Below are 275942 nucleotides of genomic sequence, written 5' to 3'. Positions count from 1 at the left end.
TTTCAGTGCCCCCTGGTAGCAACAGGAAATGTCTTGGTTTTTGCATGTCTTACACTTGGATGTATTCCTCCTCATCCACTGACCGTTCAACGCAGAGATAATCCAGACACAAGTGATGGTTGCGAGCGCAGGACGAAACCTAACTGAAGAGAGCTTTGTACTGCGTGACGCCGTCAAAGATCAAAGTCACTGTTGAATGCTGTTTCCATGGCAACACACCAAAAGTTGATGTTTGGTATTTAAAAATAATCAAATGTTCAGTTTGATATCTATCAATTAACGACCATCTTCAGAATTATGTTTTATTGTGCTGTGGAGTTAATGATATTGTAACGGACTGGTAGTTATTGTCAATGTTGATTGTTATTATGTGTTGATGGCTTAGTAATAGAGTTCAGCTTAGTTATAAGGATTATTGTTTGAATAACTGAGTTTTACAGATTGTCAGTAAATATGTCAGTGTTTGGGCACGTGACACTGTTGTCAGCTCCAGCTACCAATGGCTCTGGGTTGGGTGAGATGGTGTGCTTCTCATTGGCTGGGAGACAGGGGGTTGCCCTCAGGTTAGTGTGAGAGCGGGAGAATATGGGTTGAGAGCATAGACTGTACAGTATATAATATTTATATATTTATATATTTAGAAACAAAATAAAAATATATATTTTGTCTTGTCCATCAATATAAAAATACAAACCCAGATAAATTGAAACACTTAAATGTTGTTGGGTAGAAGTGTTCAAACCACATTGCCAAACATAAAACCCAGAAGTGTTTTACATACACCACACCCGTGAAATTATTGATTTATATATTCTATATTATTATACCAACATTAAAAGTTGGCCACTGCAAGAAAACGTTGGTGCAGCATAGTGGTTGTTGATCAGAATTATATTGCTGTATTAATTGTATGTGCTGTTGAATAAATACTTTTTTGTTTCATCCAGTCATCATGATCTCTCTTTGCAAGATAACAAAATGCATTGAACGTATAACAGTGGATTTTTAGCTTTGGTTCAGAAACCTCTATGTGGCTGTACTGCTGTGTGTGTGAAAGGGAAAGGCTGAGACATGAGTGATGAACGACAGCAAAAAAGCAGACAACAGCTACATCTAGAGGATGTGGTAAGTCACTGCACGACTGAGTGGCTGTCAGATGGTCCAGGTCCACTGACACAGGGTTACTGCAGGTTTCAACAAGTTCAATTACAAACTTTAGCATAATGCATAATGCAAAGTAGTTTCAAATAGGATAATGAACAAAGTTTAAGACCTATGTCAAATAGATATGAAGGAATATCATAATTGAAGATCAGGTGAAGTAGTCAAGTAGAGAAATGCTTTGTTTCTCATGAACTACAGGCAGAGAGAGTAGGTATCAGTAGTATTTCCCACAGCCGGGCCCAGTGTGTACATCAATCATCAGTTCCATGCTGGTCTTGTTTGTTGTTTTATTACAGCATCCTAATACCTGGTACCACTGAGAAAGAGCTAACACATGAAAACATTACAAACTATGTGTGTCGCTAAAACATTTCTCTTAAGAAACCGATTTCAAGTGCAACAGAAGCAGCAGTAGATGAATGTTAAGATAATTAAGATCTACCTAAACACATTTAAGACCTGTCACTTTATATTTTAACATATTTAAGGCCTAAAATTCAGACACGCTAATACAAAGTGCAGAAGAGAAAACACACGCACACACACACAGGAAAAGAATACAGAGACCAGTAAAGAGCATAAAAGACAGACCTGGTGCACATCAATTACCCAAAGGCCTGCTTAAAATACGAATGTCATGACTTTTTTTAAATGACTCCACAGAATCTGCAAACCCTGGTGGTGTAGGATGGAGGAGGTCTGACATTCCTCAGCTTTGGCCTCTAAAGCTCGATCATCACAATGTCTCTGGTGGACATGTTGTATGCTCCCACCAGTATTTCAAAGCAAATTTATTTGCTTTGAAATACATAAGAACGTAAAATATTCAATTCATAGTTGGTAGGAAATGTACCACAATCAAAATGTCTGTATATGAGACAAATTCATGGATAAAGAATTAAAAGGTATTTAATCACATATTAAAATGTACAGTATCTGTCAGCTTGAGAATCTTTGATTTTTTTAAACGAGATAAAACCCGTCCAGAGTAATTCACTAATCTGAAGCCAAACATAAAGTCAAATCAAATAAAATCCAGGAATACAAGCCAGATTTTTTAAAAATCAAGTACACAATGTGAGTCAATACTCAACAGAATATCCACAGTGGGTCACTGAAATCTTAAGACACATCTTTAAGTCTTTACATTTTTTGGGGCAGAACACACAGGCTACCACAGGAATCAATAATCAATCTATAGTCATTTACCAGAGCCCGTGTGGAATATGTAGGTTTCAGATATGATCTAAAAGTGTTCTCCGTCCTTTTTGTTTCTTTTATTTACATGGATGTGATTTTTTAAAAAGACAATAAAACATGTAATTGTAAAAACCAAAAGCATTAGGTTGTTATGAAGTTGCTTTTTTTTTTACAGCATGCGCTCAGGGATATATCAGCCCATCAGTGTATTTCACTACACTGATGGGCTGATATGCACTTTTTACACAACCAGGAAGTTAAAAGTTTAAACATGGTCGGTTGGTGTGTTGAGCTCCATCAAGTCTTTTATTTCAGTCTCCATGTTTCAGCAGTATGATGGGCTGCAGAGAAAGAAAGACCATTAGAATTTACATTATATTTTATTCAACTAAAACAAAAGGAGCTGCAATGAAAAAAACATACCAAAGTGTTGAAGTGTTGCCTGCAAACAGCTTTACTTAACCAGAAGATCAAGAAGAGGGCGAGGAAACATTCAACAACCAGCAGACTCATTATCAGCCCATTGACTCCTGTGAACACCTGTGAAAAGTTCAAGAGATTATTGGAAGTGAAAACACATGTATTTTGTATTTCCCTCAGTCGAGGGCAGTGGTGTTTCCTTTACCGTGAAATGGGGCCAGTAATGATATGGATTGAGTGAGAGGATCAAGCTGATAGCGAACGCTGCAACTGACCAGAAGAAGCTGATGATGTTCAGAGAGAACGACAGCTTTGCCTGGAAGAAGACATCATGTTACTGTACATTTAGTGTCCGCACCGACTTCCATTATAGAAGCAATGTGGGCTCAGTGTGTTACTAAGCCATGACTAAATCACACTGTAAAACCTGATGAGTAATTTCAACTCAAACTGTGTAAGAAAACTAACATTCAACCATGTATACACTTAAACAATTAAAGTGTATGTATTCATAATTTAAGCAAGTTAGCTGCATAAAGTTTTTTCTCAATTTAACTGAGTAGTCCGGTTTAAATGAATTGAGTCAAATTAACTCAAATGCACATTCTTTTCACAAATCCTACTATTTAAGTTTTATTTATATATTTTTTCCATTAAGCTCTATCACCAAATTCAAGTGATCGAAGCTGAGCTACGACCACACAGACTATAACACAGAGATAAATCTATTATCAGCAAAGAAGAGACGTTAATCATCAATATCATTATTTTCACATTACTACATTCCCTATGAATCAATCTTTTTAAGAGCACTAAAGATTATTCTGATAATTCATATAAAAAAACAACATACATTTTTCAATTAAAATAAACTCTAGATAAAATCAGTGAGAAAGGTGGGTTTAACACTTGCAAACAATGTTTTTGTTTTAAATTAAATAACTCACCACACCCATATGCGGACCTTTTCCTGCAGCATAGGACAGCAAACCAGAGACCACAAACTAAGGTGATGGTAAAATATATCAGTTTTTTACAATATAATATTTTGCAGTATAGCAACATAATGTTTATATATGTATAGATGTATATATATGACACATATTTTCAAATACTGGGTCATAACTAAAGAGGATAAAATAAGCTGTGTCACAGCAGTAAAAGGAAGTATGAGATACACAGATGCACAGTATAGCTCACCATAACAGTAGAAATATAAGATAAAATGGTTGGTTTGTGATTGTATATTACTATTCTCCAAAAACAAATATCCATAATAATAGTTTCAAGCTCTTTTTATAATGAATATATTTACCAGAGCACAGGGTACAGTGTAGATCAGCATTTCTCCTCTCACAATCAGACCAAGAGTGCAAAGAAACACACCAGCGATGGCTTGAGCTGCCTTATAAATGAAAAAGAGATAATTAATATATAAACAGAAAATACTGTATAACAGATTTATAACAAGAATGTGAACACAAACCATGTAAGAGTCAGTTTGCAGTTTTCCACATATCTGTCTAAGAAAGAGGTGAACTTACTCCCAGAGGTTTAGGTTTCCCATTGATAACAAAGATCTTGTAGGAGTCCTTGAACACACAGTTGAATTTCTCTGGCATCAGGTCAGCCGCTCCAGCATCGTTTAGTTTCCTGATGGGAATAGAGATGACCATCGATTCGTTGCACACAAACGTCGTCTTCATTTTCCTGTGAACAAGATCAGTGTAAAGGATGGTGAAGCAGTTTCTGTCGCTGTTGAAGTGTTGTTCAGGTTTTCAGTAACGTACCTTTTTTCTATTCTGACCTGAAATTCTCTGCTCTGTCAAATAAGTTTGAAGAGGAAATGACCTGACACGACGATTGTCTTTGTTTGTCGCACTCTTTAAGGGGGGTGGGGAAATGAAGGTGTGAGATGACCTCAAATTTCTGAGTACTTGCAGGGAAGTGGAAATGAGTAAAGAAAGAAGCATTTGCTTGAGACACGTACAAAGTGTGAAATAAGGTTCTGCTCAAGCCAAACAGGGTAAGAAACTAAGATCTTTATCAAGTTGCTCTTCTAAATGCTTTGTTGTACAAATTTTAAACACACAATTTGATTTTGTTAAGTCTGCATATACAGTATGTGTTTATATATATAGGATTGTAGGTTTTGTGTATTTGATGTTAAATAAGAAATCTGACAAAGTAAACTTCTGCTAAGAATTTGAGGAAATTAATATTTTGTGTCAAGTAGAAGAAACAGAATAAAATTTTGATTATGTGATGTTAAAATTTGACAAACTATTAACCCTATGTTTGATACAATCCAACTGATTAACACAAAACTCACTCTGTATATTTGATAATTATGAAAAATGTGTGATGCGCAATTGATTTAAAAATGATGACTAGAAACATATGAATATTTTAACCCTTTCAAATATAAAATCTCCAAGCTCTCTCTACAATAAATATTAAAAACAATAAGAAAAAAACCTTGACGATTTTTGGGAGGAAACCTTTTGAATTGTTTGGTTGTTTACTTAATTTTTCCAAAGCTGTACGCTGTAGTTTATTTGTATTAAACTGCATTACAGAGTGAATGTCTTATATCTTGTTGTTTACATATTAAATCTTAACTATGACAGTTTTATATAGTATTATCTTACATGATAGAAAGTTTTTGGATTGTCGCATTCTGAGGCTAAACGAGTACTGAATGACTGACAAATTAAAGATTTCTAAATTATTCTATCATTATAGATCATAAGGGAAAACTATCCATGCAGGTAAGGGAAGCATCATGGCCTGTGCTGATATAAACCTGGATATCCTAAGAGCTGACGAGGAGTCGTTCAGCATGAACAAAGAAGAGCTGCCTCTGGTGCAAGAGTACAAAGCTGTAGAGATGGTGCCAGAAGTCAAAGGGCCGCTGCACAACCTCCTGCAAAAACAACCTGCTGTGCTGGGGGTGAGTTCATCAAAATGAAATAAAATTCAATCTCATGTTATCAGCCATGAAAAATAAACCATATCTAGTCTTGTTTGAACCAAGTGCAGGTAGGGCGGGTTGTCCACTAACCAGAAGGTCACCGGTTTGATCCCAGTCTCCCCATTCCGCATGCTGAAGTGTCCTTCGGCAAGATACTGAACCCGAAAACCCCAAATTGCCCCTGACGGCTGTACCAGGGTGTGATTGATGTGCGATCGAGTGTGCACATAGATGCACGATATAAATGGGTGTGTGAATGGGTGAGTGGCCAAACTATACTGAAAAAGAGAGTTTAAATCCAGACTATTTAGAGCAGAGGTCTTCAACAGGGGGGTCGCGGATTTTTTGGTTGATTAGACAATTTTTTATATTTTTTTAATTTGTAATTATTTTTTCCAACCAATTTTTTTCCCACAAATTGAAATGTCTTTAAATACACATTAACATGAATCCAACATATTGCAGCGAACGGATAAATGGAGGCAGAAGACGTTATCTTTCAGTCAGCAATGCACACATTCAGCGACACACAATAATAAAAACATGAATATATGAACCTGTGTATTATTTGGATAGCTTAGTATTGAACGCACAATAACAGGGTAGCTATGTTTATACAGTGCATCCGGAAAGTATTCACAGCGCTTCACTTTTCCCACATTTTGTTATGTTACAGCCTTATTCCAAAATGGATTAAATCTGAAAATGGCTATGCACCGACGCTCCCCATCCAACCTGATGGAGCTTGAGAGAAGAATGGGAGAAACTGCCCAAAAATAGGTGTGCCAAGCTTGTAGCATCATACTCAAAAAGACTTGAGGCTGTAATTGCTGCCAAAGGTGCTTCAACAAAGTATTGAGCAAAGGCTGTGAATACTTATGTACATGTTATATTTCCGTTCTTTATTTTGAATAGATTTGCAAAAATTTTAAACAAACTTTTTTCACTTTGTCATTATGGGGTATTGTATGTAGAAGTTTGAGGAAAAAATGAATTTAATCCATTTTGGAATAAGGCTGTAACATAACAAAATGTGGAAAAAGTGAAGCGCTGTGAATACTTTCCGGATGCACTGTACATGGCACTAGGCCCAGTTTAATATAAAACACAATTTTATACAATATATATAGTAGGGGGTCCTTGCTCCATCTCTTGATCAGTTTGGGGGTCCTTGGCCTGAAAAACATTGAAGACCCCTGATTTAGAGCATTTACTCAGGTCTACAAGTTGCTAATTGAATGAGATTTTGGTCACTCAACATTTTTTGGCGACTGACCCAATTTAAATCTCTCATTCTAACCATCCAAGCATAGATAATTGTCACTTTATTTGACAGTTCCACATGTTTCTGTGGACAGAGTAAACCCAAATCAAAATTTAAATTGTTTTTGTATTTCTTATGTGACAAATAAATGTCTTTGAAATGTCTTTCATGTCATAAATTGGTTTGATTTTTGTTTCAACTTTACCTTGAAGAAAGGAAACAAAGAGATTTTGTTTCAAATGCAACGAAAGCACACAGTGATGGCACACAGTGATGGCACACAGTGATCAACAGGAAGAGTTGGCGGTTAAGTGTCTTGCTCAACACTTAGTAGCCGAGATCTTACAATATTATAGAGAAGTCAGACAGTTCCCACAATGAGCAAACGCTTTGGTAACTGCAGAGAAAAAAAAAACTTCCTCTTTATTTGGAAGAAACCTCTTGAACCAGACTCAATGTGGGCGGCCATCTGCCTTGACCGGTTGGTGTGTGTGTGTGTGTGTGTGGGTAGGGAGAAAAATGGGGGCGAGAAAAGAGAGGGAGAGGGGGAAAGAGGAGAGACAGGGATCAAAGTACTACTGCAACTACAAAATACAAAAAGTGTCATATCTCAATAATTATTAATTATTATAAACTTCAGGACTGTAAGTATTGATTGCAGCAAAAATGTTTCACATCATATTTAAGTGTTGTTTAATATTGTGATTCATAGTTTGTAAGCTGATATGAAATTGTTTACATAAGAAAAGATATATATATGTGTATAGATATAGTCTTATATGTATTTTTGTGTCCTCTGTCAGTCTCTGCAGATGGTGAGCGGTTTCCTCAGTGTCGGAGTGGGGATTTTTTTCGCTGTGACCCAGGAAATGCATCAGTCACTTTTCACCTTGTTCAGACTTTCCCACCTGACTGGAGTGATCGTACGTTTCTGCTCAAACCAGAACTTCATTACAAAAACCAGGCATCATTTAAAGACGATAAAACTACAAGTTAATTTTTAATATGTATGAATCTTTAAATCACCCAGTGTGAAAAATGTGCTGCGTTCCTCTCCTCTCCGCAGTTCATCTTTGCTGGAGTTGTTTCCAACCTGCTGTTCAAATATCCAGGATTACTGCCTGTGAGTGTGACTCAGTGGAAGCCCCCCGATAGCACTTTAGAGCTGGTGGCAGTGATTATTGGTTGATAGATGGTTGTCTGACTTTTGTTGCAGCTGTCCTTTGGGGTTAACTGTGCCGGTATCATCGCAGCTGTGGCCGCAGCCTGTCTGATAATCGTCGACCTGGCTGACTGGCATCCAGGGAATGACGAGCATTTGAGGGTGAGAACATGTGAAAATGAGGAAAATGAAACCCCCCTGCTTCAAACATGGATTTGTTTTACAGTGCATGTTAAGTTGTAGTTGCTGAAGGGAATTTAATGTGCTGATGCTCTTTATCTCTCTCACAGATAGAAGTGCTGGAACTTTGTGTGATGGGGCTTGAGGTTTTCCTCTCTGCGGTTCTCTGCTTCTTCTTCTGTAAAGAGAAACGTGCCAAATCACCATGATAAAGCTGGTTGATTCTTTTTTGTTCATCATGTGTGGCTTTTAGTTGTCTCGATTGTATATTGGAGCTGAAACCGCTGCTGAAGAGGCCGGGCTGTGGGCTGTGTCGGATGCTTGACTTGGACTGAGAATACGAGGCTTGGGTGGGCAAATGTCAGCGTCTCTCATGCGAAGGAAAACTCACTCCTCAACCTCTGTGCCTCTGTGCAACGGTAGTGGTGGGTCTCATAGTGCTTCTCTGCAGGGCCCTCTGTGTGTGTGGTTTCACACTCGTGTTTTCTTATCAGTTTGGAAATATCTGCTTCTTGTTTTCGGTTTCTCACGGAGGTTTTTACAGAGCTCAGAAGTATATGTGTCTTATAGGTTTTTCTTAGGTTTCGAATAAATAGCCACTGGTGGAAATACTCAATTTCATATTTGGTGTGACAAAGATAAGAATACAACGATATGTTTTACACATTTTAATCATCTGTACAAACTCGTCTTAACACAGAGCTGGTGACAAAAGAAACATGACAATAAAACATCGTCTGTGTGGATCTGCCTGCTACTTTTTTTTTCTTTTGCAAAATACATAATAAAAAACTCATCTACAATATTAACACTGATTCTTATCTATAGCTCATTAAACACAAATGTACAGACCACTTACGTACCATCATGACAATGTGTATGATGTGTCGATTTCCAATTTACAGTATCATCATGAAATGTCTTGTAATAACTGAGCTTCATCCATTAAAGTCTCAGTGCTCCGGAGCTGGACTCTGTATATATATATATATATATATATATATATATATATATATATATATATATATATATATATATATATATATATATATATATATATATATATATATATATACACACGAGCTGCTGTGGCATCAAGTAGTGATCTGTGTGAGGGCGTCACAGCTGTGAAGAGAGAAGGAAAGAAAAACAGGTCAACACAACACACAGCACACAACATTTCTATTTGAGTCCACATGCAATATTTATGTGAGTCAAAGAAACGGCCATTTTAAACACGTTCATGATGTAAAATGGCTTCAGACAAGACATATTTAGAAGTTCCCCAAATGAGACATCATTTTTTTTCTCACAGTATAAAGAAATATGTCATGGTTAAAAATAAAAAAGGTGTTCAATTACTGGCATGTTTGATGTCATTTTTAAAGTTTTTATTTCAAAATTCGAATAAATAACATTGCTATAATTGAAATGCTTATGTTAGATTAGTATGCAATTTATAAATGAAAAGATGGAAAAATAGCTTAACTGGAGATTGAAATATGTTTCTTTAGAAGTAACACTGGAAATTCAGGAAAGTTACTTTACTGAAAAAGATCTTAATAATAAAAAATCTAAACGTTAATGAAAACATTCTAAGAAGAAGTCATGTTTCTACTGTTTACAGTGTGTCATACATTTAAAGCAACAGCTAAAGGTGGCTTAAAATGAATGAATGTTGTATTGCCATTTAGGTCCTACAACAAATGACATGCTCCGTTAAGTTCTTACACTTTCCAGTTCATCAAATGTAATTTTTTTGTGTATTTTAATCCCTAAGAATATTGTGAGTATCCATTTGTCTCTGTCTGAAATTTACTTTTGACCCTTGGACACAATAAAGAATTTCAACATTTCAAACAAATAAAATCCCCAAACTCCAAAGCATTCAACCCAAAGTGCATTCCAAAAGAAAAAAAAAACACATAACAAAGGCCGAGACAGAACATGCGCGTGTTACAACAGACATTAAACTCATGATATTCAGCGACACAGATTTCACCCTCATGTCAACATGGATGCACAGAGGAGAGAGAGGAGGAGGAAACTCCCGAGGTAAACTTGAGGAAGAGCCAGAAGTTTACAAAAAACAAACGAGAGCCCTGGAAGCCGGTCAGGACGCACGGCCATGCAGCACACAGCACATTCCACACAGATTAGTATTCAGAGGAGGCACCTCGCGGTTGTTAATGAGAAGGAAACAACACACATATATATGTCCGCTCTGGTGACACCAGTTACTTACTGAGCTAAAACTCTCAGTCAGACCACAGTAGAGAGGCCTACTGCTACATGAGAGGTCTTGCTCTGGCAAAAACAGAACAGCAGAAAGGTTGTGAGTGCAACGACTCGCCAGCTATTCTCGACAACTTCCCTTTAAGTTCTCAGAATCTGGAGTCCACATACCAGAGTATGACCAGTTCTGCTGACAAGATTCTTAAATTGGTGAGAGACTTGTTTAACACTTTTCAGTGTTTTACTCCACGAGATGACTTCTGCTGTCTGTCCACAGAAAACCACTTCACACGTCTGCATATTTAAGATCAATCATCACAGTAAAAGCTTGGTTATAGTCAGGCTTTTAAAATGTTTTTCTTCCTTCATAACCTCCAGCAAGGAGGTTCTGTATTTATAGTTTAACTGTCTGTTAGTTTGCAGGATTACACAAGAACTACAGGACGGATTACCACGGAACTTGGTGGAAGGATGCAATACAATGAAATAATCCATCAAATGTTTGGTGCCGATCCGGATCAGAGGGCGAATTCAAGAATTGTTTATCACTTTCTTTAACACTGCAGGATTTCTTTCGTGGATCTAGATGAAGAAATTAATGGGACTGATTTCTGAGTGTGTACAATTTAGTGCGACTTGACTGTTGGGCCTTGGTGCAGGTTTGAGTTCTACTGAGTGCCATTCCACTTTATTTAATTATATTTGTGTCTACAATATATACAGTTAGTCTTGACTATCAGTGGAAATATGCATTTAGTTGTCAATTTATTAAGTACAGCTAAAAATAAACTGACAACTAATCACATTACAATACATATGACCAGGCAGGACTCATTGGATCAGTGGGGCAGAATATAGAATATTAAACAATGAAACATCAGCAGTTTATCAGCATCGGATCATAAGAAGATAATGAGAGAGAGAGAGAGAGAGAGAGAGAGAGAATCAAACACCCACTGCTGTGATGAACTTGGTGCCCTGTGGCTGGAGGTCCTCGTCCTTCTGGAATATCGAGGGAGACGTGATGGAGGAGGGAGGTGTGGAGGAGCAGAGGAAAGAGGGGGGCTCGTTGTTGTTATTGTTGTGGCTGTAGGAGTCTATGACGACGTCGGGGTGCCCGGGAACGCCGAGGCTACTGAGTCCTGTTACACTTTCACTGGACGTGCACCGGGACGACGTCTCTGAGCTCTCAGTGACTGTGGCACAACACAGAGAAACAGACAAACACACTGTATCAAGCAAAAACACAGAACGCCATTAAGGAAACAGTCACTACGTTTGTTGTAGTTCTCATGTTTCCTTGCAGCTCTTAGGTATGGGATTGAGACTTCGGCGACCCCTAGTGGTAACAGCAAAAAAGACACAGACGGACAGTAATCCCCATTTACACAAAAAAAATCCAGCCTTTAAACCTGAATTTTTATACTTTATTTTTAACTATGAGTCTCTTGAGTCTTAGTCTTTTGTCTTCTTTTTATTGTCTACTGATGCTCTTTGTAATATAGATAAATATTGACTTGTAGTGGGTAAATACTTTTGGTCGCAAGTATTTAATGTGTAATAATAACAACATTTTATATGTTTTTAATTCAGATAGCATTGAAGAGATCTGTTCTCTTGAAGACATTAAAGGGTCTTTCTTTTATTGACCTATATAAATATTGAAAAATTATATAAACCATCTTTATTCACTTTGTTTCGATTTCCCCACACATCTAAAAGTTGTTTTCGGGTGTGAGATGACACCGATTATAGCGGCTTAAATAATAAATGATTCTCAATAATAAAAAAGAAGAGACGAATAACCAGTAAGCACAAATGAGCTGCAGATTATGTACACAGAAAATAAGAAGTGTCTACAGTATTTATGGTGAAAATTGCATTTTTTAAATCTTAATTTCTCCCAGAAAATCTATTTATCCAATAATCACCACTTTTTAATAATCAAATTAAACACACATACAATAATCAGACTTTTAAATAATAATAGCTGAACACTCACTCATGGAGGGCTGGCTCCCAGTGTCCTGCTCCAGCTCGTCCTCCTCTATGCAGTCGTAGGGCCACTGGGCAAAGGAGGGAACACTGGTCATCGGGTACGGGTGTGAGTGTGGGTGAGAGGGTGAGGTGCACAGGTGGAGATTGAGCGAGCCCAGCAGGGAGGAGGACGACTGGCTGCTGGAGGAGGAGGTGCTGCTGTTGGAGATGGTGGAGTGGGGTCTCTTGATCGACGCGCAGTGTTCAAACGAGGGCACGGCGATGGAAGCTCTCGTCCTAGACTCTGTCAGCGGAGAGAGAAACACGGTGAGGTCACGTGAGCGAGGAACAGCGACAGGAATGTCTGAAAAATTCCTGTGATTTTAAATGGTGATAATTGAGGTGTGAATCTCTGTTTACGGGAGCTCTGGTAAACCATGAAAGGCAATGTGAAAATAATTTACTTGTAATGACACATAAAACACAATAAGGCTCAGATTACATCTTTGGTGTCTACTATAAAAAAATTATGAAAGCACCTTCAAGGCTGCGCCACGTTTTTGAGGTTTCAGCAAAGAACAAATGTGTGTGTCTGATTATGAGGTAATGAATCACTACGACCTGCATCCTCTCAGAGAAAAACAAACTGGAGCGAGAAGGTGGATCAGAGAAAGAAAGTTGGAAGACATTAAAATATAAACTAGAAAGACACTCAGTAGAATGCAGACCTCGATTAAGGCCCAACAAGATCCATAAATAATAACAAAATTATCCTGGATCCGACCCCTGATCTGGATCCACACCAAAATTCATTGGGTTCTTCCTTTGGTCATGCCCCACCCCTTCACAACATGTCATGGAAATCACTTGAGTAGTCTTTGCGTACTCCTGTTAGAAGAAAACTAAGAAGAAAACTCACCTGACCCCTTCATTATATAGTCGATGAATCGGTCACTGATCGCTGCGTCACTAGGTTTGATGTCCATGAAAGGTTTGCTTCCGATCCCCATGGAAACCATCTCCTGCATACGCAACTCTAAAGTAAAAAATACATCTTTATAGATAAAATGTCAATAAAAGTACAAAGAGGAATCATATTCAATAATCTTGAGTAAATGTGTGTAATCTGAACCCACCTCTGTTTCGGAGCGCCTGCCTCCACAGGATCTTGCCGATAATGGCCGTCCACACAGCCTTGACCTCTGCGGAGCTGGCTTGAAGTATAAACGTGTCCTGTGACTTCCTCCGACGGAACCAGATCTCAAAACGCAGGCCGCTGTCACCAACGTTTTCAGTCATACCGATCTCTGCAGTCTAAACAGTAAAAGATTTGTTTTATATCTGCACGGAATTTTCTGCCACTGTACAAAATAAACGGGCAAAAAAAAAAAAATTCTTACTTTGAAGGACTGTTTGTATATGTAGATGTCATATCCTCCCTCGATCTTCTTGGTCTTGCTGAAAAGGATGAGGTCTTCAAACAAGAAGACATGGCGAAGGTATTTCCTCCGTCCACACCAGACTATGAACTCGTCCTGGCAGCGGAGTTGACCCTGTTCTTTTAGGTTCACCTAGAGAGGAAACATGAGCGTTCACATGCGTGACAGAGAACAATACATCCCCTGACGGGGCTCTGACCTCACACTACTGTATACATAACAAGATGACCTCCAGCGCCAAAATAGATTTAATGACCTCTGTCCTCTTTAAGTGGTGCTAAACATTCTTAATAGCAGCACATGGTTCACATATTGCTACTTACATCACAGCCCCGAATGGCGTCCATGGCCAGTAGGTCGTTGCCGTGGCGAAGCTGAAACTTGACCAGCTCCTCTGCGGTGCGGAGGTCACTCAGCTCCTGCTCCTGGGTCTGGCTGCACTCCTTTATCAGGTCTTTCAGCAGCAGGGCGTATTTACTCATCCTCTGAATGGGCTTCAGCAAGTAGGACGCCAGGTCCATCTTGTCCTCCAGCTCCAGCTGCTTATTCTGGAGGGACACACAGTGAGGATTACTGCTGTGCTGTTATTGCTTTTCTAGGTATTGTTCTGAGATATTGTATTCAAACTGATATCAAAATCATTATAAAGACTTAGATACAATGATAATATATTAGCAGATATGAAATTACAGATAAACAGATAACAAAGTAACACAAAGTAATTTTAAAAACTGCTTATTAAGAAAAAATTATATTTAATAATTGAAAAAGAGACTTATCAATATCAATTGTCTCACAGCAAGAGTGTTCTGGGTGCAAACCCAGATTCAGGCCTTTCTGTGTGGAGTTTGCATCTTTCCCTTGTGTCTGTGTGGACGTCTCCCAGCTGATATCGGGCAAAAGGTTACCAGCGAATCGCAGGGCTGACATATAGTGACAGCTATTCATACTCACAGGCAACTTAGAGTCTTCAGACATGAGATGCATGTCTTTGGAATGTGAAACGAAGCTGGAGTTCAGGCAAACTCAACACAGAAAGGACAGAAAACCCAGAACCCCCTTGCTGTGAGGACACAGTACAAACCAATACATATACATATACATATATATATATATATATATATATATATATATATATATAAATATATATATACTGTATATATAAGCTTAAAATATCAGCCGTGTCAGTACTGGTCAAACTCTGATGTGTATATTGTTCATGATCCGATAAGTGCTGAATAATGAAAATATAATGGATTTCCTCGTTTTGGCCTTGACAGAGCGACGCTTCTTTGCGTTATGATATGAACCATTTCTGGAGCTGCACCTGAACCACATGTCATTTCAAACACAGCGATGATGTGAGGAATGTAACCAGAGCCCAGGTTTCCAGACGCACCTTAAAGAATTCGTTGCCGTGGCTGCTGAGCAGAGCATCAGACTGGGGCTTATTCTTGCTGTACAGCGCATACATTCCAAACTGATCCTCCTGCACACAAGATTAACAAGTTACAACACTGACCACAGTAACAAGCATGCTGACATTTTAATAAGCTTTAACGAACACTGTGAATGATTCAGCTCTGACGCAGCTGTAAATGTAATAGTGTGACTTCTCCTACCAGTTATACACATGATGATGCTGACAAGTGACCTAAATACATGTGTTTACAAATGATAATGGGACGGTGTGGTACAGTGAAACCATGTCCCTTAACTGGAAACATCACATTAACTTGTTTTAAGAAACATCACTAACAGCAAATACACACATCATTACAGTGACGGTGGCCTGAGAGCTGTTTTCAAGCTGTCAGCGTGCTGCCTCAGGGCGCAATGACTGAGAAGGCGTGGACTCACGTGTCTGAGAAAACAGCTACTGATGGACAGCGGCGAGTGAGCACACGACTCCAGCTCCTTCAGGAAGTACCGACTGTGGAAGTCCCACAGTTTCTCCACGTTGCCAAAGATGATGCTGCGCTTCCCCCGCAGGTCCTGCGGCAGGTCCAGCCGCTCCATCTCGGGGAAGTAGTGCTCAATGATGTAGCTGAGCGAGCGCACGTACTCCCTCTCTGTGGAGATCATCTCATCCATGATGTGCTGCACTTTACTGGTGAACATAGAGACACAGGAGGGTGCAAGAGTAAGAATGTTTCCTGATGAAATTAGGTGATGCTATTTATATTCAGGGTTTCTGCAGGTTTCAACAAGTTCAATTTAAGACTTTTTAAGACGATAATAAATTAAGAAAAAACTAATTGAGGATTGGTTTCTTAGGTTTGTGATGTCACAAGCTGTTTGGGTGGGGAGATGGGGCAGGGGCGGGGCTATATTAACATATTCATGAATCCCAGTCATGAAATGAGGAAGGAAGGTGTAGAGTCACTTTTAAGCCACAAGGGAAATCGTTTTAATAGCAAACCTTTTGAATATGTATGTTTGAAGAACAAAGGGAAGAAATCAGCTGCTGTAGCGGAATGGGTCTTTAAGAATCTGTGGTTCTCTTCCTCACCTGCTATGTTTCTTGCCGTCTCCATCACTGTGTCTGGAATGAACCCTGGACGGCGTGGACATGCTGCGGCTCCGTCCTAACGCAGGGCTCGTCACATCTGGTCTCTGCAGCTTCTTCTCTACCGACACATTATTTGCTACCTCCAAACCCTTGATGTACACGCCCGTGTAGCCGTGAATGTGGCTAACATCTGAGTGACTGCCGTCCCTTGGCGTCAGCTCGTAGCTCAAGGTCTTCTTCATGATCTTCTTCATCGGCTGCTTGCGCAGGCGGGCGGCCCCTGTGTAGACGGGCTCCGAGTGGCAGGAGATGGTCGAGTCGATGGTGCAGTCGCTGTCCGTGTCGTCGAACATGGACGGGCTCTGCCTCAGTTTGCTGTCGCTGTCGGGCGAGAACGTGAAGTGCGAGGAGGAGGAGATGGAGCTGGACGGGCTTTTGGAGAAAGGCCCGGCAGAATGAGGCTTGTTATCCTCAAAAGTCAACAGTGTAATCGCTCCAGGTAAAATCACACAACCGTTAGCTTCACGTTCCTCGGTGGTGCTGATCGGACTGTCTTCAGTCTTTGAAGGAGCCTCCGTGTCTGCAGCGGGGGAGGTCCGTGCTGCCGCCGTGGCTCGGGCCAAAGTCTCCTCCAGCTGCTGCTTGGTTTGCTGACACTGGTGCCACACTGTGTTCCACTGCTGCAGCTGCTGAGGACTCTCCAGGGAGAGCACCATGTCGTTGAGATTGCTGAAGTTGTCCATGGAGAACTTGGATGCCTCGGTGCAGTAATCCTGCAGGATATCCACCACAGACGGAGAAATAGTGACACCTGCAGTGTCCAGGCTGAGGTGATGGAAATAATCCTGACAGTGGTCCATCCACTGGTTTGCCTACAGATATGAAAGAGTGACAGGCCTATCAATATAGCACAAGAGTAAAGCCAGTTAAATGATTAGAATCCAGCTTTTAGGTCTAAATTAAAATGTTTCTTTTGTGATACTTTTAAAGTACTTTGCATTAGAGAATATCCTGAATTCTAAAATGCAAATAATAATCATCATCATAATATTAATAAACTTTTAAATAGCACTCTTCTTTACAATGCTAGAAAGTATTTACAGAGAAGACAAAAAAGAAAATAAAGAAAAAAAAAAGCAGGCAAGATATTTGAGTAAGAGGAAATTGATCACATAAGAGATATACTAGTAACATTTTTTAAAACTAAGATAAAACAAATAAACAGTATAAATAAATCAAACATTTCAACAGCTTTCAAAGAAAATTTTAAGACGAGATTTAGAAGACGCTAGAGAGCTATAGTATGTCTGAGTTCAGAGGTCGTTGAGTGTGGCAGCTTTAATAGCAAACAATTTAAACATTGACATGAAAATAATACATACTGAGTCATAAAACTCGTGCAGGTTGGTCAGGATGTCGAGCTGCGTCTTCCTCTGCTCCACTCTGCTCAGGATGGAGCCCAGATGCTGCTTGAAGTCGAGGAGAGCGGAGCCTGGAAGAGACTCTGGAGACTCTTTCACAAGCTTCAGGCCATGTCTCTGTTGGTGCTGTCAGTACCAAGAGAACACACACGATTCAACACCGACATAAAAACAACTAGGGGTAGGTCTAATAACTGTTGTTTTGTAAGCAAGATTACAAACCAACAACTGAACTGATTCGACAAAATTTGGTCAAAGGAATTTTAAAACACTTTCTTTAACATTTTTTATTACATTTTCACAAATGTCTCTAGGAATAATTCATGTAATAAATATAAATAAATAACAGAAAAATATCAGATATCTATGAGTGTGTAAAATTTGTAAGGGGTACTGTTGGGCCTTGGCCGAGGTATGCGCTCTACTTAGTGCCATTCTAGTTTGAAATTGACATACTCACCACAGACTCTTCCAGAAATTGCTCCAAGCTCCCTCTCATCTCGTTGATTTTGGCCACAGACAGAGTCAGTGACTCCAGAGGTACGAGTTGCTTCTCTCCCTCCACACTGAACCAGAGCTTGATCTGAGAGGAGAAAGGAAATGTTAATGTTATTTGTTGACACACTTTTCACTGAGAACAGAGACTTGTCTGCGGCACAGATGACCACATATGGAGAGAAGTAAAGTTTGAGGTCACCTGTTGCGTTTGCTCCTCAAACTTGCGCACCTCCAGCAGGCTCTCTAACTCTTTCTGAGACTTGTTGGACAGGATCACAAGCTTATGGACCTCTTCATCTACTTGGTTGTACAGTGCATTCAACGTGTCTACAGCATCTCTGAATGAACAACAAAGGGGTCAAAGGTCACAATAGGTATTACCCATTTAAAAGTCTTGGGCTGTGTCCGAAAATCAGTATATGGTGAGCTATAAAACAATACATTTCTAATGTTTGTTTTACACTTTACACTATTATTCATGATGCATTACATTCAGACACCACTACAAAAAAGCGAACTCACTATATAGCGGACTACATATTGATTAGTGAGTGATTTCGGACACAGCCTTGTCCATCCACTCTCGCTCCAGTACCTGTAGATCTCATTCTCACAGGCCTCTTCTTTCCTGATGCGGGCGAGGACAGTTCCTCCCTCGAGACGCAGCCTGTTCAGACGCGTGTCATCCAGGACACGCTTCATGAGATGCCTCTGCTGTTCCATCACCTCGGACACCTCCTGAATCAAACATGTGAACAGGGAAATTAATGATATACGATTTATTACATTTTCACAGTGGAAAGTATATGCTCTTGACTTTTTTTTTTCGAAAACAACATCCTTTCAAGGTCACGACAAGATCACGACTGTACTGAAAGATCATGAAGGTTAACCACAAAACAAAGTCCTCAAATGTTTACTCCTGCAGGGAGCCATTGTGTGTCAGTAGAGGCACATAAATCAGAAGGTCCAGACAGGCCACAGGGGCTGGGTCTGACCTTTGAGGTCTTCATGTTGCCGCTGTTGCTCAGTGTGCTGATCGACTCCTGCAGGGACGTGATGGCTGCGCTACAACTGCTGGCAAACGGCTCAATTTTCTGTAAGAGACAGACGAAGAAATAAAATTAGAAGTGTCAGAACTGTAAATTCTCTACATCAAAATGATGAAAAGTTGACCACTCTTCCCCCCCCGAAATGAAATAGGCTTGAGTCAGAAATAGTCAAATTTCCATATCTCTAACTGATCATGTTCCTACTGGCCCACAGGCGTTTCTTGTACCTATACATAACCTTAGAAAACCAGCAATTAGTATAATTAACTTTTTTCTCCTATGGAACCAAGCAACTTACAGCCAAACTATTTTCAAAAACCAACCCCACCCTCACGAAGCTCTTTAGTAAGCTTCCAAATACAGTATGTTTATGATGTTGGCGACAGGCCAGCCCCCCTCCGTCACACCCACCTGTCTGAAGTGGATCCAGTGGTTGTGGTCGTAGTGGAAGGTGCCCTCCAAGTCTCGTGTGAGCTGGGTTTGGTCGATGTGTTTCAGCAGGGCCTTCAGAGACGACAGCGTCTCAGTCTGTGCCAAGAACAACAAAAACACACGTTATGAAATCCACTTACATCTTGCACTCAAATGCATCACTTTATTATGTTATGTTTTTATCTGCATTTGTTTGTTTGTTTGTTTGTCTGGATTAGGGGGCAGATCCAGGAATCTTTTTTCACTTTCTTTAACATTGACAGATAGTATAGTATAGTACAGTACAGTACAGTACAGAAACATTCATAGATCTTGATGGAAAAAGTCTGACATGTTTAGGGGACTGATATTTACGAGTGTGTGCATACATAAATAAAAATCCAGATCCAGTGAATGTAAATCTAGATTCTTAAGGAGACTGTTGGACCTTGGTGGAGTTATGCGCTCTACTGAGTGTTTGAAATACTTCTTATCCATCTTATAAAAAAAGTGTTTCTTTACCTGCAGGTTGAGGTCTCGTTCAGATTTAGTTGCTGCCTCCTTTTCCACCAGGAGGAGAACCGAGTAAAGTGCATTTGGTACTAAAGCCTGAAAAACATGCACATGCCATTTTTACAGTTTCCTAAAATGAAGAAAATAAAAACTACAAGACCTGTACTTCCTGAGGTACACAGCTAAATACTGTGAAACAGGCATTTAAAAAGACGTCTAATGTATGTGTTGTGGTTTGCAGAATTACCAGTCTTACATCAGAGAGCAACTCATCATCATACACATGATGACATGTCTCTAAGCGAGTCGGCTGAAGCCAACCCCGCTCCCAGTGTGTGGTTAAAAACAGACAAGTAAGCACAGGCTTCTCCACAGGAGCCCTGAGGGCAGCCTTTTTCACAAAAATGTCTTAAAGTGCAGTCACTACGCATTTAACTTGGGCTCTTCCTTAAAAACGAAACGGAATAGTAGAAAATGTGTGAGGAAAGAGAGAGAGAGAGAGAGAGAGAGGGAGAGAGCGAGAGACAGAGACAGAGACAGAGAGAGAGAGAGAGAGAGAGAGAGAGAGAGAGAGAGAGAGAGAGAGAGAGAGAGAGAGAGAGAGAGAGAGACCTAGCATTACAGCTGAGGAGACAACAAAGATTGAGTGGGGCCTGAAACCTCTTAGGGCGTGTTGGAGGGTAATTACATATTTTCCACTGTGGACTCACCTGCAGTTCAGACAGAGATGACAACAGAGCTGGGACCGGCTGCTGCCTCCTGCTGTCTATTACAACAGTCAGACCTTGATCCTGCCTCTCTTTCCTGAAACCAAAGTATTTAAGTTAGAGCACCGTCGTTGGCAAAAACAAACGGACTGCATGCAATACTAGATTTGGACAGCTAAGTTGTCAGTGCACCCTGATTAATGAGGAGGAGGATTAACGCAGTGTGTGAGACTCTTGTGAAAGTCCGCCAGTTCGGTTTTGGTTTTACTGCTTTAGAAAAACTGTAATGTACGACAAGTCATCTCAGTCACCTCTACCCAAAATATTGTATAAAATGCACATTTTCATATTTTATGTTTTATTTCATTTCATTGTTTATTTATATTCTATTATATACTTTGACATCTTCTCTTTCCTACCTCACTTTGACTAGCCGATGCTGTAACAAATACATTTCCCTGCCTATTAGAAAACCCTGTGAAACAGACAATTGATGATTCTTAATTCTTCCTTTCAATGCCTATTATTAAAATACTGATTTATATCTAAAGCGACATTTATAAGCAATATACGAGCATTGAATAAATGCGTCATAACATGCATTACCTAGTTCTAACTGTTAATGTATTTGTCAATAAGTGTGAAGCACCAATAAGTGAGGCTGCTATATAAATAGATAATGACTGACGACAAGGTAAAACACAGTTATAATAAGATAAAACAACTTCATAAGGTAAATGCTGACAAATTAATAAATGGTTAAAATGTCCTTACATCAGTTTACATCTACATGATAATGTACAATTTATTCTTTTGTTAAATACTTCTTTTATAAGAGGGTTTACCACTTCTTTAATCATGCATAGAAGTGTGGAGGAAAAAGAGTAAAAGGTATTTTGGATGGGACGGAGGTTTTGTTCACCTCAGGGGTAAACGACAGGTGTGAACGCTCCTGAAGTTATTCCTGACGCAGACAGAATAAAAGCTAAGTATGTGCGACTTACCGCAGTGTGGAGTGGTAGTAGCCCAGTAAACAGGTGAGGTCACTGGCCGTGCAACTCTCACCTGCCCACACCTGAGCTCTCGTGCACACCTGCAGCACCGCCCTCCCACCGCGATCTCTGTTTCCTGGAAAGAGAGAAGGCCGGCAGGGGGTCAACACTTAACACGCGCTGCAGATGTCCACTATCGCTCTCTTCATCTTCACAGTGGCAGGTCAATTATGCCGTCCCACTGGGATAAGAAATTTATGGGAGCTTAAGGCATAAAAAGAAGAGCACCTGAAAGTTTGCCTTTCTGTTAACACACTGTTCTATTAACAAGAAATAAACATCAACTGTTTAGCATGTGGTTTATGCTGATTGAAAAGGAATTGTTGATTCGTAAAAGTGGTTACAAGATGATTAGCAATGCAAATGATTCATTGTTCAGTTATGCTGGTCTTGAAATGAACCAAATTATATTGAAAAACAATAAGAAAAAGGGAACTTTTCTTCATCCATGTCAGCTATACGCACAATTTCTATTTCTATTTAAAGAGTAATATACGATTTTGGGACTATCTCATGACAGTTCTTGTATGTATATAATAGCTACCATGTGAACCATGTCACTCGTCCCCTACCTGGCAGGATCACGGCGCCCGATGCGAGCAGCTCCTGGTTGACCTCTGACCCCAGCCTGGGCCGAGCTGAGTGACCGTCACATGAGGAGCTGGATGCTGAGGCCGGACTGACGGCCGTCCCATTGGCAGCTTTAGGACTGTGCGACTCTTCTCCACTGTGCCGCCTGCTCTCACAGCCGATGCCGTCATCACGCGCTCCTGGGGAGATGATTACAAACAGTGAGCTCAAGTTATTGTAATTATATATCTACTGAGCGCACATTGTCCAAAAATACACACCAATCAATAGAAATTAGATGTTTCCTTTCACCTCAGTGCTTTCTCACCTCAGCGTAATACCCTCATGAAACAAGTGTTTACGAGAGGTAGCATAGGCGGGCTTTAGTAGTGAGTCTACACTGACTCACCATGGAGACCAGGTGTTTAGTCAGCCTGAGTCACAGCAAACTGTGGTGTTACTAGACTCTCATATTTTCACCTCCTCCTCTTCTGCCCATCATACCTCAAGGCTCTGTTTACTGGAATGCTGCTCCTGACATTCCCAAGTGGTACCACGCTTTTTTTTTTTATACACTTGATCCGATTCCTGAGGCAGCAACACAGTGTGCAAATCTTCAAGCAGAGTATAGTATCTGTGTTACCTCTACAGTGCTTACTTCACTGGGCCTTGGCCAAGGAAGAATGTCAACAACCGGGGTTAAATGAATTGCACAGTTTAGAGTAAAGCTGCAACAAATCACTGATTAGAACAGTGACTGGCAAAAAAATTGGCGATTCCTCAAGTTAAAAATGCCATAATTGGGGAGCCTACTCAACCAGGTGAGCTACTGGGCCCCAATATTACTGCATTTTATCTTGAAAAATGACTGAAATGATTAATTGATCACCATGTATGGAGGGTTGAGTCCTCCAGCAGCAGCGGCCACAGGTTTGGTTCCGACCCGGCCCTTTGCTGCGTCTCTTCCCAGCTGCCTCTTCCCCTTTCATGCTTAACTGTTCTATCAATAAAGGCTTAATAAAAAAAATATACATAGCCATAGCCATATAAAAAAAACATAAAATCGCAGGTTTTAATGTTTTCAATGTTAAGCTTGGCTGCTTTTCTCTGTCACACTTCATAATTAACTGAATATTTGAGGACATTTAAAACATCCATTAATTATCTATACTGCGTATCCTTTGAGGGCTGCAGGGGGGGGGGGGGGGGGGGGGGCTGGAGCCCGGCCCACCTGACATTGGGTGAGAGGTATAGGTACAACCCGGACAGATCACCAGCTTATTGCAGGACCAACACACAGAGACAAACAACGATCTGGTCATTTAAATGAATAGGGTTTAAGTGCGTTTACTTGTTTAGTGTCTGTACTTGTGAGGCGATAGCACAGTCATAAGCAAGCCCCTGTATGTTTCAGTGTGTGATGGACACCTGTCGTGTTTTGCCTTTTGAAACCGTTTGAGGCCTCTTGCCCCTCTCTGCTCTGCTCTGTGACAGTAAACCCACCCAGCTCAGACTCTATTGTCTTTCAACAGTCAGTGCATTTCCTGTGCGACTGTGTGGCCGAGCCTGTGTTTGCTGCATGTTTCCTAAATTGCTTTGTTTTCAGAGGAAGTGACAAAAGTAGAGCAAAGCCTCTGGAGTATGGTCCTGTGTGAAAGTCTGTTTTCTGTGCACTCTGCTGGATGCACTTTAAAGCCGTCAACTTGCACTGGCTGCTGCTTCGACTCAAGTAATTTGACCCTTGCAGAGTTTTGGTGTGAGTCTGAGTCTCGTGTTTCTGGAGTGAAAGGACTCTCCAAAGACATATGCACAGTTTGAAAGGCTTTTTCTTTTACTGTCAATCCCCAGTGGCTGATTGGTTCACAAAGGAAACTTTTGTAAATGAGGCAACACATCGGGGGTTAGTGCAGCCCCCAGCCTCAATAACAGTGTAGGGTCATCTAGTTGTGGGATGCGGGGGGTCCCCGTGGTTGGTTTACAGGGTTTACAGGATCCTTTGTTGCCTTTGAAATGTCGTAGTGGGAAACCTGCTGAAATACAATCCCCTGTGAGGTAATCTTAGCAACAGTGATGTGATTAAACTACTGTACTGCTGAATGGTGGTGTTGTCTTACAATAAGCAAATATATGGTGCATTTAAAAAATAAAAAACCTGGATAGAACCAGCTGTGATCAGTTTTTAGGTCACATTTCAATTCACGGAAGAAGCCGTGTTTTGTAAAAACAGCGAGATTCCCTCTGTGGTATTCTCACACTGCTGATTTCCTGAGCTGCCCAGTGTGAAACCACACAAAACAAAACAGACTGACAGTGGTAAAGAAAACACAGGGTGGTGACTATAACCTCTGTTTCCAGAGTAGGGCGATACCTGTCTCCCGAACCTGCCAAAACACACACAGTGTGGGCTTTGAAAAGCAGCCTGTCACCACTGACAGCGTTAATGCTGCAGAGACGTGAGCTGTCTCTGCTGAAACTCCAGGTCTGGTCCACCTGATGCACTGTTGTAACCACTTCCTGCTGCAGGGCGCAAATTCACAGCCTGATGACAAACCACTGTTATCTGGCTAATAAGAGTGAAGCTTTGTTTTCACACCCTCAGGCTGTATTATTTGATAAGTGATGAATGATGAGCTGTGGATGGATGATTCAACCACCGCTGGAGAAAGCCAAACATGTCAACACTGACGTTTAAGCTTCTGTGTAACTAAAACTAAATCACCTGGTTTAAAAATATCTTTCTGATGCAAAATTGTCTTTATGGACCACATTTAGATTTTAGTGAATTCTGGTCATCTAGTAATGTGGAAAACCTAATCACCAGTCTGTCTATATCCTGTTCTAACAGAATGTAGTCAACGGGACTTTTACTATAGGTTTAGTATGGACATCATGTGACTGAGAAAGGGGCGGGGCAAGTGTCAATCAGAAGCTCCACCTTGGAATTGCATGACAAGGTCAGTGACATAGGAATTTGACAAGATAAATGTTAAGGATATAAATCAGTCATAAATAAGACAATGTTTCTGGTTTTTCTGTATTCAAGCAACAAAATATGCCTTGAGTTGATGAACATTTTTAGTTGTCCCACATTATCAATCATATTTGATAAAGTGGGACAGCATGCTTTGGGTAATCTGGGAAAGTCATTTAACTTCTCTAAAGGAGGGAAATATACATTTGGGCACTTCCTGAAGTCAAAATAAAGATAATCTAAAGAGATGTAGCATATATGATCTGCAGTTGTCAGACAGGAGTTAATGGTAAATACAGTCTGTCCCTATCTGTTTAACCTGATTGTCTGGTTAGCTAACTAGCACATAATCAGTTAGCTCTCTAGGACAGAGATGATCCAAAAAGAACAGAAGAGTCTGTCCTGTGGTCAGCAGCCATTGGTTTGATCGATGATGATCAGCCCCAATAGAATGGAATGAATAAACTGTTATTGTTGTTTTTGCTTGCTGTTGATTTAATTTAAAAAAAAATTGTTTTATGTGATACACCTTTAATAGAATGTTTAGGTACCCCAGGTAGATTTAATGTTGTAATAAGTTATGTTTATATTGTGTAATAGGGTTGTCGAGTAAATGTGCTTGTGCACGTTTCACTGCAGGTAAAACAAACATACAAGGCAAATACTTTAACACAACCTCAGTGTGATTTTTGTACGTTGTGATAACTAAGGGTTGAACATCAGTGCAGCATTACACACCTGACTCCTCTTTGCTGCTTCTCCTCTCAGAACCAGGAAGAGCCGCCTCCACGTCCAGCTTCCCAAAACGAAGAGTGTAGCCGTTCATCAGCTTTTTGGGTGATATGTTGACTGAGCCCCCAGAGGAGGATCGTTCCCGGTGGCCTTTCACCTGTGCTGCCTTGTTAGTCCTCTCCAGTGACTTTGATCGACGATCCGCGCGTCTCTCTGCGCTCCGTAGCCCCCTCTGTAAGTAAAGCAAAGGTGTGCTGGGCCTGGAGTCATCGCCACTGAGCCAGCCTCGGCCACCCAACCGCCGCGCTAAGTGTTCTCTGGAGGAGATGCGGGTGTCGGGGCTGCTGCCTGCTGTCCCTGATCTCTCTCTGAGCCCAGGGCTGTGCTCGGGGCTTTCCTCCAGGATCGACTCAGAGCTGGACCCCAGGCTCATCGGGTTCTGCAAGGCCTCCATGTAGGATTTTCGGAAGAGTCTCCTGCTTTCAAAAGCTACAGAATCCCTCGGGAGGCGACGTCGAGGACTTGGGTTACTGAGGTCCGTGCTATAAGAGAGCATCTTGGACCCTTGCCCTCTCCCACCTGTGTCCTCACCCTGCTGTCCCATCCCACTCTCTTCAGTGGATCCTTCGATCTTAATGATGGGTGTAGCAGTGTCCGCTGCACTGATGCTGTGGCTGTCTCCGCTGGGGTCCGTGTGGTTTCTGCTTGGCGAGGTGGGCTCAGAGAAGATGGAGTCAGCTCCCTGAGAATGCAGGGACTCTCTGGAGCTGCGGTGGCTGTCCAGAGTCCCCGTGGATCCGCTCGTGCTGCAGGTGCTGAGTTGGCCGCGGAAGCCCACCCTGCTGCAGCGTGCTTGCATGATGGCGTCCGAAGTGCTGCTGACGAACAGAGGGTTGACCACGTTCTTCCACGGCGTCCTGAACACAGAGGTGCCGGTGGTGAGCAGGCAGTTCTGTAGTGGGTGCAGGTTTCGGTCACGTGTCACATTCTGCAAGAACTCAGCTGTGAAGACGCTGCCATACATGCTCTCTGCGATGGGGATTTCTGCAATGGCCTGCCCACTGGCTGACAAACATTTTATCACGAGCTTGGCGGTCTTGCGGCCCAAAGGAACGATCTGCAGGTAGAAGTCTCCTTGCTTTAGTCGGACTTTGTGCAGAGGGGCGAGCTGCAGGACGACTTTCTCGTGGATGCAGAGCGGCCACCCCTCATGATAGAACAACAAGCCCCTGAACCTCACCTGAGAGAAAACAGAGAAGTCAGTCAGTAGCCGCTCTTCATAAAACATTATTATCATCTGTCTGTGTCACAGCTCGGATCTGGTGCGCCTTGCATGGTTTCAAGACATCTGCAAAACAGTGTCAGAACACATGTTTAATGGAGGGGTGAGATGTCACGGAACGCGCTGGATGAATCACTGTCAGCGCTTGTTCGACTTCAGAGGAAAACCTGTCTGATCAGGCCTGGTTTCGCAGCAACAACAACACAAACCTTCACAGTGACAGCATAAAAAAAGACCCTGGGAGGGAAACAAAGATACGCCGCTCAAGGGCTCACTTTTTTTCATCGCTTATGAAAGTCAAGGCCGAGGCTGAGGATGTGATCTTCCTCTGAAGCCTCTCGTATTGCCTGCGATACAAAGACTCTCATGCACAGCGGGCTGTTCTCAGGGGCTAGACTTAGCTGATACTATTGCTCCATGGCTATCGTCACAGTGAAATCACCACAGAGATGAATACAGAGGAATACAGTTTCAGTGCTTCGGTCATAGAGCCCCAACCCACAGCAATCAGAGCTTTTGAAAGCAGATATTGAGTTTCACTCTGGACACAAGCGTCCATGACAGACCACAGTTTCCCTCTGTGTCTCTTTTCAGAGAGCGATGGCGACTTTTCAACTTGTTTTTGGAACAATTGTCAACCCTGTCTCAGTCTGCTGCTCCCTCTTCCCACACAGCAGAGATATTCACACTCTGCAGCACTGTTCTCACATTCTTCTTTCACAAACATCTTGTCTTATCACTCTAGTTGTTTTTCTTTCAAGGTGAGTACTGTGCCTTGTTACTGTGCCTAGAAAAATACAAGTTAACTTTTCCTGATACAGTGAACATTGTCAGTTAGCAGCAGCTACATCTCCGACTGGGTTGTGCCTCAAACAAATCCCTGTGAGCCGTTCTTGGATTCTACCATTTTAACCTCAGGTGCCATGTCAGGGATATCAACTACTCACGCAGGTTTCTTGTTGGATGATCTGCAGAATCCTCTTGGCAGGAAGCAAGAAGTCAATAAGGCAGCGGAGTCCGTCTCCACGGTACTGTCTCTCCACCACGCTGAAGAGCTGCCAGAGGACAGTGGCGGCCGTGGCAGTGAAGGGGCGGTACAGGGCCGACAAGGTGTTCTGGATACAGTTGTCCAAAGACTCAGCGTCCTGAAGAAAATGAGAGAAAATTCAGGATTTAAATATTTGTGCCGCAGTAAATGCTCAGAGCCACATAACGATTTTTCTCAAGATACAAGAAAACTACACAGCACAGGATAACTTGGACATGTGAGGCTAGACCTTAAAATAAACTAAGCTGGGGTGCACCTGACCAAACTCTACCAAACCAAATTTGTGTGTTTTTCCCCCTCTTCCTCATTTTGTCATAAAAGGAACAAATGAATAAAAGAATGATAATGGTGTGCCAACCATTTTAGTGCTTTTTACGATCTCCATGCCAAGGAGGTTTTGTTTGTTTGACATTTAGCAGGATTACGTAAGAACTACTGGATGGATTATCCCGGAACGTGGTGGGAGGATGCAGCATGGGTAAGGGAAGATTCTTGTTGCAGATCCACATCAGGGGGCGAATCCAGGATTTATTTTTCACATTCTTTATCATTGCAAGATAGAGCGTTTTAGACATTTTCGTGGATTTCTCAGAAAATAATTGATGGATCTTGATGACAAAAATCAGGCGTATCTGAGTATGTACATGTTTACATTTGGTGCTATATAAAAATCTGGATTTTGGAGAAATACTAACTAATTTACAAGTTATGGCCGTGTGGACATTATGCAGCCTCTCTTTTCTTCCTCTCTTTGTTTCAATTGAAGGTTTTCAGATGTGTGAAATAGTCAAATGATCCAGATAAGTCACCACTTTTCTTAGTATTGACAGGATACACTTCCAAAACTATACAAATTACAAGCATCTGCTTACTTAAATTCAACTAGATAAACATGCAACTGCATATTCACTATATTTATAAGGAATGATTCCACTTAGTCAGACAGTGAGGAAATTGAAACATGACAGGAAACATGACATGTCAGCCCTGATGGTCTTTCCATCAGTTAGAAGGGAAACACCTGGTCACAGTGACGTCACCGTCGGTGGACACAAACAGCCCCACTGGAAAGTCCAGGATGAACTCCACTCTGGCCAGAACGGTGCAACGCTACCCTCTAATAACAACCACGTCATTCTCTGACCCCTTCATGACTGGGGTGGGCCACAGTGGTCCAGATGACATGTTTTGATACTGTTAGCCACAACTTGTTACTAAATGAGTCGGGAAATTTGTGGTTACAGTGGTCGTGGTTGAGGTTTGACCTGTTCTTGTAGTTATGTTCGCAGTTCAGACTCCGACCTTCCTCTCAGCGGTGAGAGCCAAGGCCAAACATCCCTCCGCTATCTGTCCTTCCTCGAATGGAACACAACAGTGTTGGAGTCAGAGACATCTGACTCCAACGATAACCACGCTGATAGATAGGGTCCAACACTGTGACAACTGTGCACCACGCTGAGGGACGTGGGCGCTGAGGGTGCAGCTAACTTTTGATTTGAATGTGTGCGCTGCATTTGCATGACAATAAAAGTGTGTTAAAAAAAAAGAAAAAAAGAACAACGACTGGAAATGGAGAGATCGCCTGTGCTGTGGTGAAACTGAGCCTGGCAGACATCCCGTGTTTCACCCTTTAGAGGATCTGTCCTGTTGATCTAAGCAGCTCAGCGCCATCAATTAGAGGCGAGCGAGTACAGTTCAGTGCATTGGTACACATGCCACCGCTCCACTACAAGGCTCTCATTGTGCGCTCCGCCTCTCTAAGTGGTATGTGCCGTACAGTGTTGATGCCCTGAAACAAAACGCCCACCTCCATTAGCAGTCCGCCTGCTTTTAGAGACAAAAATGTCTCAGGGCATTAGTCACTGTTGCAGCCGGGAGGAGAAGAATAACATGGTGTTTTATTGGAGGAAAGCTAACAATGGGAGGAAAGCCCTCTTTACATAGTTAGGACAGACTAGCAAGATTCTCTTCAGGTTCCCAAGGCAGTGAAAACAGTGGCAGTGACAGAAGCAGGGTTCAGAAGGACAATTACTCAACATCAACTTGAGCTCAATCATAAATCAAACTCTATTGAACCTGTTGCACAGGAGTTGCAGCCCACGTAATCCAATGCTACAACATGAAGACAAAAAAACAGCACCTATATCGGAACAATAGTTTGCATGACACCCAACTCTTCATCGTCAGGATGCATTTTCATAAAGTGTCACCTGGGCAGCGGGAGGCATATCTGCATGTCTCAGCAGAGGGACTGAGCTGAGCTGCCAGGGCAGAGCTTCCCATCCGCTCTGAGCCGGGAGGAATGCAGTGTGTATGGTTGTTGTGTGTGTCTGGCCTCAGAACCTCAGCCAGGACCGGAGCAGGGTGGGAAGTCCCACCCTCTCCGATGCCAGGTCTTTGTGAGCGCGCTGCCTGCGTGATGGAGGGCCAGGGCGCTAATTAATGGCTTGGTGCTCCAGGTGGGACACTTTTGTCTGAGCTCTAGGTAAACCAGCTGCTCAAGAGGTGCACGGGGCGAGCAAGTGAGCTAAACGAGTGGGTTTGGGTGCTCTCTCCAAAATGAATCAGCATAAAAGCATGTGGAAGAGGGAGGGGGGAAACAGAGTTGGGGGGGGGGGGAGAAAAAAGGGGGAAGGGGTGCATCGCAGAGAAAGAAAGAGTGAGAGACAGTAAGAGAGTGAGCGCGAGGTGGTCACTGACACATTTAGCGGGTCAGGGACACAAAAGGCGCTGCCTACCAGGCCTCCAGTGGAGCATGAAGCCACCAGGGGAGTGTAACAGGAGAGCCCTGGAGCCTCGATACAGGCCGCCCACTAACCAACCTGCAAACAGCCTGAAAGGCAGCAGGATGACAAAGGCCACAGGTTGCTGAGACCTGCCCCTGCTGCCAGGTGCCAGGACGCCAACAAAGGAAGCTAGAGAGACCTCAGTAAAGTACCCGCAGTCTGATTCTGCTTTTGATCTGCACCAGTAGAAATCCTATCTTATGAGAGGAGGAGGAGAGGCAGAGGCAGATAAAAGATCTGCACACTGTACGAATAACTCCAAATAGATTTAACCGTAACGGTGTATATTATTTATAGAGACAGAGAGAGATAACCAAGTAAGGTCACCTAACAATGCCAGACAAAGATTCCTGTGCAATCAAAACATTCCTGTGTTTAATTCAATTTATTAGAAGTAATCAGGGGAGTTTGCGGATCCTTTGTCTGACTTCAGCTTCCACACAAGAGTCTAGGATGAGACACGTGCATTTCTTGAGATGCATTCCTACAAACTGAATTGTAACTTAACACACACACACACACACACACACACACACACACACACTCGATCATAGATACATAACAACAGTTTTTCTTCCACTCGAAAGCAGCAGAATATTAGAATGGCGTTGTAAAAAGTTACTTTAGTAAATGTTATCTCAGATGATAAACTTTAACCCTGACAATAATGGAAGTCTGGGGGTGACAAAGTAGCCCACCCACTCATGTACAGACAAAGGTTCCTATTTTTAATTTCCTATCATTTACCTTTGCATCCTTTGACCTGACTATAATGCAGCAACTAAGATAAATACTTCTGCTAATCATCAGGCTACATTCATTACAGAAAGGATGGAGGAGGTTATGTACCCCCCCCCCCCCCCCCCCCCCGTGTCCCTTTGTTTTTTGTTTGGCTTGTTTGTTAGTTAGAATAATTATGCAAAACACTACTGGACAGCTTTCTACAGACCTTGGAAGGATGTGGTATGGGTCAGGCAAGAACCCATTCAATGTATGTGCTGATGAATCATTGATGAATCATTTTTCACTTTCTTCATTGAGATTTCTTTTTGGCATTTTTTGATTTTTCCCAGATTTCCCAGGGAATGACTCCCTATGGATCTCGATGAAAAGTAATCATGGATATTTAGAGGACTGACATATCAGTGTGTGAAATTTGGTGCAGCTTAAAGTTATCGTAACGATTTGATTCATGTCATCAGCAGGAAGCTAATCACTTTGTACCTCAGGATGTAAACAACATTGACAGGATATTGTTCCTGAGCAGCCCTGACACACACAACCACACACACACACACACACACACACACACACACAAACACTACAGATAGATGCACTGCATACACACACCAATCACACATTTGATGGGGTCTCTGCAGAAAAGAAATCCAAACAAGAGGGTAAAAAGAGTGAATGGATGCCCTCAACCAATCAGAGCAGTGATGAGCAGCGACAGCAGAGACAAAGGAGACTAACAAAGTGTGTTGATACCTCCGCAGGGGTAAATATAGAAAGGATGCATTCCAAAACAAGAGGGGGGATGATAAAGAAACCTGACTTATCAGAGCGGATACAAACTCGTGCACTTCACTGACCCAAGCAATAATAAATTGTACGTCAATCTTGTTTTCACTGGTTTTCCCCAGATACCAGCTTGCTATTGATGATGATGGCACAATGAAAACACACATTATCTATGAGCTCTGTTCTTAAACTTCAATGTTTAGTTTTCAGCTTGACTGCACATTTGTCTTTAATCACTGTTGACCAGTATATTCCCTTGAGAAAATAAAGCCATGAAATTGTCGGAACTAAATGAAAATAAACGTGTGTGTGTGTGTGTGTGTGTATATGTTGACCAATAAAATAATCCTTCCATCAGTGTACACATTGTCCTTCCTTGTCCTCACTTAATGCATGTGTATAAAAGCTGCCTGCAATGTTTTGGCTGCAGAAGTAAAAAATATCAGCTGTCTAGACGTGGAGGCATTAAAAACATCCATCCTCTGAATGGGCACAATAAGACACATTACACAGTCACTGAAGGTTCCCGAGAAGCCAGGTTTACAGCCAGTACAGAAGAAAAAGGAAAAACTGGGTTAAAAGGGAAAACACCACACACTGAGACAAACAAAAGACTTTCAAAGAAACCCCATTCAAGATGTAATGGGGAGAAATTCAAAGCATATAATTCAAACTTGTACCTTTATACTCAGGTAGTTGTCACAACTCCGGGACTTGGCTCTGGAGTGCATTTTGCCCAGTGACAGCATTTAGAAACCCAGAGAGAAGAAATCCAAAACTTCAATAAATAAGTAAGTGTCATCAACTCCAAGCGCTATAATCCAGTGTATGATCCACGCAGTAAGTGCTGCTGTAAGTCATCGCTGTGCATATCAACAGGTCCCCCTCTCTCTCAGTGTGCTGTGGTGTTGGCAGCTGGAGCAGACTAAACTCCCGTCGGAGCGTGAGAGAGGCAGTGCGCTGACTTCCCCGTCACTCATCCTCCCTCCCTCTCTCCCTCCCTCCCTCCCTCAGTCCCTCTCTCTGGCATAACCTCCCCCGCCCTGTTGCTGCTGTGCTACTGAAGCCTCTTCCAGCTGGATAAATGCAAACTGCTGCAACTTCAGGCTCATCATTCAGAAAAAAACACACACACACACACACACACTACCTGACCTGCACACCCCCACCGCCCCGAGCCCCCAACACTCCACCCAGCAGGGGTCGGACTCTGACTAAATCCTCTCTGCCCCCCCTGACCCCTTGCACCCCTACCTCCACCGGCAGCTCCCCTCCACCCCCTCCTGCCACAATGGTCCCTCTTTGTCCCGGCAATACAAATGGACTAGGGTTTCAGCTTATTCTGCTGCTTTTCAAAAGGAAAAAGAAAGAAAGACATCAGCACAGGACTGGCGGCTCAGGTCGCTCGCCACAATGGCGTCCCCCCTTAAATATTGTCAGGGGAATATCCAAACCTGTCACTGGCACTTACAAACCACTGACATATGTGGGACATCCTCCTGTTTCAGAAGACAGATAGCACATCTTTAAAACACATCAAAACTGTAAATTGCTCTTTTCATTTGAGGACATCTTAGAATAAACTCAGTTGTGACATTCCTTGATGGTACATTTACTTAGTTACTATGCTTATATAAATTTAACATTAGACCCCGCCTCCTGCAGCAGCAGCAGCATCACTGCTGAAGAAACACCTGAGAATTATTTGGAAAAGGCCTCCGCAACATTTTACTCAAGTAGAAAAGTTCATGTGGTACTTTTACTCAAGAGCATTTTTGTCTATTTACATGTGCTTTTACTGAAGGGAAATGTTTGAGTACTTCCTCCACCACTGGTGAGGCATCGCACGAAAACACTCACTGAGACACAAAAACACAAGAAGAGGGGTGAGCGTGATTTCACCGCTGGAACGCAGCGTTTTCTGCGAGAAAGCAGGCTTTGTGTGAGAATGGGAAGATCACGTTAAGCTGGCTCCCGTAGACAGAGGAGGTAGTGAGGGCGGTTAATTAGGTTGGTTTATATTTAGAGAGAGGCACTGGACTCTTGTCAGGACGCCATTAGAGCCGCACATCACAATGATACAACAGAGACAAGAAGACACACTGTCACCGGCTGCAGTCACACAACACACAGTGGCTCGCACAACTAAAACGCACTGTAGTTAGCGATATGTTGACAGAAGGCACTGGGGGAGATACACACTTTGATGTCGCACATTTCTGGGCAGCACAAAGAAGCCGAGGCATTACTGTAAACTGAGAAGTGACAAGGTAAATCACTGACTGCGTGTGTCGTTATATACACAGTGGATCTAGATTTAGTCTTATGTATATATCTACTGTATAATCTGCTGTATAAACAGACACACACATACCACACATGTGCACAATGCAAATATACACTCCTCCTCCTCCTCCTCCTCCTCTCCCTGCAGCTCATGATGTTTGTGCAGGGGTTGACCCTATAATTTCTGCTGCCCTTTTCCACTAGGCTGGTTTCACTGTTGGTGAGGGCCGATTTTTTTCTCTCTTTTATGTCTCTTCCATCCCCCACATTTTTTTGTCTTCTTTTTTCCTTCCTTTTAATTCTTACTTATCAAATTGGGTTGAAATCGCTGCACATGAGAATCAGAGCGGGTCATGTTGGGGCACCGCAGTCAACAAAGATCCCAGGTCGGCACGCGTCCAAGATGCAGATGCGGCGGCCAAAGTGAGAGAGCCGGATGCCTGCTGTTTAGTCCTTCCTGTGTAAATTTGACCAGTGAAGTGCAGCCAGGACCCTCAAGGCCACATGGTGACTAGTTATATTTTTAAACTTTAAGAAGATGTTTTTTTAAGAATCGTGGGGTCACTTTATGTATTTAATTCCCAAGTTGATAGTAGAGAGATGACAGGAAATGAGGGGGAATGACAGGCAGCAGAGAAGCTCTCATACTGGGAACATTGTGGTTCGGGGGCTTAACCCCTTAACCGCCGGGGCAGCCGGATCTTGGACTAAATTTAACTTCTCTACAAAATCTTAAACTGTGCAAATCTGTGTGAGATTATCTAATTGTCTAATTAATAAAAAGCTTCCTTGTGTGAAACTTGTTTTCCCCTGTAGCCACAGCATTAATGCTCTGTCTACAGTTGTAGGTGTTTATAATAGGACTATTTTGTAAATCCACCAAATTAAAGACTTATCTCACATACTGTATACCACCATGTACTAGTAATACATAGAGAAAACATTGTTAACACCATATACAGAATGTCATCTTAAATAATGGAAATGAGGGATGGGACTATTTCTAGATCTATTTTATATAAGACAATATTTTAGAACATACACTCTCTTAAAGACGTTAACAAAGATTGACAATGTTTCAAATAGTGAACACAGACTCTCTCTAATTTGGCCTTATTAAGAAATCTAAACATTCCGTTCCTCTGTGGCCACTAGAGGTGACTTCAGTGTGTTTGTAGAGTTGATGATTTAGATCAGGAGCGTAACCTGCTGCACTGAGATACACAGGAAACAGACAGATCAAGACAGAGGTGAAGCTCTGCACAGTACAACATCAGCACCATTTACAATAATATGTTTGTACAACTGCGAGAATGAAACCTTTCCTGTTGTTTTTCCACGAGTAACCACAAAGTTTAAAATAGCCTCATTTACGCAGGCTTCTGGTAAACAATATTTATGTGATGTGAAAAAACAGATAGGCCGGTCCCAGGGGTGGCACACGATCTGATAAATCTATCAAGGGAACAAATTAGTCAGATGACGGGAGAGCTGCAGTCTCATCATTTTTCAACGTCACATCTGACTACAGATGAAAAATATGAGGCAGATTTAGGAGGGGAGGTAGGACACAGTAGTTGTTTGGATAAAGATTTTTGGAGATTTGTATTTCGCAAACGCACACGCACACGCACATGCACACACACACACACACGTTAAACCAAACTTAATCCAGGACACGAAGGAATGATCAGAGGAACTAATAATAATAAAAACGAAATACTTGTATAGCACTGATCTAAATAAGGTTACAAAGTGCTTCACAAAATCCATGGCAAATGAATGAACTCAAATAAAAGGTATTCAATTCAGTTCAATTTTAAATGCCATATTATAACATATTAAAGTCAAGACCTCATTATTTATAGAGAAACCCAACAGTTCCCACAATGAGCGAGCACTTTGGCGACTGGAGAGGAAAGAACTCCCTCATTAACTGGAAGGTACATCAACTGTACTTTGAAGCGCAGTCTCTGTTGTTATATAGATGGGTGGTCATTTGTGAGGAACTGAAACAAACACACACACACACACACACACACACACACACACACACACACACACACACACACACACACACACACACACACACACACACACACACACACACACACACACACACACACACACACACACACACACACACACACACACACACACCAAACTGAGGAATGTGACACCTTGGTACTAACCTCACTTCGTACCAACCTCACAGTGCCACACAGGCCACCCAGCAGCAGTTGTTATGAAAACTTTAAATTTCACCCCTTTACAACAGTTGCGGTAACACATTGTCTATAACCAAAGTATTGCCCAGTCATTTGAATATAAACACATCTTCCCAGCAACAAAATGTTTGCCAGATCCTTGTACATTAAAAAAAAAAAAAGCAAATGTTGCAGGAGCATTACTTTGCTACAACTCAGGAAATCCATACTAACTAGGGCTGCAAGGTGCAATTATCTTGATCATCAATTAAAATGAATATTGAATATTTTTTTGACAAAGTGACATTTTCATATGAGCAATTTTATCTGACCAAAACCAGAAAACTCCAAAAAGACTCCATGTACTGTGATGTTAGACGAATAAAGGCAATTCTCAAATGTGAGAACTTGACACAATCAAATGTTTTGCTTGTAAAAATGCTGTTCCATGAGTTGCTGCTCAATTTTCTTTCAATCAACTACATAATTACTTGCTTAACTGTTGCAGTATAGATCCTCACTCAACTTCACCATTTGAGATACGGACGTCGTTGACTAACAAGCGTCTCCACCAACTCTCAGTGCGTTAGTGGGGACAATCCTAAAGGAAGGTAAGCATGAATCAGCATTACAGATACTTTATACTCACAGTTCAGTCTTGGATGTTATGGACAGGGAGGCTGAGTCCATGAAGAGGACAGAGTGAAGTGAGTCATCGCCCTCCGTCTGTCCACCTCACACGGACCTGAGAGTTCACATCACATCACCATCCGGACTCACACAGGCAGCCTGAGCCACTGCCCCCACTGCCCCCACTGCCCCTTCCCAAACAGTCCCAGCAGATAAAGACGGTCTGACCGGACCGTTCCTCCTCTCACAGACAGACTCTGCGGTGCTTCTGCACACATCAGCCTCCGGGATTTTGATTGATTGCCTCGCAACACAAATGCGCACAGCTACACAAACCCGCTCATACTGTACCCAGCACCCCGACCCCCCCCCCCCCCCCCCGAGTCTCCCACTGCCGCTGCACTTAGACTGAGAACTGACTCTGTATGGAGATATGCAAACGCTGCACTGACACGTTTCAAAAAGAGCGACGCATCTTAAATCAAATGTTCAGCACAGTCACACTCTTCCTCTGATGTCTTTGTCAGGAATGACATTTTACCCCCCGACTACATATGCAGGGTGGTGCAGCTGTTCCGACCAACAGCCCCTCGGTGTTCATGCTCTTTACTGCAGGGGAAGGCCCAGGAAGAGCGCGCCACCTGTCATAGCCCCCTAATGCACCTTAGCCCCCTGCCGTGTGGACGTCTCACTCCAACACAAAAGCCACTGTTTTCTCTGGGCACACGAGCACAGGTGGCTGGAGGAGGCAAGGTCGAGTTACAGCGCTGGCTCTCACAGCTCAGATCATCAAGGAGTCAGGGAGAGGACACGCTCAGTCTGACCAAGAACACATATTATACCACAGTATGAACAGTGATCGTTCAGTCAATACGATGTAAGACTTTGCAATAAAGGGTTTAGAAATAATGATTTTAATAAGTAATCCCTGTATAGTAATGGGGCTTTCTCCCCTTACAGTCTAAAGTAATCAAACTTGATCTGTGCTGCAGGGGAGAAGAAATAGGGGATGAAAACATATTGAACGCACTGATGCTGGATTTTAGTATTCCTGCACAGACATGCCTGGGTATCCATGCGCCCATAAATCAGTTTCGACAAGAACTTAAACTGTACATTGACTTCAAACAGAAGCCTGACTTAATATATGTCGTATGGAAATTTGACTCAACGACCCAACCCTGTGTTCAAATTTGAAAATCAGCACTCACCTCGCTCTGCTGTGCTGCTCTAGAGTCTCCAACAACACATGGAGGAGTCGCTGGCTCTCTGGGCTCTGAGGGGCTGACAGCTGTCTAACCAGAGGAGAGGACCGGCCCCTATAAGTCCTGCAGGAACCTGACATGTTCCATCTAACACACTGCTTTGTTGACTGGGGGAGAATCACAATATTAAGGCTAGCCAGGCAGAAAGTATCCCAGCCCCCCCAGGCATCCCAATTCCTCGGCGGGGCGTTACCCAGTCGTTTTATCTGCACCCATCTCCCTCCAGAGTGTGTGTGTGTGTGTGTGTGTGTGTGTGTGTGTGTGTGTGTGTGTGTGTGTGTGTGTGTGTGTGTGTGTGTGTGTGTGTGTGTGTGAGCACTGTGAGGGGAAACCAAGAGCAGCGCAACTCAACTGACCTGTCATGTCAACTCAGTCTAGACAACTGCACTTTACCTGAGCTTTCTGATTCCTGATTGTGCTATTAATGAGTGCAAAGGTTTTGGTTGAATGCTACTAATTTTCTAAAATTCAAAAATGTCCTGCTAATTAAAATGACTCTAATCATCGGTAGCCTTCTATTCTTCAGTCAGAGCTAAAAACAAAGGATTAAAGATAAATGTGGCCATAAAGACATCAAGCGCAGCTCACATATTGATCTAGGGACAATGCAGGGGCTGTTGGAGTGCAAACTGCCTCTAGTAGCACTGATGGCCCCAGATGTCAGCCTGCATTGTTATATGGATTACTCCAGCCACTCGGCAAACACCTCCAGGTGTGCATTCCACACCAGGAAGGGGAAAAGGTGGGAGCCACTCCTCTGAATCAATAAAGGAGTAAAAAAAAAACCGCAGACTTTTCTCTCTCTCATGAACTGAGCGTGCCCAAGCAGAGGGAGACACTGCTGGAGTGAATCAAGAGAAACTTGCGTGCTCTTAAAGAAAACAACAAGAACAGCGTAATGTGCTCACCTTTACAGAGGCGGAGTCAGCACACGAGCAGCGAGCGGCAGTTTATGTGGTCTAAGGAGAAGGCAAGTGCGACGGGAGGCTAATCTCTGGTCTGAGCTGTACACCTGGTCTCCTCCGGGTCTTTAATCTTTGGAGGAAGGAGCAGAAATTAGAGGCCCCTCAGTCTCCCATGTCCCTCACTTTGCACTGAACTACCCTGGGCGTATAAACATTCACCGCAAATGAATCACAGGCGGTCACAGCTGGAGCATTGTGACGCAAGGCGGGCTGAAGAGTTCGGGTGGATTACGGTATAGACAGCGCGGAATGATATACAGCATTAGTGCCTGTCTGACATCATGATTCACGATGGCGAGAGGATGAATAGAAGTAAACATGTCTGCTACCTCTCTGATATTTATTCTTTTTGCCGCAGGAAGACAACTCCTGTAGATACAATTATTTAATGGTACAATTCTTTTTCAGATCATAAAACCAAACACTGGGTGGTAACAGCTCCTATACCTGAAGTGCAATTTTCTTTTTTCATATCCCTGTGAACTGAACACCGTTGGGTTCTTTGGCAACTAGTCTTTAGCAATTGTCATTTTTTTCGAGAATATATGAAATAAAAGAAATAAGCTATTAGAGTGAAAATAGCTGTGACTCTTCTTTACTAACAGGCAGTTTGACCGACTAACAGCTTGTTGATTTCTTTCCAAAAAAAAAAAATCAAAGAACATACCACAGCCTCATTTCCAGTAAACCTATGGACCTGAGACACACTGATAAACATCACGGAACTCATTACAGACTCTACGCACTGTCCCTGCACCTCATAATTTGAACGAAAAAAATGCATAACTAAGTATAGAGAGAGAGAGAGAGAGAGAGAGAGAGAGAGAGAGAGAGAGAGAGAAAGAGAGAGAGAGAGAGAGAGAGAGAGAGAAGGAGGGAGAGAAGGAGGGAGAGAAAGGGGGAGAGAACGATAGGGAGGGCGAGGTGTTTCCTGTTTCCATAGCTCTAATTATACCCGTCTCTGGAGGATAGGGCCTATCAGGAAGAGGAACTCCTCAATGGCAAAATGCAGAGTTTCTGAAACTTCCTATATACGTAGGTTTCTGTTTTTTGTTGGGTGGAGGAAGAAAAGTAAAAGTGGTGATGCAACAATTTAAACATATACTCCTTTCCAAGACAAAGCAGTGTATTCAAAATCCTACACAAGTATGATACAGTACTATCAGCAAAATATGCTTGACGTACCAAAAGTAAATGTGCCTTGATGGAGAAGTGTTAAACATTTACTACACCATTACTTGTTTATGTATTTATGACTTCAGTTGGTTGAGGTTGAGATCAAATTGTAATTACGCTACTGTAAAACTAACCCAATATCACGAAGACATGTATAATTATGTTCAATATAAATATGTTCTTTACGAAATAGGTGGAAAAATCGGACAGACAGAGTGGAGTAATAACACCATATTCAAGTAGTTTTCATTTTAACTAAATATATTTGAAAATGCCAGAGAAAGAAGAGCCTGCAGCTCAAAACTAGGAACAAGAAATGAGACATGTTGCTGTATTAAAATTAGGAAAAATTCAACATTGCTTTCTTCTCGTTGCATTGTCCGACTTTTGACTTTTATCAGAGGAGATAAGATAATGAACTCAAATAACACTAGACTGGCACTCACTTCTGCCAAAAGTCCCCTAAAATTCACTCAAGCTGCATCAAATTGCAAACAGATAGATATCAGTCCGTGAACAATGTCTGTTTGTTTGTAAATCAAGGTCCTTGAATTATTTACTGGGAAATTGGGGCAAATGTTCAAAAAACAACCATCGCAATTTGTTGAAGAAAGAGAAAAATAAAATTCCTGGATCTGCCCCCTTAATCGAATCTGCTCGAAAAGTTAATGGGTTCCTTCTTGGCTCATACCGCTCCCTTCCAAGTTTCAATCAAATCTGTTCATTTGATCATAATCCTGCTAAAAGACAAACGGCAACAAAAACCGAATCTCCTTGTATGAAGTTTCTTATACTGCAAAGTAACAGCTAGTCTGGTTATCACATAAATGTATTGAGCTGCTTTATTATATTAAAGAAACAGTGCATGTCTATGTTTATTACACTGGTGTGGTATTGCACCAACTGTTGCTGTATTTGTCTCCTGCTTCCATCTGCTTTCATATAAACGAAACACTCGCTGTGTCTGTGAGCTGCGGTCAGGGTCATGATTGCTTCCTGTTTAGAGATGCAGTGGAGATAGACCCTTGAAATGATGTGGCTTTTGAAAGATGTTGAGTCGAGGGGCAAAAAACGTTTGTAGCTCACAGAGACACTTCCTGGACACAAATACAGTTAGAGACGCAGTCAAACTGGGTTGACTGCGTCTCGAAACAGATTGCACACTGCCCTCCTCTAGTGGCCGACGCACAGACATATAAAAACCTAGCTGTCCTGCCGAACACAAGAGAACTAATCCACCCGGCAGACATTAACAGGAGACTGGGAGACTGTCTGTCTGCTGTATTTCACACTGCATTAGGGAAAACAACAAACGCTACACACAACAATAGTAGAGTAAGTTCCCATAAAGTTTATGTGCCTGTAAACGGAGGCCACGGAGAGGAATATTAATAATCACTTTGACAGGCCTGGTTTGTAATCAGCCTTAGCTGCATTCATTAGTATGCAGAGAGGAGAACAAGCTGTGTGGTGGTAGAGGGGGGTGTTGGAGACAGAAAGAGATGGAGAGAGGGAGAAAAGAAGAGCGATCGGAGCAGCCTTCATCCAGCGGCACCTCTCACATTGCCAGGCAACCCCGACACCAGACAGAGAATGTGTACAGTGCAGTCTGCAGGCTGCCTCTGCTTACTCTCACCAATTCAGATAATGATTTACAAACAGTGTAAAAAGCTAAAGGACGTTGTAGATTACAACACTTTCAACTGCACTCGTTAGATCTGGAGGACGTTTGAGCTCGAACAAGCACAGGACGGTTTCTAAAGAGTCTTCATAAATTACATTATCGGCTTTCACACCTCTACCTGAGTGTCCACCTCGAAACAAACAGATCTTTTCAAATAGTTGTTTTGCATTTTTGCATGAGAATGTAGGATTGATGATAAACACTAACATAGTCAATTACTTTCTGATTTGGGTGTAAAACACATTGTGTTTACATACTGATATTGTCATTATTACTTTCTTTCCCTCTGCACTGACCCCATGAACATGAACATAATGTTCACACCAGCGACCACTTGCACATCTTCTGCACAATCTGTAACATATTGCACATATTTTCATATTGAAGGTATTTTTTGGATGTTTTTACCTCCTCCAAGGAGCTTATGTTCTCACCAATCCACTTTGTATAACATTTCAAGATAGGGCCTTTTTTAACATTTTCATTGATTCTCGAAAAATAATGAATGGATCTTGATTTTTAAAAAATCTGGCATGTTTAGGACTGATACCTATGAGTGTGTAATTTGATGAGGCTTGATTGAATTTAAGTTCTATACATCGAATCTCATTGTATAGTTTTGTGCTTAAACACTTGCATCTTAATTTGCTTCATCGTTCCTACTCATGTATATTGTTATGTTTGTTATGCACCAAAAAAAGCTAATTCCTTGTATATTGACAAAACCTAATTTGAACTTAATCTACAACTATTTGAAAAAAGAAAACTTTACATTCTAGTTACGATTAATATCTTAATATATTTCTTAAGATTTATAAACCAAATGATTTACTGAGAAAATAAATGAATAGATGAATGGATGATGAAAATATGAATTAATGGCAGTCGGGAAATAATCTGACGCAAGGTGCTATAGAAGCAGGGAATTACATCCAGCAGCAAAACATCTGGGCATACTGAGGTCTTCATTGTCGCAGAGGGAGATTTGGCTCCACAGTCAGAGCAGATTCCAGATAGAAACATACACACAACTGATATGACAAGAAGAAATTACCATTAATTGATTGAGTATATAACAATTGTCTGTTTTCTTTCCTCCCGCCTCTCATTTACCATGCGGTCGATCTGGTCCTGCCTATATTTGTCCAACTATATGGGGCTTCAACACGTCAGAGAGGAGGACTCCTGTCAACTTATTGAACCATGACTCAAATGAGAGCGGAGAGAACAGTCTTCCTCTTTTGTGTCAGACTGGAGAGAGTCAGAATTAGTGAACCATTTTCCCTCCAGATTCAACTCTGCTCAGTTTAGGGCTTAATCAAGTGGAAATCGGGAATAGGGGGCTGTGGGGGTGGCCGGGGTTGGGGTGCAGGGTAGAATGGAGCAATTGTTCAGATAAAGGCCTCATGTTGAGCCCACTTTGATGTGTGCTCTGGGGGGATATGCTGGGGTTTTACAGTAGCATTTCACAAGCAGTACTTTTGCACAAGACAACTGGATATAAAAAAGTGCAGAATCAAATAAATCAAGGCTCAAACTTTACTTATCAGTGCTTTTTTTTTTTTTTTAAGTTAGGAATGTTAAAATAATAATAATAACATAGACTTTTTTTTGTTTTTTTACTCAATAGATAAGGGGAATAACATCAAAACACCAGAGGTCCAGTGTCACGTCTTTGGCGATTTAATATTCTGTCTGCTTCACTCACATGGACACAACAATCGTTTCAATATTCTGGTGGGATTCCCCTCTGTTTGCCCCACGCCTATACAAGCAGCAGACAGGCTCCCACTGACCTATTATGTTGCAGGGCCTTTCTCATGCATGTGTTGAATGAAAGCCAGCGTATCGATGGTCTGAGGATAATCACGTTTTCCCGAGACAGGCTTAGAGCTGCACTAAATAAGCCGCACAGGGGGAAGGAGGGAAAGAAATGGTGGCTGGGGCAAAAACTGTTGTACGTTGAGACGAAAAAGCTGCAGTTTCCCCAGAAGGTTTCCGCACGCAGAACTGAAAAGTACCGAGGGAAGCAGAAGGGAATGGATTGTTGAGCTGATGCGTAAAAAGGAGGGAGAGCTAAAGCTGAGTTTGGACTCCTTACCTCTGTGTTTGCTCCTTCAGCAGCAGGTGCACTCGGGACATTTCGGTGATGCTGCGGGTTCCTGTGTCCACAAACCGTTTCCTCTCCGCCTGTTGACACCGAGGGAGTTCTCCAGTGACGCCTCCATGGCAGAACTTTCTTTGCAAGTTTGTGCGTAAAAGGCGCACAGACGTAAACCGCCCCCCAAAAACCGACCCTGCTTCCCGGCCTGGCGTCTGCGGCACTAGCTCTATCACTTCGTGTGGAAGTTGGTGGTTGTCAGTTGTTTAGAGCAGTTTTCTCCGGGGGCGCACAAAGTGGATATTTGCATTAGGCCGACCCCTCCCCTCGCCTTTCATAGCTGCTATTGTTTGTCTCAGTCGGGGCTCGGATTCAGTCCTTCCCTAAATCCCTGACGACCGGAGCAGGGAATGCTGCTGCTGCTGCTGCTGCTGCTGCTTTCTCCTCCTTCTCCTTTTCCAACTCAGCTGCCAATTAACAACACAGAAACTATTACACCGATACTTTTATCTATGCGCAACCCAGTAAATCCAGCATGTGCAGTGGAGCAGGATTGGCTCACACACTGTGGCTTTACTTGTGCACCAAGTTTCTTTGAAAAATGACAGGTAGGTCTGCACACATGGTCACGTGATGCAGGCATGCCCAGTGAGGTGACAGGCTCAGGTTTGACCCTTGCAGAGGGAAAGACCAGAACATGCTGTGATGGTTGAACTTGTCAGTTCAGTCATAGGCACAATATTCTAATCCCAGCGGAAGTTGTTTTTTTCCTATAAAGCTTAAAAGCCAAGTTTGCTTAATGTAGTATTTACAAATCTTTGACAACTCTTGGGGGAAAAAAATGCTAATAAAATGATTTAGGTTTCAAAGTTTAGCAGTTCAGAAATAATCTCATCACATCCATCCATCCATCCAAGTACTTTAAGAGCTCAGGAGAAGAAAAACAAAAATAAATCTGAATGAGGTGAGATCGTCATTTTGTCCATTCATAACCAGATAACAGAAAACAGCATGTTGCAGTGTTTTGTTGGTGGATCAGACACTGTGCCATTTAGTACAGATATAGACTGTGCATCTTTACTCTCTGTCCGTGTTGCCACGTTTATACTCATTTTATGTTTTCAACATATCTAAGACTGGGCAGTGATCCTGTTGAATCTTATAGTATCTCAATAAACCTTGTTGGCACTAAAGTCCAACATGTTTCCCATTTTGTTCAATGTGTTATGAAGCAGTTTCATATTCCACACTATATGAGTGTAATCCAATATGAACAATAGTGATATATATATATACATGTGTGTGTAAATCAGCTGGTCAGCAGCACTGATCTCACAGATGTCTTTGTATCATTCACTGTTCACCTCACTGGTGACTATTTACTGCCATCTAGTGGCTGACTCAGAATGATCAGTGTCAAACAGTCGTTCAGCCCTTAAATGAAGACACAGGTGCCAAATAATGAAATACATAACGGCTGAATTCGTCAGTCTCAGAGGAGTCCTGTTTACTTTTTATTGTGCTAACTAGGTGCATGCAGATCAATAGATTTGTCTGTAATAAAATGAGAAACGAATAAACACACAAGGAGCAAGATGCTGCTTGCTCCAGAGTCATAGCAGGTTGGAGGCACCACCCTGTGGAGTCAGACTGTTCCCTGTTATTAATGGTAGAGGGTTGCTGCTGTTCTCTCAGAATAATGTGATGTAGCTGATGGTAATACAGAGCTTTTCAGAAGAAAAATCTGCTGTATCAAACCAACAACCACTTGCTGCTTACTCAATTCCTTGTTATAATGAACTAAAACAAAACTATGGGGAAATTGTTCAGATCAAACGACCACAACATTGTTCTAATTGAATCTATTGTGTGCATAGTATAAGCCTAATTTATTCCCATGAATTTAAAATGTCAAACACTTTTCAATCAGGCTATTATTTGCTCTGGATCCACAACAAAGTATTAGTTTGAATTCATATTTAAATCTCAACAAATAATATAAGACTTAGCTGTTGATATATTTCTACCTGCACAGAGGAAGCAGACACACGCTCAATCAATTTAGCAGAAATAAACTGTAGCTGCAACAACACAAATTAACTATATAACGTTTATTAAAATATATAAAAGACAAAATACATATATGCATAATATATCCATGATGAAATATGCATATACAGTATAATAATTATACAATAAAAATGTGTTTACATATATAGATTTTTTTTATACATATAGCAAGATATTTTTGCATTAAAACTGGCAGTGGTGATTTTATACTCCCTCCCTCCCCAAACAGGAAGCCCCTCAGTCCACATCCGGTCCCCCAGAGGAGGACGCCTCTGTGAAAAGCTTGAGAGCAGCAGCACCTTTTACACCTGAGATCCGTGTTTTTGGAAAGGTCTCACACAGAACAACACACCTACTCTGATATACAGTAAAGCTTCCTGGGACTTCAACCAACAGCAACGAGAGGGAAAAGGGTGTCCTTCGATCCGTTTCTTCCTGGTATTTGTGCCCTTACTGAAAACAGGTAATGATCGCAGCAGTCCCAGCGGAATATCCACAAAAAACTTCAAAGCTGTGCCACACGTATTTTTGTTATTACACAATAACTTCTGAATACATCCTTCTGGTCCTTTATCATCTGGCATCACACAGGCACCATTCCTCAGTACTCATCTAATCTCAGGATATATCTGAATAGCTTGCAAGAGAATAAAAAGATCCTGGACAGAAAGTGAGACTCTCCCGTGGGATGACGTCAAGTCCTTTAGACTGGTGTGGTCGCTTGTGGTTGGTCCTGTACAGTTTGAGTCACTGCACACTGAGGGCGGTCATGTCTGGTGGTAATGGTGGTAGTGGTGGTGGTGGTGGTGTTCGTGGTGATGGTGGTGCTCGTGGCGTTGGACCATGGGCACCACAAACCCCGGGCTCCCAGGGGGGCCAGACGCCTGCTCTCTCTCCATGCTTGGCAGCACAGGAGGTTGCTGCTGTGGCTGTGACTGAGGGGTTTTGGTCGGGGACAGGGCCTCCCTGGTTCTGGCCCTCAGGCGCTTACTGTGGCTGTATTGCAAAGGGTGCTGATGGTGGCTGGAGGGTTGGGCTTGGTGCGGTAAGTGGTACACATCCTGACCTCCGTGGCCTGCTGTAGTTTGCAGAGGGGGGTGGTAGCCATGACATTTAGTGGATTTGCCGCCACCGCTGACCCCGTTATTTCCTCCGCTTCCCTTGTAGTTTCCTTTGGGCGATTTGAGGTACTGCGTGCCCCTGCTTCGAGACTCTGTGGGGTTGTAGCTATCGCTGATGACCTGTGAGCGGCGCTGGTGAACAACTTGTGGTTCTGGTTCCTGGGAGCGGGAGCGGCTCTGGCTCTGGCTTTGGCTCTGGCTCTGGCTCTGGCTCTGGGAGCTCCGTCCCTGAGGCTCCTGGGGAGGGTAGGCAGGGGTGGTGCCTGAAGGCAGAGACAGAAGGTCAGTTTGTCATTGTAATATAATCATGAAGACTTAATATTGTACATTTAGTACATTCACAACAACCAGCAGGGTATAACACACGATGAAATGACACTTACCATCAAATCTGGAGGTGTAGTTCTCTATACCAGCCAGGTCCAGGTAGTGATTCCTCCTCTCTGTGTTCTCATCCACACAGTAATGCTGACCCTCAGTGGCCGGCGCCTCATTGCTCTGCCCTTTGCTGCTGAAAATGGAAGAAATATATATATATATGTAAATATATATAAGTGGCCAACACTTTTACACATCTTATCTCTAAGAGCTGATTAAACACACACAAGCATTTATCCTGGGTAGGAACTGACCTGATGTATGAGGACAGTCGTTTGTCAGCTGAGCGCCCCCCCTCGTCCTGGTGACTGCGATCTAAACAGAGAACACAAAAGATCAGAACAGCAAAAAGTGTTCAGCAACATCCAAATTTACTGACAGAGAGATTGGGTTTTTACATAAAATCCAATTTAATCATAATTGTTTGTTACATTTGCTAATTCACATAATCACTCACATATTTCAGTGAGTAGCTGATAGGTCCAAACGTACATGCAGACCATTAACAAGGCAGAACAAATCTGAAAATTTACAGAAAAATATGTGACGGTACAGGCCACTCCTGTTAATTGTTGAGTGCACTGCACAAACATCAGAACAGAGACTGTTAACCCCCACTACACTGTACTGAGAGTGGTTCGATGTGGGTTTCAGAATTAAAACTATTCCCCCAAATCTACAAATCTATGAGACATCCTGAGTCGTCACACTGCATATTTGAAACTTAAATAACTTTTAGTTGTAAATTTCTGTTTTAATCTCATTTACCTGCTCCTGTTTCTCTTCGGTGGCACCTTGGCTCTGGAGTGACGGTCAGTTTGACCCGCAGGGTCTTGCTCTTGTTGTGGCAGGAGTGATTCACCGAGGCGTCCACTACATCATAGATGGTGTGCATCAGACTGGACATGTCCTATAGCGACAGGAAGAGCACACTGTTGGTATTTGATCAATATCATCAATACAACGAGTAATACTCTGTAGTATACACCAAGAAGCTCAGATAGAAAATGACAGGTACAACATATTCACCTCCTTTGTGACTTTCCCACTGTTGTCAAAGTCATAGAGGGTGAAGATCCATTCCTGGCGATTGTCGTCCTCCACAGAGACATCACACTCCAAGTCCTGTAGACACAAACACATGAGCTGAATATATTTTATATCCTAACTATCTATACTATAAATGTACATTTTGGAAAACATTGAGCTGAAGACCAAACTAAGCAGTATTTCCTACAACAGGGGGCAGCAAAGTACACAAGATTCACCCCCATACTTATGATTCCATCCACTCTGATCTGAATGCTTGAGATTTATCTTCAGGTGACTTTAAAGACGTCCTTACAAAGCAAAAATAAGCAAGATCAACAACTTAAAAATCGTATATACAGAGAAATATGTACGGAGAGCTGAGAGGATGGTGCTGAATTTATCAATAAAAATCCATTCAGCTGCTTTCACCTTGTGTGTGGGGGGGAGCGGAGAGAAAAGGGTGCGAGCCGAGAGCCTGTCCACTATGACTTTGTATTTCTACCTTCTTCCAGGAAAAATGAGCGCAACCACTCTCAGTTACAACTTTTTGGCAGTAACATTGATTCAGATGTATCTAGTAACATGGCCATAATTGGAAAAATAAACATCTGGAATATAGGCCCTGCTGCAGGCACGGTGCAGCGCTGACACTGTGTGAAAGCCAGTGTACATTTACAAGGGAGGAGACCCCAGAGAGAGAGGCAGCGCTTTACGGTTCTATAACATCTCCCCAGCTCGCATATCCAGCAGTGATCACCAAAGGGCAGATCTAAGCACTTCTCCAAAACATCCAAGTCTAAACATTACAATCTATTTTTTCTATTTATTGGTCCCCAAATTCAATCAGGATATGGTCTGGAGCAGTGTCAACATACAGACAGATGTTCTGTGCGCGGGTGAGGGGCACACAGCGGTGGCTAGGATAGAGGTTACCCACCATGCATTTATTTTCTAAGTTCTATGTTTAAATAACTTTCACTCACCGAAACACACAACAGTTTCAACACTCCCAGCTCTGAGCGCATGACTTAGGAGAGACCTTTTCCTGACTTGAAAAATCCTGCCATGTGAAGCAAGACCGGTTCCCTGTTGAAACAACTGATCTGCACCAGCCAAGACGGCATGGATGGTATTGTTGTAGACTATAGGTCAGTTAAGTTGGGATCAAATCTGTGTCCCCCAATTGGAGAAAACCAGATTTTTGGGTTATGGCTACGAGTAGGGTTAGGCAAGTGGTGGTTACACTGAGCGTTAGGGTAGGTCTCTAAGAAATGAATGCAAGCTCTAACTACTAAGGTTAAGCGGCTGGAGTGAGTGAGAGAGTTGAAAAAAAAAATGGTCTCTAGCTTATGTCTTGTTCCACATTGCCTGTGCCTCATTTGGTGCTGTAATACCATGTCCAGGTCCTCAGGACTAGATAAATAGGAATAAACGCTCCCCCTTAATAATTATTGTCCCAATGCAACTGAGGTGTAATTAGAAGCACGTAAAGGAATCTCAACGTTACTTCAATATGCACACATCTTGCAGAACAGGCCTGGAATGTTAATTTAACTCGACACACAGCTCATGTAAAACACAATCCGTCGCTGCTTACATCCAGACTGATGCGTTTCTTCCCAGCGGCTTTGGAGGCATCTCTGAGTATCTCTCGCTCTCTGTCCTCTGCGTGCAGGTACTGCAGGTAGCTCTCGCAGCCCTCAGCTTTCTCCGGAGGAAGAACCACTGTCGACGCAAGAGGAAACAGTCAAGTTCTGAACAAAAGTTGTGTTTTCTCACCCGGAAATTAGGCAAATGTTTGTGTGCTTCTCTAACGCAAAAAATATCAAGGCCTCACTAAACCAAAACCTTCAATTAGAACCCCTTGTTCATGTGCTTATAAATGTGGTATTCACATACAAAATACCATTCATTCAAAAAGGAAAAAAAATGTTTTCTCTTTTTGTATTTTTGTGTCCATAATACATGTGCATCAGTGTCTCTTTTTGGCAGTATATATACTAGCCCACAAAATGTAACCGTAACATCTTGATATTGGACTTAGTGGCTTTTAACTGTTCAAACTCTGATTACAGAGGAGATTATAGAAAGATTTTTAAATGTGCTTGTGATGCCCAGGAAATCCTTTACAGTCTTTTGTTTAGTATTGGGTATCATGTGATTGCATTTCTGATGTTAGCCTCATTGTAAATAATCACTGCACAGAGCAGTACTTTCTATGGTCCATGAAGCTTCTTTAGTTGTAATGAAAACTTAGGCAGATGACAAAACTGCTTTTTTCATCATGCAAAATTACACAATCATCCTGAAATAACATGAACTTTGTGAATGGTATAGAGATGTTGTATATACCACGTTTCATGCTGTGTTATTTATGGAGTCATACATACCAATTTCTCATACATACTAATCTTTCATACAACGTCGGATCTCTTTCCTGCACCATAAAATATTCAAGGATTGTTTTTCGCACAAAGCTTATCAACGAGTGAAAAGACATCGTTCTCCACCTACCCTCTAGGGGACAGTGTTGATCTCTGAATTGTCCTTCCTTCAGCACACCATTTGAGAACTCCTGGGACAAGGGAAGAGAGGAGAGGAGGAGGAGGAGGAGAAGGGGGGGGTTGAGAGATGTAAGTGAATCTACAGTTCAGACCACAGACACAGAGAAAACAAACAGTTCCAGCTAAAGCATTTCCTACTCAGATGAGAGGGAGCGGGCTGGAGGCTCCAGTGCCGCCAAACACTTTGAACATCTGCACGCTTATTGTGTTTCACTGTCTGGGATACAGCGAGCGCAGCCGCAGCCAAGCTTTCAAGATTCCTCCAAGCCCTTCAAATGGACCTCTCGCATCCATCCAAAAAAAAAAACCTTAATGCACTTCATCATCTGAGCTCTTTCTCTCTCGCTCTCTCTAGCTGTTTATTCTCATCCTGCCTGACATGGAACCCACTGAGAAGTGTTTGATGGAAGAAGTCCAGGGTTTAGGAAAAAAGAAAAAAAAGTTTTGTTGTGTTTCTCATTGAAAACTTGACTCTGAGTTTATGGTTTATGTAAAACAAACCTCACAATGAGCTCTCAGCAACATGTGTGTATTTATTTTGAATGGAGAATAATTGCCAGATGGAAATTTCCATGCAGATAGGATGGGACTGATTAAATACACAATTCCAATGCCATAAAACAAAAGTGGGGCAGAGGGGGAGGAAGGGGAAAAAGGCTCCACCGTCATATGTGAATAATCTATATCCTGCATAAAACAGAACCACAATGTATTCATAACCATCCCACACATGTGCTAATACAGAGGGTCTCCATGCACACGCACACACACACACATACACACACACAGCCATTCTTACAACTGGATTGTGGAAACAATGAAAATTAAGTGTAGCACAGGCCCTAAACCACAAGTATTTAAACAACAAATGATTCAACTTATTTACGTCATTCTCAGTCCTCTAAGCTGCTCCACACACACTTTGAAATAAAATCTCACCAGACTGAATCAAGGAGGCCCACTGAAACGAGACAAATAAAAAACAGATAGATGCTCGAAAACAAAAGAACTCCATGTACCTTCAACAGAGCGGAGGCTCAAGCGAGAGTCAGAACATCTGCATGCGTTTAGGTGAACCAACTCCCCCCCCCCCTCTTCCTTCCCTCTTCCCTTCTTTCTCAGAGTAATGACAGCGCCAGGGCCTGTGGTTCTATTTAACAATCTTATACCCCGTGATTATTCCTCACTTCTGAGGATGATACCTCCAGCCTGTAATCTAGGCCTTGACCTTCACTGCTGAAGGGGGGAGCCGCTTGAGTCTCAGGGTCAAGGCTCGGACACCTCCCCCTGCAAATTGGCCACCAGAGACACTGAGAGAACACAGCGAAAGAATGGGAGTCGAGCCTCGGGGAGAGGAGGAGGAGGAGGAGGAGGAGGAGGGGAGCGACACAGAAGAGGGGCAGGAAGTAAAACGGGAGGAATAAAGAATAAAGAATGAAGCGGAGGAAAGGGAGCACAAAGGGGGAAAGGAGGGAAGGAAACATAAGAGGAACAAAGATGGAAGGGGAGAAATGCAGATAAGGAGTGGAGGCAGAGGAGGATGCGATGTGTTTGAAAGGAGATAGGGCCTATCTATTGCTGACTTCAGTTCCTGGTGGGATGGAGGTGGGTTTGCTGGAAGGCTGCTGGGAGAGGTGCAGACAACCGGTGCCACTCCCTGGGCCCCAAACAAGCAGCAACCTTAAATCACAGAAATCTAGAGAAACGACGGGAGCGTTTGTGCGTCCCTATGCATCCTCCTTTTTTGGTTCGTGTAGCCAAGTTGTTGTTTCCCTCCTGCACTGGATGCTTTCATCTCCCCCTCTTTGTAGCGCAGTCCCCTAATGAAGGGCAGTGTGTAAGGATGAGGGAGTTCACACAGACACTGTTACGCAGCTCAGAGGAACATCAAAAGCAACCATTGATTCTTCTCATCCTCGTTCCCATGAGGCTGCAGAGCAAGGTAGAGGCACCTCCAAATGAAAGACGGGATTCAGCCTCGACTGTAATGAAATGAAGCCAATAAACCGACTGCCAAAAGACAGCCCGTCTCTAATTAAAATTCAGATATCAGGAGACGTCTTGCTGACTGCATGAGGAGAGAACCAGCGCTTATGTTGAACACATGGCTCCCCCCCCCCCCCTCCACACACACACACCTCCATTACATCCATTTGGGAGAGCTAATGAGAGAGCAAAGCTGGGTCTGACCACAGTCTGCAAGTTTAATGTCGAAACACATGGCATCTCCATCCCCATCGCCCACGGTGTCGGGCTCAAATCTGCCCACCACATGTGTAATTAACTTAGCTCTGGCATCTAGCAGCTCTCATTCTTTCACTATCAGATCACAAACGGCTCCGGAGGCCGCCCGAATGTGTTAGCACTTTGGGGGCAAAGCATTCCTTGCTTTCCACCAGTGGCGTATACACCTGAAACCTGTCGTACATCCACATCCACGCAGTGTGTGATATTAGCTATGGGGGGGAGGGAGGTAGATGAAAACATTGCATGTGCGGGACAAACACTTCAAGCAGGCTGACGGGGAAGTGATAAGGTGTTGGATCTCCGTTGTCTTTAAAAAAAACAGTGCATTGGAAATAAGCGCTGACAGCGTTCCATGTAAACAGGCTCCGTCTCCCAGACGTCTTGACATAAGAGACAGACAGAGACGGTGTGTGATGTTTGTTCCTGTTTAATGCAGCAGTTCTGCCAAGCTTCCCTAAAGCCTCAGCCTACTGCCAGACTTTTATGTGGGATAGGGTAACCAGCAGCTTTCATTGCTCCCTACCAGGTGACATCAGACATCCCCCAGCAGTCTCTCTCTCACTCTCTGCCTGCTTACCACCCATCCTCCCACTGGAAAACACTGCACATCTTTGTTTTAACACCCCCCCCCACCACCACCACCACCACCCTTCTCTCTCAAGCTCAGGCCCCTAATACAGACTTCTTTTTAGTCCATTCTTCAAATCATGTGCCGCACAACAGTTTTTTTGAAAAACTGCATCTTCAAAAACAAGGGAGGCTAACATTAAGATTGTTTACACAGCTCCTCTGGCCTCAGGGTATGAAATATGGCAACTTGATCAGAAGTGTGGATGCGTATCCGAGTGCAAATATATGCTGGGGAAAAAACACAAAAACAGGATACTGTCTGGAAGCTTCCTCATGTCATTTCAAAGCTTTGTGGTTTTCCGAAATACTTCAAATAGCTTCTTTTTGTTTTTCGATAAAGCTGTAGTTAGTATAAAAATAACTTAGCTGGTGGTTAGTAGGTGAAGCAACTGTACATTTAATTATTTCTTTTGTCCCCCCCAAAAAATCTGTTTCCCTTAAATTGTAGTGTGCAGTCCATTGTCCAAACCAGGCCAACAATCTCAGTTATTTCCTTTATTTGATGCAGAGGGGGCCTTGGGAGACAAACCGTGGCCAAACAGTGGAAGTTCTCAAGGATGTATTGTTTCTAGAAATAAAAAGTCACCTGGAACGGACACTTAAGGGACGCCACATGCAGGAAAGCCTTGATGACCAGCAGCCAACCAGCATCCCTCCTCCCACGGGCCATTAATTGGGAATGGTTGTGGGCGACGCTGATGAAAACGAGGATTGAGAAGTATCACTATAAAGAAAGGAACACCAGTACGTAAACAATCTACATACTCCTCGCCGCAGAATGAAACCGGAGAGGTAGCGGGGCCATTGAGAAATAAAAGCCCTCCATTCCGAGAGAAACCAACTTGGCCTTGACTCAAAACCAGATGTGAGCGGTCATATACTGAGGAGAGGCAGAGGGAGACGAGGGGTGGAGGGTGGGGGAAGGGGCTGCAAATATGGGGAGCTACAGGGAGAGAAGGAGGCCTGTTGCACAACTTGTCTCTTCTCCTGCAAGACAGTAAAAGAACAATATGTTGGTCTCTTGACGGCTGAACAGAAAGCCCCCTCTTCTTAAGGCCCGTTAGGCCTCGGCTTTCATTCCAGGTCAGGGTAATTATGGTGCTCAGGAGTCAACAGAGCGCACTGGCCTCACCTAGTAGTGAGCAGCAATATTAAAATAAACAGCGTTGCACATACTGCTGGATCTGAGTTACTCCGCTTATTAAAGTTCATTGTAATTACAGTAAAAACACAAGCTTAGACCATGTTTTTACTATTCAGTTTATAACCATGCGTTGCTAACATGACTGAGCCAAGGACCCTCAGTAAAGGTTTGGAGCTGTTTCAAGTTCAGCCTCAAAAATCTCCAAATTTTGAATGCTTGTCATTAGAGGACGGCTCAAATATGCCTTTGTCCACTAATCAGGGTATTTTATCTATGTATCAGTGTGCCACAACATGTCTCCCTGTGAATGGAAAGGAGATCAGAGCAGAATGCCATCCTGTTATCTGGACCGGCCCCGTGTGGCCGAGATGTCCCAGATATGGCGCTCACAGGGTGGTGGGATTCTCGCTGAGGTCAAACAGGAGGCAGAACCTCTCCCCTTGGCAGGACATGAATCAACGGGGCGAAGCCTCTTTGGTACCAGTGTAACAACAGCTGTGAGGAGAGATGAGCGTGCCTGCCTGTCTATGTAAGAGCAGCATGTAAACCATTGAAAGTCACCCGCTCCCTCTTCAATCAGGAAAGACTATCTGCTAAACTCCACACGCCCCTGCAAACCCCTCCTCGCAGCATCAGCGCTCTTTCACTTTGCTCACGACCTGCTGGACGGCATAAACAAAGATTAGCATCACTGGCTGACCACCCTGCATCTGTCACCGGTGTTCTGTAATCAGTTCGCCTTCATTAAAGCAGGCTTTGATAGGAGTCTGATGTAATGAGCGCCCTCCCCTCAGCTGTCACACAGGCAGCTACTGTCGGGACTTGGAAACCATGTGTTTCATACCAGCGAGTGGATTCACACTCCTGAATCTGGGTTAGGCAAATGTATTAAATTATAGACGTAGCAGATCATAACACAGTTCATGTATTTGATCGGTTACTGGAAAGGGAAAAAAAACAAAGTGGTTGTCATGGTTCAGTACGTCTGAAACACCCAAAAAACTGAAGGAGGTTTTAAAACCTGATGCCACACACATTATGACAGCTCCACAGAGAGCATGTTGCTTTAATTCAGACGTAACCGAGCCTGGTGGTGTAATGCAATAGTCTCTCTGTGGATTTTTATATGACTACGCTATGTTATATGCGCTCAAAAGTATAATAAAACTGGTTCTTTTAACAGTCACAAGTGACACTGTCTGTTCCTTTTATTCTGTTTAAAAGTTTTAAAACTGGAAACACATATTTAAACACATATTTAAATCTGAAGTCGAGCAGTGTTTTCAAAGGGTGAAGCCTCCAGTATGTCACGTCTCACAGCCTCACGCTAAGGCATACAAGGAGAGTAACTAGGTTGAATAAAGGAGGCAAATAAACTCAAGTCTATTGTCTTTTAAGTCAGTTGACAAACCTGTTAGCCCGTAAAATATAGAAAACTGCACAATCTCCCAGAGCACAAGGTCCTTTTTTTGTCAAAGAAGTCAAGAGCCACACAAGATAATAACAGAAATAGTTTATGCATTAAAATAAGCTGTGTGACCTATGACCTTTGTAAAAATGGCACATCATGAACACAGTGGCCTAATTCATTTCTGCCCTTCCTGCATGTTCCTTGGCTTGGAGCAAATATTCATTATGGCCTCATGATATGGAAATTGTGCCACACTTTAGTTCATTGGCATTTTGTTATTAAATGGCCGCCGGGCAGGGAAAACATGGACCTTATATTAGATTGTAAAAATTCTTGCAGTTTAAATTTTCAACTGGATTGTTCACATAATCTTTCAAGTACACGGATCGGGAGGCAGGAGACACACAGAACGTATTTTGAACACTCACTCACACCCTTGACAAACAACAAAGAGGCGAGCGCGCAAGGCGACGGCATATCAAAGCCAGTGTGGGACAGGCGGTTAGACTCAAACAGGATGTTCCTCTGTTTCTGGCCTCCATGTGAAATTCTGTAAGCTCCCGCGCAGGCCCCTGACTCTTAAGCCGGGCCAATGGGGAGCGCGTCCAGGCTGATAAAGCTGAGGGGATTTGTTCCACATTCCACAGGCCCTTTAAACAACACAGAGGACCTTACACTGCCAGGTTGTGGGTGCCGGCGAACGTCCAGCTGAGCAGCTCATCATCAGCTCATCACCTGCAGTGATCTCACATGGTTCAGTATAAATCTATTCTTCAAACTGGTTGTGCGTCAGTTACAGTCACCACTCCACCTTGTCCGGTCCTGCCGGATGACAACTGTTTCACTGTAATCTGCGAGGGCGCTCCTTTTGTGCCGCCCGCTGGAGTTCAGAGTCGGGTTTCCAGCCGTCGCTCTATTAGTGACATGTCAGTTATAATTGCTCTCACCTGTGAGATAACCACCGACACCGCTGTTTTCACTGCTCGTTTTGTTAAGCTGCGAGGGATTTGAGTCACAGGTTTGAAAACCCGGCCTGGCAGTTCATAGGGGCGCGGCTCTGTGGTTGGAGGCTTTTGGAGCTGCAGGCATTACAGTGCTCCTGTGGGTGACTGAGAAATGTAAACAAACCATGCTGGGGTAGGACAGCTGTATACCAGTGTGGAGGAGCGGCAACACACGCGTGGACTTAACACGAGTGGTTCCCGGCCATCTTTGTCTGATGTGACCGCGTGTCACCGCTACCTGTCATGTTCTGAACATGCTCGAGTCAGTGGATTACAAACAAGTCCAGTGGATATTGTTACAAGAGTTCTTTGTTAAAATTGAATTGTCTCGTAGCTTTGGTCAGTTTGTGTTTGTACATGCAATTATCTGTTTAGTTTACCAACTAATTCTTCCGTCTCTTCATTACTTTACTACATACTAGGCGAATGTTCTCATGTGCTTACGCAGGATTACTCAAAGAATACAGGACCGATTTTATTTAAATTTGTTGGAAGGTTGAAAAAAAATTCTACATTTTGGGGAATTTCTCAAGAAATAATGCAGAGATCTTTATTTAAAAAAATCAGGCATGTGTAGATTCGTAATTACTGTGGATCCAGATAAGGATCTGGATGTATCTGATCTGATTACTAAAAAAAACGATTAATAATTTAATAATCTTCATTTGACATTACTACTTAACTTTCAATACATTACTTTATTACCAAATCCGCCTGTCCCCTTTAAGCAAACAAGCTAATGTTAACTACAGCAACATACACTTATCTAACTATGGCCACTGTTTTTCCATTCATTTTCACAATTTCAATAGTTAATCCATTTCAGTGTGTCAGCCATTTGTGCCTTATCAACCTTTTTTCAACTTCTCTAGTCGCTTCCTAACTAGTTGTCACCTGCTTTCAATTGCAACACACGGAGACTGGCTCAGAATTACACACATTATTAGTGCCAGTTGGCTTTTTACCTGCCTCCTTTCACATGGATATATTTTTCAATCCAATTGTAACTTCTATTTGTTACTCAAGTTAGCTGAGTTAAACCACATACCCCTCAGGCAAAAGCAAGCCCCCTGCGGTGCACAAGTACTTGCTTCTGTCTGTCTCTCTAATCCACAGTGACTCTTTGGCTGCTCACTTAAACCTGAGGCGCTGCTGCTCTTAAAAAGCTGGTGAGTTGGTGGATGAGCGGCACCCTGGCTCCCTGAACCTGTCATACATCAGGATAAGAACAGGTTCAGGGATAAAGTCAAACCTCTACAGCCCACTAGTTACTGCTCCTTTGGGTAACGGAGAGGTGCAGATCCATATGACTGACCATGATAAGAGGAGCTTATGTGGCCGTGACTAATCAGCCAGCAATGTAGCGTGGACTCTCAACACATCCATCTGGGAGGCATATTGAGCAAACAGAGATGAATGGCTGTTGTAATGTACTATTGTTGCCTTCAGTCCCCAGGGGGAACCAGGCTCACTGGTTAGAGACGGCCAAATACAGAGTTCAGTGCAGCAGGATGCAACAAATAACCAAGGTAGACAGGCGAGCACACAGACAGGGCCTCTAATAACTCATCTGCTATAGGCTCACTATTCTCCTCAACACCTGCCAAACCTCAGGTCCTAGGAGACACCACTTGTTTGCATAATTGGTACTGTTCCTCCTAACAATGAAATATTTAAGGCTTGAGGCCATCCTGCCAACATAGTTTGGGGGGAAAAAATGCCTTGGCTTTGCAGACTGCTGCACAGCTTATTTTTCTGCACAAAATATTTTCAAGCTATCCAACAGAAGAAAAAAAGAGATGCTGTATTTTCAAAGTGTCTGCACTTCTTTTATCTGCCGTCTATTTCCTCAATGCTGTTGGGTAACTATCTCTGACTGACCGGTGCTGCTGTCTCCTCCATCTGGTCGGGATTGCCAGTCTCAAAGACCACAAGAATTCTTGACACTGCAAGAACCGGCTTAATTCCAAGCTGTGAAGTTCCTCACAGGCCTGGAACTGGACAGGGGGTCATCCCAGGGTCAACACCAAGTGTTTTCCTGAGGATTCCTAAAAATACCCTCCTGCTGGGCACAGGAAGCAGAGGAGCCTCTGCGATCTTCAGACGAAGAGAAGGAAGACTGGATATGTAAAATGGACCATGGCCAAAGGGCCACTGGCTGTAACGCTGTGGCACATGAGGCACAACGTCCCATGAAAAAAGAGGACAAAGTTAAAAGCTGAGGATGAACAGATGAGGTCCAATTACTGATTCATCAAAATCACGCAAAGCTCATTCATAACTCTGTTGAATAATTCTCAAAGAAAATTACAGGGCGAAAAAAATAAAAAGGATATGATGAATTACTTTTGAAATCATGGCAACAAGACAAGAATTTTAAAGCCGCATGATGCAAACCCATGAATTATAATTTTTATTTGTGACACATCACAGAACGATACCAAGCAGAAGATTTTTGAGGCCACGGCCGTTGAAACCATAACATCTGCCCTTTTTTCCTTTTGGACTGAGGCTGCCATGTGTGCACTTTAGTGACCTGACAGACTGGCTGCGTGTTTCTCAAGCACAGTTCCCCAGTGTGAAATTCTGGAACGTAATTCATCCATGGCACAAGCAGAGATCAAAAGGCTATGGTGCAGAGGGCAGCTCAGCTCAGCTCCACCTCCTTCTACAGCTCCAGAGCGCAAAGAGAGCCGCCGCTTTCACGGCCATAATTACTGCAAACCGGTGCTGTGAGGCCATGAAAGAGTCTGCACTTAAACACGAGCTGCAGTTAGCCTAGCCCGGCTGCTTGTATATTCTTATCTTATCTCAGGTATAAAGCTACAAGCCTGAAGGAGCCTCGCTCTCTATCACACACACAAGTCTGGGGGTAGTCCACTTAAAAGCACAAAGTGTGACACTTAATGTCTGATAAAAGTTCTTGAAGGCGGATTTATGCTTCAAAAAGCAGAGGGTGCTGAGGTGCACTAACACTCTAAAAGCGATGAGATAATCGGGCGCAAACAGGATGGAGCGGTTCTCAAAGCTGAGCACATGGTACTGGGGGTAAAAGTTCAGATATTCTGATACACTGGCATTCTTGAAGTGATAGGATCAGTCAGCCCCTATCAACACCAAGAAGTAGGTGCTGGTGATAGATAAAGACATTGCAGCGGTACTAACGTTTTACCACCAACTCTCAAAAGCCGATTTTCTGGGATACTTCTTTCTTACTTTTCAACACAATTTGGTCCACTGTAAACCGAGACTTTTTTTTAAATGAAACTATAAGCTGTAAAGTCCCTCCACAGAGATACCATGAAATAAAATCCATATTTATAAGAGTGCGTTGTCTTCGTGAAGCCCCATGTGAGCAGATGGTGTGTCTGAAAGGTTCTCGGTAAAGCGGGGGCAGGCGTCGCGGAGAGAAACTGCTGTTTATTTGAAATGAGTCTTTAGGTAAACATGTTACATGGCACACAGGGCCAGGTCAGCTTTTGAAGTGGACGGGCTCAGGAAAGAAATGGGTGGGGGGAAGAAAAGAAGGCTGCCTTCAGAGGAAATGAGAACAGTGGCCTCTTTCAGCACTATTTCATCCTCTTCCTCCCTTTCTGTTACATATAGAAAGAGCACAAAAGGTGTTTGGGTATATAAACCAACGCAGAATGTGAGAACCCACCAGGTTCCTATTTCATCCAAACACATGCGAAGAACCCTTCTGAAACCATTTATATCCCAAATTAAATTCCCCCTGAAAAATTACCACCCATGACAAAAATAAACCACTTCCTTTTAATGGAGACCCATTGAGGGTTTTGATGACGGGAACAGGTTTGTGTAACAAAAGCGAGTTTGCAGCCATTCCCCAGCGGAGTGGAATGTGATGTGCAGAAGGAGGGCCGGGCCTGGGCTGTCTGCAGAGCCCGGATCCGAGCTTTGAAGCCACTAGTGTGTTTCAACAGCTAACCACTTTCAGATGGTACTGTGGCGTTTTATGAGCTGAGTAATAGCGATACCTACACATGTGCAGGCTTGGGGTCCCAAAGAGGGGGAGGCTCAGCTCACAGCGGAGAGAAAAGATGCCTAGTTTCCTCAGGGGTCTGGGTTTGGGTGTGTTTGATAAATCTTGTGCTATATGCCATTCTGTATATGAAATTGTACGACAAGAAGATGGATAGTGTGTAAAGTCGGATCACCTATGAACACAGCTCTGCAATAAATTCAAAAAAATTTCCAAGGTGAGCGTGAACATCAAATGAATTTAAGGTATCGGCTCCTTGTACGGCAAAAAACACTTCCCGCTCTTTGAAACCCTTTGAAAAGAAGCAGAGTGTTTGCCTCAAACAGCAGCATCACAACAATGAGGATCGCCAGCAGCTCTGGGTACCCTACACTTTTTTTTTTGGAAGCCAGGGTTTGTGGTTTGTGCGGTGTTCCACTCCCCAGCCTCAAACCTAACAGGGCGTCAGGTTCAGGAATGTAGAGCAAGGATGAAGTTTCGAAGCCTTGACGGGTGACTCTGAAGGCTGTTTATAGAGAGAAAGTGAATGGAAGTGCATCACAATATGAGCAGCGTATACGAGTATCTCAAAAACATCACATAATTTTTCCACATTTTTGCTCTGGTGTTGCTGCCCCTCACTCTGCTCTGTCCTTTTGTATCCCAGGTTTTCTCACGCAAACACAAAAAGTAGACGTATTCATGTCTAAGATTTATAGCCATCAGCGCATTGTGCTGAGAGCGACTTCAGTTTCCCCCCCGAACGTGTATTGTGGAATATACAGTGTGTCAGCATCTGACCTTTGTGGAGTCCATCTCAAGTTTCCACTGGCTGAATTTATGGGATAACAAACTTGGGTCCAAAAGAGGAATCCCCTGTCCTCTTTAAGCAAACAAGCAAAACCTCAGTCTCCCTTTCAATCTGCAAATATTTAAAGAAACAAAATATTGAACAAAAATAGACCTGCAATGTCTCGTCTGATAATGTTTTAGTTCCACTTGGAATCTAAAGCATCCTCTGTCCTCTCCAGGAAGGACTCAGGATGTGAATACTCACCTAGGTTCTAATTAAAACAATGTAATCAATTTACAACGGCTGGAATGGCCGTGTATAATAACACCACCAACAACCATAACTGAAAAAATATAATATTCCCTTGGCTGCTCTAAGGTTTGCGAAATGAAGTCCACTTGGAAAAGAGCTAAAGCTTTCTAAGGGGAACAGGGGTTTATGTGGAAACATACCTTACACACTAAAATGTAATAACCTTTGAGTCTCCCGGTGTTTTACTTGGCTGGAAGAAGCACAAGATCAAACACAGACTTGGATCCAGCAGCCTTTGCCAAAAATGTCAGCGCTAAGCACTGGGCTCCAGCTTCAGGTATTTTCTTTCTCCTGGCAAGGAGCGAGAGAGAAGACATAGACCAGGGTTAACCCTCAACGGGGCTGCCCCCGAACAGCCACCAGCGCACTCATCACGCAGAGGAAGTGAGGTCTCCCTGCTGTCATCGGTGACCATGCACGTCTGGGTCATGCAGTGTCACTGAAAACCTGGCATGGGCCACGTTCAGGAAGTTCACATACTTTCAAATAATTGCATTTGTGATGACTCGCTGCAAACCGGTTCTGTGAAGCTATAAGCGGATCTCTGTGAAGCACCAGAACAGATATCTCATAAATATCATAAAAAGCAGTGACAAGGAGTGAGCGACTTCAAAGTGGCAATCATGGGGCTGAGATATCTCTGAAGGAGGCAGAGCTTCTTTCCATATGTCTGCAGATAAGAGATCCATTAATGAAGGAAGGGGAGCGACTGTCATTCCTCTTCTACTTTGAACTGTTGGAGAAATTTAAATGATCATATATGCCCTCAAGGGCAGTATAACCGACAGCATGGCATATCTGCGGTTCTGGTAAAACAGCAGTTGTCAAAACGTTGTCAAAACATTGTCTCTACAACTAGAGAGCCTGTCAACAAGCACTAGCTGTGTATATCTATTAAGGCATTATGTTGCATAGCGTAAAAAATTGGGCAGGGTTTATGTTTTTTACCAGAGCCCACTGTGTTGGCACCTCTCCTGCACAGCAATGCTTGGAGCGGGTGAGGAGGTAGAGCGGGTCATCCACTAACCAGAAGGTTGGCGGTTCGATCCCAGGCTTCTCCCCCTGATGGCTGTGATGCCAATGTGTGAGACAGGAAAGGCACAGCATGTAGTAACACTGTGTGAATGGATTATGTGACAGGTACTGCTTTGTGTGGTCGATATGACTAAAACAGCGCTACATAAATACAGTCCATTTACCATTGGATCCACTGAAATCAATGAGAGTAGATTTTTCTCTTGCAGGGCTACCATCTGTCTGAATTTGGCCGAAGAGGTTCACATAGACTGTTTCTTATTTTTGGACACCATCAGGCTGTTTCCATGTTTCCAGGCTTTTGCTGTGGTGGGCTGCTGACTGTGCCGTCATATAAACTGTACAGATATGACACTGGTATCCGTCTTCTAATTTAATTCTCAGCAAGAAAACAAACTATTTCTTTAAAGACAATGTTTAGGTTACAAAGTGTGAAATGGGCAACAGCCTCAGGTTCTCTGTGTGACCAATGTATCTGATGACTATAACTGCAAATTTGTTTAGTAAAATACACAACAGCTGCACAACATAAACCACATTATTGTATTATATTAAGGTGGCTTTAATATTTACCTATAGATGTTATCTTGAAGGGGGGCCGTGAGTAAAATTCGAGCTTTGACTTTGAAATTAAAGATGTAGGGGGTTTAACACAGGCCCGTAGGCTAGTTAATGTTGCCCAAGGTTAATGCAGTCCGTGATTTGTGCCAAAGCCTTGTGAACCCCGGTGTGATGGCTCTTTGATTCCTCCTGACGGCCAGAGAGGGCCCTTTGCTCTCTTCACCAACACAGCAAACTGCTTCAAAGTCCCTTCACACAGTATAAATATCCTCAGAAAAATAAACATCCAATCCGCCTGCAGTGTTCTAATGTCTTTCTCCATTAGGCAGGGGCCACACAAACCACCTCTCACTCACTCACTCACTCACTCACTCACAAACACAGGGGGAGAGAGAGAGGGACCCGGCCTCTGACTCACAAGCGAAGCCATGTGGTGACACACACTTCGACACTCCAACATGAAAGAATGGCTCAAACAAGCCCCTCACACAAGCGACGTGTGTTGACGGCGATCAGGTGATGATGTTTACACGGCTGTGGACAAACTGGAACCAACATGGAGGGGAACAGGGTTCAGGAAAGTGGTGCGATTTGCTGGTTTCACACGTGTTAGAAGTTTACGTGGAAGGAAAGGTGAGATCAATGGTCAGCTCCTGACCAAACAATGCAGTGGACAAGGCGGATGAGGCCCTCCGTTACTCCCCTTCCCCCCACTACCTTTAAAGCCCCTCAAATATCTCTCCCCAAAAAAAAAAAACACACACACACTTAAACCCACCACTCCTCCCCCATCCTCCCCCCTCTTTTCCTACTCCCCGCCACCCTCTCTCACCCCCTTCCCACCACAGCCCCTCTCCGTGCTCCAGGATTTTGCTGTACAAACCAGGAACAGATGTCTGCCGGGGCCGTGCTGAAAGACCCCGCTGTTCTGGATGCCAGCCACATGCTTTTCATTCAGAGATGAAGGCTCACAGCTCGCCTTCTTGTGAAGCCAATTTCAAAAAAAAAAAAGGAGGGGTGGAAAAAAACAAACTCTCCAAATGCCTTCAAGTCCCTTCAAAAAGCAAGACATACCGTATACAGTATGAGCACACCTTTCTGTGTCCCCTCCGCCGTGTGTATCGCTCCCTGGTCGTGCTGCAGCGGTGACAGGCCTTTATTGTCCCTGGTGGTTGTGGCGGAGGCGGTAGAGAAAAGTCATGAGATGCTGTTGACGAGAAGATGTCTCGAAGTGCTGCACGATTACGTCCCACCATACCCACAGCTCAAAACCAAAAAAGCAATTACCTCAGTTCTCAACTTGCGGCTGTGCACTGAAAAATAAAATGTCATTTAGGGCCACGGCCTTAAGATTACACAGATATCCCGTCGTCAGCTCCAAATCCAATACTGCCAATTCAAAATTAACACGGTGACGAGAAGATATGCCCGAATGCCCAGTGGCGAAAATGTCCAAACAAAACATCCATTTTGAGCCGGATTGCCAAATGAGGACTTTTATATAAGGGGAAACTCTTATTCACAGATTCCAAATGAAAGTTAAAAAAACATTAGCTTACAATTAGTTTAGTGGGCTGCTTGGGAACTCTGCTCTTAAACCTAATTTATTATTGCGGGGTGAGTGCTATGTAACTCTTCGTAAGTCAAAATAAATTTGCGTCTTGGAGCTCTTGGCACACTCGCTCCGCTCAGGCCAAGTCTGTGGGAAGTTTTGAGACAAAAGATGGTGCTGAAAGGCTGAATTAGGCTGTCACTATTTGGGCATCCAAGCATGTCTGTTTGAATCTCCGAAATGAAGCACTGTAGTCGTGTGCGTGTGTGTGTGAGAGGGGGTCTGGCCTGTTGATGTGTTGACGTTTCCAGAGGTGAAACACAGTGAACCTTCACGGAGCTCTTCCACTAATGAACACGGGTTTGGATAAGTATGGGGGGGTTTTCTGCATTTGACATATTCAACAACTACACAGTTAGCTCAGTTTTTTTCGGAAACGAGAGGCGCAACTACACCTTGGACGAGCACTTTGATCTCACCTGTAATATCCCTACATTACACCAGGTGCCTGGACGGGTACGTCTTGTCTTGAACACCTGCACAGAGGTGTCAAAACCTGGATGACTGCAGCCAGGATGAGACGTGTCCTGCTACATCACGCTCTCTTTGTCCACTCATGCTACACTTAAAGGAGGCTATAGGATTACACACTGAGGGCAACCTGCCAGCTGAAATCCTGGATCATGGTTTGCAGCGATATCAATAATTAAACAAGCCTTTTGCATCTTTTGATCTTTTGTTGCTAAAATGCAGCAAAGCACTGAAAGCTTGTCGGATGGAAACTGCTACTTTGTCGAGGAGACTCATGATTTAGATTCAGAACGATGTTGGGCACGGGCTCTCTTAGCGCTTGTTTGTTGTTTTTTTTTTCTTCCCGGTTGTGCTCCATCCCTGGGCCCATCCCCCAGGACAGGGCAGGGGGGATCGAGGGGTGAGGATTCGGAGGCTCCACTGATATCAGAGCCCTTTTATAACTCACAGCTCCGCGCTTTGAAGTCGCAGCCAGACAGCTCAGGAATCCTACTCCCCCGTTTGACAATGAGGAGGGGGATGGTCAGAGCTAAACAGTGTGTTTGGCCAATCTGCTCCTATATGAAATTATAAGAAATTTCAACTGTCCCTGCAGCCGGGACTGAGCCATGGAACCGCTGTCTGGTGAGAGCCACATGCTGAAATGCTCTTGGGGGGGGGGGGGGGGGGGGGGGAGAGTAAATGTTGATCTAAAAACTTAAAAATCCCCTAAATAAAATGATATTGCTACTGTTTTCTGTTTGACTTGGACTTGTTTTATCATGGTCTAAACCCCAGAGAATAATTATATCTGGAAAAGTGTCAATGTAATCCAATCCTATAGCGAATAATTAATTAACAGTATGTGGGATCAAACAGGGAAATGGTATTACTGGTTTTACAGAAGAGATTAATTATGTCTGTTAGATGGGAAACTCAACATCCCTGGGGACATAATGCGTCCTTATATTAATGTAGGTATAGGTTCATTTCAAACAGCACGAATAGAGCTGTCACTGTCTAAAAGCAGCCAGACACATATTGAGTTTACACACTAAAATGTAATAACACTGGGGTTTGTGGAATTTCACACTTAAAATCAGGACTACACCTAACCAGTATTTCCATTGTCAATTCATCTACATGGAATTTATTATTAAGATTAATCATGTGGTCCATTAAGAGTAGAGCCCGGCGAAAACAGATTTTTGGCGGACAATCATAACATTTGGGAGAAGAACATTTCCTATATAGATATATTAAAAAATATATATATTTTGAGGTTGTTATCAAACCCTTATGAAAAAGAAATGTAATTGAGGGTTGATATTTTACAGTTTGACTATATCCCTTATAATGAAAAACTGTAATTCAAGTACTAAAAAGAAATATAAAACCAGGCGATAAATCGGTCGGGCTCCAATCCAGAATCCAAAAGTAGTTACAAAATAACATTAAACTTTCCTCATGTCCCAAGTGACATGTTCAAATTACTAATTTTGTCCAAACATGAGCCCTAAACCCAGATATATTCAGTTTACTGTCACATAAAGCAGAGAAAAGTCATCTCTCAAATGTATAGATGACAAATATTGCTCTCAGTACCAGAGCAGCATGAATGATGGTGAAAATAATGCCACAGGAGTTAATGGAAAGGCAGAAAAAAACAGTTTCCATGTTACTTTCTGAAACAAAAACATGATTTTCTGTCACAATTAACCATTAAGACACATGAAGACCAACATGTGCAATAACAGATTTGACTGCATTCTGTTCTTTCCAGCTGCTGCTCGACCAATCTTGAGTTAAAGCTGGTTGGAAGGAGCTGCTTAGTTTGATGCTGATAGAATGAGCCTCTAATGACACCGTATAAATCAGGGGCATGACTTTGATAGTGGTGAGGGTGGGACCCACCTACTAATAAGTGCCAAGCTTGTGCCTTTGGTGGTTTCCCTTCAGGGGAGTGTGAACTCAGACTCCTCTGAAGCAGAGCAGAGTTCTCTCTCAAGTCTTTTAATTTGCCACAAGTGGGCGGTTTACGATCCTGATATAATCCATAACTCCTCCACCATTACAACCACCCACCCTCACCGATCGTCAGTGCCTCGGTGTGAACTCCTCGCACTTCTCTGTCTGAGAGCTCTGCCACTCTCGTACCCCTCAAAAAACGACACGCTAATTGAAGTGATGTAATGTTATGCCACAGAGGGCTGCCCACTGGGAGCCGCACTAGAATGGGAGGCATTGAGGAAAAAGACACAGCCCTGAGTCATGATGCCAGCAGCCACAAGAGCAAACTTTTTATCCCCTCAGTCTGAGACATGACTACCTTTCCATCCTGCCTCTGTGTGTGTGTGTGTGTGTGTGTGTGTGTGTGTGTGTGTGTGTGTGTGTGTGTGTGTGTGTGTGTGTGTGTGTGTGTGTTTTTGGCCAAGCCACTTCACACACAGGGCTCATGGCTGTCATAACCCATCCAGTGATGCTGGCAGGGGAATAACCGCTGCAGTGTTGTGCCGGAGCCAGACATGACAGAAAGAACATCAGCCTACAACTGAGCAGAGACACCAGCGTGTCGTCACACATGAGCGTGAATACAGTTTGTTTCCCCTTCGAGTCAAGAAGCTCTGCGGCTCATCTTTCAGGAAAAGGTGAAGGGGGATGTAACAGCCTCAGCAAGACAACTTTGAAGTGCTTGACAGATTCATCCTATCAGCAAATAAACACACACCGACGCACACACACTCACACGTGCACACACACACACACACAGCCATGTCTTCATGACTTCAGAGGACATTACATTGACTTATATTGATTTCCTGGAGACTTACTCTATCTTAACCATAGTTACTACTTGCCTAACCTTTATTCTAACCTTAAGCATAAAGGGGACTTGCTTTTTGTCCCCCCACAACCACACACACACACACACACACACACACACACACACACACACACACACACACATAATGAGTTGTGTTCATGCTACTCATAAACAAACATGCATGAGCATCATCATTTACAGGCACTTTATAATATAATTAAAATAATTTCCTAGATTTTCATTTAGTTTCATGTTTTTCTTTGTGTTAGATTTAGTTTCCACAAAGTCTCAAAAATCGGCAAAGGAACTGTCTCATTTCATTTCCCTTTTTCGCTTGTTGTGTTAATCTGGAGGAAGAAGAAAAACAAATATGAGGAAATGGCCTGATACCTGCATGTTCTTCAGCTTGTGATCCGTCGCGTTGTACCTCTCACACTCCTCCATCCCTTTGCGCAGGAAGGCGTTCACAACAAAACTGTCTCCTGAGATATGAAGAGAAATAAAACCCATCCATCAGCCTCAAATCAAATCGATTACTTTATCACCATCTATAGACCTTCATCACAATGAATGATCGATCCTCACCTTCAGGGTTTTCTCTGCGCTTACACGCTTCAGATCCAAACCATCAGGGAACAGATGCAGAACAGACAAATGTTAGTTTTTTTTCTGAGATCACAATACAAATATTTTAAATGTGCATCGTTGAGTGCTTCCAGCCGCATCCTCTCTTACCGTGTTTGGACTGAAGTTTGCCCATGTTGAAGTCTCTCTTCCCGGGATCGATGAGGGTATACTCCGAAATCGGACGCGGATGAAACAGTCACTGGCTCAACATGGTCACATTGTGTTTGTTTGGCACGAAAAAATCTCCAACTTCATCCAGAGGCGGGTCGTTAAATCTCCTCTTCATCGAAGCATCAGTTGTCTCCGTGCAGAGAAGAGATACGTGTGTGAAACGGGGCGCAGGACACAGGATCTGTGTGTGTGAGCGTGTGCGTGTGTGTGTTTGTATCCGGACTTCACTTCAGTCCAACTGAACATTGACGCGCTCCGATCAGCGGCACACAGAGGAGCGTGCGTAAAGACGCGCAAAACATGGGGGGAACTTCCGGTTCAGTTTTTATGAAGAAAAATAAAACACCTGATTTATGACATTTCTGCAACCAGCTAATGAGCAATAAAACCAGTCAGAATGTGGGGAGAGGTGTGAAGGAGGCATATTTATGGAATAATAAAGTGATTCTAAATGAAATAGTTGGATTTAAGCGCACTCAAGTACAGGTTCAGTTTGAAACAGGGAATTTATGCCCATATTGTAGGTTAAACAAATGATCTTTCATGCCTATGTTTAGTTCCTATGTTACTATTTAGGTTACTATAATAACCTTGCATTAGATCCATTTCATCATTAATCTACTTAACCATAATGACGGATTTTTAGATTATTGTCTTCTCCCTGCCATGGCTACAGAAAGATTTCCCTGCTCATTAATCCAGGCAAATCAATTGTTTTTAATATTGACTTACTGCTCTGATATATTACTATTAGTATTACTATTACATTTCACAATAACCAATATTTAATTTCAAAATTACTTAAACCAATGACTTATAATAGGAAACACACCTTAACATGACTGATTTGTATCCTTCGACTATTTGTCCTCTTATTTTATAATGCAAACATAATAGTAATACTGTTAAATATTGCAAATTAAAGATTGAGCTGCAGACATTTTCTCCTCTAATGTTTGTATTCCTTAATGTGAGAAGCAGCTCATTTAACTGAACAAAAGACTTATCAAATAAAACAATATTCATATGTTTAAACGCATATTTGTTTGCAATTAATGTTTGTGTTGGTCAATAGTTAGTTAATCCTCCATTTTATTTCAACCTAGTCCAATGGAACCAGTATATTTTAGGCTTCCGTTACAACTGATGTTGTCATTTCATGCTTTTTTTTTTTTAAATGTACCATTATTTTGAAAAGCACATCCATTTGTTTTCCGGTTTCATTGAGGTTGTATTTAACAATGAATACTGGTTTGGCAGCTCGTGTGTAGTTGAATGTAAAACCGCGTCCTCTGTCGGTGCAACTTTCAACTCCATTTATGGTTTTTCCAGCAGATACACATTTACCCTTAAGACACGTTCATTATTTTATTAATCATTAGTTTGCAGACGCCTTTATTTCTCAAATTCAAACTAAACACCAACAGGTGAAGGCTTATTAGTTATTAAATTGTTAGATGGTTAATAAATCTATCTCCACATATAATCCCATAGAAACAGAATAAAAGCAACACTCATGCCGGATGCTTTGATTTAAAGGAATTAGTGTCCGCATCATTTCTTGTGTGTGTAGCGATAAACACTCCAGGTGCTAGTAGGTGACAACATTAAGTAACTGACTGTGTGAATGTTACACACAGACTAACGCATACTAGAGATAAAGCATGTGTTTATAAAACAGAACTGGGAAGAACAGCGTGTACTTGAACCCACCGGCGATCACAAGCTCTTCAGCAGTTTTATAGTTTGTTTCCTTTGGCAGGGTCTAACAACAGAACCTGGCTGCAGGGACCCAGGCCAACTCCTATGAATATTCATCTACTTACACAACCATTAGCTTAGTGTGAAAATATGAATGTGATGTTGCTGTTTTGTAAACACACGGCTCCTGCAGACTGTACTGGAAACCAGAACAGATGCTACTTTGATCCCTGCATTTTATTGAGGCCCAAACTGTTATTATTCGCCTGGTGCCAATAGCACACTCGCTCAGTCACATGCTGCTGTCATGTTAGAAATTACAGCCCATCTTTATTCTTTATTAGCTCTAATAGCGGAGCTCTGCCTGGAAATGTATTCTCCGTGCTCCTGGAAGAACATCTTATTTTATTTGAGAGTGGTGGGCCTACTGTACGTGTCAGTGTCCCACTTTCACAACCGTATCTTGATGAATGCGGAGAGCAGGTTTATAACTCTTCCTGTCAATTTGTCTGCCATTTGACTCCGCGCAGACACAGGAGTCTCAGATCACGCTCCATGGCTGACAGCGAGCCCCACATTTGCATTGCTCGCTGATGGCAGCTTGCTTTTGATCCCTCTCACCGTGCCTAATTAATACAATTTCCCTATGTGGCCCTGGCTCTCAGGATTCTGCCTCTTCCTCACTAGGTACGGCCCTAACTCTCTCTCTGCCTCTGCTGCTCTCTCCAACATCCAGCTTTAAAATGGATGACAAACATATGGGACGCAGAAAACGTTTTGAACTCAAAGCAGAAACGACTTTTCATGCAATTTCTGACAGGATAGTTTAGACTGGGAGCGGAGAGCTGCCTTCAAAAAGGGAGACGTGCACTTGGATAAACGTCCTGGTTTATCATCAAAGGCCGTCACGCAGATGTAGAACTGAGAAGCCCTGACAGCTTAACGTTAATGATTTCAATCTTATTTCTGCAGAGCATAGAGGATCAATACACTGGCAACAAAAATGCAGGGTGTTTCTAATACTTGTGTCAATCATGGCAGTATCTCACTTATAAATCATAGCAACTTCTATACTCAGATAAATGAGTGGTAGTTTCCATGGTCCTTGTGTGCAGCTCTGTTACGTTTCCTCTTAAAGTACCTGTAAGTCTGTGTGTAAATGAATCCCCTCCCTGTGTGAATCACCGTTGGCACATGCAGTCATATTCCATTGCTTTCAGCCCTGTACCTGAACAACAGTTGTGAGGATAAACATCAGCCTTTTGTTTTGTTTGGACTTTTCTGACATTTTCAAACAGCTTGAAACGATGATAAAAACCCCTGTAACAATAAAGCTTTTGACTTCTCTCCTCTCTCCGTCTTGATTGCCTCTTCACAGCTGCCTGCTTTTGGAGCCACTACAGTCGAAGAGAAGAAAAAAAGGCCTCCAGACAGAGCAATTATGGTTTTATTTACAATCCCCGTTTCTACAACTTGTCTTTTCTCCATCTGCCATTTTTTCTTCCCCTCTCTCTCCACTTTGTGATCGTCGATCCGATTAGAGGAGAACCTCCTCGTGTGACGCATCTCCCACTGAAAACTTCATTGCCTAATGGTAATTGTGGGTGCCAAACAATTAGGCGTAAAAGATACTGTGGCATTAAAGGGATAATTCACAAACAAAACGATTAAATCATGGTTTTATGTGGAAGGGGATATCCCTTCTGGGGATTCTGTAAAACCCAGCACTTTAAAATTGATGAGTATAAATCTTTTATTTGATCTTAATGATAGCCTGCTGCCAGTCAAATCATTCTCAAAAAGATTTTCATGAAATGTGCTCAATGAACCACCCGACAGAGGTGGTATTAAAGCTAGAGATGTGATTACGCCAGAATAAAGTGTGAGGATAAAGATGAATTTAATGTTTGCTTTTCTTTCACATTCAGGGAACAGCCGACAGAATCCACCTTTGAAGTGGTGGAGTGCAAAAAAGAAAAGCTGTTGCCCAACAACAAACAAAGGGCACATTGTCTGAAGCCGACAGCTGACATGCAAAGCAGCAGAGCATTCACAGAATGCAAAACATGTTCATACGAACAATGGAGCCACTGATCTGCTCATGTAAACTCTGCATATGACCCATACATTTCAAAACTGGATCATGCAACTGCAATATTTGTCTTTAGGGGAAAATAGGTGGCAACAATCCCCAAACACACACTTGCAGATATTATCAACTTGAAACTCTTTCAGTCTCCATGCAGGGGTCTGCCTCATAAAGGAACAACATGGTGTTTGATGCAAAAGTTCTCAATTTGCACACTTTCATTCTTCATTTGTGGAGGTTTTTTGGTTTTACTGGGCGAGATTGAGATACAATTATCCTCCTGTTACATGAGACAAGCTCAAGCACATCTTCAATCAGTTTTTTTCCGTGAGCATTGTCCGGCCCTGCTCATATTGTGATTGTCATGTGCCTCATAAAATACACTGGATAAAAAACTTTCCATGTGTGAAACTACAAAAGCATCTGTGCGCCCCCAGGTGGTGGCCCAAGGGCTTTGTTAAAATCTCCAAATAGCATGCACTTCAAACGGAGCACGCGCGCACACACACACACACACAAAGTATAAACAGTGTTGTTTATTACAATGTTATATACAAAATAAAGTTGTAATATGCCTGAGGCTGGAGTTTAAAGAGGATTTGTTGTTAACATAAATATAGAACTGAAACGAAAAACAATCAACATTTTCTTTGAACTTTGGACAAAGAGAAACGGCTCTTTTTAAAAGACATGAACAGTGTAGGAAAGACAAAGCACGGTGAACAGACAGTTAACATTATTAAACAGACAATGGTGTCCTGCACAGAAACTTTTATCCACATGAAAAAACTCAAAGGAACTTAAATCTTTCACTTTCTGTAGTTCTGATGGTTTACTGTCCACTGTGACCTCTGACCCACCATGGAACTATTCACTTCTGTCTGACAAGCTGCTTTTTCAGTGAAATATCTCCAACAAAACCATCCGCAGACTGAGCCAATGTCCCTAAGAAACTCACTGCTACAGGCACCGGTACAGTTAAAGCATAAAAACATCAACACCTTGGAAATGTGAAAACAGTTAATTATTGGCACATAGAAATTTCAGGCATCAGGTGCTCCATGTTGAACCAAACTGTCAAACCGCCTTTACTGAAAGTGACATGAAACATTTCATGTCGCTCTTGTAAAGTACTAGCACCAACAAAATTACCTGGATAAAGACTTGTTATGTATAACATTTGTTAAATAATGTTACTCTTTAATAAATTTAACACGCTGATGCCAAATGAATGAATGCAGCTCAATAAACAGATACAAAGGTTCTAGTTTTTTCTGAACTACAGACAAACAGGGCATGGGATCCTGAGCTCATGAACAATCATGTGCCAGCCTTTAGGCGATGTAATGAGTTTCAGAAACCATTGACCAGATTAGCTTTTTCCTCCATCTGTTTATCCACCGCTCGGTCCATAGCCTCTAGAAACCTCTCGAGAGTCACTGTCGGTGACTGCGGGCAAATAAAACTGCATTAAAAAACAATACGACTCTGTTTCACACGAGCACTCTGTGGGAGAAAATCAAATACTTACCCTCACAAACAGTGCATGGGCCAGAAACGGTAACTTCCTGAGTGCTCTTCCGCTCAAACCTTTGCTTTTTCTGGAAATGAAAAGAAAAACAAAACGGTAGCCTCTGGCTGGTTCACTTCTCACTGTCACTTGATGTACTGAGCACAGGACAGAGATTTGGGTGCTATTGCATTAAGTGAGGTTGTACTCACAGAGCCAAGTTCCTCAGGTTCAGGCTGTGTTCAGACACCTCGCTCTTAGCAAACCCCATGGTCTCCAGCTCAAACATGGTAAACAGCTGCTGCCGGGGGTAGATGATCTGGCACTGCATACAGTATATTCACATCATAAGGCACAGACGCAAACTCACGATATTTAATCCAACGTTTTGCTTCTGCATTGTTGTTGTTTGTGACTGTTTTCTGCAGCCTGATTAAAATAAAGCTTAACAGCGCTATTTTGTGGTTATTTTCGTGAATGTCTTGCACCTGAACTATTACACTTCACACATGCATGGTACTTTAAACTTTGAATGAGAGGATGAGTGTGTGAGCAGAATGCACTTTGTTACAACTTTCTCAGGAGTTTGTATTTTTATACATGGATAGTATTTTGGGGATACTCATTTGAATGTATTTTGTATTTGATGTCTTCTGAATCTGAGTCGTCTTGATGTCTTGTTTTTAACATTGAACATGGATGTACATAACTTGATGGGAGCACAACACGACAAATGATGTAAACTCATTACCTTCATCAGCTCTTCGAGGCAGGAGAGGTAGATGTTGTAGATGCCCTTCTCGGACGGGGGTCCAATGTACTGCTTGATGTCAGCTCTGTCCACAAACGCCAAGTCAATCTTTTCTGTCACGTTGGAGGTCGTCAAGATCACAACGTTCGAATGTCTGAAATATGAGCCCAAAGGTCAACACAAAATAATCAATTCAAACAAAAATGGAAAGGAAAGAGACTTGAATATCATGCATATGCTTTGCTTTCTGACCGCTTGATCTGGTCCAGCTGAGTGAGGACAGAGTTGACCACTCGAATGGCGTCAGAGGGCTCGGTTCCAGCCTGGCTGGCGTTCCTTGCTGCTGTCAAACTCTCCACCTATTCACAATCAAGTAGGTTCAATAGAGGAACAGCCTCAGTCACAGCAAAAACCTCCCTGGACAAGAAATAACTAACATTGTAAGACTAATCATCTTTTCTCATGCTATAAATACATAAACATCTGAGGTTCAGAATAGACCAGTTCCAGTTTCAAGATGGTTTCAAACAAGTGGATGTTTACCTCATCAATCAGAACAAACACCAGAGCGTCTTTGTCATCGATCAGTTGTTGGATCTTTTGAAACATCTTTGTGACCAGCTTGCCGCTCTGCAACAAAGACGCATGATAAACTACCAAAATATTATCTGTTTAATCTAGAAGATCCTTTGATTATTATATCATATTTAAACATTCAAAAAAAAAAAAAGTCCAGGTGTACCTCTGAGAACCACTTTGAGAATAAACTGTGGCTGTTTATCTCGACAAATTGGCCGTAAGAATACCTGCAGGGGAGAGGAGTGCATGTTAAACTGTAAAGAGCAGGTGTATTAGCGGCGGTTGAAGCGGTTTCAATAAAATGACGACCTTACCGACTGGACAGTCTGATTGACAGCTTCTGGGCAAGAGCTTTGCACAGTGACGTTTTCCCTGTGCCCGGGGGTCCTGGATACGACATAAACAAAAGGGAAAAATCAATAAAATTTAGACGCCTCATCTTTGACAAGACCTCAATAAAAAGGACTGTTACAAGTTATTTACCGTGGAGCAGAACAACGCGGTTCCATGAAATCAGGTTGCTATTGACATTTTTGTCTGAGAAGTAAATTGTTGTTGTGACATAATCCAGGAGCTGAAAGAAGTGTATGAGAAAGTGTCCGTACAGTATGTATTAGAAAATCATGCAATCATTTACTTAGTCTCTCAGCTCGTACAATATACAGTTGAGTATACATCTAATTACCTGGGTTTTGACTCCACTGTCATACACCAGGCTCTCCCAAATCCCATGGAATTCAGCTGTAACAAAAACAGTGATCAAGTCATTCAAGGGAATATCGAGATAAATAGTCCGACATTATTGAATTTTAATCAGCCAAAGGTAAATGGGGTCTTTCAAGCAACACAAAAGTGAGATGAATATAAGATGCAAATTATAATAATTAAAGTGAATATAGGCCTGGTTTATCATTATTATCATAACTTTGGTGTTACATTTATGCTTTACCCATATATATATATATATATATATATATAGGGTTTATATATATAAGGGTTTCCATGACACAGTAACAGGGCTGTGGTCAGGTTTCAAGCTTCACAGGGTTGTGCTTGAGACAGAAGTATTTGGTTAAAAATATTTTGTTGTAAACAATTTGTAAAGCAAGATTTTCCCAGCATGCCGTTGCATTCAACGCAGGATCCTTCAGTGTTGATCGTTACCTGCAGGCAACAGCCAGTGATTGGCTGCTGAAAGCTCTTCATCTTCTTCCAAACTGAGCGTGCTGGGTCCATCCTCATTCAGAATGAAGACGTGAACAGAGACAGAGCAGCTTGTCAGATCAAGGGGCTGAGTGAGGAAACAGAGTTGAAAAAAAATACAAGAATAAATTAACAAGTGCAAAGCATTTCTTTATTTTAAAAAGTTCTAAATAAAAAAAAAATACTGACAAGAGAACCCAAATAACAGACCTGTGTTGCCATCTCCTCGATATCAACTATAGACACAGACTCCACATGTTTCCTGAGAAAGTCTTCATCAAACTCCGTCCATCTGTAGTTTCCAAAAACTATGCTGTGGCGATTCAGTAGAGCCAGAACATGCATCTTCACCTCAGACAGTTTAGCTGTGCTGAAATATGAACAACAACAGAAACAAATGACAACATGCAAGAAAGATCTTCTGTGTAAGAATCTTACAGGACATTTTTTTACTACATTATATACAGCATATCAGTGATTCTCATTCTACCTGTCTAACAGCAAGTATGTCATTACTGCAGTGGTAGGATCTGTGGTTGGATCAGGACAGGGTTACCCTCCTGGGGGGATCCTGATTGACCCTGACTTTAAATGGCAGGTTCAACATTTCTTCGGACACCATGATTGGTTGACCAATCGATTAGTTGTTTGAGACTAAATTCATTGGAAACAATTTAGATAACTTACGACCCCTTTGAATAATGTTAAAGCAAAATTTAAGTGACACTGTTTAACTTGGGCTTCAGGAAACAACGGGGGGGGGGGGGGGGGGGGGGGGGGGTCTTTTCCACAACATTGGGACATTTATTTGATGAACAATCAATCATTAAATGAGTTATTAAAAGAAAATAATAATCAGACCTTTGGTTAACAAGAAAAGACAGTTTTCCTGTGGCAGATTATTAAAACCTTGTCTGAAGTTTATTTGTGAATCAATAACTTTAAATCCAATGACCACAATAGAGACCAAAACAACTGAGATCTTAAACTAGATCAAACCATCATTATAATGATTATGCATTGTGCAAACCCAGTGAAGAGGTATAACACATAATTGATCTACCTCAAGTTTTTAAAGGTGTTTAAAGGCTCAGTGTGTAGAATTTAGTGGTGAAGTTGCATGTTGCAGCTGAATACCCCTCACCTCACCCTCCCCTTCCAACATAAAAGAGAACCTGTGGAAGGCTTGTGGTGGAAATTGGTCAACGAACGAGGTTATGAGACAAGTTGTGTTTGTAAGTTTATTTGTAAAAGCTTTCTGCGGAAAGGATCACACAGGCAAGGTGGAGGTTGCAAGTGAGATATTTAAGTGTCTCTGTGTGGGACTTACAGGCTGCATCCTAAATGTGTTGGAGAGGAAATAGTATCATGTATGCTGAGGTTGTTGTGTCAGTCAGCTGAGTCTTTGAACAAAGAACAAACACAGTCCAACCACAGAGTACAGCAAAGGTCACTATAGAATTCAGGTGACCTCCGGATCAACTTCTGCAAGACATGAATAGACAATGGGCTCACATGCTAGACCGTGGGTGCACCACGAAGTTTATGTCGAGCTGTACCCTAGATGTAAATGTCTGCTGTAAGCATAAACTAAGAAGTTATTAAGTAAATGTCCATTACAGGCTTCAGTTGTAGTAAAAGCTCAAAATGTGTTTAGTTTGTCCCGTCTGGACTACTGTAAAAAAAAGAACATGGCTGCCTCCGTAGAGAAGACCCGCTCCAGATGTAAATATAAAGTATTTAGATACAAAGGGGCCATTCTAGGTTAAAGAAAACTTTAATATTATTATTTTATATCTAATTTCTGCGTATAGATCCCTTTCACCTAAATCGTACACACTGAACCTTTAAAGTGTTTGTCATTAACTGCTCTTAAAGAAGAGATTAAAACCCAAACCTTCATTCAGGAGCAATAATCTGACTTCTCTAATAATGTGGAATTTATTGTGAAAATGATATTGACTGACATGAAAATGTGTATCTCGATATAATATTTGGGCTATAGTGTCCAGCCTTAGTTATAGCAGATACTGTTAAACAGAGTAGTAGATTTATAACATCTACAGATCCATCACATGGTACCGCCCAGAGGCTCCTGGTTCAGGGTCCAGGTTAAACCAGCATCACAGACTTGTTTTGAACACCTGGGCTCACCCACCTGTCAGATCTAACATGGACCTCCACATGGATGTCTTGTTTCTGGCTCGCCACCTCCATCCTGTCCGCCTCCATCACTGTAAAACTGAAGTGACAACATCCAGAGCTTTAACAGCAGCAGCAGAAAGTTCAGACTCCAAAACGTCAGCTGAAAAACATCTGCTGAACCAAAACGAACTTTTTTAATGTTCGTCAGCTGAGTGAGTGGGTGAAGTTGTAGCTAGCTAACATAGCATGCTAACGTCAACGCCTCTCCCGGACAGTTTTTCCTCGTGAGTAAAATGGAAACTATAACTTACGAGCTTCACGTTACCCGGCTGGTTAGTGACAGGAACCCCAGTCGTGTTGAACGACCCCCGGTGGAAGCTGTCAGGTGGGTCACACAGCCGACAGCTTGTTGAATTCACCGCGCTGTTTCTTTAAACCGGAAACACATCGCTGGGCCGGAGGAAGCACTTCCGGCTGCAGCTGGCAATTCCTGCAAAGATTTGTTTTTAGTGCGACGCTGGCAACCGTCGCTCATCACTGGATTAAAACACCAGATAGCCACACGGAGACATGGGGAAAAAACACAAGAAACACAAACCCGAGTGGAGAACAGTAGACGGTACCTGAATGCACCTTTTACCATCAGCTCTTTTGACAAAACTCTTTTGTTCCAGCTAGCTGTGTGTTAGCTTTCTCAGCCTAGCCTGTCGATACAATGTTCTGCTGCAGTTACATTTCCTGTTGTAATGTATATTTCTGTTTGTTTTCTGGGTGCGATGTTGAGATGGGGGTAAGGAAACTAGTTATTTACCATATATCATATTTTAGATGTTATTTAGCTTGTGCTTAATCACATAATCAGTCAAGCACCAACGAGATGTTTGTCAACAAAACAACACAGTAGAACACAACCCAGTCACACAACATGAAGTATAAGGTTTATTACAGACTTAAAAGATTTTGCAATATTATGCCATCTATTTAGCTTTTTAAGTACTACGACACTTAACTCATAGTACTCCTATCATAACAATGTTTACGTTGTCTCCATAAGCTTGCCAACTCCTTCCATTGATTCCTGTCTCAGCTTCCGTCTTGTTTGTTCTGATTGCAGACTATGAGGACAAGGCTCTCGAGAAGCCCCTAAAGCTCGTGCTCAAAGTTGGAGGAAGCGAGGTGACCGAGCTCTCCGGGTCGGGCCACGACTCCAGCTACTATGATGACAGATCGGACCATGAGCGAGAGCGCCACAAAGAGAAGAAGAAGAAGAAGAAAAAGAAGTCTGAGAAGGATAAAGACAAGTATGTGAACGACGACGAGAGACGGCGGCGAAAGGTTTGTTAACAGAAGAACATTCATCCACCTGAGAAATAGATTGGTGCTGTATTTTAAAACGACCTTTCGTTACACAGGAGGAAAAGAGGAAGAAGAGGGAGCGAGAGCACAATGAATCCGAGGCAGCAGCTGCGGCTACCGTCAACACTGGTGTCGCCGTTGAGCCTTTTACATTGTCAAAGGCTATAACTATCGCTTTAGAGGTGAGTAAACTTTATTTAAGCCTGAGAATAAGACCATTACATTTTCAATGGCAACTTTGTCTCATCACTAACCTCCTATATGTTTCTCATCAGCCTGAGGAGAAGAAGAAAAAGAAAGAGAGGTTTGAAATAGAGTCTGAAGTGGACGAGTTTCAACCCAATGTGAAGGTGGACGTCGAGCAGCAGGGAGACAGACCGGTCAGAGCATGCAGGACACAACAAGGTAAGACAACCTGTCCACTGGCATAATATCCGATTCCTATGGGAGGTACACATTACATCTCATCACTTGACAGTTCAGCAATTTTCCGGTCGTAAATCTTAAAGGTTTTTGTATTTGCGTTTTTGCCACCACAGAGAATGAGTGCACACCACGTCAACAACTGCTGGAGCACTTCTTACGTCAGCTGCAGAGGTGAGAAAGGCAAATTTACTGTAATTTATGCAAACATGTGTAATGTCGGCCCTCTGTCGTTGTTTTTAAGAGTTAAGATTCATAAAGAGGTTCATCCATAAAGCTGATATGCTAACACTAGTCACTGAGAATGAATCCTGGTGTTTTGGGGGTATACCTTTTCCTGTTAATCAAACACTATCAGGAACTTATTCATAATAAATGTCTTGAATTAATGTTCATATTCCCATTAAATGCTGCTCAGAACATAAAACCCTCCCACTTTGGACATTGCGCTTTCTTTTTACACCGCTTTCAGGTCATAATTTCGTCTTCACATGCAACATGTCCAATGATTCATTTGGTTTTACATGAGTTAATTTGAGCACATACTTTGTCTAATGCGGACAAACCCCTGATTGATTTTCATAACATTCAACAGCAAAATTTGCATTTGTTGTCCGTAGACTTTCCGTCTGTCTGTTTGAGTAGGCGTGACATGATGGAAACTTTTATTGGACACTATTCTTTTTAAGAGTTGAGTTCTGCTGTGGAAAGTTTTGCTGATGTATTTACTATACATTGCAAAAAGGGAAAGGGTTGCATTATTTCTTCTTGTGTGCCAAATAACAGCATGAGCAAAATCTATACATATTGATCATAGTGACCTGACGGATCATGAAAACTTCCGCATAAAAAGACAAGTCTAAACAAATCCAAAATCTGCTATTGAATAACACTGGTGCATCACTTGTCTTTCCAGGAAAGACCCCCATGGATTCTTCTCATTTCCTGTAACAGATGCGATTGCTCCTGGTTACTCAACGATCATCAAACATCCTATGGACTTCAGCACCATTAAAGACAAGATTTTAAACAATGAGTACAACACAGTAACCGAATTCAAGGTGAAGTATATTTATTTCTTAATTTATTTCGAGAGCATCATCAACTTTAAGATTGCTGTGTATGTAAACAGTGTTTTAACTCGTACATGTTTGCAAACCTTTTGACCTTCAGGGGGACTTTAAACTGATGTGTGACAATGCAATGGTGTACAACCGACCAGAGACTGTGTACTATAAGGCTGCCAAGAAACTGCTCCATACAGGATTCAAGATGATGAGCAAGGTAATGAGATTATATAGACGAAAGGCCAAAACACGTTTCCCCTACTATAGTGTATGTAGTATTAGAAACCTTATTTTCCCTATACAATTTCCTACTGTCTTTTTCATCCCTTTATCTTTTCTTGCCTTTACATTTCCTATCAGGCAGTTCAAGTTAAGTTGTTTCCTTCTCTTCTCCTTTGCTCTGTGTACAGGAGCGTCTGTTAGTTCTTAAACGCAGCATGTCTTTCATGCAAGACATGGATTTCACCCTGCAGGCAGCCATTTTAGGAGATGAAGACCTAACCGCTGATGAAACTCCCCCGGAGATTATCCCCATCCCAGTGGAATCAGCAAAGAAGTCCAAGAAGCAACCGGTCAAAGACATGAAGGAAGTCAGGTATAACTTATTTGTAACATCTCAATTAAGTGGGAATTTTTTTCTGTACTCGGCTACTGAGGCTTTGTGATACAGCATCCTGTCAGTGTAATGATCTGCTACCATTGTCTGTTTTTCATAGTTACCTGTATGAACAAGAGGGAAATGCTTGCAGCTTGACTGACAGCACAGCAGAGGAGCATGTCCTGGCTCTGGTTGAACACTCTGCAGATGAAGCCCGTGATCGCATCAACCGATACATGCCAAACTCCAAGGTTTTCAAACTCACTTATTGTGTATACACTTTAATTCTTACAAAGTGTGTCTACCAGTTATGGGGGTATTTTATGAGATAATGGCGAAGTAGTAGTAGGACATTCACACTCGTATTGGATGAGGATGATTTTTCCAAATTTTGATTACATCAATATGTGTGTATGTGATTATATATGTTTTTATTATCATTATTATGTGCATGACAATATATTGTCTCTCGTCTGTTTTTCTAGATGGGGCACCTGCGCAAAGAATCAGATGGTTCTCTTTTATATACTGTTGTAAATCAGCTTGATCCTGAGGCTGAAGGTTTGCTTTCATTTTGCTGGTCTTTTAAATATCTTTCAAAACACAATGTTGTCCCATGATCTTCACAATATTAGTATAATGAGTAAAATTTGTTTATGAAGCATTTTGTCTTGTTTTTTGCAGAAGAGGAGACTCATAAAGTGGACCTGAGTTCTCTGTCAAATAAACTTCTGCCTGGATTAACAACGTTAGGTTTCAAAGATGACAGGAGACACAAAGGTGAAAGTGCACTCTTTTATTTGATACATGTATGTCACTTAAACTCTCAAGTAACAACAATAAATATTGGCACACAGTCTATGGCTTATAATTGATGTTGCTCCGTGTAGTGACCTTCCTGAGCAGTGCCTACAACACCCAGAGCCTTCAGAAGAACTCCGTCTATCCAGACCTGCTGCCTGATGAGGTGGACATGCTCTATTCAGCCTATGGAGATGACACAGGGGTACAATGTGCTTTGAGGTAAGGGATTTTTTTTTGTCTTAGGTAAGACTTGAGTCTTAACTTCTGTAGAGACGAAAGTGTCTTCACTTTCAGCTTGTCATTCTGTTTCTTTTGTTTTTTTATGACTATGAAGTATACAGGAGTTTGTCAAGGGCTGTGGAAATGCCACTAAGCATTGGGTTGATGGTCTTTTGGACAAGATGACCGCAGACGATCACACTCCAGCTGTCAATCAGATCCGGCTGGTACATAATATTTGGACTTAAGCAATTTACACAGATTATCAAAATCTGATACATCCATCACCCACTCTCAGTAAGATTTCAAAGAGACGTAGTTTCTGTTTGTGTAAATAATACTTCTTTTATGTTTCAGAAAAGAAACATGATGCTTAAACCTGATGAAACCAAATCCAACATTTGTGATATACAGGTATGCTGTGGCTTATAAAACACAACATTGCACTAAGCAGCATTTACTGTCTTGACTGTCTGACTAACTCAGTGTGTTTTCCTTCAGATGGCAGATGGCACTGGCTTGGGAGATAGCGGCTCAGTCCTGGACTTCATGTCAATGAAGAGCTATCCTGATATGTCCCTGGATATTTCCATGCTTAACTCATTGGGTGATTATCTTCGGTCAACATTTAGGCTGCATTTACATACACATTATTAATCCAGTCCCATAATTAAGCTAGTAATGGAGTTAGGATAATAGTCACAGAGTTATGACCATAAAAGGGGGAAAGCATCCAAAAGTGAAGCCATGTCATTTTGTTAGGCCCCCGGTGGCTGGCTGTAATAAAAGTCATAAATCCCTCCCCCCTCCATGTGAGCAAATAGGACATGGGCCAAACTAAAAAGCTAAAATACATACCAATTTAATTATTTCCAAACAGGGTTTCTGTTATTTAAGTTGGTTTTTATCACTGGTGACTTTTCAGGTATTCATTTTAATGATACATTTGGTTGAAGTATATTATTTGATTCAATAAAAAAAACAGGGTGAAAAGTCACCAGTGCAAGATGGCAGCGCTCTCATTGAGAATATTTGTATTCATTTTTTTCCAGTGGGAGCAAGTGGAGATGCAACGACCGTCTTTATTTACAGTTAATGGTCAAACTGAAAAGCAAATTTCTCTACTGACAATGTGAAAAGATTCATTCAGCTAATTAGTGCCTTAGGAGTCATCACACCCTGTATTGAAACACATATTTATGATCAAAAGATCTGCATATAAAAACTTGTATACATGCATCTTTTAGTTCTCCATTCAGTTCATTTCCTATAGTGATCGTCCTCTTATCTTTTTTAATCAGGTAAAACGGTGAAAAAGGAGCCGGGGAATGAGGAGGGCCAGCAGGATTTTAACGATGCAGACAAACTCCTGCAGGAGTTCCAGGAGGCTCAGGTGGACAGAGTGGGCTCCAGACCCTCGTCCAACCTCTCCTCCCTCTCCAATGCCTCTGAGAGGGACCAGCACCACCTAGGTAAACTTCCATTGATCATATGTTGCTCAGCACCTCGGTGAGCTTTCCTGCAACATTTTTATTGCCTTCCACTCAACAGTAACATCAGCCCCCTAAGAACCATGTTTTCTTTTATCCACAGGGAGCCCATCACACCTGGGTGTTGGGGACCAGTCAGAAATGGTTCACGATCCCTACGAGTTCCTTCAATCTCCGGAGCCAGAGAGCTCTGCCAACAGCTGACCGCACACACACACACTGCCGTTTTCTTACCCGGGTGTTAACAGCACTCTGCTCTGTTGGACTGTCTAAACACTGTGGAGACAGCAGGAGCCCCTAATCTGTTTTACAGACTGAATATGATTGTACAGACTGTTTGTAGTGTAATTGTATGTTTCTTTTGCATCTGAAAAATAAACGATTGCACCTGTATTTATAAATGCGCGGTTTACGAGTTTGTTTTTTGGACACCACCGAATGCAGAAACTGACGACCACGAATACATTTGCGGCGAGCTGATGTAAGGTCGTCCAGCTGCAACTCAAGATGCACTGCTGACTCCTGAGGTTTCAGATTTTTGAAGGATGTCACAGGGATAGGGAAGTGAGAGAGAGAAAAAAAAGCTGTATAATGTAACATGAATAACTTGGAGAGAAAAGTTAACCATTAAAATAGGGGCTGTTAGAAAGCAGAAGTGCCATAGGGGCTTATCTGTGTTTGCACTTCCTGCGTGTTGCCGGTGTAAACAAAGCACTGGGTATTTGGGTCCTAGCTTTTATTCTCCTGGGCTGAAGGAGACAAACGTGAGAGTTTGGCAGACGAGCTGTGTTGTCAGTCAGTGAAGAGCCTTAGTGATCAGTCAGTGTCGAGCAGGGCTGCAGTGCGCATGCGCGGCCGCACGGTTTCCATAGCGCTGCTCAGACCTGCTGAGTGAGTTGATTCTTCAACTTCTGACTCGCGTCCTCAGGAGAAACGAGGACGATGAGCGAGTTCGTCCGTTTTTACAACAGTTTTTTTATCCGATTCTCTTTATTCCTAAGGTTTGTGTTTGTCGATCATGGGAAATCTACTGTTTTTTAAAGCACCTGCTCGGTCGACGAACTAATCGAGGAGAATCAAGCGGTGGAAATCTGCGTTTGTTTTGTAAGAGGAACATTTTTTTATTTGATCTAAACATCGCGTCCTTTCACCGGAGAAAGTAAGTAAATCCTCTGTGTTCCTCATACAAAACAAAAACTTCACGCAAACCTGTTTTCCTTATTATAACAATAGGTTTATTATTGACGTGATTTGCATTGTTTATTCTAAGCCATGATCTCTGTGTGGATTAAACATATATAGAGGTGAACCACTTTAAAAAACAATAATTCATTTCACATTTAACTAGTAGCTTTAGCTGTAAAATTCAAACTCAAAGGGGTTTATTCCTCTTTTTACTTGGAGTTCACTCAGGCCTAGTGCATTAGGCTATTAATTGATTTTAACATCGATACACGTTATATATTCGACTGGTTTGTAGGCCATATAAGAAGTGAGTTTGAGTGCAGCTCAAGGGTTGTGTAAGACATCAGGTCAAAAGCAAAACATGTGATTACAAGGCATTTTAGCAGAGACTAGGATGTTTCAATGCCTTTTTCTACTGAGAATCCGCTGTTTTCTTTCAGTTGTGTGTGATATCCTCCTCGTCTTTATTTATATTTACTGGTGCCTTGATTAATAAGAGACCCTCCTACTGCCTTTATCATTGTATACACAGTTGCCAGGTTATAGGATGCGCCCCTCTAAGAATAATAACACAAAAGGCCAGCCATTCATCCTATCCTCTTTAAGGTCATTTGATCATTTCTTTTGTTGTAACAGATTGTAAAGGTGTTTGCTCTGTATTCACTGTATTCAATCATTGTGAGTGTAGATTAACACTGCTCTGTATGTTAAAGGTACGTCTGGCTCAAAGTCACTATCATTAACACTCAGCTCATTTTCCTAACTCATTTCCCCAGCAAATGTGGTCACACGCTTTGCTGCAGCTACACCGACTCGTATAATTGGGGGTGTGGACGATGGCTGGAGGGACAGACTCTCCAGGCTGTGTCTCTTCTCTTATGTCTTGTTGTTTTCTGGCACCTGTCTAGAGATGAGCTGCTTCAGTGAGAGTCGAAGACGCACATCTCCCATGCGGGGCAGCAGCCGGAACGACCTGGTCCCCTCCAAACTTCCCAGGATGAACGGGTGGTCGTGGCCCCCTCAGGCCTTCCAAGTGGTCGGCTGGTTGGTGTACAGCTTCTTCGCCATAGTCGGATTCGGCATCTACATCCCTCTTCTTCCTCTGCCGTGGAACCATGTGCTCTACTCCGTATCCTTTAACCCGCAGCTGAGACCTGGCTGTTACTGTCGCTGAGTGTGTAGCAGAGGCTCTTTCAGAGCTGAATATGGAGCAGACATTATCCCCTGCTGTGGTTTTCTTTGTGCCGCTGCTTCATAAGACAAGGATGCTGTTGTGTGGGCTCAGTGTATGGGCTTCAGTCACACCAGACATGACTCTGTCTCTGTTTCTGTGGTCTCCATTATGCCCAGTAGACATAATCACTGGGGCTTTTGTCACATGTTGAATGCTGCGTGATGTCAAAACACTAGTTTATTTAACCCAAGCTTTACTCAGCCATAAAAACAGTTGACTTCTTCAGATCTGACTTTATTTCTGACACAAAAGATCCACTTGTGGGCGATAGTTTGTAGTTTCTGGTTCAATTTTAATTTGACTTAATTTCACATTTATATAAGTATTTTTTTAATCTCCGCCAAGGAAGTGATGTTTTAATCTGCATTTGTTTGTTAGTAAGCACACAAACTACTGGATGACCATGACCCTTGGTGGAAGTATGAACTATCAGTCAGGGAAGAACCCACTAAATTCTGGTATGGATCCGGATCAGGGTCCAGATCCAGGAATTAAACAAATTAAAAAGATTGTGAGATAGGGTGTTTTTCCACATTTTCACAGATTTCCCAGGGAATGATTCATGGATCTTGATGAAAAAAAACAACATGTTTAGGGGCCTGATATTTAAGAGTGTGCGCCAAATGGGGTATTTAAACGTGGTTTTATAAGGGGACTGTTGGGCCTTGGCAGAGTTATGAGCTCGACTGATTGCCTTTCTACTGCTGTTCTATTATTAGTATTATTTTTCTTGACTCTAGTTTTGTATAGCTCACGGGCATAGCATTTATCGTGCACCTTTTCACGCACATTGCTGCCGTCACTATAGACCCAGCGGACGCCAGCGTCCGGGCCAAACAGAGCTACTCCAGCCCAAAGCCACTTTTTGATCGGAAAAACCAGCAGCATGTCATCCAGGACCTGCACTGTTATCTATGTGATGTCAAGGTGTATGTATTCACTGAAAGCTGCACACTTTAATGACATATAACTTTTCAAGTCAGTAAGAATATGAATTGTAAAGAAAAGTGTTTTAAGGGTGTAAATCTTCATCTGTCTTCATGTAGTGGCCCCAAAGTGAAACACTGTGGTGTTTGCAACAAATGTGTGGAAGACTTTGATCACCATTGCAAATGGCTGAACAACTGCGTGGGTGGGAGAAACTACTGGTAAGACTATTTTGACATCCCCTATGAAATGTGGCGTGTTCCTGTATATACATACAACACCAGGTTTTGTTTACTGCCTGCAGGTGCTTCTTTGTGGCACTGTCCTCTGCTACGATGGGGTCCTTCCTGCTCGTTGTTGTCATCTTCTTCATCTTTATTCAGCATTACCTGGACCCAAACACTCTAAGAACTGCTCCACAGTTTGGTAGTGAGTCACCACAACCTTTGAACTTTGTTTATCTGACTAAATCCAAGGCACAGGAACATATTTGAATATTTCCTTTCTGTTATTTGCATCATTAAAAGCATTGTGTGTGTGTTTCCACAGGTTTGCTGGGGAATGAGACCTGGCTGGTGTTTATACCATTAGCACCCATAAAGACTAGTTCAGCTGGTCTCCTCATATTGGCCTTTATAACAGTGATGCTTTGCATCGTCTGCCTGCTGCTGCTCTGTCATCTGCTGGGTTTTCACTTTTACCTCTGTGAGTCACAATCATTCAAATGTACATTTGATAAATCTCTTTCTCCCCATTCATTCGAGCTCATAGTTTCCCTCTGTTTGTCTGTACAGTTTCTAAAGGAATAAGCACCTATGATTATGTAAAGATGCAGCGCCAGAAAGAAGCTAGAATCATAGACAATGAAGCAGGACAATCCAATGATGTCAAAACTCATAACAATGACCCAGAGGTGAGACCTGCTCTTTGCTTCTCACTGTTGATCACTTGCTTATTTCTTAATGTCTGTAAAAACGTGTTTTTTCATCTTTTACAGAACCAAGATCGCTCAATTGACTGTGAGCCTGCATTATCACAGAGTTCAAGGTAAAACTAATTCCTTACAGTTCTTGTTACACACATTTAACATACCTACATTTAGTATTTCTCTGTCATGTCAATGCATTTGGCACATCCCTTCTTGGGATTACAGGACACACCTAATTTACAAACATACATCCACTCCTGGTGTAACATACAAAACGTTGGAAAAGTGTAATCTGAAACTATTGTCGAAGCTTATTTTGTGGAGAGAAATGCTCAAGACTTTTTTTTTTTCTGTAGTACCTGCAAATTTGATGATGGAGTTCCACTTAGCAGCAGAATTCCCGGGTCCATATGTACAGAGGTAAGGACGTATGACTTTTCAAATGGTATTTCATGCACTAAATGGGTGATATAGCATTTAAACGTGTCTTTGAAACAGCTGGAAAACCTCAAGACATCAACAGAGAAGGAGAATAGTTTTCATTATGGAACAGAAAGCCCCACAGAGAAGACAGAAAGTAAGTACTGGATTGCACTCATCCCCATCTTAAATATGTCTTATGTCAATCTTAGTTACAAATATAGAGGAAAAGAAATATAAATGTCTTACAAGACAAATCAGTGAGTTTAACAAACATATTTTACGGTATTAATACTAGGAATGTCTTTGTGCATACAGAGCTTTTACACACAGATCATAGGACTTTTTTCAGTGAAGCTTATTTATATACATTTATAAAGAACATTAGCTCACGCAGCTTGTAAGTAATCCTTATTCCTGTCTTGTTTCCTGTGTAAAAAAGGGGAAATAAATGACATCAAATGCTGGAGGCCTAGTGCTGAGGAAGATGCTCAGAGCCCCAGTGTGCAGTCTGTGGACAGTGTTCCTGTGGTGCAGGACCCTCTGGGCAGCTCAGTTATGACTCCAGACGGTACGTGATAGGAACTGACGTGTGATGAACAGCAGGGAACGATGATATGCTGCTTTCAGGGACCATGTGTTATGAATCTTTGCATCATGAAACTGAGCGTCATGGACACATCGTTGACATGGACAGAGGACATCATGGACGTTACCTCACAGTTTGATACAGTTTTTTTATTTTCAACTAGTGGACAATTGTGGACCTGTTCTTGTGTTTTTATCTACACTGTGTTTTAATGTCAGATGAATTATTTAAAGCCTGTTTTTATGTCACTGACTTGTACAGAAAGTCAGAAAGTCCAGCTCACATACACTTATATTCAACCTGAGTCACATAGACACAACAATGCGTAGGAACAATTTATCTTCCTGAAAAGCTGAAACATAATACTTGAGTTTACTGTTCATATTCTGAGCCAGATGGGTTTCATCAAGGCATTTACACCCTGTCATTTTATCTGGAGACCAAAGAGAGAACCTGACATGACAAAACACACCTTCTAACTCATGTAGTGGATCAGATAGAAGTTTGAAAATGAGGCAGCAGTTCAGCTTTCGGTTAACTGTCGATATCACAAACCCATCAGGGCTTCGTGTCTTTTTTTTATGGCTAAATTTGATAGTAAACTATATAAACAGACCATATTTTCTACATAATTTTTCTTCTTTAGCTTCTTTACCACACATTGACAACCAACCATATCCAGATTGTGGGTATTCCTGGTTTCTGTCTATATATTCTAAGATAAACAGGTATTTACTGGTTGAATTTACCTCAAAACATTTGTTTGCCCATAGCTGCTGAGCATGTTCAGCTAAAAAAAAGTCTCTGTGTGTTGCTAAACTACTTTTAACTAAAGTATATCCTCATGCACTTTAAAGTAAAATGCTATTCTGGCAAACAATCTTAACCATTGTTTTTTATATAACACACTAACTAAAGCAGTTTGAGAGCAGAGTGATTCACAGTTATTTTAGTGGGGTAGTTAAGACGTGTTACTGGGCAGCAGGATTTGTCTAAAAGATAAGGATTTGGTGAATACACAACCAGGACTAACAATAATTACCCAAAGAAAATAAACAAGAACGACTTAGCTTGTAAGACATGTCCACTGTGTTTCAGTTGGCAAAACAACCTGTTTAACAACAGATATCACATCCAGGAGACTGTCAAAGTATATTTCTACTTATTGTGTCCGTAAGAACAACTGCTCTGTTATATCACATATAGAGACTCCTAAAATGTTTTTTTTTCTAACCTGTGGCCTTAATGTGATTGGAGCCAGTGTAAAGAAACCTTCACAGTGAGTGATCCTAGCATCGCTGTTTGTTTCCTAAAAGGAACAGTCATATTTAAATCGAAAAGTACATGAATTATACTTTTATTTATCTATCAATTGGATTTGAGCCTTTGAGACACAAATTGTTGGTTTTAGTGTTTAGTGCTGTTAGTGTTTGTAAGCCGTCACATATTTTCCCCACCAGAGGGCTGTAGACACTGGAAGACTTGTGTTTTTAAGTTGATTGTTTAACAAGGGTTTGTCTGGGTGGTTTAGGTTTAGGTTTAGGTTTCATCTGTTTATTTCAAAGAGAACTACCTGTCATGTGCTAATTTAATGGAGCCAGTCTCTTCCTCCTACATAGACTTTACAGGGGAGAAATCTATTGTTCGGTCATTTCTTATCATGGCTTGAATTACTTGACAGGGGCCTGATGGGCCTTTATTTCACAGCACATCAGAAAGCTCAGTTCTGTTCCCTGTTGTGGTTGCGGTGTTTTAGGAAGCCCTGACAGTGAGACGGCGAGTCCTCATGCACAACACCCGGCTCGCTGAAACCAAATCCGTTAATAAAACACCATCGCTGATTGTGTTATTTACACCGGTGCTGTACCTGCTATAACCACTGTATTGTATTGTATTGTATTGTATTGTATTGTATTGTTTTGTCACAAGTCTTGGTCTGTCCATACTACTGTTTGTAAGATATAATCTCTCTCCTTATTAATTATTTGTCTCAGAGGCAAATATGTGGGAGTAACATCAAAAACAAACAGAGAAGTTTATCAGTATGAAATAACAAAATAAGACTATTAATCCATGTTGCAATCACACAACTAAAAGAGATGTTTAAATAGTAAGTATTTCCCCTATCTATTTATTTTTCTATGTCAATAAATCATGAGAAACTGGAGGAAGGAAAAGGATCAGAGAAAGGATTTGCCTCATGACCTTACACCAATGTATTATGTGTTTTAAACGTTTGGTATCCATAGAAGAACTGTTTATTTGTTTCTGTACAGGTTTTATTGCAAAAGCTGATTTCACAAAAGTGGCACAGAGACTGTTCAACTGTTGACTGTGATAGTAAAGTGACTTTTGTGAACCTACTCCTCACCACAGTGTGGCGCAATTGAATTCTTGCTCAAGAATATTATGTCATCGAGTGTTTACACCAGTCTGCTCTCATCACGATGAGCTCTGTCACAGATCTGAGCCTTTTTCTCTTCGCTCATGAGCATCGTGTATTCACCACTGTCCCTCTGTCTTTGAGTTGCACGTGTGTCAGTCTGCTACTCCTTTATCATTCGAACCATGAGGGTGGCTATGGGGTTACATAATGTCCATCCACATCCAGACATTAGGCTGCCACCGGTTGTGTAACACATGAGTGTGCTGGACATCAGAGGAGTCAGGTCCATTGGGCAGAATTGTGTATATTTTTGAGGGGATTTTTTAAACGTGTTTCGCCAATAGAGAGTTTCTCATTATTATATGAAGTCTCTAGTTATTATATAAAGTCTCTAATTAGTGATCAGGATGAACTCAAGACTTAAAACTTAGAAAGATTCTGTTTTTATTGGTTCTGTCTGTGTGTGTGTGTGTGACTCTGATGCTCGTGCACTGGTTGTTTATTAATGAAGCTGCAATGATCCGTGCACATGAAACCATCCACGTCCATAGGGCAGAATTGTGTACATGTTTGAGAGGATTTTAAAAATGTGTTTTGCCAATACAGAGTTTATCATTATAATATAAAGTCTCTATTGCTCTCAGGTCACTTACAGTCCAATCCACCAGCAGCCTCAAGACATCCAGGATCAGGATGAACTCAAATCTTTAAAATATTCAGTTTTTATTGGTTTTCTGTGTGTGTGTGTGTGTGACTCTGATGCTCGTGCCCTTTCACTGGTTGTTTATTAATGAAGCTGCGGTGATCCGTGCACAGAAACCCCTCCACCTCCCTTTGTTTACATCGCGCAACCTCCAGATGCTCGCAGCTCTTGTTTAGCAGCTCTCCGCAGAGCACGGAGACACCATCTCGGCTCCACATCGCTCCGACGAGGAGAGGAGAGAGCAGCTCGTCGCGCTCGGCGGCAGCCAATCAGCGGGCTGGTTTCTCTTCAGCATCTCTGGGGTCTGAGGCATCGGGCAGAGTCGAGCTCAGGAGCCGCGGGAGGACGCAGAGTCTGAGCAACACTTGCAGCACGACACGGTATGGTTGTGTGAATTACAACAAGCAGGCGGAGGATTTCTTCACCAGGTGATTAAAGCTGAATTTCACTTCATGAATCTGTCACCAGGGGCTATTTTCGGTCTCGTAGATATTATCGCATGGTGCAAACATGAGGGATTTGATACCTTAATGCCGGATTTGCACGTTCACCTGATTCCCGAAGCTTCTTTTGGCTCAGTTCGCGTGTCTCTGCGTGCTTCATTGATATTGATCTTGCAGGATGAGATGCATTTTCAGTTGTAAACACTTGTGGCTGCATGCTGAGCCTATACGCTCGATCAAAAATCGTCAGGGACCTGCCTGTGACGCCTCTGATCTTCTGCACTGGCAGAAGTGCACTATAGGTGCTGACAATAACAAACGGATCACGTGGACTCTGTGTGTGAATCTGACATTTGTGCACGTTTATGTAACGTTCCTCTAAAGACTCCCAGCTGAGACACTGCGGTTTGAAACCAGCGACTGCAGCAGTGACCACTAACACAAACATCAGGGTGGTTTTTTTTCCCCTCTGCTGTTTATCTTCTAAACGAGGGCTCTCCAATAAGCACCGTTATTGGTCAGAGAGGATGATTGACAATGCGTATGGCCTGTGGCTGCAGCCTCTGTGGGTTGCATAGAAGTAGTTACATAATTATGCATGAGAAAAAAAAAAGGTGCCCTGTTTTATTAGCTTCTCGATGCTCTGAGGCTGAAGTCTGAATTTAAGAGCTGACAGCTGAGAAATAGACTAATGAGGCATGTGCGTGGACAGAGTTCAACATGTTCTGTTTCTGCACAGAAATAGAAATGATGTCATTTGAAAGTGTGGATGGGTTATTTGCAGTTAAATACTGCTGAAAATGACATTCGATTCTGGTCAGTACAGGCAGAAAAAGGTATTTGATGTATTTTGATGTTAATAAAAGACAGAGCACCTCCACCGTAAGGAAGGTAACGTGTTTATTTTCTCTCAGTAGGTTGAATTAGATACGCATGAGGAGAAGACACAGTCACCGAGTTTGTCCCAGATTTCACTGTTCTAGGGTTCATTGCACTGGTCCGAGAGCCTTTGTGATCTGACACAAGCGATTAACCTCAGAGTGTAAATCTTCCCATTTTGTTTTTGATCAGGTGAGGCTTGAAATTAAAATGATTGTTAACAGGCGTAATGATGAAGTGATGTTGTCCGATGGCGTTTTTACTCCAAAAACAAAGGGAGAATTCTATTTTTCCATGTTGACTTTAACACAAGGGTAATAGAAGCTTTCTTATTGGGGCATTACATGACATTTCCAGGACACTGAAAAGACTTTAAAACGAGTTACCTTTAATTAATTAAGTGAGACATTATACAACACAGTCTGGCTTCCAAACATCTTTTCACAAGGGCTCCACTCACAGCTAATTTGCTGTTGGCCCGACACTTGTGCTGTCTCTGGCATCACGTTTTCCTCTCAAATGTGGGGTTGCATAAGGACTCCCAGGCTTTCTTTACGCTGCCTTATACCTCTATTTGGCCTGCTGCTACTGCCAACAATAACTGCCGTTGCTTGTTTCAAACGTCTTGTTTTTCTTCAGCACGACGCTTGCCAAGATCTTTGACTCACAGAGCAGTTAAAGGGTGTGGGGAGACGAGAACTGACGGAGACGGCGAGCCGGTGACCTCAGACCTGGGCTGCAGCGGCACTGATGTCATCCTCTCCGTCCTTGTGTCTTTGGGGAGAGAGTCAGGACCGGGGCCGAATTGGAGAAGGGTTAAGAGGGTGTGTTTGATCACATGGAAAACTCCTTAAACAACGTGGAGTCCATGTTAAAGCTTACGACAAGCTATATTTCTTGTATAGGCCCATTCATCAAAAGATCAAAAGCAGTACAATGTGTACACAGAATTCCTAAACAACTGGGTATTGTAGTTTTCTCTCTTCGCAAACATGAGTAAATGGAACATTTGTTGGCAACTGTTTGCGGGTAGACAGCAATCCACAGGGGCACATTAGAGAGTATTTATTAGTTGTATTTATATTTGCCATTTAACCTTCATTAGATTGTTAACAGTGGAGATGCAGATAGGAAACATGGGTAGAGAGAGAGAGGCATGGCGTGCTGTAAACCCCCCTCCAGGCTGGAATCCAACCAGACATGTTTGTGTCTTAAACCGCCACAAACCCTCGTAGAACAGTAGGATGAGGTGGAAGTGACTTTAAATAAACCACTACTAAACCGATTTCAACCAAACTTGGTGGAGGGATGGGGCCTTGGAAGAACCCTTAAAATCTTTTTCTACTTTCTTTAACTTAGGTTATCAGACCACTTCTTTTTTATATTTAATTTCTACTTTAAGAACTAGACAATCATGTTGGCCTTGGCGGAGGAATGTGCTCTTCTGAGTGCCATTGTGGTTACCTCGGCAAAGGAGGTCATGTTTGTACCATCAGTGTGTTGGTTGGTTTGTTTGTTTGGGGGCAATATTACACAAAAGCTACTGGACGTATTTCCATGAAGCCCGGGGGAAGAGTGCAATATGGGTCAGGGAAGAACCCAATAAACATTGTTGTGGATGCAGATACAGGAAGTTTTCCCTTTCTTTAACATTGTGACATAGGCGTTTTTAAACATTTTCACAGTTTTCCCAGGTAGGTAGTAATTGATGGATCTTGATGAAATAATTTATCAACAAACACACCAGGCTTCAGCCACAAAGTAAAAACAAGTAATCACTGCTCATTTTATGGACTTTTTTGACCAATAGAGACATTTTGAATATTGCCAGTCATATCCAGTAAAGATGGTGCTTTGTTTCTCATTCATTAGGACATGTGTCGTGGCAGTAAGCTGCCAGACATGATGTGCTATTTAAGAGTTAGATCAGTCTTGAGCAGACCGATGTGTGTCACTGCAGCGGTGGCGCTCTGTACTTGTATGATTGACTGACACGGTCACGGAGCAGCTGCCTGGAAAGGATACTGAAAACAGATGGGCTCTCTGCAGGCGCACTCACCGGGATGGCATGATAGAGGAGGAGGCTTTCTGACCAACTCTCTCTCTCTCTCTCTCTCTCTCTCTCTCACACACATTACATCACTCTGTCAACAGTGTCATCATTTTGTGAGTTAAACACCATCTGCCAAAACAAGAGTTAAAACACAAACATTTAGTTTTTTGTGTGTGTTTGAGCATGCATGTTGTCTACCGGCTGATCTCCTCCCTCCAGAATGAAAAGAATGTTCCAGTCATGGCAGCGTATTGTTGCTATGAATAGATGCAGTTGAAAATGGGTCAATTTATGGTTAAAGCACTCATCTGTGCAGTGTATTGCCAGAAGGTGAGTGTATGTAAGCATGCTGTCATCCAGTCACAGATTTGTCTCTGGAGATCTGCCCTTAACCAAATGGTGTCTTCTGTGTGTGTGGCAAAGTGGGGCAGAAAAAAGGCACTGGACAAATGTGCGCAAAAATTATAGCTGTATTTGGCAAATTATTGTTAAAGCGTAAAATACACAGCTTTTAATTACACATAAATCACTCAATAAATCTGCGGTCAGGCAAATATTGCACAGAATTGTATTCTTTCCATATACATGTATAGAATAGATGGTATCAATGGAATACAAAAGAGATACGCCTTAAGGCTTTATTGTGCTTTTATCCTCTGTGGTTTTTAATGCATGTATTGACCGCAGTGCAGTTTTATATATATATATATATTCTTAATTATGAAATGAATTAAATCAAATAATCAGTCGATAATAATAAAAAAAGACCATGGAACTCAGCACAGTGTTAATGACCTCTCTTATTGAACATGGTGTGTTTGAGGAGGCTCGTTGTGCTGAGGACTTAGACACTTGAAGCTACTGACTATAAATTGGAGGAGGAGGATGTCTCACATGGATTTTACTGCTGTCAATGACCGTGAGGGTACAAACCTAGAACGACAAGAATCAAGTTAGTACAATTTGCTTCCAGAAAGCCAAACTACAAAGTTCTATATGTAAGTGCCATATAAGTGTTGCTAAATATATATATTTTTTTAAATTTTTAATTTGTATTATTATTATTTTTTAACCAAGGTGTAGTCGGAAGAGATGTGTCTTTAGTCTGCGGCAGAAGATGTGTAGACATACTGCTGTCCTGATTTCAAAGCTCATTCCACCATTTAGGAGCCAGGACAGCAAACAGTCGTGATTTTGTTAGTTGTTTATCTCGCAGTGAGAGAGCAGCCAGCCGATTGGCAGTGGCAGAGCGGAGTGGACAGGCCGGGGTGTAACGTTTGACCATGTCCTGGATGTAGGCATGGGCCCGATCCGTTTGCAGCACGGTACGCAAGTACTAGTGTCTTGAAGCGGATACGGGCAGCCACTGGTAACCAGTGAAGGGAGCGGAGGAGCGGTGTAGTGTAACCGAACTTAGGTTGGTTAAAGACCAGTCGAGCTGCTGCATTCTGGATGAGCTGCAGAGGTCGGATGGCACTAGCAGGTAGACCAGCCAGTTGTACTAGTCTAGGCGTAAGATGACCAGAGCCTGGACCAGAACCTGCGCCGCCTTCTGAGTCAGAAGGGGACGTATTGTCCTGATGTTGTGCAGCATGTATCTACAGGAACGTGTTGTTGCAGTAATGTTGGCAGCAAGGGAGAGTTGACTGTTGAGTGTCACACCCAGGTTCCAAGCAGTCTGTGTTGGGGCTACCACGGAGTTGTCAAAGGTATTAGTCAGGTCATGGGTGGGAGAGACTTTCCCTGGAAGGAAAATAGTTCGGTCTTGTCAAGGTTGATTTTCAGGTGGTGTGAAGACATCAACTTAGAGATAGATGTCAGTCAGACAGGCTGAGATTCATGCTGCTACCTGTGTTTCAGATTGGGGAAAAGAGAGGATTAGCTGGGTGTCATCAGCGTAGCTGTGGTAGGAAAAGCTGTGTGAGTGAATGACAGAGCCGAGAGAGATGGTGTACAGAGAGAAGAGGAGGGGACCCAGTGGTGAGAGGACAAGGTTCGGACACAGATCCTCTCCAAGTTACCTGGTAAGTGCGGTCATTGAGGTAGGATGAGAGCAGGGAGAGAGCAGAGCCTGAGACACCCAGAGACACCTCATTAAACTTATAGTTTGAGCTACTTCATTAAAAAAAATTTAAGTTTGTGATGTCCTAAAGAGAGGGTCACGATTGAAATAGTTTACAAGAAGCAAACTGGTGGCAAATATTTAAAGCAGGCTGAATATTGTCTATGATCTAACAGATTAATTAAAAGAAAATAAATTGTACATACAATTTGTTGGAATTATTTGCTATTTTAATCAATTTGAGTAAATTCTTGAAGATGGAAAAACTTAATGTAAATACTAATGTATAAATATGGTTTTCTTAAGAATTTATGCAAATGGTAAGTTTAATATAACTGTTCACATGGTTATTGGCTAAATTTCACTGTTGTCAAATTGTAAACCAAACGTATGTGTGAGTTATTTTGTTTGTATGTGTAAAATTTGTCATTTGTGCATTTAGTTAAGAGAGCGTTTCATTGCTGGATAGATTTACATTTTCCATTAAAAATGCAAACACTTAATACATGAATAATCCATTATACAATACAAAAATACTGTATAAAAATATAATGCAGTAAAGATTTCTAGCTTCAGCAAACTTCAGTTACTCCATCTCATGTGTCTTGGCCCGAGTCCTCGATGACATATGAGCACAGAAACTCAATAGAGGCACTCTGCGATGTCACCATGTATGTGTGAAGACACGAGCAGAGGTCAGACACAGAGGCCACTGGCTTTGGACAATGGGCTCCCAGTGTCTGCAGCTCTGAATGCCATTATTCATACAGATTAATAATCTCCCCCACTAAGAATTGCCATCCCGATCATAATGGCTTTATGCAGCGTCAATCTAGGAACCTTTGTACCCATTTAAGTGGCGAGTGTACTTAGCGAGGGCTCGTGTGTGATTGTTGGTCACAGGGTCATGGAAACAAAACCCCATCGTGGTGCCATTGTGAGGGTCGGGGTGAGTCAGGGGGAGTGAAAGAACTTTATTGGTGACTTGAGGGACTCGGGCGAAACTTTACGAGCTGGAGCAGACGTTAAAGTCCACGGGGCACGGCATCTCTCTCCGGTCTGCGTCTTGTTTGTGTTTGTTTAGTAACGAGTACAACGATTGGGAAATAGTTTTAGAGACTTTGTTGCGGTGCCATGGCAACACACGTCCGTTAATGATGCTGAGCTGATTATGGGAACAGCTGAAAGGTGAGCAGAGAACCATCACTATAAATATACAGCCGGATTGAATTGTCTTGATAGAAATACTTTTATTGCTATTATATGAAAGTAAATGTTTTTTCCTTCCGGACTGAAGTTAGATATGGTCGAAGCGAGAAGGCTGTTTTGAGAAGCTGCTTTCCTGTTGCTCTCTTCAATCAGATCTGGATGATGATGTGTTCAGAGAGGAATCTCTGTACTCTCTGTAGTGAATGAAATCATCCGAACCAAGAGAGGTCGTTGCAAAGCGTTTAAAGATGTGTCACTACAAACAGTAACGAATATTAAGAAGCTGTCTGGAAGTAATTTGATGATTGAGAGGATCTTGCTGCTTTTGAGTTGTGCTTAGTATTCTCTCTGAAGTCTTTTCCTTAAATGTGTCTCAGTGTGTGTTTGTGTGTCAGACTTGAAAAGACACGTTGTCATTATTCATTTTGTTCACATTGGTTAAAAAGTAAAGAGGACAAGAGGAGAATTGAACCTTTTGTTGTGACGCTGTCTTCCTCTCACATTGTTCACCTGCTCTCTCATCTTCTCCCACAGCACAAAGAGAAATAAGAAGTCGACTAATCCAAGCACTGCACGGAGGGAAGTGAATTCCTGCACAAGCATGGCGGACCAGAAGTAAGTTTTAGCATGAAAAAAGAGCCTTCACCTCTTATTTGTACATTAGTTCAAATACCCATCTGCCGCCTTCGTTCTTGATTCGTGTGCCTTTGAATTCCTCAGAGGTCTATTAATATCCTTCACCTCTCTGCCAGGATACAAGACATCTGCCCTTTCACAGTTAGAGAGACACACCTCTGGAAAGTCTAATCTTGCCTGTAACGTAAAATCAAGTACTGCACAAGAAGGGACAACTAGAGGCAAAGCAGCAAGCTCTGTCTTGACCTTAAGGCGTGTTGGATTGTTTTCGTTTATCCGTTTTAAATCTGGCAGAGCAGCTGGAGATCAGATATGTTCCTGGTGGAAACCCTCCTCTTCCTTAGAAGTGTCCAAACTGATTAAATGTCTTTTGATTTTGATAAGCCTTTACTGAACATTTGGATAGGAACCATTTAATGTTGCTACATGCCCTATAGTGGCTGCTCTTGTCAAATCATCTGTGTTGTTTTACAGACCTCTTGCATTCTGAACATTCTGATATATGGTTTGAATGATTCGCTTTTTCCTTTACACAACTTAAAGTCGTACACTGAATGAATAGTCAGGTGATGTTGTCATGTCTTCTCCCTCTCAGAGACAACATAGATGACTTTAAAGTCCAGACAGCCAAGCATGCCAACATCAGCGCAGCCCCTTTACGGCCGCACAGTGAACACTCCAAAGACCGAGCGTCCAAAAGGCTTTCGATCGAGTCCAACGGGACCAGTGATGGAGGTGCGGGTTCCTCCACGCCCGTGGAGATCACCGCTTTGGAGGAGTCGTTTCGGCGCTTCGCCATCCACGGCGATACCCGCGCTACCGGCAAGGAGCTGCACGGCAAGAACTGGTCCAAACTCTGCAAGGACTGCGCCGTGATCGACGGCAAGAACATCACCCTGACTGACGTGGACATCGTCTTCAGCAAAGTCAAGTAAGAGAGAAACCAAATGTGCTGTTCTCTTAAAGACTGAATATTGTGAAATCATTTTCAGCCTGTTTGGAGTTTAATCTGCCAACATCTGGGCCAGTTAGGCTGTAGTAACTGACGTGCCACTACATGACTGTACCCTTTTATCACATACTTTACTGTTGCGGAGGCAGACATGACCACAGGTTTAGTCATCTCGATGCCTGAAAGGTCACTTATGTGGAACATTGTAGTAGAAAATAATTAGAGATGAAAACTGGCCCAGGACTGAACTATAGTTACGAATGATGAAGGATGTGTTTGTAGTTTCATTCATTTCCATGGAATTAAATCTATGGTCTGGTCTTTATCAGACAGTCAAGTAAAAGAAGCGCTGATCTTACTGTGCACGGGCCACATAGTTTCACTGCTATGATTCAATTATGATTGTCAATTTAGAAAACCAGCATAATATTATCAAACTAGAATGGAACTCAGTAGAGGGCATACCTCTGCCAGCAGTCAGTAATTTCACTAGATCCTGATTTTTATTTGAATCTGCACCAAATTACATACACTCATTAAAATCAGTTCCCTAAACAGTTTTTTTCATCAAGAGCCATGAATAATTCTCTGGGAAATCAATGAAAAATGCCTAAAGTGAAACATAATTTCCTGGATCCACCCCCTGATCTGCATCCAAAGCTACATGTAATTGGCTCTTTCTTTGGTAATGTCTCATCCCTCCAGAAAATCCCATGGAAATCATGAGTAGTATTGGCGTAATCCTGCTAATGAACAAATAGATAAACAAACGTAGACAAAACACAACCTCATATTCTTTAGCTATGGAATACTACATTTTCAGTCTACATTAGTATTCATTCTTGTACGAGGTTGGCTTGGGGCGAAAGTGAAAACAGCAGCCAGAGCAGGAGGCCAGGGCGGCTCAACTTGTATTTCCTCAGGCTGCGTTGATTCATCCTTTGCTGCTTGATTTGTGTAGACTACTAATAATAAGCTGTGACCTCAATGTTATTTCACCAAAAGGAGAGAACTTTTCATCTGTACCGCTGCGCTTATGTTTACCAAGTGTACCGAGCGTCTGCAAACCATTATGTGCTGATAACACATTGACAGATGAGTGTAGATATGTTCCACAGATTAGATCGTAACGTTCCTTAAGCACCACAGAATAAAGAGGGTGTAAGAAAGGACAAGGCTTTTACAATGTGGGGCTTGTCCGGGTGTGTGTGGCTATTCTGGAGATATTCATTCATACACAAAGCAGCAGTTTTTTTTTTTATCTTGGTTGAATGAAGTGAATTAATGATTCTGCTTGACGGCGCCAGAATAGAGGAGCAAGGCTGGAGGCCACTCGTCATCACATATTCCTACAGGAGAGGACAGGTTGCTTAGGAATCTCACACTGATTTAGTGGATTTTCCATCTTCTGCTGGTGTGTAACCAAAGGTCAATCTCAGTCACTTTGTGTACACACTCATTTAAAAAGAGATTCCAAAATGGTTTTATGTGTTATTTTTCTTGTTGAAACTGTTTGTTCCTGCCCTGGGTTCAGGGAAGATAACACGGCCATTTCAAAAGGCTGTTAGTCATTTTAAATACATTTCCAGGAAACTAGGACCTACCGCTAACTGACTATTATCACTATCAAACAAACAGTGCAGTGTAAACTAAAGTGGCTTTATGTTGTCATGTCAGATTTATTTGCACACCAAGCAAAGACATGCAAAGAAGGTCAATTCCCCTGAATGAAAAGAAAAAAATGTTATTGGAGCATCCATAAGCATGCAGTGGCTGGATTTAGTCCTCACACACATACGGCCTCAGATGGTAGAGCCTTCATCTATTCTCAAGCATTATCAAATATAGTCCATGACATTTCTAAACCTCATTCTTTCACATATAGAACATCCGGCTCATGAAAGGCGACACCCTAACAATGCTCTTTCACAACAAGATGCTGACAGATAAGTAGAATTTGGCTGCAGGATATAACAATGGAGAACGAAATATGCAGACTGAAGCGCCTCTTTCCAGGGGTGTATCTCAGATCAAAATCAGGGGCCAGATAGGGGGCCACAATTAACACAATTATATGTCCAACATCCATGCACATATAGCCCTGGTTCGTTTAATGATTGGCTATATTTGTGTGCCTTAGATGAACAGTTTCTGCTGAGAAATGACAAGCAACTTGGACCAAAAAGAGCCCTTAGAGATCCTGCAGGTTTTCTATAAACATCCCTTCATTATTTCACACACCACTGATACCTCCAGAACATGTGTACAGTTCTCTACAAGGAACTGGACACATGTTCTGGAAGTATCCTTGCTTTCGTGACTCTTCACATCAAAACCTTCCCTGTTGGCATGGTAATGGGCTCATGTTTACTGCTCTGAGCATTTTCTTGGCCAGACTAGAGAAGGAACCTTTACGTCGACTGTGGGATTTAAGCTTGTTTACATCCAGTTCTGTTGGTGAGCAACAACAATATTTTGTAATAGACATTTAAGTAGAAAAATGTGTTCCACATCTTTTCACACGGACTTTGTTTTGTGATGAATATGTGCAGCGTTGTATACATTCTGTTCTTGGATGTGTGTTTGGGTTTGTTGAGGCCTACAGGTCCTAATCAGGGTCCTACAATATCCCAGCATGCATTTTGAACCAGCTTCACTAAGCTCTGCAGAGTGTTGAGCGAGATAGTAAAGTGATTTCTGAGTGTGTGTGTGTGTGTGTGTGTGTGTGTCGGCTTCAGAGGCAGCCACGGGATAAAAAGCAGCACAAACTGGGGGAGGGGCTCATTTTCATGTAGTTTTTGACTCCAGGCACAACTGAGTCAGGGAGCGCTGCCATGTCAGAGGAGCAGATCTCCACTCTCCTTTTAATCAGTGTCAAAGCTCTTTGCTTACACATGAAAAAATTAAACATCTTAATGAGCACTGGCTAATCACAGCATGGCTGAACTAACCCTGATTCATAGTGGAGGTCAGCCGCACCACATTGAGGCTCTGCCGTGCTGTGTGGCTGCTCGGAGCCAAAGAACACCACAACATAAACAATGGGTGAGGTAGAAATCTGGAATGGACTAATTAACTCCTAGCACGATCTGATGGTGGCTTCATTTTCCAGGCCTTGGTTGTTTTTCCTCATCGCTGAACATGAGCGAAGGCTGTGCACCAGCATTGTGCAGATTCAACCAGCTCTTATGTCAGATCCATGCAGGAGCGGCTGCTCATTGTTTTCTGATTTGTTGTTGTGTTTTTTGATTTGCTGTTGAGTTTTCACATTTGTCGTTGTGATTTGCTCTTCGGGGCCACCGTAGTGAAGCTCTTCCAGTGGTCTAGACTAGAAAAGCATAATATCAATACAATCCATTTACCATGTGGATCATGTGCCGCAGATGGTTGGACTCCTTATATAAACAGCAGGTCATCAGTATCCCAAACTAAAATAAAGCTCCTCTCGCCCACTGAACATTTGTTCTTTCTAACCTCATCACAGCCTCCTCAGATTTGCTATTTTTACAGCACACTTACACTGTTTAACTATTTGTATACTCTGGAGGATCTAATGTTCAGTATGGAGAGGTCCAGTTTTCCCTCTGACAATACACAGCATGGAACAGGCGCAGAGGACTGGAGCTCTCATATGTTCAACACTGATGGATCGCCCAAACACGACCGTTCACTGGATGAGTCAAATTAATAATAAACCCAAACATCCCTGTTTATTGTAGCTTGTTGCCATGACAGCAGGTTGCCCGGAGAGACTGCTGGATTTATTGGCTGTTGTTTAGGCAACCTATCACCACAGCAATGGCTGTTTGTGTTTGTGTTACTATGCACTTTTAACGTGGAAGTGAATCCGGCAAATGGCCAGTTAGACAAGTAGAGTTCTCTCAGAAGGAGAATGATTGATGATGATCTGTGGCTTGGTATTGGTTAGTGGTTCAAACAGATTGAGCTTCTAAATGAAAAGGCAGGGCCTCACAACACCCTTCAGCAGGTCCAAATGTCCTTATTAGACAGCTTGAATGAGAAACATCAGGGCTCTGGGCCCTGAGTTATACAGCTCAACGCAATATGATAAATAATATGAAGAGACATTCACATATACAGCCTACAGCTGTGTGTGTGTGTAAGTCTGCGGAGTTGCTCAGACGACAGTGAAGTACTGAGAAACACTGGGAGACGAGATCCAAACAGTAAAAGTTTTCTCAGTGTTTATCTCAGTAGGATACCATCTCTATGCTGTCTTACATCTGCCACGCTGAAGTGATCACACATGGCTGCGTGCACACCACCGCCTGCTCTCGTTTTATACTTTCAGATTGAAAGGATGTAGAGAAGAGCTGCTGACAAGGCGATCCTAAACATAGGCTTTTCTTTGTCCACGGAGAAATCTCCATACGTCTTTTGGGGTTTTGTGCGCTGCACTGTGACAAGTGTTATCCCCTTCTTAAGCTCCGTTTCCACCCACATTGCAGGAAGAAATCCTGCCGCACCATCACATTTGACGAGTTCAAAGTTGCACTCGGAGAGCTGGCCAGGAAGAAATACAAAGAGAAGACAGTAGAGGAGGCCGAGGCCGAGGTGTTCAAGCAGATCGAAGGGAAGGCACCCGTCATTGCAGGAGTCACGGTAAGTCTCACAACGGGAATAATACTGATGTCATTACACATCACATCCATTTGTACCAGCGATCACAGTATGAACTTAAATGTTGTCCCACAGAGAGCCGTGGCTTCCCCTACAGTGAGCCGCCTTACAGACCCCACCAAGTTTACAGGGTCACACAAGGAGCGCTTCGACGGCACCGGCCGTGGGAAGGGTAAGGCAGGACGGGTAGACATAGTTGACACTTCCGGATACGTCTCGGGATACAAACATCGAGGGTCGTATGAAAAGAAAATCAATAAACCAACCGATTAAAGACGAGGAAATAAACTTTTGATCAACTACCAGGATCATTTTTTATTTCAAAAAATTAAGAAGAGTACTCAAAAAAAGCACAAAAGAAAAATGATTTCATACATTTTCCCGCCCATTTATTTAGTGCGTGCGTGAGTGTATCTGTGTGTGTGTGTGTGTGTGTGTGTGTGTGTGCAAGAGAGAGATGTTTTTTTTAGTTCCTCTCTTTGTCAAGTGTGAGAACTGGAAAATTGTTTACATCTATTTTTACAAAGTCATCACCAGCTGGTACATTCCTGTCAGAGAGCGAGTTACTGCCAAACACTGAAGAGAACAAACCATTCTATGAACATTGAAGCGTTGTTGTTATGATAGGGCCTTATTATATTTATTGAGCACAAAGAACAACAACATGCCAAGAAAAACTGAATAAAGTGGGGCGACGGTTTTGATGAATCAACAACATTGCACTTTTTAATGGAAATGTTTCTATTCCCAGATTTACCTGAAGAAAAGCATCATTAATTTGTTTTGCAGAGTTTCGATAATTGCCACACTTTTGACACAGATATTATCGTACCTGTTGTTTTGTTATTACTTCAATTGTTAATTCCATCCCCTCCTAATCGTCTGTCTGCCTTCCCCTCTTGTCAACCGTCTGTAAAATCTACTGTTCATTTAATCTCATTACACGAGCTCGCATTGTCATTTGAATAATTTGCGTTGAGCTCAGACCAAGACAGATACATTATTATGAAAGCTTTCTCAAACCAGTCTTAAATAAAGATTATGACATATTTGTTTTCTTCTGTAAATACGACAAAAGCACAAAAAACTAAGAAGGCCTGTTTTTAACTGTTTAAACAAAAAGTATTTCCAGTTTTATATCTTTGTCTTTATTCGGAGTTCATTCTCTTGACAAACTGTTTTGCTAACATGCATTTCAAGTATTAAATTGGTGAATCCAGCTGAAGGAAGCTCTAACCACAGTAGATGAGCTCGGTTGTACAAGATTGTATTTTCTCTTATATTGTTACTCCCTCGATTAGATTTCTATACAGTAGTTCTAATATATTTGTGGTAAGATTGTGTATATTCTAAAACATTAGAGCCACATGGCTTAATTTATGACACTGGCTTTGTACTTTTTTTTCTTGTATTGCTGTACTTTGTGCATGTTATGTATATTGCATATGATTCAGAAGCATAAAGATGACATTAGGAGTTTGTCTTAACTTATCTTAACTGCTGTGCCTGCTGTGAAGACAGACTACTGGACAGACTTAATTATTTTCTTGCAAAAAAATATATTAAGTGATGACATTGTGGGGTCATTGATGGAGTATTAGGGCCACTTAAAAGGGAAATAAAAGGGAACAGGTTTTAAGAATACATTCATTATATATAAAGTCATCATTTTATGAGAAAGAAGTTGTAATTATTAGAGAATAAAGTCATAATCTCAGGCAGGAAATATCAGAAAATGAGGAATGTGGCGCATCTTATATTTCACAAATAACAAAATATTAAATCATTTTGCAAATCAGCACCGATGTGGTGTTAGTATCAGGACTTTGAAAAGATTGTGTAACAAACCGTGTCTATTCTGATGAAACTTGGAGGAAGTGGCCTCTTTAGTGGAGGAGGAAATGTTCGGTCGTGGTCGAATGTGAGGTTAGTTACATCTGTGTGAGATTCAAATGGGTTGCGTAGTTTCTCAGGAAACAATGATATTGGTTCAAGATTTTGGAACCAGATAAAGTGGAACTTAGTGCGACTCTATTTTCTTAATAAAATAAAAAAGAATCCTTGTTAAAATTTGACTTTATTCTTGTAATATTAGGACTTTTCTCTCAATTATAACTTTATTCTTGAAATCTCGTGTTTTTTTTCTTCAATACGGCCCTAACACTCTGTCCTAGATCGTGACAAAAAATATCGTACTGCTTGAAATCAATATGTATAAACTTGTACATGTACAAAGTCAGCCACACACTAATGCTATCAGATTTGTCTCATGATAAAGATTTAGAAGACATTTCATGTGCGGTACTGTCATCCAAATCGCAACTAAAAACAAAAGGATGTTTTTTTTACTGATGTATCCTGACGTACTGCATACTCTATGAGAAAAAGGGAAAATTGCACAGGTAATAAACTTTTATAGAATAATATTTTTCCAGCATAGTGACAGTGTTTCTGCCGCACTCGTCACACACTACCTGTAGCCTCAGCTGATGAAGAATCAGGCACCAAGTTGAAAACAAGCAGCTATCGGTCGGTGTGTTAGTATTTGTCTGCTGCAGTAGCTTAGGTATGATCTGTTTTCTGTGCTTAATGCCAAATACTGTGCACCTTTAATGTGGAGGAACGATACGGTCTTATTCTTGTTTTTTTTTCAAATAACTTTTAATGTACTGTTGTGCCCTGGTGCATGCAGCGTGGTTTTGTTCTTGTTCTTTAGACCTCTTAATGTGTGTTCATGATTTGTAGTGCTTTATTGAAAATAAAAAAATCTGTCAAAATATGATGTTTTATTTTTTATTATGGCTTTTTCCAGGAACGTGTACCATTCACATGAGAGTAAAAGCTACATTCAGCTGAGTTTATGCAGAGTCCACAGTCTAACCTGGTTTGCCAGGTCCTGCATTAGTGTCTGCGAGAGAAAAGTGCATGTGTGCGAAGCTCTCCAGCCCCAAGGCAGAGGTATAAATAAAGTCACAGTGCAGCTGGAATCTAGATGCATTCATTCCACTGCAGTGTACAAAGCAGATGGAGACACAACTGACCTAAAAACAGAAACAAAAAAACAGCCAAGAGAGACGCAATCTTGCTATTGATCCAGGAAATACGTTGTGACCTTCTCTCTAACATATTTTCCTCTAAAATCATTTGTTAGCATAACGGCCTTGACACAATTATACACAACCATGCTTGAATGAATTGCCTTTCTCCGTCATTGTTTCCATCAAGAAAACACATTCTATAAATTTTGGGGGGGAAAATAATAAACATTAATGGAATCGGCTGGGAACTTACTACAATCAAAAATGAAGTGTACACTGCAAGGACTATAAATAAATAAAAAATGAATTACAAACACTCTTTAGCTGCCGGGCCTCATGCAATTACTGCAATTCTAATATGACACATATTTTCATACCGGTGTGTATCTCCTCATTCAAATGCTTCTTTTACGTTCCTCTCTCCCCTTCAGCTCAGCTAGCAAACCTTCAGTGGTAGCCACCAGGGACCTGCAGCACATACACAACCACATCCACATCACATAAACAACCATCAGAGCGGAAACGATTTAGAGTGCCAACGTTCAAATGGGGGAATCTTCTCACCTGGCTTTCTTGCAGTATATCTGACGATTCCTTGACTTTCTCAGCCTGGTGCACTTTCTCCTTCAGCCCCTCGATCTCTTTCCTCAGCTCCTCCACTTCTGTCTGAGCCTCTAAGGATGTGCAAGTGTGAGTTCAGTGTAAGGAAAACCGCCAAATGTTCAGATGTATCTCCCACTGGGATTTACACCCACCTTTAATCTGAGTCATAGGTGAACTTTTCATCATAGACTTGAGATACTGTCGCTCTAACTTGATGAGCTGTTTCTGCAGAGCGACGTTTTCCTCCAAGACAATCCTCAGCTGCTCGTTTAGTTTGCCCTGTGATGAAGTAAAGACAATAAACACTGTGTGCTTTTCAAAACTAGGAAGGATTCCTGGAGCTCAAGATTGTTTTCGAGAGCTGAATCCACTCACAACTGCAGAGCGAGTTTCCTCCAGCTGAGCAGAGAGGTTATGGACTTCAGTTTTGTGCCCTTGCTCTTGTGCAGCCGCTTGGACACTCAGCGCGCCGGCTTCCCGTCTTAAGGTCCTGACCTCAGCCTCCCGGATGGAAATATCGTTTTCCATCATAGAGAGGATCTGGACTGCCTGAGCTAGAGCCAAAAATAGAAATGATGTGAAGATATTCATTATCAGTACGTGGAGGCTACATTCCAGAAACCAAACTCAAACTCACACAGGAAGTTGTTGTTTTGATGCAGTGACCTCTCTCCTTTCCAGTGTTTGTCCACAAGATTAAGAAGCATCTCCAGGGGTTTCCTGTAACTACCCTGCGAGATGAATTCACAGATACTGTAAGTTGATATCAGGAGCAAAATAACCTCAAGTATGATTTGTTCTTGAAGGGAGAAGGAACTATTCATGATTCAGTGCACAGACTAGTGAAAAAAACTGAAAACTTCCAACCTTTTTCTTCATTTCCTCTTGCTGCAGTGAGCTGGAGCCCCCTTCTGTCTTGTTGAAGCTGGAGTAGGTCAGTCTTGGAGGATGTAAGATGGGGTTAGAGGGGTCAGACAGATTCAAACCAGGACGATGTGGACTGGGAGGTCGGATGTTAATGAATGAAGAACAAAGACGCTGACTTTGATCTGGAAAGAATATTTAAAAAAATACACAATTCATCAACATAACAAGATATGATAACATTTGGTATTTGTGGATGTGTGTGACTTCTGTCAGTGGATCGTTTTGAATGTAGATATTCAGCTCTGTACCAGGATTGGGGGTGAAATGTCCCTTGGCCACGTGTCTGGTCTGTTTGGGGTAATCCTCCTGTTTTCCAGGTGCAGGTCTGCGTTTCTCTACATAGGGGCCGAAGGACACCTTTGGTCTCTCAGTCACTTTTGATGAGGTAGAACTTTTTTTATGAGACAGATCTTTCACGTGTGGCATTTTCGACCTGGTGTTATCTGGTAAATTACAAATATCACAATAGAAGTGTGGTGGATATTAATTGGTCTTCAATTGAGGGGCTGTATTCATGATTCAAAACTAAAAGGAAGAATTATGTCTCCCCCAAGTGGTGGTTTTGCACATTGTCAGCGAGCTATAAGAAAAAACGTACCATATTTTGTGGGGGGATACCTCAGGATGGATTTAGCCGTTTCCTTAAATAAATATGAGAACATACAGTAAGTGTGATAATGTAAATATATGACTGATGATATGGTTTCACATACAGCAAAATTAAGTCACCTGTTTTGGAGTTGAGCTCCTCTGTTCTGTAAAATCGTTTGGTTCTTCCTCTATAGGTTCTGAGACAGAAGATGGTTTGAAATTGATAAAAAGTTTGAAAACAAAACATGAAATTCAGATGAGAATTGACTGTTGGACTGTTGGTTTCACTTTTGTCTCCAGGATTCATCTCCACAAAGTTTAATACAATATCATCGGGTTCAGTCAGGAGAGAGAGCCTCTTGGTCAAGCGGTTAACTTGAGCCAATCTCGCATCGCTGCTTCTGGAAACCACAATAAAGACCAATCAGGGTTACATACCTTTTGTCATTTAAAACCTCCACGTAAGTTTGTGTTGTTATATGATATATAAAATTACCTTTTGTCTTCACACTGACTTTGACGGGAGCTCTTCGGGTTAGGGTTAGGTAAAATTTCAGAGGAGAACTGCATTATGGCAGCTTTGCGCTCGGTGTCTCTGACTGAACAGCTATCTGGAGAGCAATGGAGGAGACTTATTAGTAAAAACTTGTCTGAGAAGAACACAGTCAGAGTTAAATGGCCACATCTTACCGAGCTTGCGTAGATTGGGCATGGCATGTACCACGTAAGGGCGGAAGTTTGGGTAACGCTTGGTCAGAGGGTTGAGTCGGAGGTCCAGCTCTCTCAAAGATGTCAGCTCATACAGCACTTTCACCTCTTCAAGGGAGGGTATGCAGTTATAGTACAGGATCAGCCTCTCCAGCGATTTCAAGTGTTGCACCCCCTGGAAAGAAGCCGATAAAGATTAAACAGAGGTTAGGCAAAATTATTTAATTCAGTTCATTACTGACAATGCAATACTTACAATTCAAATTTGAGAAAATGCGTGATTTTTTTGAGTAGAGTCATTGGAGTTGTATTATAAAAAAAGAAAACAACAATGACGATACAACTTTTCCATTTAAAAAAAAAAAGCCAGAGCAAAAACACGGTGTCTGGAGATGAAGAGATGATCAAGATGTCAATCTTGATAATTATCACATTTAATGTCATTTTATTATTTCTTTTAAGTTTAAAGACTTTAAAGATTGTGGTTTTTAACTCCTCTTTATGGACAGAGAATGACAAACACTTGATAAACATTTTACCAATCTGAGGTAGATCAGTTATGTCTTATGCTCAATATGCACAATGTAAATGCATGGTATGGATGTATAGTGGACTTTTGTTTTATCACTTTTGATGATAATTATATTTCGACGATTATAGATCTTGTTTTATTGCCCAGCCCTATTTCCACTAAACAAAGATACCTTAGGGAAAGTAGAAGGGTGAAGCTCATCTTTATAGTGCAACAAACAGTTTAACACTGTTGCACAGTTTTGTTAAGGTTGGGTTTAATAATAAAGGTTTAATAAGGGGTATATAGTATATTATCGTTTTTAAAAACCCACCTCAACAGAGACGAGAGCATTGCAGGACAGATCCAGAGACTTGAGAAGGACGAAGTTATTCAGAGCATTTCCCAGATGTCTGATCTTCTCCTCATATGTCCCCGGGAGGCTCAGTGAGCGGACATCACCTGTTCAAACACATGTTTAACATATATTTATAAATAAAGTTACACCGCGGCTGCATGACTCTGGTGCTTTGCATCATGGGACAGTTGCTGCTGCTACGTTAGCTGCCGTTAGCTTAGCTACCGACAACAAACTGCAATTATTTGAAGTTACAGGAGCTAAAGCGTCGTGGCTTCACTTTAAGTATTTGTTAGAACTCACACCTAAATAAACATTTTACTGAAAGGAGATAATATTACTCAGACACGGATGTTTTAATCGCAGTCTGTCCCGTATCCACTGCTCTGTTATTGTTGTCAAACACTCCGCCGCCATACTTTTCGAACTTTTGCTGCCTTCACGTGCTGCCGGAAAAACAATACTTTCCATTTGGCCAAGTACATTAGCGCCCCCTGCTGTTTCATAGAGTTCAACCATGGATAACAAGACTCCTGAGTTCAGCCTAAACATTTATAGTTCAGATTTATGTTTATCATTTCTTTCTGCTTATGTTATCTAGGTTTGTAAGAAACAAATAATTTGAGCATATTGTTTTGTTTCCTACCAACAGTCTTAAAATAAATCAATAAAATTCAGTTTTTGCTATATCTGATCCAAATATATTTTATCTATTTATCTGACCAAAATTGTCATTGACGGTAAACAACAACAAAATATTGTTAATTTAACAAATATATATTTCTTGTAAATGGAGGCATTTAGAGTTCTAGTTTATATGGCATACAAAATATCAGTTTAAAGTGCTTTGAAAATTAAAATGCAGAGAACAATTGAATTATTAATAAGGAATTACAAAAAGCCATTAAAACCCAGTTTTTCTATTCATATTGTTTGGCCAGCAACACTACTAGTAATAATTCTGCTGGAATAGTGTCAGAGTTCACGAGAACAACCTGAACGCATCTCTTTGGCGCATGCGCAGTGTCCAGTTCCTCGCGGTCACATGTCCAAACAAACAAACAAACCTGAAGTTTTGTTCTAGGTGTTTCGCTTCGACTTGATTCATACGTCACAACCTGAGCTGCATATACACGCCACGTTCATATTAAATGACGTCAGACACACTCGTCAGAAGCTAACCGACCTCCTCCGTTACCGTTAGTGACGGAAACGTCGGTGACATCGTGGATGTTCGCACAAGTTCAGCTCCAGGATCCCGACCAATGGCGTCCAGTGTGACACAGTGGGTCACTTCATGCTCCAACATCGTGCTGTCTGTCACTGCTCTGTGCTCCTCGTACAGACTCTTCAAGGTACGAGTCATTTACTATCATTTCTATTTCATAACATATTCATCATTCATGTGTTATTTATATATTTAGCTGTAATTGTTAAAGCAAAACATGCTGCTTTTCCTTCTCATAGATCACAGTAAAGTGAGTATCTTTTGATTTTTGACTTCTGGTTGACATTTTCTAGACCAACCGATTATTGGTAAATCCAGAAACAATCAGTAGATTAATCAATAATGAAAATAATGGGTTAGTTGCAGCCTCTGTGACTTTGTTTTTACTCTGCTACCCTCACTGCTCGTTTAGACGTTGCTGTTTTGAAGCTAAATTCAAATATTCATTGCTAATATAACATGTGCTGATTAGACAGACTGATTAGATCAATAAATACAGTCAAGTGTCGCCTGTCTCACTTAGTGTCGGATGATGAAACAACATCAATAGTTATTGCAGTGTGATTTTCATCAATACCGATATAGCAAAGGATATAAAGCATATTGATAAAATGTGCACTGTGTATAGTGATAATGTATAAAATGAACTGATCCACCTCAGATTTCTAACACATCTTAAAGTGTGTGCCATTCCCGGCTCATACAGAGATTTTAAGACCACAACCTTCACTGAGAAGCAAAAATCAATCTTTAAACTTATCAGAATTAAAAATGCAACATTTAGTGTGATTATTATCGATATTGACTGACGTGAAAAGTTTTATCTCCGCTCAGTCTCACTCTGTACTTTTGCTCCTGTCTCTGCAGGACCACAGAGCTCCGTCAGTCGGCCTTTTCCTGCTGGGACTCTCTGCAGCAGCTTGCGTCCTGCAGCCGTCCAGCTCCCAGCTGACCGCCCTCCAGAGAGAAGCCGAGTGGGCCGGTGAGCTTCTGGCTCCAGCGCTGGTCTCCTTTGACTTCCTGTGGCTCAGTCAAGACCACAACACGGCGCATATTCTCCTGTGTGGCACCTGTCTGCTGCTGGGACTGTGCGACTGGCTCTCGGCAGACGCCTTCTCTGTGATGACCTGCTGCCTGGGCCTGTCCTCCCTCTCCTGCTGCCTCATGGTGTGTCTGTTTGCTGGGAATGCTTTAGGGGCCCTGGGTGGTGTGGCCCTCAGTCTACCTTTACTTGTGACTCCCCAGGTTGGGACAAACACGTTGGCTCTGCTCATGTCTCCGGCTGCCTCTGAGGGACTGATGAAGTGGGTTTTGAAAGGGGCCTTGTCGATAGGCTGCTGGGCCTCAACCAGGGCCCTCGGCAAGTTTCTCCTGGACGTGACCGACCAATGTAACATCAGCATCGAGTAAATGAGTAGAGTTCTGTGTGATTAGTCAGAATCTGGTTACACATCTAGATTGTGAAGTGCTGCAAAGACAGATACCAGATACTAAAATATAACATGTCTAACTTATAAGCATTTTATGTTTGACTTTTTATATAAGTTAATACAATTGTTATTTCAACAAGAATTTCAACAAGTTTGATAATCGGTTAACCAAGCAAGTAAAAATCATTAAACAAAAATGCCAACATAAGCTGATCCAGGATTCTAAAACAACTTGTACGTGCTGCTTTTCCTTAATTACATCTCTACAAATGAAATATCTTGTGGCTTTTAAAACATTATTGGGACAAGATGAATAATTTGAAGATGTTACATTGGGCTTTGGTTAATTGAGACAGGTCCTTTTGATAAGTAGTAAAAATAATGATTGGCTGCAGCACCACACTGCAGATCTCAGGGACTAAGAAAAAAAAAATTCTATTAAAAGGTCATCTTAGTAATTCACAGTTCATTGGTTCATACAGCAGCTGCTACACTGAGACCTCGTCTGAACTCTGTATGAACTGATCTGAATAAACAAAAGACCGATACCACTGAAAACCCTAATTTGCGTGTGATGGAAGTTTTCTTGAAGCTGGTGAAAGGAGAACTCAGGCAGCTGCTGATGTCTTATGCAGAAGATTTTAATGTAGGCTTGATGCATCAAGGAGACCAGAAGGTGAAACAATATACAAACGCTAACAGAGTAACATGAACAATTGTCACCCCAAAGTCTGAAGATGTCTCCCACAGCATCCCAATTTATGTCCCTCATCTTGCGTCCCCCATCCCAACAGCACATCCACGAAAAGCATGCATACCTAACCTTTATGTCTAGCCACTGATGTAATACTCAAAAGAATTGGAGTTGGTGCCTCTCTGTCTGGGCATCTGAATAAGATATGAAAGTCCATGAGCGTAGATATTACAATGTACTACTAGTTGGCCCTTTATCTATAACCTGACCTTGGGTACTGCTTAGAGAGTGAAGGGAGTATCTGTTGAATGAGTCTCTTCACGGTGAACAGATTTACTGTCTGAGGATGGTCAAAAATTCTCTCACAAAGAGTATGTGACTGAAATGTTATAATCACAGCAGCTCCTGGTGGTGTTGGGTATTGGGTGTACTGGAAGTGCCTGGGTGACATTTATATTGTCCTCTATGATCATCTCAGTGTGCGTGCACTTAATGTCAGGCTGCACATATGTCTCTTCTAACAGCTTTAGTGTTTCTAGCAGCATCCAGCTGCCTCAGGTTCTGTTTGTCCTGCAGCCTCAGCAGTTAAAGTACCTGCAGTGCTCTGAGCTCTGGGCCCTGCTCTTACCTCATCATCTCCGTTTGATATTTATCGATGCATCTTTTTTATGAGTTCTTCCTTAGTGTTTAGCTACTGCAATGTTTTCTGAAATGACAGCATCTGTTTATTTCACCTCTACCTAAACAGTGTCTGTATATTTTTGTTTGGCCACAGTCTTGCCCTTGCAGGGTATTGATATTTTTTACAGAGTTTTGCAGGGGACACTGCAGATTCTCTCTCAGGATTTGTTGTGAGCCGCTGCCTCCGCAGTTTTACTGCATCATATGTGCATGTGTCTGTGCCTGTCTGTGGGACAGAGCCTTTATCAGAACTCAAGACACTGAGGTCACTAGTGGTATTTTCAATGTGATCAATCATTTATGTGCACATTTGTGAGTTTGGAGTGACAATATAATTACTATAATTGTGCTGCCTGTTTTTTTGTTGTAATGCGTTATCATTCAGTTATCATTGGCAATGTGGATGTTTTTTTTTTATGTCGAATATATTTTTATTTATTCATTTTCTTTGGGTGAACAGCAAATGTTAATATAAACTAAGAAGACATGTCTTGAATAAATAATCCAAATGTTATTCCCAGTCACTGTGTGTAACGTTACATTGCATTTTCTTAGTTCACGTTCAACTGTCCCCCTATTGTGCCATTTATAATCCTTCATCTTCATACAACATCCCAGTATTTCTCAAGTACAGTATCCCATACGGGAACCCAGAACCTGGCACATTTCATACCTCTGTCTCAGGATGAATGTGAGTGTGAATAGTCGTTAGCCTCCATTTGTCAGGGCTGTGTTGTTCCCTGCTTCTCGCCCAATGTCAGCTGGGATTGACTCCAGCCCCCCCGCGACCCTTTAAAGGACAAGAGCTGTAGATAATGGATGGATGGTCTCAAGCTGCTGGTGTCAGCACCAACAGCTCAATCAGTCTCTATAACACTGTATTTTAAAAAGCCCCACGCTAACACCTTCACTCCACTGCTGCAGCAGATCAGGAAACTGCAGTGGGCATGCTCGCTGCAGCTGCAGCCTGTGGATGGAGCAAAGTGGAGAGGAGGAGGAGGAGGAGGAGAGAGGGGAGGAGAGAGAACAGTTGAGAGGGAGCCACAAAGGAGCTGCACACAGCACCAGGATGCTGTTGCAGCTCTGAGAACAAGGGCTGCACGGGAAGATTTGTCATTGTCGACACGGATGGAGAAGAAAGAGGAATACAAACGATGGGAATGTTAAATTATGATCACCTAAGAGGAGACGATATGTGATAAGGTAAAGACGAAGCATATTGCATGATGGGAGTTGAATGACAGTTAATACAGAAAAAAAGATGCCCTGGTGTATTGAGATCAGTATTACCATAATGCATCACCTGATTATCTGTATAACATGAGTGTTAATAATATAATGTGAAGATAACAGTATTTCTAGCTTTTCTGCTGCATGACAGACTTGAATGTGAATGTTGTCATTTACAGGGACTCTTGGGTGGCGTGGAGATGTACGCCTTCTACTCCCTATTAGTCTACATCTTCTACACTGTCTTTAAGAAGGAGGAGGACGATGACTCCTTGGAGGGGGCGTGTGGAGCTTCCTCAGACGTATGTCTAGCCACATCATGTCCAGTCTCGGGGGTCGTCTGTCAGGAAAGCATTTTTTAGAAGGGACATGGATGCGTTACTTATATGACAGTAAAAAAAAAAAAAAACAAGGTTACAGGCTCCCTCATAAAGGTTTCCATGTTGGCAGCCTCATTGCATGTAATTATGTGCATTTCTATGTATGCAACATGTAAATATTTTGTTCTTGTCTGACCCTCATGCATGATGCTGTACTCAGGAGCCAGGACCTGTTTCCATGGAAACAGGGAGAAGGAGGAGAGATGGCCACACCCCCAAAATAAGGAAAAAAGCTTGTGCTCCCTTAAGTGAATCAAGTGAGTGCTCGCTTTGTATAGAGCAAAACAAATGCTGGTGTATTGATATAGGTTATTGATATTTTCTGTTAATTGATTCATTTACATTCATCACATCAATGGGGTTTGTTGTCATCCAGGCAGCAGCAGTGAAAGTGATGAAATGTCCCCAAATGAAGAAGATGAAGAAGTTGTCCCTGACCTCCCAGCATGCACTCCTCTGGCTGCCTTTTTGTCCTTCAAGCAGGAGGCTGAGAAGAGACGGGTCTCACAGGTTCAGCAAGAAACAACAGGAAAGGTATCGAAACTGTGGCATCACTCTGACTGAGCTGCTCACCTGATGCAGGAACATCAATCCACAGTTCCCCAGAGAGGAGCTTCTGTAGTCATACTAAACGTTGTGCCTGTGTGTGTGTGTGTGCATGCCCTGCGCAGTTGGCGGAGTCTCCTCTGATGGCGGTGATGTCCCACTTGCTGAGTTTTCTGGAGCAGTACTCCCACTTCCAGCAGCTGCAGCAGCAGGCCGACCAGTACCGCGTTCAGCTGAAGAGACACCGCGTCCAGCACCGCCGGCAGATGAAGGCCCTGCGAGCCTCCTACCGCCAGCGCCTCAGGGACAAGAGCAGCATCATCAGCGACCTGGAGGACGCCATCAGCCAGCAGCAGTCCCCCAGCCCACTGAGCGAGGGTGAGGAGAGAGGGAAGAAAGGATGTAGGAGGGTGAAATTAAGGTGCAAGAGAGATGGGGGAGGTCGTGGGGTTGTTTTAATAACTGGGAAGATTGGTTGGTGTGAAAAAAGGGCCAGAAAAGTGCTAAGAGGTAGATTTATGATGTGAGACCTGAGATTGGATGAGATCATGTGATGGATGGAGGAAGATGCATTAGGAGGAGGATGAATATACTGTGCTCTCATTGGCTGTAGGTACATTCAAGTAATTTTCCATTACTGTTTGAAAATGTGAACAGGATTCAAGAAGGGAGTGATTTCTTCTTCTAATATCAGGGGGGTGATTCCGGTTAAAAGATTTATTTCAGTGTGCTGTGAAGTGGCTTTTCCAATCTTCTCTCAGTAAGATTAGATTTTTCAACTGGGGACCCACTGTACACCTTTTCATCGAAGAACACAGGCACCAGCAGGGGAGCAGACTGATTAGATTTGTGTGGGATTAAATCAAGTTGGCGTCAGTAATGTCACCGGGCCGACACTGTTCAGCTGCGGCCGACCTCACAGCTTTTAAAGTTGGTATCTGCTGCATGTCGGACTTGACCAGGTGGTTGTTTGAGCTCAGAGCACAAGAGAAACCCCAACGACTCCATCTGCTCAGCACGTGAACAAATGCATGACTCCAGATCAGACTCCTGTCCTCAGGCTGACTGGTGCAGCCTCAGAGTCAGTATGCATGATAGCAGGTACGATAACCAGTGCGGGTCATATACATCTCAGTGTGTGGGTGTGTTTAAGTGGAGGACCTCAGGCCCGGCACTCTCATTAGTTACAGGACAAACATAAACACCTGTGTGACACATGGGTGCGTCGCACCCGGACAGGGACTCTGTGGCTCCACGTCGTAAATAAAACATGGCCGTGAGTGCTGTTTTATTCCCTGCAAATGCACTTGCAAGCTCTGGCACATGCTCAGCTCCACGTGCTCTCGTGTCAAACTATAAATAGCCTTGGGTCCATGTCCCAGTGTTACAAGGCCTTGTTTGTTTACTGTGATGTAACGTGCGGGTCGAGGTGGAGGAGGGTTGCTGTCCTGAATGTGCAGTTTTTCCATATTAATAAGTATTTGATCTTTTGAATGACTGGATGGTGCTCCATTCACTGGCCAAACATCTAGAATGTTTCATTCCGTTTTTCAGATGAAGGAAATAGCAGATTAGCTCGACAACACGTTTCTGTAATCACCCCCTGTGGATGCACAGCTGTAGCCTCGCCTCCATGTTTAGTTTTTTTTCCCCCCCTCCTGGCATCACCACCTCTCTCTGCACCACTGAGACACAGCAGACCTGACATGCCGTGATATTAAAATTAGCACTGCCATGAAAATGAAAGGTGACAGGGACTGATGAATCATTGAGGAGGAGGGAAAGTGATTAAAATGCTACGGGGCGTGCTGCTGCTGGTGCTGAGGTACCTGTGGAGCAACAGAGGAGGGTTAGCACGATGCAGCGTTTATAGATGTGAATCGTGGGTCTGCGAAAGAAGCAAATAAGGCCTGTAAAGTTGCCCTGGAGACTTAAGAGTGGAAACACGCCAATGACTGTGAGTAGAGGGTGTGTGTCATTGCATACTTGATGTTCATTAATATAACACACACACAAGCATTCCAAATGTGGATATCAGTTTGAAGGAGCCTACATATAGAAAACAGGTCAGAGGGAGTTCAGAGGATAATGGATGAATAAAGAGTTGTTTATTTTGCTGATATTGATGCAGCCAGTGTTTAGGATGATGATGATGATGATGATGCTGCAGATGCTGACAGTAGTGACTATTTGTGTCCTCCAGGTGAGTCGAGCACGGATGCAGGGACACAAGCCGGGGTTCACCGGCTGGTGGAGTCTCTGTACGGCCTGCAGGGTGAGAGGAGCAAGCTGAGAGGTGAACTCCGTCTGCTGCACTCGCAGCTGGAGCAGAAGGAACGGGACCGACACTCTCGCGTCCAGGCCTTTCAGCAGCAGGTAGGCAGCTGCATAGTAGTGTTGACAATACGCTACTTTAACTCCCATTAATAATCAGTTGTGAATTATCTGCTACAACATCTCCATAAACGACTTTTAACTATTAGTAGAATTTAATTATTCTTTATCTATGTTTGTTAGTATTGAGGAAGAGAAGCTGTCATCATTTTCCAGCTTATATATACACACACACACACACACACACACACACACACACACACACACACACACACACACACACACACACAGTTACCCTCCATGCATACGTTCATAAATGTATCATACCTTCAAGTCCGGTGACACTGCATATATGTGAATGTTGTACATTTTTTATGTGCCTTGCCATTTTAAGCAGGTCTCTCCTGCAGACAGTAATATATATCTTAAGAGACTTTCTGCTTAGATGTGAAAAGAATAGCAGAATTCCATCTGTTTTAGGAAACCTTTTCACTAATTTCTCTCACAGATAGATGAGCTGAAGAGTTGCATAGAGGAGCGTGAGGAGGAGATGTCAAGACTGAGAACAGCTACCGTAAGTGTCGTGAACTATATCTTTATTAGCTTAAAAAGTCTTTGTCACTTTCCACATCATCAGAAAAGCTCCTACTTAATAAAAGATAGTTCTGTGGAAGTGCCAACCAAGAGTCGACAATGTCTTATGCAACACTTAAATATGAATCTGAAGGGATATACTGTGTATGTGAGGAATACACATGACAGAGCATTTTTGTTTTGATGCATCTCTGTTTTTGTTATGCTGGAATTTAACTGTATGTTGAAATTCCTCAGGGGGCCACAGACTCAGAGAAGCGAGTGCTGTGTCTGTCGGCTGAGAACGAGAGTCTGAAACAAAACCTGAGCGTCACTCAAGGCCTCCTGCAGCAGCTGTCAGCCATCCCGTCCCAGTCCAGCACCATGCTCGTCAAGGTGAGACGCACCAGCCCGACTGAGAGCCCACTCACCGATGTGCAGCCACTGGTGACTGCGAACACAAACATCTGACTCTGTTTCCTGCGCTCTGCTAGGAGAACGAGAGCCTCCGCAGCCGAGTGCAGCAGCTGGAGATCTCCCTGCAGCAGCGTGCCGAGCAGCTGTCACATCTGGAGCGAAAGAGCGAGCAGAGCGAGTGGAGGAGAGGAGAGGAGCTGAGGAAACGAGAGGACAGAGTGAGGGAGCTGCAGCTGGAGTTGGACAGAGAGAGAGGCAAGGAGCCAGCGGTGAAGGTAATTACTGTTTTCATCCGACAGTTCTTTTGGTTGGTTGTTTGTGTGGCAGGCGGGCAGGATCACGCTCAAACCACTAAATGGATTTCTACGAAACTTAGTGGAAGGATGCAAATTGTTTTGACATTTTCCCCAATTTTCCAGGGAATCATTTATAGATCTTGATGAAAACTATCTGGTATATTGAGGGGACTGATATTTTTATTGGTTTGAATATCAAAGAGTGGATTTTGATCTTTTTACAGTAGCTGAACCTAATCAGATGTTTTCTTTTCATTCCCAGTATGTCACCCAGACGGTGGAGGTAGAATCTCCTGCCACACTGAAGCAGCTGAGTAAAGCCAGACAGAGGAACGAGCTGCTGTCGGAAAAGCTGTCGAGTCAGAATGAGCGGTGCAAACAGCTGGAGGACCACATCAGGAAATCTGATGAATACAGCTGTAATCTGCAGCACAAGGTGACCATCGCAGAATTCACGCTCACCTAGACAGGCTGAATAAATCTATTATACGACCTGTGTCTTTATAAGTGAAACGTCAGCAGCGAGATGGACATAAATCTTTACAGGGGTTTTGACAATAATGCTCCATAATAATGGCCAATATCCACCAGTGCACAAATCATTACTGTTGGCTGTTGTCCACTGAGAGCCAGGGAAATCACAGATTCCATCAACGGTGATTAAATGAAGTGAAAGAGACAGGAAGAGTAAATTTCCACTTCACTGCTGGAAATTCACAACCGGGATCAATGTCATCGACAGACCAACTCATTACAGAGCTGAACCAGCACAGATTGGACCCATCGCGCTGACAGATTGATAAAGCGATGTGACACTCTTTTCACAGATTGCAGCGTATGAGCGAGAAATCAGTAAACTGAGAGAGGAGCTGCTGAAGGAGATCGGCCACTTGGAGGAGAAAAAGGAGGAAGCTGTGAAGGCTGCTGCCCACTGCTCAGCAGAAAACTTTCAGAACCTGCAGGACCAATTCTTCTGTGAGTAACACGTGATTAAATCCCTAAAGAAAGAGATCCTGGTTTCTAAACACAAGAAAAACTCTTTGAGCGTGTTAAACATTGTTTTTCTTTTTTTGCCAGCCTTGCAGAAGCGTCTGGCGTCCCTCCCACCGACTTTACGCTCCATGAAGACAGACTACACCAGTCTGAGGAGCCAAGTCCGTAACTTCTCCGATTTTTACGGATCAGCTATAAATGACGCAAAAAAACAGGTACACACCGAGACGTCACGTCGTGAGTTTGTCCGCTGTATTTCAGGGAAACATTGTTGAGAGTTTTTCTGCTTCATTTCTGTGTCAGATTTCTGCAGCTATCCATGAGATGTCTGAAGCCAACCAAGACCTCCTGGAGAAGTACAGAAAAGAAGTGGCGCTGCGCAGGAAGTACCACGAGCAGCTGGTGGAGCTTAAAGGTATGCGGAGGAGGAAAGTGGAAATGGAAATTCTCTGCAGGAAACGTCAAATGTGTCACTGACTGGGCCCCTCTGTTTTCAGGCAACATCCGCGTGCTGTGTCGAGTGAAGCCTGTGCTGAAGGAGGACCAGCATGAGGAGGGCCAGTCTGCGGTGGTGACGACAGACCCTCTCAACGAGTCCTCCCTCACCGTGCTGAACAAAGGGAAGGGTCGCATCTTTGAACTGGACAAGGTCTTCCACCCTCAGGCCACACAGGAAGAGGTAGAGAAGAGGATCATTTGTGAGTATGAAGGAAATATAATCACAACACAAACTCTCACCCTTCATTTACCTCCACCAGGTCTTTCAGGAAATCGAACCTCTGGTGACGTCCTGCATCGATGGATACCAAGTTTGTATATTTGCGTACGGACAGACCGGCTCTGGAAAAACCCACACCATGGAGGTATGCCCTCCAGTTAACTGCTGATGTCTCAGAGTGATGGTCTGTATTTGGGGTTGCAAGCTAAGTAACGTTTGATTTCCAGGGCAGTGTGGAGAACCCAGGCATCAACCAGCGAGCCCTGAAACATCTCTTCAGTGAGATCGAGGAGCGGAAGGACATGTGGTCTTACAACGTCACTGTCTGCTCTGTGGAGATCTACAACGAGGTGCTAAGGTGAGCTACACCATGAAATCTAACTTAGAGCGCACTGTCGCCTCACAGCAAGAGGGTCCCTGGTTTGAATCCTGGTCCAGCCGGGGACTTTCTGTGTGGAGTTTACATGTTCTCCTCTCAATATACCTGGGTTTTCTCCTGATACTCCAGCTTCCCCCCACAGTCCAAAGACAGATGAGGGTGAGGTTAACTGGAGACTTTAAATTGACCGTAGATGTGAATGCGAGCGTGAATGATTGAGGATTGGCTCCAGCTCCCCCACATAGACGATGGATGGCTGGATGGCTAAATTAGAGGCAAAAGACAGTGGATGTTTTAGTGCCTGTGCTTTATTCTGTTTGTCAGAGACCTGCTGAGTAAGGACGGAGAGAAACTGGACATAAAGATCAACCCGGACGGAACAGGACAGCTGCACGTGCCGGGCCTCAGGGTCATAGAAGTGAAGAGCTTTCAGCACATTAAGAAGGTGACAGACGTTTGCCAACTGTGTTTTAAACTGATTTAATGAATCACTGTTAGAAACTAATTATAACTCTGATGCTGAATATTCTTGTGTTAAACCAGATTTTAGCCACAGCCAGGAGGAACAGGATCACCTTTGGCACGCAGATGAACCAGCACAGCTCACGCTCCCATGCTTTGCTCTGCATCACGGTTCAGGGCACTGACCTCGCCACGGGGTCCAAAACCACCGGTCAGTCACACGTGCATTGTTGGTTCCTACACAGAAAGTGTTTCAAATGCATTAAATATGTTTTTTTACTGTAAACTAAAATAATTCTTTATCGAATGTCTGTTTTATTAAAGCTGGTGGTGGTTGAGCTGCTTCTGATCAGGAGTCAGTCAGGCACATGTGCATGTTAGATGACTCTCTTTCATTTCATCCATCACTTCAAATTTGCATTTCCTCCCTTAGGTAAGTTGAACCTGGTGGACCTGGCTGGCTCGGAGAGGGTGTGGAAGTCTGGTGCGGAGGGAGACAGGCTGAAGGAGGCTCAGAACATCAACCGCTCTCTGCTGTCGCTGGGGGATGTAATTCAGGCACTGAGGGCTCGGCAGACTCACGTCCCCTTCAGGAACTCCCGCCTTACGTATTTATTACAAGACTCCCTGGGTAAAGGCAGCAAGACCGTCATGGTGGTGCAGGTAAGATCTCGACTCTGCGTTTATGGATTTCCTGTCTTAGAAGTTTGACACATTTGCCGCACTTGTTGTTGTGAGACTTCTTTTGTTTCTCTGCTGCAGGTGTCCGCTCTGGAGAGTAATGTGGGAGAGACCCTGTGCTCACTGAAGTTTGCCCAGAGGGTCTGCAAGGTGGAGCTGGGCCCTGCAGCCAGGAAGATTGAATCTAGTGGAGGTCACTGTGACTGACAGCCGAGAAACACCAGGGAGCCACGAATGCATCAATCAGATTATCCCCCTTCCTTCTGATGATTCATAAAGCTACAGTTTCAACAAGATCAACAGCAACGCTGCTCAAGGGCTAAATCTGTGGGAGGTCTGCGTGGCACCAAACACCAACCTGCGACTGAGGATGGGTGTTGAGGATATTGGCCTCCTCTTTGCCTGCTCCTGACACAATATAACCCTTTATCTTTAGATAATCTGCATGCAGTGCCAAAACAACCTCAGACTCCCCAGCGTCGTCAAGATATGATGCTTCCTTGAACTACAGTGTCTCAGTTTCTTTGTATTTAATACCAAAATCCAGGAAATAACCATATCCTCAATGATCATCAGTGTTCAGAGCAGCATCATGACCAAACAGGTTTAGTAGACTTCCAGTGCCACGATACCAGCACCACAGTATTTTATTTTTTATTCATCATCTCGCTATAAATGTTTGTAGTTTGTGAGCTACATCCAGCGTTGTATATTTTGGAAAGGTTGTAGTTGTGTAGGAGAATTTGTTCTTGTAGCAAAGGTACGAGCTATTAATCATTTCAGTGACACTTAGATCACATATTTGTGTAGTTGTTCTGTGAACTTCAGAGAAGCAGTGGGTGGATTATTTTTCTCTTTAGAGCCTTGATCATTTGCCTTTTAGGGAAAGAGGGAAGCGGCCTTGAACCAGAGTGGTACTAATATAATGACCTGTGCAATATCCTCTTCATTAAGGAGGCTGTTTGGGCCTATGTGGACAGAAGATGCACTTTATTGTGAAAGGAGTGGTTCAGTTCAGACCAGGTATATTATAGGTGCTTGCAGTAGATCTCACTAGTGAATGTCATATCAGAAAAAGCCTATTATCTGTTCTCATTGTTCCTCTGTCACCCATTGGATCAAAACTAAATTGATTCAAGTGTAGCAAGACATTAATGTTGCTGTAACTACCATAGAGGTCACATCATAATTAGAGAGTACATTTTCTGAATAAACACAATGTATTTAAAAAGAAAAGTGTCTTTTTTTGTATTTGATGCTCAGCAACACAACCGTCTGTTTGTTGGGAAATATGTTTCAAAATGCACTGTGTCTCATACTGTTACATAGATCCTATATAAAGATGGACGACATGACAGCTCCCTCAAAGTGAAGTCAAATTGCCTCGATTGACCCGTGGTGGTTGGTTGCAGTCTAGGTCATAAATACCCCCTCCTCCATGTGAGCAGATGGGACGTTCAGTTTACTCAAAAGTGATATAACATTTTCCTGTAAGTTTGTTTTCATTTAGTTATTTGATGGTATAGAAAGGGGGTTGAAACCTCAAGATCGACAGCTGAGACTGACTCATGATTGATCGAGTGCGTGTATAGGTGGGACGTACTGCAGCTCCCTCATCCCATCGCTACTGCGCAGACTCCAAATATGTATCAGTGTAACAAAGTCATAAAATTAAATGATAGGATTTAATACAAAGAAATAAGAATCAGGCATTTGAAAAATCACATTTTACTTAATATTAAAAAATTCAACAAAATATTGATGATTACATTAACAATGCACATCAATGTACAAAATATATACCAAATGTGCTACTACATATTCAAATGCAGTAACACAATGACGAAGACCTGACAGGACGGTTTACTCCCGCAGCAATGAAAGCAGCCATCTTTCTGAGCACACCACAGATGTGATGGTGCAGTCCATGTAAAGTCAGACCATCACTGTGGTGTTCCACTCATTCGCCAGGTCGTCTTTTTGTTTTTTAACATCTTGGATTCAGTCCATGTCTCCCTCCTCCGCTGCTCCCAGCTCGACTGCTCCCACCGCTGCAGCCAACTCATCCTCACTCCCTCGCAGACGATCCCCTGGACACACAAAAGATAAAATGCAACCATAAACAATCATGTAAGGCAACCTGCTTCATTAATTCAGCCCATCATTCTATGATGAATTGATAATGTGCACCATTAGCACCTTGAAACCACCTATCGCTGGTCCCAGCAGAATATGGTGGTGATGTCCCAATGACAGGTACAAAGTTACTTCTGATGCAAAAGAAATTTGTTTAAAAAGTAGCTGTGATGTCTGAATTAGCACAATAAATTACAACGAATAACTGTTTCAGTTAAATGGGTTACTATGACTACACCTGAACAGAAAATGGCTTCCTCGATTCTTAATATAGTTAAATAAAGGCGACGAATCAATGTGCCACAGGGAAAACCTCCTGACAGTTAAACCTGTTTTGTGATGCGAGTCTATTTTTAGAATGTAGATCACACATCACTGGAGGAATCACACTGTTGGTGTCACCAGACGGCTGCAACCCTCTGTGGAGTCTGCAAACCACAGAGCAATTGGCCTAATAATTCACGCCTCAGGCCCGGCCTCAGTGACGTCAGGCATAATTCTGCCATAAAACCTGTGAAAAATAAGAAATACTAACGGATGAGCTCGGCGATGGCTCTCTGTGTTCTCCTCGACAGCTTCCCCAGTTTCTTCGCCACATCACGTTTCAGATCCCTAGATTCAGAATCAAAGTGACAAGACATCATCACAAGTTATTCCAAATTATGCCAAGATTTCATCAATGATAACTTTCACAAATGTCTCACCAGTCTGGTTTTCTCGGGGCGAGGTTGGCCAAATCCTGAGGAGAGAAAACAGCTGAGTACAGGAGGCGCTGATGCAACAATGAATGAAATCCCATTTACCCTGAAAGATTTACTCACCACTTCTTCAATGATGGGTTCTGGATTAGCTGCCTCCAACTGGTCTTTAACTTTATCCTCCACTGTAAACAAGAAGAGGTTGTCATCAGTTTCAAAACATGTGTGGGAACAGCAGCAGGAGTCTGCAGCTGATCATGTGCGATGACCTTCCTGAAGGCCATGTCAAGTAGGACATTAACAACACTAACTAGCACTCTGAGTTAATGGTTTTTTAAGCTTGTTCGTGAGATAAGAGTTCACACCTGACGCTGGTTTGGCTTTGGGCACCTGTCTCTCCTTCAGCTCTTCGTCCTCCGGGGTGTAATTCCTCAGCTTCAGCTCTCTGAGGACAGGAATACAGTGAGGTGAGTCTACTTTCAGTGGTTAACATAAACATTATCAGCTCCGTCATTCCAGGAGGTGGCAGTGTAGACAAGTATATTCCTCCAGAGATTTAAGGACCATCTGAAAACCCTGCACAGCTGCACATCTAATGTCTGCACGGGGTCGGGCATAATGTGCCTCTTTATTCGTATGAACACGTTCAGATTTTCCACCTGCTCCTGGGCTCAGACCTAAATGAGAGCAGCTCACAGCTGAGGAATGCTTTCCTTGATGTTGAATTACGCAGTCTTTCATCACGTCTCTACACAGAGGAATTCATGGCAACCCTCAGCTGACATCTCTGCGGAGGCAGAGGCAAACTATTGTCTGACACAGCATCAACCAGGAGGGTCATCAGCTGTTCTGAGCTTAACATAGATTTGTTTGAGAGGTTACACCCTCCATACATTCATTAAACTCCTGCTGCTTAAGGACAGACCAATGCCTTGTATGGGTATGGGCAGGAATGCTGGTCATGTTCTGCCTGTGGCTGACTGAGGTCCACTCTTAGTTCAGCCATCTCCATCTCTGCCTGCTGAATGTGTCCCAGTGCTGCTACTGAAACTAACGTAGTGAACAGAGCTAGATTATATTTAAGTGTCGAATTTGAATAAGAAGATTTAAATGAGTTTGCCAACCTAAGCCTAAAGTCTAGCCAGGGACCACGGTTGTATGTCATCCCCCTTCTTTGTCTCTCCTCATTTTCTCACCCTTCCAAAGCCATCTACAGACGTAAACTCCGGGAAATGTGCGTACATCTGGATCTGGACATTCTCTGGACTTTGCCTTTCAGATATGAACGCCGCAGGGGATTGTCAAACGCATTCACGACTACAGGAAATGGCAGGTGAGGGGTAGTGTCCGGGTAGAGCATGCTAGAGGAAATGTGTTTTTGTTTACACCACATCGACACCGCACTGTTGTTTTCACCAGAGGCTCTCTAATCTCATTGTCTTTCCTTGTCAACATCTTCATTGGCGTCTTCTACATGCATGCTCTCACATACTGTCCCTCTGGACTATTTGAGGAGAATGTCTGGGGTTTAGTGCATGTCTGAAAGCAGCAGAAAGGTCAATGCTCTAATAAAGTCTCCCAAAATACTTTAAAAAAAATGTTATTCCTCTAGGAAGCATGGACTTATGTAAATTCCTTGGCTTTATTTTGCAATGTAAAGCGTGGATAGTTTAGTGTAAGGACAGTGCTTGTGCAGGGGTCAGACAGTCATTCTATTTTAAGTCATGCATTTATCTGCAATCTTGCCATCAATTATCATTAGTACAAATTCTTAATTTAGCCTAAAGATGTTACGAGAGAAAAGGTCAGATAAGCAAAATGGACAAACTTGGTCCTTTGGCGAGCAAGTTGTCGTGCAAACATTATTACAAGGTGATCATTTTCTTCAGATATTTCTTGTGCAGCTGAGACACAAGTGAAAAGTTGAGTGTTCTCTATAAACAGAAAGATACATCATATGAGGACCAGGGATATCACAGCAAATGGAAACATCAAGAAATGATTTTAAGATCACCTGTTGCGGACAAAAAAAAGAAAATTTAACCGGATTGTTGAAAAGTCAAAGACATCATTAGGAATCAACCTTCTGGGACCATTCATATCCAAATTAAAATGTACAATGTTCCGCTCAGTACAAGTCAAGATGCTATATCAAGATGCAAGTCAAGATGTCTGTTATAGACTAAGGGCCAGACGGGCACACAGATAATAAATAACATGGCCGTCTTCAGCGCTGCTTCAAAGTCAAAAACTGTCTCTGAATCTTAGGAGTGTGTTTACACATATCCACTTCAAACACACTGTGGCATCAATGAGAACCGGTGATAAATTCAGAGCACTGACCCAAGTGTGGCCCTCTCAAAATATTTAGAGTGAACTGACGGAGGAGGAGCTGCCGCGGCATGTTCAAATGTTTTTACTGATATCAAGCTACCGAACCCAAACTCCAGCCTCTTCGTTTACACACGAGTAACTGAAACTGTAGGTACCAACATGTAATGATCATTTAGCTACTTTCAAGAATTTTAAATAATTGCCTAAAAGTCTGAATAAAAAGAAAACAACAGCCCTATAGATCCATTTTCACATCTTACACTTTGTTATTTCATGCCTTGGTTTGGGAATTTGATCTCCCATGAAATTTTAATAACAAACCCAAGATACATTACACTTGTGCTGTGCAACAGATGTGAGTCTTGACTTAGCAAAGCATGGATTAAAAAAACCTAGTACATTCAGCTCAGCTAAGATATTTCTTCTCTTTGAAGAGAAATTTTTAAATTAGGCTCCAAAAGCACACAGCCATTTTCATTCTCGTGAAGGAGATCTGTCCTGTTAAACTGGAGGAAACACAGCGGCACTCCCTCTGTGCACAGTCATTAAATATAAACAATGGAAAAAAGCTCCTGTAGGACAGGAAAGATGGCTGCTCTTCCTGTCGCCTAATACACAAAGTTGAGTGAGCTGCAGGATATTTGAGCAGTTAATAGCAGAAGGTTGTGCCCGGGCCCCCGGTGTAAACACAGAAGATGGTGTTCAGATAAAGAGCAGATAACGTTCTGATGATCAGTTTCAGTTCCGTTTGTGCAGTTTAAAAAAAAGCTTCAGCTAAAGAGGTAAACAGTGTGAAATGTTAGAAGAAAATGTCACATATGAAAACAGCACAAGGGATGTGATGAACCAACCTGTGTTTCTCCTCCACAGCCTCCTCGAATGAAGAAGTGGGGAACAATGGTTTTTTCTCCACTGGCTCCCCGTCCTCCGGCTCTTGGCCCTGTTTGAAGATCATCATAAAATCGTTAAAATAATGACATGGTATTTACTATGTGGTATTCTAACTGTATAAACAGCATATTAAATAATAAATCGTTCAAAATTGGAAAACAAACCAAAAAGCATTAAGTTTAATGTACCTTTGTTCATATTAAAGAGTTTACACCAAATGTGACAAATGAAGTGTGGTAGTTGGATAAAGGTCTCTGAGATGACACCAAAACAAGCTTCCTTTTTAAAGTGAATGTATGACTGCAAAAGCCCATTTTAAATCTGGCACACTAAAGATACAGGGGGTGAACAGTCATATAGAATTGAAATTTTGTTTTTATGATTTGAGCTTGATTATGTCTGACTTAAGGAGGTGTAGTTTAATTATGAATGAATTTAAGACACTTCTCCATAAATTAAGATAAGGTGAATTAGCAACAAACAAACTACACATGCTGCCATTTCTCAGGAAAAAAAACAAAATAACCATTTTTTTTTAACGTGACAGAAGAAGCATTCAATAAATGTTAACATAAACAGGACCTAACTTATTTAAATATTCTTAAGGCCCATATTTATGATTATTAAATCTTAGACTTTGTAAGACAATGAATTAGGAAAATTAGGTCAACCGCTGTTCCAGGACACACAGTAAACAAATGGCTAACATGCTACCTGAACCATGACAGCACTTCATACTATGGCCTTCACTAAACTATACATATGTAAACATAGATAACAAATGATGAAATTGGCTTCCATAAATCCAGACAAATACAACATTGACCCTCAGTGAAAAGCTATAACAAAGGATATTGGTCCCCTCCCATCTAACACTTTCCTGAAGAGACTTCCTCTCCACCTGCAAGAACAATTCAAGCGACTGACTCTTTCTTGAAGTACAATACAAAAGGGGGGGGGGGGGGGGGGGGGGGAACTCAGGCTTCAGGAATGCCAGCGGTCATTTATCAAACATTGCTAGCCAAGTTTGTATGCTTCTGTTCTGCTTAGTGAAACTCACTGAGCAGGGTTTCCTGTTGCAAGATTAATTCATATTCAGAACGGAAGGATTGTAATATTGGAGCGGAATAACTGTGTGCTGTTTATAATAAGTCACAAGGACAGGATCAACCCTGCTGAAGAGCCACTGGAACTCTGCTCTCAGAATATGAGATGTGAAAATATTGATGTGAAAGTTTCATATTGTACAATCATCATGGCCAAAAGTGGCTCCGAATACAATGTCATCATGAAAACAACCGATAAGATAAAACTCTCTTTCTTTAAATTTGACTGTCCAGCATGTGGTGGTAGCCACAGAGAAGCCCTTTATTTTGTTGGGTTGCTGTGTGTGGTTGTTGTTGTTGTTGTTGTTGCTGGAGGACTGTTTTGCTTATGATGATTCACATTTTGATACTCAGATTTATGGATACCTGTTGCACAGCGAGAGCAGCATCTACCGAGTTAAGTTGAATCCTGCCTGCCTGCCGAACATTGTTCAGTTAGCAGCACTAAATACAGGAATCTTCACCTGCACACACAAATTCTCCATCTTCACACACAGCACTTTTTTCATTTTGGTTTAAACGAGATGGCACCCCCACTCCCTTTCAAATTGCCTACAGAATATCAATGTTTTTGCTTACATGCCTCACAGTTCAGTTAACACATGTGTGGCACAAGATGATGTGTTGGTTGCTGAGACACTAAAAATGTCATACAACAATATCAATTAATGTCAAAAATTACACTGATCACCTTTCAATAAATTGCTTGAATAAGACCTGGTTCACTCACTGCCGCTTTTATCCCCCTTTCCATGATTAGTCAAGTTTGAGTGCTGCTATTTGTATTTTCAGAAAGTGTTGTAGCCGGTTGAGATGTTTGCAAACATCCCACTGTGGATGGGCTTGTGTAAGAAATCGCGCACACAGCCCCATTTAGTGGAATAAATTGCATATAAAGTTTTACAGAAGACATAAAGAAATGTCCACACAACTGTGGATGTTCCACCAAACTTTTCTAATTAAGGTAGGTAACGTTTCAGTGACAGGCAATTATTCAGACAACTGGTGTGTGGAGATTTCTCGTTCTCACATGTAGCCAAGTCCAAGTAAATTGTTTTACCCTTCAAAGTAATCCGATTAGATTTAAACTCCCTGTTAGCATCAGACTGTATTCCCATCTCTTTGCTCTGTAATAATCCAATAACCTCAAGACCAGGGGCAACCAAACAGAAACCTTTTTTTCTGTAAAGACTGAACTCACACTATAAGTGTAATGCTTCATATGCTCTTGTCCCTGTAGGATCGCTACACCTCTGATGTTCAGCATGATATTGAAGCATTGTATGAATAAATGCGTTGCTGAGTTTCAAACAGACATTTACAATAAGAAGGAAAGACATCTACAGCTACAGTTCTTGGCTTATAGAACGATAGAGAGACACTATGACTGATTCTGGACCTGAAATAACCCCAACTAGGTGAAACTACTCTTGTCCAACCAGAGAAGTTTTTCATTGTCATGGCGGTTTTCGAAAGTAATAATAAACACATTGAAACATGAAACGTGTACATGAATAAAACAAACTGTTCAAATCCGAAGTTAGTATAACTAAGAGATAAACTTTGGTGCATGACTTGTTATTGAACTGCTTTGTTGCTGTCTGAGAAACCGCCAATACAAGTTAGTAGCCTCATGTGAAAACAAGGAAAAACAACAACTACAAAACAAACGTAAAGAGTAAATATTGAACTTAACCGTTATTGAATTAAAAGTCTTCAACAAATCTACAAACCAGAGTTAAAATCGATGAGCTACATCGATATGCTAACGTTAGCTACAAGCTAAGTCGGCTAACGTTACCGATACACAGACGCGTTTTCTACAGGCTAACGGTGCATTTAACAAAAACCACAGATCAGCACACACGCGACTTACATGACTTTGTTTGTTTCTGAGAGCTTTGAGTCTCTCTTTCCTCTTCAGGGCCTGTTCCTGCAGTGAACCCACATGTTTCTCCATGTTTCAGTCTCCAGTGAGGGCAAGCTCGGACCGTGGCAGCGGCAGCTCGTAGAGGCACTTCCGGTGTCGACAGAAGCTGCCACTGATATGTGAAGGCAGCTGACTTTACATGTCAGTGGCAGTTTCTATTGGCACCGGAAGTGCCTCTACGAGCTGCCGCTGCCACGATTTGAGCTCGCTGTCTCTCTCGTGTTTATCTCCACACTCCTTCTCACACACTTTCTCTCTGAAGTCCATTAGTGATCCTGACTCGACAAGTATTGAGCGTCGAGCACATCGATTCCAGTGGCCTGATCAGGAGATAGTTTTTGTTTGGCTAATTTCTTCAAAATCATTGATTTTTTTAAGAAGAAAAAACAGCTGTTATTTGAAAATAAAATCCCTATTTGGGTAAATTGTTTTATTTTGCAAAATTCTAACACCGATTAATTGATGTTTGGGCCACTGTGGATGTATTGGCATTTAGAGTAATGCATAATTTACCTTTTAGTAGCTAATAGGCAAATTGTTTACAAGCCTATTCAAACCTACTTATAGACTTTTAACAAGTCTTTAATTAAAAATTAATAAAAGGTCAGACATTAGATAGGCTCACTGTCGGGTCTGTCACGTCCTGGTTAGGAATGTAGGCCATCGCCATGGTAATAATACAATCTTTGCTGTGCCCATCATCCTAATGAGTGTTTGTCACAAAGATGCTATAAAGATTAAATATCATAACACTACAATGATAGCACCAATAAATCAATAAATCACATTTTAACACATGAGAGTGGAAGAGACAAAATAAATGTGGCTGTAGATTAAAACCCTACAACAAAGTAGGCTGCTACTTTAGCACATAGGAACAGGTTGTAAACTTTCCATGGAGGGCAACAGACAACCTGCCTGTCCAGAGATGATGTGCATTGCAATATTGAACAAATGACACCACCGATAGTTTACATGCAAAAACATGGTAAACAAAGAAATAATATAATAACAATATATATTGCATTGGAGTCAGAGAATGAGCCAACAGGATTCAACATCAATATCTGCACTGATACACAAAAGTCATCTTGCAAAACCTGTCTGTTTAAAAAAAATATTATTAATTTAAAACAAATAGTAATAGTATTCTCAGTGAAAATGTATTTTTTCATGTTTTAAGATTAGACTGTAGGCTCACAGTACATGCAGTTAGACCAGACAGTTCCCAACACATCCCAATGCTTCTTCTAAGTTTATATCTTCAAATGAACTTTTCGGGTTAGGATCATCCCTCAAATTGTATACATTCGCTTTTCACAGGTACATTTTCCTGGAGTAATACTTTAAATGCACGATTATCATCCAGTTAAATTTCAAATATTAGGTTTAGCACTATACACTACCAATCCCAGCTGTCAAGGCATATAGTTGCATATAGTTTTTGTGCTTTTGTATGTATTTAATTCAATGTGATTGTATTGTATTTTATCTAGACGAATAATACATCTCATAATCAGTTATTTTCACGTTTTTATTTCCAGTATCCATCTGTGTACCACCACATTTTATCAGTATGAGTTTCTTAATTCATGTTTATTGACAACAGTCTTCATCGGGACTATAATAAAACATTGTGCAATAATTAGCCTATACAAAGGCACCATGGTATCATTATAAGCAGGTGAGTCTGAAGTTCAGTTGTGTGTTTGTGTGTCTGAATGTTGCCTGCTCTGCACTGTAACGCCTCCACCCTGCAGACATTGCACAAAACAAGCTTTAAAGGGACAGTTCCCCCCAAAAATGAAAATTCATTCATTATCTACTCACCATTAAGCCGATGAAGGGGTGGGTGAAAGGGTTTGAGTCCACAAAACAGTTTTGGAGTTTCAGGGGTCCAAATATCCAATACAATTTAAGTAAACGGTGACTCCTTCTTCAAACTTCAAATTCAACTCGTCACAGCGTCATTTACACCATGTTTTTAGCCTAAATGTCCTCTGATGACCCCCAACGGAGCTACATTCGTACATGGATCACAGCGAACATTTACGCAAAAAATGTGGTGTAAATGTACTCGTTTCGAGATTTGTGGACTCAAACACTTCACCGTCCCCTCCATCGCCATAGTGGTGAGTAGATAATGAGTGAATTTCAATTTTGGGGTGAACTATCCCTATAAGGAACATTTTCAAAAAGTAAGGATTTGCATATAGTTTACCTCCGCGGCCTCACATGCTTTGTTTTCTTCTTTTAATGGGTTGACTTTACTTTTACTTCTCCCCTGTTGAAGGTTTTGTCCCTCACCTTACAGTAGAGGGTTACAGGACAGAGGATGCAGGACCGTGCACAGGTTCTGAAGCCCTATGAAGCAAAATTGTGATTTGTGAATACAAATAAATGAAATTGGATTTAATTGATTTTGATATTTGATTACATCTTCAGACTGATGTCTTGTCACTCAAAGGAAACCTGTCAATATGTCCGTGTGCACCTGTGATACCTGAGACAGCAGTTGGTGATGATTTGCTCCTGGTCCTCATCACCACCACCACACAGCACCGTGCACATCCACATGTACTGACTGACTGTGCACTGTGCGGTCATGTTAGGTGTTGGATGGCATCAGTCGCTTCCGTGGGAACTCTCTCTCCAATAGGAGTCACTCAGCAGCAGCAGCAGCAGCTCTCCCTGAAGGCGGACATGGGTGTTCCTCCTCCTCCACACACGCACTACTTCCACGCGTTTTTGTTCCTGGTCTCGCAGTCTCGACTTGGATCGACAGCCGCGGTCATGTTCGGTCGCTTCACGCCACTCTGAGGGGAAGTTTGCGCTGCGTCGACACACGGGGAGCACTTTTCTTTTCGCGCGGATCGGCGCTTGGCTGAATTTTGGGGGCAGGAATGGTTTCGAGGAGCGCGCCGCGTCCTGCTCCTGTGTGCGGGAAGGAAGAAGTTCACACCGCCGCGGCTCTGTCGGTGCTTTACACTTTGACTGGCTTTTAATAGAAGAGAGAGAGAGAGAGAGAACCAAAAGGGAGACGATGAGCAACCACAAGGGCGGCGGGATGGAATCGAAAGAGAGGCTGAACGAGCTGTGGATGTTGTACAACGCGAAGGTGAGTGCGGAAGACCTGCCGCTGACACCTGTTGTCGCAGCAGCTCCTCTGTCTGAAGTTTCGAACATGATCCTCTGCACACGTGATCGCAGACACAGTGATGTTAGTGTGTCCCTGTCTCTGATCGTTTATTCGCGGCGATATTATAAGGACGTCGCCTGTTTACCCAGCAGCTGTTTGTTTACCCAGAGGTGGAGGCTGCCCTGTGCAGACCACAGGAGGATATCATGTCCGATCATGTGTCATTGGGCCATTTCACCTGTTGAAAACTTAAGTATGAGGGTGTCTGAAGCTGATCGATCAAAAAATAAGGATGTGTGATCGATCAGGTACCTGCGATCATACAGGTGGGCGTTGCTTTACACCACTTCCTGTTCCTGTTCTTCTTCCCCGTCTGTCTGCCTTGTAGTTGAAGCATGTCACGGTTTGTCTAACGTCATGGAGTCTGTGTTATTGTTCAGGAAGATACTACATTCTCACTTTGAAACACATGGTTTTTGTTTTTGCTTCAGTGGCGGATCAAGGGGTTTTCTACATCATGGGGCCATGAAAGGGGGCCACAATTTACACAGAGGGGCCAACTATATATAAGTCGATCATTGTTCAATGTTCGCTCTAACTTTGAGCAAAGACACACCTCATTGAATATATTTTTAAAATTGCTCCTTGTTCAAGCACATTGTGTATTTCAAAAAAGCTTAGGAAATAACAGTTCCTACTATATTGTCATATTACTGTTCGTATCGTTGATAAGTGGCAGATAGGACAGGGGCCAATAAGATTTCAGCTGGGGCCAGTGCCTTCCTGTCCTTACCCCTCGATGTTTTGCTCCCAGCAGGACAATTTATGTTGATACGCCTGGTGCCAACGTTACTCGTACCACGTTTTAGAGCTGCTAAAACAGAGAAGTATGGAAATGTGGCCGGCCCCATTTTAGTTTGAAAACTCCAGGACTGTGTTTTAGTCTGGACGGGCAGAAACCGAGATGTTTGGAAACAGTGACACAGACACACCCGCTTGCTGATTGGGTTGTTTCGGTCATGACGTAGCCTTTGCTACGTATGTGAATGGTCACGTGACACATGTTTTCAGGTGTGTTAACATGGACGGGGTTTTAAACAGATTTGGAGCCAAAACGCTTGCGTGGACAGGGATGTTTTGGTTTTCAAATGTAAACGCAATATTGTGGATGTAGTCTTAATCTATGTCTCGCGAATACTGAATAAGAAACAACTTTGAGTTTCTCTCTGGTGAGAAAACCCAACCTAATTTGACATCCTAAACTGTCAGTTTGTTTTTGTTTGTGGTCTCAAACGTTGCCCCCTGTGGGTCGAACTGCAGCTCACTGCCCTGGTTGCTCATTAAAGTGCAATGTCTTGTTAATAAGGATGAAACAAATTAATAGTAAGAGTTTTTTATGCACATGCTTTCATGTCATGAGAGAGAGAGAGAGAGAGAGAGAGAGAGAGAGAGAGAGAGAGAGAGAGGCCGTGGGCCTGTGAATAAATTAAGTATTACTATTTAATGTGTTTGCAATCTGCTTCCATGCCTGAGGACAGTCAAACAAGAAGAGACTCCACTCCAAGTTTGCATGTACTGTATTTTCCCTGTGAGGCATGAAGACTCCTCTCCTCCCATCATCACAGAACCATCCTAGAGACCTGCTGTCTTGACAAGGACTTGGACGTTTTACTCTATATATATATATATCTCATTGAATTTTGGTTTTAATTTAGTACTGGGCTTAATCCCGAGTCTGGGAAAACAGCCAGAGGCTTTAAAAAAAAAAAAGGGAGGGCAGAGATCAGGGCTGCAATAATTGCAAAAATGCTCTAAATGCAGCAGTGATGCAAGTGAACGAGAAGTGTATCGCCTCTTGCCGCAGCGTTTACCGTCAAAGTGGACATTGTGGTTACTTTGGGCAGAAGTGTTTCTAATCTACCCGGTTACTTCTCCTCTGGGCTGCTGCTGCAAATACAACTCGTCTGAAAGGAAAACACACAAGCTGTAGGTGCTAACACAAATAAATGACTGCTACAAAGAGTCACCGGTGCATGTGTGGGTGAGTGTGTGCTCTGACAGCTGTCTAGCATCTCTAAGTGCGAGACCACTTCCTTATTAAGCTGCCTCTCGGCTCTCTGTTGCGTCCCTTCAGTTGCCATCAAGGCTGAGAGTACAAAATAGTCTCTCTCTGTCTTGGTTTAAACGCTTCTCACCAGAAAGGGACACACAGATTTCCGAGCTTTCTTGGAAGTAGGGTTTGCATGTGTGCAAATGATCTACCCTCATTGCCCGGCAGCGAATAAGGAGAAGGTTGGCAGAGCTAAGTGACTCCGCTGAGCTTGGTACTAAACGCCACCACCTTCTGTGACTCAGAGTAAAACAACAGGCTTCAGAAAGGCTGCAGAACCACTTCAGAGAACAATCACCTGGCTCTTCGAATCACAACCGTATGTTTTTGTTCTCATGTTAGTCATGTTAGCACAGACAATATCTCTTTTTTTTTTTTTTTTTTTAACTGGACTCATCCCATTCTCACCTGATGGTCTTTATGTTCTCATTCACCACACATCCAGGAAACTGTTGACATTTGCAAATCAGCTCAATTGGAGAAGAGGCATTAATTAAATTTCATAGGCTTTTTGTCTGCCAACAAATCTTTTACTTATAGTGGCAATGGCCTGACGCTCTCTTTTTGAGTCCCATCAAACACACCCATGCAGCTGTTTCACACACTGTAACAGATCTGAATTCAAGTCTAAAAATATTTGTAGGCTTCTGTGCCTCTATTCATGACACTGTTCATACATATGTTAGATTATGGGAGTTTACAGTGTATAATAAAGCTGCGGTGAGTCCAACCAACCCGTGATTCCATCATTTTTGAGGACGTACATCTCGGCCATCGTTTTACGTTTGCAAGAACATAGCAAAGCGTGCTCAGGCTTGTTAGTGATAAAGGAACTCTGCTTCCTCTGATTGTGCAAGAAATCACACACACACCCCTCGCAATACTTTTAAGTTGAGCTGAGGTTCAGCACGGACTGATATGAAATACTGAAAAGCCTTTGTGTGTGTGTATTGGAGTATCTGTCTTGTAGTAACGCTGGTACAAGAATGAGACATTTTCAGTACAAATAACCCAAAGAACAGGCAGCCAATGAAAGAAAAAACAACCCGGGAAGTTGATAATATGCTGTATTGTTGATGGTTATTCAGGCCATGCTCAGTTCACATGCAGACCTTCATACATTGGATAGAGCGTGCCTGTGTCTTTCGTCTCCTGGACTTAAAACCAGCTTTACTGGAACTATTTAAGGGCTCTGCACCCCACACCTTAGAATGTTTTACAGACCAACATAAAACGCTCGAGCCTGACAGGTATGGACATAAACAGAGTCTGATCTAATCACTGAGGGAGTAACATAACTCATCAGATCATGTGCGACTACACCCAGAGACATTATTTTTGGATGTGCTTCTTCCTTAACACAGTCGTATTGTTGCACTGTACTTTAACATCAGTATAATTTGTTTTAATCAGCTGGTTATACGTTTAATTACATTCCAGCTCATGGTCATTTTCTCCACTGATTACTTTGAGGATTTATTTCTCAATTAAAGAATAGCTAATTTGTTTCAAACTGTAATGGGTGTTGGGAAAGATTTACCACAGTCCAAAGTTTAATCTTCACCTGTTCACTCACACAAGTAAATCTACATATGGTCCTATATGTTTAAACACTGGATGGAAGTGAAGAACAAAGAAGCATCTTTTCCAGCTGCTCGAGATCAGTGTGGCTGCAGTTAGATGTCAGACCGGCACAGAAACAGTCTGTGATTAGCTTTGTGATCATTAGCTCGAGAGACTGTGGAAGAGAGTAATTAGAGCCTGCAGTGGCAGAGACAGACCACAGTGACAAGCCAACATATGCCCATGAACCCAGCTGTGAAACCACCTCCTCTGCCGAGACAACAAGTCATGTTTCCTAACTTAAGTCACGTTTCTGTGCATTTATCTCACTTACTGATGCACAATCGATGTACTGCAGAAATCCCATAATATCAAAAACAACCATTCCTTGCTGCTCCCTGTCGCTGTCTTACGAGCCCTGCGGTCGAATTCCCTTGTGTGCCTCGGCCTCCCCTGTTTACCAACAGAAGGGCCAACCGGGAAAAAATCAAAGTGCTCTTTGCTTTCACTTGTGCGGGAAGCCGGAGCGAAGCAGAATGCCAAGCAGCAGAGAGCGACACAGCTGCTCGGCCATGTGCAGGGAGGAGAGGGATAAATGACACTGTTTGTAGGGGCTGGTTCCTCGTGCTTGGTTTGTGACATCTGTTCGAATAGTGTTTTTAATATGAGTCTTTGTGCAGGCCAACATTAAAGAATCTCTGAGCAGCGTCACAAGTCGAACAGCGAGGAAAGGATGTGGATTTATTCAGAGGGGTTGATCAATAGTAATGTTGTAAGGAATTATTTATTTTTAGGATGTGTCAATAGAGACATAAGGCAGGTGTTACCAGGGCTCTGTTCCAATTTCGCTACCAATTTTAACCTCATTGACCAACTCTGGCCTAAAAATCTACATGTTGCATCACCACTCAGCTTTAGTGAAACACGTGAAGCATCTGAGCTCCACACAGAACAGATTCACAGATCCATTTTTACTTTAATATAGACATTGACATAGAAATGTTTTATTCCATATCTTTGGTATTGGCCCCTAAAACCCACATCAGCTGCCTTCTGTAACTGTTTCAACTTTTTGCATAAAAGCACAAGGTAAATAGTACGTAAAGTTGTAGTCACACAGTTTGATTATGACGTCTGTCGTCAAGCAGTCGTCAAGCAGTAATAGTTCAGTGTTTGTTCCAAACACTGAACTATTACTGTCCTTGTACATTGAGCTACGTGTCCTTGTACATTGTACACAGTTCTAATTAATGACGTATCCTAAGGTGTAATCAAAGACAACCACGATCATTAAGTGTTATTATAAAAAAACTGTTATTAAGGAGGAGTCATTCATTTAGCTCCTCCATATGTTTAAGAGACAATAAAACAAAGCTGAGGGAGTGTTGCAGATATTTCTCTGTGCCTCTCCCACTCAAAACTCAAATACCAGATTATCCAGATGATGGAGGCTCAATACAATAGGTTGTTCACAGTTTCCTGTTTTCTCCGAGTCCACAAAGAGATTATTTATATAAAGTATGAGTGTGATTAATGTTACTTTAACACAGTTTTTTTCTTACCTACTAATCAGATTTTGTCATAAAAATAATAGGGGGAAAAGCTTATGAAATTTATTTCCTCTATCTAGAAATACTTGTTGCTTATATTTTGACATTCACTGCTTCAGCTCATCACCTCTCGGTCTCTTCGTCCTCCTGCATGACACTTAAACATTGTTGTTGTTTTTTATGGAGCTGCTTTCATATCTGCTCACATTAGAACCAAAAGAGGAAGGGGTCTGACGAGGACGCGGAGTATGAAGGAAATAAGCTTCGGTTTAATGTCATTTCCTGGTTGCTCAGTTGACTCTGGGAGACTAGAAGCGAGCAAGTCGGACGCTGGTGCTTGTGGCGTTGGAAGTGATGTGCAGCTGCTGAGCTGTGGACCACACCGTGGGCTCGTCTGAGACCGGGTTCGCGAGAACCTGGCACCTTGCTCCGCTGCGTACAATGAGAGATGGACTGGCTCATAAGTCAATGCCAGTTGGTAATGTACATTTCAAATTAATTAGAGAAGACAAGTGTTTTCAGAGTTGCTCCATTCCATGTTATATTTAGCAGAGGAAGTGCCTATGAGAAGTGCCTATGAGACGTGCAGTGAGCTCTAACATATAGAAGGAACCTACATTGTCTGCAGGTTGCTCGTTTATTTGTTGACTTATAGGGAAGTATGATTGTGTTGTACCATGCGCTCTTTACGGTGTGTTATTTGTGTACAATGACTCAGTCTGTCTGAAACAACTCATATCTTCCCTCACGCCGCCCGCTCTGGAGGAAGCGTCTTCATCACTAATGTGCAACAGCGCTTTTACGTGCGTGCTAATGAGAGTGTTCTGGTTGTTCCATCACACAGTACGTCAGGCTACATTCCTCGATGTCCTGTGTTGTGTCGTTTGATGATGACTGGGTTCCTGTAGCACCGCTGGTCTGGATCATCAGCATGGAGTGATGATCACTTAAGGATTGTGAAACAGTCTGTGTTTAAAAATACAAGAAATAATTCAGAGTTAATTGTAGAGTTGACCTGGTTTATCTGGTGAGCTGTTTGTCTTTGGGCTGTTAAAACTGGTGTGAGATTGAGAGGCTGATATGAGGAGCAAAGAGAAGATACGTTGCACCACAGAGGCTGATGTCAAAGCAGGAACACTTTGTTTAAGACAATAACATGTTTACGGTGAAAGGTTGTTAATGCTCACTGCTCTATAGAGAGTTCACTGTACGTGTGGAACTTGTGACTGATAGGAACTTCATTTTGCTTCTTTTAACCTGTTTTGAAAAAGGAAAGACTTGGCTCATGCGTTCCTCTTTGAGGTTCAACATCCTGTTACAAAAACAGCTCAACAGATTTAGTCAGTGCCATGTTTTCAGTCAACATGCATTATTTCATATAGTAGCAAAGCAACCTACCATAGAGCATATTATATTGTTACTACATATTTTACACCTGCTGTATTGTTTACTACTGAGCAGAGGTGTGCAGGGGACTTAACAGCGTTGCATGCTCTTGCCTCCCTCCTGCAGAAAGACGTGGGCTACCTGCAGCAGTGGCTCGAGGCTTTTGTGGTGTCCTTCGAGAGGCTCATTGATGTGCAGTCACTGGAGCCTCAGAGGTGAGTAGTATCAGTGATCTAATGTACGCAAACTAACTATCAAAAAGCCTCCATCAGTTTGTGTTCCCGAGAGCAGGATGAACTGTGACCTTCTTTAGAGATAGCGTTTTGACATGTTTATGTTATGTGTAAACGCAGCCTGTTTGCTACCGCCTCCCCTCCCTTCTCCTCCCCTCTGTTCACACATCTCCATCGCTCCCAGGCTGGAGGAGTGCAGCTCTGAGGTGCCCCTGCTCCCCCGGGAGGTCCTGGTGTTCCTCAGCACCCAGCTTTGGCACAGCGTCCTGCACCTCTCCAGCGCCACCGATCAAAACAGCAGCGCCCCACACCCACTGCTCCTCATCAAGTTCTTCGTCATTGTCTGCAGGTGAGGGGCCAGTGAACCTGTAAACATGTGACATAGAAGAAATAATTAAAAAAAAACAATATGCAGATGTAGTTTTTAGTGATAAAACATTATTCATTCAGTCATTGTTGTATCAGGAAAAATGCAAGAAGGAGTGATGGAGACATAGGGAAGTTGAGGAATACAGATGTTTTTCAGCTCTTCCAAAACATCCTGTGCAGATTGTGTAAATCAGCTGCAACTCAGTGTCAGAACTTGTCCTTAACTTTCTGTAAATGCACCGTATTTGTTTTTAAAACCAAAATGGCCAATTTAGGAAAACATCAGATGGATTAATTGCATGAATTTCTCTCTACTTCCAGGAATATAGAGAACATCGACCAAGAGAAGACCCCCGGCTTTGTTTTTGAAACTATCCGGCTTTTAAATTTCTGCTTGGACCAGGTAAAAACATCATGAACGGTATTTCAAACAGGACGCAGTGTTCAGTGATTAATGATGCGACTTGGCTCCAAAGCATCCTCGGTATATCATGCATGATAAGATTATAAAGTGCCACTTTAGCCAGACTACGCAGAAATGTGATATATAGTAGAGAGGCCGACACAGAATCGATCCTGTCGACGCAGGAGTGTTTAAGAGACCTTGAGGGACCCCTGGGCACCACCTCCAAAGAAACACATGATACCATATCACATCATTTCAATCTTCAAACTATTCTTTTAGCATCAAAATTATGAACAAAGTGCAGACACATAACTAATAGTCAAGTAGTAAAGCTTAAGAAGAAACCCCCTCGACCGCATGTACATCATACACATGCATTTTGACATTCTAGTCTTCAACCAAATCTCTAAAATTCAGCTTTTGACAGAAAGTGGCATGAGGCCTCGTCAGGGGGTTTCGGACGCATGGTGTCGTTATAGTCTCCTGTACATAGCCGATCATGGAATTTAAGGGGGATTTCACAAAGATGTCGTTGCTGTGGACCAACGTAATCAGCTCAGGGCCCCCAGGCAATTGCAAAGCTCCCCTGCCTGTTGATATTATTTGACATCCTGGTGGAGAAAGAAAAAAACTAGTTCACACTGACAAAACGAGAGGGTGATTAGTTGACCTTTTCCTTCAACACGGTTGCACTGCTAAAATTATTCTTCCAAAATGTATCCGCCTGATGCAGCTCCTTTTCTGTCCAAACTTATTTTCTCTGCAGCTAAAACATGGACAAGGCGAGCAGTCTTCTCTGCAGCTGGTTGTGCAGCATGGCCTGGTGCTTTGTGAGAGTCTGTTTGACCCTTATCAGACGTGGAGGAGACGCCTAGCAGGGTGAGTACATGTTGCTTTACTCCGGCGATCACCTGCGTGAGTGTGTGGGAGGTGGAATTTACTCAAACAAAGACCAAAAGATGTTGCCCAACCTTTTGTGATGTGCAACACCTCATCTTGTTTCCTCAAAGCCTTTAAGTCAAGTCTCATTGTTGCCAGCACGATTAGTGGCAATCGCACAGTGACTAGGCGTGAGGTGAGGTAAGTACAGAGTTCTCTGCTGACTTTAGGCTTTGTGTGTTGCAGGGAGGAGGTGAGCTTGCTGGAGAGGAACAAGTATAAGTTCTCCCCGCTGGCCTTGCCAGAGGAGCTGCCTGCTCTCTTCCATGGTGAGACACTCCCTTTCCGTCCAGTCTACCACCCTGATCTCTGTCAGACCTCTCATACCACAAGAATCACACTGTTCCCGCTGCCCAAACACAGCCTACATCTGTCATGCTCGGCTTGAAAATGTAATCAACATGTTTCCTATAACGAAAAAGAACCGGTAGTTCCACTCAGTCGGTATCTGCTTGGTTGTGGTTAAAAACCTAATTATTCATTAAGTGTCTAATTATCAGGTTTGAAACATTCAAACATGATCAGTGAGCCATGTGGGAAAAATCTCTAACTGGGCAAGTTGCAGTACGCGCACAGACTCCACACTGTAGGAGGATTATACTGGGATAGCATGCTGTAATTGGAAATGCTAAGAGCTAATTGTGCAATACCTTGCTAATTAGTAAGGCTTAAGCTTTTCTATGTGATATAACTCTGAGAGACGTCAGTGGCACTCAAGGGAATTTTCTTGAGCCACTTTTTTTTTTTTCACCTCTGCCAAAGAGTTTATGTTTTCACCCCTGTTGTTTGGTTGTTTGGTTGTTTGGTTGTTTGTTTGTTTGTTTGTTTGTTTGTAAGCAAGGTTTCAGAGGGAATACTCAATGGGTCTTGATGAAAAAGGATTGATTGATATTTATATCAATATTATATCTATTCAAATGTGTGAAATGTGATCCAGCTTGATTGAATTTAAGGGACGGTTGAGCCTTGTTTTGTTAATAATTTTCTGCTCCAGTTTATTCTGTTCCCAGTGTCAGGGAGCTGGACTCAGGCGCAGCATGCATTAGGAAATGGGGGATTTTGACTTTGCACTGTGTTAATGTTTTCTGAGTTGTGGTTAAGTTGTGACTGATGTTGTGTAACTGTGTTTCTGGGCTTGACCACCATGTTCACAGAAAGTCTACAGGAAAGCGAGCAGATCCCAGAGATCCTCATGCTCAAACTGGTCCATCTCCAGGGAGCGGTCATCAGCGGAGGAAAGGTCTGTTCATCCTCTTCACCGTTGATTGCTCTTCTGCAAACACTACAACTGATTGCTTTGTTTATTTTTATTTTTCAGAAGAATGGCCTTCTCTCCATCACCTCTCACTCAGTTGAGGACCTGCTCTCCGTTTTGCGTGCATGGTGCTGCCGGGCCTCCTCTGAACCCAAGGACACGGGGCTCCCGCGGATGACCTTGCAGTGCCTGACGGCGATGATCCACCTGTTGCACTCCAGCAGCCCTGCGGAGCGGCAGGTGGAGATCAGGACGATACTGGAGGGCTACTTCCAGCTCCTCAACTGGAACCGTCCGCTCAGCAGCGAGCAGCAAGACCGACAGAGCTGGGAAGACAGTCAGATCTCGCTCCAGAGCCAAATGCTAAGTAAGACCACGTCCAACAGGTCTCAATTCTCGCTGCGTGAGCAAAAGCATTCCCCCTTTTTTTCATCTGTCTCAATCAGCGGGGAGGCCAAAGAATCAATTTCCCCAGTGTGGGATAAATAGGATGAGTCAACATCCTCCTTGTTGTCATTTTTAGCTGCTGTTCCTGAGATCCTGGAGTGCCCTGACAGACCAGTCCTGCAGGCTGTCTTCCTGAAAAACAACTGCTTCGAACACATCCTCAGGCTAATTCAAAACAGCAAGGTCAGACCCCCGACCCCTGTCCATCCAAACTGTGTCTGTCAGCTCTTTCTATCTGCCCCTCTGTCAGCTGGCCTGTCTGTCTGTCACCTTTTCAATTACATTTCTGTGATGTCCCTTTCCTCTTTCATTTGCCCCAAGTATCGCGTCTGCTCTCATGTCTCTGTCTTTTCGGTCAAACTTCCAGCTGATGTTTTGCTCATGTGCATGCCGAAGCTGCAGAGACTCCAGGATCGGTCTGCGTGTGACCGCTCGCAGATGCCCTTTTTTTTTTTTGTCTAATCGTCTGTCTTTTTGTGTTGTGTGTCTTTTCTATTTGGGTGCTTGTCTATCCTGTAGCTCTTTCAGAGCAACAGGCCTATGCCGGAGCCTGACGGTGTGTGCGACCTCGCCACACAGTTGCTCACAGAGGTCGAAGTGGACCAGGTACTCCCGTCCCCGCCTACCCGCTGCGCTTGGTGTCGATATTGGTCTGTCGGCAGGAAACTCAGCCTACTCTCCGCTCGTTAACTGCTCCGAGCTGTTTAAACAGGAAGCTTTAGGCAGGAAGTCTGGCTTGCACACATTTGTAAATAAAGCAGGTAGCACGCCTTTATGTGATAGTAGTTGGAGTTCCCTTTTGTATCTGTTGTATCTGTCCATCTGGAATGCAGGTCCACTAGCAGCCTATGTCACTTAATGTTATTTCCACTGTTTGTTCCACGTGAATCCAACTTCAGACAAACCTAGGGACAAGCTGCTGTTTGCTTTGTGCACATTGAAAAGTTAAAAAAAAATCAGATTATCAGGATTAATCGTTGCTTGTGTGGGAGTGTTTATTTATATCACATTCACAATTAGGCTGAATTCCCTGTTGACAACACTGGGCAAGAGGAGCATGCTCTGTTTTTGTCATGTTGCATGAAATGGTGGTTTTTCAGTGCATGCCTTCTCTTATTTTCCTTGTACTGTAGCTGCTCTGTCGTGTGACTGCTGGTGCTCGTATGAAAGACCTGGCTCGTGTCCTGATGTTTGATGTTTCCCTAATTTCCTTTTAGGGATTGCCTCAGTCTTTTTATTTTTTTGGTGGTTGGCTTTGGTTATTGCATGCTGGGACTATCATTAATTAACAAAGAGGCGATTGTTTGGTGGCTGGTGCAGCAGTTCACTTACTTTGGCTCAGTCGGCTTCATTAATTTTGGCGTGGGGTAAAAAAAGAGAAATGACCTGTATATCCTCATGCAATTTACAGATAATACGAAGGACGATCCTGATTTGTTTTTCTTTTCTTGACCGTGTGCAGTTTAAACCTTCACCTTTTTCAGGCTTTTTGTGTCAACTCAATCAATCACCTTATCTTAATGCAGGTTTGGGAGAAAGGATCAGACAGTATTACGGTTCATGCCTTAGGAGTCCTCACTTCTATCATGAGTAACTCGCCCTCTGCAAAGGTAAGGCCCTGTACGATCATACTGTATATGGTCATATTTCTGTACGCACATCATAAAGCATGATAATACAACAATCAGACCCCTACAATGGCTGCAATAAGTTAGTGCCTGATGAGAAAAGCTGATTTCCGTTCGTTTAGGAATTCATATTGTATTCCCTGCCAATGTATGGAAGTGTGCCAAGTAGTCGTCCCATGTGGAGCAGCATTCTCCAGCCTATTTCTGTCTCGTTTTCCCCCCCAGGAGGTTTTTAAGGAGAGGATCGGTTACTCCCAGCTGTTTGATGTGCTGAAGAGTCAAGGTCAACCCACCAAAAGGCTGCTGCAGGAGCTGATGAACATGGTGAACCACACTCCCTCATTATAACCACTGAGTGCAGTGACAGCCAATTTATTCTTATTAATGATGATCTTATTTTCATTTTCTCCCTTCCCTGTTTACGCCTTCTTTGTCTCCAGGCAGTGGAGGGCGAGCACGTGCACGCTCATCACCTCGGCATTAGTAACGACCAGCCCTTGCTGCTGCTCCTGCAGTGGCTGCCTGACCTGTCGGGTCAGCGGGACCTTCAGCTGCTGGTGGCGCAGTGGCTGGCCACCGTCTGCCGCGGCTCCTTTTCCTGTCGCACCGTGGCGGTGGAGGCAGGCATGGTGGGGGCTCTGCTGCAGGTGCTCTCCCAGCCACAGAGTCTGGACAGGCAGTGTGCGGACGCTCTCCTGGGTCTCCTGCAGGACTTGGGCTCCCTGTGTCTGAAACCAGAGGAGCTGAAGAGCCTCCTCAGACTGCTCAGGGTGGATCAGGACAATGGTGCAGCAATGGGGAGGGTGCACCCCTACTGCACTCGCGTCATCCGAGTGCTCTCGGCCATGGCAGCCAGAGAAGGCCTGGACAGTGCCTTGCAGTACTTTGACCTGACGCCCCCTATGGCAGGCATCATGGTGCCTACAGTCCAACGCTGGCCAGGCAGCGGGTTTGCCTTTCACGCTTGGCTCTGCCTTAACATGGAGTTCCCCTTCTTTCAATCAGACAGACCTCGTGCCAACTCTCGCACAGGTGATGTGGTTAAAGGGCCTCGCAGGAAGCAGCTCTACAGGTAGAAAATCGCAGGGCAGATGATCATGTCATTGAATTGGAAGCATTGCACAAGTTTTGATAGAATCCTGTTTTCTGTCTCTAAAGTTTTTTCACAGCAAGTGGGACTGGACTGGAGGCCTTCTTCACCTTGGAGGGTGTTCTGGTTGTGGCTGTTTGCACTAAGAAAGAGTACATGGCTGTCGCTCTGCAAGAGCACCCACTAAATGACTCACGCTGGGTGAGTGTTTGTCCAACATTTATCCTAATTTAGCCAGTTCCAAAGGAAAATAGATTAAATCAAGGAGAAGATCATGCAATACTGTAGCTTCGGAAGTTTCTCAATACAGTTAATTCAAAGCTGTGAACTGTGAACTGTGACTGTTTCTCAATTCAGAAATAGATTTTTTGTAAGGATCTAACTTCGAGCATTAACATTTGTGTGCCCTTTAATGTCGTCCTCCCCACAGCACTCAGTGGCTATAGTCCACCTCCCGGGCCGTCGTCCATTTGGTCAAAACCTGGTGACCATCTACATCGATGGAGAGCAACGCAAAACCTCTCAGCTTCGTTTTCCGTCTCTCAGTGAGGTAACTGAATCTGGTGTCTAACATATTCTGGGCTTCAACTTATCATGTCATTGCTGCGTAGTTCCGCTCTATCAGTCTAATGTCCTCTGTCTCCCCCCACTTGCACCGGATCCTGCAGCCTTTCACCTCCTGCTGCATCGGCTCTGCAGGCCACCGGACCACTACCACCACCACCTCCCCCAACCTGCCCATGAACCCAACCACCCCCCCATCACCCGAGTTTGCCTTCCCTGCCCACGGCCCCTCCCTAATCCGTTCCCAGTCTTTCCCGGCCTCCTTTGCGGGAGGCCACTGGGGCTCCACATGCGACAACGCTGCACACACCATCCCCGCGGGACTGCAGGACACCGAGTGGGGGACACCCACGTCTCTGGACGGTCTCCTGGGCACCGCCTTCATCTGCCACGAGGCTCTGCAGCAGACCCAGACTAGAGCTCTTTACGCTGCAGGTAGGTCACGCACTGCTAGAATGCATGATAATTGTGTAGCGAAATCCCAGTGTCGGAACATTTGAATAAATACTTGTTGTACATGTCCAAGTGGTGTTTGCATGTTTAAACCGTCACTGCTTTCTTTTCTCCATCACAGGCCCCAATCACGTGTCCTTATTCAAAGCAGATGGAGAATTATCTGATCTCAACAGCAAACTTCTGCTCTACTACACTCCACAGGTGACCCACTGACACGTATACACTGTATTACTCTGCTGTTATTGTGTAAATTATAAATAATACCAGTAAATGATTCTGGTTTATATGCATGTTGTGTTTCTTCAGGCCTTTAAGAGCCAGATATGTCTGGACCTGTCTCCCAATCACCATTATGATGGCAGGCTGACGGGACACAGGGTCGTCAACTGGGACATCAAGGTGAGAAGCGTTTCATGATAATAATTTTAACATTATCTATAATTCACGCAGTTAAATACAGGTAATAAAGTACTTGAATTCCTGCAGGATGTCGTAAATGTGATGGGAGGCGTAGGTGTTTTGTTGCCGCTGATCGAGCAGGTGTGCGAGGCCGAGCAGTTTTACAACAGTGGTCAGGAGATCTCAGACTTGCTCGGACCAGAGCTCACCCCCTCCAGAGGCCCCGCTGCCATGCTGCTGCCGCTGAACAAGTCCGTAGGTCAGTTCGCGTTTAGTTTAGATATTGACTGTGTTTGTTTTTTTCCTGCATTGAACAGTAGATGATGGTAGTGAGAGTGTCTTAATGAAAGAGGGCGGCTCACCTAAACAGGGAAGAATGTTGTAAGCAGGAAATAGTGTTCTTACTGCGAGGGACAGCTTGCCACTCAACAAAAAGTTTACACATCTTCTGCCGCAGGCTAAAGAAACATCTCTTCCGACTACACCTTGGTTAAGAAGGTGATGTCTAATAACCATCGTCAACGCTGGTGTTTATAAAAGAAAACTTACATGAAGCACTTGTAGTTTGGCTTTTTTGAAGATTAATTGTACTTAACATGATTCCTGCTGTTCTCGGTTTGTACCCTCATGGATGAATGCACTTATTTTAAATCGCTTTGGAGAAAAGCATCAGCTAAATGATATGTAATGTAATGTAATGTTATACCTTTTGTCAGAATCCCTTTCTTTGGAGGAAACCTGAGCAAATCAAACAAAACTACCTGCATATTTAGATGTAGGTCAGAGAATGCATTTATAATTTTGGTAAATGATCCTTTAAATACAACTCCATTTTTTTCTGAGTTTGGGGAATGTTGTTGTTCAGAGTTCTGTAATCAAATGCTCAATTGTATGCATGATTTTCTTTTGAGGTCAGACTCTGAACATGTTTTGATCACAGAGAGTCAGCGTGCACACAAGGTGCATGATGCAAGGATAAACAGGAAATGCTAGCCGCTCAAACAAGAGGCTCACAACATAATATAGTAGCTGTTGTGAAATCATTGCCCATAGGTTGCAGAGTCAGCGTGGAAACACTGAGTCATATCATGTCTGTAAAATTGCTGTTGAGCAGCTCACAGCATCAGTCTGTGTGAATAGAGGCATGAATATAATTCGTCAGAAGTGAGACCTGCTACCCTAAGATACGTCCATGCATCCTCCTGAGATAAGATACGGTGCTTTGTAATGCATAAATACAGCTTTGGGTAACACAGGAAATCTTTAAAGTCTGATTTGCATCATTTCTTTCTCTCAGAGGGCCGACTAGAGACAAACAGCATTGCTGCTTTCCTGCTGATGGTGAAGAACCTGATTCGTCATCACCCTGTAAATCAAGAGAGCCTGTTGCTCTGCCACGGGCCGAGCGTCATAGGAGCCATGCTCAGCAAAGTAAGTGCCTCGTGTGTCATCGCGCCGCGGCAAAGTGGGCGCTAATTGCGAGAGACATCTGAAATGGAATAGTTGACCTTTTCTGTTGTATTGCTGCGCTGTAATTGCTGCGTAATGAATGGGTACGGTGTGGTGGTTCTTTCACAGTGGTAGGATCACATGGTCAAGTGGTGGTGGTGGTGGGGGGGTTATGCAGACTTTGTCCGATTGCATGGTGTCTCTCTGAATGAGAACAAAGGATACCATGGTTAAAATCTGCTGCTTGAAAATGTGTTGAAATCCATAGAAAAGTCTGGAGAGATTAAAACAAATTTAAATGGAGCAAACCTCCGCCAAGGTCCAACAGTACCACACACTCATTGATATCAGTTCCCTAAGTGTGCCGGATTTTGTTCATCAAGATCCAGGAATTATTCCCTGGGAAGTCGTAAAAAAATATGTAAAAAAAGAACCCCATAATGTTAAAGAAAGTGATAAAAGTCTTGGATCCATTCTTGCACCATTTTTGGCCCATGTCCCATCCCTCCACTAGCTCATGTAGAAATCCTTTTGCTGCAACCTTAACTGCAAGAGATTCTGAGTTACATCAACATTAAACGTATTCTGTCTTATGATGAACAGTTCAGTTTTCTGAATGATGCAGGATCTTAGAATAATGATCAGTGTTGACCCCTGTAAAGGTGCAGTCTTCAAAATCTGTGGAAGAGACGATTTCTAGGAAGTTTAAACTGTGAGATGTGAATCTTTTAACACATTAATGGTTGCACTTGCTGGCTGTCTGACAGGATATGGTGAAATATATGATGTTAAGGTGGAGCTTCCTGTAAGGGAACAGAGTCCTAATAAAGGCATGGGGTTGCCAGGTTTGGTGGAGCTAAAGACAGAAACACGCACACAGGACATACATTAACCCTAAAGCCTGAAATTATGAATCTGATGCTTATTCTCTTAACAAGTCAGAAACTCTTTCACTCAGAAAAATGTCCATCTCATATTCCCACAGTCCAAGCTGACATCTTCACAAGTCAAGTTTTGTCCAACCAACTGTAAAAAAAAACAATATATGCAGTTTAATGATTTCTAAGGAAAAGGTTTATTTTTGCTTAAATAATGAATGAAACTAGAAGGGCACTCAGTGGAGGGCAGACCTCCGCCAAGGCCCAACAGTCCCCTTTATGAAACCACATTTATATTCACTGGATCTGGCTTTTTTATCTGGATCCTCACAGGTATAGAATAAATACATATCAGTTCCCTCAACATACCGGATCCCCCCCCCCCCCCCCACACACACACACACTTACAAAACCCATGAATTATTCTTGAGGAATCAAAGAGGATGTTGAAAAACACACCTTATCTCGCAATAGTAAAAAAATCCTCGATCCGCCCGCTGCGTTACAACACATCCTTCTACCAAAGTTTCATGGTAATTTTTCCAGTAATTGTTGCGTAATCTTCAGGGGTGAAAATAATGATTAAAATAGTTACTTTGGTCAATAATTAATTAATCAAATATAGCTGTAATCAGTGAAGTTGTCTACTACACAGATACCTTTGGTGTATACGAAACTGAACTGAATCCAACACTGCACCAGTCGTGTCTCACAGATAAATCCAAAAATGTGAAATCCCACATGAACATCCCTCCTGTGTGTGTGTACTCCTGTGCAGGTTCCCGGCAGTATGATCGACATGAACGTGTTAATGGCCTGTCAGCTGCTGCTGGAGCAGGTTTTCAAAGAGGGCAACAGTCCACTTCTGCAGCAGCTCTACCAGCACCTGCTCTTTGATTTCCGCATCTGGACCAAAAGCCATTTTGCTGTTTGTCTGGGTAAGGCCCGAGCAAGTCGAGTAAATGCACCTGTGAACCTTTTCATTTCTGCCGAAGCTGTTCCCTTGTCCCATTCTTTCATTTGTATATGCGCACAAAGACTGAAAGGAGTGAGAGGCGGCTAAAAGCAGCGTAAGGCAGAGATGGAATACATTATTGTTCCGAGTTCCACCCGTGGCGAAGGGTTCAAAGTGAATATGTGCCCGGAGCTTGCACTACAGCTGCTAATGCACTTCTCTTCTCTGGTACATTAACGAAATATATTTCTTTCTTTTCCAAGCACATGTGCAGTACCTGTCAACTGTGATAAACAAAGGCAAGCAGCGCATGAAGAGGAAGTATGGAGTTCAGTACATCCTGGATACCATCCGGACGTTCTACAGGTGAACCTCTCGCTTCCCTTTATGGTTTTAAACGAACACAACATTGTAGATTTAGAGATTGCTTATCAAAGTTTAGGTATTCTCATCGATTTATAGTCGTTCCTGACCGTTGTACTCAGTGAATCATGGCAGGATCATTTATGTCTTTACTGTGTCTCTGGTCCCAGTGTGGAGAAAGATGGCAGCTCTCTGTCCGATGAGAAGCAAACGATCCAGACCTCTCTGTTCACCTTGCTGAAGGACTTCCTCAAGTCTCCGACATCAGAAGAGCTCCACAGCGTCCTCGCCTACATTCTGGCTGTAGGAGAGGAGCAGCAGGTTGAACTAATAAACTTTATCTCTGTTTCTTAAGGGAGTTCGAATTTTGTTATAATTTGACCTTCTCAGCATCATATTTCACTTGCAAATGAAAATTCCTCGATCTTGCACACTTCCTTCTTTCCTTCACTTTTTTGGCATCTCTGACGACTTTAAACTTAAACCTCCCTAAAACATTATATATTTCTTGTATTTCCTCATCCTCTCTCTGCTCTGACCTGATGATCAACTCCTATCCCCACCAGGTTGTGATGGCTCTGGATGTGCTGTATGCGCTGTTGAGGAGCAGCCCTCCTCGGGAGCAGGTGCAGGCCGTGCTGCTGGAGTGGGGCGTGGAGCAGCTGTACTGCCTGCTGCTCACTCCCAGCTTCGGAGACGAGGCCAGAGAGAGGGTGTTCAGGGTGAGGAATGATGTCTGCCCGCCAACTCCGATGTTAGACTCCCCTGTCAAAACAGAAACAAACAAATCACAATTTCCACATGATGTTTTCAGGTTCTGTACAAAATCCTCAAGAGCGAGCGAGTGTCCGAGCGGAACAAGCAGCGCATCAAGCTGAAGGATTTCGGCTACCTTGGCCTGGTTTGTGTCCTCGAAGATGTTCCCGTCAGCATGATCACCGTGCGCTGTCTGTACGAGCAGGTTCTCGCTACAGGTAACGATGAGACAACGTCTTCCCTCTGGTCCAATGAGCTTTAAAACGTATATGACAAAAGAAAGACCTTTACAGTTGTTAAAGCACCTGAAACGTAGGTTTTAAATATAAGGTTTTTCTCTTTAAATATGAAAAAGCAACAATCAAATTGTAAGTTAGAAAAAAAAATATCCTTAGCTATGAATTACTGTTTATTCATCTTAAACTCATCTACTTTGTGCGGACACGCTCTGAGCGGATTTTATTGTAAGTAGTCGTCACCTTGGCAACAAAAGGTCAAGGACATAAGGTCCGTGAGTTTCTCTTATTTATCTAATAATTGAATTTACATGTAAAGGATAACAGTAACAGGAAGTAGATTTCCTGAAAATAACTAATTAAAAAAAATTTTAACAGTGATTTTTTGTAAAATAGAAATTATGTTTCAAAGTTACACTGACACTAGGTTACTTCCATATAATGCTCAAGTATCATATCCCAAAAAAGGGAAAATATTGGTTAACACTCAACCAAAATTTCTTTCAATAATAATTAATAAATCAATATTTACTTTTGTTCTAATAAATGGAGAAACTCTTTCATGGAAATTCCACTGCATCTGCTTATAAACTTAGGAAAACTAACTATTTATTTAAAAAAACTTTAAAGAAATGTTTGGATAGCTTTATTACCTTGGATCGGGTTTATGGTGAAAGAGGCTGTTATCACCTTTCAAACGGATGAGAGACAAACCGTGGAAAAATCACAAACACAATAATATTTCGAGAGCGTTATTCTGATTTCAGAAAATAATTGATTGGTTAAATAAAGTTTCCATCGTGTTTACTGTAACAGAAAGCTGATTATGAAATAGGATTTCCAGCACTTTAAAATGACATTAGATGTGCTGCTGCCTCACAGATGCCAGCCCTAACTTCAGAGACCTCCTGGCTGTGGTCTGTCTGTCCCATCGAGCCGAGCTCACAGTGCGTCTGGACGTCTGTCGCAAGGTCAGTGTGCTCCCCCTCGTCTGATGACACTGCCACTCATCGTTTCATATTTGATCATCACAGTAATGAAAACAAGCTCTGGCTCTCTGTTCCTGTCTGATATCACTGCAGCTCTTTCATCTGATCTACACCAACGAGGATTATGTGAAGCAGCTCGCTAAGCAGCCCGGCTGGCAGGACGTTCTCACCAAACTCTATGTGAAAGAGTCCTACGAGGTCCACACTGCCAGCATTGAAGACTCCAGCTCCTTTGAACCGAATCATCGGCCGCAGCTGCAGCGAGATCAGGCCCTGGTCATAGAGGACACCCGCAGCGACATGTTCCTGAGGTACCGCACCTCGGAGGACATGGAGGACGAGGAGGAGGAAGATGATGGTGGCCAGCGGGACATCTCCGAGGGATTCTCTGATTTATCCCAGTCGCCTCCGAGTGGAGGTGGAGGCCCCCAGAAAAAGTTCACCGGCTCCCACCACTTCAAGTCGTTTGATTCAGTCGACCAGGGCAGCCAATCATCCATCTTCAATGCAGTCGATATCACCTCGTCTTGCCCTAATGAAGAGGGGAGGGAGTACCAGCCGCTCTCGCCCTTTGGTACATCACCTTTAGATTTGGAGCTCGGGGGAATGGGAGACATGGGAACACACACTCCTGCAGGGAGTCTGAATAACACACCGTCTCCTCTAGAGCACTGCAAACCATTTCCTCCACTCAGACCCAGGAAGAGCTCCAGTCTGTCCAATGTGCTGGATGAAACGAGCTATGGGACGGACCCTCCCACTGGAGACACAATCTCCAACACGTCCAACCCACAGGTATGCCTCCTTTTTTATCTTTGATCTCTCATTCAGGCCTCTATTATTTTTGTCCCTCCACCCTGACAAAAGTCCGTCCGTCCACTTCTTTTGAGCAAGATCTCTCAAGAACACCTTCAGGGAATTCCTTCAAATTTGGTACAAACGTTCAGTTGGCCTAACAAATTAACTGATTGGACTCTGGTGGTCAAAGGTCAAATACCAAGATCGCTGTGACCTCAAATTATTTTTTTTCCTATCTCAGGAACTCCTTGGATTTACAGATTAGCTGATTAGAATTTGATGGTCAAAGGTCACTGTGACCTTACAAAACACATTTTTGGTCTCGTGAACGCAACATCTCAGGAACACCTTGAGGAAATTTCTTCCAATTTGGCACAAACGTTCACTTGTTCTTCTGGTTGACAAATGTTAACGGTCAAAGTTACTTTGGCCACATATGTACGTCATAGGGAAATCATTACATCTTGAACATTACCTTGGATTCAAGGATGACCTGATTAGAATTTGGAGGTCAAAGGTCACTGTTACCTCCCAAAACTCTTTTTGCCAACGCCTAAAAAGAATCCTTATTTATTATTACCTATAATCCAACAAATGTTCACTTAGACTCACCAATGATTTGATTTGGGTCAAAGGTCAAAGGTCACAGGGGCCTCTTGAAACAGGTTTTTGGCCTCTTGGGAATTTCTTCAAATTTTGATCAGTTGTTCCTTAGACTCAAATATTAATTGATTTGATTGAAGTGGTGAAAGTTAAAAGGTCACAGTGCCCTCATATGAATCTGAAAAAAGTGTATGTAGACTGAAACTGCACTGGTTGGCAGAAGCATACAACCACAGCGCTGTAGTTGTAGTTCATGTTTGTATTGTTTTAGTTGTTTCCTTTATGAAATGTTGGTGGTGTTTATATTACAGCAGACCCCTGAAGAGGAGCTGTGCAACCTCCTCACCAACATCGTCTTCTCCGTTCTGTGGAGCGGCAGCGGGGCAGAGGGGGCGGGGGACGTGGTGTGGAGGGAGAGAGGACAGGTGTTTTCTGTTCTCACCAAACTGGGCTCATCCTGCCAACTGGTCCGCCCTCCCGATGACATCAAACGCAGGTTAGTGACGTCATTTGAACTTTAATAACTCATCAGTTAACCAACATTTATCAAAACCACACTGAGCCTGTCTCACAATGGAAAAACTAGTTGAACCGCACCTACAGCTGCATCACCCCTTTTGTCAAGATATCTGGAAATACTACCACGGTGTGTGCTCAGACTTTGTTTGTGTGCCAGTTTGTTGGAGATGATGCTGGAGTCGTCTCTGTCGGACCTGAGGGACGCCCAGGGAGTGTCCCTGCCTTTCTGTCCCAGTCTGGTTCGACTACTCAGGCTGCTGCAGGACTTCCTGTTTGCGGAGGGTACAGACAACCGTGCACTGTGGAGTGAAAAGGTAGAACACATACATCACCTGATACACATGTGTGTATATCGCCAACACATTCTGCTCTGCTACTGAAATCCCACATCCTTATTTAAAAAGGTCGGTTGACTATAAAAGCACCAGGGGAGATAATGGAAATATGTGCAGGACTCCATCACTCCTAAACTTAATGAAGTCATCTAAAGATATCACATAAATATAGGATGAGATGAGTTCCACATGAATTCAAAATAAAAGCAATATTTTAAGACTAAGTGATATTATATACATTATTATTCGGTGACGGCTGTTGCGCAGGTGGTAGAGCGGGTCCTCTGCTAACCTGAGAGTCGGTGGTTCAATCACCGGCTCCTCTATTCCCTCCTGTTGAAGTGTACCGTAAACCCCAAATTGCACCTGACATCTGTGTGTGATAGAAAAAGTGATGTAGAGAAGCATTCTGTGAATCTGAGTGCGTGTGTGTGACTGGGTGAATCTGAGGCGCTTTGAGCTTCATATGGAACATTTATGGAAATATGCGTATTCACTTTCTTGCTCAGAGTTAAATGAGGTCACAGATATCACTTGTTGTCCGTGCTCAGCTCAGCTTAGCACAAAGACAGTGACTTCGCCCAGCAAAGAAATAGTTTGGCACACGAAACACTTTAAAACCGCAACTGTTGTTGTCTTTATACTTCAGCTTTTATAGGGATTAAACAAATGAGATGTTTCAGAGCTACACATTCACTTTCTATAAATGATCAGCAACACCAGTGGAATTTTAACCACTGTAGAATTTCAAATGCTTGTCCTCAGGTCAACAGTTCACTTGAGTTTTCCTTCAATCAAATCTTTTGCAGCAGATTTCTGCAATGAATAAACTGGAGGCCCACATTGTGAAATGATGATACAGAACAGATGTCTTTCATCTGACTGTAGTATTGTCTCCATTATGGGTTTAATCATGTTAAATGATTAGAAATTCAATCTTTGAGAAAACTGTTTCTAAATACAATTATTTTTATAACACAGCAAATCTTCAAAGTCAGAACAAAGGCTGATAAAATTATTGGGATGTGATGCTGTAATTTAATTTAATATATTCCAGTTATTTTGCTGTTGAAAGCAGCGGTGACTCCATCCTTAGACGGTAAATAAAAGCAGGAGCAGCCGGGGTGCAGTTGAGGTCGGGTTCTATGTTTAACGTGAGAAGAAATGTTTCTTCTCTTGAGTTAATGCTGGGTGGAGTGGTACATTTGGGTGTAAGTAGCATCTGAATCACCTTTTTAAAAGCAGGTTAAGCTCTATTTAATGTACTGAATGCCTTTAGGTTGTCATAGACGCTAAGGTGTGGGAACAGGTCCGGCCTTCCATTGAATCTTTGTTGACAGCCGTTGTTGTTGTATTGCAGATCTTTGAAGGGGTGGTGAACCTGCTGGACAAGTTACAGGCCTGGCATAGCACCCCTGGCAGCCCCGGCCACACCGAACTGAAGGAGATGGCCCAAATCGGCCTGCGTATCATCACCGGATACATTCAGCAGCAGCACTCACAGGTCAGTGGCACCAACAACTCGTCCTGTTCACCAACCATATATGTAAAAAAATAAAAATAATTCTCACTGCACAGTTCGCTCACAACCCAAGGCTGAACTTTGCAGAAAATCAATTTAAATAGGTTATGGAATTTATTTAACTTGATAAGTTCACTCAGATAAAGCCATAGCAACAAAAAAACGATCCTTCTATGGGTTTCTTTTTAAAGACAATCATTCCTCCCAGAGAGAGGGAGTGTTCAGTATGAAAGGGCAGCTCCTCTCAGACGTATGAGCGCTGCTGCTGCTGCAGCTCCAGGCTGCCGGTTGTGTTCATCTCCAAAGTGGTACAAGTCCGCCTAAAGCCATTTGTTTTTCCAAATGTCAGGTCGGAAATAAATTCACTTAATTGCTCCCTGACATCACAGCTGTAGATCAAAGGTGTAGATACAACAGGCCTACTTTACAAGTAAAACAAGCCGAATATCAGATTCAAATAGAATAAAAACTTAACTAAATATGTTTTTACCTCAACCAAATACATTAAGTAAATAAAATATATTCATATAATTAATTATTCCCTATCCACAGTCTAATAATTCAAGATAAACTAATAAAACAGCCATATGTATAATTTGACACTGTGGTTTTGAACTGTTGAAATGCATGTTTGTTTATCATATCTTTATTATGAACAGAATGGACAGGTTGCTCAGTGTAAAGTAATGTATCCCCCCTCCCCCGGGCCTCTTCAGGTGTGTGTGATGGCCTGTGTGAAGCTCCACAGCCTCCTGCAGACTGTGCTGTGTCTGAGCTGGGAGGAGGTGTGCTTCCTGCTGGGGCAGCTGGGCGCCCCGCTGTGGCCAGGAGGTGTAATGGACGGCAGCAACTGCGTACACCCGGAGACCTTCTCCCAGCTGGTGCCCGTCGTGCGAACCCTGCTCGATCAGCACGCTGACCCCGTCACCCTCCAGAAACTGCTGCCCAACCTGCCCATCACCAACGGCAGCCCCACGTTCGCCCAGGACCTGAAGGTTTACTGTCACACGCTGGAGTGGCAGGGCTTTTATCAGCAAGAGGTCAGTGTGGCAGCTCACATCTTTCATCTTTTGTTTAGGGAGTCGAGAGAGCCTCCTCTTCTGTTTTTGTTACGAAAGTAAAGGTATAATCAACCCTCCACAGAAACTGCTGGCTCTTCTCTTTGTCTCTTCAGCGTACAAACAGAATTTTTGCAATCTCCCTTCTGAGCCTGGTCAGTTACCTCCCAGTGGGTGGCTGAACAATCTAATGCAAAGTTATCAAAATGCTATCACAAGTTTAGAGAGGAAGAGAAACGGCCAGAGGCTCCCCGATGTTTTCGAGCTGACCCTCAGTGTATTTGAGGCGGAGATCAGTTTATGCTCAAACTTGAAGTTGAGATATTTTTGTGAACTGATGCCAAACAGACACACTCACCTCTCGCTGAGCGGAGATTTATCTCTGCTCTGTGTGACACTGCATGTACATAAATCTGTTGTGTTTAGATTACTTCTATACACGGATCCTGCAATACATTATCCAGTGTGGCATAACTTTGGCTGCCTGCGTGGTTTTATGTGTATGTGTATGTGTATGTGTGTATGTGTGTATGTGTGTATGTGTGTATGTATGTATGTATGTATGTATGTATGTATGTATGTATGTATGTATGTATGTATGTATGTATGTATTAGTGTCTATGTGTTTTCTGTGTATTTTGTTTAGTCTATGTATTGGATTTAGTTATTTTATGTATTTTTATACAGCCTCATGATTTCAGCATGCAATGTGCGATAGTAAGAGGAAAAGAAACAACAATGCAGCTTGTGTCAAATTGAAGGACTCTTATAATACTCCTGTAAAACAATAAATAGAAAAGGGAAGCTGTTAGTTTCATGGGGAAGTTGTAATGCCCTTCCTGTCTCCTGTTTTTATGCATCGAACTTACTCAACCTTTACAGTAGTAGTAGTAGTGGGTCCAGTTTTTTGTTTGGTATAATCCTGCTGACTAGCACACAAACAAATGCAGATGAAAACATAACCGTCTTGGCAGAGGTAATAATGATAGGGTGGTTGTGTTGCCATTCCTGTCTCCTGTTTTCATGCATCTAACTTACTCGTCCTTTAGTGGTGACAGGGGTTCTTTTTTTACTCATTAAAAATTATAAGCTTTTTAAGTTAAAGCTGTTATTTATTATAATTTGAATGTTGTGTTTTGTCTTGAATGTTTGATTTGCAGTGTTGTGTTTTATTGGTTGTTGTACAATCTTTCCTAATCACTTTAACTTTAGTTGTTGACTAGATTGTGTCATTCCTGACATTTTTGTAACTGTGTGTGACACTGAATGTCCTCTCTCTCTTTTTGTCTCTGTGATAACCGTGCTCCAGGTTCAACCCACCATGGAGCAGTATGAGCTGGACACATTCGGCCGTTGCCACGACATCATGTCAAATTTCTGGAACTCGTGCTTCGACGACCTGATGAGCACGTCCTTCAAACGGGACAAAGACAGATCTGACAGCAAATCCAAGTTTCAGGTTACCAGACCTTCCAGGCTTCATGCTGAAACCAAGCTTTAACATTTCAGATTATTGATTTGACTTTTTTTTTTTTTGCTGAAAAACAGGAAGTGATCGTGGACCCCCACATGAAGCGAGTCAGAATTGAGAACAACAGGTACTTCAGTTGGCAGAAGCTTAACTCCAGCCAGCAGGGGGTGGTGTTGCAGCACTGGCGAGCTCTCCGCAGGCTGTTGACCAGTGAGAGAGGAGCATGGGCCCACAGGTATAATGACGTTGGAATACTCACATTAAAATTAATTTACGAGGAAACATTGAACTGTCAAATCTATTCAGCTTGAAGATGTTGCATAAAGATTAAATAAGACTATTTGTCTACGTCGTCCTGCTGCGGTCCCTTCCTGACCAGATTGTGCTCAACTGTATTTTTCCTATTAACGTGTTTCTGATAGAGTTCCACCAGAGGTGAAGTGGAAATTGTCCAATGCAGAGACATATTCCAAGATGCGTCTCAAACTTGTTCCCAACTACAACTATGATCCTCACATCGAGGCCAGTGCCCTGAGGGACAACATGGGTACGTCACAGAGGACATTCTTGCTGACTTTTCAGTTTTTTGTCATTTCCACCAAAAATGGTGCTCTGACGATGTGTTGTGTGTTTTTTTTTGTTTTTTTCAGGAGCTGACAGTCCTCGCAGCTCTGAACCTCTCCCATTGGCTGTTGCCAAGGAAGCAAAAGTGAGCGACATGGAGGATGATCAGTTAGGAGAAGAGGACCTCGTCTTTTTGGACGATAAGTGAGTCGACAGTTTCTGCCTCATGTCAGATTTTTTTCCACAGGTCGTAAACAATAAGACAAAAAAGCCACTCGACATGTATTGAAACCAAACAGGCGTTACATTTTTACATATTAAGATTTTAAATTTGAATGGAATTTCTGAAATCATCTGAAAGTCCTTATATTTGCAAAATGCACTGCAGAAAAAGTAAAGGATCACTCTTCTGTCTTGTGTTGTCAGGGTGGAGGGAGAAGACGAGAGCCAGAAAGAGAAACTGGTTCTGTCTGAGGACTGCGAGCTCATCACCATCGTGGCGGTCGTTCCTGGTCGACTGGAGGTCACCACGCACCATCTTTACTTCTATGATGGCAACAGTGAGAAAGAAGAGACAGAAGAGGGTATGTAATACAGAAATATGTTGCTTTTTCTATCCATTGATCTTCAAATGGTTCTTTGATAAATGAGTTCTATCTCTGCCTTCAGGAATCGGGTTTGATTTCAAGAGGCCTCTGTCTCAGCTCAGAGAAGTTCATCTGAGGCGCTACAACCTGCGACGCTCTGCGCTGGAGCTGTTCTTCATAGATCAGTCTCACTACTTCCTCAACTTCAAAAAGAAGGTGAGGCTCAGTGCAACTGTACATACTTTATTAAGTATTAATAAATGTCTTTTAAATAATATGGTAATCGATAAAATAAAAATACTTTGCTTGCCTTTTCAGGTACGAAACAAAGTATATTCCAGGATCCTGGGGCTGCGGCCTCCCAACCTGTTTTACTTTGGCTCCCGCTCCCCTCAAGAGCTCCTGAAGGCATCTGGGCTCACACAGGTGTTTATTTAAAGCAGACTTTTCTATAAAAACGTGTTATTGGATTTGAGTTGTGATAACTGTGTTTGACCAATCTGATGTCGATGTGTCCAACAGAAATGGGTGTGCAGGGAAATCTCCAACTTTGAGTATTTGATGCAGCTGAACACCATCGCTGGACGCACTTACAACGACCTGTCGCAGTATCCTGTGGTAAATACACGCCACCTCTCCCCTGACAGTGTTGTGTTATATTTAGGATCCCTTTATGTGATGCACTGTGAGTGTGAGGAGGCGTCATGTTGCAGTTTGGGTTCTGTTGCTTTTAGTTCCCCTGGATTCTGTGTGACTACACCTCGCCTATTCTGAATCTGGAGGACCCGTCCGTTTTCAGAGATCTGTCAAAACCCATCGGTGTGGTCAACGCACGCCACGCACAGAATGTCAGAGAGAAGTAAGTGGTTTTATAATGACGTGATTTGTGTAAAGCACCAAACGGATTCCTCTCTACAATGTAAAGAATGCACCATTTATACATTTTTCTCTCTGTCACTAGGTATGAGAGCTTCGAGGACCCCACGGGCACCACTGATAAATTCCACTATGGCACACACTACTCAAATGCAGCAGGAGTCATGCACTACATGATCCGCATGGAGCCATTCACCACCCTGCATATCCAGCTGCAGAGTGGCAGGTGGGATTACTCACTAGTGCATGACTTATCATAGTAATTCATGCTATGGTCAGAATCAAGTTTGTTTCCAAGAAGGTTTTCATGTACACAGGCCGTACGTGTTTTAGTGCATAACATTGAACATACTAATTAGAAAGCTAGGGGAAAGGTAAAGCTAATAAAAGAGCATGTATTGTGAGTATGAGTGAAAGTTATACAGTAAAAATAAAAGATATAAACATAAATGCTATATGAATATATGTGCAATATTTCCCCATGGAGTTTGTGCAGGAGTAAATATGCAAAGTTACAAGTAATACAGAGTAATATATCTTGTCTTTGTTTAGGTTTGACTGTTCAGACAGACAGTTTCACTCAGTGGCAGCCGCCTGGCAAGCTCGCATGGAGAGTCCCGCTGACGTCAAAGAGCTCATCCCAGAGTTCTTCTACTTCCCAGAATTCCTGCAGAACATCAACGGTGAGGGGCATGATACCTGTGGTCACTCATCAAAACTATCTGATTTGTTCTGACTTTACAGCTGATATATTGCTGATATATAGAACCTAATGAGTGTTTGCTTCCTGCTCCCCATAGGATTCGACCTGGGACGTCTGCAGATATCTCAGGACCCTGTGGCGGATGTGCTGCTGCCTCGCTGGGCCACGTCGAGAGAGGACTTCATCAAGAAACACAGGAAAGCTCTGGTGAGTCCACACAAACAGCTCCAACCATAAAACGCACTCTGGCTTCCAAACATGTGTTAATAAGAGAGCGTCTTGTGTGTTTGACCCCAGGAATGTGAGCACGTGTCCAATCACCTCCACGAGTGGATTGACCTGATCTTTGGTTACAAGCAGAGAGGTGAAGAGGCAGTGAACGCACTCAATGTCTTCTACTACTGCACCTACGAAGGTAAGGCAGGAGTTCTTAGTGGAAAAGTCGTTTCTTCTTCTTCTCCTCGTGTCCCATAGAAACTCACTCTTCCTTGTTTCTTCCTCTCTGCAGGTGCAGTGGATTTGGATGCAATAGCCAACGAGAATGAGCGAAAGGCCCTGGAAGGCATCATCAGCAACTTTGGTCAAACACCCTGTCAGCTCCTGAAGGTACCACTCCCACTCTAACGCACAGCTATTTCTTAAGACCCAGTTCTCTACATTATGGGATGTTTTGTTTAAAAAGTCAGCAGCAGTGTGATACCATGTTCCTGTTTCCACCCAGGAGCCTCATCCTACTCGGATATCGGCTGAGAACGCAGCTAGGCGGCAGGCCCGCCTGGACACCATGCCCCCAAATATCTTTGAGGAGCTCAAGAAACTCAGACCCTTTGTGGAGGTGAGTTCTGTCATGATCTCATTATTATCTCCTGAAAAAAGAAATCACATCATGTTGTATCTATGCATTAACATGTGTGTGTTTGTGTGTGCTGCAGGTGGTGTGTGATGGGCTGCCTCTGGTGCAGGCAGTGGTACCAAAGAACCAGAATCGTTCCTTCATCATTCAGGGCTCAGACATACTGGTACGGTCACTTTCAGATGGAACAAATTTAAAGCTTAAAACAATCATATTTTTTATATTACAGGTTTTTCATTTTCATAAAATGTCATAATTTCTCTCCAGGTGACTGTGAGTTCAAACGGGTTGATAGGAACACACAGCTGGCTGCCATACGACAAAAACATTGTCAACTACTTCACCTTCACTAAGGACCCAACGATGACTAACCCCAAGTGAGTGTCCTGAGAGAGCAAATTATTTAACATTAAAAATCACATAATAAAAATAGTCCTGAATTTCCTGTCTGCCACAGCCTCCTAAGATTTTTTGTTGCTCTGTACTTTTTTTTTTTTTTTTAAACCTTTGGAGTTAAGAACCCACTCAACTTTTACAGCATTTTCAAAGATGTGTAAATCTGCCTGACAGTTGGCTGGAAACACAACATCTGTCTGAACTGTCTTTTTTTCCTTTCTGTGAAGCTTCAAAGCCTGTTTAATTAACTGAAATTAGCTTGAAAGGATCTTGTTTTATGCTGAGGCCGACGTGGCTCACATAAACAGATAATAAACCAGGATGCAAAGCATGTGAACACTGGGGATTCACAAAGGTTGTAATTTGCCAATGTTGCGACAGTTTAATGTGCTGATTATAAATCTCCTCCACATTTAGGCCACATCTCGCTCCCGCCTCTACTTTCTAACTCTCTTTGATTTCTTCTTTCTGCTGTCACCCTGTGGTGCAGGACGCAGCGTTTCCTGAGTGGACCTTTCTCTCCCGGGGTGGAGATCAGCGCCCAGGTGCTGGTGGTGTCCAACGATGGACGCCTGCTGTTCAGCGGAGGACACTGGGACTGTAGTCTCCGCGTCACCCAACTGGGCAAGGGCAAGCTGGTGGGCAGGATCTGCCGGCACGTCGGTGAGCTCTTATTTTGTATCTCTCTAAATTAAAATGCACAAACTTTGTTTCAGGTTCGTCTATAAATTTGTATGTTTTTTGTTTCTTCCACAAAGACGTAGTGACTTGCTTGGCTCTCGACCTCTGTGGCATCTACCTCATCTCTGGTTCAAGAGACACCTCCTGTATCGTGTGGCAGGTCCTGCAGCAGGTAAACCTCGGCACGTGTCCCTGTGTGTACGCATGTGCGGAATAATAATAAAGTTAGGAATTCACGTACGGATTCTTCTCCTCCTCTTATCCTTCAGGGTGGTTTCTCCAGCGGCTTGTCTCCTCGGCCTGTGCAGGTTCTCTGCGGACACGACCAGGAGGTCACCTGTGTGGCCATCAGCACTGAAGTGGACATGGCTGTCTCAGGGTCAAAGGTCAGACATGTTACACTCAAAAAGCACTCACCGGACAGACAACATTTGCTGAGTTTGATGGATGTTTGTATATCAGTGTGACACGTTGACGCTTGCTTCCAAAATAATAATAACCCACTTATGTGAAAAGTCAAGTCTCGAGTCAGTTGCTCCAGACATTTTTGGAGGAGCTTTTCCTGCCACCCCTAATCAAATCTCTAGAAAATATCAGAGTGAGCCCATGTCAGGATAATTCACAGTGACCTAATGGGCGTGTTGATGCCATTTCTAGCACGCAACAGAAGCGAAACTAGAAAATACAAAAAGAATATAAATATCCCAGGATGAAAAAGAAGTGCCATATACAACATAAGAAGTCAACTTGACAAGACAACGAGATTCGAGAGCATCTGGTCGATTAGGGTCGATGTGCTGTAAACAAAAACATGTGATTTCCACAGTGCGTTTTATACGTCATGACGGGCCTCCTGCATGCTCACATCAGACACATCAGACCCCCTCGCCCCAATGTTCTGGACGTTTTCCTGTTGTTGGGATTTGCGTCCAAACTCCGTAAAATATCTGCATCCAATTTTCTGGACGTTTATGTATGAAAACAACTTATGTTTGTGCGGGCATTACAAATGGTGGTCAACCTGAATAACCTGGAAAATAACACTGAGCAAAATGTGATGTGGCTCATTAGAAGTGAGAATGTAATGTGAACCAGCTACAGGAAACAACCACAAAACACGGAGTTTATTGGTATGAGGAGACAGATGTCGGCATCTCACAGCCAGCAGTTGTTCATACCTGGAATGTGTAATTAACAAAATGAACAAAGGCAAAACCACAGTTCGGGCTGACGCTAATGTGGAGCTTTTATTTTCCATCCTTACTGGTATTAAATCGGAGAAGATGCAGGGAACATACAATCTGTCATTCAAACTGTAGTTACGGGATCTTTCATTGGATTTATACTGATTCCCTCTCTAAGTGGTTTTGATTTGATTTGAAGAACCCTGATTTGTTGTGGTGAACCAAATCAGGGTTCGCAATTGATCCGAATCAAAACTGACCCTCGCTCTCTGTTTACTGTGAATCAGGACGGGACTGTAATCGTGCACACTGTCCGACGAGGCCAGTTCCTGCGAACACTGCGACCCCCCAGTAGCAGCTGTGTGCCCGCCCAAATCTCTGAGCTCCAGGTCGGCAGTGAAGGTCACATTGTGGTGCAGACGACGCCAGAGGAAAACTCCCACAAGAAGGTACATGCATACACAAACTCTACAGTACAGTTCAAACACAAACACACTGATACTAAAAACAAGTTCCTCAGCCTGCTTATGCCATCATCTGCAATTTACTTGGTTCCACAGGGCAAGTACTCCATTCATGTTTACTCTGTAAATGGCTGTCTGCTGGCCTCCCTCAACATGGAGGAGCAGGTGACTGCTCTGCACCTGGTGTCCGAATACGTCATCCTGGGCACCATGCAGGGCAGCCTCCACATACTGGACTTATACAGGTAAAGACACTGAGAGCTCGGTTTGACGTTTTGAAGGAATTTGCTTCATTTGTTGAAAACATTTGTGTTGGAATCTTGTGTTGAAAATACGAATAAAAAGCTCAACTCGGTCTCCTCTTTGTTTGACAGTCTGGACGCTCCGGTGACGCCCCTGGCATTGAAGGTTCCTGTGAGGAGTGTGTCCGTGACAAAGGAGTGCAGCCACATCCTTGTGGGACTGGAGGATGGAAAGTTGATTGTGGTGGGGGCAGGGAAGCCAGAGGAGGTGAGAACCAGGACATGCAGGAGAGGGGTGTGTGTGTGTGTGTGTGTGTGTGTGTGTGTGTGTGTGTGTGTGTGTGTGTGTGTGTGTGTGTGTGTGTGTGTGTGTGTGTGTGTGTGTGTGTGTGTGTGTGTGTGTGTGTGTGTGTGTGTGTGTGTGTGTGTGTGTGTGTGTGTGTGTGTGTGTGTGTGTGAGAGAAGGGGGGTTGGTGGTAATCATATGCTAAATACGAGTTGAAAACCAGTTTTTTTCAAATGATAATTGAGCGTCTTTAGTGTAACATCTCTGTTTTAGCCCCGAAGTGAAGATTAACATATTTCCCCTCCTCGTCTCAGGTTCGCTCGGGACAATTCTCCCGTCGCCTGTGGGGCTCCACTCGCCGCATCTCTCAGGTGTCGTCAGGTGAAACTGAATACAATCCCACTGAGAACGCTGGGAAATGAGATGAGCAATGGTGGAGGACCTCTGTGGACTCCGCACCGCTGATACAGCCACCAGACTCAACAAGGCCTTTCTTCCTTTACAAGCTGGGCAGCTGTCCTCCTCAGCCACTGATCTCTCTGAGAGAGCCACTATACACTGAGCACTTTTTAAATTCTGCAATGATTTGATATTTTATTGCGTATCTCTTTTCCAGTTGTGTAGTGTTTTTAATCAGCATCATTCCAAAGAGTGGCCTTGTTTAATGGAGAGCTAAGAGCTCTGTGTTTGCGGATTGTCAGACTATTTACACTGAGTCGTATTTCAAGGAAATGACTCACTGATGCACACTCGGCCTCAGACACACAGACAGAAAAATGCTGTGAACTTCATGTTCGTGGCTCGTTTTCCTGTCAGAGGCACAGCCGCCATCTCCGGGCTGCTGACCGTCTTTGGCAATGGCGCCTTCGTAAAAACTCCTCGAAAACTTGAAAATCCACTGCAGACGTTGCTCGAGATCTCCACATTGCAATACCGGTGGGCACCACAAGAGAGAGACACATGTGGGGGGGGGGGGGTGGGGGGGAGGACAAGTGATCACAAGTGAGCCTTTGCTGTGTTATCATTTTTAGCGGTTGACGTCAAGACTAGCTGAGGCTTTACACCAGAAGTGCACCACAGCTACACAGTGTATAACTGCATTCCTGAGGCTCTGAGCAATGTACAACTGTTACAATTAAAGCAATAACTGCTTTAATGGTTTATGTATGTTAAATATCTTCTCTTTTTTTTAAAAATCCTGATTGTTGAGCTTGGATGCAATGAAACTGAAAGAGGAGAGCCGACTTTGGCCTCACACACACACACACAACAGCGTGGAAGTCTGGTACACACGACTCTGTCCCTGTTTGATTTGATCTGAAAAGTGCCTTTTTAAAGCTTGAGCCATGTATAAACACTGAAAGCCAAACGCTTATTTCATACAGATATTTCAGATTTCTAAACCCAAAACACACCTCAGTACTCGGCCTTGACTCCGACGTGGATGAGATGTTCATGAACTCAGTAAACTAATGGACAGCTGGAAGTGAATAGTGTCTCTGCAAGCGCTGCAAACTTCTGAAGACAAGATGACTGCGAAACACGTGAGCGGAGAGTCTGTGAGCCAGCTTCAGAGGAATTCACTTCCTGCCAGCGTCTTTTACTGTGGTTGGAACAGAGTGGTTGTTATGCCGTGTCATGACAGGAGTGAGACAAAGGAAACTATTTGGGAGAATACAATTCCCACAACATGGAGCACACATACAAATTACCATGTCTTTGCAAGTGATGCTCAAGTGTAAGCGAGGGGGAAAAAAAGAAGCTATATTTGAGAGGTTGTCACAGAGACTGTACAGAAAATCACATTTTAATCAGATTATTCAACTAAGACTACTGAATATAAAGGGTTGTTTGCATATGCAGCTGTGGAATCATCCAGTTTGCTGTTGTGCACACTGATAACGGTTTATATAACATTGCACTGGTTTTCTCTTAATGTTATGAATGTAATTTTTTCTCACGTAACTATGCAGTAACACTGAATCAGTTTTGCGGTCGGGTTGGGTCTTTACAGTCATCAGAGTCACATCACTATCAGAAAGGGGTTTTACATCGTGCTGTTTATAATGTATTTGATGACATTTGTTGTTCAACTGTGCCCATAAATATATTGATTGTGTAAAAAGCCTTAACAGCACTGCCTTGAATTTGGACTTGATACTGTTCTCCACTATTATTTAGCGTTTCTGTTCTCGGACGAAGCTGAAAATAGTATTTGCCTGTGTTCCTTGTAACTTAATCATTGCCGCGGGAGTTTGATCATCTCTTTGTCCTTGTTTTCCCTCTAAGCCTCATCAGTTTGTAAAATTATTAGTTAAACTGCCCTAATATGGCTGTATCATGACTGCAGACTTATATTCAGGAATGCTCTTTTCCCTGAACCCGCGCTCTCACATCCACCCTATTATGACCGGCCATTACTGAAAAAACGAGCTCTGATTCTTGTGTGTGTGAACCACAGCAGGAAGGAAACTGATCCGCCGCCACAACGACGATCATCCAGCTCCTCTACTGTAATCCCAGCCTTACATGCGCCTGTGATGTTAACCCTATTAGAGTTGAAAAGGTCACAGCCAGCAATGGCACATTTACTCGAGGAGACTTTGATCTCCTGGTGGGCCGAACATCCTGTCGGGCCGGCCCATAAACACCTCCAGGGGTACAATTCAGAGGGGTGGGGAGTGGGGTGATAAAACTGACCTGCAGACCCCCGGTCAAATAGAAAACCACAGAACAGTGAGTGAGGGAAGTGGAGTAGGAGGGCGAAGAGGGACGCAGTGGCTCTGATGTGGGCCCTCTGACAATGGTGGGAGGGGTTGACGCCTCACTCCTGGTTATTGGCAGGATCTCCCAGCTCTGACCTCTGCAGACCTGAGGGCAGGCCGAGGGGACGGCTGTCGTGAAATGCTGCAATTTTGACGTTGTTGAAGTGGTTCCTGCCAGGAACCGCAACAACCCTCGAACAGGCCTCTGTCAACAGCCTCCACCTTCCCCTCTCCTCCCCCACTCTCCGCACCATTTCTCCTCAGCCCCCGAAAGACAAGATCGTGGTTTTGTTTTGCTTTTTCATAGCTGCCTTATCATTCCCACCCATGTGTGACCACAGAAGAAACTTGGCCCCTATGATTAAAGAATCTGGGCTTGTGCAGCGAGATGATGTAGACAAGGAAAGAATAAAGAAGTAACGGGAGCTGTTTATTTCTGATAAACTTATGTTTATTTATTTTTTACTAAACTGTTTTGAAGTATTTAAAAGGTTTTAAAAAACGGTCATATCTTTATTATGATGTTTTTCCTGCAAAAAAATGTAACTCTCTTCAAGAGTCTTACAGATGAGAGTATCAGACTGAGGCAGATTTGCATTTATTTTGATCCTTAAAAAGTCTTCAGCAAAGGTATTTGCAAGAGACAGGAAATAAACAAAATATATATTGATTTTGCAGTGCAGTGAAGGAAACATCAAATTTAAAACTTAAACACATTAAAATCTAAATGAAATAAACAATTAAAAAAAAAGTGTGATGTGGATTTCACACATATTCAAATCGAGGAGACGTTTTGTTTGTGTGTATATGTCTGAATTACACCTTGAAGTTTTATCAGAGCAGGAATATTCTCTCCGTCTCCTCTCATCTCCCTGCAGGCTTTGAAGTGTAAGTAGTATTGTGTCTGAGAGATCTCTCCATTTGTTTGCCTCTGAAGTCTCCCGGCCCCCCTGCCATGCATTCACTAGAATTTACAAGGTGTGTCATTTAGCCTGCGTTGGTTTTCTAATCTTTTGAATTGCTGAGATCAAACGTGCTTCTTGTTCTCCTTCTTCAGAGCATCTTGTTGGGATCACATGCTCTCTTTTGTTTCTGATAACAACTGATCACAGCTCAATGTATTAGGGTTGTAAACTGGTGTCATGTCACAGACTTACACTTAATAAGGTTTTATACCAGGATCCATGTTTTTTTTTTCTACCCACTATTCATTTATAATACATGTTCTGAGAATAAAAACTGGAGTTGAAGGTGCATCCCATAATCATTTGTATTGAACTAGAAAAAAAAAATATATTATCTGAAATGTTCCTGATCACACGTGGTTCCTCCGACAGGAAAAGTTAAAGTCCCACTAACTGTGGTGTTAAAACAACAGATCACATCTTTTGACTTTAAAGAAGCAACACCACAGTGTAGAAATTGTGCATTCAAGTTATCCGTGTAGTGGCATCAAATTGTACTTAGTGATAGGGTCAAAAGTTAAAGTATGACAATTACCAATTTAAGCATATTTGTATACATATTTATTTAAAGTTAGTAAAGATTTAGGCTAATTTAAACTTCTTGTATATTGCTGTGAAAATCAGTCTTAAAAAAATACACAATAATCTGATTCTTTATTTATTCCTCTCTGAAGTAAAATAGTGTAAAGTATGGCAGTAGTATAAAAGCAGAGCCCCTGCCAGTAACCATCATGCCATACTACAAATGTCAAGTATTAAGTAAACAGATAAAAGGGAACTAAATAGATATAAATCAAAAGCCTATACAAATTTAAAACCCTATAAATAAAAAAAAACAAATGAAAAGAAACAGGAAGAATAAATAAATCACAATAAATCAAAAGGATTTATTTTATTACTATTTAATTTATTTCAATTGCGGCATAAATAAAAGAAGCATTACCACAGTCAAAAATACCCGATTAACAATAAACTCCATATTCAAAACATACAAGTAAAGGGCGTCAGTATATCCTTATATATCAATGCATAATTATTATTACTGTAGCATTCATGTGCTTATAGTGTTTCATTGTTGCAGTCGGTTGTGTTGAAGCAATAACAGCTTATTTTATTTACCATGACAGTGCAGCATATTTACTAAACATTAGTAGTGTGTTATTTTGTTGAGTAACTGGTAAATATATGTTTTCAAAATAAATGTAGTGAGTTAATGAAAAGGTGCATAAAGTTGGATGAGATCCCTTCAGTAAAATGCAAGTTCCTCAGATTTGTACTCGATAGTACTGAAGTGAATGTAGCCCAGTTGTGATATGTTGTCAATTTGTTCATATGACGTCTATAACATATTATCATATACAGTATATTATATATTACATTTTTTAACACTGAAGCTCTCCATATGATTTGGCTCAGTAACATGTTTCATGTGTGCACTAAATCTACTTTTTTTAGATTTTCATTAAATCTGCCTCGTCTGCAAACTTTTACTCCTCATAAAACACAACATTAGTTTCCATCAGATTGGTGAAGACTTGTCAATCACTTGACTACAAACCACAAACACATGAGTCCTTCGCCTTCCATTACATTGTTGTCTCCCTCTGGCAGCGATGCAGCCAATCGCCCGGCCGCATTGAAAGCTGAGAAGATGGGAGGAGGAGGTCGAGGAGGAGGAGGAGGAGGAGAAAAGGGGCAGGAGAGCTCGCGGGAGCTTTTCCTGTCTCATCTGATGTGAAGCTGCGGGAGAGGAGGCAGCGCGTTCATCCCGAGAGCTCACACACAAGAAACCTTGTGTTAAAACCTCAGCAGCCGCAGCAGCAGCAGCAGGGACCGAGCGGAAAGAAGCGAACGTGTGTGATCACTGGAGGAATCGAGGGATTACAAAGCCTGCATTTTACAACGCGCACTCCCGTGCGTAAAAATGACCCGACTCTCCAGCGTGCGTAACTAACGTGAGAAGCTTGTGCTCGCGGTTTGACTTGGAGAAACGACTGAAGTTTGGATCATACCTTGTTTTTGCGCAGTTTTTCTCTGAGGACTGTCGACTGAAGAGGGAAAAAGTAGTTCTGAGACGCACCGATCTGTCCAGGAGGGGGGGTTTTTTTGGAGACCGAGGACATGAGACTCTTTGCTGTGTGCGCGCTTCTGCTGTTCAAAGTAAGCTACAGATATTTGCTGATTCAGTTAAACGTGCACCTTTTATCCCTCTAACGCCTTTATAACCTCTCATCGTCACAACACCACACTTGTTTTCAACTTTCCAAACGTTTAGAGATCCCAGGAGGTGTGTTTTTCTCACCACAGAGCCATATTTGATCAGTGTCGTGCCCCTCTGTTCCTGCTGGCGAATATGTTGCCAGTTTATATCCATCAGGGGAAAGATGTCTGCTTCGGGTCTCATTCTGTGTTCCTTGTTCTGTCTCTGATTACTAAACAAAAGTGATACGGGACAGTTCCTTACTTTGCTTTTGTCTCTCAACCTTACATTCTGGACTGTGGCCTAACTAACCTCCTCCACCCAGGCTCCTGTAGACCTCTGTGGCCATAAAACATCCTGGGAAAATATGTGGAGATTCTTTGTTTTGTGTTTACAACTCAAACTGTGAAGTCAGTGTTCATTTGCACCCCCCCCCCCCCCCCCCACCCCCCACCCCACTCACATGACATACTTCCATTCAGCAGCCGCCACAGCCAGAATGAGCCAGACATCTTGGAACATCAAGACAAGAACTAAAACACAGAGGAGCGCACAATTTACCATTAAGCAACCAGTCCAGTGTGATAAATTAAGTATTTCATTACGGAGAAGTGATACTTCTGGTGTTTGATAGCGTATCATTAGGACAGGATCAGTGGAGAAGAAAGCCCCTGACTTCACAGTTGCAGACAATAATTCGACACTCATCCACCTCAAAAATCCCACTGGGCTTGTAGACCTGTCCGGACACGCTCATCACTCTCAAAGCACTTTTGTTAGATCAAAGTAGGCCTACTTGGACAAAAAGATATGCATGGGAAACCCAACATGCTGTTTCTTATCTGATTTTCAGCAGCAAATGTTCCCTTTTCCCTCAGAAAAGTTCATTTCTGCTGTCAAATGGTTCCCCTCATTACTCTCTAGAGGATTTAGAGCAGACGTAGACTGAGTGTTACAGTATCTGAGCACTCTGCTAATGGTTCTCTACTGTTTAATATGCTCCTAAGGGTCGTATTGCCTCAAGAGTGGCCACATTAGTTGCTTATACGGCAGCTCCATGTGAAAAAGTGGCCTTATAGCTCGCAGTGTTGCTGGGGTCTGGATATCCGGAGCAAAGCAATTATCATCATTTTCTCCCAGTTTGTGGTGTGTGTGTGTGTGTGAAGGGGGTTGGGGGTGACAGTGGCGAGGCAATGGTTTAGTTTGTTACCACAGTCATTTGAATTTCCATACAGCAGTTAAGCAGCTTTCTTTACTTTAGAGGGCCGATTTAAGAGTCATTTTGAAATCTCAGCTCTTTAGTTACTGTTAAACATCGGTAGCTTTAAAGAAGTCGCTGTTTGTGGATGATTTAGGATTCAGGATTATAGTGTTGGTTGAGCTTTCTGCTTGAAAGAGAGAAACACAGGGCCTTTGATTTGTCTCTTATCCTCCCTGTGTCCTAATGACAGTGATCAGTGCAGATGCAATTCACGCAACTTTCCCCTCATCTCGGGCCTTGTCTGCTGAATGGCCCCTGTCTGCTGCTGTCCCAGTCACATTGTGAAGACTCATGGGTCGGTGTCGTCACAGAGACACAGGGAGAGAGAGCTTCCTTTTGTGCGTTTTTATTTTCACGCAGATTAGATTAACTGTGGAAACTCCGGCCAAGGCGCCTCAAATGTGGTCTCACTTCAGAAGGGCACAGGAAATGTTTCAGGCACGGAGGAGGCTGAAATGTGTGTGTGTGTGTGTGTGTGTGTGTGTGTGTGTGTGTGTGTGTGTGTGTGTGTGTGTGTGTGTGTGTGTGTGTGTGTGTGTGTGTGTGTGTGTGTGTGTGTGTGTGTGTGTGTGTGTGTGTGTGTGTGTGTGTGTGTGTGTGTGTGCATGAGTGTGTGTCTGTGTCTGTGTGAGATCCGCGATGACTGAGTGACTCCGGCAGCCGTGGAGTTGAGAGCCCCATTGAAAGCAGTGCTCCTCGGTGGTCTGTCTGTTCCCACTGGGGAATCTCTTCAGATTGCAGCTTCTTTACCTAAATGGGAAAAAAAGGCAACTGCAGCCTCCTTCTCTTCAGACTTTATGCCCCCGAGGCGACAGAGGTCTGATGCAACTGAATGCTATCTGGAGTTTGTGCAGATAATTAATCTTAGCTGGAAAATTAAAAGTGTCAGATCATAGGCACCCCCATCAAATGTAATACAAAAGGCCTCACAGTAATCAAAATGATACTAAACAAAGTAATAATGTATTTTTATTTTAGGGGCCATGGGTGTTAAATTGATAAAGTCAAATTTGTAGATTTTACCTTCTGGTGTTAAAAAACTGAAAAACAAAGCAATGTCAGTGATCTAATATTAAGTGTTGCTCTTGCAAAAAACATGTGGAAACATGTAGATACTTAAACACATTGCCAGCTACCTTTCTTTAAAATACACATACGTAAGATAAAATCAGATCAGATAAGATCAGATCAGATCAGATCAGATAAAATCAGATAAACTTTATCTGTCCCACCACGGGGAAATGTGCCATATTACAGCAATAAGGGGGATTTTAAAAATAAGAAACATTAGTAAGAAGCAATAGTAATAATAGTATTACATAAGTAATCAATTATATAATGTCACTGTAATATATAGACAGTAAACAGAATGTGTACAGTATAAACAGGATCACACTTACAAGATGTATAAGTAACATGCACAGATAGAAAAAGAGTGTATTGTTAAGTTCAATGTTAATTCCAACCTGAGGGAATTTGTTAAGCAAGGCTGAGTTAATACTGTTTCCGTTGTATGAAATGAAAAAGGGTTTATGTCTCACTATCACTCAGTTTTGATTAAAGATAAATCTAAATATTTGAATAAATATCCATCATGCTGATAAACACATAGTGGCAACCATATACAACGTGCTATTTCAATGTATACAGCAGATAAGGCCTCAGTCATTCCCCCACTGACTAGATCCCTGTTCCCTCTCGTTCTCCAGTGGGCACTGACTAAATATTTCACTTTACGCTGGGCAGCGGGTAAAGTGCCAAACCATCGGCAGCTCCCGCTCTGAGCTGCAGAGGCTTACACACAGCTGCACCAGTAAATCCACTGTAGTCCAAGGTGGAGGTGAAAATAAAGCAGAGCCGCTGTCGCCAAATATTTATCTCAGTAAAGATTGAGAGCTGAGCTGGTGTTGGCAGATCCGAGTTACCACAATGCCTCTCTGCTCCAGGTTGTAATGGTCCGGGCTCGGTCCCAGTCTGCCAACTCCAAACATCCTGCCGCTTCCTGCCTGCCACCCCAGACAAACGCTAATACCTTCTGATCTGGGCTCTGTGGCAGGCGTTCAGATATCATCAGGCTGCTCTCTGACTCGGAGCGTCGCAGTAAAACTGGGTGTTGTTTTTGGAACGAAGCGAGCCACGTTTCAAAGCTCTTTCCCCCGTCGTATCAGCATGGAACATTTCAGTGTTTCACGACTGGGACCATGGCACTGTCTCTCTCTCTCTCTCTCTGTCTGTGTGTGTGTGTGTGTGTGTGTGTGTGTGTGTGTGTGTGTGTGTGTGTGTGTGTGTGTGTGTGTGTGTGTGTGTGTGTGTGTGTGTGTGTGTGTGTGTGTGTGTGTGTGTGTGTGTGTGTGTGTGTGTGTGTGTGTGTGTGTGTGTGTGTGTGTGTGTGTGTGTGTGTGTGTGTGTGTGTGTGTGTGTGTGTGTGTGTGTGTGTGTGTGGAAGTGTGTTTCTGGGGGGCTTTTCATTGGAGTCTCTACAGGTTCACTGTGTTTCTTGGCTGATTCTGAGACATCAGTGGGTTGTTTAGCTGTTACTTCTCCCCTTTGCAGGAGGTTAGTTGTTAGGACATCTGTTTGCTCTTGTCAGCCCCCGGGGCAGAAAGGGCCAATCTCCCTCAAATGTGTGCATGTTTAAGATGCCGTTGTTCAGAGCCTGGAGAAGGGGGGGGGGGGGTTGGGGTTTCATGAAATACTGACCTTCATAGACACACCTGCGGGGCTTGGCGACTTCAAAGGCCCCCCCCCCCCTCCCCCTCTCACCCAAACAGACACTCACATGCTGGGCAGCCTTGGTTAACTGACACCCTCGCCTGGGGCTGGAACTGTCTCCTTTATATACCCCCCCCCCTCCCCCCTTTTCTTTTCTGTTGTCGCGAAGTAAACACATATACGCCGTATTCACACACACACACAGACACACAGTTACATAGCCCCATTCACACTGACTCGGAATGAGTGGGAGGGCGGAAGCTCTTCTTTACTTCTTCCTTCCTCCTTTTCTGTGTGTTTTCCTTCACCCCGTTTTTGTCTTATTCTTTCCACTGGTCTAAAGCTATCTGATTAAAGCCAGCCACTCCTGTCAGGCACCAGCCCCGCTGCACAAGCCGTTAGGAATGTCTGATCTATCCCTCATGTCGCAACTCAAGCTGGGCTCTCCATTACCCACTTGCAGATAAGCACTAGGAGCACTTTAAAGGGTGAAAACTGAGGCAGATAGAAAGATTCTTAAAAAAACAGTTCACCCGGTTCCCTGCGTCTTTATTTGCACAGGAGTGGGATGTGTGCGATCTCCTTCCCACACATGGTGTGAGCCAGAAAAACCTCCTCTCTTGTTGTCTTTTTTTGTTCACTGCTGCCTGAAAAGTTGAATATCAATCATGCAACTGCTGTGGAAAGAGCGAGGATCCAGAACACATGATAGTATGTCTTTTGTTCCTTGAAATAAAACACATTTCTCACAATGTCATTTATTTACTGCAGGTCAGTCTGGGAGATGCCTGTGCCAGTAACCAGTTTACTGAGTCGGGGCAGTGCTGCAGTCTGTGTCCCGCTGGCTTCGGAGCGGAGGCACAATGTGGGAAAGAGGATACCAAGTGCGCACCGTGCCCAAAAGGTAAGCAATTATGATCTAATGTTACAGCAACAATATCTATGTGTTTCACCTGCCCTTTCGTTATCGCTGTCATCTGTCCAAAGCGGCTGGAAAAATGTACTCAGCACTATGTCTGCTGAGAGACTTGCGCTCATTCTGTAATTCGTTTCCCAGGAACATTTTCCTCCTCCGAAGGCCTCGGCCCCTGCCTTCCCTGCAGCAAGTGTCCACGCAGCGTCCCGATGGCTGCCTCTTGCTCTGCCGTCGAGGACACGCAATGTGAATGTGACAACGGCTTCTTCTTTTGGAGAGAGCACGGCCTGTGCGCGCCTTGCTCCAAATGCACCCGTGGCGAGGGCGCCGTCCGGCAGTGTGGCCTTCAGGGAGACATCGTGTGCCAGATGTGTGGCCAGGGGATGTATTCTGAGGAGCACATGAGCACCAAATCCTGCCAGGCCTGCACCCAGTGCTCTGACAGCGAGGTGGAGATCCGATCCTGTATGCCCAACTCTGACACACTCTGCATGGGTGAGTTGTGAAGGGGGGTGCAAGTGAGAAAATGTAGATGCTACCAAGTATTACCACTGTTCTGGGTGACATGCTCCTTTATCATGATGCACAAGGGCACGCCACACAGTCCTACATACAGTACAAATACATAATTTAATCAAACTTTTGGAAATAAAGTTTGAAAAAAGAAAGTACAAATATATTATTTAAATTAAAATAGTGCTTTGCGTTTTCAGGGTTAGGGTTAACCCTAACCCTAACCCCACTCTTTAAAGATAACAATCAGTTGAGTGCAAACCGACCCCAAGGCCCCTCAGTCTTCTTATGAAACCACGTTTAAATTCACTAGATCACCAAATTGCACACAGTCATAGATAAGTCCCCAAAACATGCCAGATTTGTTGAAAAACATCCTGTAATTGCTCCCAGATCCAGATCCACACCAACATTTCATGGTTTCTTTCTTGACCCATTCCACATCCTTCCACCAAGTTTTGTGGTAAACTGTCCTGTAGATTTGTGTAATCTTACTTATAAACAAACGGACAGGGGTGAAAACATAACCTCCTTGGTGAAGGTAATAAAACATTAAATGCTTAACTTTTAGCCGTAAACATTCCATGTGACATATTTCTAATGTTCTGGGGTTGAGTGCCACAGAGAGGGCAAGTAAATCAGAGAGCATTGGAAGACTGATGATCCCGGAGTTTTAATGGGATTTGCCGTCAACGGGAAAAATATAGAATAGCGCCGCCGCCAGCGTTTAAAGATCTAAAGGAGGACAAGGCAGTAAAAGTGAAAGATAAAAAGATAAAAGAATGAGCTCAAGGGGAGGGGGGGCGGGGGGCAGGGAGTGGGAGTGCCTGTGAGCCCACGAGGACATGTGGTTAGCACCTGCATCCACACCTCATCCGAACACTCTGTAACACTTTAAGCCTGGAAACATGAGCGGCGAGAAAAAAAAAAAAGAGTGCACTTATGTGCCGTAGTCCAATTGGTAGGAGCTTGACGGGTCTGTAGGTTACTGACCCCGAGAACCTGAAGCACCAGGGAGGCTGCTGACCCTGACAACTCGACCGCCTTCCCCCAAACGGCTACATTCACTCTCCAGGAGTAAGGTCATATGCACACGCTCTCGGTGCACATGTCATGACCCTTTGAACCCTGGGAGATCAGTACTGTACCTTGTAGTGTTTGATCCCAAAATAGGCCGACCGCAGGAGGGAAGACGAGGCTGGAAACGGGGGCAATGAACGGTTTCAAAACCACAGGGGACCGTTTTGACTGAGGCTATCATTACCTCGAGCAGACGGGCCTCCGTCAACTTATTTCTGGCACTAATTTACGCCGCACAAGTGTGTTTCCGATGTGCATTTGTGCACATGCAATAATCTCTCTTCTTTATTCTTAATAGATAAGAAGCTGCACATTTTATCCCGGCCTGCTGAGGCTGATGGGACCCGGGAAGCTCCAGAAGAGGATGTGACAGAGGGACAGGAGGCCAGTCCTTCTCCTGGAACACCTAAGTTTACTCCACGGGATGAGGGTAGCAGCAACAACATTCTGGCTTATGTGTCTGTTCTGGCTGCCGTGGTGCTGGGACTGCTCATTTATGTGGCTTATAAATGGTGAGTACTCACCGGGGTTGGGTGCTAGCCCTTAAATGGATGTAATAATGATTTTAAGATTGGCCCTGGGAAGACAAATAGCGTAACTGACACTGTTCTCCTGTGGTCTCCTCAGCTGGAGATCGTGTAAACAGAAGAAGGCTCTCTCTAAGGCCCGTGCAGCTGAGCTGGGATCCTCTCCAGAGGGAGAAAAGCTCCAAAGTGACAGCGGGGTGTTTCTGGACTCTCACAGCCTACAGGACAACCAGCTCAGCAAAGGTGTGTTACACAAAGGCTCTTTCAATCTAAATCAAATTAAGGTTTTTGAGATCTCAGAAAGTATTTTTAACAAGGTTATGAAAACTCCTCATGCTTTATTAACTCTGCGTGCTGAAATGCATGACTGTGTTAGTAACTGTTAAAAGACAGAAAAGAGGATTAAAGGCAATTCAGAGTTTTAACTGAAGTTTCAGGATTTTTTTCAAGACCTTATTTATATTACTTCTATTGACTTTTGGGTATTGTTATAGGAGATTATATCAGAAAAGGTAAATTTCATTTAATGGCACAGAGAGAACTCTACTGTTTTAAAGGAACCCCGTGATGTATTTGACCACTAGTAATGCTACTGAGCAGTGTCACCATGAATGGATTGTCTTGCTTCTTATGCAAATTCGTCCAGTTTCAGGCTATTCCCACTGATTGACAGTAACTAGCTAGCGAACGCGATTGTAAATGAAGCAGGTTTCGAAATACTTAAAAATTTGGCGCTGTAGTTTATTTATAAAGGAGAAAATGCATTCATCATGTTTGTTAGGCCTGTGGGATAGACTCAGTGGGTTTTGGCAAGAAACAATGGATGTAAACATACATTTTTGTTTGTTTACAAGAAAACGCCATGGGGCTTCTTTCAGTTCCCAAAGTTTCCCACAAGAGAAATGACAGGGAAACTTTCCAGTTTTACATCCATTACTTGTGGAACTTGGTATTTCTTAAAATAATGTTTTATTATTAATAAATAAAATAATAATTATGATTATGATGCTTATTATTAGTGCTCAGATTCCATCTGGTTAGTTTTGTTTGATAAAACTAATTTTCTTTTTGTTTCAGCAGGAGCTAAGATTGAAAGCAAGCAGGACACTCGTTCGTACGTCAATCTGCCCCCCAACAGACAGGAAGAAGTGGAGCGCCTCCTGCAGGAGGGAGGGGGTCGGGGGTGGAGGCAGCTGGGCGCAGCACTGGGCTATGAGCCAGAACAGCTGGACCTGTTTGGGCGCGGAGAGGCCCCCGCTCACACGCTCCTCTCTAACTGGGCCCAGAAAGAAGGCTCCACTCTGGGGCTGCTGTGTTCGGCGCTGGTCCGCATCGAGAGGCCCGATGTGGTAACAGGCCTCACCTGTCCCGCGCAGGGCGTCTCTGTGGTCTGACCACGTTTCAGCCACAGACGTGGGACAGTCACAGACTCGAGTGAAGAACTCTGACTGAAATGACAAGGGAGGCACTCTTTGACATCAACACACTGCCACTGACAGTTTCATCACCTTGTTGGACACTTATTATTCTGTGTTTTGTTTTTTTACATAAAACCAAATGTATTCTAATGACACTTTACCCCAGTTTATGTCGCCGTTTGATTTTTCAAAGGATCCAACTGCATGAAAGGATCTCAATGTATCTGTTACATCACCATTTACATGAATCATGGTCAGGACTCCACGTTGACGTCCAAATACAATACAATGGTCTACAAGTGGCAGGAAACAGAATACATGTGCTGCATGCGTTCTTCTTTATTTTCAAAAACCACTGTTAATTTGTTATTTGGACAGAAGTCAGATTTGTCCCCTTCTCCTTGCAAAAGAAAGCTTCCCTCCATGTTCTATTGTAAACAAATGCGCTCGGATCATCATGTTTCTAGCCTGGAAAGCCTCGTTTTATGAATCACAACTTCAGCAACCACTTTGGTGTCGCTGTTGATATTTCTCCAAAAAAAGGATGGTTTCTTCCAACAGCAGTGCTTTCCAGTACGATGTGATTTTCCCCGTCTGGCCTCATTTCTGCGCACGAGTTCGCTCGGAAAAAAAGACGAAAACTCTGAGAAAACAAACAAAGCTTTTATGTGGCCGAGTGACTTCTCCAGTAGAAATTGAGGGTTGACTCTTCCCAACCAACCCAACTTCGACCCAATTGTTATTTTCTTTATAAGAACACTTTAAATATTTGTAGATAGAAACTTCTCACTCCTTTTTTTTTTTTTGCTGCAGCCACTAAGAAGCCTTGGTATTTATTTACACTGAGGTTATATCGTGCACCAGTGATGTTTCCAATATCAACAGAAGACGTGAAAATGAAGCATAAATATGAAAACACATTTCTTAGCTCTTTCTAATGTTTGTCTATGATTGTAAATGTCCCACGTGTTGATTTGTTGTGTGAGATCACGAATGAACTGTGAACACGTGAGAAAAGGAATGAAAATTAATCCATTTTCCTTACATTGAAAATACACAGCTCCATTTGTCAACTTTATTTTTGAAATTTGACAGAAAAAACCCCCCCAAACTACATGTTTACCATCAATGCTTGCCTCAATCACGCTTCTGTATTTATTTCATCACCATTTCAAGTCTAAATCCAAATAAAATCTTTGAAAATGATGGACATCTGGGACGTGGTGGTTTCACCGCGTGATGGCCTCATGTGGTTTAATTTCTTTTAAATAATATTCATGTATGGTTTTCTGTATATATTTCCTGACGTTATGCCTCTGTGTTTTTGTAAGAGTTTTATTCATGTAATAAATAACTTTGATAAGTCAGTGCACTGTGGTTGTAACAGGATTCTAAATCCGCACAGTTAGTGTAGTTTCTTGGGGGTTTGTGACTTTGGAGCTGCTCAATTCAAGAAAACAGGATTCATATTTTTATACAGTAACAGTTAATAGTTTATCTAGTTTATAATAGATTAGTAAAAGTGGAAAAATCTAAGTGAAACAATGAATAAATGGATGAAATAAATGGGGCACCCGAGTTCATGTGAAAAGGAACAACTCACAAACAATTCAGTGTGTGTCAATAGTTAGATTAATTTGGTTTAATTTGATTTAGTAAAAAGCTAACATTGCTTATATCATTCAGATACTGTGTTTCATGCCGTTGTAGTTATAGCAACAAGAACATGAAGTATTTTCATGCAATGGCAAGTTTTAATTAATCATTCTAAGAAATATGAATATAATTGCTGAGCTGGACTTCAACCAGAGGCCTATGGGCATGTCTGACACTAACAGTTTAGTGTAAAACCCACTTGATGGACTGCACAACGTGGAAATCTAGACATATTCGAAATAGACTACCCCTTATCGAGGGATTTAGTGCATAACAACATTTCCTATTCAGAACCCTGAGGGAAATCAGTTAAGAGGTATTTAATAATTTCGGAGTGAAATGAAAATAAAAACTTGATCCAAAATATTCCGGAGGAGAAGTTTCCCCTTTCTCTGTGAGGCACAATCTGATTCCCTGCTCCCACTTTGCTCTGCACTCAGATCTGTTAATGATCTCTTTGCCTTCAGTTTTAAGTGGGAGCAGGCATCTCGCATGGCCTGGGGCAGCGTTACATGCCGTCACACTCTCCAGACGGGACTGCTTAACTGCGGTCTGGAGCACACAGGCACCGGGCTGCGGAATGTGCATACGCTGGGAAGGGGGTGGGGGGAGCTGAGACTGAGGAGAAAGGGGGAAGCTCAGCAGCGCCTCTCTCCACTTGTCATGGCGTTTCCATATTTAGAGTGCACATAACGTCTCTAATGAAGGCAGTCGATCACTTTGATTTCCCCTCACAGGGGTCACACATCTGGCTCGACGCTGCAAATATGTGCTGCAGTGGCCCTCGTGCCATGTGCACCCTTTATTAGAGGAGCTAACCCATCTAAAATGGGACTGGGTGTGCACTCAGCAGTTAATCATGTGAGAATGGTTCGTCACATTTGCTTGGATCTGTTGGAGTCTGTTAAACTGACACCCAAGAGAAAGAAACCCGACAGGGAAGGGGCTATAATTTTACAAAAAGAGTTTATTATCTTTTAAAATGTTTGTACACTCAGTATGACAATGTGCTTACACAATACTTACAGTAGAGTAGGGTGAAACTTACTTTGTACATAGAAAAATAACAAGAGAAAGAAAACACGGGGAATCACCCCCCCACCACTGAAATAAAATAAAGGGCTGTGAGTCAGTGGGGTCCAAAGTTTGACAGAGTGATGTGGTCACTGCATCAGGAGGGCTGAGCTGGTGAGGATGGGTGGGCTCACTGCGCTCCCTGACCCTACTCTCCTGTGTACAGCTTTGGTAATTTTACACATTATTTACACTTGCAACCATGAAATGATAGTCCTTTTACAAAGTGTCTGCTTATTTAAACATTCCCAAAACTATTATTCAATATATTCACATATAAAGCAATGTACATATGTTGAAACCTTGTTTAATGCATTTTAATAGGCTGCAACAAACTGGTAACCTAATGCTAGTGAGGCTAAACTTGACCACTGTAAAACGTTTGGAAATTAATCAGTGTCAAACTCGGACCAACAGTGATAAAAAAGAACCGGAACACACAAGATGTTTAGAAAACTGTTAAAACTGCAAAGATTCAACCTTCGGCATAACTCCTATGAGAAGAGGAAACAAGTCGGGAAAGGAGTTGGACAGGAAATGAGGGAAAATTGACAGACAGTTAAACAGCACACCACACATTGCATTCAAACCCTGCTCCCATTATTATACATAAATTGATAAAAGACTTGGAAATATGAATCTCTAACCCTTTAAACAACCTGCTAGTCACGGCCTGATCTGTGAAAGTAAAAGCTCATCCTGGTAAGGGCACAGTACTCGAAGCAGGAGACATGGAAAATGTAGGAATTTCCGTAAGGACACCGCTCTGACCTCAGCCGACATCATGCATTCATGTAACAACACAGGCTCCAGAATCGTATGGTTAAGAAGGCAGGGTTTGAGGAGTGGAGGCTTGGACCTCCACAGCCCAGTTAAAAGCAGCACCAGATACAGAGCCAGTGGCAGGGAAGGGGGCTGTGTTGTGCACAATGAAACAGGAGGCTGGGGGTGGGTGGGCAAGAACTGGACAGTTCTGTCATTGAACCATTTTGGAAAAAGCGGAAAGTAACAAAGAAATTTGATATACATGATAACAAAGCTGATTCCATTGAGTCATCCTCATTCAGGGCTGGAAGAGTTTAAAAAGTGGAATTGAGGTGATCATCTCGAGAACATTTAAGAGCCACAAATGGAGAAAAAAAAACAAATGCTTAAAACCAAACAGTCAGTGAGAACATGAGTCTCTGTAGCACCCCTCAGTGTTGTCCTTTGAGAACACTGCACCTCGAGTCTCGGCTCGTTTGGCAGCACTCGAGTCTCTGACAGTCTCCATTATTGGGGGGGGCCCCCGCCCCCTGATCCATGGGGCCCTGGACAGCTCCACGGACAGCAGGTGCAATTCTTAGTCATAAATACAGCTAAGAAACTACTTCACCATTCAGGCTGGCCAGGTCTTACATGAAGGAGTGAGTGGAAAGGCAAATCTGTGCTTCTCCTGTGTTAACGCAGAGCATTAGTGTAGCAGCTCTTTCCTCTGAGGCTAGTACACCTCTGTGTCCTCCTTGGGCCTGTACACAGGGCCGAACCTCTGCATGTACTTCTTGATGTACTCCTTGGTCTTGTGCTTCACATTCTCATTACACTCAAGGTCCTCAGGGTTGTTGCAAGCTTTCAGCTCTTTATTCATAACTCCGTGAGTTAGCTGGAAGATCGGAAACAAAGAAAGACTTAGACATGTTTCTTATCAAAAGACTACAGTGAATTGGAGGAATTCTGGAGGAAACCCTGCAGAGAAAGTGACAAATATTCCTAGGTCTGTCCATTTATTCGGATCCACACAAAAATGTGATGTGTTTGTTCCTGACCCATATGGCATCCTTCCACCAAGTTTCGTTGTAGTCTGTCCAATAGCTTTTTGTAATTCTGCTAACTTAAAGACAGACAAACAAAACAAAAACATAACCTCCTTGGTGGAAGTCGATATAAATGTAAAAGTGGTTGGATTGTTAACTCTCTATTATTGACTATGCCCTTGAATATTTGACACAATAAAACATAATCTCTAACACAGATCGTCTTTCTGTTTATTGTTTCCAGGTCCTCAGAGACTACTCCTCATATGCACAATCCATGGACCCACTGGGAACCATAGAAAAAAAAGCCCTTTGAAGAGATGAAGTCTGTTCCAAGGAGCTTTTATAAAGGAATGAGTAAAACCAAAGAGAGGCAGATAATAGTTTACATGTACAATATGTTTCGAGTCTCTTGCAGAGGCAGAGCACAAAAACATTTGGCTGGGGAAAATAAATCGTGGGAGCTCAACTATTTAGTTCTGGTTTGAGGGAAACTTTGAAAACTTTTCCTTTTAAGTGAAAAGCTGACCAATACTTCCATTGTGCTTTGGCCACGTAGAGGCCAACAGAAGGTTAAGAGCTTCTCTGGGATTAATGGAAATGCTAACCACTTGTATAAACATCTTCATCGTTTCATCGTACCTTTCTAGCCAGGTGTTTGAAGTCTTCCGTGTTAATGATACGTCCCAATTTGCAGTCTGGCTTCCGAAAGGGATTTAAACACTGCACGATGAACATGGACATCTGAATAACACACACACACACACAAATGAGACAAGTAAAGAGAAGAAGATGTCAAAACAGATTATAACTTGCTTGGGTGGACAGTCACTGCATGATAGGCAAAGGTGTAGAGGTCTAGAAAATCGAAACATCTGAAGTTAAATAACATCACTGGGGAAACTGTTGGCAGAGGATCTGACTCACGTCTTTGCGAAATGTCTCTTTACTCTTTTTAGCCAGTTCACTCGAAGTGTCAGCTTCAGCCGTCTTTGTGGAGAACTGTGACAACATAGAAGCAGAGAGAAATCATTTGATTAAAATGCCTGTTTGGAAATATATTTTTTTTGGGCTCGGCTTTGAAATTGTAACTTGTCGCCAAGAAAATCCCAACCGATTCCACTTTCATTTAGAGAAAGTGGACGACAGCCTTGATGTGTCATACATGCAACCCAGCAGTCATTTTCTTTAACCATTACACCAACATGGGAGGCTCCACCCGTGTACCAGCTCACTCAAACATGGCGGCTGGCTGCAGAACAGGAGCTATCAAGGTCAGTGGGGTATCAAAAAGCACCTGCTCACCAGCCACTTGACAGAAAGCAGGGATATCCTGCCAGGATGCTCCCTCTCAGGCCTCAGCCTTCAACAACAAAGGCAGGCAGGCAACAGCTGACTGGCTACACCCACAACAAAGTGGTGAGGATCAAAAGCACAAAGAATTCTCTCTCACACACACACACACACACACACACACACACACACACACACACACACACACACACACACACACACACACACACACACACACACACACACACACACACACACACACACACACACACACACACACACACACACACACACACACAGAACAGCGGACATGTGCAGAGCAGCATGTGCCGTCGTTTTAAATGCTCAACATGGACACCACCACTGTCTAAACACATGCTGGGAAATGGTCCATGACCTTGTCGCTGGCAAGAAACTTTGCATAAAAAAATGGATATTTCCATTTCAGTTTTGAAGTTTTTTTTTCATACATCTTTTTAAGACACATGTGAAAAGGGACACTTGCGTAGTTAAGAAACCACATATAAATGAATGCTAGGTCCACCAGATGGCTTTCGTTAAACTCAAAGTGAGGATAAAAATGAAGCGGGAAAACAAACGAGGCAGAGGAAGAGGAGATGAGCAGAGCCACCCCTCCCTGCACAGCCTACAGGCAAAGGACAGACAGTCAAGCAGGGGGAGGGGTGGGCACATTCTCTCTTCAAATCTCAAACCCAGATTCTAATGAGCCCTTTTGCGAGGAGGAGGAGGAGGAGTCACAGGCGAGAATGTAACACTCTCTGAACATGGTGTTGGGCTGATGGGTTTTCATTTTTCTTCCCTCAAGACACAGCTGAAAGTAATCACTGGTGCAGCATCTTCAATTACCTCAAGGAACAAACACTATAATTATGTTTTGCATTCAAGCGCAAACGTTCTGAGAACCAAACAAGAAAAAGATGATTCTTCACCATCGTCAAATGAGGGAATGTGGTGTTCACCATTTTGGTTGATTTAAAGACGAAAACTCAGCTCAAATCTCACCTTGGAAGGATTCTCGTCGTAGGTCGGAGTTCCCAGGTCCATCTCAGATTCATGGTCCACACTAGTGGTGTCGCTACTCCCGTCCCAGGATGGAGGGTCCCACTGTGTTTGCCTGAGGAAGTGATAGAAATACATGAAGGGCCTTTCTAGAGGTTCAAACACACACTACATCGACATCATGCCGTACCAACCTTGTGGCAATGTGGTAGTAGTAGATCTTTCCTTCAGGGTCCCGGGCCACTTTCCAGTTGGGAGGTAGGACGATAGTTTTGGGTTTGGGGGGAGAGGGTGGAGGAAGATCTATCACATTGTTGGGTACAATCATTTCCTAGAGAGAAGAAGAAGTGCCAAAAATATGTATCAGAAGTAAATTCACGAAGCTTCAATTACAAGTACAGTGGAAACCGGATATAGTGATGAAAGATAAAGTGATCAACCGTTTATCTGCATCAAAAAGCTTGGGACAGAATCATTCCCATACAAATACTGTTTAAATAATTTGGTTATAGAACTCAAGTAATTTGCTTACAGTGTTCATTGTGTTTTTTCATACTTGTTTGGACCATAAAAAAAAGTTATGTTTTACAGTTATTACCGGCTCTGTCAGTAATTTACTGCTCCTCTCTGTGTCTCTATCATTCGTGCTGCCAACCGAATGGAGCGCGCCCCACCATCTCCTCCTGCTGCTCTCCAAACATGGTTTACGTTTACAAATTCTGTTGCTTTTACCCCAGTCCGGGTTTACACATGTGTCCGATAACACTGTTTGTGTGTGTGAGAGTGCGAGTGTCGGTGGGAGAGACGAGCTGAATTATGAATGAATGCAAGCACGCACAGCTATGAAGAAAGATTTGACACTGAAGAAAAGTATCGCTCATTATGTGGTGATATACTCGTGTTCGCAATCTGACATTGTCCTTATCTTAAAATCCACTGTTATCTTTCCCTCAAGTTCTGGGACTCTCATCAAGCAGTTATTGTAATCATCCTCTTAAGAGATCATTTTGGCCCCGGACAAACGTGATCACTATAAGTGGTTTCCACTGTACCTGCAAGGTTTTGCAGGGATTATAAAAAAAACAACACACAAATTATAACCTTCATGTTTGATCATTTTAGTTTAAATACAAATGTGAATATGATTTGGATTTCTATCTACAAACAGGACCCACTGAGCTTGTTCCTTTATCTATTCCATCATAAAAGGTGCCTTGTCATTGTGTGAGACAGGACTTGTTGAGAGATAATCTAGATGTGTACTACCCCCTTGTGGCCACACTGAGACAGAAGTTTACCACGGCAGCTTATGTTATTGAATTTGCAAAGACCCATTGAAACTTCCTACAAAATTGATTTAGCTTTAAAACAATTATAATTATTTTTTTATAAAGATACCCCATGCTGCTAAAAACACAGATAAAACCATTTCAGACAACAATTTTGAAATGTCCCTTATTGTGTTTTGCCCCAATTATCATGTTTCAACTGGGGACAGAATGATAAAGTTTACATGTGCAATAATAGATAAACTGTTTTTAAGGACCTTTAAGGAATAGGTATGTGTTACCTGCTGCACAGTTTGGGATGTGACGATGGTGGTGACGGTGCCTCCCTGCTGCACCACCACTCCCTGTTGATGGGCAGGATACACGGACTGGCCATGAAGGTAGCTGGTTGTGGGTTCAGTGTACGCCTTCACAAACACAAAGTACAATCAGATCACACAGGTCCTGCAGATGATCCAAAAATCTTTTGAGAAGAGTCAAGTGCACTAGGTTGTAGGAGTTAATACAAATGAAAAACTTTAACAAAATTTAAAATGCAAAAATAGAGATACACAAAGAGAGAGACCTCGGGAACTATTTATTTCTTTAGTATGAGGGGCCCTACCTGTATGACTGGAGTGTTAGCCTGTGGGTAGGCGCTGGGGATGCTGTAGATGGTTTGGCATGGCTGGCCCTGGTAATAGATAGCTGTCTGTGTCTGGGCCTGTGCAGGAGCTGTGGCATACTGCTGTGCTGGCTGGGTCTGCACGGTCACTGCTTGCTGAGTGGTGGGGTCCCAAAGAGTGGTGTAGCTCTGCTGGCTCTGCACTTGAGGGGCTGCCGGGGCCGGTACAGAGAGGACAGCTACACCTCCATCCTGGGTTGCTACAGTTGGCTGGGCATACTGCTGGGGGGTTCCAGTGGTGAGGTTGGCGGTGGTGATGTGCTGAGAGAGATTTGAGACTGGAGTGGCTTGGGAAGTGGAGGATGGAGAGGTAAGACCCAGCTCTGAGACAAGAAGCTGAGGAGGTTCCTCTTCATAGTTCAGGGCGGGTTCGACTGGAGGGGTAGGGAGCAGTACCTTGCCTGCGTTGGGGTTGGTGGGATCCACAAAGGTCTGGATGGGATATCCAGGAGGGTAGGTAATGAAGCCAGGGCTAGAGGCATAAACTAGAGTAGGGTCATAAGCCATAGTCTGCTGCTGCTGCTGCTGTAACTGCTGCTGCTGTAACTGCTGCTGCTGCTGCTGTTGTTGTTGTTGTTGCTGTTGTTGCTGTTGTAACTGCTGCTGCTGCTGCTGTTTCTGGGCTTCCCGCTGAGCAACCTCCTGCTCAAACAGTTTTCTACGTTCCTCTGTGGACAACTTGTTGCGCTCCTTACCACCAACTCCCCTTGGTGTCTTGTTGCTGTTTGATGGATCAAACCTTTAAGAAATTAGAGCAAAGACAGTTGAATGACAAAATTATAATACGATGCAGGTATACAAAGGTAAAATTCAGTGTTCCCTCAGTGATGAGAATTCGTACCGTTCCTCAGTGCGCCTGCTGCTTCTTTCGTAGGATGAGGGTGGTGGAGATGCCGAGCGTCTCCTCCGTCTCTCAGAGCTTCGGGGAGTTTTCTCAGAGGCTCGATCACGGTCCCGATCACGATCACGCTCTCGATCGCGATCCCTGTCCCAGTCTCGATCTCTGTCACGGTCTCGATCTCTGTCTCGGTCCCTGTCTCTGTCTCGCTCTCGATCTCTGTCTCGGTCATAATCTCTCTCTCTGTCGCGTTCTCTCTCCTTCTCCCGCTCCCTTTCACGTTCTCGGCTACCAGAGGGGGTGCGCGGTGTCAACGCTGTGTCTCGATCTCGGCTACGATCTGTGAGAAAATCTGATTTAGCCGAAACCATAGGAAATTCTATACCAGAAAATCAGCATTGGACTAACTTACCATTTGCTTCCTTTTCCACCTGACTCTTCTTTGGTATTCTGTACACCTCCTGAAAGGACAAGCACAACTTTGACATCAACCATCAAACTACAACCACATACAAACAGATAACTAACAGAAGAGGTGTAATACTTCACATTTTACTGCATGTTTAACATCGTCTTACCTTTAGATCCTTCCAGCTCTCCAGAAGCCTGGTAGCCATGCCGCAAATGTCCAAAGCAGTGAGCTGCGGTTCTTGACTTCTCTCACTCTCTACATCTGAGACACCTTCCTCTTCATCCTGAGAAGGAGTTCCTATCACTGATGGGTCCACGGGGGCTGCTGTGACCTCAGAGGGCATAGTGGCTTCTGGGATCTCAGCGCTTGGGAGAGCATCAGTGGTAGATTCACCAGCTTGAGCATCATTGCCAAGAGGTTTTTCAGCCTCTTGTGTCTCTGTCTGAGGTTCCATCTGCTCTAAAGGCTGCTCAGATGGGAGATCAGTAACTTCTGTTTTGATGGGATGACTTTCTGGCTCAGGAATTTTTATTGCAGACTGGTCACTTTCCAGTTCAGCCTTTTCTGTCACTGCCAGACTGGTCAGCTCAACCACATGTTCCTGTTCCTCACTAGTCTCCTTTGACTCTGTCTGAAGTTCATCCTTCTGAATCTCAATTGTGTCCTCTTTCATCTCAATGTCCTTCTTCTCCAAATCCAACTCTTCTCCAACTTCTTTTACCTCCTCAATTTGAGCTTGGTCCTGGGTGCTTGAACTCATTGCTGCCTCTTCCTCTTTTTCCTCTTTCTCCTCTTTCTCCTCTTTGACCTCCTTCTCTGTCTCCTCCGTTGCATCTTTTGTTGGATCTACAGCTTCAAACACTGGGTCTGCCTTCAACTGTTTGCTTTCAGGAAGTCCTGCTTGCGAGGATTCATCTTCTTCCTCATCGTCGTCATCGTCATCCTCCTCCTTCCCATCAGAAGCTTTGCTGGCGTCAGAGAGTGCACTGTCCAGACTGTTTTCACTGATGATTTTAAGGCGGCGGAACACAGCAGGTTTGGTGGCGTCAGCGTCCAACTCTGGTCCCATTTTGGTGGAGGACCCATCGGGAGTGTTGAGGGGTGTTTGAGCACGGGAGGTGTTCTCACTGGAGTAGCCATCCATCTCCGCAGGGTGAAGGATACTTTTTGTCTGGGCCCATCGCTGAATGAAGGTCAGGACTCTGCTCTCCTCTAACATGTTTTTAGTTGAGATGGGAAGCACACCAAGGGTCTTCATAATCTGTCAACAACATAAATTATCGGTAATCAAACGGGAGATCTCTGTATATACGACTTTATCGCTCTTAATGCTAAATCAATTCAATATCTCACCTCTAACTGCAGCTTGACGTTATTGGCACTGTTGCCTTTAGCTTCAGAAAGCTCCACCATGAAGATCCACAGCAAAGACAATCCATGATGGTCCAAGAACTGCTTCAGGCATGATGGGTTTTGAGTATCCTGTACAACACAAACATATTAACTACAGCAAATGATAATAACAACTAATATCTCAACGCATACAAAAATTGAATGTGTTTTTATGAAGCTAGTCATTAATGACTGAAGTCCTACTCGTATGAGCTTGAGACAGATGAGTTTCTGCTCCATGGTTTCCACTCGGACCATTAGTCTGCAGAGAGACACCACCTGTTTCTCATCATACAGGCCTTCTCCGTTCTCCAGTAACGCCTCCAGCTCCTCATCCACCTGTGGAAGGAGAATGTCTGGTTATTGTTAAGAATATTGTTAACATATTTGCCCGAGGAGACATTTAGGTGTGTAATAATACAATTTACTACTAATATCATTACGGTAATTGAGTAATGGTAATGGAATGGTATGATAAGCCGATTAATACATTACTGCCATTGTTATTAGCAAGGTTTAACTTCATTTCCATTATTTGCAGCAATTAAACAGTCAATATGTCATTATATTCCAAGAAAGTCTGTCATCATAGGAAAAAAATCGAAAAATCTAAAAAGTTACTAGTCTTTAGTAGCTCGTAAAGTGCATTAGTAAACTATTTTTAATCCTGAAAAATGAATTATTTTGTTTTAACAATACTTATTTTTGCATTACATGGCTTAGTCCAACTCCCAAACAAACTTGACAACACCCATGTCAGTTTACATAAGAGTGGAGCATTTCTTTCCCCTCTAAAATAATTATAACTATCAGAGGGCTGTCAAACAGATAATGAACAGAGATACTTTCAGAACTGAAAGTAAGAACTGACCGTGGTGAGAGCACTCTTTCGACTGCGGTCTTTCTTCATCTTCCCGCCAGCTGCTCGAACGCTAACTCTGTTCTCTCCGCCCAGGAAGCCTCTGCAGCTGGGTGCTCCACAGAAGCATTTCTGTGCCTCTTTGCTGAAGGGTTAAATAAAATGTGAGAATTGTTACATGAAATTAAAGATAAAATCCCCAGTTTAACGTGTTGAATAACAACTCTTCATGACACTATCCAATATGTTTTTTTTTTCACACATGCAACAAATGCATAGAGTACAAAATACAAGCGTGGAGAAAAAATTAAAAAAAATACCCGTATCTCTGGAACTGATAATCAAATGTCAGCTCAGTTCCTACAGGGACAGCCTTGGTGGTGAAGAACCCGACCCTAAGTTGACCATTGACAGTCCACTAAAATGGAGCAAAAAGAAATATATCATCAAGAGGAATTCAGCTTTCAGCACGGTAACCTGAACATGTATAGTCACATAGTTTTCATTTGACCACTGTACCTTTTGGGTCTCACAGTTTGGTTCGCAGCTATGGTTCATAAACCGAGAGCAGTTACCCTTCAGTGTTGCGTCAATGATCTGAGGAGACAAAATACAATGTCAAGTGCTTCTGCCAGGCACTTTACCGGAATCCTTATACCCGACTGCAATTTAAATATTAACATTATTTGCAATATGTCAAATAATCTCTTACCTCATTATTTTTTAGAGACATGAAGTAGTAATGGATGTTCTTATTGCGAGCGTATTCTTTCACTCTAGTTTTAAACTCCTTGTGGTCCAACACCTCACCGCAGTATTCCAGTACAAAGGTGTTTCTGAGATAGCAATAAAAACAAACAGGTTTTACAATCATCTGTTTTTCAACCAAACATTTTTTTAAATCTTTAACGTGCTCAAATGGTGCATGTTTTGTATTGGAATGCAATTATGACTTTAAAACACAAAAGGTGGAATCAGTAAAAATACTTTAACGATGTGGCCTAAAGTATGTAAACTGTTTCTGAACACTATTTAAATTAAATGGTAGAAAACTATTCATAAACAAATTTCTGCATTGAAAGCGTAATTGGCTCACGGAATCAAGTCTTTGGCTGCCCGCAGTCCCCAGCCTTTGTCTTCTGTGAGGATAACCTCAAAGTCTGCATGTTGTCTCATCTGAAAGCGTCGATTAGAGCAGTAGCCTCCATTCAGGCACCGAGATGAGCTGAAAAGAAAATAAAGTTTAAAAAAATGTTAACGTCCGGCTCCTGGCGATTTTTAACAAATTTGGCTTAGCTGTTGACAGAATTTAGATGGTAAACCACATGATTTAGACAGACTTGTCTAGTTTTAATAAGAGCACCATGTAGATTGCTTAAGCTAGATAGATATAAAAATAGATACTGTATTAATCCCCAACGGAAATTTAGGCATCCAGTAGTTGAGAAAGAAAAGCAGCACAAAGGAATACAAAAGGGGAACATGAGAATGAAAATAAATAGTCTAACTCTTAAAGATAAGAAAGAATATAAAAAAACAAGAGTAACAAACATAAACAAGAGAAAAGAGCATAATAAGCCAAATATATAAACATACAAATACATAAAATCATTCTGTACACTTGTGCAAGCAACATAAATAACTTGTCAGGGTCTCAAAATGATTTGATAATCCTTTTAGTACTAAGAACTAAGTGAGTGTTTCTTGAATTTCCAGGGTTTTCTAACCTAAAAACCCTCTTGCATGTTGTGGCACAGCTTTATCAGTCATAATCAACTTACCACTCAATCATCAGCAGCCGGTTCAAACAGTCTTCCCCACATGCGAATGCTCCCCTCGAGCGCTCCTCTCTGGGCAACACTGGGCACTCACACTGCATCCTCTTGATATCGCGATGAGATTTGCTCTTCTTTCTGCAAATAACATTTACAAACTTTTAAATCTTGAACCTTAAATCAATAAAAATGTTTTACCATGAGGTTAGTCATTTCTTGGAGAAAGTTGGATATTGTGTCTATCAGGCTGGACAACAGCTTACCTCTCAGTCAAGTACATGTTCTCCTCAATCAAGTCGAAGTATGGGGGCATCTTTTTAGACCTGGAATGATCTCTCCATTTATTGGAATCTCGAAAGTCCTGCAGCATGAGTGATGGACGGAGCACCTCAGCTTTCACAGGAGTTTCCTTCGGGGTGTCAGTGTCTCCATGACGCTCCCGTTTGCCTGCAGGCCCAGCCTCGGCCTCGTTGTCCGAATCTGACTCGATCTCTGGACGCCTTTTCTTGGGAGGCCCTCGACCCCTGTGGGGTCTGAAGTTGTCTTCTCTCGGGGGATCGGGCACAACAGAGCCTCTGCTATTGCTACTTATTTCATGACCCTGTACAAAGCATGATGACCCTGTGGTGTTAGGTCCACTCCATTCAACAACTGATTTACTAAGATTTGATGATTTATCCCCACTGTACTCGTCATGGTCATTAGTTAGGGAATCGGGATGGATTTCACTTGCAGGATCCTGATAATGTTCATGTGCATGGAGGTAGAGTTTTCTGCAAGTTTGCATGTTTGGAGACTGATGGTTCCAGGCGACAGCACTCTGCCTGTGCTCCTGTTCCTTAGGAAAGCTTCCTGTCAATTTAGTGTTCAGTAGCTGTGGCTCATGACTGCTATCGGGTTGCTGGTATGTACTACTTGGCTGCTCTGATTGCGAAAAATCCCAACATACGAGTCCACTCTTGTCATTTATATGGGCGTACATATGATCACCTACAACAGGGGGTATCTGCACTGGCTCGCAATGTCTGGAAGTATCGTGGCTGTGGGCAGAATCTGTGGCACTTCCATGGGCAATGATATGACCAGCAGTGTAAGGCAGGGCGCTGACGGTGCTGGACCCCTCAGACTGACTGGTGCTGTCAATCATATTGCTCTGGGACTGGCACCACATACGGCTGCTGGTTGAATCATTTGCACCAGCAGATGGATCACCAAATAGAGTAGGAAGACTCCCCTGGCTTTGTTGAAAGCGGACATGGTTTGGGACTTCGTGCATATTCACATCAGGTGCTATATGATCATTGTGCAGGTCTGAAATATTCATAGGACTGTAAGATGCTCCTGCGTCCTGTGCATCCATTGTTAGGGAAGAATTCTTTGGCACCACCACCACAGAGTGCAATCGTTTTATGGCCTCGCCACAATCTGAGTCATACTCCGAGTTGTCGCTGTCACTGGCCTCACTCAGTCCTCCCAGTGCATCCTGATGAAGTGATGTTCTCTTAGTCATTTTGCATTTTTGATCGCTATCCTTCGACTGCTCATCAGGATCGTTTCCGTTCCAGTTCTTAATCTCCGCAGCTGCATCAACCTGTGATGTATTATTTACCCGCAGACGCTCATCTCTCAGTTTTAAGTCACAGTGGTCAATGCTGGTGCTGGCTTGTGAAGGCTCACTTTGGTCTTTGTTTTTACCGGTCACTGATGCGTTGCCTGAGCCAACCTCCTGCTTAGAGATCTTAGTCTGCTTTACCGGTGTGGAATGTGTTTCAGCTTCCTGTTGAATATTATCTTTAACCTCAGGGTCTTGTTGGTTACTGTCTTTAGAAAACTCTATTTTTTTGACAGAGAATACTTTTTCACAGTTTGTTTACTCTCTGCACCGACGGTCCTCTGGGAGTTATCACTCTCTGAGGTGTCCTGCCCCACAATATCCCACCGGGACTTTTTAGTTGCGCTGCTCTTTTTAACAGTGTCCATACTTTGCTGTCCACACGTCAGCTGGGTCTCAGATTCTAGACACGATGACTCCTGTTTGAGAAGGACGCTGGAGTCAGACTGCTCATCGACTGTATTCAGCTCAACAGTCTCTGCTTCAAGCTGGACATCATGTGCCACAGGTATATCCGCTGTACAGGGTAAGGACTGTGGCCCTGATGAACAGTCCATGACTTCCGTGTCCTGGCTGCACACTACACTGTCATTACCACTGCTTGAATCTAAGAACGCTGCACCAGAGTCCACATGTGGTCGATTGTTAACAGAAAGGCTATCGTTCACGTGGGTCAAGTTTTCCAGGGCAGCATTTACATACTTCAGGCTTTCACTTGAGGTTATAGCTGAGATATTATTATTCTCCACTTCAAGATCTGGTTTAGTTTCTTTTGCGCTTTTGGGTGATGAATCTTGCAAATCCTTTTCAGTACATGAAACCCTCTCCTCAACGTCCTGATTAGTGTGTTCACTTCCTTCCTGATCAGATTTTTCTTTTTTAACTTGAGAACAAATGTCTGTGGTGGTTGCACATGACGGTGCTTTGCCAGAGCTCTGAAAGATGACTTCTGATTGTCTATCATGTCCAGTGGTTTTCACTGACGATCTAGAGGGTGTCATCTGTTTGGAATCTGGCCAACTGGTTTTCTTTAGGGAGTTCTTACTTTTCTCATCTGAACTGGAGCTTTTGTCAGAGGCTTGTGATTTTCCCTTATGATCCGCATCAGAGTCACTGGAGCTGCTTTTTTGGAGTTTTTCATCATTTTGAGAGTGGGTATGCAGACTGTAAGATGAAGACTTGCTGTTGGTCTCTGCCTTGTGATGGCTGCTAGATTTACGGTAACTCGAGTTCGGATCAGGAGAGCACCTGCGCTGGGAATCAGAGTCAGATAATCGCTTTGAAGTCCTTTCAGACCTTGAGGATTGTGTTCTTTTATCCATCTCTGAAGAGTGAGGAGAATCGACAGACTTGTAGACTTTCTCAGATTTTGAGTAGGAAGATGATTTTAAATCTTTCTGTGAGCTTGAATGACCAGACGATCTACTCGAGTCACTAGTTCTTGTCCTCATCTTCCTGTGGTCATCCTCGGAGTCAGAGCTTTCTCGAGTTCTGTCAGTGCGAGAACGAGGGCTTCTTCTGTCTCTGCGGGGAGAACTCCTGTGTGATCTCCGGTCCGAATCGTGATAGTATGATCTCTCAGGGCGCGATCCTCTGTCTCCTCTGGACCTTTCTGATCTGGAGTGAGATGAACTAGTTCGAGATCCTCGTGATCGAGACCGTGACCTAGACCTGGACCTCCTGCGATCTTTGTCCGATCGAGCTGATCGTGATGATGTATGTCTCGAATCGCGGTCTGATTTGGAGTAACTTGAAGACCTTTCATGATTCTCTGGGCGCTTCAAAGAACTTCTTTCCTTTTCCTCTACATGTGAACCAGAGGAAGACTTTTTTACCTCTTTGCTTCTGCTGTCACAGTTTGTTTTACTTTTGGAGTCAACAGAAATGCGACTGGAAGACATCTGGACTGAATCTCCATCAGATTCTGAGCCAGGGGGAGCACTGTCGGACTGGGACCTGGTTTTCCTTTTGTTTACCTTATTATCCTGCTCAGTACTGCTAGAAGTCTCTGCATCTTTTCCTGAGGAAGCAGAAGGCGTCTTGAGGCTCAAGGTTGCCCTTGTCTCAGAAGCTTCAATGTGAGGATTCTCAGACGGGCAGACACTGATGATATTCTGAGGCTGGGGTGTTGGGAATTCAGTCTCACTTGCTAACTTTTGCAAAACCTGTGTTTCTGGTAAGTGCTGCTCCTCTGGCATAACCGGTGTCGAATTCTCTTCGTTCACAGTGGCACTGAGAATTTGCTTCTTGAAATGCATCTTTGCTAAGTCCGGTTTCGGTTTAGGGGCTGGGGAGACTGGTGTTTGAGGCGTCTCTTCTATTGATGTTGGCACCATGGGTGTCTGCTTTTGTTCAGTTTTGCTGTCTGGACTCTGCTCTCCTTTGTCTGAAGCAGTCTGGGGTTCGGCGGCCAACTTTTCAGGGCTGGTAGGAATGAAGAACAGACTGTTCAGTGGCTTCTTGGTCTGCGCGAAGCTGAAGGACACTTTCTGGCGACTCTGATCCTCTAGGTTGACCTTTGTCTTGGTCCCCTTAGGCAAGAAATGGTTCGACAGCATCACTCTGGGAGACAGGCTTTTGATTAGGGCTGCCTTGGATAGACCCTCAACCTTTACCTGCAATAATAGGAAGAAAAGAAAAAAATCACTGAAATGAGTTTTACAAAAAGATGAATTTAGAAAGTGTATAAATACAAAAGGTTACTAAAATGCTCATTATCCTTGTGTCAAAACTTACCGAGGCCCCACTCCCCTCCTCTCTGTTGTAAGGACATAAGGACACAATGGGAACATGAAAAAGAGGAAACACATAAAATAAATTTGCATGTAAGTTTGCCTTACATATAATATGAATGAACAAGCATCATGGTTTTCAAACATGCACTGTCAACCACAAACAAATATCTTTCCATGTACTGCCCCCTTTGAAAATTAGCATAGCCAGGATTTTTACACATTTAGCAGACACATTGCTTAGAATAACACTTGGATAACTGACTATTTAATTTAGTTCTGATGCCTTTTTTTTCTCGATGCTCACACTGTTACTCAAAACAATCGCTGATCTGTTGGAAACTTGGGGCACAGCCACATTGAGTAGATCTAATCCACCAGTGTCATCTGAATAAAAGCTGTAATACCTGCACAAGCAGAAATTGAGGTGTTTTTTTACCCTGGTACCAACACCTTTAAAACAGATCCTGAATATATGTGTTGTTTACCATGTTACATTAACTGTTCTATATTTCTGCTGAGTAAAGTCAAATGTTATGTTTACAGACTGGATTCGTTCTATTGTTAGTAACAAGTTCGTGACCAAAAAATTTGTTTGGGAAATTCTGTGCTGATGGGAGTTCAACTATTTTTGCACTTCTATGAAAATGTATCTTATGCAAATTGTATTCATATTACATAACTTGAGCAAGCGGAATTTAAAACACAAAGTAAACAAACACAAAAATAAGTGCAAACAAACTAAGAAACAAAACAGTATCTAGATGATCTACGAGGGTCCCTTAAACAAGGGTGGAAAATAACAAATCACGAAAAAAACTAAGAAGCGCAGATTTAAATATGCAAAAACATGATTTTTTCCCCCCCTCTTTTTGTCTTATTATAGTTGGCATGAAGTCCTTAGGGTTGACTCGATTTGGGTGCTAGGCAACAACTGGGTCATTTGATCCTTAAGGATTCAATTTTTTCGTCCTTCTTCCGTGTGACCTTCAAAACGGGACACTACTGCAGGGAAACTCAGTTACATAGTAAGGGCTATAACAAGCAGCCTACAATCAAGTTACGGATGGACTGGACCTGCTAAACAAAGAACACATAGGGCATTTCTCCCATATGCAAAACTGTTGTGCAAAATGTATCTGTTGCTACACTACATGTAACACAACCTTTCTCTGCACTGGGCAGACAAGAGTAGATAAACAGATAAAGGCTTGAGAAGACATGTTGTCTGATGTCTTATTGAAAAAAAGAACCCCTCTTTTTGCAGATGACACTAGTATTCCTGATCGTCAAATAATGACAGTGTATAAAAAATAATAAAATAATAACAGCGCCCCAGGCTTGGGATGACCTTGCAGCAATTTACTGTGAGATTGCAACAAGGAAGATGTGAACATACTGCATCCAAAACAATACACTATGTGGTAACCATGTTAAAATGATCTCCAAATTCATATCAAACTACACTTAACAAGATGAATACACGGTGAGGTGCATTTTGTGCTGTCTAATACCTGATCTCTGACCTGAGCAGAGTGTCCATTGAGAAACTCGTCTAGGATTAGTAGGCCTGAAGAGGCAGCTGGCCAAGAATAATCCAATTCAGAGAAATGAGCCCTCCAAAGTGACGGCACACCTGACAAAAAGAAAGATAGGGTTGCAATGACAGCTTACACCTAGTCTCTCAGGAAGCCTTCATTTTTACATCACCAGCATCTAAGGGATGTCCAACAAATGCAGAAATGTGTGTTTGTTGAATAGACTAAATTGATTTAACACTGTGCACACTGTACTTGAGCAAAATGAATGAATGAAAACATGTCAATGAGTCTGTGGGATCACATGCTTTCAGCAGTTGAATATTTGAATTTGTGCAGGCGTCTCTTCCTGAGATTCCTGTTATCTATCGTTGCAATGTGGCAGAGGGGCTTTTGCACGGGTCTGCTATGACACAAAGATTTCCACTATCCTCGTCTTGGCGGGCTGTTTATCTCGACTGCAGCCAACGTGACGTTGGCTGCATCACAGCAACATCGAAAAGGAAATGCTACATGCATCCACGGTTTCAAATTGTTCGATCGGGGGCAAAGAGAGATGAAAACAGAAGATGCAGAGCGAGAAAAGGAGACATGCATCTCATTGTGATGAATGTAAATCGAAAGCAAACGGTCAAGAGAACACAAGAGGGGTGTCTGCAGAATGAGGATTTGAGTGAAAGAACACGTCGACACTCGTGTGAAAACAAGATGCGAATCTTTAGAAGCAAATTGGGAAAGTGACTAAAGCATGGCCTGTGCGGGAGGAGTGGATGCAGCCAAAACATGGCCTTTAAATGAATGTTACTACCCACAGGGAAAACGAGTAGAGGATGTGCAGGAAACCCAAGGACTTACTTACATATGTTACCAGGACATGCTAACTCATCCCACTACATTACACGTGTAAGGAGTAAGAGGACAAGCAGCCACTCGACTGTGCCGTTGACCTATAAACACACATATATCAGATTAACCAGCTAAGCTAACTTGGGCAAGCTAACACTATCAGCGAGCTTCCGTGGGCCATCTTTACAGATAGCCACAGCTCGTGTTGAGCTTTGTAAAATTCGTGTTGTTAGTGTTGACTAGGAAACAATTCCATAATAGTAAATGTCAACGGTATTACAGTAACAGTGACTTAACGTGTTATTCAGCTGCAAACACTAAAACAAAGATGGCTAGCCGAGAGCTCCACTAGCCTCAGAAGCTAACGCTAGTTAGGCTAGCTAAGTGTAGTAACTAGCAGCGACAGGGCTAACTCTGGTGCTTGTAACTTATGTGTTGCTTATCGAGCTTTGATCTACACTGGATGTGTGTCAGTATTTTGTGCCGTCGGTTGGTCACTTTTCTGATTTGCGAATAAGCAGGAGCCGTTTGATATGCGTTTCCGTTTTGGGGAAATAATGGACCCGTACACTCGAGTCTGTGTGCACCCGGCATTACTAGCATGCTAGCTGGTGATGTTTTGTCTTGTGTGTAGTAAAATGCTCCCAACAGAATCAGCGTAAACCCGGGTAAAAACAATCGATTCCAGGGATACTCACTTTACGAAGTGCTTAAGGTCGCACGGTTCCCCCATCTCCGAAACCGCAGGTAACCGACCCTCCGGAAAAACATCAAGCGACGATGTGTGCCGACGTCAAATCCATACGGGGCTGTCGGAAATGATCGTCCGCTCAGTAGCTCCACTGTCGCTGCTGCAGCCTCAGCCTCCTCCGCCTGGGTCAGTGTTGGTGCTACAGCGCTAGCATGAGCTCACATAGCTAGCTAAGAGTTGGAGGACAGATGGATCACGACAACCAAGCCCCGGAAAGTATCTCAGCTGGACCGACCTATAAATTAAAATAAGCCCGGTAATGTGATCCGCTGCAGGGAGCGTGGACATGTCTTTTTGGGGAAACCTTTTATTCCACATGCATCCTCTCGGTGTGTCTCTTGGCTGTGGCTGCTGTGTTCAACAACATCACATGATGTGAGAGCACAGCTGGCGCGAACCCCGGACTACTACATTAAAAGGCATGCGGATAAAACCAAAACAGCAGCACAGTTATTGGACTTATTAGCATTGTTGTTAGCAGCCAGAGGCCAGTGTAACCAGCTGTTGTGTTTGGTGTGTAGGACTTTGACTGTGAGTGGATATTATGGCAGAATCCATTATTCCGTCAGACTGAGAAATCCTGTGAATCGTGTGACATGAAGTGTTTTGTTTGCTAGTTTAAACTTGTTCTGTACTAAGCTATTAGCCACACGTATACTCCGGCCCAGTAGGTGGCGGTACACATCTCTCGCGTCGCTCTGTAGCTTGCCGCTCGAGCGCTGCACAGACGAGGTCGACACGAAGCTGAACTTTTCTTGTCCTGATTGTTTTGATTATTCTCGATTTTTGCACGAGAATTCGCGGGTGTCAATTGTGTAAGTGAAGTCGTTGGTCAGGTGGATAAGTTGTGGTTTTATTCGTACAGAGAGAGATAATCCCGCTGACGCAGTCCAGTGTCGACTCGGACGAGCGAGGGGCCTTGCGGGCTACGAAGCTAACGTTAGCCGAGCTCGACATTTTGCGGAGAGTCGTATGAACAAGCCCCTTTACAGCGTCTGTGGCCTCTTTAGTGAATCGGTTGCATTTGAAAGGGGGAAATTGCGCCCATGGTTATCTCGGATAGTGTGTCTGTATTTATTTACTGCCCATTAGCTTCGTGTTTCAGTGATTGAATAACTGCGATAATAACGTCGACATGGTACATCTGTGTTGTTGATCTGTGTTTGACTAGAGTCGTGGGTACCTAAATCTGTTTTTACGACCACAATATGAGGGCATGTCTTCCTCGTGCGGAAATGAATGTCATGGTGTCCTCTGGAGTAATGGAGACGCGTGGGTGTGGGTACATACTGGCGAGGACCAGTTTGGGCTTCATATCTTCGGAGTGAGAACATGTTGGGAAAGTGGGGACAATCCTGGTGGTCCTAACTACGTGGATTGACAACCCGGAAGCCTAGGTGTTGTGCTTCTGATTTGCTGATTGGCTATTCATTGTTTTCCCCAGTGACAACATTAAAACTAGCTTATTTGCACAGGCTGCAAGCAGTCAGCTATCACCTTCCATGCCAGTGCTCAGTTAAGTTCATGTTGCAGTTACAACAAGCAAGCAAGAGGTGGTGTTATTTAGCTTCACGCGATGCCAGGATTTGTGGCACAGAACAATAGACAGACCACTCTGGTGTAGTATCGGACAGACATGTCTAGCCATGCTATATATCGAAATATCAAGTTGCATCGCTGTTTGATTTCACTATCTATTACCTCTGCCAAGGAAGTTTCCATCTATTTGTTGGTTTTAGGTAGCACCATTACTCAAAAACTACTGGATGGATTGCCATAACTTGGTGGAAGGATGTGGTATGGGTCAGGGAAGAACCCATTTCATTTTGGTGCAGTTTCAGATCATGGGGCAGACCCACCCTTTTTTTCCCCCACGTTCTTCAACGTTGCAAGATTGATTTCTTGGAGAATAATTCATGGATCTTTAGGGGACGGATATTTATGAGTGTGTGACGTTTGGTGCAGATCCAAATAAATATTTGGATCGAATGAATCTAAAAGTGGTTTCATAAGGGGACTGATGAGACTTGGTAGATATACACACTACTGAGTGAAGGACATCTACTTTTACGGTTTTATGGTTTCACTATTGAATCAACTCAAACTGAAATCTAATCGCATCATAGCTGAAACGCACTGGTTGTTATATTTAAAGTGTATCAGTTTGGGCCAGTGTGCCAAAGATTGCTGCTGAGGCAAAAAGACAGACAGGGCAAAGGCAAGAAAAGGGAATACTGCTGTTATTGGATTCACATAGTTTCTGGAATGAACAGATTGTAGTAGTGGTGCAAATTAAAAAGTATGCAGGTTTTGTTGAAAATGGATAGAAATTTAATATGAAATATATTTTAAATGGTGACATTTGGTTCTTTTTGGCTTGTATTTCTGGCTAGCGAATGTGGTGCTGTATTGGTTGAATTAAAGCAGGTGCCAATGGTGCTGATGCAACGGCTTGTATTATGTGAGGAAAACAGTTGTATTGTCCTTGATGTTGGTAGCTTTGCACCAGATGGAAGGACCATCTTCTTCCGAGCCTGCATTTCAAGACCTAATTCATAATGGATCAACAAGGCTGTCCCATTCTGAAGTGGATGCAATGGAGAAATACTCGTTCAACCCTGGTTTTACCGATCCCTAATTGGCTGAATAAGTGGAAGTACTTGGTGGTACTTTGTGAACTGTCATTGTGATGCGCATTACCTGGATGAAGGATTAATACTGGTCGGGGAGAGATGGGTCACAAACATAAAATGATGACTATGTTTGGTGCTCTTCAGGTTGTTGTGTTCTGGAAGGTGGCATGTTTTGTCATTTAGTCTTCTGAAGAAAAACTATCAGCTGTGTTTTATTAAAGAAGTTGCCTTTGAAATGTTTCAATTGCAGGATGCACATTTATATATTAAGTTGGATTTTATAGGATGGATTTCAAGAGTTTTTGCTTATTTTAGATAACATTGGGTTTTGTTTTTCCAGTGGTTGATTGATGAAAATGGTTTTGGCATATAGATAACTTTGAGACTTTTAATGGTTTATGTTCAGAGGTCAAAGTAAGAGTTGGACTGCATATTTAAATATAGTGTTGAAGCTGTGCTGTTCTTTTTGTTTTATAAATGGCTCAGCAATGATGTTGTGGGGGACTTGGTTTATACGTAGAGTAAATATAATTTGTTTGGAAATGGATGTGTTACTCATATTTTACCTAATTAGTCCAGCTAAGGGCAGATAGTTGATGTTGAGTATAACAGACTTTACTCTTGATTGTGAGTTGTGGTACATTAAACTGTAATAGTTAACTTTAACTATCTTAATTAAGCAGTTTTATGTTTTGCGGTGGCTATTGTGGACATGGGTATGAATGGTGTCACCATGTCTCTGATGACTTTTACCTCACATTGCTTTTCAGATTCATTGGTCTTCTGTTGGAATCCCAGGAAAAAGAGGCTGAGCTAAAGAAGCCCAGTAGTTGGCAATAATGCTATTTTATACCCTTCTGTCTGCAGGTGCTGTTATTTGTGCATCAGCATGGCAGTCGTCATCCGTTTACGAGGCCTGAGAGTCACAGCAGGTACTGAGGATATTCGCAAGTTCTTCACTGGCCTCAAAATTCCAGATGGAGGGGTGCATATAATTGGTGGGGAGCGAGGGGAAGCTTTCATTATCTTTGCTTCGGACGAAGATGCAAGAAGAGCCATGACACGGTCGGGGAATTGCATTAAGGATGCCCCTGTTGCACTACTACTCAGTAGTAAAGCAGAGATGCAGAGCATGCTTGAAAGAAGTGCAGAAAATGCGGAGCTGGATCAGAGGAGGCGATTTGAGGAGAATGCAAGACCTGCTAAAAGACCTTTTGGCCCTGAGGTGGGCAGGAGATCAGGTAGCCAATCAGGTCATTCCCCTTCTCCAAAGAATCAGAGGCCTTCAAACAGTAATGATGACTTCTCATGTGTCTTTCTTAAAGGATTGCCTTTCTCTGTGACTGAAAATGAAGTACGCGAATTTTTCAGTGATTTACTTGTTGATGACATAGTCTTGTTAAAAAATGAAAATGGCTCAAACAATGGGAGAGGGCTTGTCAAATTTGCAACAAGAGAGGATGCAAATGAAGGCCTGAAGAGGGACAGGAGATACATTGGGTCGAGGTATATTGAGATTTCCATGACAACAGCAAATGATTGGCATCGCACTACTGGCAGACCTCCAATGGTCGTCAATAGGAACAACTTTGAAAGGGAGAGATCACCCATTCGCAATCAGAGGAATCCACAAATCCATGCCCGGGCACAATCGCCTATGGCCCAGATGCTCATCGCTCCAGACGACGAGTACTGTGTGTTGTTGGACAATCTGTCCTTTACTGTGGAAAAAGAAGACATAAAAAAGCTCTTTCATCATACAAAGCTTGAGGATGACCAGATCCTACACTTGATGGACAATGAAGAAAGAAGAACTAGATCTTCGTTTGTGCTGTTCAAGAATCAGCGCGACTACTGCGAGGCCTTATCTCAAGAAAAAAGACTATTTTTCAATCGATGGGTTTATACCCGCCCAATCTCTAGAGAGAGCATGATCACCCTACTGGAATCTCACTGCATGGATGCCCGCCCCCCTGGAAACTCTGAACGGTTACAGGAAAGGCCTCCATCTTCCCCCAGTGATCATTATGAGTCTGAGAAACAATGTCTGTTTGTACGGAACATGCCACTAGATGTAAGGAAAGTTGAGATAATCGACTTCCTTTTTGGGTTTAATATCACAGAGGATAAGGTGTTCTTGCTGCTTGACCATGAGGGTGCTGGGGTCGGGAAGGCTTTGGTTCTTCTCCGTTCTGAGGCAGAGGCCACAAGGGCACTTTCTCTCAATGGACAACGCTTCCTTGGGTCAGAAGTTATACTGAAATGCATTTCACGCTCCCAGATGAAGCAGTTGGGTGTTGACCCAGCAATGGGGCAGGAGCCAGGACAGGAGCGGCTCTTGGGCAGGAGCAACGAGGCCTCCTACCACTCAGTTGACAAGTTCCCTGACCTAAGGATGTCTAATGACAGCAATATATCAATGAATAATGTACAGGTCCAGGGAGGATGTAATTATGAACCCTTTGCCGGGGGCTCTTGTGCTCCACAGGACAGGGGTAATGGCTTTCGTGGTGACTTTGGCCCCTCAATGCAGCCTATTGATGGTCCAACCTGTGTAAAGTTAGTCAACTTACCATTCCAAATCAGAAATGAAGAAATCTATGACTTCTGTTATGGATATAGCATCATACCTGGATCTGTGTCACTGCAGTATGACCAGAGTGGAAGACCTACAGGCACTGCGACTGTAGTATTCGAATCTCGTCCAGAGGCCGTAACAGCAGTGGAGGAACTGACTGGAAGACCAATAGGTCCAAGAAAAATAAAGCTTCTGTTTGTTTGAAAGTGATATTGCTTGTCAGGACACTGACGTGCCCTGTCAGTGTTGTTTGGACACGGCCCAATGTTGATTTCAACATAGTTGAAGTAAAATAAGCTGTTGCCATTGTCTTCTCTTTTTGATCGATAGCATGGGTTAATTGAACCAAATATAACTTGGCTTTATTTTCTAACAGCATTTTGTTTTCTTGTGTTTAGGCAATGTAGTCGACTTTTGACTAAATATTGATTTATCTTATAAAAAATATTTTTTGTTTCAATATTATTTTCAACACTGTTTGTTAAATGTGAGAATTTAATTCTACAGTAGTGGTTATTTTTTGTATGTATAAAAAAAATCTTTGAATTATTGTCAGATATCAAATTTTGCTTGCTGACCTCAACCTGTAAATAAAGTGATTCTGTGTTCATGATTAAGTTTGGACTTCAGTATTTGCATTTTATTAAAAAATCATTCTTAGAGCAAAAATCTTAAAATAAAATCAAGAAGAGGATGACTGTCCACTTTGAGGATCCATGATGTGTATTTTAAATGTTTGTTTTAAATATAACCTCATCCTCAGATATGAAAAATGTTAATCACCAGTAACAGGTGTAGCAGGCTCTTGGGTTACTAATGACAATGGAAATAGCTGTAACATCAGATCCTACAGTTGTTCCTCATCCTTGAATGCAGGGCATAGTTTAAAAACTAAATTTACTAAAAGTGTCATTCAAGTATGGTAGAGATGAAGAGGTCAGTGTCCTAATCAAGAGATGTATGCATCATTATCTTGGTAAATGTTATTCACAAAAAAGGAATTGTGAATATTTAACAATGTTCTTTTCGCAAAAAAAAGTGATGCAAGTTGGTAATGGTTTATGAGCAAAGACTATTTATTATTTAAAGTAGTTGATATCAGTCACAACAAGTCTGCGCACAGGGCGAATATTTAAATGATTCCTTCTAATCTCTGCTGAAACGGACATGATTTTACAAGCCTACATCTTATTTTGAAATGCCTGCACCAGAAGTTGTGGGGTCGCTGTGTGTAACTTGACGCCGGTGAGGGGAGCAGCCGGAGAACCACGCAGCAGGAGTTTTAGTGATCTGCAGGTGAATAATTAAACATGATGGAACTTTTTATAAAGCAGAAGTCTAAACGATGAGAAGCCATGTGAGCAGTGAGGCTAATGTGGCGAGCTTCACTGATGATTTCACGTTGTTCAAACTTCTGCATCGCGATGGCGCTGCACTTGTTATCGTTAGCTGCTTCATCATCGTGTCGTTGGGTTGATGATGATGAGGTTGCATGTCGCCGCCGGCAGGGATCGTTCACAAACATTTAACATAGCAGCTAATGTTAGCCAACGGCTACCGTGAAGTTCACGCAGACATGAAACACGTCACGATCGGCCACGTTAACGGTCTCTACAGTTAATAAGTTGCGTTAGAAGTAAAGAGTTTAATAATTAACCATTTTTTATTTATTGAAGTAAAGTTAGCAGACAGTTAAGCTAAAGTTGAGCTAATGCTGAGTGGGTTCTGTACCATGAACATCCCTGCTCACGTTAGCTGTCATGCTACATTCAGCTCAGCACATCCCAAATCAGCCACATCTATATCCTCATTATTATTAAACATCATTATTATTATTAGTTTTTCCATTGTAGGCTTATGTGTTTTGATTGGACTCTAACTGAGTAACTTGACGTTGCGCTCAAATGATAAAGTAGACTGAAGGTTTTTTTGTGAACCTGTTTATGAAGTGGTTAAAAACTTAGTTGAGCTTGACATGTAAATATTAATCATTGTACTTCCAGCAAACAGTTTAAAAATTGTAATACTCCTGATATACAACCCGTGACACAGAATAATAATATTGAAACATTAGTACTGTCAGCATGTATTGCTCCAGTATAGATGTGATGCCTTGTTGAGTGTGGTAGGTTTAGAACCAGTTTGAACCTTCGTGGGACCAGAATGGAGGTATCAAGGAGAAGAGTTTTCCAAAAACATCTGGAACCTGCGAGACCCCTGCGTCGCTGCTACACCATTGACATTGGTAAGCTCCAAGTCTGCACCAGTTGTTCTCACCTGCAGGACCAGTGGTTTCACTTATTATTATAATTTACTTCTTTTTAACTCTTGTGAGAATTCTTATCATTTCATTTAGAGCCCAACAGAAATGCTGCTACATGTGCTCAGGCGCTGATGGAGGAAGTGGATCCACCGGTAAGAATCCCAAAGGGTTGCAGCAAACAATTAATTCTTCAATCAATCATAGATTTGAAGTCAACTCAACTCAACTTATTCAAATTGATTATTTTGTTGCCTTTAACTGTCCAAAACCCAAATATAATCAGTTTACAAGGATGCAGTGTGGAATATCAGCAAATCATCACAATGAGAACTTGAAACGAGACAATGTTTTGCCATTTTTGTCTTGTCAGATGACTTAATTATCACAATGGTTGATGAGAGAGTAATTTTTTAGTCTCATTAATTCTTGTTGAGTTTTTATTTTCACCAAAATGACATTAAATAAGAAATGTGCCTTTTGATTTACACAAGATTAAGTGTTTGTCTGATTTTCTAACATTGTTCTGATTTTGTGCTTAAAAGACAAACATAGGCATAGAGCAGTTCCTCAAGATAGTCAACCTCCAAAAACCGAAAGAAGGTAAGACAAAATGTTATGACAACTATTGTAATGGTTGGGAGGTGGTTTCTTTTTCACAGTAGTGGTATGGTACTGTCTTTGTAGCAACCTTGTTTTTCCTTATCTTTGTATTCTGCTTGGCCTGATCTTCGAACTCTGAACTCTTGTTGTTCATAATGTCGGTTCTAATTTATGTCTGTATAAACATTTACAGGCAGAATATCTTACACAAGAGACTTTTTAATTGCGTTGGCGAGTTCTCCTCATTCCAGGGAGAAACCAAAGTTCTTGCCAGAGCACCCCATAGTCTTAACCGAGGCAGTAAGTTGGCTGTTTATAATCCGTTTGAATGAAGTATCCTCTCTAAATGCTCAACATCGCATTATAAGTGTGACGTTTGGATTGAAACATGTTTTTATACCATCTAAACAGAGAGAGCCCGGGAACCTGAGGCTTCATGAAATGAGATGGGCCGGTGGAAAAGAGGAAATGTGAGTTTTTCTCTTGTATGTGGACAGTTTTGTAGAAGTAGAAAATAAGTTATAACTTGAATTCAATGCAGATTACTGTTTGAACACACATTTCACACTGATATAAAAGCAGATTTGTTTTTACACACATTAGATACATTTCTATCATTGTCTTGCAGTATACATTTATGTTTTTAACTTTTACTTGAAAGACATGATCAGTATAAAAATAATTCACCAATATATGTTTTTTTCTTTTCAGGGCTGCAGAAAGGCGTCTCTCACCTTAAAGAATTTGCGCAGGTGTTCCCCCAAAGAGTGTTTCTGTATTTTCTTGTTGAACGTTATTTAACTCTTTATTTAACTTGTGACATTTTGCATTGCATGTTTATTATTTAACTATTTGAGATGAAGTGTTAATACTAAACCCCACTTTATTTGCTTAAGTATGAGAATTGCATTTTTGCTTACATTTTCTGCTGTGCATGATTTTGACTATAGCGAAGTATTAACATTGTGTACAATTGTTCTAAATATATTAATGGATGCTTTTCAAGAAACGATGGGACGGGTCTGTCACTACAATGGAGTCATATAAAAAAAAAAAAAAGTGAAGTGATCAAAATGATGTTTTTCATCAGCATTGTGATTTAACATGTCTTACTAAACATGTTAATTTCTTCTTCTCTCATAAAAGATGGTTTGATCCAACAGTTTGCTGTGTGGACATTTTCCTTCTGGCCCTTATTAAAACCATAGACTGTAAATAAATATGGCCGACACATTGTCACTTCCTCCCCTGTACATTTGGAGACCGTCTGTGCCAATCAAGACATTTTACCCCATTTTTATGGATAAATTTAAATTCTGAAAGGAAACCTGATGAGTCATTTCTGACTGATCAGTCCAGACACACTAATCTGTGCTGTTGCTCTTATGGGGTTGAGAAGTTTGTATTATGAGGATATTCCAGCTGTCATCAAAATACAGTGTACATATGCATACTATATATACACACAATACATTCACTTGTAATTCTTTATAAGGTATTAAATAGTCTTGCATTCCATAAAGGTCTTGTATGTTTTTTTCTTGCCTTGTCGAAGGCAATTGTAGAACCTGGTAAGCTTTTCACCTCTCAACGGACATGTGACTTTAGCGAAATCTTTTTTTCCAAATGGTTTTTAATTGGTAAATCATCAATCGTTTCTGCTGCTTATTTGGGTCCAGGCACACACAGATTATGAGATAACAGATAAGTAAAAGCCTCCCGACCCCTCTTATTGGATCTGCAGACTGAGTAGTTTGTCTTCTTTTTGTGTGTCTTTTTGTTCATTTCAAATCTCTGTGCTTGTTTTGTGTCCCTTTGTGGTCATTTTGACTCTCTTTTGTCGTCCCTTTCAGCCTCTTTCTGGTCATTTTGGATCTGTGGTCCATTGTTTTTGTAACTCTAGATGTTTGTCTTTTCAGCAGTTTTCGTGTCCCTGGGCTCATTTGTGTCTCTTTAGGAAAGACCTGCCTGTCTGTGTAGTCTTTTTAACTGAACTCGGTGACGTTCAAACAATTTGCAATATTACAGCAGCAAGAGTCAACATTAGGCATCAGTAAGGAATAATAAGTAACATACACTACTTAAGTGTATGGGTAATACTATTTAAGTGTAAGGAAGTCTAAAAAACACATGAATCAGGAGGGTGTGGATAGTATTGTGTGATTTCCTCTGTGGACTGTCCAGAATGTGGACATGTTCGATTAGTCACATCAGTACGTGACTGAGGAAGAGTCCCACATCCAGTCAGCGAGGCTGTGACGTAATCGACGTCAGATCCTCACGTTACGGCGTTGACGTCAGATGCGCAGAAAGCGAAATGAGTTAGTGTGAAGCGGAGTCGACGACAGATCACCAGCATCGAACCAAAGGTAAGAACGTGTCTGTGAACCGGGTCGCAGCTTTGAGCTGTAATGGCTCGTGTTGGAAGCTACTGACCGGTGTGTCGTCCTCCTGCTGCGGGAGCTTCATGTGCTGTGTGCGGCGATGGGCTCGTTCCATCCCGCGGTGTTAAACTGTGGGTGGTGGGGGGGAACGTGTCTTTATTCATCGTGTTGAGTTTAGTTGTAAATTCACCATTATGTGAGGTTAACTTCTCCACCGCAGGTCGCTTCTTGTGTCCAGGTGTCCTCTCCCTGTGTTCCTCTTCTTCCTGGTCAGAGATTTGAATGTGGTATTGACCCGCTGTTTCTGTTACAGGAGATGGATTCAAAAGACGAGCAGGGACACGGGTTGAACTGCAGGTGAGGTCCTGTCCATAAAGTCATATAAGGTTATGTCCTCTGGTTCATTTGGAAGTGGGGAAACTAGCAGGTGTGTCTGGATATGAGGTCATCGACAAGAAAGCGCTGGATGTGTGTGGGTGATTCACTTTAAAGCAAGGTCAATAATGATCATTTTAAATAAGTACAAGATTAATACATACTAGGCAAGTTACAGCACATTTCAACAACAAGGCAATTCAAAGTGCTCTACTGTGCTTTAAAGGTATCAGGACAAATTGTAAAAGCAACTTAAGACAAGACTAAAAAGGAATTCAAGGGATAGTTCACCCCAAAAATGAAAATTCCCTCATTATCTACTCACCACTTTGCAGATGGAGGTGTGCAAAGACATTTTGGGGGCAGGGGCTCAAGTGAGATTAATTATTTATATTAAAAAAAATGTTCTAAACCCAAAAGTTAATATAGTGTCACATCTCTGACTAGCTTAACAATTAATTTCAATACCATCACACTCAATTGTTAAATACTCAACAGTAGTATAATGAATAGTTATTAGATGAGGAGCCTACAATCAAAATTATGCAGTTTAAGGCAGGACACTACAGGCAAAAACATAGTTTCTTTGTGTACTGGTCAATTTTGAGATTTTGGTCTATTTTGCTTCAATGTCGTCTTCTTTCACTCTAATGGGAAGAAAACTTCCAAAAACACACATTTAGATTGTGTTTGTTTTACCCTCTGATTAACTAACTTTTTATTGAGAAAGGGCTTAAAAAAGTATTATAAACTGTTACTATTATTACACGTGTAGTGTAATTTACAAAATAAGGTTTTCAATTAAAAAATGAGACTACAACAGTAAGTCTATGACAGTGGTCAGTGCTCTCCACACTGATTTGACATTCATTCAGTTTGGACTTGTGTGCTGCACATAAGGATTAAAAGGACAAACTCTGATTATAGCCTTTACTGTATCAAGGTTCCCCCGCCTGGCCCCCCCTTAGCTGCGCCCCTGCACTGAGGCGCATTACTGCGCAGGTCAACAACAGATTCTGCTTCTCTGATGTTTTTCTAATCACTCACACTCACATATTTATGTTCCTGGATAAACGGGGCGTCGCTTCTTCTGCAACAATGAAGATAAAACACAGTGCTTGTCTTAACCCTGATGTCCTGACATGTGTCTCATAAACTCTAGAGAATCAAACAAACAAAGTAAACGTCAGTACTGTACATGTCCTAATAACTTGTGATCAGTGCTGGTGTTTATTGCTGAAGTGTAAAGTGAGCGCAGGTCAGAGGAGTGAGGAGGAAGCTCCGACAGAGACTCTGACACAGGACGACTGGACCTTTTTAATGAGCGTCTGTCCTGAAGCAGCAGCGGTGTTCTAATTATTCAGCCACGGGACAAAGCTAAAAACAACATGAATCATTATGTTCTGTCTCTGTCTCATCGATACAGAGTCGTCCTCATCGAGATGTATCTAAGAATCAAGACATGTCTGCAGCTCTAGTGATCACCACTGTGCAGGAGACATGGAGGGGGCGGAGGGTAGAGAGGGTAGAGAGGGTATCGGAACTAGACAAATTCTAATCTCCCGACCAGATATTTTGATTGACAGGGAAGTTGTGCACAAACAGGAGTATAATTTTAATTTATTTAGAAAAAGCACAGCAGAAAAAAGGCACTTTCTCTGGAGGAAGAAAAATCAGCAGGGGCTCAAGCCCCCTTTGATGTCTATGTGTGCACGTGCCATGTGGTGAGTAGATCATGAGTGAACTTTCATTTTTGGGTGAACTATCCCTTTTTAAATAGAGAATAAAAATAGTGAAAATAAAAGTTCAGTGTAAGAAATGAGTAATTATTTGATTTAATAAAAGTCGTGGCAAACAAGAAAGTCTTCAGTATTGATTTAAAAGAGCTAAGATTAACAGCAGACCTGCAGTTCTCTGGGAGCTTTTTCCACAAATGTGCAGTGTAGAAACCGAACGCTGCTTCTTCCATGTTTAGTTTCATAATAAAAGTTTATAAAAAAGTGCTTAAGCCCAAAACTGAGCATTATAACTAATTTAATTGCAGGGTAAAGTAGACGTATCTACTGAACGGCATTTGAGAGAAAGTAGCCATGATAAAAACCTTGCAGCTTTATGGGATTTCAAATGTTTTCTGTTGTTACAAAATAGATTTCCATCTCCTCCACCTGTACTTTGGTGGCTACATAACTCCCAATAGACAAATGTCTCAACAACTGAAAAGATAATCCTGGAAGTAAATGTACAACTTGACACAGGAATATGAGAAAGTTTGGTTTTTAGATTTGGTTGAAGTGACCTTTTCAGATCCCTAATCCACTGCCCAGAGGAATGAAGTCGCAATTCAGTTTGGTTTTTCAGGCTCAAAGTAATCATATGATATCTCTTTTGTTTTGACTTAAGTCCGATTTATGTGCACAACCCACACCTGGATGCACTGAAAGATGACGTCCTCTACCACTTCGGTCTGGGAACAGGAACTCACGACCTACCAGCTATGTTTGGTGACGTCAAAGTAATGACTTATCTTACTACGTTCATTTGTGTGGAAAAACAGTCTCGTGCATGACGGTGTTCATTTGTAAATCCTTGTTTTTAGTTTGTGTGTGTTGGGGGCAGTCCCTGGAGGATGAAAGCATTCACCGAGTACATCGCCGCTGAGCTCGGTATGGAAGACCCCAAATCCGAGTACCCAAACATCTGTGCTGGAACAGACCGCTACGCCATGTACAAAGTTGGCCCTGTGCTCTCTGTCAGCGTATGTAAAAGCCTCAAGATATTTCTGTTCTTCTTTTGTAAACATATACTGCACCACCGATTCTCAACGAATATAAGAAATATTCTGTCCTTTTTAACTAAACATCTGTGTGTGTGTGTGCTATATTATTCAGCATGGGATGGGCATTCCTTCTATAGCCATAATGCTGCATGAGCTAATAAAGCTCCTCCATCATGCACATTGCACGGATGTTACAATAATGCGCATTGGGACATCAGGTGGAATAGGTAAGCTAATTATTTCGGAAATATTTTGTGTTAACCAAGAACCTGATAATGTTACATTATTTAACCATAAATACTGTTGGTTCCCTGTGGCAAGAGGCAACTGCCTTCACCTCCCTGTGTGGTCACATGTGTACTTGCCAAGAGGTTGGGTAGTGTGGACATAAATCACATTTTCCTACTTTTACGGCAGTGAAATCCAGTTTGACTTTTTGTTGCTTTTCACTGATTATTATTTCTTTGTTTTATTGAAGTAAGTTATTAATTTCCATTTTTGTTATACACCAACCGTTCCATTTTTCAGATTATTCTATAAACCAGGGTTTGGTGTCCTCCATTATAGGTTTGAATTGATAGATCATATCCATTTTCCCAGCATGGCTAAATAGTGTATGCTTTAAACTAAAAACATAGGTTATCTGAAATATCTAATCAGAGGTTTAAGAATTAGTTCGGATGGTTTTCATTCTAAACTGAACAGGATGCTTAGTTAACATAATATAGTCCTACACTATAAACCTTTCATTTTTTGCAATTTGTACCTGTAGTCGAGAAATAATTTGTTCTCATTTGCCATTTTTGGTTTTCAGGAATTGAGCCTGGCACCGTCGTTGTTACCAAACAGTCAGTGGACGGCACCTTCCTGCCCAGGTTTGAGCAGATGATCCTGGGGAAGATTGTGGTGCGTAACATTGATCTGGACCAATGCCTGGCCGAGGAGCTGTTGCAGTGCAGCAAAGAGCTGAACCAGTTTGAGACTGTAATAGGCAACACCATGTGCACCATGGATTTCTATGAAGGTATGAGTTCTTCTGCACTGACATGTATATCACATTGTTCATGGACGTGTACAGTGGTTCAGGCGTAACGTCCATCTTCACTATCTGTGCAGGCCAAGCTCGTTTGGATGGGGCCTTCTGCTCCTACACTGAGGAGGACAAACAGGACTACCTCATGAGAGCCAGCAAAGCAGGAGTCTGCAATATTGAAATGGAGTCATCCGTTTTTGCTGCCATGTGCAAGCTGAGTGGTCTGCGTGGTAAGAAAAATCGACACAACTTGCAACATGTTCAAAACACCTGATTTCGTCAGGCTCAGTCTCTAACGTTTTTTTTTCCTGTGTGAAGCCGCCGTGGTGTGTGTGACGTTACTGGATCGTCTGAAGGGGGATCAGGTGAGCTGCTCTCATGAAGTTCTTAACCGCTACCAGCAGCGTCCTCAGAAGCTGGTTGGTTACTACATCAAACAGCAGCTGATGGCCCAAGCAGAAAGTAGCTAAGTTTAACCATCACTGGTTTGCAAGCATACATCCCAATCTGCCTATCTACTCTTGACACTGAAAACTTTGCAATGCAATAACTGAGCTTTAAAACACTCTCCTATACTTCTATATTTTTATCGATGTCACCGTCACGATGAACTGTCGTGGACTGACTTTTTTAACTTGTATTTTCTTTTGGAACATTTAACTGAACTTTTAATGAAAAATAGAATCCTGTGCTCATCCATGCCTCTGTGTAGTAGAACACATGAAGTTCCTTATCTGTAAAACTTGAACCAGAATCACATAACTTATTGAAATCCTCTTTGTTTCATGAATGATAATGACATGACTATGACGTAGTTAAGTTTTTGTCCTTGGCTTGTTATTGGTCTTAAAAATCCGTGTAGTGTTTTCAATGTAGATTGTATTTTACATTTTCCTCTTCTGTAATGTTTGTCCAGGTATCAATCGGAACCTATAAACAAATTGTCATTCATTTTGAGAGAGAGGAAATTTCATTGGATGTCTTATTTCTAATAAAGCCTCATACTCTCTAAAGCTGTTTGTTATGTTTTGGTTTTTAAAAGTAGCACAAATTCACATCATGCTGCTGTTGTGTCTTGCTGAATAAAGAACGCTGACTTTCTATTCATTTGAATTCTTGCTTTGTCTACCGGACCCCTCCCCACAGATCAATAAAGAATTTTGTGTCTGGAAAGTAGTCTCACTTTTTTTTTAACCCTTTAGTGGTTGCAGATCTGATGAAGCCCAGGGCACCAACATAATTAATAACAATGATGTTCCTAAATATGATCTATATTAAATCATTAATTTGGCTGATAAACTGACATAATCACATATAGACATTATAATTCCTCATGTCAGCTTATGCCCCTTTTTAGTTTTATTACATATATTTCAACTAATCAACTAAGATACCTGGATTTAGACTACTGTCGCTAGATTGTATCCGTTTAGATGCTTTGAATAGTTTTGGTTTATCTTTGTGAAAGTGACATCTAATATATATAGGCCAATATTGATGTTCGATGACACATCCAAATGCTCAGGTTAAATTGGGACAATCTGACTCACATTAAGTTTCATTTCTATTAAAGGTCCAGTGTGTAAGATTCAGGTGAAAGGGATCTATTGGCAGAAATTTTATATAAAATAATCCTAGTGATGTTTTCACTCGTGTGTTTCATCTAAATTGTATGAATCGTTGTTTTCTCTGCCCTAGAATGGGCCCTTTGTATTTAAATACTTATTTACATCAGGAGTGGGTCCTCTCTACGGAGGCTGCCATGTTTTTTACAGTAGCCCAGACCAGACAAACTAAACACCATTTGAGTTTTTATGACAACTGAAGGCTACCACAGGTTCTTTCATGTTTGGAAGGGAAGGGTGAGGTGAGGGGTATTCAGCTGCAACATGCAACGTCACCAATTCACCACTAGATGTCACTAAATTCTACACACTGAACCTTTAAGTAAGCATTAGTAGCCACAGCTCACTGCAGATTATCCACTTTGATTAGCTCATTTGACCAGAAACTGCATGTGTCATTGATTCCTGCCCCTGAAATGACCTATATGGCTGATTTATTGACCAATATTGGCTGCATTGCTTCACTGGATTACTGTGCATCAAATGTTTTTTTCCATTTCCTTAAAGTGGATCCAGTCAAACAAATGCAGGTATAGATTTCATCAGCTGTGTGTGTGTGTGTGTGTGTGTGTCTGTCCTCTGATGCTCAGCTTTACAAGGTTACCGAGTGGACACTGAACACCGCTCTGCGCGCGTCACGGGACAGAGGAGGGTCTGTCTGCGCGCTCCCGTGCGTGCCCACCCCCTGTCTATCCGTCCGCTGCTGCTGCTCTCGGTCTATTCGCTGACTCAGTGCCTTACAGCAGCTTCACCATCCACCTGAGCAGAGCCACAGCTTCCCCCTGCGGACATCACCACATCAGCCATGGCCAAAACAGCGACCGGTGAGTAGTCCCGTTAGAACCGGTGCATGGATGGATGAGTATGCTGACGGATGCGCCCCGGGGCTGCGGAACCTGCATGTGTCGGCCCCGGTGTGGTCTACCGGTGGGCTGGTGGTCGATCCTTCTGTAACGGGACCAATCAGAAATATTATCATTTGATTCATAATGATAATTGATATTGCTTCTTTGATGATCGTGTATAGATTATAGGTCTATTGTCTGATCACACGAGTGTAGGAATCCTGCCTCACCAAAGCATCCTCCGTCATTATGTTACTTGAAATGCCTCCTTTATCATCTTCATCATCTGTCTCATCATCATCATCATCATCACCATCAGCATCTTATCTATGAGCTCATATAGTGACAGGGTGGATGATGAGACGGTTTAGATTCCGCTTTATTTACAGCGCTGCACCTGCTTCTCAGGCTACAGCGGCCCCGGCATGCAGCATAATGCAGACGGACCCCACCCAAGATGCTGTGCTGCCGAGCAGCGAGGCAGGGAGAGGCTTCACCCCCCCCCCCCCCCCCCCCCCCAGGCTTTTATACAACCCTGCTATGATTAAACCCAAACAAACCCCAACTGCTATTTAATGTTAATGTTAATGTGTTGATTTAGTTCATTTATTTGGGATAAATAGCTTTTGCTATAGAGGATGCCAGGGGGGGGGAGGCATCACCAGCTGTGACAGATCTGCTGACATTTTATCTGCTAAAATACACTATCGGCATGTAGATAAATGTAAAATATCAAATTTGTTTTACTAATTAGCTGAAAGAAGCTAATTCTAATAGCGTATAACCGCCCTGCATCCTGCATTAGCCATCGTCCCCCCCCTCCCCCCTGATGGGCCGTTATTGTTGTAGGCCGAGCATTTGCAATATTTGCTTCCATGGTTTTCTTTTAAGCTTCTGCAGCATTTATGGTATCTTACCCGGAGCAAACGTGTTCTAATATACAGTGTGGGGTGCGGGCTGGTTTCATTACGGTGTGAGTGGTGGCAGAGATGCAGTGGAGTAGACAGGTGCATGGCAGGGTGGGAGGCAGGCCAGCCCTGCAGCAAGGAGGCCGTTTACACACTGGCCTTTGCAGCAGAAGGCTTAGCATGCAGCCCTGACAATCTGTAGTCCTCCACATGGAGAGCCAGGTGGGCACTTTGTCAGCTTTAACGCCAACGGCACGGAAAAAGGTCCCAGATTTGCAGAGAGATTCACGAAAACAACAGTGTAAGGAACTGGTGAAATCACAGAGTGGACAAAAAAAATAAAGATCATCCATCAGCTGTCACTGGGGAAGAGAGAAGACGGATTTAAGTGCCTCTAATTTATGTGACCACAACACACGGCACAAAACTGAGAATTCAGGAGGAAATTAAATGACACAGGTCTGTCTAAACCCATTTTATGCAGATTGCAAAGGCATATTGGAGCACAGCGTCCAATAAAGCAACAGTAATAATGCCTGTTTGATCTTAGTTTGATCGGCTTTTACACAACACATCCAATGAATTATTTAGCAACACAGCACTTTTAGATGTGCATCAGACGCAGTGTCACGCTCCCTGCATCATTCACCCAGTGGTCATCTGATGCTCATCGGTTTATTGAGCCACTTCCTTTCCCAATTTGTAACAAATTCATTTGGAAACACCTCGTGCATATTCATGAATTATTTGTACATGTGATTATAGCTGGTTTTTAATTAACCTCTCTGTGTTTATGTCCCTCCAGCGTACAAAGAGAAGATGAAGGAGCTGTCCATGCTCTCCCTCATCTGCTCCTGCTTCTACCCAGAGCCACGCAACAAGCTCATGAGTGAGTTTGAAGGTATGGATCAGCTCAAATATTGATTTCTCTTTTGGTGACTCAAAGTGTCCCCCAATAAATAACGACACGTGATTGGACTAATATACTTTTATCATTGGATATTGACTTTTCTGGTGTTATCATCATAATTGTCTTATTTACAGATATGGAGGTGAAACCCATAAACAAGCGGGCCTCGGGCCAGGCCTTTGAGGTGATTCTCAAGCCTCCCTCTCCGGTGTCAGAAATGGCCCACAACCTCCCCTCACCCCCCAAGAGAGACATCTCTCTGGAGGACATTGAGAAGAAACTGGAGGCTGCTGAGGATCGGAGGAAGGTGGGTGTTTTTGTTAACAATGAATAAATCAGAGGGACATGACATCAATGAAAACGTATCAATCAATCAGTGTGTCGTTGTGCATTTTTAGTACCAGGAGGCCCAGGTGCTGAGGGCCTTGGCGGAGAAGCGAGAGCACGAGAGGGACGTGCTGCTAAAGGCCATGGAGGAGAACAGCAACTTCAGCAAGATGGCCGAGGAGAAGCTCCAGATGAAGATGGACCAGATCAAGGAGAACCGCGAAGCGCTTATGATGGCCATGATCGAGCGTCTACAGGAGAAGGTGAGAAACACAGGATTGTTGTTGATCGTCAGCTGGCCGCTGTCCAGATGACTAAACCACACTCATTCCATTGTCATGGTGTTTGCAGGAGAGACACGCAGCCGTGGTGCGCAGGAACAAAGAGATGAGGGAGGAGCTGACGGCATAAGGCCCCACACGAGTCCCGACGTCTGCGGTTCATCTATGTCTTCTCCATCCAGTCCTTGTCCCCTTCCTCGCCCCCTCCCCCTCCCCCCCCCCGCCCTCACCCTCCACTGAACAGACACCCAACCAGGAGGCCGAGAGGTTCGAGGACCTCATCACTACATCACAACAAAACACAACACACCACCAGTACTCACTATTATCAGTATTATCTGTGGATACAAACATCTGTAACACCCATCTTGAGAATTGAATGGATTCGTGGAAAAATGCAAGAATATGGCTTTTGATTTGTAAATATTTTTTTTTCAGATCTATCTATCTATCTATCTATCTATCTATCTATCTATCTATCTATGATGGTAGGTGAAGTACGTACAAATACTGTACTGTACTGCGCTGTACAATTTCAAACATTTAGTTTGTCATTGATTATTGTTTCAGTTCTTGAAATTTCGAAACTCTACAACCATTTTCTTGTGAAAGCCCTCGGTGTTGTGAGTTGACTAACAGTTGCAGTTCTTTCCTGATGATGTCATGACGACGATGATGATGATGTTTCTGTGTTTAGTCTCTTTTTCTTTTGTGTGTGAAGAATGACGGTCAGTGTTCGCAGGCTTACACAGTCCTCCAGATAAGATCGACGCAATCCCATCTGTATCTTCCTCACGCACACCCTCTCATTTACAACACGCACGCTTGGAACTTAATACGCCAAAACCCACAGATTGATAAAGTCTCCACTTCCTCCGGAATGAGCTCGATGATGGACGTGAGAGGTGCTTTATTGTTATTAAGAATGTCGTTGCCCAATGGGAGCAGCCGTTTATACTCTTGCAGATTCCCACGCCATTCCTCGATCGCTCCATCTTCGGCTTAATCAAAAAGCTCCGTGACGTACACATAGTACTTTTAGGATTAATCTCATGAATGTTACGACACCAGACTGGTACCATGCATAGTGTCTTGGACAGTGGAATGTGCTCCCACCTTGATATTGATAGTGAGAACATAGCGTTTGTCTGTGTGGGTGTATGTGAATGCGAATTTACCATGGGGCATCTTTAGCGTCTGCTCTCTTTAGGGGATTAGCTAGAGAATGGACGCGGGATGCTTTACACACAGCACACTGAACTAGTCTCTTTTTAATATACAGTACCACTGATATCTGCCTGCATCCTCTGCTGCTTGTGTTTCTCCTTCGTATATTTCTCTGTGAAAGCTTTGCTGAATAAAGGTTTGGGGTTCTGTGAACATAGCATGCACCATCTAATTAATTTCTGAGCTATTAGAGGAGGGGGAAATGTAAACTGCCAAATAAAAGAACCAGTTATCTACACATCCCGAGAATCCCAGTCTTCCACTATAGTTGATTTCTCATTTATTCCTCTCTATCATTCCAGTCGTGTGTTAATTTATTTTGAAATTCCATCAATTTTTTTTATTTATTACAAACATGCAATTGAATCAACATAAGATTAATGTTTCTCCAGCAGGTGGCAGTGTTGGATTTATTTGCGCCACAGAAACTGAACAGGAGCCTGAAGAAATTTAAAAGTAGAGTAAAGTAAAGTTCACAATATTCCAAATGCAAAAGTGGAGGAACAGAAAAAACAAAACACTGAATTGAATGATAGTTTTGTTTATTTATTGTTCGGGTTAATCATGAGGATTTAAAATGTAACAGCTCCATTAAGAGAGAAAAGAACATAGAAAACACATACTTCTGTTTCTTATCATTTCAGCTGACTGGTATTTTCATAGGAAAATACATACTCCATTTATTATTAATAAAATGTGGCTTCACCAGAAATCACAGACAGCTACTGCCCCTCCTGGAAGCCTGAGGTGCTGCATGTACGGATAAAATGGAGTCATTAAAAGAGTGAACCCACTAAAAAACTCAGTGACACCAACGTTATGACCTGAAACAACAACCAGAGCAGCTCTGAGTGATTTACTGCTCCAGCTGTCTGTGTTTGTTGCCGTTACGTTTTCACCGCTTTCCTCTAGTGTCCCCATCCTGTTCACACTATTGTCTCCGTTTCAGACCAACCCGAGCTGGTGAGGTCAGGGCAACATTGTAAAGGATTTCCTCTGGCTCTTAATGATTTCCTGGGTATTCATAGGGGCAACAATGCTCTCGGGTTTGGTTACCTACCTGGCACACACTAAAGGAATTGCCTTTCAGTTAATAACCGAGACCTCATTAGCTTATGATTAACTTCGATGAGATGGCAAAAAATATACAATGCACCTGCAGATTATAGATATGATCTTCATTGCTTGTGGGGCAGATAGCCTGCTTGCATTTAGGAAAAGTAGCCACCTATCATACATTATGAAAACACAAGATTGAAGCGTTATAATGAAAGAGATTCAAACTCGATTTGTTTACTTCTTTTAAACTCAATTTATTGGTCCAAAAACATTACAAATAGATACAAGAATGTAACTTTCCAAGTCTGAAGTAGTTAGTTTACCAAGAATGACACATACAAATATGCATATTCACTTCCACAAGTTCTCACCACGCTAAAGAAGCTGACCACACGAAAGTAACTCTACATGATGTTAAATACAGACGTCCGTGCTCGACAAACGTAGAAGGATCTGGTCTACAACATATTTCCTATAAATTTGTGCAGACAGTAAATCTATGCATGGCCCGAACATTACATCATCATATCAGTCCTCAACCTGGAGACAGTGCATATCGACTAAATTAGTTATCAATATAAACTAATAACATAAAATCATTTAGAATTTCTTTCTTGATAAGAGTAATGAAATCACATCATGTGGCAACGTCTCCCACTTTACACTTAATAAAATAAAATCAGTTTTCTTTGTTCCCCTGTGTTTCATTACTATAAAAACAGATGAGGCAGGTCGTCCTGCCTAGCCTGTGTGTTGGGCACAGCTCAGCTGTTGCCTTCAGTCCAGTTGTTAGCTTCAGAAGGCCCCAATCTCTGTGCCCCAAGGCCTGTAAGGCTTCGACAGGGTGGAGGAGGGGCTCACAGTGCTGAGGGCGGTCGGGGAGACGAGAGGGAAAGTACCGAAGGAGAGGGGGAAGACCGAAAGCGAGGAGAGGGATGACAGGAGCGGCGGCGAGAGCTTTGATGTTGGCATAGGCAAAGTGAGGGGCAACGAGCTGTTAGGGGACACCCTGAGGGACTCTGTGGGGGGCATGACACTGAGTCTGGATGTCCCAGATGCCTCAGTGGAGGATGAGGAGGATGTAGAGGAGGAAGGGGAGGAGGAGGGTGGGCTACTGTTGCTCCTGGATGCAGGTGTCCTGCCCTGCGGGTGTTGTAGAAGGAGAGGGTGGGGGAGGTGGGCCGGGGCATGTCCATAGGCAGAGCCCCAGGCCAAGTGTTCCAGTCCAGAGTGCACCTCCCTCTGAGAGGCACAGTTGCTGAGGTGGGACACCAAGCGCACGCGGAGGGGGTCCGTACTGTCCCGGCCCTCGATGATGCTCAGGTAGCGGGCTGTCTCTGCCAGGCACTCCCTGAAGCCCAGGCTGCGGTAATCCTTAGCAAGAGCATGAGCCTCAAAGTAACCTGTCAGGGAAGAGAGCAGAGGCAGAGGGTTAGAGAGGGGTGATGTGATTTAAAACTACATTTTGTTAGAAGGAATTACGTATGAATTAATGTGGTTATAAAAAAAGGGGCTTTTACCTTTGCCTCCAGATGCATGAAGCATTTTCAAATGGTCCACGGTCATTTGCAGTATTTCTGCTTTTTCCAGTTTAGCTGAACCCTGTCATGAAAGAGAAAAGACAGAGTTTTAATGAAATTAATTAAAGCTATTCTTATCAAATGAGCATCTAAGGAGTGTATGGATAACTCGTGTGACAAGAATGGAAATCCAAACAATCTACCTGTTTCTCAAAGGCACTTGGCACCAGTCTCCTCAGCTCTGAGAGACTGTTGTTGATACGGTCACGTCTCCTTTTCTCAATAATCTGTATAAAGAAAGAAGAAATTAACTCTGTCATTAAGGGCACAGATAGAAGGAAACAATGGCATCTATCACAGCACAAGTTGAAAGCAGAGATAATGAGTTTACTTACCCCTCTGCGCCTTTTTCTGGCTTGAACTTGCGTGGTGGTGGAGGGTGACATGGAGCCGTGAGAATCAATTTGTCTGAAAGATTAGAAAGTGATAGATTAATTTTGATGGATAAGAAACACACACACGCACATGAAACAGGCCTAAAGCTTCTGCAGCAAGTTAATCAGGTCAAAACAAACAATTCTATATGTGATTATAGAATGATATGATAGCTATTTAAAAAAAAAAAAGTTATGATAACCTACCCATTTTCATCTCCACTGTCTTTCTCCACCTCAACACTGTCGTCCAGGTCGCTGTCTGACGAGCTGTAATTGTGGCTTCTCTTCATGTTGATCAGAGGCTGCTTGCACACAAAGGTCCGGTGCTGCTCTGACAGCAGAGGCTCAGAGAGACTGAAGTCTAAACCTCAGATCTGCTTCTGCTGGGATCATTTTCACACCACACACACACACACACAGGGGGGGGTGGGCTCTCAGGAGGGGCGTGGGCGGTGCCTGAAACCACTGCAGCCAGTTAAAATCGAGCTGGGCCTTGAGTGACATGTGCTTTGAAATGATAATAAATAAATAAAAATCTATGACCAAGCACAAGGTCTCAAAGAGGGGGGCCCCAATGAAGATGTTGATACTTGAGTTTGAAAATGATATAAGTTGATACCCAAAGCATAATTTTAATAGAATGTATTTAAATTTAGATTTTAATACCTGTTGTCCAAAAGCACAGATGCTGCTTCTTTCCCCCGGTGACAGCTCAGGCTGCCCCGTGGACTCCTGGCCTCAACTCCCCAGTCCCCCCCGCTGAGACCCCGTGGTCCGTGAGCAACAGGGCCCATTGTAGCAGGAGCCCTCTTCCTCTCTGGTGTTGTGGAGGACACACGGCCCATTAGCAGAGTGTGTTGTTCATTGTCTGCCGTCAGCTGTGTGGTTCCACAACAGCACTGATCAGCCCGGAGGCCCGACATTAGTCAGTCAGTGTTGCCAGGCTCTCCTAGGAAACCCCCCTGTCGGCCCCACCACCCCCTCTTCTCCCGCCAACTGACTGGCACAGCGAGACCTTCCCAGGGAATCATTCATCCACGGTGAAGCTCGCCGTGCTGTGCAGTGGGAACGAGAAGAAGAGGAAATGTTTTCAGAGGCTCGAGCTGCGTGCAACCGTACACGAATGTTTGAGCCATGTGAGCCATGTGTGAAAAAAAGCATATGAACCCACTGCAGGTATATGAGAGTGAAGCAGCAGAACATGCACGGCTCATTCTGGATGGGGAGCAAGGGTGGTCTGCTAGAGGTGTGATAATTTTGACCCCGCTAATGCGTTTGGGTCAAAGGGCAAACTATATAAAACACGGGAGCTTTCGATGTTTATGTTCCACTGCGTAACTGATCCCCCTCGGCCTGTTTTTCTAGTTTGCATTAGAGAGACAGAGACATGAGATACTTGTGCCTACTGTGTGTGTGCACATGTATTTGTATATATATATTTGTATATGCAATTCAAGGAAAATGTTGTCATAAGTTAATGATCTCAAAAAGCCAGCTTCATATTTGGTTGTATTGTGTTTGAATGAGCTGAGTGAGTAGATTTGAATTGCCTTTGATTAGTTGTTTTTTTTATTAGTGAAACCATCACACAGGTACTGAAATCTAAGTATATTCATTCAAGTACTTTTTTATTTTTACACTTTTAAGTTATACTACTTGTATTTTACACTGGTATTTCCATTTAAGGCAACTTCAATTCCACACTACATTTATTATAATGACTTATTGTTTTGCTGATTGAAATCTTACATATAGAACAAATGTAAAGAGTTAATGATCAACTTTTGTTTGTACCTGTGCCAAGGAGGTTATGTTTTCACCCCCGTCCATTTGTTGGTTTGCTTGTTTTCGCTTGTAAGCAAGCTGTGTAAAAACTACACAATGGATCACCACAAAACTTGGTGTACAGATGTCATATGGGTCAGGAAAGAATCTGTTACATTTTGGTGCAGATCCAGGAATTTCTTGTCCACTTTCATTTACATTGCAAGCGTTTTTCAACATTTTCACCAATTTCCCAATGAATAATTCATGGATCTTGATGAAAATAACATTTGTTCCAGCTTTATTGAATTTAAGGGGAATATTAGACCCTGGCGGAGGTATGTGCTCTAATGAGTGAATGCTATTCTAGTTGATATTTTGATAACATTTTGCCACTGCATATGTAATTTCACTCTTTTGGCAGTAATTGCTACTTTTAGGGAAGCAAATAAACTGGATGTTGTATCTCCCACTGCCGTCATATTCTGCAGGTAAATGCATAAAATATCACACCCACTATTGCTATGAAGAGAGCAGTCAAACATCAAATGTCTTTTCTGTCTGTCAGGGTTGCATGGGATGATTTGTCTGGGAAGCACGTGAGACTGGGTTAATTCCTGCAGCGAGCACTGGGTCATGTCTGGTAAGTCCATCAGCGGGGAGCGTGAACCTCCCCACCCCCCACGGCATGGTATACTTCCATTCCAGTACCTTGTAGAGAAGCAGCTGTTTCTCTGCTCCGTCCGTCAGGTCAGTTGTTAGGTTAGTGTGGTGGGAGCTCGACAAGTGGGGATGAGAGGGAGCAACTGCAGGCCAACATGCTGTTCCCAGAATGTCAGAGGGGTCTCAGTGGTGACAGATACAATGTGCGAGCGTCACTCATTCTGTTGATGAACCATCGCACTATCACTACACACACACACACACACACACACACACACACACACACACACACACACACACACACACACACACACACACACACACACACACCCAGCTCCCCTCCGCTCCCTGTCAGCACGCACTTTCACTAAAACTCATCCCCAAACTTCACCCATTTCACGCATTTCTACACTCCCACTTGATCGATTTATAGACTTGAACATGTGCATAATCCAGTGCTGAATAACCCCCGCTGCGTGCATGCTCTCCTCTGGACAGGATTTCTCGGGTAGACATATATCTTGCTGTAAATCCAGAAATGTTAGTGCTAGTGGGGCAGATCTGGTTCAGTACGAGCCCTCCCCTTGCTCTTCATCCCCAGACTAAAGCATACACGGCCTTTCCATGACTCCCCGCTGAATGGCAGCTTGATTTGGGATCACTCCGGTATTGTTTACGATACCATTATGGTAATAGGACTCTGCAGTGCCACAGGACAGGCAGGTTCATGTGGTCCCCATTAAGCAGACACACGGTCCTCCCTCCTCACACCTGACTGTCAAGGTCCTTTGCCACATTCCTTTGGACAATTAAACGTAATTATGGTTCTTCCTCTAAAAACCTTGACTTCTCGCCTGTAGCGTCAAACCATTTTCTCAGCCACCACCTCGGCTGAGTGTTGATGAGTTTGGGTATAAATCCTGTACATTTCCCTGTTTGATTTGAGCTTATTTGTCTTTGCTTGCCCCATTTCTCTATATTACCTTTACATTTAATAACAGCATGCCACACTGCCTGTTGACCCTGGGCTTAGGTTGGCACCAGTTTGAAGGAACTGCTCTCAAAGCGGTGCCAGGAAGCTAAGAGGTATAAGCAAGCATTTGTTTGAAACTGGCGTGTGCCCAGCTGCCTTCCTCAATCTTCCCTCAGGTTTCCCTTGGCGACTCTTTGTGTGCAAGAGTGCGGCCCGAGTGTGTGCTGGTGTGTCTGCATGTGTTTATGTGTGTGTGACCGAGAGTGTGCAAGTGTGTTTAGGAGGTGCTGTTTCCCACAGCCCTGATCTAATTCCGTGGTAACTCAATCTCCGTGTGAGCGTTTCCCGGCGAGTGTTCTCCCACCCGTCGACAGTCTCTCACTGGCTGGCCGAGTGGCTGAGTGTGTCTGACAGAGGCTGCCTCAGTCCCATCGGGCCCCTGTGCAGCCCCCCCCCCCCACCTCCGTCCTGCCCACCCTCCCATCAGGATTGATTTACTATGTCAACCGTTGGGGCTGTCGGCAGGAGCGACGGTCGCAGCCGTGCCTGCATCCTGTGTGCACACCATCCTGACATCTTATACCTGTCATTCAGCAACTGCTACAGTGATGTTTGCATTTGTGTGCGTGTGTGTTGAGGGGGGAATTAGGGTGAGCTGGAGGCATGTGGGGGGGGGGACATTAGTGTGTGTGAGATCATGCCTTGCCCATGTTTTATTCACAGAGAGTGGAGGTGCATATAAAAAGATATGAACTTTGCTGCATAGATACATGAGCCATGGCATATTATGTAAGAAAATGCCACCCATGCTGCTCCTGAATAGCTTGTCTGACTGAGGGAAATGTCTCCCACACAGCTTCCATACAACAATGTTATCCTATGGGCCACAGCTTCCTGTCTGTCCCCTCTGGTTCCAGTCAGCACCCAGGCGCTATATTGGGCAGGGACCAGACCAGGCCTGAGACCCATTCCCACTGTTTGACCGTAATACACCCAGCGTCTCATTCTTTACTTTCCTGCCTTTGTTGGCATGCATTCTCCTTGTGCTTTTTGGATAGGTAAAGCCAAGGGGGATATGTTCACTTCCTTGTTTCTTTGTTTAGCAGGAGCTTTTTTTTGCAAATCTTTTTTCTCCTCTGAGGATCCCTCCTCAGGTCGTAATACTGACACCAGGATTTCAGCACTGGCTGCCAATTACAGGGCTTAGAGTCAATTATAGGGCATGAGCAGCATTTCAAGAAGACTCTGACAATACTTTGAACTCTGATATGGACAATTTTATGCTGCTTTGAAATAAAACAAAACAAGAAAAAAAAACACGAATGACCTGAGTCCCACCTGAATAAATACAATATATTTCACCCCTTTTTTCCGTAATGGTGCGCACTCCTGCACAATGGCCCCTAACAATCATATTGTTCATGGGGTTTACAAGAATGCTGCCCATTACCAGTTAACTTGCAAGTCCACAATGGAGGGAAGGCAGATCATAAGACTGGTTCCCAAATAAGCGCAACAGGAGACAGCACGTGATGTTGACACAAAGAAAGGAGGACCAGGGAGCGGGCTACTTTTAAGACCACACATTGTATTTCCACAGGAAAAACATTGTTTGCATATCAATGGAGTGTGTGCCCGTGTGTATGTGTGTGTGGTGAAATGGAGGGAGGTCTGGGGCGCTAATTGAAATGTATCTCCTGGTTTGCATCACGCACAGGGGACCTCACAGGCACTGGCCTTATGAATTATCAAGTCAAGTTAAGCTGAAGAAAATGTGTGTCTTCTTTCTGCTGTGTGTGTGTGTGGTAAAAATATTACTCTTATGTTATGTTGACCTAAATCTGTTTACAGAGTCACATTATGGGGACTTGTCTTCCTTATGGGGACAAAAAGTGTCTCAATCATTAAATCTTAAGGTGAAGACATATGATTAAGATAAAGTTAATGTTAAGTAGATGTTAAAAGTAGGGTATAGGAAAGCAGGTAGTAACTGTAGTAAAGGCTGGAGTAAGTCTCCAGGAAATCAATGTAATGTCCTCATGAGTCATGGAGATATAACTGTGTTTGTGTGTTTGTGTGTGTGTGTGTGTGTGTGTGTGTGTGTGTGTGTGTGTGTGTGTGTGTGTGTGTGTGTGTGTGTGTGTGTGTGTGTGTGTGCGTGCGTATGTGCGTGTGTGTGTGTGTGCATGTGTGTCTGTCTCTATGTCTACACTGACATTACATTCACTGCCGGAGAAAATCTGTGTATAACACTGCATGCATGCAACACAAGCATGTCTGTCTCTGAAAATCAACCATGCTGTTAGGAGGAGGGTTTTTGTGGCTTGTGATTTTTATTTCCATGATGCAATTGGCAGTAAAAGCTGATCAGTGATTATGAAAACTAATATTTTTAGACACAAGAGAGAGAAAATAGCCAATTTATGGTGTGTCACAAGTTTATTAAAAAAAAAGAAGCAGTCTTTTTTTCGAGCCGGCTCCTTTCCCAGTGGATGCTCTGTGCCAGCTGTCTGTGCTGCAGTAAAGTACTGCTTTCCCAAGCTCCGACCTGTGGGAAAATCTGTTGTGGCCAGTAATTGATTCCGCCCTGCCAGCCCCATTACTCTCCACTGCAGTCAAACTGCCAGTGATCTGCAGAAAGCCTGTTAGCACAGCCCCTTCTCTCTTTCTCTCTCTCTCTCTCTCTTGCTCTCACTCGCACAAACATGCATCAGAATCCCACCACGTCCTATTGTTAGCTCCGCCATTATTTCTATCTGCCCCTGTTCGTGTCTGATGATTATGTTTGACTCGTCAACTGTTGTCTTTGGGTGGTTTTCATTAGAATCTCTGAAATGCGAACAATACATAACATTACAATACATGTTCTGTTTTATTCTGGCAATCCTACTTTGCCAAAATATATTTTTTCTAACAAAAACTGTGTCATTAAATTCCTTATCTTGATTTTTTTTTTTTGCAGCATTACATTGGCACATTTAACTTGTTCCATGCATCCACAGCTATAGTCCCCCCCACAGTCACATGTCCCTTTGATTGAAAGAGGATTTACTGGTTCACCAGTGAGATTCCATATGCATTAGTGATCCTTGTCATCTCTGAACAGGATGAGTTTGTTGGTAATTTGGCTGCGGGGCTGCACGGCAGAACGACCCCCCTGGAACTGCCCCCTCTCTGAAAGTGTGTCATGAAATATTAAGTACAGTCATCTGCTGAGATGGTTGAGTTGCTTGTCACAGCTTAACACTTACCACATGTCTAAATAAAGGTAAGTGCCCCCCCCCCCTCCAATTAATCTCCAATTAGGGGCTCGGCTCTGTGCGTTCGCATCTGTTTCCCAGTCTCAACTCAGCAGGTGGGGGGGACTCTGCGTGTGTGTGTGTGTGTGTGTGTGTGTGTGTGTGTGTGTGTGTGTGTGCTATGGGCTACATGAGGATTATCAGGCACTGGACACAGGGCAGGGATAAAGGGGCTGTTTTCTGACACTTACTGTATTCACATGACTTTCATGCTGCTCCGCGACCATCAGTCCTCGCCACACCGATTACATTTAGAACACAGCCTATATAAAGCTGCAGCAGAGAGGGACACATGATAGTGACCTATGCAAAATAGTGGTTCCATGTGAGATGCGGAGAGACATAAGAGGCCTCATGGCGAGTGATTTATCAGGGATTCTCATGACTCTGTCAGGCTTTATATAACTACCAGCTGAGGGGTGCACTTTCCCATGTTGTAAGGGGTCAGGAGGCCACCCCTCTAAGCACTGTGACAGTTGTGTTTCACACAAGAATTCCAGCCCACTGATGGGGGATCTAAGAGAGCATGAAAGAGGAGCAGAGAACTGTACAGTGTGCATCACTTTAGCTTCTGGTAAACCCTCCGCCCACTGCGCCCTGCACCCCATGGGCAGCTCTCCCTGCACCTCTCCCTGTGCTGAAAGAACAAGCAGTGTCTCTGTGAGAGGCAGCCCCCCCCATCCACATCCACACACACACACACACACACACACACACACACACTCCCCAGCCCCACTGTCGGTGTGCTGCAAACCAGAAGCCTGAGGCGCAGGGAGCGTGTGGGATGAAGGGATGAGAGAGAAGATCAAAGCAGGAGGCATGAAAAAGCTCAAAGCACACAAGCAAGAGGCACCTCTCTGACCCCCGCCTCACACACACACACACACACACACACACACACACACACACACACACACACACACACACACACACTGAACAGCAGAATGGTCGTCGCCCACCCCGGCCTTCAGTTCCCTCTCATCCAGCAGCCATGTAAAAAGGCAAAGAGGAGAGGGCACGTTGCTCAGGTCGTGTGAGCCTCTCAGCAGATGTTAGGGACCTGCTTGGAACCTGAGACCTGAAGCGATGCCTCCTGTTGGTGCCAAAGGGCGGTGCACACCCTGTTCTGACGGGTCCCTCTTGCTTTCTCAAACTTTAACATACCATTTGCATCTTCCTGCTATAAAAAAAAAAACAAACAAGCCTTTTGAAATTGGTTTACGTTGTGATTGTTCTCTATTTTAATGCATGGATGTTTTAAATTGGTATTCTATATAGCTGATGCAATGAGAAAGATTAAAAAAAATAAAAAATTCAATTAAAGAAAACAGTTTTTCAAAAGAAAGCAGGAGACTATCTAAAAAAAGCTTGAGTCATCTCTGGGGTTTGCTTCCAACTCACACAGATTATGGATGTGTCTGGACTGCAGCACATGAAAGGCACTGCTAAAAGGCTTTAATAGATCTCTACGTGGAGATTTATCCCCTACCTCGGGCAAAGGCTTACTCAGAATAGAAAAGGAAGTTCAGGCAGTTCAGGAAAGAATACAATAAAAACGTTCTCAAACAAGATGAAGAAACGGAAAAATAGAATCCCATGATCTGGAAACGGGTGTGAATTTATGGGTTTGTGCCTTTTTTTATTTATCATACTTGAAGTCGGCACCATCTCTTTGCCTGATTCTCGAGGGCGGCAGAAGGTTGCAGCAAAGTTCATCGTCAGCATGCGGTGACCCCAGTTTTACCTGCTGACGGATGAAGCTGTAAGTTTAGGTTTGGTAATGAGCGCGGTCAGACTTGTGAGCTACCTTGGCCCCGAGGATCCTCTCTCCATTATTCATGAGTCCTCAGGTTGGACCCTGGGAACAAGCTGAGCGAGGCCCTGTGTCAATACGAAACACTGGCCGCCACAATGGGCTCTGCCTCCAACTACACTGTTGACAGACACCAACACAAAGGAGCTGAAAGGGGTCCCCCTCCGTTCTCACACACACTGAAGAATGAGTCAGTGTGCTGCTGGTCAGAGCTGTGTTTGTACAGTATATACAGCTTTTGTCCACGGCCACTGTTCTCCCATCAATGGGGGCTGAAGTGTTGATGAAAACCAGGAGGAAAGGACTTCTCTGTGGCTGCCAGCGAGAGTTCATGTTCATTAGATGGGCTCCACGCCTGCTGGACGGCACCTGTATGTACACAGAGAAACCCCGGGTGACAGAACAAGACGTAATCGGCTTATTGGTTCGGTAAACAACATTCCAAGATATACATCACAGCCTGACCTCTCTGACCAGCACATCATTGCAGCCTGTCATTGAAGTTAATGAATAATGAATGCTTGTGGACTGTGAAATCAAATATCGCAGCCATGTGACAGTCGCATTAAGATCCTCCCCTGAGGCAGATGCTTATTCCAGTTTATGGTTTTTCATAATGACAGCTGATTTTGCATAACACATAAAGCACAGTTCTGCTGCGACAAAAGGGGAGAATCCACCTTTTTAAAGGGTCGTCAAGTAAATCATATCACGGTTTACTGAATAATAATAGAAATATTTCAAAAGTTAGAAGTATTGAGACAAAACCTGGTGTCGTGGAGACTCGTGAAGCGAACAGAATGTTTTCTTGTGTGATCTCATCGTAGAATAAAACTGGGACCTCGGGGGAGATTTCACTGCAGCTATATACTCTGTCAGCAGCTCCATTATATAACCAGAAGAGCTCCGCTGTTTCTGTTTGAATTATTTCTGGTCTGTGATAGAATACAAATGTTTTCAATGTGCTAAATGTCATCATCTCCAACCAAAGGGCTTTTTTTTTTATTCCAGTTGTTAATCCAGAAAAGGAATCCCAGGCTACCATACGATTCATTTTCAGTGTACAGACATCATTCATCTAATGCATAATACACAGCTTGCATGTCTCCTGGTGCAGGTATTTAAACCATTTTCTATTGAACCTCACTTCCTCTTTTTGTATCCTGGCTTTTTTGCCTCAACAACCACTACACAACTTGCAGGCTGAGATAAATCAGGTTAAATTGATTTTATAAAACACCACATTACTCCCACATAATGTCATAAAAGATTAAAATATGAAAGTATTGTACAAGGGGGGAGGACGTCAGAGAGGGATGTGACGTCTCAACCCGTTTTAATCGACAGAGGAGAAAGGTCACAGGGAACTCATCTGATCTGAATCCGATTTGCTCCGAGCATCTCCAATCATTTATGTTTGACTCTTTTCAACTTTAATATCCTTGAAACATCCATTAGCATTAGCTGGTGTAGCTCTTATATCAACTCAACAGAAAACTGAAGTATTCATGAAGGAAAGATTTATAGGCTATAGGTTCTATAAATGTTATTGTTTAATGAACAAACCCGTGTAGCTAACTGCATGTTTTCATTGCTCTGGCTTTTACAGAGAGGATTTAGATTGAATAATGAATTAATTTATTTATGACAACTCATGTATTATACAGTGGTGGAGTTTGTACTTGTTGACCCCAGAACAAATTGTCTTATTATATACAAACCTTGAACTTGATTGTTATTAAACCTTGAGTAGCAGAACAAGATCAACTTGATATTTTTAAATTTTGTATGTCTGGTTTTGTTTTAAATCAAATACAACTTTAATTCAGTTGCCGAAAGGCAGATTTAGGATTTTGAGTGGCTCATGTTTTTAAGTCCTATTGTAATGTGTTGCTGTAACCACTGGGGGGCAGTAAATTGTATTTGGACCTTCTGCTACAGTTGTGACAGGCCAACACTGCCAATGATGATAAGAAGAAGAAAAGAAGAAATTATAATAAAGTAATAAAGTAAGTAATTGTAACAGAACTATTTTTTAACTCTATACTTTTGCTAATTTTATCAAGCATTAAAATGCTTTACACATGTTCAAATTGATCAAAACATATTGTTTAAAAAGAAATGCAAGAAAAACTGATAAATATACAAAAGAAATTTCAAGTTTCAAAGAATTTCCATTTCAACATTTGGTTTTGGAAAAGTCTGCTTCATTTATTATCTCCCAGTTATCAACAATAGTTCATCTGCTTTCCGCAGGCGCCATCTACTGGTTAAAGTAAAGTACTCAGCCAAAGCAGGAGTGATGTGTGGCAGCAGAGGGTATCACAGTATGTGTTTTATTTTAATAAGTACTGCACAGATATAAAGTCATTCATTTTCAATGAAACCTTCAAATGCAGTTGTGGGGAAAGAAATAAGAACATTGACTGTTTACATTAACTCAGTTTTATTGTTGTCATTATCTTAATGAGTGAGTTTCACCTACATTTAGATCCCCGTAAAGTGGAGTAGGACTGAATTTAAGTAATATTTTCACTATTGAATAATCTGATATTTATTTCTATGAATCAACCCATAAAATGACAGCAAACAGTGAAAACCACCTGTTAGAATTCCCTACAGTCCAAAGTATAAGGTCTGTAGGCCTCAGATTTCGGTTTTTGTGTGAACAACAATCATGGAAACAGCAAATATTTAACATTTTTATTAGAAGTTATCAAATGAATTGTTGATCATTTTCTCAGCTAACTGAGAAATGTATTAATCCTGCACCCTAAAGACTAACCATAAACTATAGAATGTGTGTGCAGAAGGCTTAATGAGTTTTTCTTTTTTAATGTCTATTTCATTGATATGTTTACTGTTAATGTAATTATTTATTATGACTTATCCAATTGGAACAGGAATGCTATTCATGTGTCCAATAATGCACCGTCACTGTGGCTGCTGCAGGTATGTGTGGATGTGGTTGTCGCAGCTCCTCCTGCAGCAGCGACCCTGCAGCACCTCCTCCTGCAGCAGCTCCTCCTGCAGCCTCACACCAGATCCCATCAGCTCATGTGAGAGCAGCTCTCTGCTCCATCGCCCCTGCAGTTCACGCTGAGGTCAGCAGAGCTAAACCCAAACATCTCAGCTCCCATCACAGAAATCTGATTTTCAAGACGCACCCCCTGACCCCCCCTAATCAGCCCGTTGCCGTGGCAACGGCAGCACCGCTTGCTGCGGATTTGGCGGGGGCGGATCAGGCGCGTGCTCGGCCAGCCTTTAAATGTGACGTGTCCCGCGCGCGCCGGCCTCCTCCCTCGCGCTGCACCGCTGGAACGTGTTCGTGCCGCAGACCTGAGCTTGAACTCCTCCATCATGGTTGATCAGTTTGTTGGAACCTGGACTCTGTCCACCAGCGAGAACTTCGATGATTACATGAAGGCCATTGGTGAGATCGATTCACTTAGTTAATGGTGTTATGTTGATGTGGGTCCGCAGCAAGAACGTGGATGAGTTTATGAACAGCTGCAATTTGACAAAATCACATCAGTGTTAACGAGCCTCCTTGTATCTAAGGTGTGGGCTTCGCCACCCGGCAAATGGGCAACATGGTGAAACCCAACCTGGTGATCAGCGTGGACGCTGGGGTTGTTTCAATGAAGTCTGAGAGCACTTTCAAGACCACAGAGATCAAGTTCAAGATCGACGAAGAGTTCGATGAGACCACAGCCGACGGACGGCAGACCAAGGTAGGTCACGATCCTCTGTGCTCACTCCCCATCAGCCTCATTTGAGGAGAAGAATCTCGTTTCTTTTACTAAATCAAACGTGATTTCAGACCACCTTCAGTTTTGACAATGGCAAACTGGTGCAGAAACAGACGTGGGATGGAAAGACCACGACACTTGAGCGGGAGATTCAAGATGGAAAGCTGGCAGCTGTGAGTCATTGTGTTGCTCCTGTAGTTTGTAGGGGATTCTGCCCCTTGTTTAAACGTGGGTGTGGATTTCTGACAAGTGGTTTACATTTTTGATCGTCTCCTTGAAGTGTAAGATTTCTAACATTTGAACCTTGTCTCCACAGAAATGCATCATGGAGGATGTTGTTGCAGTGAGGACCTATGAGAAGGTTTAATTTGAGCCTCTGTTTCCACAACACCAAATGCACTGAGATGATGAAATAAAAGTCTGATCTGTGATACTCTGTGCATGAATAAGTGTTTCTTTGTTGGGATGCATGTGAGGTTGTGTGGGTTTAGCACTGGCATGTCTATTGATGCATAGCCAATGGCCCACTTTACTCTTTAGGGTCTTTTCACTACAGACTTTGACTTCTCATAGAATGAAAAGCAGCCACTGATAATGACTGCTTTGTTAGGATTAAGTTTCCCAGTAAGATGGAACACCAGCGCCCTGAGACTAAAGCAGCTTAATGGAATTTGGCCATCTTTAATTTACACCTGTGCTTCTCCTGGCTCTCTAAAGTCTGAAATTAATGTTCGGAGAATTTATTATGAACTTTTTAAAATGGGGCAGGGTTTTTTTCAGAATTCCTGAAATGACTTTAAAGCAACAGACCTGATGCCACAAGAGCTCTAAAGGTCAAACAAATTAGGAGGTCTCAAATTAGATATTTAACTTTAGAAATTGACTTCAATTTTTGTGCAAAAGAGAAACAAATCTCCCAGTTGGTCTCATAGGCGTGCAAATCTTTTAAAATTGATTTGGATACTAATGCAAAAAAGGCAAACTAGCATGTCCAGCATCTTGTAAGAAACCCCCTGACCGTTTCTAAGTCATGCTTCTAATCTGAGTGGACACTGGGGGGTTGTACAAAGGCCTTTTGTTCAAATAAGAAACGGCAGCATGTCCCCCATATCAGAGCAGCCCTCCTAATGACTAGGAGGTGGGAAGGCCAAATCCCTGCTTGGGGTTAGAGCAGTGACCTCATTTGTACAAGGCCCCTTGTCTTGGACGCACAGACGTGGAGTTCAAGCAAGTGCACCTGATTTGTTTTAATTAGGGTCCTTTGGGGTAGTAGGTTTAGGCCCAAATCCTCCAAAGATTTCCAGGATTTAGTGAATGGCCATGACCCTGGGTGGTGCTCAGGCAACAAAGAATACTGACTAATGAAAAGCTGATTCATTGTCTCGAGTGCCACTTTATATAAGACCATGCACATACAGACATTGCTTTAGGCTGGGGACAATGATACACATATTAAAGATTTGGCTTGGCTTTAGAAAGCGGGTCTCCTTTGAAATGAGTTCAAACACAATCGCACCATGACTGTGAGCTGACAGATTCTTAGAAATGGCTGAAGTTCGTTTTTCTGAGAAGAACCAGCGTACAAATACGGTATGAATTATTTTGTTCTAGTATTAAAAACACAAATTGGTTGATCGTTTAATTAATAACACAGCAAATACATAACGGATTGCCTCAATTCTTATCTGTTTAAGCCTGGCCATCAGAGGGCCTCAAACCAGCTATAATTGTTTTTCACTCCAGGCTGCAGTAATGGCCTAACCACTGGGCTAATCACTAATTGGTAATAACCACTGCTGGAGGTGAACTCATTCAGAAATTAAATGATATAACATCATGAAACGTTTTACTTCCTCATTTGAATGATTAGATAAGATGAACTTGAAAACCCCATTGACAGACTCTCGCTGCAGCATTCATTTGGCAGAAGTGCCCCCCCTGTGGCTGATTGTAGTAATTGCAGGGACTGAATGGACAGTACCACTGTATCCTAATACGTAGGGGGGTCACATTTTGTCTTGAAATTGACACGCGTGTCTTGGGACTTTGTCTGTCCCTAGAAACATACTGTTTATTTTTTTTTATTATTTTCACAAGCCAATACATTTCTTAAAACATTTTTTTAATCAAGCATAACGTTTACTCCGCAGTTAACATGTCTTCGCCCAGATTATCCCGGAAGACGTTTTACGTGACGCTGCGCCATCATGAAACATGGCTGACGAGAAAAACACAAACATGGGAGTCGACAGAGAAGAGAGTAAACCGTGTTCGAGCAGAGCTGAGCCGCTCAGAGAAGAAGCTCCTCGGAGAGCAGAGCACCGGGGCACCATGGAGGGCGAGAGCCGCGCCACGGCGGAGTACTGCGAGCAGCTGCAGGCGTGGATGTGGCAGTACTACACCGGCTATGTGAACTGGCAGAGCTGGCTGGCAGCGTCAGCCATGTCCTACCCTCAGTATTTACAGTCATCCGGCGGGACAGCGACGGCCTCTGTCGATTTCATGTCCCCGCACTGGCACAACAGTCCGTTTGCTCTCCCGTTGTCGCCTTACCCACCGGCCGGGGCCTCGCCGAGCAGCGGCCGGGCAGGGGAGGCTGCAGGCGGGGCAGCAGCAGCCGGTCAGCCGCTGCAGCAGCCGCAGGAGAACGGAAACGCACCGAGACCAGGTGAACACCACTGGTTACAAGATGTCTGCTGGTTGTCTCAATGTAAACGTGTCACTGTGTTAACTTGAAGCACGTTGAGTCTGTGCTCATCAACGTGAAATGCGCTTTAGAAATAAACTCGACCAGACAACCACAGCTACTTCACTACCTGTAGTTAGAGCTTTCTACCAGAAGTTTGTGGACACCCCTGTCTGTTCCTTTGGCCTCGTGGGTTGAGTTAGATACAAAAACTTTAGAGGAAAATGCCAATGCTCTGGTATATACGATCACATTATAAACAGTAGTGTTGCTACATCTTTGTGGAAACAGTTTGAGTAAGTCCTGTTTCACCATGAAAATACATCCATGCACAATGAGGAAATGAGACAGAGTCCGTGTGAAAGAACTCGACCCCAAACTCACCACAGGGCAAAAGACTATTGTTAAGATTCATTTGATTTCCAACCAAGTCAGTCCAAATACCTGCTGCTCATAGCCCGGGATATAATTCTATCAAATTCTTAATCCTCACATATACTACAAACTACTGTTTCCTGACTTACAATTTCAAACAGTGCAGTGTGTGTAAATGTCCCCCAGGTGAAGCCCTGCCAAATATCCAGAAAAACACTCCAAGGACATTATGACCTCAGTAGCTGAAGGTAGTTACGACACCTTTGGGATGAAATGGAACACTTGACTGTGAGACACAGTTTATCACCCGAACCCTCCTGTGACTGAATGAGAGCGAATCTGTGCAGCCCGGATTCAAAGTGTTCAGGAAAGCTTTTCCTAGACGAGCGGAGCGTTCTGAATAACGCTGTCAACAATCGTATACAGCAGTCACGTTAGGGTTTGTACTCATTTGACTTGAGCTTTGCTTTTTCTAATGCTTCTCCCCAGGTCGAGAGTATAACATTCCTTCACCTCTTCAGAGACTCCTGGCTGAGATGGTGGATTTCTTCATTTTGTTTTTCATCAAAGCAACCATCATCATTAGTATTATGCACCTCAGTGGAATCACGTGAGTACAATAAATTCATGTTAGCAGTAGAGGTGGTAAAATTACGTCTGTCTTTTTAATTCAGTTGGGAAAAAACTGAATTGTAACTCGAGATGCTCTTTGGTTAAATATCATTCACTTAGCGCACTTTCACACCTACCTGGTGTAGTCCCAACCGAAACAACAGGTCAAAAGAGGTGGTCCTGATCTGGATCAAACTGAATCCTGGTTTGGTTTGTTTGCAGTGTGAAAAAGAGGCAGAAGTGGCTCACAGGATTGCTTTTAGTCTTCTAACAACATCAGACACACTCTTGACCACAAACCAATCAATGTAAAGTACAGATCGGCACGGCCCGTGTATAGGTGATGACGACAGGAGTGTGTCATCCAAAAGTCTTTAGTGTGCTCATGAAATTTCAATGTGGAATCAAAACCGACTGGATCATATGTAAACAATATAACCAGGACAGACAATACAACCTTGGTTCAGACTCTCAGGTGTGAAATCGTCCCTCACAACATTTGTCTTTTTCCCTTCAGGGATGTTTCCAAGTTTGCAATGCATTTCATCGTGGAAGAAATAGATGAGGACACATCGATGGAGGAGCTACAGAAAATGATGCTTGTGGCACTTGTGTACCGGATATTAGTGTGTTTTTATGAGGTGAGCCCTCATAAACTCTATTCTAAAACATGTAATGTGAGACAATACAGTGGTCTCAGCCTCAACTATCTAATCTTCCTCTATATAATGTTCAATAGTATTCAATCTCCTTCATCTTCCTCTCTCCAGATCGTGTGTATCTGGGGAGCAGGAGGAGCCACTCCAGGGAAGTTTCTCGTTGGACTCAGGGTCGTTACATGTGACTCATCAGTTCTGGTTCAGCCTAACAGGGTGCATGTAGTGCCAGCAACTAACGTCTCTCTGTCTGCGTGAGTAGTTCATTTCTAATATTTTCCTTCAGCAGTTAAGTAACAAATAAAACCAGCCTCACATCTTGTACTGTAACCACCGTCTCTGTGTCCCTTCTACAGATCAACCGTCAGAGCCTTGAACAAGAACTTTTCTATTGCCTTCTTTTTCCCGGCCTTCATCACACTTCTGTTCTTTCAGCACAACCGGACTGTGTATGATATGGTAGCTGGTACAATAGTTGTAAAGCGCTCCAGGGCCAGATGACGCTGAAGAGCCCACAGGAGAGCGGTACAGTGATGCTGAGCAGGCACTGTGTGAAGGTCTTTGAGAAAAGCCAGCAGAACTCCTCAGACGCTGCACTGTCCAGGTCTGAACACGCAGCAGCATTGAGGTGTTGGCAGAGATTGATGCTCATCAATATGAACAATTTTACTTTCCTACAAATTTTGGTTTGGTTTGTCTCTGACACACACTGTATTTATGTCTACATGCCACTTTCAGAATTTGTTCCTGTGCCAAAGTATGTCTCCACCGAAGACGAGAATACGCTCTTCAATAACACAAGATTTGCCTCTTTTTACAAGCTCTTGCAAACTGAGGGTGAATGTCTTGTCTCACACAGTATTTAAGTTAATAATAGTGCAAACATGAGATTATTCCTGCAGTAAAGCTGACCCAAGAGTTGTGTACTCAGACTTTTGGAGTAGATGCATCGTGCTCAGCTGCTGTAACACTCTGGTTTAAAGGGACATTTAAATTAATTGAAAGGAAAACCTGAGCACAAATACTTTTCCTTCACACGCATGTGTGTGACTGAAAGAAAAAAAAATGTATTATATATTTTATGTGATTACCTTTTTTTTTGTTTTGCATTTAACAAGATTAAATGAAACCACCACTAATTTCCTGCATGATGAGATGTCTTTTAGCTGTTTGTTGGCAGTTTGATAATTCGTATGTTTTGATACTAATTCAGAGGCCACAGTGTGTTTTCTGAACTAAAAATGCATTGACTCATTAATGTTACAATACTGTTTGCCTTATGTAATGAGGGCATACTGGCATCAAAAAGAATTCAGACTCCTTCACCTTTTGCACACTTTTAGTCCAAGGAGGTTTTCATCAATGCTTGTTTGTTTGTTTGTTTGTTTGTTATTTTGTGGTGGGGTGGGTGGGTCATCACCTCAGGAGAAACCCATTGAATTTTGATGTGGATCAGGGGGCGGTAACAGGATTTTCCCTTTCTTTAACATTGTGTTTTTTCATAATCTTTGTTGATTTCTCTGAGAAGAATTCATGAAATTTGAAAAAATAAATCAGGCATGTTAAGGGGACTGATATTTATGAGTGTTCACAATTTGGTTCAGATCCAAATAAAAAGCCTCTAGTGAATTTAAACGTGGTTTCATAAGGGCACCGTTTGGCCTTGGAAGGAGTCTGAACTCTACTGAGTGTCTATCCAGTTGTATGTAGATTTCCTTCCATATCTCTACACTCAGTAATCCATGATGAGAATGTGAAAACACAAGTCAAAGTCCCTTCCAAGATACTTGGTCCCTCTGGCAGCAATTACAGCTTCAAGTCTTCTTGGGTAACTTACTTGTCTCACCTAGATTTGTAAAGTTAGTTTCATTCTTGCCTGCAGATCCTCTCAGGCTCCGTCTGAGTGGGTGAGAAGTGCCTGAACTGCCGTCCTCATGTTTAGGTTTCGGCTTCATCTGGGCCACTCAAGGACAGACACAGGCTTGTCCCAAAGCCAGGACAGTGTTATCTTGGGTTTATGCTTCTGAGCTTCTGTGGCTGAGGGTGAATCAGCCACAGTCTCAGGTTGTGTGCACTCTGGAGGAATCTTTCTATGAACCCATTCTTTTGATTTATCTATTTTATCTTTTGAGAGAAGATGAAATTCTAAAAAAAAACGCATAAAAGTAATCATTGTCTTCTTGCTTGCTTGAGTTTGGCTCCACCTAGTGTATACTAGCTGATCAAATACACATTTTCACATGATGTAATAAGGAGGATAAGTCCACTGCATTGTTATATATCCTCCTTTATCATCACAGAAAATCAACCACGTCATCCTTCGTGGACATGAATAATTCTTTACTAAATATAAGAAAAGCCAAAACTCTTCCACTGGTTTTTAAGACAGCTCTACTCTTTTTTTCCCCTCCAGTTTTCTGTCAGGTCCCAGGTACTTTGGGACTGTGGAAGCTCCAGTTGTTGGCGAGTGTTGACGTGGTGATTGTGTTAGACCCACTAAGTGGCAGCTTCAGCTGACAGCCACAGATGGTGCTCGCAGATTACAGTGACCTCCCCCCACATGCTGCTGCCATGCACCATGCCATTACTGTAGGTAATGGAATAATATATCTCATTGACGTGAAGAGCTTTACTGGGGACCAGAAGAAAATGTAGGCACACACTACCCACCAGCATTACTGTACTGTTTACTGATGAGTGTGGCTTATACACCACACAGTCTATTGGCATAGCCCCATTTATAGTTGAGGCATGTTCGTAATGTGTTTTTGTATCAACATACTCTGGATCGCTTCCAAAGACGACGTGCAAGAGGAAGATTTGTAGAAATGGGGGAAACTTTTTACCAGAATGTATGACAAAACTGTATAAAGCTACTTTATCTTACAATAGCCCCAGCCCCTTTAGTGAATTAATCAATACCAATCAGTTATTAATAAAACAATTTAATACAATTAAAGAAAGTTAATTCTATTAGCTATAAATAGGAATCCTAATGTGGCTCTGATAATGGCAGGGCTAGAATTGATTCCTGCCGTAATGACTATACAAAGATGAAATATTATCCAAGACTTACAATGGCATTAGTCTACTCTTCAATACATGTTGTCTGTGTCCGTGGTTTGATGGCATGCTTGAAAAATCTTGTTCCTATGCTGACACATGGCGTGCCATACGCTATGGAGCTGGTGAAGAGTCCAGCAGGCAGCATGGAGGGCTCACAGCTCTCTCTGACGTGTGCGTGTGCGTGTGTGTGTGCGTGTGTGGAAAGAGCTACGTACAGTTCAGAGGAACGAGCTAAACAGTCCAAGCTCAACTGGACAAAAATATTCTCTGTTAACAACAAAGTGTGTGGCCTCAAATTCAATAAATGTTAAATGAGATTCCAAAAAGACAGCTGATGGCATCACACACACACACACACACACACACACACACACACACACACACACACACACACACACACACACACACACACACACACACACAGAGCAGCAGGCTCCAGGTGTTTGGAAGTCGTGGAAAGGTGGTGTGGGGTGAAAAGCTGCTCACTGTTGTTGTCGTTTCTCCCACTGTGCCTGTGCCTGTTGGTTTTCCTCTCAAGTGGAGTCAGTAATTACAGGCTGCTGGGTTCTGGCTGAATGGAGAACAGGGCTGCTGATGAAGAGGAGACGAATGCCTGCTCTGACACCAGGAATGCCATAGGGCATCATGCGGGCAGTACATATTTATTTATATACATACATTAATTTGCACACGTACTTTCCTTTTTTGTAATTTTTCAAGGACTTTTGGGACACAAAGTGCCATATGGACAGAGTAATAATCATAGAATGGACAGATGGACAACATTACAGCTCCAAAAAGTGAAGTCAAAGCATCTTGATCGCCTCCTTGTGGCTGGCTGCAGTACAGGTCATAAGTCCAGCCTCCTCCATGTTAGTAGATAGGATATGGACCAAACTAAAAAGTCAAACTAATGTTGAATACATTTTTCTCAAAGATGGTATCTGTCCTCTTAAGCAGTTCTTGGATGTGGGCATCATAACAGCTTGATGGATTAACAGCCTTTTATCATGCTTCTATTATGAATACACTAATTTCTAACATAGTGAACACATGAGTGTGTCTGATAAGAAAATAACTTTTTTAAAGAATAGAACAATTACCTGTACCCTTCATTTCAGTGATCTAAAAATAGACATGACTACCAGGCGGGCACAAACTCACTGAAAAAAATCACATCATTCTGACATGACATAACATCAGGTCTCTGGGTGTTTTTGTGTTTTTGAATACTGTTTTGCTTAAGGCAGCAAGAAGCTTGAGTTGTCAAGACAACCATGGTGGTAGCTTTGGTTACTATAGACAAATCCTGCCTCTTGCTTTCTGTGTACAGTTATACAGTCATACAGTTATATAGTTAAACAGTTTCAGTTTGTTTAGTGAGAAACACGTGGACCAGCATATGTCTGTCTCCTGGTTTCATCAAGAAAAAACCCTTTTCTGCTTAGTCACTATAATCTCAAGAGACTGCAATGATTGAACTTCACTGATTTTAACTTGGGACATGTTATATTTTCCTTGAATCAGCTGTATTATTAATTTATTGAAGTAATCACCAGACATTTGTGTTCGAATACAGTAATATTACCGAATCTCCAAGCTGGAGGGAACATAAGTAACGATGCACTATTTTCATTACCTCCACCAAGGACGTTACGTTTTCACCTGGTCCGTTTGTTTGTTTGTAAGGACGATTACGCAAAATCTATTGAAGGAATTATAATCAAGGTTTTTACTTTTTTTTTTTATTAACGTTGTAAGATTGAATTTCATTTGAATTTTCCACATGATAATTAATGGACCTTGATGAAAAAACACATAAACAGGCATATTTAGGGGAATGAGATGTAATATCGTGCACAGTTTGGTTCTGCTTGATTGACTTTAAGGAGCCTGTTGACCTTCTTGGAGATACTCGCTCTACCTGAGTGCCTTTATTCCTCATGTATTGATTTCTCTTTATCATTGTACTATAATTTATTTATCCAAAAATATTATATAAAAGATATTATGATTAAAAACAAGAGAAAAGGACTTGTATACCTTCATAATTAATAAAATGAGATATTTCTTTTATCCACCTCTGAAATGTAGCTCGAGTGTGACAGAGGCCAGTATACTGCCCTCTGTTGTGTGAACCTGGTACTGAACCTACATGTTTGAGGCTTTCACTGAGGTCAGTGAGGTCATTTCAGAAATGTTCTGGTTCCTCGCTCCAAGTACAGCTAATAAGACAGCATGTGTCTGTGTTGAGAACTTTTAACTTTTGCTCCATAATGACTGATGTTTTATTAAATGTAACAGATCATATTACACAGGAAGTTTTTCCTCATTTGTCTTTCCTGTCAAACCCCAGTGAACGTCTTTGGAAACTATGATTAAAAACCAACAGCTACTTTGTTTCCTGGCTGCATACTGTGCTCGTGGTAGTTTTTTCTCCACACTGTTTGGTGTCTTTCTGATTCATTTGGTTCATGTGTTTGAACAAATTCTACCCAGTTCCTTCAGTGCCTGAATTCCTCCTCCACAGATCACTCCCACCCAATCCTTCAGTTGCCGATAGTATGTTCCGGAGATGTGCGTAAGCAGTGGCTTGCTATTTTCAGCAGAATGAAAAAAGTCTTGGCACTTGGACTCGGATGAAATCTGTTTTGTTCTGGTAAATTTGGCTTTCACCAAATGGACGGTATGAAACAGATATACAGAATTCAGTTTAATGGTGTCCTGCAGTAACACCACAACCATTTGGCTGAGACGCATGGTTTCTTGACTCATCTGTTTGCTGTCCATCATAAGTAATCCATTTTCCTTAGCAACAGGGATAGAAAAAATATCTTGCATTTTGGCCAGTAGAAAAATTTCTTTTGTGCATTAATCATTTTAATTGAACAGGTTGATTGATTTTCGATCTGCTCCTCCACACCGGGCAGCCACGGAATCAACCATGAATCACATTGCACTCTTAAATGTCTTGTAGGAAAAATATTCAGGCCCTGAGTTGACATTTAATCTTTAGACATTTAATCCAAGGACTCTGCTCAAGGTCACTTTGAACTTTTGACTCCATTCAACAATCCCTCCATTGGAATTAAGTTTCAAATTCACTGACAATCCCTTAAAGATTGTAAGGCTCACGTGCACAATATTTACTGATGAAAACAGTCAAATTGAGTGGATAACATAAAACACAGAATATTTATTGATGCGCGTGCACCCGGAGAGGTGAGGTCAGTATCACCTGCCTTCTGGATTCGCTGTCCCCCCTGCTCTTTTCATGAACTGCTGAATTCACTGGCTTTCAATAGGCTCTTTCAGTGTGTCATGCTACACCACCATTGAGCTACAGCCACGTTGCCACCCATCTTTCTTAATGGGGACTGGAGCTGTGGAGCTGCCTTGTTGCCATGGCAGCAGGCGCTTTCACATTCTCCCCACATAGCGTGGAGTGTGCATGTTGTTCCCTCCAAACTGGAGCGCGCCACAGTGCAGACAGGTCTGCTCTGAGACAGCACCGAGCCGGGGTTATTTACCTCCCGCTCTGATACCAGATTCCCTCTAAATCCCACCGCCCACACTCCACTTTCCATTCTCCTCAGTACTAATGCATAGTGTTTTCCAGCGGCCGCTCACACACACTGAACTTTGCCCCAACATGGAGTTTTTAAAACATTTTCTCACAGCCTGGTAGGGGCAGCTGTGGCTCAGGAGTGGGTTGTCTACCAATCACAGAGATGGCCGTTCAACACCCACCTCCACCTGTCAAAGTGTCCTCGGAGCAGAGCAGACACTGAAGCCCAAATTGATGCCAATGGTCAGGCAGCTCGATGCCATTGGTGTGTGTGTGTGGACGGGTAAATAAGACTCAGATTGGAAATGCTTGGACAGAAACACTTTATAAAATATGGCCAGACATAGTTCAGTTTTCATTAAAGGTCTATCACTAATGTATGACAGAGTTTTCTGTTTAATTTGCTCAGTTTATATCTGATATAATGTCTTTGACACATGTGCAGTTATTTCCCAAATTTTGGGTTCACATAAAAATAACTAATTTGTTGATTTTTGAAGTGATATAATTTAATACACCCCCTGCAGCAAACCCACATTAAAATGAGGCTTTAGTTCAAGTGTTGATGCCGTAACCTTCTCTTTAGAAGCCGTATGTTGTCTTTAGTAATTCACAGCTGATCACATTCGTAGAGATGATAAAGTCTGTGACTCTCCAAACCTTGTGGTTAAAACTCAACAACCTCTGAGCAACTGACTGAGGAGCTGAAAATGAAGCTAATTGAAGTCTTCAAAGCAGAGGAGGCTATAAAAAGAGATCAAAGTGCTTCCGGCTTGAAGTTTACACTGTCCGAACTGTCGTTAAGAAATATGGAGGTCAAGACGGAATAAAACAGCATGTCTGCCAGGCAGCGAGGCAAAAGCAAACCCCCCACTCGACTGTGAAGGGGCTGCAGGGAGGTTTATGTGACACAGGAGTGCACACACAGGGTCTGCATGGAAGAGTCATTAGAGGGAAACGTCACCTCTGAACTCACAAGACAAAAGTCAGCATGTGAAGTAAAACCAACATCTGGATAAACCAGAGTCTTTTTTAGAGCAACTGCTGTGGAGAGATGGAGTTGGACACATGGGGGGGTGGGGGGGGTTTGCACATGCCATAACTACTTTTTCACATATTATTTCTGCTTTACTCTCTTTTAGTTTCTTACATGAAAAGGTGCCTTTCAACATTTTAGGGAAAAGCTCATCTTTAAATGTATGTTTGATGCTGGGTACTTAACTGTAAAATCTTGGCAGCCACCTGTAGCCTACGTGTTAAAGCTTTTATTTCCTTCCTCTTGCCTGTGTCAACATGGGCTGGGTACTTTGATGTGTATGCCACAATACAAATATTGATTAATCTATTGAGCTTTGAGCTTTTCATCGCCATCAGTGTTATAGGTCAACTGTTATGGTTTGATGAGCTATTTCAAGTTTTTAAATCGTGTCATAAAACCTCTCCAGAACTTCCCCCTTCTGTGAGGGGGAAAATGGTTCAGTCCACCCAGGATTCAACTTGTGTTTCCTCCTTCACAGATCACAATATTTTATGCTGATGCTGAGAACTTCAGGTGAGTTTAGAAGCAGTTACAAATTAAAATGTATTAGGTAATGAACAATTTAGAATTATCATACTAAAACAATAAAACTTGCTATATGCTATATCCTGTGTAACTCAGCTAATAATTAGCTACACTGCTAATTCATTTCCCAACATTGCTCTTTGCTTCAGATGAAGCCAGAGACACTGGGTCTGACTGGTGAGTCCATTTTCTTTCAATAAGATATGTAATATAATAGGGTTGCTACTTGCTAATTAATTAATGCAATAATTATAATTGATATGATGATTTTATTGATTTATTGATAATGGTTTGGAGTATGAAATGTATAAAAGTAAAACATATTTAGCTTCTGCTGCCTGAAAAACAGTAAGAAAGATGAAATGATCAATCAAATAGCTCTTTTAATTATTAAAAATCTTATTTCAAGTTATTTACTATCAATCAAAGCAAATAATCCAATACTAATTTAAACTTTTTAACACAGGTATCAGTATTTTTTTGCATGTTCTCTATCTAAAATGAAGACTGGAGAAAGTGTTCTGGAGAAATGATTCTTCAGGACAAATTTAATGGTATTTTTAACCAGTATTTTAAATGACATTTTATACTTTTACTTTTCTACAATACTCTGGTTAAAGTATTTACACTATACTACAAATAACAGCTGAAGCTATTTGCCACAATTGATGAACTGATATAATATGATACATTGTTATTATATAAAGGTCCTGCTTACCCAAACAGTTCTTTCATACTACTACTAATTACATTTTTATAATACTACTTTTGTAGGATTTACTTATGTGCAACTTTGAATATGAACTTTGACTTATTATAGAGTATTCTTACATTGTAGTACTTCTATTTTAATGAAGGATCTGAGTGTTTCTTACACCCCTGTCATTACATATGTAAGTAGTAGGGGTGAAAAGGTCAGAATGTTCCAGGTAGTGTTTGTAAAATCATGAACGAGTTCATTAATGCAAACCATTGTGCAATCCTTCTATTTGCATGACAGTGTTTGCATCACACATGCTTCCCTGTCCTCTGTGTGCGTGTGTTAGTGTGTGAGAGCACCAGTGTTACATGTCTGGACATGTCTGCTGCATGAGAGCAGGCTCACTTGGCCACAGCAAATGTCTGCTGTGGATGCACAACTGAACGCTGGTAATGATGCTTGGATACATTCTCTTCTTTTCGTCGGACACCGCACAGTTCCAAGGTAACATGATTCGTCTCTTCACATTTGGAGCTGTGTGAGATCATTGTTGAAAAAAAAAGCTCCCTCACAACTTTGCAGCAGCTGCTTTTCTTTCTGCTGAAGGCTGCTGTGTTCCAGTGCAGGAGCATGAGAGGGCACCGAGAGGCAGGGTGTTTAAAAATGGAGGAATGTGACTATAATGCAACTGTGGTTTGTAGAATGGCACTGTTGTAAGTACTTCATTACTACTAGTCCCACTTCTGCTACTACTACTACTGCAATACTATCACTCCTCATTATACGGTTAATGTTTGCATGATGACATATCTTATTATAGTTTGGAGCTCTCTCTCTCATTATGTGTGCACCAAGCTGAGGAATGTAACACTTGAGGCACAGCCCTTAGTTGTGGTAGTGTGTGTGTGTGTGTGTGTGTGTGTGTGTGTGCTCAGAACAACAACAACAACTGGGGCCAGTCAAACCCCTATGTCAGGTTGGACCACAAAGAATCAGCGTCCAATAGATTCCAATAGCATCTGTGAAGCTGTGAACAGAGATTGTACATATTCCTGATCTGTGCTGAAGACTTCCCCTGCACTAAAATCCAGGGGAACGCCTCTGATTGAGCCACAAACAGATCAGATGTGACAACAGTCCCTCTCTGGATCTGAACATCTCTGCTCCACGCACCTGGAGCTGGATTCGTGAGTTTCCCCCCCCCGGAAAGCTTCTTTCAGCTCACTCGGCCGACATTAATTCTGACCTTCAACTTACAGTGAGTCATGTCAAGGCAAGGAAACAGCAATCTCTTGTAGAGGGTCCAATGTCTCACAGGGGGGTTCTGTCCTGTTGCCTTTGCTGTGCAGGGGACTGTGTAGTTCCTGAGGTTTGCATTGGCTTGGTAGCATCTTTGAAGAAATATGAGTCACAGTAAGAAGATGAGGCAGTAGCCCTCCTTGGCAGTAAAGACACCCGGCACATGTTGTTTTTTGTGTGCCTCAGATGGAACAGCTGGGGAAACACACCAACTCACTTCAGTGGTTCAGCGAGTGCATGTGTGTGTGTGTGTGTGTGTTTTATGTAGTGTAGAGCACATGTGCACTGGATTTATGTCTTTGTCTTCCAGCAGCTGTACGGGAGATGGAGGATGAGCGGGTGCAGTAAAGGAGGAGGCTTGAGGGCAGCAGGGAGGCCACGGTGCCAAGTGTCAGTGCCGGAGGTGGGGTGGGTTATCAGGGAAGAGATGGGGCAGGCATGGGGAGACCTTGGTGTGTGTGTGTCTGTGTGTGTGTGTGTGCATGTGTGAAGGGGAGGTCACTTTGCAGCTGAGTAGAAGCCGAGGCTCTAATTGTAGGGCAGCTCGCAGGGCAGATTAGGAAGAGATTTGTCTCTGCAGGGAAAAACCCATATGAAAATGAACAGGAACAAGGCCGTGCATTAAAAACAGCTTTGACGCTCTAACACACGCCGAACAATTTAATCCTCCATGTGAGGGCACATGCAGTCAGCATCTACGCCTCTGTGTGTGTGTGTGTGTGTGTGTGTGTGTGCCAGCGTGAACATCCCACAGTTATTCACATTCATGCAGTACGTCTGTCTGAGCAAACCCTCTCTTCTGAGTCTCCAGCTCTCCCTCCCTCACCCTCAGTCTGCTGCTCCCTCTCCCTCCCTCCCTCCCTCCCTCTCTGTGTGAGCGTAGTCTGGGCTCTGAGCCAAGTGGAGTGTGTTTTTTTGAATGAATACCTGATGCGGCTGATGAGGCTGGCTGGGGGAGGAGCTGTGTCAGTGGAGTACTGAGAGAGAGAGAGAGAGAGAGAGAGAGAGAGGGAGGAGGGAGGGAGGTAGAGAGGGAGAGAGAGAGAAGCAGCCAGGCAGAGAGGGAGCTGGCGGTCTGGTGGCCTTGCATAACACACGTTGGAGCAGCCTTTGCACGCAGGACTTGCAAGTGAGCCTGAGCAGTGGGAAGGGGGGGACTTCCTTCCACCGTCGGCCCCGCAGAGGCAGCGTCCAGCCCCCGAGACCCGAGAGTCCGGAGAGGAGGGCAGAGCTGGAGCTGCTTACAACACAGGCTCCAGGAGAACAGCACAAAGGAGAGATTCAGGAAGAGGAGTTCCTAGGAAACACGTCTCCTGGACACTCACACACACTCACTCACACACACGCACACACACTCTGAGAGGCAGGAAGAATCTTTGGACATGCTCTGCAAGCAGTGGCTGTGGAGAGACTGGTGAGCTATTCTTAGTACTCTAACCAGAGGAGGGGAGGAGGGTGGGTCGTTTCTTCTTCTGTTTTTCTTCTGGATTTGTGGGCATAGTAGGATTTTTTTTCTGCCCCCCCCCCCGCTACTACACTCGTGCTTACTCTCACTGTCATTCCCCGAGCCCCTGGAGGAGGCTCCAGTCACAGCATCTGTCCACAGCCACATCTGCAGGACTCGGCGGCATCGATCGCCGTACGGCTGGAAGGTGGCCGCTCGCTGCGAGCTGTGGACGCCCGCGTGCACATCCCCTGCGCGTGTTTGTGCGGGACGTGTGAGTGTGAGTGTGTGTGCGGAGCAAGAACTCTGGAGTCATTGTGGAGACAAACAGCCTGAACCCCCAGCGCCTGTTCTTACTGTCTGCTCCAGTCTGCCACACGGTCGGTCCGCCTCTTAAAGGCGCAGGCAACACTGTTGTGCAGGGAGCGGGGCAGGAAAATGGCTCTTTCGGGTCTTAGTGGGGGGGGGACACACCAGCATGTACTGGTGTGCTGTGTTTGGTTGAGGCAGCTGTGTTGTAGAGTGAGTTGAGGTGAGGTCCTCTGAACCCCACACGCACACACACATGTCGTGCACGTACATGTCGTCCTCCACTACCTCCCCCCCCCCCCCCCTTCATGCAAGAGCTTAGATTGATAATGATGTTTTTGTTTTCTATATATAGCCATTTGCTGTACAGTGTATTCGCTGTGTATCTGTTGTCTTGCAGGGGGAAACGCATGACAGCATTGACACCAGCGCTATAACCACAGGGTCGCTGCATTATCCTGTTGTGGGGATCTCTGCACAGAAGATGCATTGGAAGACAGTGTCACCAAATAATGTCGCTGCCTCTCCTCTGCGTCCTCCTGCTGCAGAGACACGGTGTTGCTATGAAGCCGCGGATCGGCGTGAGGAGTAAATAGTGGGAGCATGAGATTCAGGGCTCAGGCGGAGTTGGAGGGTGGGGGGGGGGGGGGGGGGGGGGGGGGGGGGGGGGGGGGGGGGGGGGGGGGGGGGGGGGGGGGGGGGGGGGGGGGGGGGGGGGGGGGGGGGGGGGGGGGGGGGGGGGGGGGGGGGGGGGGGGGGGGGGGGGGGGGGGGGGGGGGGGGGGGGGGTTGCTTGCTGCGTAAAGAGAGAGGCGCTGTAACTCTGCGGGGGGGGCCTCTCACCTGGAGACAACAGCAGAGAGGAGGCTGGGAGAAAAAAACAGACACACGCCGCTCCACGCCAACCCATCTCTGTGGTTTTGTGCAGCCTCTTGTGTGGGAGTGTGAAAGAGGATCACTGACTCCCTCACCCTGTCTGAGCTGACAAGCATCAGTGTGTTGCACGGGAACAGAGAGCGTCCTGTCACCCCCCCCATCCGTCCATGTCTCAGAGGTGACAGTCCGGAGGCAGGGGACTGACTCAGTGTTCCCGTGCTGTCTGGTTCGCTGTGACATGTCTCGAAAGCTCGCCTTTGTTCTCCATAGTATCACACGAGCCGTATGTTTGTTGGTGTCAGTGTTCTAATAATAGTCTGAAGCTGGAAAATGTAGAGAGGCTTGTAGCTGCTGTGCCGTGCGTGCGTGTGTGTGCATGTGTGTGTGACCATGTGCAGAGAGCGCTGCGCACAGGTTAAATGAGGAAAGGAATTACACCTTCTATAGGAGCATCCTATTTTATCTGTAGTCTGTGGGGTGTTTGTGTGTGAGTGAGTGTGTGTGGCGCTCGTGAACCAGAGCACCGGCTTTGTCTTCCAGTGCAGCTGTAATCAGAGGAGGTACTTGTGCTTCAGATGTGATGTCATTACAGTGTTGATGTGGTGTTTCAGAGGTGAGCCTGTGCAGCAGCGGCTGTGTTGCTGGCCGGGGAACTCTAGGCAAGGGGGGGGGGGGGTTCTATGGCTCTGATGCTGCAGGCGCTGCTCAATGTGGGTCAGGAGAAGCAGCACTCTGTCTTCTTCCCCGTTCCCCTATTCTTTCTCCCTCCTTTCCAATCCTAATCTTCTTTCTTTCCCAGCCGTCCCCCTTCCACCTCCCACCCACGTCTTTTACTCCCTTTCCTCCTTCAACACAGTTCTGTCATCTTACATTTCTCCCACTCCTCCCCCTCACTCTCCTCTTCCCTCTCTGGGTTTCTGTTTCTCTCCAGCCCCGCTGCTCTCCTCCTTTGTTGCATCTGCCGGATCCACCAGGCTCTGTCGTCCTATACGGATGAATCGCACGGTTTGAGGTTTTTCGCCGCAGTTGGATGCGGTGACCTTGTCAAAGCCATCGACAGATGTAGATGCATCTAAGAGAAAATGACCAAGGTCGCCTTCTGGCTTTTCTCCCTCCCTCTGTCTTTATGTAACCTGTCTGCGGCTGTCCGCTGTAGTGAACCTCCTCCTCAGTTAATATGAAAATACAGTTTTAGTGCTGTCAAATAGCCGGGCTCCACTCAATGGAATGTAGAGGCAGAAAATGAATGGATGGTGTCATATACACACCATCTCCGTGGCGCCTCTGGCTAATGAACAACTCAGAGTCCCGTGCATTGACCCACAGATAAGCCTGCAGGACACAGCAGTCAATCAAATAAAGAAGCCGTGACAAAAATGACCTCATGGGAAAGGAGAGGCTGCATGTTAATGCTGCTGAATCAATGGATGCATCGCATGTTGTTGTTGTTTACTTGTGTGTGCACATTTTAGAGCTACTGCATGTGACTATGCATACTTAAAAATGGAGTGCATGACTCTAAATGTCGGAAAAGCCTTGCAGTCAAACATTGACAGTGGCTAGGAGACATTTGGGTACCTTTAACCAACACGCCCTCTATGCATCACAGTTTCCTGTAACCTCTCTCCTGGTTTGTTGTCCACTTATTCCCTTGAACCTGGAAACAAACGGAGTGCAGCGGAAAGCCTTGGCAAAATATTTTCATGCACTTCAGTGAAAGAGCCCAGTTGCACCTCTGGCAGAAGGTTCTCTAATCAAATTTCAAGCCATATTGTTTTCACTTCATTTCTCTGATGTGTCCATTGACCCACAGTTCCTGTCAGGAGGTGGATGCTATATGTATAGTTGCCCCACTGACTCAACGCGAAGCCTGGGAGTGTTAAAACAAAGAGTAAAGCCTGAGCTCCTCTGAGGCTGTTACTCTGCGCTGTTATCCTTTCACTCTGCTCTGCTTTCTGTCCCCTAGAGCAAGATAACAGCCAACAGCAATGCTCATACACTTACCCTGTACACATGAGTACACGCACACACACACACACACACACACACACACACACACACACACACACACACACACACACACACACACACACACACACACACACACACACACACACACACACACACACACACACACACTCCCAGGAAACTCCTGCCTGGTGTTGGAAACATGAAAGAGCCGTTTCCACGTTATGTAAATGATGACACACAGCCCTGCACTGTACTTCTTATGTGTTGTACGTCATTACTCATGCAAAGGCTGGTTGAGTTTTGACAGATTAGTCCATGCAAATCCTCAGGGGTCATCTCTACATGTTGATCTTGGAGAAGCCTACGTGTTGCGTTCAAGTTCATCAGAAAAACACAAATCCGACTGATGCAGTAGTTATACAAGGTACCACCTTGTGGCAAAACAAAGAACATCATGAAATCTTTCTAAGGGTGTGTTATGGTGTTTGTTGTTTTGCATTTGGATCTCCGCTGGAACAGTTTGGGATTATGCTTCATAAACACATTTTGTGCTTATAGAGCTAATTCTGCAGGGAAATTAGACTGTGCTGAATTAAAGTCAAATACAACTTTTATAATATTCATTTATATAGCATGAGAAGAGGGTGTAAACATTTTGTTACCAAGGGTGTTGATTTCATTTGCATATCATCTGAGTGTCTGATTCCAGCTTCTCTCTGCCATCAGATTACTGCCGACATCGTGGAAGAGGTGGATCGGTCAGAGATGATTCCTCATGAAGTCTATGGAGCTCATTTTGGGAGCTGGACTGACTCTGTCTTCTCTGGTGTGAGACCTGGAGCCGTCTACCAGTGAAAACAAAGCGAGTCAGAGCCACACAGTGCACAGAGAGGCTGTGTCAGTCTCAGAGGAGCTTACAAGTAGCACAAGGGAATATTAAAACCGCGGTGGCACAATGAAATCTAACCAAGAGCGGAGTAACGGATGCCTGCCTCCTAAGAAGCGTGAGATCCTGGCTCTGGAGCAGAGGCCAGTGGTCATAGCCACAGCTCCACCCCCAGCAGCAATGGTGGCCGATAGTCCCCACACGGAGAACTTAGCGTGGTTGGCAAGTGTAGCCAGTGAACGTTGCAGGTCTCGGGACGCAGAGAGCCCAAGATGTCTCATCTCCTCCTCTTCTCCTTCCATGTCTGCACCTTCCTCGACCACCCCTCTGTCCGCAATGCCCCTGGCCTCTCTGCCTGCAGTTTACTCCACAGCCCTCCCCCAGCAGGCTGGGACTATCCAGTTTGCTCAGCTGGGACCCAACGTTCAGTTCATCAGCTCCGGGCCTTATGCCGGCTACATCTCCTCTCACATCATCTCCACAAATTCTAGCTCTGTGCCTAACAGCTCCACCATAGTAGGACAGCGTCCTCACCTGGACGGATACACCACTGCCCTCGTCTCCCCCAACACCAAAGGGGAGCAGCACTTTCAAATAGGCCTCTCCCCCACAGAATTGACACCCGTGTCGCTCCCAAGCTCTCCCCAAGTCACCAGCCAGTACATCCATCTGGACAGCAGAACACCTCTGACCGTCAGCGGAAACTCCGTCAATTCACCCGCAGCCCACCTCCAGCTCCACCCTCACACAGCCAGTTTCCCACAAACACTTACCCTCACTCCCTCCCAGTTGGTGGTTCAGTATGCAGATGGCTCCTTTGGAAAGAAGCCAGAGGGGCATGCTAAGGGTCTACTGAATGGGGAAATGGAGCTGGTCAAGCAGGCAAAAGCCCACAGCTATCCAGCAAACCATCACCAGGTCCAGAGCTATGAGGCCAGACATATCCTTCTGCCTGCAGACTATGGCCAAAACCCCACAGGACTCCAGACCTCCTTGGTGCTGGTGGCTCAGCCCAACCACGGAGAGGAACATGACGCTGGCTCAAATAAGATCTCCTTAGTCCAGACTGAGAAGGGAGGCATCTGCTTGGGGAAACCAGTGTCCAGGTCCTCCTCTTTCACCTCCTTCTCTTCCTCAGAGTTGATGAAGTCTGTTGCTCCTCACACAGTCATCCAGACCACTCTGCCCTCCGAGGAGCTGCCAGCCAGCCTCTATTCCTCTACACAGCCACCCATCATTGGTTATATCACCAGTTCAAACCAGCATGCTGTCAGCTACCATGCGGCGCTGCCCCAGCACCTGGTGATCCCGAGTGGCCAGTCCCTCTTCATCCCAGTCAGCGGCACCAATAACGGCATAGAAATGGAGGTCAGTCGTACTGTCAGTGCCCTGACTGCTACCACTACCCCTCAAATATCCACCGCCATGCCGCATGCATATCTAGCCACAGCCTTGTCCAGGTGTGAGGCACTTGGGCAAGATGGACATCAACCACACCCTGCTGCCGCACATGCTCCAGTGCTGCCAGTCCTGCCCTCAAACCCGATACCGGCAGTGTTGGCAGCTCCCTCCCCGACTCCTGCTCCCCCTCCTGCCCCTGTCCCAACCCCAGCCCCTGTTTCCATCCAGGCCTCCCCCTCCATTTCCTCCTCCTCCTCCTCGCCTGTGGCGCTCCCTCCATTCTTCATGCGAGGCTCCATCATCCAGCTGGCTGACGGGGAGCTGAAGCGCGTGGAGGACCTAAAGACGGAGGACTTCATCCAGAGTGCTGAGATTAGCAGCGAGCTGAAGATCGACTCCAGCACTGTTGAGCGCATTGACAGTGGGCAAAGCCCCAATGCTGTGGTCATACAGTTTTCTGTGGGCGAGCTCAAAGCTCAGGTGAGATATTCTGATTTACTTTTTAAAAGATTAAACATAAGTGAAATATTTAAGGTCAGTAGTAATAGAATTTTAAATCTCACGTCTTAGGCGCCCCCCCAGTGACAGAAGGCAATGCTCAGGTTGCCGGATTTTATTGATTGATTGATTTTGTTTCTTGAATCCATTAATTGCAAGTAAAAGAAAACATCCCTCACTCTCACAACATTTTTCAAAATCCAGCTCTAATGCAGGAGATATGAGAGAAACCTGTTTTCAACCAACTGCTGTTGTCCACCCCTTCTTCTCTTGGACCATATGCCAAAGTCGCTTTTGCACATATAGCACTTTGTTTGAAAATCTTTAAGCCATTAGCCATGTTATATTATTCCAAGTCTGAAAAGGGTTGCAGACAAGAGCTTGACTGATACTGGATTATTGAAAGCAACAAGGTTATTTGATTTAAAAAAAATATTTATTTGTTATATTCTCTTAAATGTTGTCATTTAGAATATGGGAGAGTTTACAGAAAAGTAAACTTGTCAGTGCTGCTCTGATGGATAGAATTATGTAACTGTGACACTTTGTCAAAACGACCTCAAACATATCTTTGTCATATCTGTACTTAATTATTGGCAGATAATCATACAGCATATGTGCGATGAGCTAAAACTTCATTAGCTTTAAAAAAACTCCAGCTCCATTATAACCACTACATCCTCCATATTTCCTACAGAATAGTCCGCTCTATGTAAGTGTCATGACAGTGTGACAGTCAGGCAGCGTACACAAGACCTGGAGCCTAAAACTGAAGCTGCTAAACAGAATTCAGTCTCCATTATTTTATTGTTTACACCTGCATTATTCCTTCTGTGGAATGTCAAAAGTTATTCTGTGAAAAATTCACAAATTTTCTATAAACAAAAACTAACAAAATAATTTGCAACATGTTATAATCCTTTCCAAATCCTTCCCATAGCAGCTTTAAGTGGCTTTTATTATTCATTTATAATGTTGAATGATATAGTGATCAGTATATCCATTTAGTTTCTGGAGCAGAACTTCGAAAAACGTTTTGGACGTTTTTTCAAGAGGTGGTGAAGTGGTGCCATTTGATATTTTTGGGTGTCCTGAGCAAAATCTTACGACGTCAGGTAAAATCCCCAAATCATCTTTCCGGTTTTGTGGGTGCCAGGGGGGATATGCCATCTTCAGGCGACTCTTGGAAATCCGTCTCTCAGTCTGTGTTTTGCAGAGAGTTGACTGTGTTTTGTTGTGCTCCTCTCCAGGTGTGTGTGGAGGTGCTGGTGGAGTACCCCTTCTTTGTGTTCGGTCAGGGCTGGTCGTCCTGCTGCCCCGACCGGACCACCCAGCTGTTTGAGCTGTCCTGCGCTAAGCTGTGCGTGGGCGATGTGTGCGTGTCGCTGACCCTCCGCAGCTTGAGGAATGGTTCGGCGACAGACGGCCAGGCTTTGGCGGCCAAGCTGAAGACGAGTCACCTCTCTGACTACTGCCACAGTGTGGAGGCCACTGTCAGAAACAGTTTGAGCCCAAACGCAGGCGGTAACAGCGGCCTTCTAATGAAGGCGTCCAGTGGAGAGAGGCTGGAAAGGAAACAGGTAGCTGGACCGGGACTGGGACTAGTTCCAGGGTCAGCAGACGGGTTCTACGGAGCTGGACCGGTGCTGACAGTCTCAGGGACTGGAGAAGTAAGACAGGAATCAGTGAAAACAGACATGCCTGCTCTTACCAGACAGTGTGAGCTAGAGAGACCCGCCACCCGCAAGAGGCGCTGGTCGGCTCCGGAGAGAGACCAGACTGAGAGAGCCGAGGACGAGCCTCCTCCGACTCTGCCCAAACCCTCTTTCGTCCCGCACGAGGTTAAAATCAGCATAGAGGGCCACTCCAGCACTGGGAGCGAACGCTTCTTGAGCAGAAGAGTAGACTGTTAAGAGAACTTGAATGATTTTAAATTCCTGTGGTTTGCTTTGTGTTTCCCCGCCTCTCTTCTCGCTATCCAGACTACTGTAATATAGACAGAGTTTACACAGTATTTACATGTTTTCTTTCACCTACGTCTGATATCTACGATGAAGTACGGTAGAGCACCTTCATAACGTGGTATCACACATGAGATCAGTGCAATCAATGCTGAAAGCAAAAACGAATGCAGCATGAATGTTGAGTATGAATGGCAGTCGCCTGAGAGACGTTTCACTCGTGTGTCATGTGGCTCAAACCTGTTGAATGCAGTCCCGTTAATCATTTCTGTCTTCACGTGCACAGACCCCGATGTCAGCTTGTAGAAAGTGGGTAACCATATTTTTTTTTTTTATAGTTTGTTTTGTGTTTGGTTTGAAGTGATGTTAATGAGTCCAAGAGAGACCTACGGTGTTTCTGTGACAACGCTCCATCTTCATGACCTGTGATTTATGCTGCCTTTGTGCATCTGATGAAGTTTTGATTTCTCTTCTATCACTGCAGTTTTTTTTTTATTTCACACCATGACAGATGTGTGCTACCACCGTCGGCTTGTGTCACCTGTCTCCATGAGTGTGTGTTTGTGGGTTTTTCTGTGTAGCTGTCCAACAGAGCACAGGAGTCAGGTGTGTGTGTGTGTTGTATATGTGTGTGTGTGTGTGTGTGTGTGTGTGTGTGTGTGTGTGTGTGTGTGTGTGTGTGTGTGTGTGTGTGTGTGTGTGTGTGTGTGTGTGTGTGTGTGGCTGGTCGCTGTGAGTTCTGTTGTCAGTGCAGCCTTCAAATACAGAAATGGAAAAAGGCCTGAATGTAAACCACTGAATTTGTCCTCAATACTAACTCATGAAGTCACTCATGTGCTTTTTGCTGCACCAGTGATGAACACGCTGAGAACTTGGCACCAGTGCTTTTCAATACGCGGGTGACAGCAGGTGCACATGAGTGCATTCCTCTGTCAACTTGACCTTGATATTTTGCTAATTTTCTGATGATTCCTTCCAAGGACAACGTGTGTTTTATCGACCTTCACACTGGCTGCCTCGTGCAGCATTTCACACAATGTACAAAAAAGGGAAAATTCTGTCTTATACCTCTGAAAGAGTTTTTTAGCCAGTCTTTGTGTGGCTTCTGCCCTCATACTGCAAAATAAACCGCAGTTGGCCAAACTGGATACTCATATTAATTGATTTTTATTTTTTTAGCCAATGTGGGCAGCGCAGCAAATGGTAAACGCAACACTGACGTATTATTACCTTTTCAAACTCGATGACAAACAGAGCAACATTAGCATTCATCGTTCACCTGGGGCGTCGATTCCAGCAGCATGATGAGTCTGATGACGTCCAGCTCATCTTCGTTTTGGTCCCGCGGGAAAAATATCTGGCTCTGACGTTAGTGAAGTCTCCATCATTTTTAGAGCTTCTGTACTGAAAACTATAAAAGGAGGTAACGAGAGTATCTTTGTTGCCCTGAGGGGAACTGTAGAGTTTGCTAATCGATCACCACGAGCGACCCCCTTCCACATTCCACAGAGCCACCTGATCCTATGTCAGTATATTATTTGTAAAATATTGAGCAACTTAAAATGCAAATACACCATAAGATAAAAATTTTTTATCTATATAATATTGACTTATTGATGGGAACGTGGTACCTTCCCACTCCACAGATGGATCCTGTTGATTTCTATGGCCTTAGATACAGTATATAATCTACCTGGTTCACAGCAGCACATGTTTTTTAAGAGTTTTTAACCATTAAAACCTGTTTTCCTCAATGATGATATGTCCACACCTGGTATATCAGAGTACCGTCTTTGGATTAGTCGATTTCTCAGAGTAGAGCCAAAATAAAAATGCTACAGTTCATACTCAGGAACAGTGTGTGTGTGTGTGTGTGTGTGTGTGTGTGTGTGTGTGTGTGTGTGTGTGTGTGTGTGTGTGTGTGTGTGTGTGTGTATATATTCATGTAGAGGTGTGTGTTAATGTGTGTGTCCACATGTGTATGTTCTGAGCAGCAGCACTTTGATGAAGCATCCAGCAGGATGGTGGTGATGGCCCTGTTTCTTATCTACGAGATATATTGAGAAGAGTAAAATGACTGTTTGACATCACCCTATGTCCGACAGGTTCACTATTGAGAGGAAACTATATTCTGCTGCGACGGAGAATGTAAACACACGTCGGGCAAAACTATCTCAAGTTTATTTTTGATGACGTATAATAGAGCTACTATTCAGAGGGCGATGCAGAGAGTTGTAGAGCTAACTATAGCCGGCAGGTGTTGATCATGTACAGTAAGTTGTATCTAGGACGTGTACAGTGTGTGTGTATAGATATTCTAACCCTTATGTAGCTTATGTACTGTATGTGCCACAGCGCCTCCTTTTTCAATCATTCCATTAACTCTCCAACAACAAGTGGTACTTTGTTTTTTTCTGGTCAGTTCAGGTGTTGATCCAATGTTCATGAATGTGCTACACTCTTCTCTTTGGGAACGTCGACACTATTCAACCTCCTCACAGTTCCTCTGACTTGCACACTGTAACGTACAGTTTGTGTGGATGTGAGCTGCAGTTCTCCTCATGATAGCCATGAACCTTTTAGAGCTCCTGAAAGGTGTCTTATTGTAAACCCAGTTACCGACTGTTCTCGTCTGCTTGTGTTCGACTGCTCAGGCTTACCACTGCCCAGTGACTGTTTTCTCTGACGAGACTGCGTGCTCTTATATCATCACTGTTACAAAAGTCGAGCTACTGTTTCATTCTTTGTCTCTGTAGCCATTCTTCTCTCTGTAAACGTTATCCTTTTTTAAATTTCCTTACAGAAATGGGTATTTTTACAGATCTGAAGTGACATCTTGACGCAGACTCATCTATGAAGTGTGGGATTGATGCGCTAAGGAAAAGTCTGGTGTTACTCTAAGTTTTTCCTATTGTTAATCAATCTCATGAAAAGACTAAAACCAACAATGCATTAGTCAAACCTTTATCCCCCTCACCGTCTCAGTGGCACTCGAGCCCATTCATCCCCACTGACAACATCATATCTTTAAAAACTGGTCACAGAAGTGTACTTAATTCTTTTAAAGGCAGAAGCTTACATCAAACAGCTGGGGACTATTTTCAGCTGCGGATTGATACATTACAGCTCCAGGATTTTTTATGTTCCCTTGACTAAACAACTTCAAGGCCCATGTTCATGAGTGATGACAATGGACTGTATTTTATATGGCACTCTTCCTGTCTTATTGACCATTAAAAGTGCTTCACAGTAAAGGATGCATCATACAGTCCTTTATATACGCAGCCCTTTTACTATCACACCATTCATAAACAGCTTTCAGACATTCACTGTCACCTCAGGATGCAGACTGGAGAAGCCCGGGGATCAATTCACAAACCTTCTGGTTAGTGGACGATCCGCTCGACCTGCTGGCCACAGCTGCCTCTTTCCTCAATTGTTTTTTCTTCTCCTCTTCCTCGTCTTTTCTGGTCAATATCACATCAGAGTAGTAGAATGGATCAGGCCTCAGCTGCACAGACAATACCTTAGTTTGATTAGCTCATTGTTGGCTGTGGTCTTTTTATGGGATTTGTTGACATGATTAAAATATAAAATAATTCTTGACTTATCATTTGCAGTCCCTTCACACCCACACAGTTATTCCTGCTGGTTAGACCTCAGGTGGAATCTGGGAGGAGCTGTGCTCAATAAGATTGTCAATAACATTGTCGTGCCCTGACAAGGACCAACAACAGTCAGTTGTGTTGACAGAAGGCGGCGTCATTGAAAACAAATGTGTGGGTGGACCACAAACGTATAGAGACTTTAAGTTGGACCCCAATATCAGCCTGTTGGAAAAGCTTAGTAACCCCTGAAAGCTTGAACTAGGCCCATTCAAATACAATTTTAAAGCCTTTCTAAGTAATGTTGGACATGGTGTAAGCACCACCATGTGGTGATCTATGGAGTTGCACTTTGACATATAGGGTGGGGGTGTTTTAGTTACTAATACACATAAGTAATGTACAGCATGTCTGAGAGAAATCGTACACTAAACAGTACATCTCAGCGATTTGTAAATAGCCAAAGTCTTCCATTATAATGTTGGTATGACCTTTGTCGCCAGTGGAGAAGATAAACACTGATCCCCATGTACAGACCTTTGAAGTGAAGTTTACGTTCAAGAATACGTCATCGTTCATTTGACAGAATAAAGGATATTGCTTCACCTAAGACATTTTCTTTTGCACTAGCTCAACAATCCAGGAAATTATGGGAGAAGAACACTTAAAAAAAGAAAAAAGGATTTTGTAATTTGGGTTTGTTTGCTGGATAAATCTAAGTTACAGTTTGTCCCACTATCGTACGTAATAAGTATCAATAATGTTCCCTATTTTGATGGTGTTGAGGTTCGCTAGTCAGAAACTGTTAAATCTTTACTTCAAATGTTTGATTTTACATTTGGTCAAATATATTCAAAGAAATAAACAGTCTAAAGAAAAACAAACAGCATTTCTCTTTTGTATTCTTTCCCAAGACGATCAGGGAGGAGGGAGGTTTGGCAGGACTTTGTAAACATGTGGTTTTCTACCCGGATGACTGTGAGCAATGCTTCCACTTGAGATACATCTGATAATGTGTCTGATAATTTGTCTGATATAATGTCTGATAATAGCTTCACCTACATTCTCCTGATCAGACATTTCCCACAAGAAACACAATGAAAAAACTGAACCGGCAAATATTTGGACAGACGAATTCTTATTTCTGTAAAATAATCATGTTCATGTTTTGCCTTTTGTAGTTTGGTTAGCTAATAATAACCGTTATATTTTATACAGTATATAAAACACAAATCCTTATTTGCATTAAATCAAATTCACACATCTTAATTGTGAATATTATCTATAATTGTTGTATTTTATTGTAATTATTTCCCGATCACTTCCCTCTGAAACGCGTTGTAATGCAGACCCACTGCACAAGGTGTCTACTTTGATAAAACCCACAGAAAAGAAGAGTTTGTCAGCATCCATCAAATTTGCAGGTGAACACAAACATCAGTTCCAGCCCAGAGGTCTGAAGGATGAAGCTGCTCCCTGCCGCTCAGTTATAAAGTAATTTCCTATTCGCAACATGTGTTTTATTATTATTGTATTGTCGAGCTGCTTTGCATGTGAAGTGTGTCCTACAATGTGTTTGGTGTGGTTGCCTATTGTGCCTCAGATTATACTCATGTTCACACAGTTGAAGGGAAGAATAAATTACACATATATACGCTTGCAGTGTGTTTTAAAATGATCTGGTTTAGTAGCTGCTCGGCTAATGAAGAATAATGCAAATTTGCAGTTTAATAACTCGTAGATGACAAATCGTGTTCTGATTCAGGCAGTTAGTGGAAATATCAAAGACTAAGCTCACATCTGCAACAAATACGTGTTTGGCTTCAGCACCAAAAAAGTGACATGTTGTTGTTCAGGCTCCATTCCTACCTTATAGAACTTTGTAAACACAATATAAACACAAGTGTGAGCTACCCCCATGGATCCGATATACTATATGTTTGCAAATGTACATCCTTGCTTTATTGTTTATTGTTTTATTATTCTCTTATGGAGAGTTTACATTAGATACTGGATTGTTTACAGAGCTGATAGGAACACTGTGTCCTCACACCATGATACTTTTGCAATATTCTGTTCTTCTTTAAAATGCTTAATCCCTGAGATTACTAGACATTAGTTTAGGGAGCTGTTGTATGCATCTGAGAAACTACATTTCCCAAAAGCATAGAGCCTGTGATGTTGTGAGCTCATGTGGTGTAAAGTCTGAGGCTGCAACACACAGAATTGCATGAAGTGTCGACTTGAGAGACCAATGAAAGTTGACGTCTCAGAACAGAAAACACACTTAGAAAAATAAACTTAATACCAAAGATGTTGTAGCAACACAAAGTCAATAAACCATCATGCAATATAGACTTAGTGTTGACTTGTGTTTATAAAGCAAGAAACTTGTATCACTATAAAGTTGCAGCTGTAGGGAAATCAAGTTCGGGCCACACAGCACCTGGTGTAGAGGCCCATATCGGTCAAATATCAAAGCTCAACAAATTGCCTGAAGGCGAAGACTTGATTCCAGCTCCACAAAAACATTCTTGGGTGTAGAAAGTAACAAGAGAACTTTTATATCAATCCTGTTTTTATAACTCCACATAAAATATCTACTAAAATCCCCATCATCAGTAAGACAGTTTGAAGTTACACTTACAAATACCCCAAACTCACTGCTCAACAATGTTCCACACTGAAAATTCATCCTCACAGCTTTGTTCTTTTTATTATTGTTTTAACCATAACCTGATATTTTCTGAAAATAAAACAACCACCACAGAGTTTTATTGAAGTCAT

General features: G+C 42.9%; 23 protein-coding genes across 46 annotated transcripts; 15 read left to right on the top strand and 8 right to left on the bottom strand.

Annotated features, from left to right (window-relative positions):
* Nucleotides 1-2436: 2436 nt before the first annotated feature.
* LOC117776437 lies at nucleotides 2437-4732 on the bottom strand. 3 transcript variants are annotated; one of them, XM_034610355.1, is made up of 7 exons: nucleotides 4592-4731; nucleotides 4329-4494; nucleotides 4100-4189; nucleotides 3732-3788; nucleotides 3028-3100; nucleotides 2788-2924; nucleotides 2437-2705 (listed from the first exon to the last, which is right to left on the bottom strand). In XM_034610355.1, exons 2-7 carry the CDS (start codon nucleotides 4488-4490, stop codon nucleotides 2676-2678), a joined length of 549 nt encoding a protein of 182 aa, XP_034466246.1. In that variant the 5' UTR covers nucleotides 4491-4494; nucleotides 4592-4731; the 3' UTR covers nucleotides 2437-2675. The 3 variants fall into 3 exon arrangements, 1 of the variants encoding a protein (XP_034466246.1); XR_004616433.1 differs by having other exon boundaries at nucleotides 2788-3100; nucleotides 4575-4671; XR_004616434.1 differs by lacking the exon at nucleotides 4100-4189 and having other exon boundaries at nucleotides 2788-3100; nucleotides 4592-4732.
* si:ch211-269k10.4 lies at nucleotides 4680-9110 on the top strand. Of its 2 annotated transcripts, none has more exons than XM_034610354.1 (6): nucleotides 4680-4810; nucleotides 5530-5737; nucleotides 7835-7945; nucleotides 8089-8145; nucleotides 8239-8346; nucleotides 8475-9110. In XM_034610354.1, the coding sequence occupies exons 2-6, from the start codon at nucleotides 5570-5572 to the stop codon at nucleotides 8571-8573; spliced, it is 543 nt and encodes a 180-aa protein (XP_034466245.1). In that variant the 5' UTR covers nucleotides 4680-4810; nucleotides 5530-5569; the 3' UTR covers nucleotides 8574-9110. The 2 variants fall into 2 exon arrangements, with proteins under 2 accessions (XP_034466245.1, XP_034466244.1); XM_034610353.1 differs by having other exon boundaries at nucleotides 7826-7945; nucleotides 8475-8744.
* Nucleotides 9018-39581, bottom strand: zgc:158766 (uncharacterized protein LOC100009641 homolog). 5 transcript variants are annotated; one of them, XM_034610338.1, is made up of 25 exons: nucleotides 39429-39581; nucleotides 28684-28881; nucleotides 26461-27694; nucleotides 22754-22951; nucleotides 22134-22257; nucleotides 21133-21226; nucleotides 20432-20518; nucleotides 19910-20026; nucleotides 19445-19543; nucleotides 19042-19184; nucleotides 18646-18784; nucleotides 18409-18531; nucleotides 17910-18074; nucleotides 16528-17399; nucleotides 15876-16125; nucleotides 15415-15504; nucleotides 14339-14563; nucleotides 13977-14147; nucleotides 13713-13890; nucleotides 13496-13612; nucleotides 12602-12880; nucleotides 11557-11828; nucleotides 10610-10671; nucleotides 9443-9489; nucleotides 9018-9348 (listed from the first exon to the last, which is right to left on the bottom strand). In XM_034610338.1, the coding sequence occupies exons 3-23, from the start codon at nucleotides 27476-27478 to the stop codon at nucleotides 10627-10629; spliced, it is 4806 nt and encodes a 1601-aa protein (XP_034466229.1). In that variant the 5' UTR covers nucleotides 27479-27694; nucleotides 28684-28881; nucleotides 39429-39581; the 3' UTR covers nucleotides 9018-9348; nucleotides 9443-9489; nucleotides 10610-10626. The 5 variants fall into 5 exon arrangements, with proteins under 5 accessions (XP_034466229.1, XP_034466230.1, XP_034466226.1 ...); XM_034610339.1 differs by lacking the exon at nucleotides 39429-39581 and adding an exon at nucleotides 38237-38386; XM_034610335.1 differs by lacking the exon at nucleotides 39429-39581 and adding an exon at nucleotides 33775-33976.
* A 7921-nt stretch (nucleotides 39582-47502) lies between these two features.
* Nucleotides 47503-71612, bottom strand: nkd2b (NKD inhibitor of WNT signaling pathway 2b). Of its 2 annotated transcripts, none has more exons than XM_034610347.1 (10): nucleotides 71314-71612; nucleotides 71164-71190; nucleotides 70969-71060; nucleotides 52524-52584; nucleotides 51607-51734; nucleotides 50007-50102; nucleotides 49746-49887; nucleotides 49232-49292; nucleotides 48983-49107; nucleotides 47503-48862 (listed from the first exon to the last, which is right to left on the bottom strand). In XM_034610347.1, the coding sequence occupies exons 1-10, from the start codon at nucleotides 71336-71338 to the stop codon at nucleotides 48246-48248; spliced, it is 1374 nt and encodes a 457-aa protein (XP_034466238.1). In that variant the 5' UTR covers nucleotides 71339-71612; the 3' UTR covers nucleotides 47503-48245. The 2 variants fall into 2 exon arrangements, with proteins under 2 accessions (XP_034466238.1, XP_034466237.1); XM_034610346.1 differs by having other exon boundaries at nucleotides 47504-48862; nucleotides 48983-49110.
* A 3343-nt stretch (nucleotides 71613-74955) lies between these two features.
* On the bottom strand, nucleotides 74956-81831 carry trip13 (thyroid hormone receptor interactor 13). Its single transcript, XM_034610348.1, has 14 exons — nucleotides 81666-81831; nucleotides 81368-81451; nucleotides 79420-79579; nucleotides 79171-79297; nucleotides 78692-78747; nucleotides 78490-78580; nucleotides 78321-78393; nucleotides 78170-78233; nucleotides 77971-78057; nucleotides 77680-77786; nucleotides 77428-77581; nucleotides 76889-77001; nucleotides 76698-76767; nucleotides 74956-76615 (listed from the first exon to the last, which is right to left on the bottom strand). Exons 2-14 carry the CDS (start codon nucleotides 81439-81441, stop codon nucleotides 76520-76522), a joined length of 1272 nt encoding a protein of 423 aa, XP_034466239.1. The 5' UTR covers nucleotides 81442-81451; nucleotides 81666-81831; the 3' UTR covers nucleotides 74956-76519.
* Nucleotides 81809-87712, top strand: brd9 (bromodomain containing 9). Of its 5 annotated transcripts, none has more exons than XM_034610343.1 (17): nucleotides 81809-81973; nucleotides 82469-82689; nucleotides 82767-82892; nucleotides 82986-83115; nucleotides 83250-83307; nucleotides 84050-84194; nucleotides 84307-84417; nucleotides 84611-84795; nucleotides 84917-85049; nucleotides 85284-85359; nucleotides 85486-85578; nucleotides 85689-85821; nucleotides 85937-86048; nucleotides 86179-86235; nucleotides 86323-86428; nucleotides 87123-87293; nucleotides 87415-87712. In XM_034610343.1, exons 1-17 carry the CDS (start codon nucleotides 81925-81927, stop codon nucleotides 87513-87515), a joined length of 2007 nt encoding a protein of 668 aa, XP_034466234.1. In that variant the 5' UTR covers nucleotides 81809-81924; the 3' UTR covers nucleotides 87516-87712. The 5 variants fall into 5 exon arrangements, with proteins under 5 accessions (XP_034466234.1, XP_034466235.1, XP_034466233.1 ...); XM_034610344.1 differs by having other exon boundaries at nucleotides 81810-81973; nucleotides 84674-84795; nucleotides 85480-85578; XM_034610342.1 differs by having other exon boundaries at nucleotides 81810-81973; nucleotides 85483-85578; nucleotides 87415-87709.
* A 295-nt stretch (nucleotides 87713-88007) lies between these two features.
* On the top strand, nucleotides 88008-93466 carry zdhhc11 (zinc finger DHHC-type containing 11). Its single transcript, XM_034612044.1, has 11 exons — nucleotides 88008-88470; nucleotides 89405-89625; nucleotides 90481-90659; nucleotides 90777-90878; nucleotides 90962-91086; nucleotides 91207-91362; nucleotides 91452-91570; nucleotides 91655-91704; nucleotides 91942-92005; nucleotides 92084-92162; nucleotides 92448-93466. The coding sequence occupies exons 2-11, from the start codon at nucleotides 89407-89409 to the stop codon at nucleotides 92582-92584; spliced, it is 1230 nt and encodes a 409-aa protein (XP_034467935.1). The 5' UTR covers nucleotides 88008-88470; nucleotides 89405-89406; the 3' UTR covers nucleotides 92585-93466.
* Nucleotides 93467-95850: 2384 nt separating this feature from the next.
* LOC117776914 (tubulin polymerization-promoting protein) lies at nucleotides 95851-111340 on the top strand. Of its 2 annotated transcripts, none has more exons than XM_034611317.1 (5): nucleotides 95851-96111; nucleotides 102864-102944; nucleotides 103561-103896; nucleotides 108387-108540; nucleotides 108634-111340. In XM_034611317.1, the coding sequence occupies exons 2-5, from the start codon at nucleotides 102931-102933 to the stop codon at nucleotides 108829-108831; spliced, it is 702 nt and encodes a 233-aa protein (XP_034467208.1). In that variant the 5' UTR covers nucleotides 95851-96111; nucleotides 102864-102930; the 3' UTR covers nucleotides 108832-111340. The 2 variants fall into 2 exon arrangements, with proteins under 2 accessions (XP_034467208.1, XP_034467206.1); XM_034611315.1 differs by lacking the exon at nucleotides 95851-96111 and adding an exon at nucleotides 101954-102308.
* On the bottom strand, nucleotides 111338-115772 carry cep72 (centrosomal protein 72). Its single transcript, XM_034611314.1, has 14 exons — nucleotides 115636-115772; nucleotides 115271-115398; nucleotides 114408-114600; nucleotides 114214-114328; nucleotides 114006-114118; nucleotides 113856-113914; nucleotides 113725-113767; nucleotides 113375-113569; nucleotides 113067-113248; nucleotides 112837-112930; nucleotides 112575-112753; nucleotides 112352-112478; nucleotides 112161-112270; nucleotides 111338-112064 (listed from the first exon to the last, which is right to left on the bottom strand). The coding sequence occupies exons 1-14, from the start codon at nucleotides 115763-115765 to the stop codon at nucleotides 112044-112046; spliced, it is 1689 nt and encodes a 562-aa protein (XP_034467205.1). The 5' UTR covers nucleotides 115766-115772; the 3' UTR covers nucleotides 111338-112043.
* Nucleotides 115773-116321: 549 nt separating this feature from the next.
* LOC117777324 lies at nucleotides 116322-118063 on the top strand. Its single transcript, XM_034612020.1, has 2 exons — nucleotides 116322-116649; nucleotides 117390-118063. Exons 1-2 carry the CDS (start codon nucleotides 116560-116562, stop codon nucleotides 117930-117932), a joined length of 633 nt encoding a protein of 210 aa, XP_034467911.1. The 5' UTR covers nucleotides 116322-116559; the 3' UTR covers nucleotides 117933-118063.
* A 2245-nt stretch (nucleotides 118064-120308) lies between these two features.
* si:ch211-257p13.3 (kinesin-like protein KIFC3) lies at nucleotides 120309-129567 on the top strand. Of its 2 annotated transcripts, XR_004616558.1 has the most exons (21): nucleotides 120328-120530; nucleotides 120737-120859; nucleotides 121098-121194; nucleotides 121314-121471; nucleotides 121609-121861; nucleotides 123687-123859; nucleotides 124326-124391; nucleotides 124649-124786; nucleotides 124885-125082; nucleotides 125366-125539; nucleotides 125931-126078; nucleotides 126181-126311; nucleotides 126400-126511; nucleotides 126594-126775; nucleotides 126855-126959; nucleotides 127042-127172; nucleotides 127518-127638; nucleotides 127737-127866; nucleotides 128089-128318; nucleotides 128418-128846; nucleotides 128941-129567. XR_004616558.1 is itself a non-coding variant. In XM_034611644.1 (20 exons), the coding sequence occupies exons 2-20, from the start codon at nucleotides 120758-120760 to the stop codon at nucleotides 128541-128543; spliced, it is 2775 nt and encodes a 924-aa protein (XP_034467535.1). In that variant the 5' UTR covers nucleotides 120309-120530; nucleotides 120737-120757; the 3' UTR covers nucleotides 128544-129567. The 2 variants fall into 2 exon arrangements, 1 of the variants encoding a protein (XP_034467535.1); XM_034611644.1 differs by having other exon boundaries at nucleotides 120309-120530; nucleotides 128418-129567.
* Nucleotides 129568-130043: 476 nt separating this feature from the next.
* Nucleotides 130044-137534, bottom strand: ccdc12 (coiled-coil domain containing 12). Its single transcript, XM_034611645.1, has 7 exons — nucleotides 137378-137534; nucleotides 134356-134444; nucleotides 131536-131615; nucleotides 131294-131355; nucleotides 131177-131211; nucleotides 131008-131084; nucleotides 130044-130426 (listed from the first exon to the last, which is right to left on the bottom strand). The coding sequence occupies exons 1-7, from the start codon at nucleotides 137459-137461 to the stop codon at nucleotides 130338-130340; spliced, it is 516 nt and encodes a 171-aa protein (XP_034467536.1). The 5' UTR covers nucleotides 137462-137534; the 3' UTR covers nucleotides 130044-130337.
* Nucleotides 137535-139689: 2155 nt separating this feature from the next.
* On the top strand, nucleotides 139690-175480 carry nbeal2 (neurobeachin-like 2). 5 transcript variants are annotated; one of them, XM_034611306.1, is made up of 55 exons: nucleotides 139690-140549; nucleotides 147306-147394; nucleotides 147597-147761; nucleotides 148103-148184; nucleotides 148954-149066; nucleotides 149313-149395; nucleotides 150281-150366; nucleotides 150445-150748; nucleotides 150905-151011; nucleotides 151348-151434; nucleotides 152355-152438; nucleotides 152682-152780; nucleotides 152897-153528; nucleotides 153615-153747; nucleotides 153977-154096; nucleotides 154215-154545; nucleotides 154685-154767; nucleotides 154873-154965; nucleotides 155053-155224; nucleotides 156263-156396; nucleotides 158071-158230; nucleotides 158511-158613; nucleotides 158781-158931; nucleotides 159177-159332; nucleotides 159425-159584; nucleotides 160485-160573; nucleotides 160685-161165; nucleotides 161259-161386; nucleotides 162304-162488; nucleotides 162669-162825; nucleotides 164207-164350; nucleotides 165085-165408; nucleotides 166736-166885; nucleotides 166975-167132; nucleotides 167320-167444; nucleotides 167548-167665; nucleotides 167888-168045; nucleotides 168131-168474; nucleotides 168571-168666; nucleotides 168783-168907; nucleotides 169010-169150; nucleotides 169477-169607; nucleotides 169725-169834; nucleotides 169925-170042; nucleotides 170136-170233; nucleotides 170349-170462; nucleotides 170560-170646; nucleotides 170748-170857; nucleotides 171367-171539; nucleotides 171635-171729; nucleotides 171827-171943; nucleotides 173029-173190; nucleotides 173302-173450; nucleotides 173580-173715; nucleotides 174048-175480. In XM_034611306.1, exons 1-55 carry the CDS (start codon nucleotides 140475-140477, stop codon nucleotides 174153-174155), a joined length of 8433 nt encoding a protein of 2810 aa, XP_034467197.1. In that variant the 5' UTR covers nucleotides 139690-140474; the 3' UTR covers nucleotides 174156-175480. The 5 variants fall into 5 exon arrangements, with proteins under 5 accessions (XP_034467197.1, XP_034467194.1, XP_034467196.1 ...); XM_034611307.1 differs by having other exon boundaries at nucleotides 139691-140549; nucleotides 160685-161386; nucleotides 168131-168264; nucleotides 168367-168474; XM_034611303.1 differs by having other exon boundaries at nucleotides 160685-161386.
* A 3669-nt stretch (nucleotides 175481-179149) lies between these two features.
* nradd (neurotrophin receptor associated death domain) lies at nucleotides 179150-189453 on the top strand. Of its 2 annotated transcripts, none has more exons than XM_034611820.1 (6): nucleotides 179150-179623; nucleotides 184408-184540; nucleotides 184694-185047; nucleotides 186444-186657; nucleotides 186773-186915; nucleotides 187750-189453. In XM_034611820.1, the coding sequence occupies exons 1-6, from the start codon at nucleotides 179585-179587 to the stop codon at nucleotides 188064-188066; spliced, it is 1200 nt and encodes a 399-aa protein (XP_034467711.1). In that variant the 5' UTR covers nucleotides 179150-179584; the 3' UTR covers nucleotides 188067-189453. The 2 variants fall into 2 exon arrangements, with proteins under 2 accessions (XP_034467711.1, XP_034467712.1); XM_034611821.1 differs by having other exon boundaries at nucleotides 179151-179623; nucleotides 187753-189453.
* A 1235-nt stretch (nucleotides 189454-190688) lies between these two features.
* Nucleotides 190689-210265, bottom strand: setd2 (SET domain containing 2, histone lysine methyltransferase). Its single transcript, XM_034612139.1, is given in 23 exon segments — nucleotides 190689-192462; nucleotides 193256-193357; nucleotides 193541-193615; nucleotides 194930-195041; nucleotides 195121-195257; nucleotides 196497-196622; nucleotides 196820-197618; nucleotides 197721-198057; nucleotides 198130-198178; nucleotides 198296-199390; nucleotides 199483-199611; nucleotides 199726-199860; nucleotides 200393-200525; nucleotides 200701-200798; nucleotides 200900-200977; nucleotides 201093-201216; nucleotides 201477-201605; nucleotides 202162-202293; nucleotides 202419-204018; nucleotides 204021-206382; nucleotides 206504-206525; nucleotides 208014-208135; nucleotides 209582-210265. Coding segments are annotated over 22 exon segments (7965 nt in total). The 5' UTR covers nucleotides 208043-208135; nucleotides 209582-210265; the 3' UTR covers nucleotides 190689-192300.
* A 53-nt stretch (nucleotides 210266-210318) lies between these two features.
* rbm12bb (RNA binding motif protein 12Bb) lies at nucleotides 210319-215462 on the top strand. Its single transcript, XM_034612141.1, has 2 exons — nucleotides 210319-210449; nucleotides 213135-215462. Exon 2 carries the CDS (start codon nucleotides 213157-213159, stop codon nucleotides 215047-215049), a length of 1893 nt encoding a protein of 630 aa, XP_034468032.1. The 5' UTR covers nucleotides 210319-210449; nucleotides 213135-213156; the 3' UTR covers nucleotides 215050-215462.
* A 569-nt stretch (nucleotides 215463-216031) lies between these two features.
* Nucleotides 216032-218873, top strand: gra (granulito). 4 transcript variants are annotated; one of them, XM_034612146.1, is made up of 7 exons: nucleotides 216032-216141; nucleotides 217008-217090; nucleotides 217202-217260; nucleotides 217651-217708; nucleotides 217902-218008; nucleotides 218120-218178; nucleotides 218420-218873. In XM_034612146.1, exons 2-7 carry the CDS (start codon nucleotides 217009-217011, stop codon nucleotides 218445-218447), a joined length of 393 nt encoding a protein of 130 aa, XP_034468037.1. In that variant the 5' UTR covers nucleotides 216032-216141; nucleotide 217008; the 3' UTR covers nucleotides 218448-218873. The 4 variants fall into 4 exon arrangements, with proteins under 4 accessions (XP_034468037.1, XP_034468038.1, XP_034468036.1 ...); XM_034612147.1 differs by having other exon boundaries at nucleotides 216034-216141; nucleotides 216987-217090; XM_034612145.1 differs by having other exon boundaries at nucleotides 216041-216141; nucleotides 216975-217090.
* Nucleotides 218874-219933: 1060 nt separating this feature from the next.
* upp1 (uridine phosphorylase 1) lies at nucleotides 219934-225289 on the top strand. Of its 2 annotated transcripts, XM_034612143.1 has the most exons (9): nucleotides 219934-220077; nucleotides 220406-220449; nucleotides 222868-222979; nucleotides 223064-223222; nucleotides 223356-223470; nucleotides 224058-224267; nucleotides 224360-224506; nucleotides 224595-224758; nucleotides 224792-225289. In XM_034612143.1, exons 2-8 carry the CDS (start codon nucleotides 220409-220411, stop codon nucleotides 224744-224746), a joined length of 936 nt encoding a protein of 311 aa, XP_034468034.1. In that variant the 5' UTR covers nucleotides 219934-220077; nucleotides 220406-220408; the 3' UTR covers nucleotides 224747-224758; nucleotides 224792-225289. The 2 variants fall into 2 exon arrangements, with proteins under 2 accessions (XP_034468034.1, XP_034468033.1); XM_034612142.1 differs by having other exon boundaries at nucleotides 219935-220077; nucleotides 224595-225289.
* A 1202-nt stretch (nucleotides 225290-226491) lies between these two features.
* On the top strand, nucleotides 226492-230648 carry stmn2a (stathmin 2a). Its single transcript, XM_034612144.1, has 5 exons — nucleotides 226492-226725; nucleotides 228460-228555; nucleotides 228699-228871; nucleotides 228963-229154; nucleotides 229243-230648. Exons 1-5 carry the CDS (start codon nucleotides 226707-226709, stop codon nucleotides 229300-229302), a joined length of 540 nt encoding a protein of 179 aa, XP_034468035.1. The 5' UTR covers nucleotides 226492-226706; the 3' UTR covers nucleotides 229303-230648.
* Nucleotides 230649-231670: 1022 nt separating this feature from the next.
* On the bottom strand, nucleotides 231671-234133 carry LOC117777386 (hairy/enhancer-of-split related with YRPW motif protein 1-like). Its single transcript, XM_034612138.1, has 5 exons — nucleotides 233620-234133; nucleotides 233374-233446; nucleotides 233182-233265; nucleotides 232979-233060; nucleotides 231671-232861 (listed from the first exon to the last, which is right to left on the bottom strand). Exons 1-5 carry the CDS (start codon nucleotides 233703-233705, stop codon nucleotides 232254-232256), a joined length of 933 nt encoding a protein of 310 aa, XP_034468029.1. The 5' UTR covers nucleotides 233706-234133; the 3' UTR covers nucleotides 231671-232253.
* Nucleotides 234134-245199: 11066 nt separating this feature from the next.
* On the top strand, nucleotides 245200-246117 carry fabp4b (fatty acid binding protein 4b). Its single transcript, XM_034611769.1, has 4 exons — nucleotides 245200-245360; nucleotides 245489-245661; nucleotides 245751-245852; nucleotides 245996-246117. Exons 1-4 carry the CDS (start codon nucleotides 245288-245290, stop codon nucleotides 246044-246046), a joined length of 399 nt encoding a protein of 132 aa, XP_034467660.1. The 5' UTR covers nucleotides 245200-245287; the 3' UTR covers nucleotides 246047-246117.
* Nucleotides 246118-247851: 1734 nt separating this feature from the next.
* LOC117777171 (protein FAM8A1-like) lies at nucleotides 247852-251156 on the top strand. The gene is made up of 5 exons (XM_034611768.1): nucleotides 247852-248347; nucleotides 249230-249350; nucleotides 249870-249993; nucleotides 250123-250262; nucleotides 250365-251156. The coding sequence occupies exons 1-5, from the start codon at nucleotides 247894-247896 to the stop codon at nucleotides 250507-250509; spliced, it is 984 nt and encodes a 327-aa protein (XP_034467659.1). The 5' UTR covers nucleotides 247852-247893; the 3' UTR covers nucleotides 250510-251156.
* A 14540-nt stretch (nucleotides 251157-265696) lies between these two features.
* Nucleotides 265697-270203, top strand: LOC117777507 (ataxin-1-like). Its single transcript, XM_034612337.1, has 2 exons — nucleotides 265697-267571; nucleotides 268840-270203. Exons 1-2 carry the CDS (start codon nucleotides 265760-265762, stop codon nucleotides 269500-269502), a joined length of 2475 nt encoding a protein of 824 aa, XP_034468228.1. The 5' UTR covers nucleotides 265697-265759; the 3' UTR covers nucleotides 269503-270203.
* Nucleotides 270204-275942: the final 5739 nt, after the last annotated feature.

Source organism: Hippoglossus hippoglossus, chromosome 16, assembly GCF_009819705.1.
Source record: "Hippoglossus hippoglossus isolate fHipHip1 chromosome 16, fHipHip1.pri, whole genome shotgun sequence".
NCBI classification, from domain to species: Eukaryota; Metazoa; Chordata; class Actinopteri; order Pleuronectiformes; family Pleuronectidae; genus Hippoglossus; species Hippoglossus hippoglossus.
Note: the sequence above shows the minus strand (reverse complement) of the source record. Positions and strands in the feature narration are given on the sequence as shown.

Bases quoted from the DNA above. Each gene is read 5' to 3' on its own strand.
- ccdc12 (XM_034611645.1), bottom strand. From the start codon at position 137,461: ATGGAGAAACATGTGGGTTCACTGCAGGAACAGGCCCTGAAGAGGAAA. The intron at 131,616-134,355 runs GTTGGTTCATCA...TCCTGTCCTCAG, and splicing joins GCTGTGGAGGAGAAACACAG to AGAGCTGAAGCTGAGGAATT. The intron at 131,085-131,176 runs GTGAGACATTTG...TTCTGAATCTAG, and splicing joins GCCCCGAGAAAACCAGACTG to GGATCTGAAACGTGATGTGG.
- upp1 (XM_034612143.1), top strand. From the start codon at position 220,409: ATGGATTCAAAAGACGAGCAGGGACACGGGTTGAACTGCAG. The intron at 222,980-223,063 runs GTAATGACTTAT...CCTTGTTTTTAG, and splicing joins CTATGTTTGGTGACGTCAAA to TTTGTGTGTGTTGGGGGCAG. The intron at 223,223-223,355 runs GTATGTAAAAGC...TATATTATTCAG, and splicing joins GCCCTGTGCTCTCTGTCAGC to CATGGGATGGGCATTCCTTC.
- nkd2b (XM_034610346.1), bottom strand. From the start codon at position 71,338: ATGGGCAAACTTCAGTCCAAACACG. The intron at 71,061-71,163 runs GTGAGGATCGAT...TTCATATCTCAG, and splicing joins GCGCAGAGAAAACCCTGAAG to GAGACAGTTTTGTTGTGAAC. The intron at 51,735-52,523 runs GTAGGTGGAGAA...TTGCGTCGACAG, and splicing joins TCAACACTGTCCCCTAGAGG to TGGTTCTTCCTCCGGAGAAA.
- si:ch211-269k10.4 (XM_034610353.1), top strand. From the start codon at position 5,570: ATGGCCTGTGCTGATATAAACCTGGATATCCTAAGAGCTGACGAGGAG. The intron at 5,738-7,825 runs GTGAGTTCATCA...GTCCTCTGTCAG, and splicing joins AACAACCTGCTGTGCTGGGG to TCTCTGCAGATGGTGAGCGG. The intron at 7,946-8,088 runs GTACGTTTCTGC...TCCTCTCCGCAG, and splicing joins CCCACCTGACTGGAGTGATC to TTCATCTTTGCTGGAGTTGT.
- LOC117777171 (XM_034611768.1), top strand. From the start codon at position 247,894: ATGGCTGACGAGAAAAACACAAACATGGGAGTCGACAGAGAAGAGAGT. The intron at 249,994-250,122 runs GTGAGCCCTCAT...TCCTCTCTCCAG, and splicing joins TATTAGTGTGTTTTTATGAG to ATCGTGTGTATCTGGGGAGC. The intron at 250,263-250,364 runs GTGAGTAGTTCA...TCCCTTCTACAG, and splicing joins ACTAACGTCTCTCTGTCTGC to ATCAACCGTCAGAGCCTTGA.
- nbeal2 (XM_034611303.1), top strand. From the start codon at position 140,475: ATGAGCAACCACAAGGGCGGCGGGATGGAATCGAAAGAGAGGCTGAAC. The intron at 167,666-167,887 runs GTGAGTCGACAG...TTGTGTTGTCAG, and splicing joins CTCGTCTTTTTGGACGATAA to GGTGGAGGGAGAAGACGAGA. The intron at 171,730-171,826 runs GTAAACCTCGGC...CTTATCCTTCAG, and splicing joins TGTGGCAGGTCCTGCAGCAG to GGTGGTTTCTCCAGCGGCTT.
- zgc:158766 (XM_034610335.1), bottom strand. From the start codon at position 33,843: ATGCTGTCACTGGGCAAAATGCACTCCAGAGCCAAGTCCCGGAGTTGT. The intron at 22,258-22,753 runs GTAGGGGACGAG...CTCTCTTTCCAG, and splicing joins GGGCGCCGTGATCCTGCCAG to GAAACAGAGATCGCGGTGGG. The intron at 14,564-15,414 runs GTGCGTCTGGAA...GTGTCCCTCCAG, and splicing joins ACGGCAACGAATTCTTTAAG to AATAAGCAGCTGGAGCTGGA.
- stmn2a (XM_034612144.1), top strand. The intron at 228,556-228,698 runs GTATGGATCAGC...TCTTATTTACAG, and splicing joins GCTCATGAGTGAGTTTGAAG to ATATGGAGGTGAAACCCATA. The intron at 229,155-229,242 runs GTGAGAAACACA...TGGTGTTTGCAG, and splicing joins TCGAGCGTCTACAGGAGAAG to GAGAGACACGCAGCCGTGGT.
- rbm12bb (XM_034612141.1), top strand. From the start codon at position 213,157: ATGGCAGTCGTCATCCGTTTACGAGGCCTGAGAGTCACAGCAGGTACT.
- LOC117777507 (XM_034612337.1), top strand. From the start codon at position 265,760: ATGAAATCTAACCAAGAGCGGAGTAACGGATGCCTGCCTCCTAAGAAG. The intron at 267,572-268,839 runs GTGAGATATTCT...GCTCCTCTCCAG, and splicing joins TGGGCGAGCTCAAAGCTCAG to GTGTGTGTGGAGGTGCTGGT.
- LOC117776914 (XM_034611315.1), top strand. The intron at 102,945-103,560 runs GTAAGTTTTAGC...TCTCCCTCTCAG, and splicing joins ACAAGCATGGCGGACCAGAA to AGACAACATAGATGACTTTA. The intron at 108,541-108,633 runs GTAAGTCTCACA...GTTGTCCCACAG, and splicing joins CCGTCATTGCAGGAGTCACG to AGAGCCGTGGCTTCCCCTAC.
- gra (XM_034612146.1), top strand. From the start codon at position 217,009: ATGGAGGTATCAAGGAGAAGAGTTTTCCAAAAACATCTGGAACCTGCG. The intron at 217,261-217,650 runs GTAAGAATCCCA...TGTGCTTAAAAG, and splicing joins TGGAGGAAGTGGATCCACCG to ACAAACATAGGCATAGAGCA. The intron at 218,179-218,419 runs GTGAGTTTTTCT...TTTTCTTTTCAG, and splicing joins GCCGGTGGAAAAGAGGAAAT to GGCTGCAGAAAGGCGTCTCT.
- cep72 (XM_034611314.1), bottom strand. From the start codon at position 115,765: ATGGAAAGTATTGTTTTTCCGGCAGCACGTGAAGGCAGCAAAAGTTCG. The intron at 114,601-115,270 runs GTGGGTTTTTAA...GCTTCTTTCCAG, and splicing joins ATGCTCTCGTCTCTGTTGAG to GGGGTGCAACACTTGAAATC. The intron at 114,119-114,213 runs GTAATTTTATAT...TGTGGTTTCCAG, and splicing joins AGTCAGTGTGAAGACAAAAG to AAGCAGCGATGCGAGATTGG.
- LOC117777386 (XM_034612138.1), bottom strand. From the start codon at position 233,705: ATGAAGAGAAGCCACAATTACAGCTCGTCAGACAGCGACCTGGACGAC. The intron at 233,266-233,373 runs GTAAGTAAACTC...TTCTTTATACAG, and splicing joins CCAGAAAAAGGCGCAGAGGG to ATTATTGAGAAAAGGAGACG. The intron at 233,061-233,181 runs GTAGATTGTTTG...CTTTCATGACAG, and splicing joins CAAGTGCCTTTGAGAAACAG to GGTTCAGCTAAACTGGAAAA.
- fabp4b (XM_034611769.1), top strand. From the start codon at position 245,288: ATGGTTGATCAGTTTGTTGGAACCTGGACTCTGTCCACCAGCGAGAAC. The intron at 245,662-245,750 runs GTAGGTCACGAT...ACGTGATTTCAG, and splicing joins CCGACGGACGGCAGACCAAG to ACCACCTTCAGTTTTGACAA. The intron at 245,853-245,995 runs GTGAGTCATTGT...TTGTCTCCACAG, and splicing joins AAGATGGAAAGCTGGCAGCT to AAATGCATCATGGAGGATGT.
- LOC117777324 (XM_034612020.1), top strand. From the start codon at position 116,560: ATGGCGTCCAGTGTGACACAGTGGGTCACTTCATGCTCCAACATCGTG. The intron at 116,650-117,389 runs GTACGAGTCATT...CTGTCTCTGCAG, and splicing joins CCTCGTACAGACTCTTCAAG to GACCACAGAGCTCCGTCAGT.
- trip13 (XM_034610348.1), bottom strand. From the start codon at position 81,441: ATGGAGGCGGACAGGATGGAGGTGGCGAGCCAGAAACAAGACATCCAT. The intron at 78,234-78,320 runs GTAAGGTCGTCA...TCTCCCCTGCAG, and splicing joins TCAATCAGACTGTCCAGTCG to GTATTCTTACGGCCAATTTG. The intron at 78,058-78,169 runs GTACACCTGGAC...TCTTTGTTGCAG, and splicing joins TCTCAAAGTGGTTCTCAGAG to AGCGGCAAGCTGGTCACAAA.
- LOC117776437 (XM_034610355.1), bottom strand. From the start codon at position 4,490: ATGAAGACGACGTTTGTGTGCAACGAATCGATGGTCATCTCTATTCCC. The intron at 3,101-3,731 runs GTGAGTTATTTA...GTCTTCTTCCAG, and splicing joins AAGGTCCGCATATGGGTGTG to GCAAAGCTGTCGTTCTCTCT. The intron at 2,925-3,027 runs TCTCACTCAATC...TCACTTCCAATA, and splicing joins GTTCGCTATCAGCTTGATCC to ATCTCTTGAACTTTTCACAG.
- nradd (XM_034611820.1), top strand. From the start codon at position 179,585: ATGAGACTCTTTGCTGTGTGCGCGCTTCTGCTGTTCAAA. The intron at 179,624-184,407 runs GTAAGCTACAGA...TATTTACTGCAG, and splicing joins GCGCGCTTCTGCTGTTCAAA to GTCAGTCTGGGAGATGCCTG. The intron at 185,048-186,443 runs GTGAGTTGTGAA...TATTCTTAATAG, and splicing joins CTCTGACACACTCTGCATGG to ATAAGAAGCTGCACATTTTA.
- si:ch211-257p13.3 (XM_034611644.1), top strand. From the start codon at position 120,758: ATGTACGCCTTCTACTCCCTATTAGTCTACATCTTCTACACTGTCTTT. The intron at 126,079-126,180 runs GTGAGTAACACG...TTTTTTTGCCAG, and splicing joins CCTGCAGGACCAATTCTTCT to CCTTGCAGAAGCGTCTGGCG. The intron at 126,312-126,399 runs GTACACACCGAG...TTTCTGTGTCAG, and splicing joins TAAATGACGCAAAAAAACAG to ATTTCTGCAGCTATCCATGA.
- brd9 (XM_034610340.1), top strand. From the start codon at position 81,925: ATGGGGAAAAAACACAAGAAACACAAACCCGAGTGGAGAACAGTAGAC. The intron at 85,050-85,283 runs GTTTTCAAACTC...CTGTTTTTCTAG, and splicing joins GATACATGCCAAACTCCAAG to ATGGGGCACCTGCGCAAAGA. The intron at 86,049-86,178 runs GTACATAATATT...TTTATGTTTCAG, and splicing joins CTGTCAATCAGATCCGGCTG to AAAAGAAACATGATGCTTAA.
- zdhhc11 (XM_034612044.1), top strand. From the start codon at position 89,407: ATGAGCTGCTTCAGTGAGAGTCGAAGACGCACATCTCCCATGCGGGGC. The intron at 91,705-91,941 runs GTAAAACTAATT...TTTTTTCTGTAG, and splicing joins GCATTATCACAGAGTTCAAG to TACCTGCAAATTTGATGATG. The intron at 92,006-92,083 runs GTAAGGACGTAT...TCTTTGAAACAG, and splicing joins CCGGGTCCATATGTACAGAG to CTGGAAAACCTCAAGACATC.